Genomic DNA, 288,358 nt, shown 5'->3' with positions numbered 1-288,358 from the left:
ATGAGAATGCTTTAATAAACACAGTTCTGACGTTGAGATATAGTACGAAGATAACCAGAAGGCGAAGGTCGTAGCCAAGACGTAAGGGTGTGTGTTGGCTCGAGTCTCTCTTCGGATATCGATATTGGTTCGGAGAGTAAGTAAAAGGAAATATTCACAAAAAAAGGAAGTTGTTCATTCGAGAAATGGTGGGTTCGAACCTATTGTCTGTAGCCCTGAAGATTGTTTTCTGTGATTTCCCATTTTTAAAATAGACAAATGCAGGAGATGTGCCCTAATTAAGATCATGGTCGCTGCCTTCCCAGTCTTAGCTTTGTCCTATCTCATCATCGTCATAAAAAGGGAACAATAAATGAAAACAGCGTATCTGAAAACCGTAAAAGTAGTTAGTGGGACGTACAAGCTATACCGTTTACAATATTATGGTAAATGAAAACATTGGTAAAATAAAATGTTATGATATTTCAATTAACGGTAAATGACAAGAAGCAGTACATTAAAAAAACGAATTACAATTTTACGTCGCATCGGTGCAGATAGGTCTTATAACTAGGAATGAAAAGCAAAGGCTAAGCCTGGGAAGGAAGTGACCGTGGCCTTAACTACCGAACCAGCATTTACCTAGTGTTAATATATGAAACCACGGAAAAGCATCTTTAGGGCTGCTGACAGTGGGGTTCGAACCCACTATCTCTCCAGCGCAAGCTGAGAGCTACGTTACCCAAACCGCGTAGTCACTCGCTCGATCCATTTATATTTTCTTATTAAAAAATTGGGATTACAGACAAAGCTTTTTGCGGATGATGATTTATTGTATAAAGTAATACGTAAGTTACAGTATTGTGAGCGACTTCAAAAACACCTTGACAAAATTGTGAGATTCACAGCAGAGAATGAGATGATGGTAAACGGGGAAAAATCTGGTTTTTAAGTTTCACCGAGAGGAAAGGCCCTCTGAGTTGTAATTACTGCGATGGTGGTGTGAAGGTACCTTGTGGGCATCGCTGTAGGTATCAAGAAAAAACAAAAAAAAAACAAAAAAAGCCCCATGGTGCAACAGCCCCGAAGGGCCTGTTACAAACGTGAAAATTGCTATTTGGAATCTCCTTTAAAAATAGAAACAAGCATTTTCGGGAAATCCACTTAACAGGGGGGGGGGGTGAAAAGAAGTAAAAAATAGAGTGAATAATAAAATGAGTATTTCTATAGTATATCCCAAAAATGAAACATGTTATAGGCGTTAGACTGGTATTTCGAATCTCTTTTAAAAATAAAGAGACATGCATTATTTTGTTTTCAGAAAATCCACTTAAGGGGGAGGGGAAAGGAACTGAAAAAGTGGCCGAATTCTTATGTAGACGATACATATATCTGAAAAACTGAAGAAGTTACAGACGTGAGCAATGGTGCGGGGGGAGGGAGGAGGAGTGAAAAGATATGAAAAAGATGTTTCATTATTTTTATGAGGATACTTACACCTCAAATACTGAAAATTTTACAGACGTGAAAATTGTTATTTTGAATCTCTTTTAAAAATAAAGAAAAGTAATTTTGGTTTTCAGACAATCCACTTAACGGGGATGAACAGGGGTGAAAAGGGGGGTTTAATTATTTTAATTATGATAGGCCCGACTTACATCTCAAAAACTGAAGATGTTATAGACGTTAAAATTGGTATTTGGAAACTCCTTTAAAAATAAAGTAATGCGTATTTCACCATTTTCCGAAAATCCACTGAGTGGGGGTGAAAAGGAGTGAAAAATCCGTAGATTTTTTTTAATGACAATACCGATTCGTAAGTCTCTAAAACCGAAGATATTACTCTGCGGGTGTTTGGTTCTTAATGGATCTCGCGCCCTGAACTCATTCTTGAGGGAGGCCCTACCAATGTTCTGTATGCTATAGTACGTTTACTGTAAAGCAACACCTTAATAGCCATGAGAAGATGTGGAGTGTCGATGGACCAACTAAGCGCAATGCATTAGACCGCTTGAAACCTGCTTTCCTCTTCGAAGAAAAAATCAATACCACCACCGACCCTCAACGTACCAAACCTATAAAGGAACCGTCAATGGTAGGACTGACTAGACCGTCACCAGATCAGGATGCATGGTTCACCTTCCTGCAAGTTTCCTTGAAATTCGCCCGATATATGTATATGAAATGGCGTATGGCTTTTCGTGCCGGGATGTGTCCGAGGACTTCGGCTCGCCAGGTGGAGGTCTTTTTATTTGACTCCCGTAGGCGACCTGCGCGTCGTGATGAGGATGAAATGATGGTGAAGACGACACATACACCCAGTCCCCGTGCCAGGGGAATTAACCAATTATGGTTAAAATTCCCTACCCTGCCGGGAATCGAACCCGGGACCCCCGTGACCAAAGGCCAGCACGCTAACCATTTAGCCATGGATGATATGAGTACCGCCTCTGTGGTGTAGTGGTTAGCGTGATTAGCTGCCACCCCCGGAGGCCCGGGTTCGATTCCCGGCTCTGCCACGAAATTTGAAAAGTGGTACGAGGGCTGGAACGGGGTCCACTCAGCCTCGGGAGGTCAACTGAGTAGAGGTGGGTTCGATTCCCACCTCAGCCATCCTCGAAGTGGTTTTCCGTGGTTTCCCACTTCTCCTCCAGGCGAATGCCGGGATGGTACCTAACTTAAGGCCACGGCCGCTTCCTTCCCTCTTCCTTGCCTATCCCTTCCAACCTTCCCATCCCTCCACAAGGCCCCTGTTCAGCATAGCAGGTGAGGCCACCTGGGCGAGGTACTGGTCATACTCCCCAGTTGTATCCCCCGACCAAGAGTCTGAAGCTCCATGACACTGCCCTTGAGGCGGTAGAGGTGGGATCCCTCGCTAAGTCAGAGGGAAAAACCGAACCTGGAGGGTAAACAGATGATGATGATGATGATGATGATATAATCAAAGAAAAGGCTATTTGTGAATGATGTTATACTGTATAGACAGAGTAGTAAATAAGTTGCAGCATTGTAGGAAAAAAAAAGACCTCGGGAACGTTGTGAGATGAATGGCAGAGAAGAGGTATGTTGGTAAACGGGCTGAAACGTCAGGTGTAAGCTTGAACAAGAGGAAAAGTCCTCTCAGTTAATTGTGTTGAAGTGATAGTTCCTTATGCAGTGCCTAGCTGTTAATGTATGAAATTATTTTCATTGGTGTAATCACAGTAACGAGGTTGTGTAAAGGAAGGATACGGACATATTCACATGGTTCTGAAGATATTTAGGGATTATAGTAAGGATATAAAGAAGGCACATGGGTCTGTGGTAAGACCCGAATTAGAATATGATTCCAGTGCATGGAACCCACACCAGGATTACCTGATAAGAGAACTGGAGACGATCCAAAGGAAAGCAGCATTTTTGTTCATGGTCATTTCCGACAAAAGAATAGTGTTATGAAAATGTTTCAACTTTGGGCTGGGATGACTTGCGAGTAAGGAGACGAACTGCTCGACTAGGAGGTATGTTCCGAGCTGTCAGTGGTAAGATGACGTTGAATGACATTAGTAGACGAATAAGCTTGAGTGCAGCATTTAAAGATGGGAAAGATCATAATATTAAGATAAGGTTGGAAGTCAAGGGGACGAATTGGGACAAACATTTATTTATAGGACGAGGAGTAACGGATTATAATTGATCAGGGGAAATGATCCATATATTCCAAAGTTATTTGAAAAGATGCAAGACAATACTAGGTAAACCATTGACAGTGAACCTGACACCAGGGCGACAGCCTAAATTTAGATTATTGGTGACCGATTGATTGATCGATTGATTGTCTGAAATAATACATTATTTCCTCATCACTTACTATCGTATTTACTAGGTGCAGTGGGGTGTCTCTGAATTTTCAGACACAAGTACAGCTCAATAATCAGTTAGTATCGGAGCTGGTTGTTAGATATGTGTTCTGCTAAACGTCAGTTAAGCGGGCGTTAACTTCAAAACTGTAGTTTGTATGCTCCGTACTGTTACTAATTAGTGTTTGTTCCTTTTTATCTAATTATCGTTTCTCCAGATCATTGTACTGACATTTATGGATGAAACCAAATTATTTTCAGTAACATGTTTGCTTCTTAATTGTAGCTATTTGAAAAGCTACACCAGCGCTATCTCTGTGGTGCTATTTACGTTCACTGAATCAACGTTTACTTGCACTGAACTGTGAAAATATTTTGCTTCATTTGGTGTGTTTTCGAGTGTTCATGTTACTGTGAAGGCGTAGCCAAATTTATTCTGCCCGGTATCGAGCTACTGAATGGATAGATACCAGTTCCGTTCTTGTATATATAATAATATGTCCTGACTGACTGCCTGATTCATAATCGCCGAGCCAAAACTACTGGACATAAAGAAATGAATCTTAGGGGATAAATTTATATTACAATGTAGGTCCTCACTAAAGGAGTTTTTGGATATTCCGTCGCTAAAGAGGTCAAACAGTTGGGGGTGAATTTTTAAAATGAGTGTCTCAAAAACTTATCAGTTTCAAGATGTCAAAATTGGTACTTCACATCATCTTCAAAAACAAAGAAACAGGTACTTTTTTGTTTTCGAAAAATCCATTAAAGAGGGTGAAAAAACCAAAACCCATGGCACTACAGCTCTTGAAGGGCCTTGGGCTACCAAGCGACCGCTGCTCAGCCCGAAGGCCTGCAGATTACGAGGTGTCGTGTGGTCAGCACGACGAATTCTCTCGGCCGTTATTCTTGGCTTTCTAGACCGGGGCCGCTATCTCACCGTGAGATAGCTCCTCAATTCTAATCACGTAGGCTGAGTGGACCTCGAACCAGCCCTCAGGTCCAGGTAAAAAACCCTGACCTGGCCGGGAATCGAACCCGAGGTCTCCGGATAAGAGGCAGGCACGCTACCCCTACACCACGGGGGCGGCATTATAAAGAGGGTGGAAAGGACCGAAAAATGGGTTGAATTCTTTTTATGAGGGTATATCTCAAAAACTGAAGATGTTACAGACGTGAAAATTGCAATTTTTAATCTCCAATAAAAATAAAGAAAACATTTTTGGTTTTCGGAAAATCCACTTAAGTGGGGTCCAAAGAATTGTAAAATTTGGTGTTTTTTAAAATGAGTATATCTACAGTATATCTCAAAACCTTAACATGTACGAGACGTGAAAATTGCTATTTGGAACCTCGTTTAAAAATGAAGGAATACGTATTTTTTTGTTTTCGGAAAATCCATTTAAGGGGGTGAAAAGAATTGAAAAAGTGGGTGAGTTTTTTAAAATGAGTATCTGCAGAATATCTCAAAAACTTCAAAATGTTACAGACGTGAAAACTGGTATTTGAAATGTCCTTTAGTGTAAATATACAGGACACGTATTCTTTGTTTTCGGAAAATCAACTTAGAGCGGGGGGAGGTCTGATAAAGGGGTTGAATTATTTTTACGGTGATACTTATATCTCAAAAAATGAAGGTGTTACAGACGTGGATATAGGTATTTTGGAAACTCCTTTAAAAACAAAGGAACACTTTTTTTCGACTTGAGAAAGGGAAAGGAACAATAACACAAAAATGGTTTACAAAGAGGTCCTGGGGTAAATGAAACTCAATTTTTTGTGAGTTTTTATACTTTAGCGAATTTCAGATAATTTCTTAATGCAGTACCGAGAATTTATTTTCTTTATCAAATTACGAAATTCACGCGAGAGATGCAGCGGGTAACAGCTAGTTTTATGTAGATTCCGTCTTGCGACAACTACCGACATATTGAGCGAACCTTTGTTCCTTCCTTCCACTAATTGGGGACAGACGCCAGTCAGATGTACGGTTTTATGGACTCAAGGCTCTTTATATATCACCATTCCCCCAGGACCCATTTGGTCCTCGTCTGCTATCACAAACATATCTCAAGGAAATAGTAGTTTTAACATTTTCACCTTCATTGTTAAGGCTCGCAATCCTGTTTTTAAGAACAAAACTAAATCTGACATTTTGAACTATCTGTGTATAGGCCTACTTGATCTGAGAAGCCTTTTACAGTTCTCCTATCTATGTTACCTTCATATCATAATCAATGGCTACACCAAGTGTAATACTCTTCCGACTTACTTCCCTATACACATCACCCAACCGGCATACTCAACAAGTGTCCCGTCCGCGCCTAACCTAACAACAACGCTCTATCTTCCACCGTTTCTCTACCCTTGCGAACTCACTACCCGATACTGACATATTCACACATTTCGCAACCTTCAAACACAAAATTAAAAGATTCCTTTGAAGTCTTCTCTAGGTTTCCATTTTTTTCCGTCTATCCAATCCACGACCTTTCTTCTTCCTACCTCTTTAACGGACCCTTGCCAGTTATCGTTGCCATTGTTGTTACATTGTTATTATTAATTTACTGTTGATACTTATACTGTTGTTTATACCGATTGTTTTCTTTTATACATATTTAAACGTGTTTTTATTGGTGTATGATGGCCCTCCATAGACTGTAATAAATAAATAAATAAATAAATACTAATGTCAAGGATCGCCTCAGCACAAGCAAAATTAAATGCATGAAATGTATGAAAGACCCACTTGTCGAGATTTCTAAAGTACACATGGGTGAAAATCAATAAACATTATAAACAGCAAAATTATCCGCACGTGTCAGTTTTCATCCGCTAAGACACTAACTTCGAGGATGTCCGCGGATAAATGCGCAGATATCCGCAACCGTGCAGGGCTCTAATTATGGGAGCTCTGTAGTGTTAAAACGAAGAAAGGTCTCATGTTACCCAGAACAAAGATCTCGGCATTAAATGCCATGCTCTCTCCTCTGCTGGAGTGTGTTAGCGGTGTTTCTGTAGGGGGACTTCATCTAAGTAATATTAAAGTCTTTGGACTTCACACGATCACGCCCAGTACTGGCCTTCGACTCAGCAGAGGCAGGCAGCGGAAGCGAGCAACAGCCAGCCATCGTATCTCAGGTGCGAGGCGTTGGCCTTGTAAATGTGTTCCACACTCAACCGTTGGTTCGAGTCCGGACAGCATAGCATGGACGTGCATGTTGTCTTAAATTGTGCCACTAATACATTTCTTAAATTAATTACCGTTGCTTACATCGCACTTGTATATTGTACTTATTATGAAAAAAGAACAATGTAAGTTAGTAAACACGCAACAGCAGAAAACATATATTGCTTCAAAATTTAGGGGCACCGACGAGAATAACAATGTACTATGCACTCGAATCTCTTATACTATCCTCAAAATGGATTTCCGTGGTTTTGGTTTCCCAGGTCAGTTCCACGCTAAAGCCTGGATATTGCGCCCTTCCCCATATAGATAAAGGCGTTCACCACCTTAAACCCATATACAATATACCCCTTTCTTTCGTAATTTGAGATCACCAGGCGAGATATTGAATCACTTCCCTAGTAATATCCCAGGTCAACAGCAGATTTGCTCCAAAATTCTCCTACTTACGGCGCTAAGGGGAATGATCCTTCGCTGGCTAGAGGAATGAAGGTGAACATGGAAGAAAAAATAGTAGTGCCAGAACGAATATATATACTAGCTGTTATCCGCGGCCTCGCTCGCGTTGATTTCGTAATTTGATAAAAGTAATCGTTCCTCGGTACTGTACTAACGCATTATCTGAAAATCCCTTAAGTATAAAATCTCACCGAAAAACTTGAATTTCATTTACCCCATAAACTCTTTGTAAATCACGTTTATGGTATTGCCTTTTGGGGCTGTGATGACCATGGGACATAGAACTGTACATGTGAGAAACAGTCTTCTCTCAAGTCGAAAACAAAAAAAATAAAAATACATGTTATTTCCACGTCTGTAACATCTTCAGTTGTTCATATATAAGTGACCTCATAAAAATAATTCAACTCCTTTTTCACTTCTTTCCACCCCAGTTAAGTGGCAAGCCTTTTCACACTCTTGGGTGGATTTTCCGCAAACAAACAAGTGCTCCTTTATGTTAAAAGGAGATTCCAAATACCAATCTTCTCGTCTGTAACATCTTCAGTTTATGAGAAATAAAAGTCCTCATGAAAAAAATTCAACGTCTTTTTAACTTCTTTCTACCCCCCCCCCCCCCAAGTAGACTTTCAGAAAAAAATACACGTTTATTTTTAAAGGAGATTCCAAATACTGATTTTCACGTCTGTAATATCTTCAGTTTTTGAGATATAAGTACGCTGTCCTCAAACAGAATTCAACACTCTGATCACTTATTTTCATCCCCCCCACAAGTCGATTTTCCGAAAACAAAAAAATACGTGTTTCTTCTATTTTTAAAGGAGGTTCCAAATACCAATTTTCACGTGTTTAAACTGTTACGTTTTGAGATATAGACGTACTCATTTTAAAAATTCACCCACTGAGCGACGGAATATCCAAAAATCCTCCCTTAGTGAGCATTTACATTGTAATATAAATGTATCCCCAAAATGTCATTTCTTTGTGTCCAATAGTTTTGGCTGGGGGATGATGAATCTGTCAGTCAGTCAGTCAGTCAGTCAGTCATGTTATTTTATATACAGTATATAGGCTATATATATATTTATTAAGGGCTGGTATAAGTGAAGCTTTTTGATATTATGTAGTCCACGTGTGTGCAATAGAACGTATCACAAAGCTGATCCGTATCTCAAAACAAGGTATCATACTCTTATTTTGCCAAAAACTGGGTAAAGCTCTGGATAACTGCGGAAATTCTTCTTGGTCCCACATTAACTTCCTCTACACCTTTCACAGAACATGATAGGACAGGCATGGCTATAGAAGTTGGTAAACTGGCAAAGCAATAGCATTATCAGGAATGTCTCGCTGAAAGAATTCCGTCACTCTTCGTCTCTCTATAAGACCTCTTGAGAGTGACTTCTGGTGTTCAGTTATCATGAGTTCCTGTCTTAAACATGATCACGTAGAATACCTGAAACAAGCTACAAGAAATTGCACTACAATAATTACCTTACACATCAGTATATGGTGTTATTATTACTACACTATTTACGGAATCCACGACGCATATTAGGGCCTATGGAAGCGGATTGAAGAGACACCGAGAAGCTTAATTTCGGTGTACACAACATTAACTTTATTTAAGGACCTGCCGTGCTGAGTGGCCTTCTGACCCCAAAATGGCAGGTTCGATCCTGGCTCAGTCCAGTGGTATTTGAAGGTGCTCAAATACGTCAGCCTCGTGTCGATGGATTTACTGGCACTTAAAAGAACTCCTGCGGGAGAACATTACGGTACCACGGCGTCTCCGAAAACCTTCAGATGTAGTTAGTGGGACGTAAAAACAATAACATTATTTAAGGACGTGCTAAAGCCTCCGTGGCTCAGACGGCAGCACGTCGGCCTCTCACCGCTGGGTTCCGTGCTTCAAATCCCGGTCACTCCATGTGAGATTTGTGCTGGACAAAGCGGAGGCGGGACAGGTTTTTCTCCGGGTACTTCGGTTTTCCCTGTCATCTTTCATTCCAGCAACACTCTCCAATATCATTTCATTTCACCTGTCAGTCATTAATCATTGCCCCAGAGGAGTGCGACAGGCTTCGGCAGCCGGCACAATTCCTATCCTCGCCGCAAGTTGGGGGTTTCATTCATTCCATCCCTGACCCGGTCAATGGCTGGAAAACAGTTTATATGTTTTCATTTTTATTTAAGGGCCTGCTAATTCACGAACTTTATTCATTTATTCATTCATTCATTTATGCCAACTGCCGTAGCCGTGTTGAAACACAGGATCCCGTGAGATCTCTGAAGTTGAGCAACATTGGGCGTGGTCAAGATTTGGATGGGTTGCCACGCGCTGTTGGTGGGGGATAAAGGAATGAAGGAGCGGAAAGGAACTGGCCACCCTACCGTACGTAAACTCCGGCTCGGGCACACCTCTGCGGAGGTTCGGACCTGCCTTCGGGCAGAATACACTCTTACCTTACCATTCTGTTATTGCATGGGTTCTAGTGCCGGGAATGTCCGAGGGCATGTTAAGCTCGTCTGGTGTAAGTCTTTACTTGACTCCCTTGGACTACCTGCGCACCTGGTTGTGAGAAGGTGATGGTACACCGCCTACTCTTGCTGAATACCATCAAAGGGTCTGTTCAAGGTTTAACATCTCACGAATCACTATCAACAGCGTCAAATGTCCTCACTCCATGTGAACACTGCGGAGAGGTTTGGATATCAATCAAGGCTTCTGGTACGCAATCAAGTGATTAGAAATTGCGTACCACCCTACCGTCCAACATTTTTATGGTGATTTTTTTTCTCACTAAAAGGACGAACCGGCTCACCACGGCATCATAAAGACTTGACGTTTTAACGATCATGACCACCAGGCGGGCAATGTACGAACTGATTAGAGGGTAAGCTATAGAATTCGGAAGCAAACTTTTTTATTCTACAGAGCCACATTCCTTTATATTCTGATTGGGTTATTACCAGTGACTCTTGCACATCCGCACTTCTTTTCCTACCGCTTTTGCCACACCTGTGGGGTCACGGGTATGAACTGTTCCGCACATGCGATTTGGCCTGTTTTACGGCCGGATGCCCTGGAGGGATGTAATCACTATTGCGTTTTACTGAGGTGGTTGGTAGTGTGATATATTGTCTGGATATGAAGAGGAGCATGTTGAGACGGACACAAACACCCAGTCCCCGAGCCAGAAGAATTAATCAGAAGCGATTAAAATCTCCGACCCGGCCGGGAGTCGAACCCGGGACCCTCTGAACCGAAGGCCAGTACGCTGACCATTCAGCAACGAGTCGGACCCTTGCACATCCGTACTACAACCAGCTAAATACCTTCATAGCTGTACGAAGAAATCAGTAACTTTTATTTACAATCCCGTTAATGTGATTACCACAAAGAATGAAAACCTACAACCTGTGTTCCAGTCAGTGACCGAATCAGGAATGGAATGAATGAAGCCCCCATTTTGCGGCGAGGATAGGAATTCGTGCCGGCTGCCGAAGCCTGTCGCACTCCTTTGGGGCAATGATAAATGACTGACAGAGGAAATGAAATGAGCTGCTCGACTAAGAAGTATGTTCCGAGCTGTCAACGGAGAGATGGCGTGGAAGGACATTAGTAGACGAATAAGTTTGAGTAGTGTCTTTAAAAGTAGGAAAGATCACAAAATGAAGATAAAGTTGCAATTCAAGAAGACAAATTAGGGCAAATATTAGTTTATAGGAAAGGGAGTTAGGGACTGGAATAACTTACCAAGGGAGATGTTAAATAAATTTCCAATTTCTTTGCGATCATTTAAGAAAAGGCTAGGAAAACAACAGACAGAGAATCTGCCACCTGGGCGACTGCCCTAAATGCAGATCTTTGTTGCTAGTGGCTTTACGTCGCACCGACACAGACACGTCTTATGGCGACAATGGGATAGGAAAGGCCAAGGAATGGGAAGGAAGCGGCCGTGGCCTTAACCCTGGAACCGGCAAGCGGTTTACCTTCAAGCGGCAAGCATTTAGGCGAGTTTTGCAAGCAACATTTCAAAAATTCATACAAATTTTGTTTTTCAATTTATTTTCATGTATAACATGTCATTTTATTCAAAAAAGGACGAAGATTACTATAGTAGGAAATTAAACTTACTAATTTAGTATCCTGAAGCAGTATGGGCGAAGTATTCAACACATGCTAAGTATTCCAAAATAATTCGAAATTTCTGGGCCACGTGTACGTAAAAAGTTAATATTATATGAAGATGTTACTATATACAAAATTTGCACAATTTTATGCTGATTACAAATATGTAGAAAGGTTTCACTACATTGAAGTACTGTAAAGTAAAATAGAACTGATATAACGCAAGCACATCGCACCAAAACGTGAGTCTACTTAGTCAGATTCATCCTCGCTACCTTCGGGGTGGCTCCTCTTTCTTCCTGATTTCATAGGCCTCCAAAAATGTTTTAATTTATGGTAGTACTGTATATGAACACTACAATTACATCCTGGGTTATTAGGGTTCAGACACATATTTATAACTAGAGATTTTTTTTTTTTGGATATTTGATACTGTAACGTCAACCCATCTTTGCAGACGAGAATACGGACCCATATATCCGGAATTCGTTTTATTTCGAATAATTTCCTGTGCGTATTTATTAATTTCAGTCCCTAAATGATTCCAGATAGCATTGGAGTAAAATAAATAGAAATATGCCAGAGGAAGACAGTTTCTCGGAGGGCAATTTTTTACACCTGCGTTTCGAACCTTGAACTTCTCTTCCACTTTTATTTTTGGCTCTGGAGGATAAACGCTTGTCCTCTTCGGTTCTGTTTGGTCAACTGCATTACTGTCATTATCATTATTATCATCAGTGGCTGGTTCATCGTGTTCCACATCATCGTCAATATCAGTGTCAAAATCACTTAGCCTAGACTCATATAACTCACCACTACCTGACGAATTATTGTCAAAATCATCGTCAATTCCTTCTAAAAATACGTCACTATCACCTTCGCCGTCCAAATCAAACAAACATTTACGAATTTCACTACTTCCTGACAATTCAGTAATTTTGCGCCACCAAAGGAAATGCACATCGGACAACCACAGCAAGCACAACAGTATGACAGTCTGCAAATCGTTCTCGTTTTTCTACGTGTATACTGCACACACTGTCGCACTAAACTACTTCGGAATTGTGCTGTATTATAGAGTAGAGTTTCCTCTTTAACATGATGCAAGATATTTCATAAAGATGTTGAATGTCAAAGCGCTATCTTGAAATTAGTCACAGCTGGCGTAATGCATCTCGATAGCGACTCTGCCGGTTGAGTAACAGGGAAATGAGTCGCGATCGCGACGACTGCCGGTTCCAGGGTTAATGTACAGCCCCAGCATTTTTCTGGTGTGAAAATCGGAAACCACGAAAAACCAACTTCAGGGCTGCCGACAGTGGGATTCGAACCCACTATCTCCCGAATGCAAGCTCACAGCCGCGCGCCCCTAACCGCACGGCCCACAAGCCCGGTAAATGCAGATCAGTAGTGATTTTGTGTGTGTGTGTGTGTGTGTGTGTGTGTGTGTGTGTGTGGAGAGTGTTGCTGCAATGAAAGATGACAGGGAAAACTGGAGTACCCGTAGAAAAACCTGTCCCGCCTCCGCTTTTTCCAGCACAAATCTCATATGGAGTAACCGGGATTTGAACCACGGAACCCAGTGGTGAGTGGCCGACGCGCTGCCGCTTGAGCAACGGAGGCTTTACCACAAAAAATATATTTCCTTATATTAACACCTAGGTACTTCCACTGATCGCCATGAGGTACGGTACTTCCACTCCAACACCGTAATTAAAATTCAGAGGACTTTTCCACTTGATGAAACTTAAAAATCTTGCTTTGCACCCCCGTTTACCATCACACCATTGTGTGCGGTCCATCTTACGAGATTGTCGAGGTCTTTTTGCAGTCTCTCACAACGCTGTATTTCATTGATAACCTATACAGTATAACACCATCTGCAAAACTCCATATCTGTGGCTACTACTACCAAAATGTTTTCATTCCTCCCCTGAAGGGGGAGGCGGGCCTCTTAGATGGTAATGCCGTTTCTCAGGCCGGGAGATTTGTTGCGGTGAAGGAGATGCACGGAGAAGGTGAAGGGGTTGGCGGCCGTGGTCTATATGAGGAACTGTCCCGGCATTCGCCTTAGTGCAGGAAAATGGAAGACCACGGAAAATCATTCTCAGGACAGCCGATGGTTGGGACCCGCCGTGAGGTCCAGCCTTGTTCCATCTCCCGAATGCAGAGGCGTAGAGCCACGGTAGAGCCGTGGCCACCCCCTCCTCTGCTCGGCTGGCCGGTCGGAGTGCAGAGCTGTTGGACCACCGACCAGCCGTGGCCACTTATGGGCCGGAACCCACTCTGCATCTTGTCTGTGATACCAGTTCTTTACTCGTATCAATGTATACTGTATATCATATTAAGGTCCAATAATACTGCATTGCGGAAACCCACTCTTTATAATACAGGATCAGGTAAATGCTTTACCTACTCGAATTCTACGAGATTTATTTTCTAGAAATGTTTCCACCCCTTCAATCAACTCTCTTGCCTAGTCCACTGGCCCTCATTTCTGTCAGTTGTCTTCCAAAATCTACCCTATCAAAATCCTTGGAAACGTCAATCGCAATGCTATCCATTTGGCATCCTGAAACTAAAATACCTGCTATAACTTGCTGGAATCCTACAAGTTGTGCCTCACTGGAATAACCTTTCCGAAACCTGAACTGCCTTCTATCCCCACTCTTGACATTGAAATACAGATCTGAATTTCGCCTTAAGCAGGAATTTTAAAGCATGGACCTAACGATAAGACAGTGTAAGTACTTAATTCACCTCTACCAATCTCTTAAAATCAACAGTTTATGCTACAAAAAACAGCCAGCGCATTCTGGGACAAGACGTTGGCCCCTTTGAGGCAGAACAAAATGGTCTTAATCACGGAAGATGTCAGATACTTCACAGCAAGGCAAATTGCATTTTTTGTAGCATTATTATAACTAGCCCATTAATTAAACACAATATCTTCCCCATTGCTTTCAGGTTCAGAAAATGTTAGGATTTAAAAATATATATAATTTTCTGCATAAGAAATAATCACCCAGCCTGGAATATGAATGACATTATTATTTGTCTTAGGTGGAAGAAAGCCAGGCTGAGTGGTTGAGTTGAGGCGCTGGCCTTCTGACTCCAACTTGGCAGGTTCGATCCCGGCTCAGTCCGGTGGTATTTGAAGGTAGATTTACGGGTACGTAAAATAACTCCTGAGGGACTGAATTCCGACCCCTCGACATACCCGAAAACCGTAAAAGTAGTTTGTGGGACGTAAAACCAATAACATTATTATTATTATTATTATTATTGAGTGGAATAGACCTGTTTCGAGTCGAACTCTCGATGGTATCTAAGAAAAACAAGCATCTGACCAAAGCCAACAAGGAGACTCTTGCTATGTCGTCCCTTTCCTTTGTAGTCTTAACTAACCCCATGACACTACAGTACTGAAGGGCCTTGGCCTACCAAGCGACCGCTGCTCAGCCTGAAGGCCTGCAGATTACGAGGTGTCGTGTAGTCAGCACGACGAATCATCTCTGCTTTTATTCTTGGCTTTCTAGACAGGGGCTGCTATCTCACCGTCAGGTAGCTCCTCAATTCTAATCACGTAGGCTGAGTGGACCCCAAACCAACCCTCAGATCCAGGTAAAATTCCCTGACCTGGCCGGGACTCGAACCCGGGGCCTCCGGATAAGAGGCAGGCACGCTACCCCTACACCACCGCGCCGGCATTTGTAGCTTTGGTTTTCTGCAAACAATTAATGTGAAGTTTGCGAAAGCCGTAACAACTGCATGACACTGACACTGGCTTCTCATTAAGGTGGCCAAAACACACGAGGGATTTTTGAAATAATAGTCACGGCTCTATAGTTCGGATTCTATGCAAAATTGGAGGTCCTGTGGCTATGATCACATATGAAGTCACATAAAACCTCGCCTTTTCTTTCCCACTATGTAAAAGCAAAGTCACCTCCGTACAGGCCATGAAGGCCCTTGGAGGAGTGGAAGGTAAAGGCTTCCAACATTGTTAACCTCGGCACGTGATGGGGTAGAGTGGTTAGCTCTACGCCCGGCCGCCTTTGACCCCAGGAATTAACCTGCTACTCATTTTTGGTGTAGGCTGAGTGAACCTCAGGGCCATACGCACCTTCGGAAGTGGAAATCTCGTTTCTTAAATTTTACGACTTCCTGACGGGGATTCGTTTCCCACTAAATGTGTGGCCATAATTACGCTTTCTTATCGAAATCCATGCTATACATATACGGCAGCTTTGTATTGTTGCTGTGTTTGGGAATCGCAAGATCTATACATATAAGAATTTTGTCTGAACATTGCTCAGAATTTAAAAAAAGAATAGTATTTCTGTATCGCTCGTCTCCACAGTAACAAGAAAATGCACTTTTTATTTTTCCATCATTTCTGTCTGTATGTGTGTACGGGCATCGTGAGAAATTGGTTGAAGAGAGAGTAATGAAAATTGGCATGTAAAGTCGGGGAATAAAGCACTGCAATCTAGGCTGTAAATAACTATTTTGCGTTTGATGAATTAGTAGTTATGGGGAAGGCACCTAAATTTAATTTTTAAATACCTATGTTGCAGTCTTGCCTTTGCTGGCAGGACCTAGTATTTACAGTGCACTATGTCTTCGGGTATAGGCTAGAGCAATTTTGTTACTTTCATAGCTCTGTCTCTATCTTATCCTTGGTTTTGACAATATGAAAGTGACTGAGGCATGAGCGATGCTAGTAATGCCAATTCCTTATGCAGCCAGTCCCTGCTATGAATGGTATGAAAATGTTGCTTATAGGGTCGGTTGGTGTATGCATTCCAGTGGGCTTGGCTGACTGGTATGTAACAGCAACTCTGGCTCGGTGAGGAAAGCAACGGGAAACTACCTCACTCCTCATTTCCCTAGTACGCCTCTTCAGTGAGCCTAGGCCATCTATGACAGCTGATGGCAGAGCTGTTGAGGATCCCACCAGCGTTAGCGCTGACGGACTGAACATACATATATGTTCCAGTCAACGACCGGTATTCCAGCTAGTCTTTAATAAAAGTCCTCCAGAAGGTGATTGCTTCTCAGTCCTACTAGAAATACTCTCCATTAGTCCATTTAAAAACTTCTCGTGTGAGGAAAGCCTCTTTTACCTTTAAATAGTTAAAGTCAGTCTCCGTGGCCCAATCGCTTGGGCTTGTCATTCAAACCGAAAATCAGAGGTTCGTTTGAGGCTCGGGTATATAACATTAAAGGGCGATTAAAGGAGAATATTGTAGCAGTAAATATACAGACAAGTGAATGAACCTTACAGTGATAAAATACCAGCACGCAGAGGCCGTCGGTCCGAAGAGAACAGGGAGAGGGCATGGCAGGTGTAAACAATTGTACAGCACCGAGGACGCACACAGGCCTTCTGTTACCAATATACAGTTGAACCTCGATATCTCTATCTCCTCGGGAGTTGAATTTTATTTAGAGTTATCGAAATTTCGAGATATAGAGAATTCCCACCTTTGAGGATTACATGTAATCCAATAACGTATAACTATGGTTTGATACTGCCATAAATGTTATTTAACCATATAAAAACGAACTCTAAGTATTTTGTCCTTTTAATTACAAGATATATTATAGCAAGTCGTAGAAGACAGAATATCGTCGCTGCCGGGAGAAAACCTACTATGTGAAATAGTTTAGCTTAGAACTTTGGCCGATAAGGTTCTGTAATCTAAGGCGCAATATTGTGTGAATATTGTCAAGGCATTCTCGCTCTTCATAATGTATGTGCTACGGGTCAAACATATCTCCAAAAATATTATCACATAGGAGGAACATATTTTTCACTCTCAAGCTTCTTTTCTTCCACGTAGTTTTTGACAACAGTTATTGCTGTAAAAACATTTACATTTAAACCTACAGTATATTCGACTGATTCTGTAGGTAGGATCGAAGGATAGTCTGTGCACTTAACGCCTGATCTAGTGACGATCCAGGAGAGAGTTCATCCAGTTCCAACTGCCTACAGTATATCACTTTTCTATTCATACACAACCCATTTCGTTATACAGCGTTCCATGTGCCTGTATAGTTATGGAAATAATTGATTTATAGTTGTGTGTCGTGAATGTAATAACAAGATGTAACCACTCAATGCACTTTTTTTTGTGAGTGCAAATACTATGTGTTTACACAAATAAAAACTGCATACACTCTAAAACTTCAAGTCATTTTGTTATTCATACACTAATCATCCGACAGCATTGCACGGGGCATAGGCCTACGTAAGTAGGTGTTGCTGAATGTGTTCGTTTTAGACCTGTGAGAGTGCTGGTAGGAATGGGCAAGTGTAAAGAGCTTGTCTACGAGCTGACACATACAATTGTCAGTTTAGCACTTAGAGGGTACTCCCTGCGAAAAATAGGACTCATGGTGAAGAAAAGTCATGCCACTGTTCAATATGTCGTGAATAAGTTAAGTACTGAGGGTCAGTGAAGAATGTGCCAAGAAAACCCAAACAAAAGAAACTAAGTCCACAAGCAGAAAGACTTATTGTGAGGCGAGTGAAACCCAACCCTCTCATAAGTGCACCATAGCTGCGGGCAGACCTGGAAGCTGCTACAGGGAAGAAAATGTGTACTCAGACGGTCCGGCGAGTTTTACATCGACACGGTTACCATGGCCGTGTACCAAGGAAGAGGCCCTATGTTAGTAAGAAGAACAGTGCTGCAAGACTGATCCTTGCGAAAGAACACGAAAACAAGGGCCAGGAGTTCTGGAATAATGTCATCTGGTTCGATGAAACTAAAATCGACCTGTTTGGTTCCGATGGTGCCCGCAGAATGTGGAGAAAGACCAATACGGACAAGACGTGGCCAATACAATTCCCACAGTGAAACACGGCGGTGGATCGGTTATGATGTGGGGGTGTATGTCGGCACAATGTGTAGAGAATATTCATTTTATTGAAGGCACAATGGACAATGTAGTGTACAATAATATTTTGAAGAACAATGTTAAACAGAATTCTGAAAAAAAAAAAAAAAAAAAAAATGGGAATGCTACCAACCTACATGTTTCAGCAGGATAACGACCCCAAACATACCGCTGCTCTGAACAAGGAGTGGTTAATTTGGAACATTCCAAAATAATTAAAACCGGGCGAGTTGGCCGTGCGCGTAGAGGCGCGCGGCTGTGAGCTTGCAGCCGGGAGATAGTAGGTTCTAATCCCACTATCGGCAGCCCTGAAGATGGTTTTCCGTGGTTTCCCATTTTCACACCAGGCAAATGCTGGGGCTGTACCTTAATTAAGGCCACGGCCGCTTCCTTCCAACTCCTAGGCCTTTCCTATCCTATCGTCGCCATAAGACCTATCTGTGTCGGTGCGACGTAAAGCCCCTAGAAAAAAAAATTAAAAACACTTTCCCAGTCTGCTGACTTAAACCCTATTGAACACTGATGGGCGTTTTTGAAGTCTAGGTTCACAGTAGAAAGGTTTCATCCTAAGATGAGTTAAAATGAGTGGTGACACAAGAATGGTACAGTATCAGCCATGAAACGTGTGCGAGGCTAGTAAATTCCATGCAACGTAGGTATCAAGCTGTCATTAAAGACAAGGGTTACTCCATAAAGTACTAGGATTGGTGCTATGGTTCATTTCATTCATATGTTTAGTTGAAGAACTGGCATCTGTATGAATAGTAATGTGACGTAGTAAAAGGTCATGTTTTGCTATATGCTCGAGTAATTTCTACTGTATGTTGTATGACACTGTAAAGAAATCTACCAGAAATAAATTTCTTAAAGGCAAATTACTATAACATCCATTTGAATGTCCAATATATAATGATCGCTTTACAATATGAAACTCTATGAATAAGAAAGTGACATACTGTATGTTCAACGCACCAAGGGTGGATAAATAAGATATACTCTAGTACGTTAAGGAACAATGACATGCAGACTTTAATCTAGTATTGCACAATTAATGTTGTACAATATTCGAGTTGCAGAATATTTTCAGCGTCTATGGAGCAAACGTTTCCTCCGAGAAATTGAGAAAATCATGTAATCGATTTTCGAAAAATAGAGAAATAAATACACGTGAAGAATAGGACAGACGGCAGTGAAACTGAAATTATTTCTCGGTACTGGAAATTCGAGATATGGAGGTTCGACTGAATACCTTTAGGAAACACCATTCCATTTACTGTAGCTTCAGCCCTATTCTCTGTTACCCTCCCAGTCTGATGGCGCCAGCGACCAATAAGCAAAATAAATCAGGCAACAAAGCTAACGTCACTATTAATGTAGTGATCATAACCACGGGATTTCCTGTTTTACGCAGAATCCGAATCACAAGCACGTGAACTTTCCTTTCAAGAATCTCACGTGTCTTGGTCGGGATCGGCCGTGGCCTTAATTAAGGTACAGCATTAAGGTAAGCATTTTACTCGAATGAAAATGAGAAACCATGGAAAACCATTTTAAAGGCTGCCGACGGTGGGATTCGAACCCACCATCTCCCGAATGCAAGTGCTCGGTATCATATGCTTGGGGGTGAAATTCTTATGATGGATATTATTAATAATCTAGATTCATATAACCGATTCTGCTGTCTAATAAGTACGTATGTTGTTACAGGATGTTTTAATCAATTTGCACAAATTATATGAAGATCTCCGGTCAAGCTACACATTCCAAGTCCATATATGGATCTCAAATACATTAGTCACATCACATACAAACAAGTAACAGCACAGCGTATAGACCTATAAACCTATGAATGCTATGTAAATAACAAGTGAACTATCTTAAACTATCCCGCCAAATAAAAGCCCATAACATACTGTAGGTACGCTATAATAATGGCGTATGTGAAGACGACACATACACCCAGCCCCCGTGCCAGCGGAATTAATCAATTATGGTTAAAATTCTCGACCCTGCCGGGAATTGAACCCGGGACCCCAGTGACCAAAGGCCAGCACGCTAACCATTTAGCCATGCAGCCGGACAGGTATGCTATGAACATATAGAGGAACCAAAATTTCTGGAACAAATGTGCTGTTGTTGCTTCATTTGAAGGTTACAGAGATCATCATATCAGCTCCCAAATAGCTGTTGTATGTGTCAGTCTTACGGAACCTTTGGTATCGGGCTACCTGCACTCACGACCTTCTTCCTTCGAAATAGTGGGGGGGAGGGGGGATATAGAGGAAACCCAAACTCAAAATGAACACTGGATATCAACAAGACCTTCACTACACGACTTCCTGGCTGAGTGGCTCAGACGGTTACGACACTAGCTTTCTGAGCCCAAGTTGTCTGGCTCAATCCGGTGGTATTTGGAAGTGCTCAAATAGTCAGCCCCGTGTCGGCAGATTTACCGGCACGTAAAATAACTCGTGTGGGACAAAACTCCACCACTTCGGCGTCTCCGAATACCGTATGAGTAGTTAGTTATTACAATTACTACACGATTTCGGCTTTCGATTCTCGTAACTGTGGGCTGCATGGTGAAATCCCACCCTTCCAAGCGGGAATTCGTTGGAAATGCAAGAATTGAAAGAGTAGAGAACGATGTACAGCAATGATAATAATGTCGTTGGTTCTATGTCCCACTAATCATTCTCTACGGCATTCGGTGACGTCGAGGTGCCGGAATTTTGTCCCGCAGGAGTTCTTTCACGTGCCGGTAAATGTACGGACAGGAGGCTGGCGTATATGAGTACCCTCAAACACGACCAGTCTGGGCCTCTCAACTCTGAGTCAAAAGGCCTGCGCTCTACCGTCTGAGCTACTCAGCCCGACACGAAGTATACAGCATTCGGATTCATTTTCAATGTTCAGGTCAAGAACAGTTAATGGGGGATCATAATTTCCAATCTCAGTATGTATGAAGCACTGCCTTCGTTGTTGTTGTTGTTGTTGTTGTTCAATTTATTTATCGTAATTCTCATAAGAAATATGAAAAGCGTGGTAAACAGTAACGGTTTCAGCCCACAAAAAAAAATTAAAAAATGATATTGTTAAATTTCGAGAAATTGTAACTTTAGAAGAGATTAAGAATAGAAAGCAGGCAGCAATGCGAATGACACTGTAATTTCATAATTCTTCGAGACAATAGAGACCGAGCTCGATAGCTGTAGTCGCTTAAGCGCGGCCAGTATCCTGTATTCGGGAGATAGTGGGTTCGAATCCCTTTGTCGGCAGTGGTTAGTGTAATTAGCTGCCACCCCCGGAGGCTCGGGTTTGATTCCCGGCTCTGCCACGGAATTTGAAAAGTGGTACGAGGGTTCGAACGAGGTCCACTCAGCCTCGGGAGGTCAAATGAGTAGAGGTGGGTTCAATTCCCACCTAAGCCATCCTAAGTCGTTTCCCACTTCTCCTCCAGGAAATGCCGGGATGGTGGCTAACTTAAGGCACAGCCACTTCCTTCCCTCTTCCTTGTCTATCCCTTCCAATCTTCCCATCCCCCCCACAAGGCCCCTGTTCAGCATAGCAGGTTAGGACGCCTGGGCGATGTACTGATCCTCCTCCCCACTTGTATCCTCCGACCCAATGTCTCACGCTCCGGGACGCTCGCTGAGTCCGAGGGAAAAACCAACCCTGGAGGGTAAACAGATTAAGAAAGAAAGAAAGAAAGAAAGAAAGAAAGAAAGAAAGAAAGAAAATTACCGTTGGGGGGTTCTATCCCCTGTAACCCCCTCCACCTTGCCTACGACGTTGGATTCATTCATTCATTCATATCCTAAAGGCAAGGCCTTGTCGCTGCAACCACATTTGTCTCTCATCTGCTGAGCGTTTCAGATCAACATATTTTTTCAAATTCAGCCTGTCCATCACGGAATCCAGATACTTCTTCCTCGGTCTTCCTCTTCCCTTCTTACCCAGAACTTTTCCTTCCATCAGAGTCGTGAGGAATGTGTTATGTCGAAGTGTGTTGGATAGACTAGCGATTATTGTTGAAGCAAATCTTCGAAAACTGCTGAACCGTATGCCGCATAAACCACAAATATATATGCGATGAAACTAAAATGATGAATCCCAACTTCATCACACAGTAAAAATTGATCTCTCCCTAAACTCTCGGCTCACCGGGACCAGTCCCATCAAATAATCTGGATCTTTTCTAGCAAACATTCTCTTTATCATCTAAGTTTATTTGAATATTTCGAGGATTACGAAGAAAACAAAATAGATAGAGACGTAAACTATGAATATATTACCAACGTGCTGGTATCCGACCACCATAGTAAAGCGACTGAATATTTACGATTGAGGATCTAAAATTCGTGATACAATACTGTCTTTAATGAAAATAAATGAAGGAGAAAGGAAATGAAACTATCGCAAGTGGCGTTATGTTCGTACACAGTAATTAAGCACGGGGGATGGGGGCTGGGGCGTACGCAGAATTTTTTTTTTTGGGGGGGGGTATTAAATCTTAGCATTTGAGGACTTGTATAAAATAATGTGGGGTGCATATTGTGAAATTAGAAACACTAAATTAAAACTTTTAACATAACATTATTTTATTAAGACACATTTGAAGTCATGTTGATTACAATAGCAGGCATCTCCTGGGTTTTTAGCCAGCTCATGGATTATATATTCTACGGTCACGTGTTCTTCTTTGTGTATATACAAAAGAGAACACATTCAATCTTTTCTGTGCAGTCATATTCTGCAAATAACATTTTAAGTATTTCAGGGATGATAAAGAGCGTTCTGGTGTGGCAGTGCTAATACAGGAAACCGTTTCAGTACTCGAAGTCAGGGGCGTAGCCAGGGGGTTACTGAGGGTTATGATGCCATCCCATGGAATTTTTACAAAGAGAAAATAAACATGTCCGCCTCTGGTGTAGTGGTTAGTGTGATTAGCTGCCTCCCCCGGAGGCCCGGGTTCGATTTCCAGCTCTACCACGAAATTTGAAAAGTGGTACGAGGGCTGGAACGGGGTCCACTCAGTCTCGGGAGGTCATCTGAGTAGAGGTGGATTATATTCCCACCTCCGCCATCCTGGAAGTGGTTTTCCGTGATTTCCCACTTCTACTCCAGGCAAATGCCGGGATGGTACCTAACTTAAGGCCACCGTCGCTTCCTTCCTTCTTCCTTGTCTATCCCCACCAAGGCGCCTGTTCAGCACAGCAGGCGAGGCCATTTGGGCGATGTACTGGTCCTCATCCCCACTTGTATCCCCCGACCCAATGTCTCACGCTCCAGGACACTGCCCTTGAGGCGGTATAGGTGGGATCCCTCGCTGAGTCCGAAGGTAAAAACAACCCTGGAGGGTAAACAAGATTAAGAAAAAACGAAAGGAAGAAAGAAAATAAACATAAAGTGACAAAAAAATAATGAACTAAATAAACATTCAGATACATAATTGTAGAACCAACTGATCTGTAATTCATTTGTTAACAGTGTCCTTATAATGACAAGTCATTCATGCACCTCCATTGTGTTCTACCATCATTTTGTAACCAAACCCCTGCCATCGGCCGATCCTGACTACGTTACTGCTCGATGTACTGTTAGGAACATATCTTTGTCACAAAATGTCAAGTGCAGAAATGAAGTCCATTGGTTCAGGATGATTGCTTTTAGAAAAAAAAAAAAAAAAAAAAAAACTTATGTATATTTGTTAATGAAAGCTCAACACACTGTTGGCAAATACGTAGTTCAAATTAAAAGCAATCAATGAGCTGACATCTTCGTTTACATGGTTGCCACAATTAATCAAGTTCTAAACTTTAAAATGGGGGGGGATTTATACCCCCAATCTCTTCCTCTGCATATGCCCCTGGATGGAGGGAGAGGATGTGTACAATTCTGGGGAGTTAAAACCACCTCTTCCGGGCTGAGTGGCTCAGACGGTTGAGGCGCTGGCCTTATGAGCCCAACTCGGCAGGTTCGATCCTGGTTCAGTCCGGTGATATTTGAAGTTGCCCAAATACGCCAGCCTCGTGTCGGTAGATTTACTGACACGTAAGAGAACTCCTGCGAAACTAAATTCCGGCACCTCGGTGTCTCCGAAAACAGAAAAAGTAATTAGTGGGACGTAAAGAAAATAACTATTATTATTATTATTATTACATAACCACCTCTCAATGATCACGATGAACTTCGCGAGTACAAAAATATTTTCTCATGTGTAATCGGTGGTAACATTGCCTGCATTAGTATGAAATGAAAGCCGGCAAAGAACAAATCCTCCAACTCCCCTCACCCTCCCTCACCCACAAACAGCTCGTATTCACGATATTCTTCAGGAACACTAAACTCACGAATCTGGTTCATTATAACAAATTTATGTATTTATTTGTAGCCAATGCATATTTATTATATTAATTTTAGACGCTAAACAAACTGTATTTTACAATTCCTGTGTATGAGCCTTTGGCTCGTTGGAATTAATAAATAAAGTAGTTAAAAAAAAACCTTTTAGTGTTGATTGACTCAATGCAACCCCCAGAACAGAGCTGTCATTGGAAAGGAGAAATTCCCATTGACTTACCACCACCGAAAGTGTCAAACATCCTTATTAATTTGTTGAAACATAATAAAAGACACCTATATAACGATGACTGGAAACAAACGCTCAGATACTTGCTTGGGTCGTTATTAACCAATACGTTTGTCCTTTCAGGTGGCACTGTTGTTTTGCCCCTTAAAACTACAATCACAGACAGTACCTCCACCTGACCTGTCCAGACTGCGAAAGGCGAAACCCTGGAGCCGTCAAACTCTGTTTACAGGATAAATTACGTGACGCATGCAAGAAATACAACACAAGATTCATTCTTGAAATGTGTTACAAAACCAGCGGGCTGCCGTATCTATTTACATTGTGATGGCACCAATTTTGTCAATTTGTATAACTTTATAACATTTACACTGCATACAGAACTAAAAGATGGACAATAGGCCACGATAATGAAATTGGAAACGCAAGTCCAGGAGCTTGTGGTGCTAACCCATACTCAATCCTCAATGCCAAAGCCCACATTTATTGCCTGGCCACACATACCAGCGCATGGCTATGTTGAAGGTATGCAGGCCCAATATGGGACTAACGAGGCCGCGCCCATCGGTGCGACAGGAATGCGATGGTTTATTAAAATGAGTAATAATTCTAATCGGGACAGGTAATCCTTAACAAATACCTAAAGCTTAACTATATGTACCGTACCACGGAAGATTCACTAAGAGTGTGATGTTTCAATTCAGGAATGTACATTATTGTTATGGGTGGGATTTGAAAGCTAAGGTGTAAAATAAATTGTATGACAAGTGAACAGGTAATTATTAAAAACAGTTAAATAATGATTAGTAAATTAATATGCATTTTCTTAGTGAAAGAAATAAAATAATACACAACTTACGCTGCTTGAATGGCCAGCCTCCATGCTATCATCTGAGAAAACTTCCTATCCGTTCACTACCAGTATCTCAACCGAGAATATTTCAGATTCACTTAAATGTATACGATCAACGTTCACAACACATTAAGTATAGTGAAATAAAAAGTAGGACACAGGTAAATGACAACTTCAACTCTTTCACACGTTCAACTACCTTTCAAAATAAAATCAACAGGTGCCTCATCCAAGCACACTTCGCAACCCACGTATACACAATACGACTTTCGTGCTTCTATCACTAGCTTCAAGAGAACTGGCGCTAGTGTAGCTCTCGCATACCTGCATACATGAGGCTACAGCCGTCCGCCGTACCTGGCAGATATCCAACTCACGGATCATTTCTCGTCTATACTGTCACTTGTTCCACCTTATTCTTTCATTTAAATGAAAATGATACGATAGCAAGCTCACCTGTCTTAACAGAATTATGAAAACATTCGCATATTTGATCCGAAGAGCAAAATTATATTACCTGTTCTTATGACGATTCACAGCCAACTGTCTAAGGTAGTGGAAATGATAATCGCCTGGAGCTATCACCGGAGTGACGTAAGTCAAACGCCTTCGTGAAGAAACGACGTCCTTATTTCTGTTGTTGTTGTTGTTGTTGTTGTTGTTGTTCCTGTCATAAGTTAAAGGCTTGAACAACGTGGTCAACAGTTCCCTATTCGTATTGCATGAATAACTTGAGGGTAGCCTACTGGTGTGTGTATGTATTGCCAATCAGGGCTGAAACTACGAAAACCGAGCTCGATAGCTGCAGTCGCTTAAGTGCGGCCAGTATCCAGTATTCGGGAGATAGTGGGTTCGAACCCTACTGTCGGCAGCCCTGAAGATGGTTTTCCGTGGTTTCCCATTTTCACACCAGGCAAATGCTGGGGCTGTACCTTAATTTAGTCCACGGCCGCTTCCTTCCCACTTCTAGCCCTCTCCCGTCCCATCATCGCCATAAGACCTATCTGTGTCGGTGCGACGTAAAGCAAATTGTAAAAAAAAAAAAAAAAAAAAAAAAAACTACGAAAAGTTCTGTCTTTATCTTCTAGAATAGGGACTTGTTGTTGTTGATGTCGACAATAATAGTGATTCATGTAAGGTTCTGTGACCATCCTTGGTCATCGGTTTCTATACTTCGTCCTGGCCATCTTCCAGTTTCTTGGGGTCGGCCATTGTGGAAATGTTTCAATTTTACGGCCAAGTGCCCTTCCTGACGCAAACCATATGTTGAGGGATGTGTTCACTATTGTGTGTTTCTGTGATAGTAGGTATGGTATGTTGTATGTAGATGGAGAGAAGTGTATTAAGGCGAACACAAACACCCAGTCCCCGAACTAGACAAATTAACCATACACAGCTAAAATACTCGGCCCGGCCAGAAATTGAACCCCGGGCCCTCTGAACCGAAGTCCAGTACACTGAGGAGCTAAAGTACTTATTTAGGTAAACAAGCTAATTGAATAAGTAGATCAAAAGACAACTATTTCTTGTGAATTTGGCTATTATTATTATTATTATTATTATTATTATTATTATTACCGGGCAAGTGTGTTTAGGAGCGCGCAGCTGTGAGCTTACATCCAGGAGATAGTAGGTTCGAACCCCACTGTCGGCAGACCTGAAGATAGTTTTCCGTGGTTTCACATTTTCACACCAAACAAAGGCCACGAAAGCTTCCTTCCCACTCCTAGGCCTTTCCTATCCCGTCGTTGCTTTAAGACCTATCTGTGTCGGTGCGACGTAAAACAAATTGCAAACGATTATTATTATTATTATTATTATTATTATTATTATTATTATTATTATTATGCTATTTGCTTTACGTCGCAACGATACAGATAGGTCTTATGGTGACGATTGGACAGGAAAGGCCTAGGAATGGGAAGGAAGCGGCCGTGGCCTTAATTAAGGTACAACCCCAGCATTTGCCTGGTGTGAAAATGGGGAAACCACAGAAAACCATCTTCAGGGCTGCCGACAGTGGTGGTCGAATCTATTATTATTATTATTATTATTATTATTATTATTATTATTATTATTCGCCTCCGTAGCGTAACTGCTATTGTTATTAGCTGCGGTCCTCGGGGACCCAGGTTCGATTCCCGGCACTGCCAGAAATTTAAAAACTGACAGGAGGGCTGGTATTCGGTTGAAATGGTACATGCAGCTCACATCCGTTTAGGGTGTGCCTGAAAAGAGCTACACCACCTCGGGGTGAGGACTCGAGTTTTGTTATTATTATTATTATTATTATTATTATTATTATTATTATTATTTTAGGAGCTCTTACATCTAGGCCATCGTCCCAATGGCCATCCTCAATAACTGATAACCGGGATAGGAACAAATTCTATGTTCGTTACGAGCATTGCAGGTAGGATGGTAATTGTGTACATAACAGACAATGTAGTCTGTTCATTGTGAGTTTTGGTATTCTGAGGTATAGTTATAATTAGACCTACTCCATAAACGTTTTTGCAACTCCCAGTGACGTTAAGAGAGACATGAGGATGCCGAAATTCGGTCAGAAGCTGTTCTTAAATGTACCAGAAATTCTAAAGACACGGATGTCTCACATTTAAACACTCTTAATTGCCATCTGACAATCTAATCCACAACCTCGAGTAGAACTGCGGGCTTTAGCTCGTAGACAACGCAGGCGACCGGAGATACACGAAATAAGAGAAGTCTCGCTGGTTTATTGTTTATAAACTCACGCCTAATAGTTGTCTGGCTTGATAAGTCCATTTGTTTCAGTAACCTTAGTAGACTATGTTTTCTAGTCAGTAGCGTAACGTTAGGACCTGCAAGGCCTACAATACCCTAAGCATAATGGGCCCGAAGACTTCCTCAGAACAACTAAATGAATTAATACAACACTTAAACCGAATGCCAGACAGACTATGTGAAGTTAGCCTCCTCAAGCATCGAATGTGTCATCCATGGGTATTGTTACGGAGTTTTCCGTGGAATGCAGACGTGAAAGAAGGTGCGGGCTGGAATGGGTCTAACTACAAGTCCGAAAGATGAATTAAAATTTCAATAAAGGTTATATTTTCAATAGACAACAAGATTTAACAAATTTTGTCTAGGTGAAATAACAATAAAAAAACACAGGTACACTGATAACTTTACAAACGAAAGCACAAGTTTCGGGGTCTTTACAAGTTCTGGCCTCGAGCCTCAGTTACACAACCCTTGAGCTACTAGCCCAACATTACCAAGGTACACTCATTTATTCAAAGGGCAGAAAACCCCTTCATTCAAGGAGCACTTGATCCCAACTTTTAACCTCAAGCCTTCCAGAGGCACCTGTCAAACACAAGAAAGAGCTGACCCGCTCTCAATTTTTCAAGCCTATTAAAGGCAATACCAAACTTTACCAAAACTTGCCATCGAGGCATAACTTACAAGAATTAAACAGGGGTATCTCGTACCCAGCCTACAGGGCCTTAAAAGAAACATAATAGGTTAATTAAATGGCCCAAAATACCAAGATGAATGGAGGCGTTGCTTGCACTCCTACATGAAACTTCATAAAACCTAAGGGGCACTAGGCCGAAGATACAGGGGCTATTCCCAAACTAGGGAGGTGACTCGTATAAGAACATTTTAATACATTAAGAGTAGAAAATCGGTTATGAAAACGTAGTCACCTCAACTCAAAATGAAGGGGAGCTCGAGAGGGTAAAGCACTCTCTATCCCCGATTTACAGTTAAATAATAAGAAACTTTTACATAAGCCGGCACTAAGTTACATTTTTAGAGAGGCAGGTTACATTGAAAAGTTTCGGACCTTCCCCGAGGGCTAAACTGCTGAGCTAGCAAGAAATAAAGATGTTAAAAGGCCATTACCTTGTAGACGAGCTGCTGGCGGATGAAAGAGGCGCTTCCCGCCTCCTGCTATACTTCCATACACTAAGCTAGATGTTGTACGAGTGGCGGAGAGCCAGGAAAATCAGCAGTTTTTATACTCTTGGGGAAGATTCGAGACCTTTCATGAATGATTAAGATACACCCACAGTCGTTTATTGGGTAGCTTACAGTTACAGATCAACATTGGGGAAGAAAGACGCCATTGGCTGAAAATTAATGACAGAAATTTACGATTGGCTAATTTCAAAACTGGCGGAAAGAAAGATTAATATTGCCAACCCACAAATGAAAGAACAACATTTAGTAAAGAACAAACTTATGAATACAAAATATCTTCAAGAAAAGTTCCTTCACTTCGCACCAGGGTGCATGATCATAGCTTTTGGTTGAGACATCTGTGAGAGAATGTCCACACTTCTTGATAATTAGTAAACAAAAACAATTCGAAATTAACACAGTGACATCTTCTGATAAACGGTTGAATTAATTCAGTTTTAAAGTTCAGAGTTTCAGCTGTAGAGGAGTACTTTAAGGCGGAAAATTCAAATGTGCGGCGTATAAGTGTACCAACCGGTACATATATCATTGAAATCAGGAATGCCTTTGTATCCCAGATCCCAGAAAGTATGCCGTCTCGAGCGAGCTGGCTGTGCGGTTAGGGGCGCATAGCTGTGTGCTTGCACCCGAGAGATAGTGAGTTCGAACACCATTGTCGGCAGCCCTGAATATGGTTTTCCGTTTTTTCCCATTTTCACGCCAGGCAAATGCTGGGACTGTACCTTAATTAAGGCTATGGCCGCTTCTTTCCCACTCGTAGGCCTTTCCTGTCCCATCGTCGCCAAAATACCTACCTGTGTCGATGCGACGTAAAACAAATGTTAAAAAATGCTGCATGATCCAGTTTATTTATAATTGAATTTAAGTTCAATTAAGTTTAAAAAATGGAAGGACAAAATATAGAAACATATATTTATTTACGTTGTATTTCATTCCCCACAAAATATTTCATATTCTAAGTAAAATCTATAAATTAATTAATTAGTTTTGTACTCTCATAGTATGTCCTTCATATATATTGAACGGATACAGATTGCATTAAAGTATCTGGTGGAGTTAAATTTGTATGTGTTATTGATAGGTTTTATACAATCTCTTTGAGGGGGCCCAATTTTGTTTCATGCAGGGTGCCCGTATCATATTCGTTACACCCCTGTTTCTAGTGGTTTAAGGTCGCGCTAACACTTCGAAGGTTTTCGGTGACGCAAGGTTGGGAAAGGGATAGGACTGGGAAGATAGCGGCCATGGTCTTAATTAAGGTACAGCCCCAACATTTTCCTGGTGAGAAAATAGGAAACCACAGAAAACTGTCTTCAGGGCTGCTGACGGTGGGATTCGAACTTAGTGCAAACTCACAGTTGCGCGACCCTAACTGCACATCCAATTTGCTTGGTTTTAGTAGACTACTTTTCCGGTGTTTTAAAATTGGTTATTTTCTACATATTGGGTGTATACTGCGGTAGCAGTGTTTTTTTTTACAAGTTGCTTTACGTCGCACCGACACAGATAGGTTTATGGCGACGATGGGACAGGAAGGGCTAGGAGTGGGAAAAAACGTCCGTGGCCTTAATTAAGGTACAGCCCCAGCATTTGCTTGGTGTGAAAATGGGAAACCACGGAAAACCATCTTCAGGGCAGTCGACAGTGGGGTTCGAACCCGAATGCAAGCTGACAGCTTGAGACCCAAACCAACCCACATGCTCGGTTGTCTACATTGAAAGAGCAGGTATAGAAATTTCACTTGAGGCAAAATTCCATTACACTGGGCGCGTTGGCCGTGCGGTTAGAGGAGCGCAGCTGTGAGCTAGCATTCGGGGATAGTGGGTTCGAACCCCACTGTTGGCAGTCCTGATGATGGTTTTCCGTGATTTCCCATTTTTACAGCAGGAAAATGCTGGGACTGTACCTTAATTAAGGCCACGACCGCTTCTTTGCCATTCCTAAGCCTTTCCTATCCTATCGTCGCCATAAGACATATCTGTGTCGGTGCGACGTAAAGTAAATAGCAAAAAGAAAAATCCATTACAGTCTTCTTCTTCTTCTTCTAAGAGCTGTCCCGTTGGTACAGGGTCCGCTGTATGGATCTATGAACGCCCCATTCCTCCAATGGCCACATCCTTTGAGCGTACGCTTAGGAGCTTCAGTTCACTATTGACAGTGTCCACTGCCCAACCACCATAACTTTGGTCATCCACGTGGTCTTCGTCCACCAACATTAAGATGGTATGCATTGTTGATGACAGTGTTAGGTGCTGCCATTACGGCGTGTCCATACTAACGAAGTCTACACTCACGCATCTTTCATGAATTAGTACCATCCCGGTCTGATGGTTGTATTGCGGTACATACTCATTTCCGTCGAAATGGCATCACAGTAACCTATAATATGTTGAAGGGGTGACGTGTCTGCCTCGGTTCTATTCCCAGCTCGTCCAAGGATTAAGGGCTGGAATGGTGTACACACAGCGTTATGACAGGTAGCAGATGCGGTCAAGAAAGTAAAAAAATACGGCTGACGAAGCTGTCATCCTGACCAAGTGCAACTCCAATATTTGTTGAACATCCGGTTAGACAACAGTCATGCTGTCCGGTCGAGGCTCTTACAGAAGGGCGGATAGTTTATGCTGGTGACTGGTATGCTGTCTCTATTGCTCGCCTTTTCCCCCCATCAAATTACTTCTCCATTCCATAAAAGAATATATACTGCTTTGTTCTTACATTTCACAATATCTTAATAGTAATGTCATTTTTCTTTCTTGATCTGTTTACTTTCCAGGATTGGATTTTCCGTCGGGCTCAGCGAGGGATCCCACCTCTACCGCCTCAAGAGCAGTGTCCTGGAGCGTGAGACATTGGGTTGGGGATACAACTGGGGAGAATGGCCAGTACCTCACCCAGGCGGCCTCACCTACTATGCTGAACTGGGGTCTTGTGGGGGGGGGGGGGTGGAAAGATTAGAAGGGATAGACAAGGAAGAGGGAAGGAAGCGGCCGTGGCCTTAAGTTAGGTACCATTTCGGCATTTGCCTGGAGAAGAGGGAAACCACGGAAAACCACTTCCAGGATGGCTGAGGTGGGAATCGAACCCACCTCTACTCATTTGACCTCCCGAGGCTGAGTGGACTCCGTTCCCGACATCGTACCACTTTTCAAATTTCGTGGCAGAACCGGGAATCGAATCCGGGTCTCCGGGGTGTGGCAGCTAATCACACTAACCACTACACCGCAGAGGCGGACAATGTTATTTTTTAAAATGTTAATAATGCTGTATTCATGATATAGATCAGGAGTTACCCGGTGGGGGATTGGGCATTCAGAACTGTGTTTGTTCTTGCAAGGACTTTTCTTTTTTCGTTTAGCATCTTGTTCAAAACGCTCCATTCTTTAATGGAATCACAATTCTTACAGTACCGTAGTCTAAAAGAAACTCGCAATTCATACTTGATCATCTATAGATTCAGAGGAATGTTGGAGTTGCGAAAGCGATTAACAGATTAAGGTCAGCTCGCCAAATCTCCCACTCTATGGCTCCGGTCTGTCTATGGGTCTGAGTGTGAGCGTAATTGCTATTTTTTTGGATGTAGAATTGCAGCCTTGAGCTCAAAAGGACCTAAACAATTAAATAATCTACTAGGGACATTGCTCCATGCAGTACGGCCCCTAAGATATGCGCCGCCGGTTGTACTATCTTGTGTAATAATGGTTCAAGTAAAAGGCAGCCGCGGTTTGAATGTGAGAATTGATAAATGATTTGTCACGACTCTGTGGAACGGTTTCACGTAAAACTAAAGGTCCCGAGTCTATGATCACGGTATCAACAAACACATACAATTACAAGTTTGTTTGGTTCAAATTAAGGGAATACAAAGAAGACTTCTTCTTTAATGAATAAGTAAATGTGCATGTATCTTTACATAAGTACTCCCTTACCTCCTGACGAAAAAACATTTTCTCCATAGAACTATTAAGTATAGTCCATGTGTGCCAGTATCTTTCTATAACACTATTTTTCCGCATTCAAAACAATTGCCATGTAATTTTAATCCATAGAAATAGTACACTTCCAGAGCAATATGATCCAGTTTGAAGCTATTTTTTTTATAATTTTCAGGAATCAGGAAGTGTTGAAGGGATTATATATACTACTAGCAATTACCCGCGGCTTCGCTCGCGTGGATTTCGTAATTTGATCCTCGGCATTGTACTAAGACATTATCTGAGAATTCCTAAAGTATAAAAACTCACCCAAAAATTGAGTTTCATTTACCCCAGAAATTCTTTGTAAACCATGTTCGTGGTGTTACCTTTTGGGGCTAAGACGCCCATGCGACATACTGTAGAACTGTACATGTGAGAAACAGTCTTCTCTCAAGTCGAAAAATAAATACATGTTTCTTTATTTTTAAAGGAGATTCCAAATACCCATTTTCACATCTGAAACATCTTCGGTTTTTAACATATAAGTATCCTCATAAAAATAATTCAACTATTTTCACTTCTTTTCACTCCCCGTTAAGTGCCTTCTCCAAAAACAGAAAGGTACATGTTCCTGTATTTTTAAAGGACTTTCCAAATACCTACCCAGTTTCTTGTCTCTAACACGTTTTTGACATATAATGTAGATATACCGGTCCTCATTTTAAAAATGCACGCGCTTTTCTAATTCTTCTCGGCCCCTTAACTGGATTTTCCGAAAACAAAAAAATACGTTTTTCATTATTTTTAAAGGAGATTCCAAATACCAGTTTTCTTGCCTGTACGTCTGTAACACCTTCAGTTTTTGATATATATATATACTAATAGTAATAATTCAACTTCTTATTCTTATTCTTCACTTCCTTCCACCCCTCTCCCGCCTTAAGTGGACTTTCCGAAAAGAACAGTACGTGTTTCTTTATTTTGAAAGGAAATTCAAAATACCAACTTTCACGTCTGTAACAGCTTCAGTCTTTTTTTAAGATAAAGTAGCCGCATGAACATATTTCAACACCTTATTTGCTTATTTCCAACCCCACATCCCTTACGTCGATGTTCCAAAAAAAAAAAACAGATGCGCGTTTCTTCATTTTTAAAGGACATTCCAAATACTAATTTTCACGTCTGTAACATCTTCGATTTTTGAGATATAAGTATACTCATAAAAGTAATTCAACTCCTTTTTCACCCCCTTTCCTACACGTTAAATTGATTCCCCCTCCCCAAAAGTGCATGTTTCTTTATTTTTAAAGGAGATTCTAAATACCAATTTTCACGTCTTTAACATTTTTAGTTTTTGAGATATAAATGTCCTCACACAAAGAATTCAACTAATTTTTCAATTCATTCATCCCCTTTAGTTGATTTTCCGAAGACAAGAGAACACGTGTTTCTTTACTTTGAAAGAAAATTCCAAATACAAATTTTCATGTCTGTAACATCTTCAGTTTTTGAGATATAAGTATCCTCATGAAAAGAATTCAACTCATTTTTCACTCCACCACCGCCCGTTAAGTTGGTTTCCCTCCATCCAAAAAATGCGTGTTTCTTTATTTTTAAAGGATATTCCAAATACCAATTTCCACGTTTGTAACCTTCAGTTTTCAGATATAAGTTTCTCCAGAAAAAGAACTCAATTATGTTACTTCCTTTCCCACTCCCCACTCAAGTGAATTTTCCAAAAACAAACAGTATCCGTCTCTTTAAAAGAGCTTCCAAACACCAATTATCACGACTGTAACATCTTCAGTTTCTGAGATATATGTATCCTCGTAAAAGTAATTCATCTCCGTTTCCATCCCCCTCCCCCCCCCACCAAGTTGATTTCGCCACCAAATTCTTTATATTTAAAGGAGATTCCAAATACCAGTTTTTCACGTTTGTAACATCTTTAGATTGTTTTGGTATATATTATTATATATATATTCTCATACAATTTTTTTTTTGCTAGTTGCTTTACGTCGCACCGACACAGATAGATAGGTCTTATGGCGAGGGGGGTGGGACAGGATAGAGCCAGGAGTGGGAAGGAAGCTGCCGTGGCCTTAATTAAGGTACAGCCCCAGCATTTGCCTGGTGTGAAAATGGGAAACCACGGAAAACCATTTTCAGGGCTGCCGACAGTGGGGTTCGAACCTACTATCTCCCGAATACTGGATACTGGCCGCACTTAAGCGACTGCAGCTATCGAGCTCGGTCAACTAACTTTTTAAATTCTTTCACCACCCCCGGGTTTTTCCGGAAAACCAAAGGAAACGTGGTTCCTTATTTTTAAAGGAGATTCCAAATACCAATTTCCACGTCTACAACATGTTAAGTTTTTGAGATATACTGTAGATACGCTAATTTTAAAAATTCACCCCTTTCTTCAGTTCCCCGTAAGTGGATTTTCCGAAAGAAATACTTATGTTTCTTTACTTTTACAGTAAATGCCGGAAATTCCAAATACCAGTTTTCAAATTTGTAATATGTTACGTGTCTGAGGTAATTTGCAGATATAGTCTGTTTAAAATTTCACCCCGTTTTTCACTCCTGATACCCTATTCGTCGGATTATCCAGAAACCAAAAAATACGTGTTTCTTTATTTTCAAAGGAGATTCCAAATTTTAATTTTCATGTCTGTAACATCTTCAGTTTTTGAGATATAAGTTTCCTCATAAAAGGTGTTCAACCCTTTTTCCCCCTTGTTTCACCTCCCTTAATGGGATTTTCCGAAAAAAAACGTGTTTCTTTATTTTTAATACCAAGCCAACGGCCGTAGCCGTGTTGAAACACCGGATCTCGTGAGATCTCCGAAGTTAACCAATATTGGGCGTGGTCAAGATTTGGATGGGTTGTCACGCGCTGTTGGTGGGGGGTAAGGGAATGGAGGAGCGGAAAGGAACTGGCCACCCTATCGTACATAAACTCCGGCTCAGGCACACCCCTGCGGAGGTTTGGACCTGCCTTTGGGCAGAATACACCCTTACCTTACCTCACCTCCAAATACCATGTTTTACGTCTGTAAACTTTTAAGTTTTTGAGATATAGATATCCTCATTTTAAAACTTTATCCCCCTTTTCATCCCCTTAGCGATGGAATATCCAAAAATCCTCCCTTAGCGGGGACCTACATATTAATATGAATGTATCCCCAAAATTTCATTTCTTTAAGTCCAGTAGTTTTGGCTCGGCGATGATGAATCAGTCAGTCAGTCAGTCAGTCAGGACAAGTTATTTTGCATAAAGAGATTATTTTAAAAGAATTAAAAGAATGTTAAAAGAATACCAACATGTAACCCAATTTAAAATTATACTGGCAACATCACACTCAGTAGACTTTAATTTCAATGTAAGGTACGCAACAGCGGAACATACAATAAGACCAGAACTTTCGAGTCTTGTGCTCGGTGATGTAGGTGGATATTAAAAGTGAGCACGTTAGTGACCTTAGAGTAAGAGTCATTTCACCAGTTTTATTAACCACGTAAGTGAAGTCAGTCAAGTCATCTCCCTACAGGCCATGAGTGTCCTTGGATGGGTGGAAGGTAAAGGCTTCCACTATCCGTAACCTCGGCACTTGGTGGGGTAGAATGTTTAGCTCTACGCCCGGCCGCCTTTGCCCCAGGAATTAAACTGGTACTCATTTTTGGTGTAGGCTGAGTGAACTTCAGGGCCATGTGCGCCTCCGAAAGTGGAAATCTCGTTTCTTAAATTTTACGATTTCCTGACGTCCTTCCGGGTGAACCGAGCACGCCTTTATCGTCTCGGCCAGGCAGCCCCTACGTAAGTGAACCGTTATTGTTATCATACTACGTACCGGTACCTCGTAAACCAAGTTTACATTCAGAATAATGAGTCGGATGGCAGCCGTGGGGCACAGCTGATAAGGTCCTCACTTTCTGTGTCCAGAATGTGTTTATTTCTGCTGTTTTAACGTCGTAATACTAATAACATAACAGGTTGTTGGCGACGATCAGATGAGAAAGAGCTTTGTTGGCGACGGGAAGATAGAGGCCTTAATAAATTGAGATACAGCCCCAGCATTTACCTCGTGTGAAAATAGGAATCCACGGAAAGCCATCTTTAGTGTTACTGACGGTGGGGTTAAAACCCACCATCTCCCGAATACAAGCTCACAACTACACGGAACTTACCACGCAGCCAGGGCGCTCGGTAGAAGATATATCAGTGGTAGTGATGTGCTACAATGTCAGAGAAAATAAGGCAACCGGAGGAAACAAAACTCATGCAACGAAGGAACATTTTGCTCCTGATTATGACAACAGGCAGTGCTTTGGTTATTCTCGAAAGTTAAGTTTTCGGGAAGTCGGTCAAATGTAAATTATCCGAATATGCCTTAGGAACCGGAACAGGGACATCTGACTTGTTGGAGCCCTGAGGGAGTGTCCTTCGTGTTCATTTCAATGTATGTGCCATTGTACCCAGTGGAAGAAAGATTAATCTTATGCGAACTTGTGAAACATTCTAACCCAATACATTCGCTTCTCTGTCAGGAAACTTTTTTTTTGCTATTTGCTTTACGTCGCACCGACACAGATAGGTCTTATGGCAACGATGGGACAGGGAAGGGCTAGGAGTGGGAAGGAAGCGGCCGTGGCCTTCATTAAGGTACAGCCTCAGCATTTGCCTGGTGTGAAAATGGGAAACCACGGAAAATCATCTTCAGGGCTGCCGACAGTGGGGTTCGAACCTACTATCTCCCGAATACTGGATACTGGCCGCATTTAAGCGACTGCAGCTATCGAGCTCGGTCAGGGAATCTTTAGCAGACTTTATTTATTTATTTATTTATTTATTTATTTATTTATTTATTTATTTATTTATTTTATTTCTTCTTCTTTTCGATTTTGGCCACCTAAGGACCACGGAAAGTAACCCTGTGCATTCATTTTGACCCCTTCTTTTCTTGACTTCCAATAGTTTTTCATTCGTTCACTTTGCTGTTTCTTCCTCTCCTCTTCTCCTTCTCTTGGACACCCTTGAAATTTTGTAGCAATCTTCTGAAAGTTGTTCTGTTTTGTATTATGTCGTCTGTTATTCCTATCTCTGTCATTTCTTTTTACTCCTTCGATCCACGGGTTGTCATTCCTGCTCTTGTAAATATGGTTAAACACTCGTTTCGTCAATCTGCTGTTATTCATCCTCATTTGAAACGAAAATCCACAGCCTATTTCCAGTCATCCGACCGGGTGAGGAATGGAATGAATGAAGCCCCCATCTAGCGACGAGGATAGGAATTGCGTCGGCTGCCGAAGCCTGTCGCACTCCTCTGGACCGAGCTCGATAGCTGCAGTCGCTTAAGTGCGGCCAGTGTCCAGTATTCGGGAGATAGTAGGTTCGAACCCCACTGTCGGCAGCCCTGAAAATGGTTTTCCGTGGTTTCCCATTTTCACACCAGGCAAATGCTGGGGTTGTACCTTAATTAAGGCCACGGCCGCTTACTTCCCACTCCTAGCCCTTCCCTGTCCCATCGTCGCCATAAGACCTATCCGTGTCGGTGCGACGTAAAGCAACTAGCAAAAAAAAAGCACTCCTCTGGGGCAGTGAGTAACTCTTTCGCTCACAATGTACATTATAATGGACATCGATAATACAGTATCCGTTCAGGAAATATCTGATGCAGTGTGGCAGATGAGTCACAGTGTACATTGAGATGAACATCATCTGTGTGGCAACTGAGTGACTTGACCTGCCATCTGGCGGTGTTACAGGGGAAGTGCTACGAATTGCTTTGCTGAGCAGATGCGGTTTTGGACGTGAACTTACAATGCACTGCCTGAAACCAACTTTCTACTATAATACGCGAGTATTGAAGTATATACGGTACAACATTATTTCGTAAAGAAAATATATTAATATAGTCGGAAATCTCTAAAACAGCTCGACCAAGCCGTTCCAAGCTCAGATATAATGAATCACAAGGTTTCATTTAGCAAGTTTACCAAATTGTAGAATTTTTGGTTGATTGGAAAATTAAAAGCGTGACTCAAAAGGTTAATGACTAACAGATGAAATGAAATGATATTGGAGAGTGTTGCTTGAATGAAATAGGACAGGAAAAACCGGAACACCGGGAGGAAAACCTGTCCCGCCTCCTCTTTGTCCAGCACAAATCTCATATGGAGTGACCGGAATTTGAATCACGGAACCCAGCGATGAGAGGCCGGCGCGCTGCCACCTGAGCCACGGAGGCACTTATCCATCCTATCTATGTAACCTAATAATAATAATAATAATAATAATAATAATAATAATAATAATAATAATAATAACAACAACAACTTGGCGAACGAAATGGAATTCGATGGGGAGCTGTCAATATTAATGGGGCTTATGGAAAAAAGTAGAACTGGCTGAGTCAACAAAGAGGATGCATCTGGATGTGCTAAGAGTAAGTGATATTCGGGTAAGGGGAGATAACGAGGAAGAGATTGGAGATTCTAAAGTGTACTTGACGGGTGTTAGAAAGGGAAGGGCAGCGTCTGGGGTAGGGCTCTTTATCAGGAATACCAATGCACGCAACATAGTTTCTGTTAGGCACGTAAACGAGCGAATGATGTGGGTAGATTTGTCAGTTGGAGGAATTAGGACGAGAATTGTGTACGTGTATTCACCATGTGAGGGTGCAGATGAGGATGAAGTCGACAAGTTTTATGAAGCATTGAGTGACATCGTGGTCAGGGTCAACAGCAAAGATAGAATAGTGCTAACGGGCGAGTTCAATGCGAGACTTGGGAATAGAACTGAAGAATACAAAAGGGTGATTGGTAAATGTGGGGAAGATATGGAAGCTAATGGGAATGGGAAGCGTTTGCTGGACTTCTGTGCTAGTATGGGTTTAGCTGTTACGAATACATTCTTCAAGCATAAGGCTATTCACCGCTACACATGGGAGGCTAGGGGTACCAGATCCATAATAGACTATATCTTAACAGACTTTGAATTCAGGAAATCTTTTAGGAATGTACGAGTTTTTCGGGGATTTTTCGATGATACAGACCATTATCTGATCTGTAGTGAACTAAGTATCTCTAGGCCTAGGGTAGAGAAAGTGAAATCTATCTGCAAACGAATAAGGGTAGAAAATCTCCAGGACGAGGAAATTAGACAGAAGTACATGGATATGATTAGTGAGAAGTTTCGAACAGCAGACAGTAAGCAGGTTCAGGATATAGAAAGTGAATGGGTGGCATACAGGGATGCTGTAGTAGAAACAGCAAGGGAATGCCTAGGAACAACTGTGTGTAAAAATGGGAAAAGGCGAACATCTTGGTGGAATGATGAAGTGAGAGCAGCTTGTAAACGTAAAAAGAAGGCTTATCAGAAATGGCTCCAAACAAGGGCCGAGGCAGACAGGGATTTGTACGTAGATGAAAGAAACAGAGCGAAACAAATAGTTGTTGAATCCAAAAAGAAGTCATGGGAAGATTTTGGTAACAACCTGGAAAGGCTAGGTCAAGCAGCAGGGAAACCTTTCTGGATAGTAATAAAGAATCTTAGGAAGGGAGGGAAAAAGGAAATGAACAGTGTTTTAAGTAATATAGGTGAACTCTTAATAGATCCCAGGGAATCACTGGAGAGGTGGAGGGAATATTTTGAACATCTTCTCAATGTAAAAGGAAATCATCCTTGTGGTGGTGCGAACAACCAAGCTCATGCGGAGGAGGAAAATGATGTTGGTGAAATTATGCTAGAGGAAGTGGAAAGGATGGTAAATAAACTCCATTGTCATAAAGCAGCAGGAATAGATGAAATTAGACCTGAAATGGTGAAGTATAGTGGGAAGGCAGGGATGAAATGGCTTCACAGAGTAGTAAAATTAGCATGGAGTGTTGGTAAGGTACCTTCAGATTGGACAAAAGCAGTAATTGCACCTATCTATAAGCAAAGAAACAGGAAGGATTGTAACAACTATCGAGGTATCTCATTGATTAGTATACCAGCTAAAGTATTCACTGGCATCTTGGAAGGGAGGGTACGATCAGTCGTTGAGAGGAAGTTGGATGAAAACCAGTGGGGTTTCAGAACACAGAGGGGCTGTCAGGATCAGATTTTCAGTATCGCCAGGTAATTGAAAAATGCTACGAGAGGAATAGGCAGTTGTGTTTATGTGTCGTAGATCTAGAGAAAGCATCTGACAGGCTACTGAGGGAAAAGATGTTCGCCACACTGGGGGACTATGGAATTAAAGGTAGATTATTAAAAGCAATCAAAGGCATTTATGTTGACAATGGGGCTTCAGTGAGAATTGATGGTAGAATGAGTTCTTGGTTCAGGGTACTTACAGGGGTTAGACAAGGCTGTAATCTTTCACCTTTGCTGTTTGTAGTTTACATGGATCATCTGCTGAAAAGTATAAAATGGCAGGGAGGGATTCAGTTAGGTGGAAATGTAGTAAGCACTCTGGCCTATGCTGACGACTTCGTCTTAATGGCAGATTGTACCGAACGCCTGCAGTGTAATATCTTGGATCTTGAAAATAGGTGCAATGAGTATGGTATGAAAATTAGCCTCTCGAAGACTAAATTGATGTCAGTAGGTAAGAAATTCAACAGAGCTGAATGTCAGATTGGTGATACAAAGCTAGAACTGGTCGACAATTTCAAGTATTTAGGTTGTGTGTTCTCCTACGATGGTAATATAGTAAGTGAGATTGAATCAAGGTGTAGTAAAGCTAATGCAGTGAGCTTGCAGTTGCGATCAACAGTATTCTCTAAGAAGGAAGTCAGCTCCCAGACGAAACTATCTTTACATCGGTCTGTTTTCAAACCAACTTTGCTTTACGGGAGCGAAAGGTGGGTGGACTCAGGATATCTTATTCATAAGTTAGAAGTAACAGACATGAAAGTAGCAAGAATGATTGCTGATACAAACAGGTGGGAAGAATGGCAGGAGGGTACTCGGAATGAGGAGATAAAACTAGTTTAGGAATGAACTCGATGGACGCATAAACCGGCTTCGGTGGTGGGTCATGTGAGGCGAATGGAGGAGGATAGGTTACCTAGGAGAATAATGGACTCTGCTCTGGAGGGTAAGAGGAGTAGAGGTTGACCAAGACGACGATGGTTAGACTCGGTTTCTAACGATTTAAAGATAACAGGTATAGAACTAAATGAGGCCACAACACTAGCTGCAAATCGAGGATTGTGGCGACGTTTAGTAAATTCACAGGGGCTTGCAAACAGAACGCTGAAAGGCATAACAGTCTATAATGATTATGTATGTATGTATGTATGTATGTATGTATGTATGTATGTATGTATGTATGTATGTATGTATGATAATAATAATAATAATAATAATAATAATAATAATAATAATAATAATAATAATAATAATAATAATAATAATAATAATAATAATAATAATTTAATTCTGCTCTTTCTGACCGTGTCTGATATTCGTTCATTTCCTTCGTCCTCGTACAGATCTTTATTCCTCCTCTGTCTTAACTCTCTTTCCTTCGTTTTCAATGGTCCCCAGATTTTCCTCGCCGGGCTGAGTGGCTCAGACGGTTGAGGCGCTGGCCTTCTGACTCCAACTTGGCAGGTTCGATCCTGGGTCAGTCCGATGGCATTTGAAGGTGCTCAGATACGTCAACCTCGTGTCAGTATATTTACTGGCACGTAAAAGAACTCATGCGGGACTACATTCCGGCACCTCGGCATCTCCAAAAACCGTAAAAGTAGTTAGTGGGACGTAAAGCCAATAACATGATTTATTTTTAGATTTTCCACAGTAGTTTCCTTTTCTTTTTTCTATCTCTTCTATTTCACGGGTTTTTACAGAGAAAATTCATTTTGTGGCATACAGACCCTCTGGTATGGTTACTGTGTTGTAGTGTTTGATTTTAATTTTCTTTGAGTTATTCTTCTTATTGTATGCCTACAATCTATAATATTGGTCATGAATTTAGCCTTCTCAAAAGATATCTGAAGTCCAACTTTTCCCGCTGTTTCTTTCAGAAGGTTATCAGCGAAGGCCAAGCAGTTAAACCAACCCCTTTGTGCTTTGAACCTAATCTTATCTCATGATGGAGTTTTCTTAATTTTTTTAGTCTTTCTTCCCATACTCCTATTACCTTTACCAGGATGCTATTGAAAATAATCGAGGAAAGCCCATCTCCCTGCCTGACACTGGTTTTAATTTCATATTCATCTGAGATCTCTCCCACAAATTTCACTCTAGACTTTGTTTCAGTGAGAGTCTGACTATATTATAAAAATTCATTTTGTGTCAACTCCAAATTCCTCTAAAATGTTCAGTAGCGAAACATCGTCTACTGAATCGTACGCCTTTTTGAAGTCTACAAAAACTATGACAAACTTTTAGTTCTTTCTAACCCTGTCTTGTATTATAGTTTACAGGTTTAGAATCCGATCTGCACATGATCTGCCTTTTCAGAACCCACTTTGGTATTCTCCAAATTGGTTCAATTCTATTATGAAGAACTTTTGACAGTATTTTATACTGTATGTAACTACTACTAGGAAGATTCCTCTGTAATTGTTCACAGCTGTTTTGTCACCGTTCTCGTGTAACGGGTGTATCAGTGCGTTCTTCCAGTCAACAGGGATTTCCTCCGTTCACCAAATTTCTTCTATTAGGTTTGTCCGTTCCTGTCCTGCATGACTGCCTGCTTCTTTCCATAATTCTGCAATAATCAAATCTTCCCCTGCAGACTTACTGTTTTGCAGACTTCGGATTATGTCATATATTTCTTTCTCATCTTGTGGGTCAGAGGGTTTAATTTTTGTTTGTGGTTAACTGAATTCTAATCTTTCTTTAGCTTCTTCGCATTTCAGTAGTTTTTCAAAATAACGTGCCAAAATTTCGCACTTGTCTTTGTTTAGTCCGATTTTTCCATTTTCGTCTTTAAAACCGAAACTGGGTGATTGATACTTCGTTGTTTCCTCTTTGAATGTTTTGTAAACATTTCTTATATTGTGTTTAGTGAAATCTTCTTCAGCTTGTATGAGTCGACTTCTTTCATATTTTCTCTTCATATTTCTTATTGTTTTAGAAGTTTTTTCCGCACAGTCTTGAAAGTCTTGAAATTTCCATCAGTTATAGAGGAAGGCCACCTTTTCCAGTCTGTCAGTCTCTCATTTATGGCCACTTCACATTCTTCATTCCACCATCTATGTTTCTTTTTCCTGTTCCTGTGCAACTTAATCATTTTTGTTCTCAGATCCTCCAAGTTCTTCGCACTATTCTTTTCCAACTTCTCCTTGAAATTTTGGTTACTTCCGAGTTGTTTCTTAACATTTGAACATTAAATTTAGTTCTCCTGTTTGTTTTCTTGTTGTATCTAATTTGAGGGATGAATCTCATTTTATGGTCGTGAGGTAATGAACACTCTCAATATTGGCTCATTTTTTTAGCTTGACATTTTGGATCTCCTTTTTGCTACGTGGTCAGTTAGGAATTCCCCGAGGTGTGGGTTTGGGGTTTGCCAGGTTCTTTTTTTCTACTCAGCTTTTTAAAGGCATCTGTTTGAGATTAAAAGCCTTGCATAGTTCGACAAGCCTTATTCCATTTCTGTTCGTTCTTTTGTGTGCCGGGAACTCTCCTACAATCTTCTTATAATTCCTTTCTCTCCCAACTTGTGCATTGCAGTCTCCAACACTCTGACGTGATCTGTAGGAATTTTGTGGATTTCGTTCCTATGGTCAAGAGAGGCAGTCTTTTGGAAGGTTTTGGACTGATTCTACTATGCGCTTGTGTACTATGAAAGTAGTTCCAAGGTGGCGGACGTTCTTAATTACTCTCTTCCCCGGTTTTCCATAGTATATACTGTAATTTTCTGAGTCTAACATATTACTGTTTGTATATCTGGTTTCCTGGTCATCTAGAATTTTGATCAGTTCTTTTAGTTTTCCAACTTTCAGAAGTATTTTCGTTTTGGTCTCAGTTTGCTGTTAGTTGATGGGTCAGCAGTAGAAAGCTCCGACTCCTTCGTGCATGCTGTTCTGGGCTCTCCAGAATCCTTAGGCCCAATTGCATCGCATACTGCCGTAGTGGATTAACGTTTCCGATTACCACCTGGTTATTCCGTAAGTTTGCATCGCGCATAGGTTACTTGACTTTCATGGGGAACGGTTTGTGGATCGTTCCAAAATTAAAACTACGGTTGTGAGCTGTAGAGTGTATTTCTCAGCCGCACCTCACCTGGTGTACAGACAACACCGCACGTTGCGATAACATACATGTGTGTCTTTAAGTTTTAAAGGCAGTCCTTCCACCTCCTTTGCCGTTGGGATTTGTGGTCCTTCTTCGCCATTGAAGCTGTTGATTCCATTTGATGGATTTTAGTGACATTTCCTTCACTAAGGACCATCAACCTCCAAAGGGAGCTCAACCGCCCGAAGCCGTTGGCTCCCTGAGAGTGTCAGGTTATTTTTCGCCGCCCAACACTTGGCGTTGAATTGCTGGCAGTATGGTCTACTATCCTACCGTAGCAGGGTATCCTGGCCAGATATTATTTATTTATTTATTTATTTATTTATTTATTTATTTATTTATTTATTTATTTATTTATTTATTTGGTGGCCTTCTCTTCCTAAGGGAACGAGTTTGATCCCAATAGGGATCGGTATATATTCTTATTCTTCTTCCTCTTCGTATTAGCCAATTCAAACCCTGTCTTGGGCAAACGCCTCCCTCATCTCCTTCCAAAATATTGTGCAGTTCTCCTCCACTGGTCCCACGGTTCGCCTCAGGACATTAGACGAATATTCTCTTTTTACTGTATCTGGTTTGATTCACCTGTGCTGGCTAGTCCACACTAACTATATGCCCTGTTCAGTTCATTTCTTGTCTCGGGATTCACTATAAATACTCCTCGTGGCAGTGTTTTCTTTCTTTCTTTCTTTCTTTCTTTTAATTTATGTGCTACAGAAGCGATCGTTTAGAGAAATCTCCAGCAAGCTTATTTGACACACTTTGCGTTTAACTCATTCACTCACTTATTTTGTTGTTAGGTAGCTTCCATGCATCAAGCTAGAATAACATAATTGAAAGTACGTAGCGGGAATATCTGCTAGTGGCGGACACAATGGCAAGAAGGCCTTCGTAATAAACAAATAAAGGCCAAGTTAGATCAATCACGCTATTTGAAGCTGCAAGTAGGCCTTAATCAGCCACAGTGGTATGCTCATGTGAGGTGAACGGAGAAAGTTAGAAAGAGGAAGTAGGAGACCTAAAAAGCAATGTTCAGACTATGTATTTATAGGGTCGACACATAAATTCGTGCGGCATTCTTTTGGGTTGGCAACAATGCGGCGTGAAGGGATTGCTTATCGTTATTCCGTTGTTGTAACTTAGTTTGGGGTTTGTGTGTTGTGAAACACAGATTTTCTTGATTGTGAACGTATTATTTGCGTATATTTCAGATAAATGGATTTGGACTGTCAAATTGAGAAAAGTGTGCATTTCCGACACATTTTACTCTTTGAGTTTAACAGAGGATCCAGTGCAGCAGGAGCTGCGAGAACAATTTGTTATGTGTACGGGAATGAAACAATTGCTGAAAGAACATCACAAAAATGGTTTTCCCGCTTTCGAGCAGGACAGTTTGACTTGTCTAATGATCCACGTTCTGGAAGACCTTCATATTTTGACGAAAATCGCTTGAATGAGTTGCTTCACGAGAATCCTTGACAAACAACTCAGGAAATGACGCAAGTTTTTGAATGTGATCAGTCAACTATTGTACACCATTTGCATTCGATGGGTAAGGTCGTTGCCTACGTTTTAATAGAAGGCCTGGATAAGCTGGCACATTTCTGGGCGAACAAAGTAGTTCAGGCAATTGCCGCTTGGATCGCGTTTATGTTCTGTTGTTCTCATGTTCTGTCTATATCCTTATATTGAAGGTTCATGCAACAACGCGAAATAATATATTTTTATTATCATTATGCCCGGTGTGAATCAGATATAAATATATAAAACAACTTAGAACGCGCTACACTTCATAGATTTCTTTCATTTTGCACTTGTTTATCACACAAGAGTAAAGAATAGGGAAGTAGGCCTAAATAGAAGTGCTCACCCGATTTTTCCCTATTTCTATAATTTCAACACTTTTCTGCTCAGAGGCTTGCTCTTGAATTTATTTAATAAATCACTGTCATTAGTCACTTTCCTTGCATTATTATCAAGAACAGGCCTGAAAATTTTTGTAAGTATTCCGTATGTGATGTGTGCTTGATCACAATCGCGGCACTGGAAGGTCTCTTTAAACTTTGGACCGGTAAGGAATTTCAGCTCTCGGACAAGGTTACATTTTCCGAGATATCCTAACGCCCGCATTGTAAATATTAATACATTTTTAAGAAGAAGACGAATTTGAGTAGGCACTTTGTCGGGGAGCAGAATTCCCCTCACATTACTTAACACGGTAATCTGATTCAACAAAGTGCAAGCCACATATTCTGGAGTTATCATTAGGAGACCAAAGGGATCCTTTTCTGCTGCCCTGTCGAGAAATAGCAAGCCTCCACTTCTCCAGTAAACTCGGATCTTTAGGAAAAAGATGAACATTTATATTTCTTCACTGTGTCAGATGTGCAGTTAGGCATGCAACAATAAACCATCTTAACCTGCAGAATGGAAAGAGAAACTTGACGGTAATTGGCCCCAGGGGCTCTGAAATTTTGAGCGTGGGTTGGCGACCACGGGGCCCTTAGCTGAGTCCTGGCATTTCTTCCACTTACTTGTGCCAGGCTCCTCACTTTCATCTATCCTATCCGACCTTCCTTGGTCAACTCTAATTCTTTGCCGACCCCGACGCTATTAGGTTTCCGAGGGCTAGGGAATCTTTCATTTTCTCGCCCTTCGTGGCCCTTGTCTTCCTTTGGCCGATACTTTCATTTTTCGAAGTGTCAGGTCCCTTCCAGTTTCTCTCTCTGATTAGTGCTATATAGAGGATGGTTGCCTAGTTGTACTTCCTCTTAAAACAATACTCACCACCACCCTCTTGACGGTAATTTGGAAGCACATAACTAAACAAACGTTAAATGCATCTCAGCAACCATCCATAGGCTATACTGCAAATCGTGAGACCAAATAAATGAAAAAACGACAAAACTCCTCATATTTCATGTTAGATAAGGCCTTGCCTTATAAAATGAAGTTTAATATGTTATTTCTTCTTATAAAATATGTTGCAGTAACACACGCTAGTTATATAATTCACGCCAAACAACAGAACGTAAACGCGAACCTAGTGGTGGAATAGAGAAAAACTATTACCCCGCTTTTAATGCAAGAAATTGGCTTTCTGTCCAGGCCTTCTAGTATCTAGTAGGCTTCGGTAAGGTACAGAAATTGGGTATATGGGTACTACATGTGCTAAGTGACAGTAACAAAAATCAACGAGTAAACATCTGTTAGTCATTGCTTGCCTGGCACCGGTTGGCTTGTGATGGGTACGAAGCATTCCTTTCGAACATTGTCACCGGTGACGAGAAATGGTGCCTGCCTGTATGTCAACAAAAAGAAGAGGAAAGAGTGGCTCAGCCCATAAAGAAAGCAACTCCCCATGCGAAGGAGAGTGCCCATCCACAAAAAATCGTGTTGTGTGTTTGGTGGAAAATAATAATAATAATAATAATAATAATAATAATAATAATAATAATAATAATAATAATAATAATAATAATAGTAATGTTATTTGTTTTACGTCGCACTAACTACTCTTTTACGGTTTTCGGAGACGCCGAGGTGCCGGAATTTAGTCCCGCAGGAGTTCTTTTACGTGCCAGTAAATCTACCGACACGAGGCTGACGTATTTGAGACCTTCAAATACCACCGGACTGAGCCACGATCGAACCTGCCAAGTTGGTGTCAGAAGACCAGCGCCTCAACCGTCTGAGCCACTCAGCCTGGCAATCAATCAATCAATCAATCAATCAATCAATCAATCAATCAATCAATCAATCAATCAATCAATCAATCAATCAATCAATCAATCAATCAATCAATCAAATCAATCAATCAATCAATCCCCCTTGCCTTGGGCCTTGGCCTACCAAGCGACCGCTGCTCAACCCGAAGGCCTGCAGATTACGAGGTGTCGTGTGGTCAGCACGACGAATCCTCTCGGCCGTTATTCTTGGCTTTCTAGACCCGGGCCGCTATCTCACCGTCAGATAGCACCTCAATTCTAATCACGTAGGCTGAGTGGACCTCGTACCTCAGGTCCAGGTAAAAATCCCTGACCTGGCCGGGAATCGAACCCGGGGCCTCCGGGTAAGAGGCAGGCACGCTACCCCTACACCACGGGGCCGGCTTAATCAATCAATACTGATCTGTATTTAGGGCAGTCGCCCAGGTGACAGATTTCCTATATGTTGTTTTCCTCGCCTTTTCTTGAATGATTTCAAAGAAAATGGAAATTTATTGAACATCTCCCTTGGTAAGCTATTCCAATCCCTAACTCCCCTTTCTATAAACGAATATATGCCCCAATTTGTCCTCTTGAATTCCAACTTTATCTTCATATTGTGATCTTTCCTACTTTTAAAGACAACGCTCAAACTTATTCGTCTACTAATGTCATTCCATGCCATCTCTCCACTGACAGCTCGGAACATACCATTTAGTCGAGCAGCTCGTCTCCTTTCTCCCAAGTCTTCCCAGACCAAACTTTGCAACATTTTTGTAACGCTACTCTTTTGTCGGAAACACCCCAGAACAAATCGAGCTGCTTTTCTATTTCCGGACTGAGACATTAAGTCCTATTACGTAACAGTATGCCAAGTCCATTGAAATGTATACACTAACTGACCCTGCAAGCCACACTTTTGCGCCATTCATCACACCGGCTGGTTATATATAGGGAATGGTGTTATTAGCATCACTCGTATCTCAGCCATGTTCATATTGTCAATGCTGACGTTGAGACTAGGACAGGTTAATAAAAGTTAAAAAAAAACTCGTTCTAACCCATACCAGAACGCATGGTGCATTATAAAGACGACACCGGGTGGCCCACAAGCCGTTTTTACTACAATTCCTAAAAACATTGGTCCCTCTCCCTAAACCGGATAATATAACGAGATGTGTGGTTACGGGCTAGAAGACAGCAGATTTCGTGAGCGTCACTATTTATTCATTCTGGTACCTTGAATGAACCCGAAAAATGAGCACAGGTACGGAGAATGTTCCTCTCCGTACGTCGTCGAACGTAAGCACGACGGTCTTTTGGCGGAGACGATGTTGAGAGTCGTCTCAATTCGAAAGATAGATCTATGCCTTTCTTCCGCCTAACTGTTACATTTTCGATGTTCGTCCAGCTTTACACGTCGGCGCTGAGCGCTTATTATTATGGAAGACATCATGCAGCGCAATAACATCACAACCCACCTTTGTACCAAAGCTTAATAGGGCCTATAGTGTTTGTTGAAGTATTAGATTTTTCACTTCTTGGAGTCTGAATAGATATCGCTCAAAAACACCCACATACCACCCGTACGACAGGTTTGTTTTGTTGTTCCTTTTTGTAAAAGACGTGTGATATTTTAATCAACAGCCCCGCGTACTCAGTTTGTGTCAAGTCTGCTGTATAAATCGTGTCACTATGCTAGAGACGATAGATTGATTCTCCCTCAATGATATCATGTTAAGTGATCCAGAAGCCCAGTGCCTCGTCGAAGAATGTGTACGTCTTGATTTCATCATCGCTACCATGCTGGTACAGAAGAAACATTTCGTCCAAACATGCATCGAGACATCCTTAGTACTCGCACAAGAATATACAGCGTGCCGTTTATTGCCGAATGTGTTCTTGTTTGCCATAATGGTAATGGTGATGATTATGATGATGATGATGACGACGACGACCACGACGACTAAGAGGCCAAACGTCGAGGTGTCTTTTATCTTCTGGGCATGGGTAACACATTTTCAAACCATTCTTTCGACTCACCTAACTATGTTATGAATACTGGGCAATGTTAATCTGCTATTATTAATCACAGACGAATGCTAATCTGTCAATCTTATTTAGCTCTAGATATAACCAGGATGTATACAGAAGCACAAAGAAAAATCAAATACACCATACCTTTATATACTGTGGTTGTCAATTTTTAGTATAGTGGCATATCAGTGGTACCGTATGTGTTGACTCAAACCCTGGACAATTTCGGTCAGTGTCTGAGAAATTTATAAAACTAGCTGGCTGCACAGAACTACTCAGATCAGCTGAGGCGCGTGTTGGGTAGACTGGCTCTAAGTTGATCTACTGGTACTTTTCCATAACCTATTTTACAGCACTGAATAAAGGCAGTAGTGTTCAGCTCACAGGGAATCTTTCGAAAAGTGACCTTAGAGTTTAAATTAATCTTGACTAGAAATGTCTCATGTGAGTTAAGCATGTCGTTTACGAATTATAAACTACCAATTGCCACTGGGAGAAGAGTTAGTTCTAGGAGACCGCAATTCAGCTCTGTGTGTTTATCCGGAATGGCTAACAGATTTTATCGATGGAGAGTTGGTCAAGAACCAGACTGTATTTCCTTTCAACACTGGGAGAGAGACAATTATCCCGTCATTGTTGAAGTACATTCTTGTCAACTTAACCAGATTTTTAATACTAAGGCCTAGCACGCACTGATAATGAAATAAGGGACATTATTTTTAGGCAGGAATAAGTTAGAATCCTCACCCCGGTGAAAGTCTAACGGTTCCAATCTGCAGCTACTGTGTGCAATACCTTACTATTATTACCAACAGATAGCGCGGAGAGATGACTTCCGCCGTAGTGATGCACATCCGGTTATGCTCACCATCCCTCCCACCACCGAGCATAACCTCACACCACAAAGTAGCTTTACCTTGAAATGAATGATTGATATTATGACAAATAATAAATCCCTTCTAAAGCAAGACACCAGAGCACAGCATACGCAGTATATGGGTATCACATCAGTATCCAAGTACCGCATGAAAATAAAAATAACAGAATAACAGAAATATATAGAAATGCATTAATAGAACCATTCAGCTTCCTGCCACTGAGGTGTACTCAAGCAGAAAATACAGGATTTCAGGAGAACTTTTTTCTTTCTTTATTTTTTTTTTTTTTTTGCTATTGGCTTTACGTCGCACCGACACAGATATGTCTTATGGCGACGATGGGACAGGAAAGGGCTGGGAGTGGGAAGGAAGCGGCCGTGGCCTTAATTAAGGTACAGCCCCAGCATTTGCCTGGTGTGAAAATGGGAAACCACGGAAAACCATCTTCAGGGCTGCCGACAGTGGGGTTCGAACCTACTATCTCAGGAGAACTGACGAAGATATATTTCTAATAAACAAGCATAAGGAACATAGATTTACAGCACAAGCACATGGACACTTGGAATTCAAACAACACAAATACTATAGCATCATGGGAATTATCGATTAAAATCGATATTAGTTCAATCAAGGTTAATCGATTGGGTAAAGTCGGATTCAATATAATCCAGCAATAGTATATCCATAACGTTTGACGTTATACGACTAATTCTTTGTCAGAAGGGCCCACTGATTGAGGTTAGACTTGAAATACTTCTCTTCGAGACAAACGGCCTAATTATTAAAATCGCTCTTTTCATGCCTACTTGCCTGTCATCTACAGAACCTTCCTACAACTATCTGCTCGTTGTGAATTACCTCCATTGCCATCTAAAAATTAGGACTGGAAGTGCCTGAAGCTATACTGAAATTCAAGTCAAGAGCTTAGGAAAAGTATCCTTCCGCATGTGAGCACGTCCCCTGTTCCCCGTTCCCGTCTCGTCGCCGTTCTCCATCTCCGCCACAACCAACTTATCATTAACGCCGTGCGACCATCTGACAAGTACAGTACTTCATTCTGAAATAGAGAAGCATCAAACGAAATCACTTCCTTTCACATAGCTGTACTTTGATTACGTACTACACCTATTTATTCCTTTATTGACCATGCAAAACCTACAGATTACTGACGAATACCGAGGCAAGAGAAGCAAGGTTTATTTTTATTTCATAATGCAATTTGTGTGAGGCACATGGAGACTTACAAGATAAGTATACGATTCCGCTCTCGTGCAACGACTGTCAGTGGCAGTTTCTCACAGTTAAAAAAGCTGAAAAACCCACCCGTGAGTGGGATTGCAAAATACAATGCTTCCAGGAATGTTATAAATATTGTAGTCTCGTCATTCGGTAGGTAAAAACGAACTCATGATCCTCTCATGATAACATTTCTGCAGGTAGAGGGCGGTTACGAATATAAAGTAAAGTACACATGATTATTATTATTATTATTATTATTATTATTATTATTATTATTATTATTATTATTATTATTATTATTATTATTATTATTATTATTATTGTACCGGGCGGTACACCTCCACACCGCTAATTCAAAATGTGCGCCAGTTGAAACTCCTCTGTTGGAGGAAGTCTGAACTTTATCTACGCTATTAATTCTCTACTTTCTCTGAAGATGTCACCACGTGGAAAATTTTGAGTTTTTGAACTGTGACATTTTTGATGTGTTTTTGTTTTGCTTGAAGTAAGAAGTGTGAACTTTCTCTTCTAGAGGACACTACTGAAGATCAACAATAGTGCAACCTAGTGCGAAGTCAAAGAACTATTTTGTTGGAGAAATTTTTATTTCAAATGTTTGCTCTTTGCTAAATTTCTTTCTGTTATTGTTTAAGTTGGCTGTATACCCCTCTTTTTCCCCTTGTTTTAGATTTATCCAATCCCGAATTTCTTTGAGTTTTTTCTCGACCAATCCGATGTATCTTCCCCCTACTTGGATATGTTTCTGTACCCTAGCCAATAAAGAATGTGCGGGAGGGTGTTTTCATTCCCCTAACGCCTAGAAACTTCTGCGAGAGGATATAAACTGCTGATTTTAGGGTCTCCGGGCCACTTCTGTTCCATCTTTCAGTGTATTAAGTACATAGCAGGAGGCGGGAAGCGCCTCTTTCCTCGGCAGCGGTCAACAACAAGGTAATGGCCGATTAATAACTTCTTTCTTTGCTAGCTCAGCAGTTTAACTCTCGGGGCGGGTTCTAAGCTTTCCACCATGTAACCGTTTCCTAAATGTAACTACTCTTTTCATTTATTCTCTTTTAAAGCTACATACTGGGATAGAGAGTGCTAACCCTCTCGAGCTCCCACTCATATTGTTTTGAGGTGAACTTATTTTTCTCAACCTATTCTTCGATAACGTAAAACAAATTGCTCTTCTTAAGTCACCTCTTTAGTATGGGATTAGCCCTTGTATTAACGGCCTAGTGCCAAGTAGGTCTTAATCAAAGTGTATTAGGAGTGCAAGTTCGCCTCCTCTCAAATTGTTATTTTAGAGGTCATTTAATTAACCTGCTTTTCATTTAATAGACCACAGTAGATTGGGTATTTTACCCCTGTGTTTATGTCCGTTGAGGACAACTTGAAGGTGGAGTTTGGTGTGGCCTGGGAGAGGCTTAAATTTGAGAGCGAGTGGCTCTTTTGAAAATTGAGTGTTGTACGCCTCGTGGAGGCTTTTCAGTGTAATTTGGAGCAAGGGCTCCTAGGCATGAATGGGGTTTTCTGCCCCTCTGTTGAAACTTGTGTTTGGGGTAAAACTGAGCTGATTGCCCAAGCAGTGTAAAGTCAGGGCGCGAAGCCCAAATTCTGTAAATATTGTAACTACCCTTTTGATTTGCTACTTTGTACCTGCCATGCTTGTTATTTCCTTGTTTTTGAAAAGAAAATATAACCTTGTTAAATTTTACATTAACTTTGATTCCGTAGTTTGAGACCCGTTCACGCCCGCACCTTCTTTCACGCATAACTACCACGGATATCTCCGTAACAAGTGGTAGCAGAGCGTGGTTGAATGGGTCTCAATTTAGCCCCTTTTGACGGCTAAACATTGTTTTGTTCCGAACTCTAACAATTTTCTCAGTTGCTGGAATTTTTTTTGACTTTTTCAAAATTGCTCTGTCATCATGCCCGGCCCTCGCGATGTTCTCCATCTTAACTATTTGCGCAAGGAGGAGTTGATCTACGAATTGACTATTAGAAATGTGCAATCTGGAGGCACGGTTGCAGTAGATACAAACAAGCTTAGAGAGTCCCTAGATTTGCCCATTTCCATCCCCAATTTGGGAGAGAAAGAAATTGACGACTCTCTTTCCACGATCACGGAGAATATTACTGGGCTAGCTTCTGTAGTTAGTTTTTTTGATGAAAATGATCCTTCTCCTAATCAAATTAAGCGGGTGCAAGCTAGGCTATATCACTTTTCAAATAGAGTTAACGATCTGTTGTCTCTAAAGTTGAATGTCGTTCAGAAGAAGGAAGCTAGTACGCTGCTTGAAAATATGTCTGAATTATCTAGCAAGGTCACTCAATTGTTAACAGGGGAGGTTCCTCCCAAAAGCGATCTACCCACCACAGTGAATGTAGGTAGCGAGGAAGAGCCTCATAAGGGAGAAGTCAATAGGATAACCGTTGCTGCTCAAACTATCTCTGCCCCATTGGACAACGAATCTGAACGCCGTGCATCGTTGAGTAACATCCGTTCGGAATTAACTTCCTTGCCATTGAAACCTTTACCTACTATGTCACCCGGGTTTAGCAGCTTGCCTCATCCATTGGCAATGTTGCTCAGAGGTATCTCTAAGTTTTCGGTTAATACCACCAGTGAAGTAATTTCATTTTTAAGATTTCTGGTTGAATTTCAGGATCATGCCCTTTTGTTTTCTCTTTCTCCATGTCAAATTTTGCAAATTATCTATCCGTATGCTATTGGTATTCTCTCAGATAAAATCGTAAGAGCCATTGCCGAGCAATCATCTATTGAGGATTTCCATGCCCACTTGCTAGCTAACTTCATCCCGGCTAGGGCCAGGTCCTCCCTTATTCAGAAGTACTATTATCGTGTACAGCGCTTGGATGAGAACTTGGCTGATTTCATACAGGACATTAAGTTTTATACTAGGGTGTTTGCTCTGCACTTCCCTGAGGATCAAATTGTACAAGCTATTGTGGAAGGTATTTCACCATCTTATAGGTCATACTTGTGTTTCGCGGCGTGCCCGCAAACTTTCTCTGAACTTGAAGCGTTGGCTGTCTCAGCGGAAGGAGTTAGGTACGCCGATTCTTTGCGTGTGGCAAAAGAACCCCCTCCTTCGTTTAGTAATACTCGGCCTCCACCTCGCCGACCAGTCACACCCCGTAAATGTTATGCTTGCGGGTCGCCTGACCATCTTCGCAATAAATGTCCATTGGTCAAAACTAGTAGGGCAAATAATGGAGCTGGTTCAGCACAAGGCTGTTTTAAATGTGGGGCTTTCTCACATATCGCCAAGAACTGCCCAAACTCGAATAGCACCCCCTCCTGCTCAACTTCTGGTGCAAATTCTACCTATGCCAATAATAAAAAGTGACTAGTGGCTTCGGCTGAGTCGACTAATCCATCTTCCCGAGACTCAGCCCCTGGTAAACAGGTTGTAAATTCAGGGAACGAGCAATTTTCAAATTTATCTTTTGAAGGTCCCAAAGAGTGTCTTAGGATTGCGGCGGATACCCCCGCACCGGTCCCCTTTCTCAAAATTGAGTTAAATAACGAGCCTATAACAGCTCTCTTAGATTCAGGTAGTGTTTGTTCTATTATTTCGGCTGATTGGTATTCAAAATTGAAATCTGTTTGTAAGCTTCCTAACTATTGTTTGTCGGCGATCCAATACGTTTCGGCTAATTCCTCTCCATTAGAAATTCTCGGTTCCTTATATGTCAAAATTCGTATTTTTAAATTCACATGGAAAGTTAAATTGTTTGTGGCCAAGCACTTGTCTTGCCCCATTATATTGGGAGCGGACTTTATTTCTCACACTGGTCTTGTGCTCGATCTTCAGAGTAGGTCTTGCACTTTCAAATTTGCCTCTAATTGTAACATCCCTTTACTAAAGTGTAATTCTGCATTATGTTCTTCTATTTCGCCTACCCAGGATGAGATGTTGTTAGACCTTAGACATCTACCTGAGGAGCAGGCTGATAGTATTCGCAAATTGTGTCAGTCGTTTCCCGAGGTGTTCTCTGATACTCTTGGTGTTACTGACCTTACTGAATACAAAATTGAGGTCACTGATTCGATTCCTGTCCGTTTTCCACCGTATAGGCTATCTCCACCTAAAATGAAGGCTCTGAAAGAAATTATCGATCAGATGTTGAAGGATGGTATTATTAGGCCCTCTAAGTCGGCGTATTCTTCGCCTATTTTTCTAGTTCCGAAACCCCAAGGGGGCTTCAGGCCTGTCATTGATTACAGGGCTCTCAATCGGAAGGTGGTGTTACAATCTGTGCCCCTTCCCGACCTTCATTCTTGTTTTTCATGGTTTCGTAAGGCCAAGTTCTTTACTATCTTGGACTTGAATCAGGCCTATAATCAAATTCCCCTTGCCGAAGAGTCTAAACATCTTACAGCGTTTGCCACGGACTGGAATTTATATGAATACAACCGCGTGCCTTTCGGGCTCCCCACGGGAGCAGCTGTACTCACTAGGCTGCTAGATAGGGTCTTCTCCGACATCAAATTTGAGTACTTATATCACTACTTGGATGATGTCGTCGTATTTTCAGAGACTTTTGAAGAGCATCTAGATCATCTGCGAGAAGTTCTCGATCGCCTTCGTAAAGCTGGGTTAACTGTTAAGTTGTCCAAGGTTGTCTTTGCTAAGCCCTCTATGTCTTTCCTAGGGCATATTGTGTCACCTGATGGTGTAGCCGTCGATCATTCTAGAACACAGGCCATCCGTGATTTTAAACCTCCCAAGGACATCAAAGGCATCGCCAGGTTTATTGGTATGGTGAATTTCTTCAGGAAGTTTATTCCTAACTTCGCTAATAGAGCGGCGCCCTTAAACCTTCTTCGTAGGAAAGGCATCAAATTCGAGTGGGGACCTTCTCAACAAGCCGCTTTCGAAGACCTTAAATTAGCTCTTTGTAATGCCCCTGTACTTGCTATGCCTGATTTCTCGAAGAAATTCATCGTCCAAACCGACGCGTCGTCGTCAGCAGTAGCGGCAGTCCTTCTTCAAGAGACTGAACTAGGGAGGCGACCCATCGCCTATGCATCTAGGACCTTGTCGGCTCAAGAAGCCAAGTATTCCATATATGAGCTCGAAGGTTTGGCAGTCTTATTCGCCTTAGAGAAGTTCCGTCTCTATCTGGAACATGTTAAATTCGACCTGGAGACAGATAATCAAGCCTTAAGCTGGGTCTTAGGTAGGCCGCGTCGTACTGGTCGTATAGCCCGTTGGGCCATCCGTATTTCTGCCTTCCAGTTTGATGTTAGACATATCAGAGGTACCGAAAATATTGTCGCTGATGGACTCAGCCGTATGTTTTCAAACGACGTCGAGACCCAAGAACCGGTCGACAGTTCAATACCTCCCGAGTCCATACTATCTGATGTTAATGCCATCTTAACGGATGCCCCCATGCTCTTTAGGGATATCGAGAAATACCAACATGAAGATCCGACGCTGGCTCCGATAATGGAAACCCTTTCTTCTGGGGAACATGTCGTCCCTTATGTTCTGAGGAATGGTGTTTTATGTTGCCCTTCGAGGCATGACAAGATGATGAAGGTTGTCGTTCCAGCTGTCCTTGTGCCTATGATCTTCAAATACTATCATGAGACCCCATTGGGGGGGCATCTGGGAATATTTAAAACTCGTGAAAAGATTCGTGAAATGTTCATCTGGAAAGGTATGGACGGTGAAATCCGCGAACTTGTAAAAGCTTGTAAATCTTGTTTGCTCAGTAAACCCACCATGTCCACCAAGGTAGGCCTTTTGTCTTCGCATCAAGCATCGCGCCCCATGGAACGCCTGTATATTGATTATGTAGGACCCTTCCCCCAGTCGAAGGGAAATGCCAACAAATTCATCTTTGTATGTGTAGATGGTTTTACAAGATTTTCCTGGTTATTTCCGACTAAGCTGGCTACCGCTCAGTCCACCATTACTTGCCTAAATTCTATTTTTGCTTCTTTTGGTCCGTGCCAATATATTGTGTCCGATAATGCTAAGGCGTTTACATCAAATCTTTTTCGTAAATTCTGTTTTGACTTATCCATCTCTCATGTAACTACTTCTGCTTATTACCCTCAACCATCTCTGGCTGAACGGGTTAATCGTAATCTCAGGTCCGCACTTATAGCCTATCATCATGATGATCATTCCAGGTGGGACACGTCCCTGCATTGGTTAGCTTTTGCTTTGAATTCGGCGGTTCATGAATCACATAAATTTACTCCAGCTTCTTTGATGTTCAAGTTTGTTCCCAACTCGCCGCTCTCTAACCTCTGGTCTCTGAGTGACATTCTACCCGAGACAATAGATCCGGATAACATTACAGATCTTTGGAAGAAGGCTAAAGCCAATCTTAAGGTATCTCATGAAAAGGTTAGGGAAAGGTATGATCGTGGACGGAGACCCACCACTTTGAAGGTAGGTGACCAGGTGATGGTCAAGAACTTTGTTCCCGCGGGCAAGCTTGCCCCCAGATTCCATGGGCCATGCATTATTCTGGATTTCCTTACGCCGGTTACCTTATTGTTAAGTAATCCAGCCACCGAGAGGATATTTAGAGTTCACCTGTCCCAGGTGAAACCGGTGTAATTTCCGTGTTAACTTGCTTCATATTATTTTGAAAGGAATATGAAGGTTATATATATATTTTTTTTTTTTTGAGTTTCACTTTTAAGGCATTCTGCCCCTTCTATAATATTTTGTTTTATATGTAAGCATTTGTGTGAAACCTCCCCCGATTTGTTAAACTGCCATCCTGTCCTTGCCTCGGCCATTACCACGCTCCCGTCTCCTGCTCCAATATACACTGTGGCTTGATTGCATTAAATGCCATGGACAACTGCACGCCGCTGACCCCTCAACCTCTTCACCAAGCCTGTGCCCTCAAAAAGATGATGGTCCAACACAATTCTGCCGCCTAGCTTTAATGTTTCAGTGCCCCCGCAGCCGCGCGGCGCTGTGCCGCGACTGGGTTCGAGGACGGGCCCCCTCGGCCCCAGCGAGGACGACATGTGCACGGCGAGCCGGAGCTCTCCTCCCGGCCAAGGCTGATGTGCGGCGCACGACCTGCTACTTGCCCGCAGCCTGTATTCCTTCACCGCGGGCGCGGCGTGTTTCAACACCACTGCTCCCCTCATAGTGCGGGTGAGCGGTATCTCAGGGTACTTGAGGGGTCCGAGCGGCCTCCTTTGGACGCAAGCTGCAACGGCCGGTCTGGCCATCCAACTTCATCAACATCAACTACATGAACAGTTACTATAAGCATTGACTACACTTGGGAATTCAACAGCAATATTTGGTGGACATTGCAAAATTTTTCATCACTTTTAAGTATTAAAAGTTTATCTTCAGAACTCAACTTCTACAAACATAAAGACTGTACTTCACCTGCAACAACAAAATTTTGAAACTGAATCAAACCAAATTAAGAAAGTCTTATAAATTTTTTTTGGCAATTAATCTCCATATCTACATCAAACTTGGACCTTGTTTTCAAACTATTTTATGTGTCACCCCTGGAGGAATTTTTGGGGGGGGGAGGTCTGTACCGGGCGGTACACCTCCACACCGCTAATTCAAAATGTGCGCCAGTTGAAACTCCTCTGTTGGAGGAAGTCTGAACTTTATCTACGCTATTAATTCTGTACTTTCTCTGAAGATGTCACCACGTGGAAAATTTTGAGTTTTTGAACTGTGTCATTTTTGATGTGTTTTTGTTTTGCTTGAAGTAAGAAGTGTGAACTTTCTCTTCTAGAGGACACTACTGAAGATCAACAATAGTGCAACCTAGTGCGAAGTCAAAGAACTATTTTGTTGGAGAAATTTTTATTTCAAATGTTTGTTCTTTGCTAAATTTCTTTCTGTTATTGTTTAAGTTGGCTGTATACCCCTCTTTTTCCCCTTGTTTTAGATTTATCCAATCCCGAATTTCTTTGAGTTTTTTCTCGACCAATCCGATGTATCTTCCCCCTACTTGGATATGTTTCTGTACCCTAGCCAATAAAGAATGTGCGGGAGGGTGTTTTCATTCCCCTAACGCCTAGAAACTTCTGCGAGAGGATATAAACTGCTGATTTTAGGGTCTCCGGGCCACTTCTGTTCCATCTTTCAGTGTATTAAGTACATAGCAGGAGGCGGGAAGCGCCTCTTTCCTCGGCAGCGGTCAACAACAAGGTAATGGCCGATTAATAACTTCTTTCTTTGCTAGCTCAGCAGTTTAACTCTCGGGGCGGGTTCTAAGCTTTCCACCATGTAACCGTTTCCTAAATGTAACTACTCTTTTCATTTATTCTCTTTTAAAGCTACATACTGGGATAGAGAGTGCTAACCCTCTCGAGCTCCCACTCATATTGTTTTGAGGTGAACTTATTTTTCTCAACCTATTCTTCGATAACGTAAAACAAATTGCTCTTCTTAAGTCACCTATTTAGTATGGGATTAGCCCTTGTATTAACGGCCTAGTGCCAAGTAGGTCTTAATCAAAGTGTATTAGGAGTGCAAGTTCGCCTCCTCTCAAATTGTTATTTTAGAGGTCATTTAATTAACCTGCTTTTCATTTAATAGACCTCAGTAGATTGGGTATTTTACCCCTGTGTTTATGTCCGTTGAGGACAACTTGAAGGTGGAGTTTGGTGTGGCCTGGGAGAGGCTTAAATTTGAGAGCGAGTGGCTCTTTTGAAAATTGAGTGTTGTACGCCTCGTGGAGGCTTTTCTGTGTAATTTGGAGCAAGGGCTCCTAGGCATGAATGGGGTTTTCTGCCCCTCTGTTGAAACTTGTGTTTGGGGTAAAACTGAGCTGATTGCCCAAGCAGTGTTAAGTCAGGGCGCGAAGCCCAAATTCTGTAAATATTGTAACTACCCTTTTGATTTGCTACTTTGTACCTGCCATGCTTGTTATTTCCTTGTTTTTGAAAAGAAAATATAACCTTGTTAAATTTTACATTAACTTTGATTCCGTAGTTTGAGACCCGTTCACGCCCGCACCTTCTTTCACGCATAACTACCACGGATATCTCCGTAACAATTATTATTATCATTATTATTAGTATTATTATCATCATCATCATCATCGAATAAGCCAAGGATCCTATTCCCATACCGTGTTAAGGCCCTTCCTGTTTTATTTACGGCGAGTGCTAAGCTGACACATCGATCTTTCGCTGGAGACTTGGATTTTCCGTGGAGCTTAAATTCCAAGCGAGCGGCGTAAACACTGTACACAGAAACGCTGCGCGGTCTTTTTCACGTCTTCCTCAGTCCACAGTGGATTCTAATCTCGCATGGTACTGTAAATGTTTAAAACAATTTGGTTTAGATTGTCTACTTTATTTTTCTCCACTTTTGTTAGCTTTAAAGTATTTCACAGGGGACTCAAGCGTCACAGCATCACACACGTCTTGCTCACAGCTGGCAGCCATTATGAATACTGAACACGCTCTTGCAGCCAGTATTGCCAACAGTTTTCTTGGATCCATCTTCAACGTCGCACATATCATGCGAACTTATCAGCAGTGGAATGAACTCGAACATACTTACTAAGTACACAGTGCAATAAGATATCAATTTCATATTAAATCATTATTATTTTGCTACATACACCACTGAGAACAATAACTATTCATAGCCATCTACGTATGAAATATAAGAGTTGGTAACGAACACGAATAACATACAACCTGTGATATATTTTCCATATTTATCATCATCATCATCATCATCATCTGTTTACCCTCCAGGTTCGGCTTTTTCCTCGGACTCAGCGAGGGATTTCCATATTTATACAGGGGAAAAATTTTAATTCATCAAGTCAGTTCACCAGAATATCTAACCAAACTGAAGGAATCTCCTGACTTCAGGAACAAGTAACAAACCTAGGGAACTATTTGGCGCTGCGGAAGCCTTTTCACCGACCAGAAGTCTGACTAACATCAAAGGGACCGCTAAGATCTTGAGTTGACTCTCAGTACTGAAAGTCAAGTCAAGAGCTTAGGAAAAGTATCCTGGCGCATGTGAGCACGTCCCCTCTTACCATCTCCGTTCTCCATCTCCGCCAGGACCAGCTTATTATTAACGTCGTGCGTCTATCTGACAAGTACTTCATTCTCAAATAGTGAAGCATCAAAAGAAATCACTTCCTTTCACATAGCTGTACTTTGATTACGTATCATACCTATTCCTTTATTGACCAATATATACCTACAGATTACTGACGAATACCGAGGCAAGAGAAGCAAGGTTTATTTTTATTTCATAAAGCAATTTGTGTGAGGCACATGGGGACTTCCAACATAAGTGTACGATTGCGCTCTCGTGCTACGACTGTCAGTTGCAGTTCAACAAGCTGAAAAACCCACCTGTGAGTGGGATTGCAAAATACAATGTTTCCAGGAATGTTGTTAATATTGTAGTCTCGTCATTCGGAAGGTAAAAACGAACTCATGATCCCCTCATGACAACATTTCTGCAGTTAGAGAGCGATTACGAATATAAAGTAAAGTACAAATTATTATTATTATTATTATTATTATTATTATTATTATTATTATTATTATTATTATTATCGAATACGCCAAGGATCCTATTCCCATACCGTGTTAAGGCCCTTCCCGTTTTATTTACGGCGAGTGCATAGTTCGAACTGAGCTGGCACATAGGCCTACTGACGAACAAACGAACGAGCATGCAGCTTAGATGAATGAATATTCCTTATCACCTTGACTACTTGTTTACATAATGAGACACTTTCTTAAAACTAAATGTTCAGCGACTTTACAGAAACATGTCATCAAAAAGGCTCACGACATACAGCCACAGGAGAGCGTACGATATAGAACCACAAGAAAACATAAGAATTCCCTTTCGACCTTTCGCTGGAGACTTGGATTTTCCGTGGAGTTTAAATTCTACGCGAGCGGCGTAAGGACTGTACACAGAAACGCCGGTCAGCTGCGCGGTCTTTTTCACCACGTCTTCCACAGTCCACAGCGGATTCTAATCTCGTAGGCTACTGTAAACGTTTAAAACAATGTGTTTAGATTTCCTACTTAATTTTTCTCCACTTCTGTTAGCTTTAAAGTATTCCACAGGGGACTCAAGCTGCACACCATCACACACGTCTTGCTCACAGCTGGCAGCCATTATGAATACTGAACAACTGAACACGAACACGCTGTTGCGGCCAGTATTGCCAACAGTTTTCTTGTATCCATTTTCAACGTCGCAAATATTATGCGAACTTATGAGCAATGGAATGAACTCGAACAAAGCTTACCAAGTACACAGTGCAATAAGATATCAATCTCATATTAAATAATTATTATTTTGATACATGCACCACTGAGAACAGTAACTATTCATAGCCATCTACGTATGAAATATGAGTTGGTAACGAACCCGAATAACATACAACATGTGATATCTTTTCCATATTAATACAGGGCAAAATTTTTTTATTCGTCAAGTCACTTCACTAGAATATCTAACCAAACGGAAGGAATCTCCTGACTTCAGGAACAAGTAACAAACCTACGGAACTATTTAGCGCTGCGGAAGCCTTTTCACCGACCAGAAGTCTGACTAACATCAAAGGGACCGCTAAGGTCTTGAGTTGACTCTCATAGCTAGAGCGACGCATCAAGTCGGCCGTGACACGGTGCGCATTACGGCGTAATCTCTTATTGCGGACTGAAATCACAAGGGACCATTTGTCTTGGAACCGAAATTTATTATTGACTTTCATCCCTATTCTATTATATCCTCTTTGGTTAGAATGCAAAAGTATTTAACCGAGGTGGAAGTGTTTTCTACCCGCACAACGGTTCTGTAGTGAGATTTACATCAGTATTAGCGATCTGAACTATCAGACCCCCTAAAATGTATGCAACTCATTGGTATACGTTTAGAGCGGCTAAGTTGTACTTCCGCCTTGTTTAAACACGTATGGATTCTAACCTATTCGTGTCTAAAAATCCTTTCAAATAACCAATCAAAGAGGAAGGGCAGGCGCGATGGGCCTCCGTTCATAAGCTTACAATTTGCTGTACTCTTCAGTTATGGACGAATCAGCGGGGCTGTGGACGTGATCCATGAAAACTGTGAACCAGTGGTTGTTAAAATGACTAACCCGTCAAATATTTGCGGTGAATCGAATGTGGACTGATGGTTATAATTACCATTCACCAACAGGACGTACTGTATATCCTCCGTCTGATAAAAAGAAAATATTATTCTTTCCGTTAAAACTTAACCAAATGAACACGGAATAACTTGTGAACTCCGTATATTGCTTTCAAGCCTTGTATAGACAAGGTGAAGCTGAACAGTCCCTTTTAAGGGGCAGAGTACATTGTTTTTGTGTCTTCATGTTATGTTAACCTAAAAGCAAACATTGCACTCTTGATTGAAGAGTTCGGGACTCCAGGAACGAAAGATATAGAGATTGTCAAGCGAATCAATCGATACTCTTGAATAATATTTACAATGGAGATCTTCAGAAGTAGCAGTCCCTTGGATCTGACATCGCAGTCCAATACAGCCATTAACTTAGTTTTAACATTAAGTTCGTTCCGCACAGGAAGCAGCAGCACTTCATATGAACAATCTCCAATGAAATCAGGCTGTCCATCGACAGTAAAAGAAATGGAGATCCTGCAAATAAGAAGAAGAAGAAGAAGAAGAAGAAGAAGAAGAAGAAGAAGAAGAAGAATGGATACGTTTTACTGTTATGGTAATTCGTAAAGTACAGTAGATGGTGAAGGACTGCAATTACTGCCATTGATCAATCAACTATTCTTCCACCCAAGACAAATATTAAGAATAAGTATTTCTCTTCTCTTTACGTCACCATGTCTGATACCAACAGATAAGTAGTACATCACTCGTTAGAATCTTGCGTCTATCAACTTGAAGAAACGTTACCAAATAAATTATCGTTCGAGCAATCACACTTAAGTTTGGGGAAATAATTTTGAAGAAGGAGCATGAGCCAAATATCTTGGAAGATTCCTTCCGAGAAAGATCAGAACAATTTTGGATGATAGTATGATTCTGCTTGCTAAACTGATCAGTACTGATCAAAGAAGATTCGAGTAGGAAATGCATAGTCATCCAGTAGGTGCTGAGAACCAAGGGTGACAACATGTGTATAGTGTTGTTGGATCGATATCTGCAATCATCACACTGTACATAAGCATGTTTGTCATCTTGGTAGATAGAGGCCTTTTGCCACCAAAGCACACTCTAGTGGCAGACCCAAAGGTGAATTTCCCCCAAACCCAAAAAATGCTTGTACAGATCTTCAAATATTAAGGCATTCACAAGCCCAATTTTACAAAATGGTCCTTTTTGACCAAGTGTGCCATAGAAACAGCTAGGCTGTCAGGTGTGGACCCTTGGTCGGTTAATTCGGACAACAACGTACCGTACTTCAACAAAATATACCGCTGGGCGTGAACTCTAGGGTTGAGCGTATCTCACTCGGCAAGGAGCAGTCTCCAATAGGCCTTATTCAAACTTTGTCCTTGATTTATTTTTTAAGTAAGCTTGTACTGTACGTGACTGTTCATATCGGGATCAAAACCACAAGACCTCTAATTTAACGTGGAATCCGAACTACACGGACATGACTCTCCATTTCCAAAATCCCACATACATTGGCTGGGAATCGAACTACAGTCGGCTTAGTGAGAAACCAGTGATAACGCCACTCGGCTATTACGCACCTGATTTTATTAATTTTCTCAAAATGTATTTATCTGAATAAAAATACAATATGTTTAGCGGTGTATAATAATAAATAAAAAATACATAACTACGTGTCTTATCCAAACCTGAACGTGGTCGACCTAGACCCCACCTAGGCTACAGACCACTGATCAGACATCCTGAACTGGAGTTTACTTGCGGTAGAGTGGCCAGTTCATTTTCGTTGCTCCTCTAGCCAACGTTGCATGAGGTACCTATCCAGGTGGTGACCAAGCCCTATGTTGTTTAACTTGGGAGACCTCATGGCATCTAGTGTTTCAACGTGGCTACGTAGCAGGCTCATTCAGGTGTGTACATTGCATGAATATCTTATGTTTGGGCCATTGTTCCGTACAAGAAATATACAATGTGTGAAATAGTGTAAAAAGTGGTTTTGTCTTTATTTATTTTTCGCTCTTTCTAGTAAATGAGGTATTCATTCTGTTCATTCTGTTTATACTATTCCTCCCTATAACGTTAAAATGAAAATCCGCAGCCTGTTCCAGTTTCAGCCAGGTGAGAATGGAATGCATGAAGCCTCCGTCTAACGGGGATGACTGTGCCGGCCGCCGAAGCCTGTCGCACTCCTCTGCCGCGATGATTAATGACTGAGAGATGAAATTAAATGATACTGGAGAGTGTTTCTGGAATGAAAGATGACAGGGAAAACCGGAGTACCAGGAGAAAAACCTGTCCCGTCTCCGCTTTGTCCAGCACACATCTCACATGGAGTGACCGGGGTTTAAACCACGGAACCCAGCGGTGAGAGGCCGGCGCGCTGCCGCCTGAGCCACGGAGGGTCGCTCCCTATAAGTTCGTGAATAAGGAAAAATCTCGTTTTGCCATGTGCAGTTAATTTTTTGAGAATAAGTATGTGTAATGTGTCTAATAGAGATTTCGAACTTATCCAGAAGATTACCTTATCAGTGACGTCCTCGTTAGTTTTGTTCGATTCCCAGCCAATGCATGTGGTAATATTGAAACTGAGTGTAATGAAAAATTAAATGGCCTATGGCTTTTAGTGCCGGAAGTGTCCGAGGACAAGTTCGGCTCGCCAGGTGCAGGTCTTTTGATTTGACTCCTGTAGGCGACCTGCGCGTCGTAATGAGGATGAAAATAATGATGGTGAAGACGACACATACACCCAGCTTCCGTGCCAGCGGAATTAACTAATGATGTTTAAAATTCACGACCCTGCCGGGAATCGAACCCGGGTCTCGTGTGACCAAAGGCCAGCACGCTAAACTTTTAGCCATGAAGACGGACACTGATAGTTATAATGAACGTTAATGTTATTAGTTTTGCGTTCTACTACTCCTTTTACGGTTTTCGGAGACGTTGAGGAAACGAAATTTTATCCCGCGGGAGTTCTGACGTATTTCAGCACCTTCAAATACCTCCGGATTAAGCTAGAATCGAACCGACAAACTTGGGCTCAGAAAGCCAACGCTCTAACCGTCTGAGCCACTTAACCCGGTAAACTGATAGTCACTGACAGTCCGTATTTCATATACATTCACTGGTCCCGATGCTTATGATTAGAAGATGATGTAAAACTACAATATTACCTGCTTTCTTACACTGATTTTAATTAACAAGATCGCAAACACAGTTGATCTAAACGTGGGATTTTCCCCTGAAATATACCGTATTGTGTAGCGGGTACGGTTCAAGAAAACGTGGGCGTTTCAACAGTTAATATTTGACTCATACTAACAAGATAGGGGGCGTGATAGCCGAGTGGCGTTGTCATGGGTTCTCTGCAAGGAAGATAGCTGCCGTTCGAATCTCGCCAATCTGTGGGACATTTTTGAAATGGAAAGAGTTGCGTCCCTGTGCTTCGGATTCCATGCAAAACTAGAGGTACCATGACTATGGTCACGAAGTCTACAGCCACGTAACTCTAAAAGCTTTATTGCTTTACTAGCAGGGTACACTGTCATCCATGCATAGTGTTTTATCATTTTGATCGATAGTTCAAAGCTGTTTCGAAAAGTGAGTGCATAATGTTTTTTCAGACTAGGATTGGGAAGGAAGCGGCCGTGACCTTAATTAAGGTAGGCTACAGCCGAAGCATTTGACTGGTGTAAAAATGGCAAACCACGGAAAACCATCTTCAGGGCTGCCAACAGTGTGGTTTGAACCCACTGTCTCCCGAATGCAAGCTCACAGCTGCGTGCCGCTAACCGCACGGCCAACTCGCTCGGCAAATACATTATTCCCAACATTAATTCTGTTATTAAGCTTTCCGTAAATAGCTATAAGTAATAATTTGACGAGTTACGGTACTTTATAACTGATGTTAGAATTTTCCTAGGTCTGACGATGATTGCTTGACCATAGAAAGTAATTCATAATTAGTGTTGTTTGCTTAGTGGTCTGAACAGATGCCAGACTGTCAACATTTCGTACCAGAAGGGTTCAGGATGGTCAGATATGTAGCCATTCCTGAAGAACGCATATTGAGTCACCATGCTATACAGATACGATCGCCCCGAATGATTTACCACACCGAAGGCATTCGCTTTTGATTTAGATAGAGTGAAAGTTTGTGACCAGAACTGACTCGTTATTCATTCGCTTCTCACCGTGCCAGTTAGAAGTCGGGTTTGACCACTTGGTGAAGTGTAACTTGTATCTGTTATTCGGCGGCAGAAGCTTTTCCCAATACCCAAAGGTAAACTTGCCATCGTTCCCTTGTGGATAATGTTATGAGAACTAGACACTGTATGGTTCTTTCAGCGAGGTTAACAACATTGTATTTTATCGATCTCAAAATGAGATGCGGATTTCTCGTAAAAGGATGACATTATTGAATTGGCATTCTGTAATTTATCCCGCAGACTGAGGACGCAGTGTTGCTAAGTTTTAAAATGAGAAAAGAAAGATATCTCCCAGATGAATAACGATATGTAATAAAACAATGCTGCAGCCGTTTACTTTACATTCCTCATCACCAACAGACAAATAATCTGGTAGGTCTCATGATCCTGGAGATTCTTATAATATAAATTTTCCTCTTTCAAATATTTATCGTTACGTCCTTAATCGAATATATAGCAATAATTCCCTTCATTTCTAAGAACAAATCCAATGACCAAAACTGTAGTGTTATAACTTCCAGTTGCGGCCAGTATCCAGTAATCGGGAGATAGTGGGTTCGAGCCCCACTGTCGGCAGCCCTGAATATGGTTTTCCGTGGTTTCCCATTTTCACACCAGGCAAATGCCGGGGCTGTACCTTAATTAAGGCCACGGCCGCTTCCTTCCAATTCCTAGGCCTATCCTATCCCATCGTCGCCATAAGACCTATCTGTGTCGGTGCGACGTAAAGCAATTAGCAAAAAATAATAATAATAATAATAATAATAACTTCCAGTATATTTTTACAATATTTTCTTTTCGTTACATTTGCTTTGCTGAAGGTTTCTTCGTCATCTGCATTCGAATCTGTAAAGAAGCTTTGCTTCATATGTTTGATTCGATGAAACCCTTTAAAAGTATCCTACTGTTCGTAGGCAGATTTTAGAAGTTGGGTGGGTAGACGGTAGGCGGGCCACTCATCTTATAAGAGAAGTGTTGCAAAATCGGAGTATGGTACATTTCTATCTGAAACGAGCTCAAAAGCGAAGCATGAAGGCTATTTTTATTTTATACAGCTGGGCTGAGTGGCTCAGACGGTACAACTCAAAATGACGGGTTCGATCCCGGCTCAGTGTGGTGGTGTCTGATGGTGCTAAAATACGCCAGCTTCGTGTCGTTACATTTATCGACACGTAAAAGAACTCCTGCGGAACAAAATTCCAGCACCTCTCCAAAAAAATGTAAAAGTAGTTTAAGGCTCGCTGAACAATTATTATTATTATTATTATTATTATTATTATTATTATTATTATTATTATTATTATTATTATTATTACTATTATTATTATTATTATTATTATTATTATTATTATTTTGAACCTAATGAATCGTCAAATTGTTTCAAACCTTTATGCACGTCCTGTGGCGTAGATGAGAGCGTTCTGGACCAAACACTGAGCACGTGCCCATACCACAGATCATCAACTTACTATGCTCCGCAATGTATTAATCAAATAGGTAAAAAAAAAAAAACTTACCATATTGCAGCAAGTTGTAGAAATGCTCCTGATGACGTTAAGAAGGCGAGAGAACTGAGACCGAATGCCTACTGATGATAGCAGATCTGTCTGGCTGTCACTTCGGGTTATTAATCACTTCCACGCGTACTCGAGCGCCAAAGCAAACTTGTAGTTTTGCATGACTATTTCCATCGTGATTGCAATTACGGGAACCCCAGTTTTGCGTGGAATTCGAACTGCAGGGACGTGACTTTTCAGAACTCACACATGCACTGGTGAGGATTCAAAGTGTGGTCGCCTCGAAGGGAAACCAGGGACGATATCACTCGGCTACTATGCCCGTGACGTCAATTTCCTGCATTCTTTCAAAGGGTCTAGAGTTCAGAATTCAGCAAGTATATATCTTAATGGTGCCGAATTTGGGGGGTGAGGGTAGCAAGGCGTTCTTTGACTCACAAAAATTTACCTTGGGGGGGGGGGGCAGAGTGCCATTTTGCCCCCCCCCCCACAATGTTAAGTCCCCTTAAAACGTGGAGCTTGGTAGTCTTCGGAGGCTGCTAAGGCGTTAAATCTGGAGAAGATTTTATATCAAGAAATGAGATTAGAAAGCGGGCATTCCTTCAGAGAACTACATTTCCGAATATAGACTGTTCAGGCGGTACATTTGTTGGTAGCTTTTCACATTTCGTATCATGAATTGCATAATATACAGCACGGTAATAGGATATTTATTAAGAAAAATCTATTTATGAACCAAGTTCTACTTTTCCTTTTTTTTCTTTTTTTAAATCTGCCTACCCTCCAGGGTTGGTTTTTCCCGCGGACTCAGCGAGGGATCCCACCTCTTCCGCCTCAGGGGCAGTGTCCTGGAGCGTGAGATATTGGGTCGGGGATACAACTGGTGAGAATGACCAGTACCTCGCCCAGGCGGCCTCACCTGTTATGCTGAACAGGGGCCTTGTGGGGGCTGGAAAGATTGAAAGGGATAGACAAGGAAGAGGGAAGGAAGCGGCCGTGGCCTTATGTTAGGTATTATCCCGGCATTTTCCTGGAGGAGAATTAGAAAACCACGGAAAACCACTTCCAGGATGGCTGAGGTGGGAATCGAACCCACCTCTACTCATTTGACCTCCCGAGGATGAGTGGACTCCGTTCCATCACTCGTACCACCTTTCAAATTTCGTGGCAGAGCTGGGAATCGAACCCGGGCCTCCGGGGTGGCAGCTAATCACACTAACCACTACACACAGAGGCGGACTCTATTTCTGTTCACTTGTGATTATTTTTGATAGCTTCGTATAGAAAACATTCCTTTAAAATATTTATTGTATTTATGACTCAATTTCTATTTTTCTGTTTACTTGCGAACATTATTCAAAATTCCGTAAATAAGACACGTTCAAAAATGTATTTGAGGGACGAGCTCTATTACTGTCCTGTTTTTCTGTTTGTTTGTGAATATTGTTATTATCTAGGAATGTTTGCAATAATAGTTGTTCCTCATTTCACATACCTGTGTTCATGTTAATCATGCCTCCCCCCCCCCCAATAATTACCCGAAGTTGGCGCGCCTGGTATATCTCAATAATTGTAATGATCAACAGAAAATAATGAGAAACATGTCACGAAATAAAGACCTTACCAATGCTATCCAAACAACATTTTCATTTTTAAAGCAAGACTTTTTATCATGCATTCAGAAAGATTCGATACTGAATTTTGAGTAAATAAAGACATTTTTGGGTATGCAGACGCTCACCTACGCTCACCCCTGATGCCATCAATCAGCACGGGCGACCCAAAACTCGCGGTGTAGACTAATGGGTTTACCTTACGAAAATATTGTATATATAACTAAGGACAATAAAGGAACCTCTGATAAATCACTAATCTGGCCCTAACTTCACTCTGAAAACAGTAGATTTGCGCTATGTATTTCAAGTGGCACAAGATAGTATTTTAAAACACTCGAGGTGGTGCCAAAAAGCACCATAATTACAACTGTAATTATGTGTACTGTTTCATTATGGCATGATTTATGGCACCGAAAAATGATATACATTCAGAAAATATAATGATATAAAAATGTTTAGAGCTCAAACTGATGACGTCTGTTCCTCACATAATCCGTTATCGACCTTATCTGACAACTGACAGCGACAATATCTTTCATGCAGAGCAAACAGATGCTAACAAAGGTTTCTTTACCTGAACTTATTGACTGTATTGACACCATTTACGAGTTACTGAAAAGGGATTAAATCTAGACAGTTAGATAGGTAGACAGTTAACCGCCAAGGAATGCAAAATCTGGCTTACTCGCAAATACTCTTGAACGGTCTGGAATGCCTTTCAGTTGGTAACATCGCCGCCTCACGAAAGATTAGGTCGGTAGATGCAGAGTGGGTTTCGGCCCTTGGGTTTCGTCCCTTAAGAGGCCACGGCTTGTCCGTGGTCCAACAGCTCTGTACTCTGACCGGCCAACCGAGCAGAGGAAAGGTGGCCACGGCTCTGCATTCGGGAGACGGATCTGGGGCACAGTGCCGGACTACACGCCTGGCCCCGCCTGTCGGCTGTCCTGAGAATGGTTTTCCGTGGTTTCCCATTTTCCTGCACTAAGGCGAATGCCGGGACAGTTCGTAGTGTAGGCCACGGCCGCCCACCCCCTCACCTACTCCGCACATCTCCTTCACCGTAACAAATCTCCCGGCCTGAGAGACGGCGTCACTGTCTAAGAGGCCCGCCTCCCCCTTCAGGGGAGGAATGAAAACGTTTAGTAGTAGTAGTCGAAAGATTATTGATGAATTCCGTTCTAAAAAAAACACTTTGTGTAACAACACCCTAATAATGTGGAAGAAGAAATAGTAAAGTTGAAATGCACAATTCCCTGGAAGCAAAAGCTACATTTCTGGAAATTAATTTCAGAAGAATCCTATCCAAATATGTATTCGAAAAGTAGCGTTTTATATGACAAGATTTTTCGGGTATTATATGTCTTCGTGAATCACTGTTCTGCACAATTAATGCAATACAAAATTAAAGTGAAGAACTGAATATGATCATTTGCTTTCCTGCTTTAGAGGAGCATCATATGACATGATAAATTCAAATCCCGGACATTTCGTACCACTCGACCGTAGAGTTGACTAGTGTGTGTGTATGCTTCGAAATACTGAGCCGGCGCAGTCAGCTGTCTCGATGCCTCGACACAACGCTTCACTGTTTCGAATCAGTGAGATTGCTTCCGGTGTCGTGTCGCGTGAACAGAAAGTCCATTCGTTCCGCACATGTCACCTGCATCGATGCTTCGAAACAGCACAGCTTTGAAACAGTGACGGTGCTTTCTTTATCCCGTTGCCTCAATGGGAACATTTCGCGTGGCATTGCCTTGAAGAGGAGCCGATACTCGTTAATAGACTCTTCATATTCCGAATCGCGAGTCAAGTTACTAAAAGAACAATGTTCTCCGCAATGTAAGATATTTGGTTTACACGGTAAAAGGACATTATTGTCCTCAAAACAGGGTCATACTATAACAGGAAGACGTTCTGTTTGTCAAGTGCAAAAATTTCGGCAATTATGTTGTTAAACTTCAATTTGAAGTAATTTTTTGAACTGGATTAGGTTAAGTCTATTATTGTACATATAAAACCGATCTTGGACTCTTCTTCGATTTAATTATTCATTTTATAATCATTCAAATGAGTTCATTTAATCTGTTCACTATTTTACTACGCTTTCTTTTTGCTACTTGTTTAACGTCGCACTAACACATCGAAGGTTTTCGGCGACGGAAGGGTGGGAGATTGGGAAGGTAGCGGCGGTGGCCTTCATTAAAGTACAGCTGAAGCATTTGCCTGGTGTGAAAATGGGAAACCACGGAAAACCATTTTTAGGGCTGCCGACAGTGGGGTTCGAACCCACTATCTCCCGAATGCAAGCTCACAGCTGCGGGACCTTAACCGCACTGCCACTTGCTCGGTACTATGCTTTCCTAACTAGGTTGTTTGTGAAGGTACGTAACATTAGGATTTCGGACTCTTCTTAGATTTCAGTACGCGTTTTATAATTGTTCAAGTTAGTTCACTTTTTTCCCCTAGGTTTTTATTCCCCTCCCTGAAGGGGATGGGCGGGCCACCTTGAAGGTTACGTCTTCACCCTGGCCAGGAGTTTTGGCTGATTGGGGAAGGAGCGATAGTCTGAGAAGGAGGGTAATTCGAAGTAAGGAATGAGGAGGTGTGTGCGCGGATATTGTTTAAGGGGATGTGTGCAAGGATTAAAAATTCAGAGGAGAGTACCAGGGTGGGTATTGAAAAGGTGAAGTGCAATGTTGTGATAGAAGGAGGAGAAGTTTGTAAGGGATGTGGGCAGTAGGCGAAGAATGTCTGATGGGGGCGGAGGTGGGGAAAAGTAATTGGTTGGGGTTGGATGAAACCGCATATTGAGAGTAGGTGGAGGAGGAGGAGGGGCAGGCGAGTTCTCGTCTCTACTGCTCTGTATAAGTGTGCGGGAGACAGCAAGAGAGGGGAACAAGTTCAAGCGACGTCAGCGCCACATATATCTCACCTCCCCATGGACACGTCGAGAAATGATTTTATAACCTCTAAACGGCTCGACGGATAAAAACAAGACAAACACAACATATAGCCCACATTTCAAATGTACAATATTGAAAATTTGAGATCAATCCAACTAGTAATTTAAAAGATATGACGAGTAGAAGTTTGGAATGCACAACCACCCCTCTGTCGCCTGACCCAGTGAGCTCGTTTCCAGCAGAATATAAATAGGTCAACGACTCAAGTGTATATATAGCACATCCTTCGTCGACTGCAGTGACAGTTTATACCACTGCATAAGTCTTCACGTCCGTCGACATCCGCACACCAAACTCTAGCACGGCGATTTATAGTCGCTTAAAAAGTGTATAGACAGGTGAACTGAGTGGTGCTCGAATTGAGGTTTCACCTCAGGACTGGTATTCCTACTTCAGGGAGACTTATTTTCTGCTCCAAGCTCACCGAGAGGCAGTAGCGTAGCCAGGATTTCAGTTTGGGGGGGGGGGCATTCATCCAGAATTTTATTTTGATTGGCGTCCACACTTCCATAGTTTAGGTGGTGTAGAATACCGAAAAAGGAAATGGGTGTCCTTGGATCCAAGTAAGAGTGGTGGATTCGTGCGGATTCCGGAAGCTAATAGTAATTTTCTTCTTCTTCTTCTTCTTCCTCTTCTTCCCCCACATTTCCCACATCTGTGGGGTCGCGGGTGCTAACTGTGGCGCACATGTGGATTTGGCCCTGTTTTACGGCCGGATGTCCTTCCCGACGCCAACCCTATATAGAGGGATGTAATCAGTGTTGTGTGTTTCTTTGGTAGTTGGTGGTGTAGTATGTTGTCCGAATGTGAATATGTTGGGGCAAACACCTAGTCCCCAGCCAGAAGAATTAATCAGACGCGATTAAAATCCCCGGCCCAGCCGAGAATCGAACCCGGGACCGTCTTAATCGATGGCCTCAACACTGATCATTCAGCCAATGAGTCGGACTCCGTAAGCTAATATTAATGTACATTATATATAAAATGCTCAATAAAAGTGCATTCGTTAAAACTCCTGGGGTGTCTGGACTTCTTGGGCGACAACCACCCCCACACCCGGCCCCCGGCTACCTCTGTTACTCCCATCCCAACATAACTGCAGCATTTCATATATTCCGAGTACAAGTGAAATGAATGCAAGAATAAACAGTTTGAGTAAAGATACAATATTCTGGTTTAGAATAAATACGGTAATGTTATTATAATAATGGCCATGTGATGAGCAATAAACAAGTGACATTTTATACAAATAATGCGGCAAAGATACACACACACACACGTCGAATACAGGTTTCTCGTCCTTCTTGTCCATGGCTAGATGATGAAGGCAAGAGAATGATGGCCTACCGTGACTCGTTATTTCGACATTATAAACAAACCCTAGATGACACAGACTTCGAATCTAACCGCATCTTAAGAAATCGCACAAGGCAGTTAATCAGAAATTTTTAAAAAATATATATATTTTCGGAATTTAGCTAACAAATTAAATTCTAATCGCGCACGGGACCAGCTTAGAGCTCTGGAAATAGGAAAACATCAACAGAGACAGACAACTCCTGATATTCCACTTGACAAACTGAACGATTACTTTAGTAGAATAAATAATCAATCTACCCAAATTAACTGCACCGACTCACCGCCCTCTCCTCCAGCCAATCCACCATTCACATTTCACAGTGTCACAGAAAATCAGGTTAAAAGGCTTTGTACTAGATTAAATCAAAGACTACAGATGTAGATGATATTCCTATTACTTTTATACATAACATTATGGGTGCTATCTCGCCTATACTGACGCACATACTGAACTACTGTTTACTAAACGGAACTTTCCCTACTGTCTGGAAAACAGCCAATATTATATCGGTACCTAAGAGTTTAGACCCACAGTCACCCTCTGACTATCGCCCTATGTCCGTACTCACTGCGCTTTCTAAAGACTTTGAACGTTTAGTATACGAGGAAGTTCTGGAATACCTAAATAAAAATGCTCTTTTGCACCCTTTACAATCTGGATTTGAGAAGGGTCACAGTACCGCGACAGCACTTTTGAAGGTTACTGAAGACATTAGAAACGCTATGGACAAACGACGACTCACTATACGTATCCTTCTTGACTTCAGTAGCGCCTTTGGCACTATAGTAATTCCGACTATGATAAAGAAAATGGAACTGCTAAATTTCGACCTGGCTGTGCTTAAGGTTTTTAGTTCTTATTTGAGTAACCGTCAACAGCAGCGTGTAACAGTAAACGACAAGGCCTCTAAATGGAAAATGAAACTTAGTGTTGCCCCACAGGGCAGAATTCTACGGCCCCTAATTTTCTGTATTTTTATCAATGACATACCATCTGTGACAGGAAATAACACACTTGACCTCTGTGCTGACGATCTTCAAATATATCGACACTGCAAGACAAGATTTTAACAGGGACCTCCGACGACTCAGTGTACTGTATATGCACAACGAAGCTCTCTTATATTAAACTGCAAAAAAACTCAGACAATTATAATTGGATCACGAAAATTTCTGAGCTGCTCAAACAATCCCGCCTATCCTACTGAATTATACCCTACAGAAAAACGGTTTAAAATCCCGGCGTAATGATGAATGAAGCAGCTGATTGGTCTGATCACACGAAACAAATACGTAAAAAGATTTTTTGGAGTTCTTCACCCTCTTAAACGGTAGAGGGATGTATTTCCACTTGAGCTACAGGCCAAATGAATACAGACACTCATTCTCCCTATTCTTGATTATTGTGTCGTTGTTTTAGTTGACATAACGAGAGAAGAAACACTTAAACTTCAACGAACACTGAATTCCTGCCTGCGATTTATTTACAATATCGGGTACGATGTTCATATCACCCCATACTATCAGGCTGTCACGTGGCTGATGTCTGATAAACGTCGGCAGCTACACACTTTAACGATGGTGATCAGAGTGGTAGCTGAAAGTCAGCCAATGTATATTTCTTCTAAATTCATCTTTTTATCATCATTTCACTACATAAGTACACGTTCTAGATTCATTCTTTCTATTTCACTGCACCGCACAAATAAAATTAATAGACAATTTGTGGTGACTGTCGCCAGATTATGTAATTCCCTGCCAGTTCAGGTCATAGAAACAACCTTTTTTAAATCACGATTTAAGGTCACCTGCCGAGACTACCTGCTGAGGACAGCTGACTGAATGGTTGAAGTATGAATGTGTGCATTCTTGAGGATTAGCCATTTTTAAGAGTTTTTAATATTAATTACTTCTAATATTAATTTAGTAAGTAATTTATTTAAATGTATTTTCAATTCTATAAATTTATGTAGTTTTAAATATTTTAAGTATCTCAGTATTTTATTTAAGATTCTGATTAGTATGTGGTTAAGTGTTTTTTTTTTTTGCTAGGGGCTTTACGTCGCACCGACACAGATAGGTCTTATGGCGACGATGTGGTTAAGTGTACGAGAGGGCCTGGAGCCCTAACTTCTCCACTGTACTGAAGGCACTAATAAATAAATAACTAACTAACTAACTAACTAACTAAATAAATAAATAAATAAATAAATAATATAAAGCGTATGGGTATAGATATTTTGTTAGTTGGTAAAGAAAAACACGCGTTACAACATATGCTATGTAGGGTTTACCTTGTCCTATTAGTTTCCAATGCGGCTATGGCCACGCAGCTATGAGCTTGCATCCGGGAGATAGTGGATTCGAACCCCACTGTCGGCAGCCCTGAAAATGTTTTCCCGTGGTTTCCAATTTTCACACCAGGCAAACGCTGGAGCTGTACCTTAATTAAGGCCACGGCCGCTTCCTTCCCACTCCTAAGCCTTTCCTATCCCACCGTCGCCATAAGACCTATCTGTGTCGGTGCGACGTAAAGTAAATTGTTAATTACTTTCCTCGCAAGTCTGGGATACAGAATATAGTAGTATAAAGTTAGAGTTTTGTGACGCTAATATTCGTATGTATAATTTTTATTAACGTGTCAGGAACCAACGACACTGATCTGTTGCCATTTCAACACCGTTTTAAGGGTTACCGATCCAAGCCGGGATTTGAACCTGCGAACTCGGACTCAGAAGGACAGAGACACAACCAACTGAGCCACATGAAAAGAAGGCGTTTGTGATTATTGTTATAAATAGATGCAGTTAGTATTTTTACAAAGGTTTTATAAGGAACATTTATTAAGGCGTACGTTTTCTTACTGTCCTAAATGCACGAGGCCGGACAGAAAAACTAGCTGGAAGCTAAGGAGCCATGCAGGGGTGTGTTCACTTTTCCAAACCAAACTTCATGACGTAACAGCCCCGAAGCGCCATCGCCTACCAAGCGACGGCTGTTCAGCCCGGAGGCCTGCAGATTACGAGGTGTCGTGTGGTCAGCACGACGAATCTTCTCCACCGTTATTCTTGGCTTTCTAGACCGGGGCCGCCATCTAACCGTCAGATAGCTCCTGAGTTATAAACACGTGGGCTGAGTGTACCTCGAATCAGTCCTCAGATCCAAGTAAAAGTCCTTGACCTGGCCGGGAATCGAACCCGGGGCCTCCGGTAAGAGGCAGGAACGCCACCCCTACACCGTGGGGCCGGCTGGTTACTTTTAGGTCTCCTTATTTTCGAATTTGACTTAAGGCATTCTGCATTCGATTCCCGGCACTGACAGAGTTAAGAAAGGCATGGGATCGGGAGGATACAACCTTGTTTTAGGGTGCAGCAGAGTTTTCCTTGAGTCTCCCGTAATCGAAATATCTACGGCCTGGAAGGTAGTCACCTTCACGGAGTGTAGTACCAAACTGGTTCCTTTTTTAAGAAGACAAATTAAATAACGATTCTACTTCCTCACAAACGAACAACGATATTATCAATTTTACGAACAGTTTCAATAATGCAGCCGGTGTATGTTAAGAGTACAGAAGCTATGATTGTATATGGTAACAGTCAAAACCAACAATATCTACTGGAGATCCGTCACCGCACTCGGTAGGACCAGCTTTCTTTTTATATCCACCGGGCGAGTTGGCCGTGCGGTTGGAGGCGCACAGCTGTGTGCTTGCATCCGGAAGATAGTGGGTTCAAACACCACTATCGGCAGCCCTAAAGATGGTTTTCTGTGATTTCCCATTTTCACACCAGGTAAATGCTGGGGCTGTACCTTAATTAAGGCCACGGCCGCTTCTTCCCGCTCTCAGCCCTTTCCTTTCCCATCATCGCCATAAGACCTACTGTGCGACGTAAAGCATATTCTAAATAAAAAATCTTTTCACACCCCCTTCCAAGGAAAAGTTGTATCCACACTACTCGCCTGGACTTACACCCCACCCAGTGAAATTATTTTGTGGGTACGCCACTGCATCCACTCACCATTTAAGGTACAAGGTAAGTCCGAAGAATGGTTGGATACTCAAAATACGCCACCATAAATGATGCTGTTCTGGCTCAAAAGTGTAAGGAAACGTAAGGGACGGGATCTGTGTTTTAAGTAGAATCCGTATCAATAGAACGTGACTTCCCATTTTAAAAATGTTTCATGTGTCGACTGCGATTCAAGCCTGGGCCGTCCTGATGAGAAGATATAACCATTGGAACCGAGTTATCACGTCCGCCAATTACAAAATAGTTACCCGCACTTTTGATGGTGCCATTTGAGGTTCCAATCAGTCCCCGGGCATTTGATAAAATATATAGGCCTACCTATCGAACTTAGGCACGACTCCACGAGTGTCTTGCTATTTTAAAAGTAAAAACACATTTTCATAACTTACCGAGGATGCACATGGTGTTGGCTTCTCAGTAACAGAATGGTCCCTCTTCAAAAAAAGTTATTTATATGGCACAAAATGAGGAACTAACGTGCAGCTCACAATCCTGTCACAGTCTTCCCAGCGCTGCAACTTAAACACAGCACATCTCTCAACCACGGTACAACCCGAGGATCCCTAGGACATTGTTGTTTCCTGGAACAGATATGCAAAAGCTGACACGATGTTGTAAGCCTGCAACTGTTTCAGGACGTGGCCTCCCGTTATCTCGGTGGTCAATTGCCGTCCCCCTACTGAGTAATCCCTTGCTAATTGCCCCTTTCTTCATGTCTTGACATTTGTCAACACACAGTTACATTCTCAATATTGAGGCCTCTACAGGGAAATATCCCCGCGCATCACAATCCTAAGTGTCTTCCTTTCATTCAAGCAGTACAAATATGGAGAATTATGTATGGCCCTATTGAGCCCTGCTAGTAGATTCTTGTCGCTACGTTAACTTAACATGTCGGCGTACGTTTTTAAGTTGTTCGTACCGTACGTAAAACAACGGCTGATCATCGCTCTAGTTTCAGGAAATATTTTGGGGGGTCCCGGCCCCACTGGGCCCCCCACTTGGCTACGCCAGTGCCGAGAGGACAGTCTACGTCTCTGCCTTCTCCACCAAATATTGCAGAGCAGTGAACTGGATCGTCATGTATCATAACGCCGTCACCACCACCAACAGGACCTGTACCACCACTACATCGACGACTTCTGTTGCGTCAGCCGCCCTCGACTCCGCCACCGTAGCCTACCATGCTGCCATCATGTCTCCCTTCGCTGATCCCAACTACCAGGCGAGATTTCTACCTCAAGTTCTATCTCCAACGTGGGACACCAACAGCCCTCAGTATAAAAGGTCCGCCCCAACCACCCCTTCAGATGATGCACAACCCACCCGACGCTTGGCGGTCAATATGACAGATACTCGTCAGGAAACTGCATCTGAACCTCCTCTTCCTCCCACAAGCGACTCACTTCCAGTCTCAGGAGCCCGCCGTCCTCTCAACAATTCACGCTCTCTTCAGACCTCACCTACTGGACCCACGTCTATCTCCTTGAAAATCCAACTCAGCAATTTCGATCCCCACGCAACATCCTTTTCACCCTCCTTAAGTTTAATATGCGCCGTGAAGAGATTGCAGACATACGGCCAACCACCAACGGTATCATCATCAAACTGAATGGAGACCTCGCTGCCCAGAAACTCACTCTGTCAATTGGAGCAGGTCAACTTGGTTCCACCACTCCCTTCAAGCTTCTGTCACAACCAGCGCTCCAGTCACCACCTCCGCCACCCAGACATAGCCTCTTCAGCTGTGTGGTTCATGGTATAGATCCAACTATCACCGAAGAGGAAATCGTCACCGAATTGAACACCGAAGGTATTCCAGCTCGTAAAGCCTACCGAATCCGGAATGCAACACGCCAAACGTACATGGTGAAAATTCTACTGCCTACCACCGCAGATCTCGACAGGGTGCTGGCTTCGGGTTTGTCCATCTACCGACGCCACTACAAAGTTGAATCCTCACGTGCGCCACCACCGCAATCAACTCGTTGCGAAAGATGTCTTATTTACAACTCACACACGACCAACAAGTGTCGAGCTCCGCGCCCTAAGTGCGGGCATTGTTCACAGCACATCCAAAGTACAAGTGCCCTAACACTGCGCAACCTCCTGTCTGCAACTCCTGTAGAGAAGCACATCCGACTTACGCCCGCAGATGTAAAGATCGTCCCGCCCCTCCTCCTGATAACCCCGAACTCGTCGCACCTATCCGCACAGTCGATTCACCTACCAGCCCCAGTCGCTCTCTTTTCCCATCTCCTACCGTCAAGGATTTAATTTGATTCGTCACCATAGCCCTCTACAATATTCACCCGTACCACCGTCCTCTCGTCCTAACACACCTACAAGCTGCCGCAAACCAAACCCTCAATGTCCACTTTCAAACTGCATATTCCGGCCTAAATACTCACTTCCATTTCACCCCCATTGGAAACTCTGGTCTGAACCCTGTCCGTCCTTCCGCCCCCATCTCTTCTTTTCAGTGAACACTGCAGCATCCAGTCAGCAAACAGAACAATGGTGGGGGAAGAAATCTCTAGTATCTCATCAGCGACAAACTTACATCGCTCTTCCAGTTCCAGAAGGATCATCGGTCGATGTCCGGCTCCTTAGCTAAATGGTTAGCGTGTTGGCCTTTGGTCACAGGAGTCCCGGGTTCGATTCCCGGCAGGGTCGGGAATTTTAACCATCATTGGTTAATTTCGCTGGCACGGGGGCTGGGTGTATGTGTTGTCTTCATCATCATTTCATCCTCATCACGACGGGCAGGTCGCCTACGGGTGTTAAATCAAAAGACCTGCATCTGGCGAGTCGAACATGTCCTCGGACACTCCCGGCACTAAAAGCCATACGCCATTTCATGTCATCGGTCATTCTCAGCTCAATAATGACTCATCTCTCTTTTGTAATAAAAAATTAAAAAAACAATCTATGTATACGATCAATCCCTATCATAGCTATTGTTACTGTAGAAATAAAATAAAGTCTAAAATCTTTCACCCAAGAGGCAACCCCCCCCCCCCAAATCTCCTTCATTTTTCTTACTTCCTTTACCCACCTTCCTTTTCCATTAAATTTAATCTTTGCACACTCCCCGATAATTAAATACCATCCGTCATGTATTAAAACCGTCCACATGCACCTCCCTATTCCACAATTCTACTTCCCATCTATCTAACTTTTCCTCTTCGAACACATACCCTATCATTTCTCACTTCGTTTACCCACCTTCCCTTTTCCACACATCTCCTTGACCCGCCCGCACCTCTTGGCCAGAGCGAGGGCGTAACCCTCTAGGTGGCCCGCCCCACCCCTTTAGGGTGGAGAATGAAAACGAGAATAATAGTAGTAGTAGTAGTAGTAGTAGTAAGGGTATGGTCAGTTGAAATCTACAACTCGATCATGGCTAGAAGTCATACTGCTCCGTCACGCTTCGCGTGAGTTGTGTAAGTCATATTCTAAAACTTTGAATTTGTGCGAGATCGTAGTAAGTGAAGTTTCAACCGCTTCGTGGACGTGTGAGATGTTATAAGGTCAATCAAACCGAGTTTCGTCGTATAAGATTTACGGATTCCTTGAAGTGATCTTGCTATAGAGACTGTGCATTTACGTAGAACCGAGAATACCAGTGTTTAATTTACCATTCGACAGTATTATGGACTATGTTAATTCCCCATATATTTGAAATCTGTCGTGATCATTCACAGTGATAAGCACATTAGGAAATTGTGCGTAATAAATTACACTTACAATTAGTGACAATTTCATTAATTTTGAGACGCATTTCTCACATACGATTGCGATTGTGGGCTATTTGAAGTACTATTCCACTCAAATATTCGGTAATTCATAGGACTGAGTGTGGCTAAATTTCATGTTGTTTTTCTTGAATATTCGATTAGTACCATAAGAAAAGAACTGAATATTAAGGACATTTTATGGTGATATTAGGTCATACGAACTCTTATTATGAGAACTCATTCATAAAAACCACTTAAGCAGTGAATATTTGAATTCAAGAGACTGTTCTAGAAGTGACATTAATTGCATTTATTCGAGCATTTTACGGACTGTGATAGTTATTCTGATACTGAAATTACGACATAAGCCGTGATTATTATGAACCGTGCTGGTATCTCATTTCATGTCTTGTAAACTGTGTGGTGAAAGGCTGAGCTTTCGACTGCAGAAGCGATATTATTTTATTACTACAGTAATTTGACTTATAGCTCGAACTGCGACATAGTCTGTGCGATTCCAAGTCACGTATTTAATGCTGTAGTACGAAAGTACGAGTACAAACTGTGCATTCGGACTTATTTCAGTGTGAAATGCAACTCATTAACGATAATTAATAGTCCTACAACTCGCTGTGTAGTGCCAATTGAACTTTCCCGTGTTTCGACATTTCTTTTTAAAACACCGGAAATCTTGGCGAAGTGTCGTAATATCACACTACATCAGTGGCGTATACTGAGGGCTAGCAAGGCTATCAGTGAAGCCCAAACCTCAAATGCGAACGATGGATATCTAAAGCACATTATAATGTAAGCATCTCACACATTGTTCCATTTACAAACCTTGAAAGCAATGAGAAAAACGCCGCTCGTATTTCTGAGAACAGGGCTTCGGAGACTGATACTGCAGCCCAGACTCTCGACTCACCGCACGCGGCTTGCTGCTGTAGCCTATGTGCCTGATGGCGCGGGGACCGCCGGAGGATAGGTGTCCGTCAGATCGCCACTGCTAACTATCAGCCATGCGTTACTCATCGTATATACTTCTCACCTCATCCTTCTGACTTAATTATATAGTATATATATATATTTATTGAACGAATCAACGACTTCCCGCAATTACGGGTTGCCACAATGGACAAAGTAAAGCATATCAGGATAGAGAAAGTTTTTATCATATAGAAATATAGTGATAATAAGGATTTCTTAGATTATGGAGGTCCGAACAGGTGAGTGCTGGTATTTCACTCCCTTTTTACTTCTATTCAACCACTTGTTGATTTACCAATATTTTTAAATTGCAAATTTAGTCCATCACTTGTGGTGAAAACCTAAAGTCTTTCTAAAATTATTAAACATAATATTAACTGACACTTACTTTAGCAATCCTACAGTTCAAATCAAATATTTTCAATCACATGCTGAAGAAATCCTACAGTTCATCTAAGCAATTTATACAAGATTGTTAAATAGTGCACTTGTTATATGACAAGCCCTACAGTTCATCTCATTATTGTGAAATGATTTCAGTTTACACATCTTCGAAGAGAAACCTAAAGTTCATTGAAATATGAATTGAAGTCTTATTGAATGATATCCTACAATGTCTAGAGTTCACACGGTCAAAAATTACGAAGCACTTTTCATTTAACAAACGTAGCACTACTGAATGATTGAGTGCGTTATTAAAAGGTCAGTTATCGTCTAAGTGTAATTACTCACTTAAGAAAAGGTAAAATACACTTATATCACCTGTGTTCTGCTCATAAGATTGGATGAAGCACAGCTCTGCAGCTTGGTGACAGAAACCTCTGCAGCGTACAGCCTGAACTCGAACTCAGCACCAGCAGCGAACCACGTTCCATCCCACTATGACACCACGTTTAATCCCTCGTTAATTATTTCCTCTTCTCCGCCAGTTCATTTTACACTGCACATAATCTCTCCAATATCCTTGACGACATTAATTCTGTAAATATACAGATGGATACTAGCCTACTTCTGGCTCAATGAAACAACAACAAAAAATTATGGGAGGACCTCCTCTCAATAATATCATTAATATTTACAAGTTGAAAGCAAGTGAAAAACTGTCTGATTCATATTTATCTCGGACGTCGAAATATCAGACCTATTTATTTCTACATTTATTATCTCAAAATAAAACTTTCCTTCTTTAATGTACTGAATTAAACGTTACCTCAATTAAATTGAAAAAATAATGAAACCAAAATCTTATCGAAATATTACTCAAAAATATCTCCATTGGACTTAATTTCACAAAATCGTGTTTGTACAATAATTATTACTCTGAAACTTGCTCTAATATTTCATCAGACAAACGTGATGTCAATCTTTAGTATCTGACATTTCTAAGAAATTTTTAACGTCGTAGGCTTTACAAAAAGAAATGGTGAACCTCGTCCACTGAAATAATTCTTTCTTATTCATTACTGTATAGTACTCTGAACCTTTCTCTACTTAAATTCAAAATAAAATTCACTAAAGGTTTAACTCTCAAAAAGTTAGATCAACACAAACAACGATGCTGATAATCAGGACTCAACGTAACGAACACGTGGCCGGGTCAAACCCAGAGTCAAAGAAAATATCACAATTCACTGAAATAATTATCAATAACACACACAGCATTCACACTAAGGCACACGAGAATTATTTACATTATTTACAACGAATTCTAGCATTTGAATATTATATGTGATTTTTAGCCTAGATATTTGAAATTTCTCGATGACGGTATCGGGCAAAGAAAATTCCTTTACGTCCCTCAGAAATGTGATGAAGTCTGGATGATCACTTAGTTAAAGAAGATGAAATTTACAACGTTGGTCATGATAACATCAGCGGTTGACATCTGAAAAAATTGTCGTCTACAGAAACGCACATAGTATAGGTCAAATATTAGCATTCGCTTTCATGGTTCATGAGTCACGACATTATTATTACTCAACTCCACGTCTATCAATTAACCCGTGCTTCACCTGAAGAAATTACGTCCAACAACTCGTATTCTCCAAATAAGACTCAATAAATGGATTCACAAGCCAATAACACACAGTAAATAATCCATTGTCAAGTCAATAAAATACAATAAATGATCCGTCGAGATTCTGCCATATTCCAGGCTCATATTCACCCTAATTGAGCACACATTAACATCTTACACACAAGATCAAGCAATATATAAACTCATGACCCTTATTCATTTATTTAACCCGAGATGAAAATTTATTATTATTATTATTATTATTATTATTATTATTATTATTATTATTATTATTATTATTATTATTATTATTATTAGATGTGCTAGATCTCAAATTCGTGCAAAACTAGGATTCGACAATATGCCAGATGTCACTAACACGCCTTAAATCATACAGGAAGAAAATCTTATATAGAATCCGGCGTAACACAACATGCCGTAAATCTGCCCCACACGACTTCCGAAAAAAATATTTTCAAATTGAATTGTTAATTATCGGTGAGGACAATGAATTTTAAATCACAATAGACTATTAAATGGGACAGCTAGAATAATCGTAGAAGACACACACACGTTCTAGCTATTCTAATAGAGACCAATAATCACTCACACACAAATGACTATACTACCATATCCTATGTGAAAGAAGGATGAAAATATTCAAAACTACTGCAAGACTAGAAGAAATATTATCACTAACGAATAAGTAAGCATTATTTCTACAAAGATGAACAGATAAACACTAGAAAAGAGTACTTAAATGAATGATGAAACTGGATCTCTGCCGATGATCTGGAACATGTGGTAGGTTATCTGTACTCGGTCGCTATCTCCCCATGTAAGAGATCGCCTACATTTTAGCACACCATTGTAGCCTTGATGTTCAAAGTAGAGTTGTGGTAGGCTTCCTCTTCACAGTGTAGCAACATCTTGAAATACTCGATCCAACACGTGGCGATTCTCTTCCTTCTTCTCGTACAGTAAAAGCTGAAACTGACAAACATTTTAGGAGGTGTTCCGTACACACACGCGATGAATTTAAAGATGAAAAATACATAACTTTGTTTTTGAAAATCTGCCAAACTCGTTGATCCAAATATTAATGAAGGGTGACTGATTGTACCGTACTGCCGAATAATTAGTCCAAGAAGCGTCTGCGTCGTGAATGTAAGACACATTCATAAATATCTCCGTACAGGGTTCGATAGCTGCAGTCGCTTAAGTGCGGTCAGTATCCAGTAATCGGGAGATAGTGGGTTCGAACCCCACTGTCGGCAGCCCTGAAGATGGTTTTCCGTGGTTTCCCATTTTCACACCAGTCAAATGCCGGGGCTGCGCCTTAATTAAGGCCACGGCTGCTTTCTTCCACTTCCTAGGCCTTTGCTATACCATCGTTGCCATAAGACATATCTGTGTCGGTGCGACGTAAAGCAAGTAGCAAAAAAAAAAAAAAAAAAAAAAAAATCTCCGTTATCATAGCCGGTACGGTCAAAATGTAAAAGACATAAATGATCGGAAATAATACTATGTAACTTTATTTATATAGTAATTATTGTCAATAAGGCCACTAATAACACAAATATTCGAGAATTAAATTTTGGGCCTTCCCCTAAACTACCATTTCGCACAACGAAAATAAAGTTCTTTATGGCCTACATTGTAGCGACTTATTCCCCGACTTTGCATACCGATTTTATTTACGATGGGACAACTAATAAATATTTGAGAATTAAATTTTAGGCCTTCCCCTAAACTACCATTTCTCTTAGCGTGAAAAAGATTATTTATGGCCTAGATTGTAGCGACTTATTCCCGGACTTTACATACCGATTTTCATTAAATTCTCTTCAGCCGTTTTCTCGTGATGCGTGTACACTGCATACATACATACAGACAGACAGACAGACAGACAGACAGACAGACAGACAGACAGACAGACAGACAGACAGACAGACAGACAGACAGACAGACAGACAGACAGACAGACAGACAGACAGACAGACAGACAGACATTACGGAAGAGTAAAAAATGCATTTCCTTGTTACTGTGGACATGACCGATACAGAAATGTCATTCTTTTCAAATTCTGAGCAATGTACAGACAAAACTCTCATTTTATATAGATTTCTTCAGATTTGAGGTAAAGATGCTAGTCAATTCTATACAATGTAAGGAAGCAGTTGAACAAAAAGAAAATCCTTATCCATTCGTTTCTTTGAAGAACAGGGGTACCGGTAATCTCTGTGTTCCTACAAAAGATGTTGATCAGGTGTCAAAAACTTACTGAGATGTATTTTAGAGAATATATGTAATGGTTTAAGCTCAGTCATAAAAGGGGACATATCTAAGCTAATGAAGCCACAGCTCATTTGTTTGAAAGAAATTTGCTTACAAGGTTAAGCTCACATGCTTTAGATCTAAATCCAATGGACACGCATGTTTATCGCCTTATTAGCATAATTTCATAACTGTTATTGGAAATACGTGTGAATCATGCTGTAAGAGAGTTGACTGGAAACAAATCTGACCATTGATCGGCCTTAAGAGGGTGGCGATGTGTAAGCATTTGGAAATTGATATACCAAATTTTCTTTTTTTAACAGTAATATAACGGAGCTAATAGGTCTAATTAATCAGTATTATTGTTATTATTTCCATGTGCTTTTAATTGTTTTAATTATCTTCTGTCCAATATTCCCATTTCGGCTACTATTTTACATTAATGTATCGGGATAGTGTAGTGACGTAAGATGGCGGCGGCCGCACGCACATGTCTGTGCTGCAGAGCAACCCGACTGCTGCATTCGTGACTGAGCAGGCCTGTTTAAGATCCACTGCTCCACTCTGCTCATCCCGAATGCGGTGGCGGCTAGAAAACGTGCCCTAAACCAAGCCTCAACAACTACGACCATTATAGGTAGAATGCATATCAAAGAAGTTCATGGATGACGAGGAGGGTTCAAAACAACATCTGGGGCCCGCAAGCGCTTCATAATATTACATAGTGGAAGCGAAACTACATTTCATTGGGAAGATGGGAAGTAGTAGCTACCACAATGAAATGAACTCATTTCATTTTGAAGAGTAGTTCGTTAAAATCTTGAGTCTTTTGCCACATTAATCAGTTGTCGTTAATGATTAACTGTGCACAAAAAATCCGAGTAAATGGTGGAAAAACCCAGATATCATTTCTTAGCTTAGGGCAAGGAATATATTTCACGTCTGTCCTATACTGAACGGCAAGACCAACTCACGAAATCAGAGTAAGCCGATCACGCGAAAAGAAACTGAGAAAACAACTTCGTCCTGATGTCCAGCTCGTTTGGCTGCCGTTGCCCATTGCCAGTAGAGACAATACGCGACACTCAGCGAGATATCGAGGGACAGCTATTAGAGCTCCCTCTAGCGGGTAGACCTGAGAACTACGGATTCTGTCATAAGAACACGTGTATTTGTGTGTGAAGTTTTTGGTGTTATTTATGCGTTTTCAATGAGTTGACATAATTAAATAGTAGCGTATGTCATTCCTTGATATCTCCTCTCAACATGAGGGGAAAGGTATGTGCTGTGTTTGGCTGCAGTAACTATGACGTAGAGAAGAATGCGCGGTCTTTCTTTTGCTACCCTCGTGACAAGAAAATGTAAGTAATATTGTGTTTGCATATATATTCTTCCAGTGACAAAGAGATTCTTACAGTACTTCATAATCTTCTGACCTGCTCGACCCATATTTTAACTGGCTTAAAATATAATACGCATATTTTATGGTATAGTGCAATACCGATGTGTTGTTGTAGGTGTGATCTTTGCAGTGGCGGTGGGCTCTCAGGAGCACATGAGCACGTGAACACCCAGTTTTAATACATTTTTACACATTCATGGATAATTTAAAACTTTTCTTCCTTCCGACCCGAATTCGACAATCGATCGAAAGCATTCGACTTATATCGAAGCTCCGTTACACCGCCAGTTGTTCGTTTTGACTTACAGTGCAGCGAGCACACTGGATAATGCGCTATTGTGCTGAAGACTGTACGCATACGCAAAGCAGATGTCGTCATGGTTTATGCTCTGATATTCCCATTAGCAAGGAGCACGGTAAGGTATGTGCCTTGCCGTCTAAAGCCACCCTCAAACCAGAGGCAGTATTACAGTTGACCACAAGGGTTCGCCACCTCCCCTATTACGGTTAGCCAGAGCCTCCCAGGAGCTACTATTGCATTACATTACCGGAAGATTTCGCTAGTAATTCTGAATAGGCATTTTCTAGCTAGTTGTGAACAGTTGTTCGTAACTATGGTTTGTAACCATGGTATTCTTTGTGTAAGAGGAAATGAACTCAGTTCAGGTAATTTTAACCGGCGGAATATTAACCTATCGGGATAAGTTAGAAATTAAAAGGCTTCGACCGGACAGACCAGATTTGATTACAGAAAAAGTTACAAAAACTGACAAACGCGGATACAGGCGTAAGTTTAAGAGAGAAATGTATGAAACACGCAAGTAGCTCTGTGGATGTAGATCTAGGAATGCGCTTTTTCTGTTTGCCCCGTTTATTGTTCAACAAAGAAAGAAGTGTATGGAATTCAGCTGGGTGCACAGACCTTGCTCATTTGAGTGCAAAAATAAATAAACATGAAAATTCTCATGCAGACAAAAATGCGAGTATTGAATTTCCTTTGCTAGTGTTGTCTGTAATTTCCAAGACGAGAATAATTAACATACGATACAGTAGAATCCTGATTAACCGAGATAATGTGGAGACTATTGGGGTCAATTCGGAAACAATTATTTAAAAAATCGTCCGGTAAATGCGGTACCCATTATTTCTATGCTTCTCGTCATGCCCAGGTGAACTTTGTGCTATTTAAAAACCAAGAATAGTGCTCGCATCCTTCAATGTTCGCAGTGCAGTAAAGTAGCGCGCCTGCCTCTTACCCGGATGCCCCGGATTCGATTCCCGGCCGGGTCAGGGACTTTTACCTGGATTAGAGGGCTGGTTTGAGGTCCACTCAGCTACGTGATTACAATTCAGGAGTTATCTGACGGTGAGATGGCGGCCCCGATCTAGAAAGCCAAGAATAACGGCCGAGAGGATTCGACGTGCTGACCACACGACAGCTTAATCTGCAGGCCACCGGGCTGACCGGCGGTCGCTTGGTAGGCCATGGGGTTTGGTTTTGTTTTACACTAACAACCAGGTGAACTTCGGATTATTTAAAAACCAAGAATAGTGCTCGCATCCTTCAATATTCGCTGTGTAGTAAAGTTATTATGAATTTTACTTTCGTTCTACACTAACAGATTAATCTAGTATAAAATTTGTCCTCGGTTACAGGGTTTTTAGTGAAGTGATTTATGTACCTATGTTACTTTTTTGCTGATCTGAGACATGAACAAAAATGTTGCTGTGAACCCCCTAAAGATTTTGTCACAAGCCGCCACTGGATCTGTGGGTTTTGAAATGTCACAGAAGTGATTTGGATACGGTGTACGAGAAAGAAAGGACGTTACGCTTATGTAAGAATTATAAGATCTGTTCAGTTCATTTCTAGGCCAGCGACTTTAAAAATCCTCGACTGTACAGCCGAGGGTATGTTACATTTTTACTCTAATGGTACGTAAATATTCATCAAAGCATCACTATCGACAACATTTTCATACTTTTCTTTCATTTATCCCTCTTCTCAGATCAAAGCCGGGTTTTTATAGATTTTCTTTCTATTAGTAGGCTTCATGTTAAGAGGAACATTGTCCAGCTTTTAAATGTTAATTCATTGCATCATGTGTGTGAGGAATGTGCCGATATTTTTATTGAAAATTGTCTTAATGTGATGATACAATGTTTTTTAAAAGAGAAAAAGACAAATCTAACCCTAAAAGTTCAGGCAGGAATGCTAAAGCAAAAAAAATAATGCACAAATGATAGATCAACCCATTTCACAGCAGTCCATTTCACATCTTGTTTATATGTCTAATTTCAATCTTTAAATAATAACCTTTTAAATAATTCTTCATTCATTTATCCAGAATTGCTTAGCAACTTCGAAGTTAATATCTCGAAGATACTTTCTTTCTAGACGTAATTTATTTATCCATTCTCGTATATGCATTTCCACTGATGTTTGAATTTAGCGCGACTTTTCAGGTCAAGTTACTAGAAGCGCCAGCGTCGAATTGTCTCTCATTTTAACAAGGCTAAATCCGTAAGTGTCGCGTATTGTCTCTACTGTATTTTATGTTACTGAGCTGATCTGGGCTTATGCCACGCAAAATAAAATCAGTTTGGCTAATGCTGCAGAGAAAGGAAAGAGTATGGAAGCAATAATAATTCCGTATGGCTACTGCCAACTTAGCCTAGCCCTTGTTGGGCAGACCCTCCAACGAGGGTAAGCACCATGTGTCCAGTAAGGGAAACTGCTTGTTCATGATGTGGAGGATTGTGTTGCTTATGGTTTTCGAGTTGCAGGAATGCTGGGATAGCACAAAAATCAAATCTTCGAGCCAAGGAAATTAACCGTTCAAGATTACCGCTCAGCTCGGTTGAGAACCGAAGATCTCGGCGCTCACCATTCAGCCAATGAGCTGGAGATGGAAGCAATGAAAGATCTTTGCTGTCAAGCCTTACGATCTGTAACTCCCCAGCTGTGAAATAAATTACGCATCCGAGGACAGTGACTCATCAGTAGGAGGCGGTTGATGATGACCTAAAATATCACTGAATATGAACAAAACATGCCCTTAAATTTACGAAAAATGCCATAAAAAGTAAGAAATGACTTGAAAATACTTGACCAAACTGAATTATGGTGACTGTGTAACAATGGTTTTACAAGCAATAAGTCCCTGTTCTATTCACTACACAGCTCTTACTTTTTACAGAAATAATTAATTTTCTTGGCAGTGTATATGCTTGTTATTCTTTGCACTCGTTTTTCTCCTTTAATGCACTGTTGTACAACAAACTTCCATCCTGCACTCACTTTAACACTGCATAATTTCTAAAATGAAACGCTCCCACCTGTTGTAAACACGTCTTTTGCAAATTCATTCACTAGTTGAAATTAAAATATACTTCGTGGTGGTTTGACTTCTTCGGCATTTTTGTTGGACAGAACAGCTTGGGAGGACAATTCTGTATAGTCCTGACGCTCAACGGATACCCATACGGTATCTTCTGATCTCAAAACTTGGCCCACCCTGGTAATAATGAGGGTTGTCAGTCTGCCCACCCTAGTGATAATGAGGGTTGTCAGTCGTTTCTTTCCTCTGGACACAAGAGGCGCGTGTCGTTTAACCCAGTAGTGCATACAGTTATTTTTTGTGCTTTGTTTCGATTTATCTACACATTTCTACTCTTAATAATTGCAGAAACGCATTCCAACTATCAGAATGTTCATACAAGTATTAGTTTTATTTACACAGGCCGTCCGATATGTCGGACGCTATGCATTCAGCTCAGTACAACAACACTAGTTACTCAGCATTACATTGAACAATAATGTTGCAATCCAGGCAGTGTTAACTTATCTAATTTACACTGTAAAGTGGACCTACAATTTCCACTACAGGCTTATCACAATACTGTATACGCTATTTACGTTTATGCAGCCACAGAAGCATTTCGGGTGTGAAGTTCAAACTGGTCAAGCCGATCCACTCTTCAGATGCCACTATAGGAATTGAACAGCTTTTATTGCGGTACAGACAATTTACGTATTTTTTACTCTGGACCACCTTGATGCACCGCTTTATCTCCATCTGTTTGTAGTTCGTACCAGTAGTGAAAACACCGTTGTCATTCCAGCGCACCAGCGACAAAACCCTTGTCATTCCAGCACACCAGCGATGCACCACCAAAACTCCTGTAGTCATATGATCCTCTTTTTTTCCTGTATGCCTTTCTTTGAAGGGGGCACTTCTCTGTCTGGTTTTCTTGAAATATGTCCCTGTTGCACTGATTCCCTTTGAAGCCAGATGTCTTCAGTTTCAGGGAAGTAAAGTAGTTGCCAAAGAATATTGTATGCCCCCTGTTTGATTCAGTTCCACCTGCATCAATGAGAGGTAGGTTTAGACTTCACTTCCACCAAGTCCATATTCTTTCAGCCTTTCATTTCATATTGCTGTATTCACTTGGAAAGATGGAAAGGTATCCCATAGCCACTGGCAGAGAGAGAAATCTGGCAGAATTTCACAATTTTGCGCATCATCTGATGTGTGTGTGTGTGGTGGTGGTGGGGGGGGGGGGGGAGAGACAGGAATAGGGTCAGATGTAGATTTTGATGTTGTCCACTTTGGGGTTGCTTACTGTGTGTTAAAATTCGACCTCCTAACGCTTTTGAATTTTCTAACAGGGATATCGGAAACAGTGGTACTGGCCCAATCTTATGTATGACTCTCTTTATTTTCCTATGACAGCTTCCTTTTGCATGGATTTCTGGTTTTTCAGTTTCATCTGTAGAACTTTCAGTAATATTTGGACTACCACAGGACCTAGCTTCCCTTTTTTCATATTCCGTTGAAGCAATTTGCCCTTCACATTCACTCAGAAGTAGGTTTCTACCTGGGTAATTTAAATCACCCTCATACTCATCTGTCATTATCATCAACCGTTTCACATCCATCAATAGGAGGTTTGATGTGCTGCTCTTCACCAAATGTCTGTTCTTCCTACAAAATTTCTAATATTTCACTCACCATCAAACTAATAAGGGAATACAAGTGTCTGAGACAGTAGGACTCCCTGTGCATAGCGTCCGATTTTCAGGACAGCTATATTTACAAGCCGCTCTCACATCAATAATGAGACAGAATTGACATCTTTGTGTGTTAGTAGATTCATAGGAGTGTCAACAATATAATCCACCCCAAAGTATACAATTATTGGAAATATTTGTTAAATATATTTTATATATATATATAGATATAGATAGAGTTTTGTTTGTACATTGCTCAGAATTTGAAAGGAATGGTATTTCTGTATCGGTCATGTCCACAGCAACAGGAAAATGTACTTTTCCGTAATGTATGTCTGTCTGTCTGTCTGTCTGTCTGTCTGTCTGTCAGTATGTATGTATGTATGTATGTATGTATGTATGTATGTACACGCATCGCGAGAAAACGGCTGAAGAGAATTTAATGAAAATCGGTATGTAAAGCCGGGGGATGAGCCGCTACAATCTAGAATTAAATTTCCAATCAATTATGTCTTATACATTTTTACCGTACCGGCTCTGATAACACAGATATTAATGAATTTGTATTTTTGTTGCTAAGTCCATATTAACGCCGAGCCACCAGAAAATGGGTTAGCAGAACTTAATGCAAACCGCTATATAGAGTCGGGGAATAAGAAACTACAGTCTAGGCTGTAAATAATTTTATTCGCCCGAAATGAATTTTTAAATACTGGTACCAATGTTATTGCTGTTATCGAAAAGTACTACATTACAAAAGTTATAGACAATACAATTCCCGATCATTTATGTCTCATTCAGTTTTACTGTACCGTCTATGATAAGAGTGGTATTTCAGAAGGCCTACAATATCGAAAGCGCATAACACTGATCAACAATAACATTACATTGACATTGTTTGCTGTGATGTTCTTCGTTTCTTATGGTGCCGCTCAACTCCGATAGATGGGATTACTACAGCGTACCGAGTACAGTACCGAGTTTAACAGCCTGACTGAACATTGGCGGGAAATAGCTGGGGAGTTGGAAAACTTTCTTCTTTAGCATGCCATTCCTCTGGTTCATACATTTTCTGATACTGCAGGTACGTAACACACTGGTTCATCATAGTATTCCAGCTGTTCGATCCCTACTCTGACGCGCTGTTCTGTTTTGAATGAGCTGTATGCACACCTACGGCAGAGGCTCACTTAGTAGTAGTAGTAGTAGTAGTAGTAGTAGTAGTAGTAGTAGTAGTATGACCTCGTCTAGAAATACAATTTAAGCCTATTTCAAATTATAGCACCACAATTCACTAAATAACTCAAAAGTCAACCCTGAAAAGAGCCGTTTCTTAAGAAAAGTTTCTTCTTTTTCACTTTTATTAAATTCTACATTCATTTCATTCCAAATTAGCAGGGGGCTTCTCCTCTGGCTTGGAGAAAAAAATTGCCTCCAATTCAGATAGATTTTTCCATTGCCAGTGTAGTGAATTGAGATTTTCCGATTCATCGGGTACTCCTAGGAAACAGATTAATAAAAGGGCATAGGTTTTGCCCTGGGACTCTCCACTATTCACCTTCCCCCACCTCCCACCCCCCGCACCGCCGAAAAAAGAAAGACGAAGAGTGTTCACGGATCACAGCTGTCTGCGGCTTGGTCATTCCAGCTCTGGAATTCCAGCATTGTACTGTTCGTTAAAAGTGAGAAAGTGTGTGGTCTTTCATTTGATAGAGTAATTCATATGAAAGCATTGCTTTTAATCGCGCCATTCCTACTGACATCATTGCAATGACCTATGTTCTTTCTGAGGATGTAAAATGGCTGGTGGAGAGTGAGAGTCTACTATTATAATGAAAATTCCCCAACCTAGTTGTGACTGATGGTAGGCAAGCGGGTCTGTCATTACAATGAAAATTCCCTAACACAGTCTTCATATGAGAAAAGACGTTTTGTGACTTCCCCGTCGCGTTTCTAGGGTAACGTTAAGAGCTGTGCAGTTTAATTCAATCTTGCTCACAACGTGTACACTACCTAGCCTAGAATTCTGTATACAATGTAGAATTCCGTAGCGAAGCACGGGTACATCAGCTAGTAATAAATAAAAATCTTGCCTGTTGCTCACAACTCTGTACTATCTTGTCGCCATGCTCGCAATAAGTGTGATTCAACAATGAATGGTAAGAATGAAGAATGATATATTCTCGGTTCTTGTTAGCTACAGCCTTTCTAAAGCACAAGGAAGTATCGCGGGCTTAAAACCATGCATAAATATCGCACATTTTATTTTTTTCCGATGTCCGATTTTTCGGACGCTGTGCACTAATGGGTTAAAAGTCAAGTGAGTGCTGTCGAAAGCAAGGTTGTCATATGTTGCGTCGATTATTTAAACATGTTAACATTTAATTTATTCTAAAGTCAAAATATAAATATAAAAACCTGATCATGATCATGAACCACAGAACAAACCAATATCGCAGAATAATTTGTTTCGTGCTTAACCCGTGCGGTGGTCGCAGATGTTAGAAGAAAGAAAGAAAGAAAGAAAGAAAGAAAGAAAGAAAGAAAGAAAGAAAGAAAGAAAGAAAGAAAGAATTGGCAAATAAACTCGACAAAGACTAAACTTAAATTGATACCAAAGTAGGTCTATCAAAATATTAATTTTATGCTGCTAATATCAGTGTCTCGCTTTCAGTAAAGAAAGGAAAAGTACAACAATTGTTTACAATTTGTCTTACGTCACACCGACACAGATAGGTCCCATGGTGACGATGGGATAGGAAAGATCTAGGAGTGGAAAGGAAGCGGCCGTGGCCTTAAATAAGGTACAACCCCAGCATTTTCCTGGTGTGGAAATGGGAAACCACTAAAAACCATCTTCAGGGTTGCCGACAGTGGGGTTCGAACCCACCATCTCCCGAATGCAAGCTCACAACTGCGCGCCCTTAACCGCACGGCCAACTCGCTCGATCATTCTAAGATTGCTACCATTGCTTGCAACATGCAGGTGATGAGTCTTATCTCTATCATTTTCTACGAATGATAAGATTTAAGATGTTTACGGGTGGATTTGTGAGAAGATGTGATAGCATGTTATCATGCCGTATGGAATGGGCTGTTCATACTTTTAAATAGCACAAAAGGGAATTATACACTATTATGATGTCTTATCTATTCGTTTTTCTGGAACAGAATGTTAAGCAATTAGAAATGATTGTCAAACTGATGGTTGTAATCTGTAAGTGATGGATTGCTCATGACTACAACTTGTCGCTTGAAGTACATTTCATTCAAATGTTATTGGTGATCATGATAAGAAAAATTGTAAGCTGTAGGCCTAATGTACAGACTAACAGACGTATCAAGGTGTAATCGGCGGCTTCAGGCCTTTCGAGAAACTATGGATCGTTACGGTCGGATACTCGTACCCAAGATCAGGCCCCGATTTCAAATAGTTAGCGCCCTGGGCAAACAATATTTAGCCGCCCGCCCCTCTGCTCGTTTTCCTGTTCCTCTAAAAAATAATTGTTTACAAAGTAAATATTACAGTTTTCAAGATTATGAGTTTTAAAACAGCATATTATGAAAATACAGTTCTCATAATTAAACTTATCAAGCCAAACAAAGATAACAGCCAAATAAGAATGAGGCTGTTTTTATTTTTATTTAAAAAAAACCGTTGGTTCAGTTTGATATTTTGTATGTAAGTAAATAATTTTAGAAATGGGACACGTTTTCTTCATAAAACTTAAATATATAGATTAAATTCAGGTTTAAAAGTTAGAATAGGTTAAAGTGTTTTATATAGTCTAATAAAATAATTGGAATAATTTGTGGAATGTAAAAGTAATTTGAGGGAAATGAATTTAAGACGTAATTCACGCAGTCATATAATTACTCGATCCGCCGGCCGCCGCCCCTCAAAAACTGGCGCCCTGGGCAAATGCCCAGTCTGCCCATTTGTAAATCAGGGCCTGCCCAAGATCCAGATGACATTTACCGACGGTGGATAATTCACACTAAAGGAGAGAGCATTTCAGAGGGTAATATCACTCAACTTACGCAATTTTTTAACGAAGAAGTTGAAGGAGCACTTGTAACACAGAAAATACGAGCTGAATTCTCAAACACCGCTTCTTACCTTCCAACAAATGTTGCATTGCACATCTCAGATAAACAGGAAAACTCACCGAATGCAGCAAAAGACAAACCAACCCCATTTTGCGTTGTTCAAGGTCACTGCGCTGAAGGCTGCAGCCGGGTACCTGCTATTAAGGACAGAATAGAAAAAATGAAAAGACATCGCGTTGCTTTCTGTGCTTGAATCGTTGTCACACTGTCAAGGATTGCAGCAAGCAGGGAAAGGCAGTCTGCTCAAAGTGTAAAAGGTCCCATCACTACTCCACCTGCACCACCGAGAATGTAACCTCCACATCGGTGAACCAGGTCTCCACTCGAACCCCTGATTTCACTCACACAAACAATACCGAGACAGTTACTCGATCTTCCACATCCACCCCACCAATGGGGTGATCAGCCTCACGGGGCTTGATATCTCACGACCATCGGAAGTACGAAACTAAACAGCTCTTACTTTTACATCCCTTCCTGAACGTAGTTCTTGTATAAGGCCTCTTGCCCACATGTGATGTGGGCGGTTGTCTTCCTGTTGCAGGGCCGAGTCTCCAACGCGGAATTTAACTTAATTTCCGCTGGGTTGGCGGACGTGATAGTAACTCTGTAGCTGCAGTATATAGTCCCTTGTCCAACTCTAGTGCCTTGTTGCTGGAGTCTATACTCCCTTTTCGGGTTCTTACTGAGGAGAATTTCGGGCCAAGTTGGAATTGTGGCTAAATTCTATCCGTGAAGGAAGTGCGCTGGCGTTAGAGGGGTAGTGTCTTCTTGCTGAAGGAGAGGACGGGAATTTATGGCGGCTTCAATACCGAGTAGTATGGTGAATAAGGTCTCCTCTCGAAACCCTGACTACACTCACACAAACAATAGATATACAGTCAAGGAAGTCACAGTTTCTCAATCTTTCACACAAGGATTTTATAGAATTTCATGGGCAAGAGCGTTTTCAGGACTCTTTCGAGGGCAGTAAAGAGAGAGTGAGACCTCAGATACAAGGCAAATTTACCTACCAGCTAGGGGCAACAGATCTCTATAGGTCGACGCCCCGAACAAATAGCTTAAAATTCGGCAGTCCTGAAGATGTTTTTCCGTGGTTTCCCATTTTCACACCAGGCAAATGCTGGGGCTGTACCTTAATTAAGGCCACGGCCGCTTCCTTCCCATTCCTAGCCCTTTCCTGTCACATCGTCGCCGTAAGACCTATCTGTGTCGGTGCGACGTTAAGCAACTTGTAAAAAAAAAACTTAAAATAAAAAATTAATTACCTACCAGCTCATAAACGGTGATTTTATTTTGAACAAACCATAATCATTTTGAAAGAAAATGAAGGGAAGTCTACATTATCACTATATGTTCAACATCTACGGAACTTAGTATTTTTGAAGTATCACTCCGGAACATCCAAGGCTGGGGTAATAAGTCGAACTTTCTCGATCGAAACTTCGACACTTGACTCGACAGTACGAATTGAAACACCGCTAAACACCAAAATTTGCACACTGTAAGAGGATATGATTCAAAGCAAAATGTTTTAATAAAATATTGAATATATTAGTGCTACCAATTTAAAACTCCTCCCGGTTGAACAATACTGTACTACTGAAATGCGTGTAAACCTAACACTGTACAACTAATTTCCATAAAGTTCGACATACACTAATGAGCTATTAAGTGGCCGCGCGGCTTGGGACATGTAGCTATCAGCTTGCATTCGGGAGATGGTGGGTTCGAACCCCACGGTCGGCAGCCCTGAAGATGGGTTTCCGATTTTCACACCAAGCAAATGCTGGGGCTGTACCTTAATTAAGGCCATGGCCGCTTCCTTCCCACTCCTAGGCCTTTCCTATCCCATAGTCGTTATAAGACCTATCTGTGTCGGTGCAACGTAAAGCAAATTCCAAAAGAAATAATAATAATAATAATAATAATAATAATAATAATAATAATAATAATAGGCTAATTTAGAGACAGCTGCTGTGCTCGGCCTGGCGATTTCAACCACCACAGAAACACGCAGTAGTGGATACATCCCTGCAGATAGTGTTGGCGTCAGAAAGGGTATCCGGCCGTAGGGCTAAATCCACATGTGCGATACAGTTCACACCCGCGACCCCGCAGCTGTAGGAAAGCGGTTAAAGAAGAAGATTAACGCTGTGATCAACAGATAATGCGTTATTGATAAAAACATGTTTTTAGGCAGAAAAGTTTTTTACAATTAGCTTTACGTCGCACCGACAAACAAAACCATGATGTATCGGTTCATGAAGTAGTTGAAGTTGTTAATAGAATAATAAAGCCTGTTGCTGATTTTAGAAATGAACATGAATTCAAGAAACTTTGGTCCGAAGCACTTATCTTTTGTGAAATTCACTGTTTCGAGGGCCCAACTGTTCAATGCAAGCAAATCGTTCCATCAGAAACTTTGGTGGAGGAGATGTTCTCCCTAGTTATGACTCATCTGAAGACTTTTATTTGAGAACTTCTTTTACTTCTCTCTGAAAGCATCAAGTCACGTTTTCAAGGGGGGGGGGGGGGGGGCTAACTTTACTGTGCCATGTGGGAACACTACTGACAGCTTCAATGAAGAACAATTCGGTTTGTAGTGACCTTATCAAGGAAGCTTGCTCAGCTGTGAGGGAAGCGTTTGGGATTGAAAGTGATACTTTAGCTGCAGAAATTGATGTGTTCTCTAGGAAAGAGCCTGAACGAACCAATCGTAAACTGATATCAAAGTTAATGCTACAATTTAAATCTGAAAACGTCCACAACAAGAATGCATTTAGAAATACTTTCAAGCTGTTTTTAACTGTCCTTGTATCAACTACATCGGCAGAAAGGTCTTTCAGTGTCTTGCAAAGAGTGAACAATTATTTAAAACATTCAATGCTTAAGGAACATCTAACACACTCCGCAAAGCTGGCCATTGAAAAAACTGGACCTCAACCTGGATTACTGTGTGGAAGTCTACGCCAGGCAAAGACAAAGCATTTAATGTTGCTTTAAAACAGAAAGACTAAACATATAACTATGAAAAGCTAGCAAGATATCCGTGCTTCGCTACGGTTTTAATCTGAAAAATATTATTCAAAGTTTTACATTTTGGAGAGTCCACTGTCAGCTAAGCCTGTAAAATACGCCATCAGTGCGTACGTCAAATGGTTTTGGTTGAATGATTATTTATTTTCTGATCCAACACTCACTTGAACCCCATACGGAAGAATTTGAATATTTTGAACCGCATCTTATTTAAAATCTGGGATGTAAAAGCGACTAACCTGTGAAATTTTGATTTTGTACGTCGAACACTTATGGAGGAATGAACACTTTTAAGGGGTGAATGTTTTTAAATATGTATTTATATCTAGGATATAGACGACCAATCTTCATAAAAAGTAAGTTAGTGCCTGAAACGGTTTCGGGAGAATGGATATTGTGTTTTTGAGAGTCAACCACAATCTAAACCCCTTAGGGAAGAAATACACTATGTGATCAAAAGTATTCGGACACCCCCAAAACATATGTTTTTCACCTTAGGTTCATTGTGCTGCCACCTACTGCCAGGTACTTCATATCAGCGACCTCAGTAGTCATTAGTACGGATGGGCTGCGAAAGGAGTCGCGAAGAGTCGAGACTGCTACCTTTGGGACCGACACTCTCGACTCCACTGATGCACTAACGTCATCTAACAACTATTGTCGGAACTGCTTGGAATTATAGTTCTACGTTCCTCCCTTGGTAACTTGTGATTCGATGAATACAAGGTGATTATCAGCAAATACAGTAGAGACAATACGCGACACTCTGCGAGATATCGAGGGACAGCGATTAGAGCACTGTCTAGCGGAGTGACCTGAGAGTTACTGATTCTGTCATAAGAGCACGTGTATTTGTTTGTGAAGTTTTTGAGGTTACTTACGGTATGTGTTTGCATTAAGTTGACATAAGTAAATAGTAGCGTGTGTCATTCCTTTATATCTCCTGTCAGTATGAGTGGAAAGATATGTGCTGCATTTGGCTGCAATAACTATGAAGTGCAGAAGGATTCGCGGTCTTCCGTTTCCCTCGTGACAAGAAAATGTAAGTAAATACTCTGTTTGCATATATATTCTTCCAGTTACAAAGATATTTTTGTAGAAGGCCTACTTCCTAAACTTCTGACCTGCGCGACCCATACTTCAACTGGCTTACAATATAATAAGCTTATTTTATTGTAGTAGTGCAGCAGTTAACCTTCAGTACCGATGTGTTGTTGTAGGTGTGATCTGTGGAATGCATGTGCATATGTGTGTGGCTGGTTGTGTTCCAAGTTAGCCCATTTGGAATGCCGTAATGCGTTGTCAAGCACTGAAGAAAATTGGGTGATTTAAGAAATGTGATGATGATGCAAATTTGCTTTATTCTAATGTAATGGCAAGTATTGCTTATACGGACATTTGGAATGTTTTTTGCGGCTAAATCGATAGATTTTCTTTCTGTTAGTAGGCTTCAGGTTAAAAGGAAAATTGTCCAGCTCTTAAATGTAAATTCATTGAATCATGTGTGTAAGGAATGTGCCAAAAGTTTTTTGACAAGTGTCCTAATGTGATGTACAAGGCTTTTAAATGAGAAAAAAAAAAATACAAATCTAGCCGTGAAAGTTCAGGCAGGTATGCTAAAGCTAGAAAAGTAATGCATAATAATGAAAGATCAAGCTCTTTCACAGCAGTCCATTTCACATCTTGATTATATGTTTAATTTCAGTCTTTAAATAATAACCTGTTAAATAATTCTTCATTCATGTATCCAGAATTGCTTCAGCAACTTTGAAGTTAATATTTTAGCAACGTCCGCCTCTGTGGTGTAGTGGTTAGCGTGATTAGCTGCCACCCCCGGAGGTCCGGGTTCGATTCCCGGCTCTGCCACGAAATTTGAAAAGTGGTACGAGGGCTGGAACGGGGTCCACTCAGCCTCGGGAGGTCAACTGAGTAGAGGTGGGTTCGATTCCCACCTCAGCCATCCTGGAAGTGGTTTTCCGTGGTTTCCCACTTCTCCTCCAGGCGAATGCCGGGATGGTACCTAACTTAAGGCCACGGCCACTTCCTTCCCTCTTCCTTGCCTATCCCTTCCAATCTTCCCTTCCAATCTTCCCATCCCTCCACAAGGCCCCTGTTCAGCATAGCAGGTGAGGCCGCCTGGGCGAGGTACTGGTCATTCTCCCCAGTTGTATCCCACGACCAAGAGTCTGAAGCTCCAGGACACTGCCCTTGAGGCGGTAGAGGTGGGATCCCTCGCTGAGTCCGAGGGAAAAACCGAACCTGGAGGGTAAACAGATGATGATGATGATGATGATTTTAGCAACACTTTCTTTCTAGACGTAAATTATTTATCAATTTCCGTATATACATTTCCACTGATATTTGAATTTAGCGCGAATTTTCAGGTCACGCCACTAGGAGCGCCACTTGTGAATTGTCTCCCATTTTAACAAGGCTAAATCCGGTAGTGTCGCGTATTGTCTCTACTGTATTTGTTATCAGCCAGCAAACATTAAGTATTATTTCGGGATATTATCATGGCTAGTGTTAATGCTGTAGGTCTATTTTGGCGACGATGATGATGACGAAAAAAAAATAGTGGTAATGATAATCTGACAGTATACGTTTACATAATCGCCAATATTTACTTCAATAAGTGCGGCTCCGTTGTGTAGGGGGTAACGCGTCCGCTTGTCAGCCGGCGGTCCCGGGTTCGAGTCCCGGCCGGGTCAGTGGGTTTTTAATTGCAAATGATTAATACCCCTGGCCTTGGGACTTGATGTTTGTGTCGTCCTTAACGTTCCTTTCCTCACATTCAACACTCTTCACGTTCCCAATTCCACTAACACGCAGGTTCCTATCATATGGTGAAATACATTTTTTAAACTCCAATGACGTAAAACAGAAAAACAGCGAGTGCTTAGAGTATGATTTTACAACAAAATTTTGCCAATCATTGTGAGTCATAATAGCCGCCTCAGCAGTCTAGGGAGGCCCCGGGATCGATTCCGGTCAGGTCAGGGATTTTTACCTGTATCTCAGGTTTCGTGGTGACGGTGAGATAGAGACCGGGTCTAGAAAGCCAAGAATAACGGTCGAGAAGATTCGTCGTCCTGAACACACGTCACTTCGTAATCTGCTGGCTTTCAAGCTGGGCAGAGGTCACTTGGTAGGCCAAGGCCTACCAGGACTGTCACGAAAAGGGGCTTTTGTGTATAATAATAATAATAATAATATATTCTGAGAGAATAATCTTCAATAATCACCAACGCGAACTTGAAGTAGGCATACATAATACAAAAAAACTTTCATTTACTAATGGAATATTACAACAAACGTTTCACCAATTGTTGTTTTTGATATTAATAATGTATTATGACAGAATAGTAAGTAATCGCCAATATGAAATTCAATTACATAATAACAAAACACCGGCGAGCGTATTACGTATGACAACAATTTATTATCAGTCATTGCTTATAATAATAAATATAATAATAATGCAACAAGACTGAGCGTGGTCGTTGATGGCCCCAGCGAATTATAATGAAAACCTACAACCTGTTTTCCAGTCAGTGATCGGGTCAGGAATGGAATGAATGAAGCCCCCATCTTGCGGCTAGGAAAGGAATTGTGCCGGCTACCGAGGCCTATCGCACTCCTCTGGGGCAATGATGGATGACTGACAGATAAAATGAAATTGAAGAGTGTTGCTGGAATGAAAGGTGACAGGGAAAACCGGAGTACCCGGAGAAAAAATGGCCGGCCTCCGCATTGCCCAGCACAAATATCACATGGAGTGACCGAGATTTGAACCATGGAATCCAGCGGTGAGAGGCCGACGCGCTGCTGCCTGAGCCACGGAGGCTTTCAATGGTTTAACCTATGTTCGAATTATGTTAGGGGATTTACCCATATTAGCTTTGTTTTCATCGATCATGTGCAATTCATAATGATTTACCATCGATATCTGTTTATCAATTTTCTGATCACGACAAATAAAGATGTGAAATTAAATGTCCGTGGTCTGCTATGCCGATACTTTCTGACTTGACACGTATAATTTTATTTCAACTACACCATTACGCTCGTCCTCTAAGTTAACGATACCGTACTTCATTCTACAATACTCTTAAAAATCCCAATGGGCAAATGAGCAGCAACATGTATGATATTTCATGTTATTTTCCGCGCCTCGACATGCTAGCGACCCCGCAACAGGAGTCAAGTTAGCTTGGAGTCGCAAGGCTTCATGCGAAACGACCGTGCGGCCCCGCAGTGCGCATCAGGTTACTTGGAGTTTTGCGAGGCTTCATGCGAACAGAGCCCGGTGTTCGGAGTCGATGGAGTCAAATAGCTTAATATGATAATATGATAATATTAAGCTATTTGATGGAGTCGATGGAGGCTTCAGTCGCGCCTATCCCTAGTCATCAGACATCGTGAGAGAGCAGAATGGGGCGCTCCGCGGAACTCACGGACTTCGAACGTGGTCAGGTAATTGGTGTCACTTGTGTCAGAAGTCTGTACGCAAGATTTCCACACTCCTAAACATCCCTAGATCCACTGTTTCCGGTGTGATAGTGGAGTAGAAACGTGAAGGGACACGTACAGCACGAAAGCGTACAGGCCGACCTCGTCTGTTGACTGACAGAGAGACCGCCAACAGTTGAAGAGGTTCGTCAAGTGTAATAGGCAGGCATCTATCCAGACCATCACACATGAATTCCAAACTGCATCAGGATCCACTCCAAGTACTATGACAGTTTGGCGGGGGGTGAGAAAACTTGGATTTCATGGTCGAGCGGCTGCCCATAAGCCACACATCACGCAGGTCAATGCCAAACGACGCCTCGCTTGGTGTAAGGAGCGTAAACATCAAACAGTGGAAAAATGTTGTGCGGAGTGACGAATCACGGTACACATTGTGGCGATCCGATGGCAGGGTGTGTATGGCGAATGCCCGGTGAACGTCATCTGCCAGCGTCTGTAGTGCCAACAGTAAAATTCGGAGGCGGTGGTGTTATGGTGTGGTCGTGCTTTTCATGGAGGGGGCTTGCACCCCTTGTTGTTTTGCGTGGCACTATCACAGCAGAGGCCTACATTGATGTTTTAAGCACCTTCTTGCTTCCCACTGTTGAAGAGCACTTCGGGGTTGGCGATTGCATCTGTCAGCACGATCGAGCACCTGTTCATAATGCACGGCCTGTGGCGGAGTGGTTACACGACAATAACATCCCTGTAATGGACTGGCCTGCGCAGAGTCCCGATCTGAATCCTATAGAACACCTTTGGGATGTTTTGGAACGCCGACTTCGTGCCAGGCCTCACCGAGCGACATCGCTACCTCTCCTCAGTGCAGCACTGCGTGAAGAATGGGCTGTCATTCACCAAGCAACCTTCCAGCGAGAGTGGAAGCTGTCATAAAAGCTAAGGGTGGGCCAACACCATATTGAATTCCAGCATAACCGATAGAGGGCGCCACGAACTTGTACGTCATGTTCAGCCAGGTGTCCGGATACTTTTGATCACACAGTGTATTTTGAAGTATACGATATTTTACACCTAGGACATAAAAGAACGCCTTCCCGTAAAATTACAACTTTGTACGTCGAAGGGTTTTGGAGCGATGAATAATTTTGTTTACGGAGCTAACCTCATTTAACACGTTAGGGTAGGAAGGTTAACAACTCATTCCTATTTCACACGTACGATTTGGAATTTTGTCTTCGTACGTTAAACCGTTTCGAAGGAAGGAATGAATATATTTCTTTTAGGCTCATTTTACTCTCTGTGCGGTTAAATTTGCTTCAAACCTTCTGTTATTTAACACCTAGAATATCACTTGAAATTTTTACTTCATAATACAAACGGTTTCAAATAAATGCATTTTTTTGGTCATCATTCCTCACTCCCCAGTCAAAACCCCCTTAGGGTTGTATTATTTTAACTCCACTTCTTACTTGTATCCTCATAAAAATAATTCAACTCCTTTTCCACCCCCTTAAGTTGATTCCACTCTCCTCCCCCGAAACAAAATACGTGTGTCTTTTTTAAAAGGAGACTCCAAATACCAATTTTCTCGTCCGTAACATCCTTTGTTTTCGAGATATAGGTATCCTTAAACAAAGAATTCAACTCAATTCTCAATTCATTTATCACCCGCCCCCCTTAATTGGATTTTCCGAAAAGAAAATAATACGTGTTTCTTTATTTTTAAAGGAGATTTCAAATATAAATTTTCATGTCTGTATCATCTCCAGTCGCTTAGATATAAGTATCCTCACAAATCGAGCTGCTTTTCTTTGGATTTTTTTCCAGTTCTTGAATCAGGTAATCCTGGTGAGGGTCCCATACACTGGAACCATACTCTGGTTGGGGTCTTACCAGAGACCCGTATGCCCTCTCCTTAACATCCTTACTACAACCCCTAAATACTCTCATAACAATGTGCAGAGATCTGTACCCTTTATTTACAATCCCATTTACGTGATTACCCCAATGAAGATCTTTCCTTATTCTAACACCTAGATAAAAGGAACTTTAGGGATCTGTAATATGTAGTAAGTTATTTTAGATACCGTATACTGTAGACACGCTCATTTTAGAAATTCACCCTCTTGTAACACTTCCCGCTAAGTGGATTTTCAGAAAACAAATTATGCGTGCTCCTTTACTTTTGCAGGAGATTCCAAATACCAATTTTCACGTCTGTAACATCTTCAGTATTTGATACATAAGTATCCTCATACAAATAATTCACACTTTCTTCAGTTCTTTTCACCCACCGTACCCCCTTAAGTGATTTTTCCGAAAAAATAATACGTGTGTCTTTATTTTTAAAGGAGATTCCAAATACCAATTTTCACACCTGTAATATCTTCAGTTTTAGAGATACCACTATCCTAATAAAAATAATTCAACCCCTTTTTCAGTCATTTTAGCCCCCCCCCTCAAGTGCTTTTTCAAAAACAAAAATACACCTTTCTTTATTTTTAAAGAAGATTCGAAATACCAATTTTCATGTCTGTAATATTTTCAGTTTTAGAGATACCAGCACCCTAATAAAAATAATTCAACCCTTTTCAGTCATTTTACCACCCCCCTTAAGTGTTTTTTTCTGAAAACAAAAAATACGTTTTACTTCATATTTAAAAGAGATTTAAAATACCCATTTTCACGTCTGTAACATGTTAAGTTTTTGAGATATGCTCATTTTAAAAAATTCACCCCCTTTAACACTTCTCCTTAAGTGGATTATCAGAAAACAAATTATGCGTGTTCCTTTACTTTTACGGGAGATTCCAAATACCAATTTTCACGTCTGTAAAATGTTACTTTTTTGTGATATATCGTAGATATAATATTTTTAAAAATCCATCCCCTGTGTCACTTTTGTTTACCCCCTCTTAAGAAGATTTTCCAAAATCAAAAAAATACGTGTTCATTTATTTTTAAGGAAGATTTCAAATACCAATTTTCAAGACTGTAACATCTTCAGTTTTTTGAGATATAAGTATCCTCATAAAAGGTATCCAACCCATTTTTCACACCTCTTAAGAGGATTTTCCGAAAACAAAATACTTAATTCCTTATTTTTAAAGAAGATTCCAAATACCAATTTTCACATCTATAAACTGCTACGTTTTTGAGATATAGATACACTCACTTTAAAAATTCACCCCCCTTAGCGACGGAATACCCCAAAATCCTTCCTTAGTGAACACCTACACCCCAATATACACTGACTGACAGAGCAAATGCAACACCAAGAAGGAGTGGTCAGAACTTTATGCCAATTGCAGGGTAGACTGACGTCACTGAGGTATGCTCATGATGTGAAATGCGCCGCTGTGCTGCGCACGTAGCGAACAATAAATGGGACACGGCGTTGGCGAATGGCCCACTTCGTACCGTGATTTCTCAGCCGACAGTCATTGTAGAACGTGTTGTCGTGTGCCACAGGACACGTGTATAGCTAAGAATGCCAGGCCGCCGTCAACGGAGGCATTTCCAGCAGACAGACGACTTTACGAGGGGTATGGTGATCGGGCTGAGAAGGGCAGGTTGGTCGCTTCGTCAAATCGCAGCCCGAGTGACGTCAGCACGCGAGGATCGGCGCATCCGCCGCCAAGCGGTGGCAGCCCCGCACGCCACGTCAACCGCCATTCTTCAGCATGTGCAAGACACCCTGGCTGTTCCAATATCGACCAGAACAATTTCCCGTCGATTGGTTGAAGGAGGCCTGCACTCCCGGCGTCCGCTCAGAAGACTACCATTGACTCCACAGCATAGACGTGCACGCCTGGCATGGTGCCGGGCTAGAGCGACTTGGATGAGGGAATGGCGGAACGTCGTGTTCTCCGATGAGTCACGCTTCTGTTCTGTCAGTGATAGTCACCGCAGACGAGTGTGGAGTCGGCGTGGAGAAAGGTCAAATCCGGCAGTAACTGTGGAGCGCCCTACCGCTAGACAACGCGGCATCATGGTTTGGGGCGCTATTGCGTATGATTCCACGTCACCTCTAGTGCGTATTCAAGGCACGTTAAATGCCCACCGCTACGTGCAGCATGTGCTGCGGCCGGTGGCACTCCCGTACCTTCAGGGGCTGCCCAATGCTCTGTTTCAGCAGGATAATGCCCGCAACTCCCAACAGGCTCTACGAGGTGTACAGATGCTTCCGTGGCCAGCGTACTCTCCGGATCTCTCACCAATCGAACACGTGTGGGATCTCATTGGACGCCGTTTGCAAACTCTGCCCCAGCCTCGTACGGACGACCAACTGTGGCAAATGGTTGACAGAGAATGGAGAACCATCCCTCAGGACACCATCCGCACTCTTATTGACTCTGTACCTCGACGTGTTTCTGCGTGCATCGCCGCTCGCGGTGGTCCTACATCCTACTGCGTCGATGCCGTGCGCATTGTGTAACCTGCATATCGGTTTGAAATAAACATCAATTATTCTTCCGTGCCGACTCTGTTTTTTCCCCAACTTTCATCCCTTTCGAACCACTCCTTCTTGGTGTTGCATTTGCTCTGTCAGTCAGTGTAAATGTATCCTCAAAATTTAATTTCTTTATGTCCAGTAGTTTTGGCTCGGCGATCATGAATCAGTCAGTCAGTCAGGACATGTTATTTTATATATATAGATTTTACTTGAATTAATGGAATTAATTGTATTGCCTTAATATCTCAATTAAATATCATTATTTAGCACAAGCAATCCAACACTATTTCTTTTAATTTATTATTCCTGATGAAATGTCATATGGCTTTTAGTGCCAGGATATCCCAGGATGGGTTCGGCTCACCAGATGCAGGTCTTTCTATTCGACACCCGTAGGCGACCTACGCGTTGTGATGAGGATGAAATGATGATGAAGACAACACATACACCCAGCCCCTGTGCCATTGGCATTAACCAATTAAGGTTAAAATCCCCGACCCGGCTGTGGATTGAGCCCGGGACCCTCTGAACCGAAGGCCAGTACGCTGACCGTTCAGCCAACGAGTCGGACATTATTCCTGATGATGACTGTTTAAAGGGGCCTAACATCTAGGTCATCAGCCCTTTTGTTATTCTTAAATTGTTTGTAGTATAATGGGACGTAACACTGGTTGGACTTTGGCAAATTATCACTTTTTGGTTTTTATTTTCATCAAGGTATACTTTTGAATGAAATAATTGATCATTTGTGAATTTTCAAAATAAGTTTACTTCTATTAAACTTCTAGTGTAATTGTTCCCTTGGTGGAAGTTTTGTTGTATAGTAACAACCAAAATCTCAAGAAAACTATTATTACTGCAGTTAAGTTGGGTAAACTGTCGACCTTAATGTATCTGTACAAATTTGTTCAGGGAGCATAAAAAAACTTACCCTTTTGTAGCTACCTTTGAACATTTTATTGTCTATAATTTTGTGGCACCCCCTGTCCCCTTCTAATTCACAACCGCCGCCACTGTGAAGGAATGTGAAGGAATGGAGTACTCTTCAGGCCGGTGGCGGTGGTATTCTCGTATGGGAACTGTTCACATGGGATGAAATAGGATCCCTGGTATGTCTGACAACATCCCTCACCGGTGAACGTGAGAGGAATCTGCTGGCAGATCATGTTCGCTCCCATGGTTCGATAAGCACTGCACGGATTTGAAGATTCTTTCCCGACACCTATATCAGCACCATGGAACCATGTATCCTGTAGAGGTTACCTCGACTTTCTTGACAATGGATTGCACTCCGTCAAAAATTGCAATGAGAGGTTGAAAGTGCAGTATAAGTTCCCAAAATGCAACCAGAACTGCTGAATTTCCAAGTTCATTCGCAAGAAGGAAAATAAAGTCCCATTGACGTTTCTAACGAAGATAATATTTCAGGTGAAAATAAATAAAGCTCATATGTCAACTTAGAAGTTTCTATAGAACACTTTCCTGCCTTGTCGATACTTTACATATTTTATTATACCTAATTCCCGTACATGTTTCGAGACAATTACTCTCTTCTTCAGCAATGCCAAAACATCAATAATCTTTGGACTTGGTACACTGTTGCAAATAAACTTATCAACACATCAATTATATATAAATCTTGAAATTGTTAAAATATTTTTTTGTGTTTCAACTTTTACTTACTTACTATGTCAGTTTATTACATACTTTAAAATATAAATTTTCAAATCATAAATGATTATTAAATTAGTCACTATATGCTAAAATTTTTAAATCTGCTCTGCTCTTTGAACTTACATCATTATTTACATCTAAAAAGAAATAAAAATGTTTCTTTGTGTCTAAATTTACATTTACTTTGTCATTTAATAAAACACTTGAAATACATTTTTTCCCCTAAAAAATAAATAACACCTATTAAAGTTAGTCACTATGTTGAACTTAAAATATTTCTGCTCTCTTCTTGAAAATTTCTCCTTTCCTTAAGTCTGCTATATTTCTGAGACCTCTCACATTAATTGGAATTTCATCCTCTTAATCCCGTCCGACCATGCTAGCCATTTTAACCGTCAATTCTTCAGTTTCAACTAAATTTATCCACAAATTCAAATGGCATAACACTGGTCTGAACCAAACAATATGTCCTCGCTTGCTGTCAATGACATTACGGGGCAAGCTGCTACTATGCTACCGGTTATGCAATGACCTTGCTAGCCCTTTTAACTGTCAAATTCTTCAAACTGGTTATCAAATTTATCCACAAACGAAATATTATTACACTAGTCTGAATCAAACAAACATGTTCTTGCTCTTTGCTTGCTGTCAACACAAAGAAATTTTTTTTTTGCTAGTTGTTTTACGTCGCACCGACACAGATAGGTCTTACGGCGACAATGGGACAGGAAAGGGCTAGGAGTGGGAAGGAAGCGGCCGTGGCCTTAATTAAGGTACAGCCCCAGCATTTGCCTGGTGTGAAAATGGGAAACCATGGAAAACCATTTTCAGGGCTGCCGACAGTGGGGTTCGAACCTACTATCTCCCGAATACTGGATACTGGCCGTACTTAAGCGACTGCAGCTATCGAGCTCGGTAAGAAATATTTTAATATATATACACACATATTTACAGCTGAGAAATAAAGTTATTTGTGCTTCACAATTGAATATCTAATTCTTCAATCCAGCGTGCAGCATCCGGAGTTAGCAGCAGGAAGTCATCTTCATCACCGTGATAGGCTCGAATCTTACATTCCCTGAGGATATGACGAACAGTCTGGTGTGGAGCTCTGCAGTCACAGCCTGGATTAGGTAGCTTTATCCACTTAAGGAGAGCGGCTCTGCACCGACCATGTCCTGTTCTGATTCTATTCAGGGTAGTCCACGTCTTGCGTGGTAGGTGGGATCCACTTGGAAGTCTGGGACCTGAGAAGAAGGTATGAAGGTGCACATCCGTTGCTGCTTCCCATCTACTTTTCCACTCACCAAGAGATATAAAATCCTTAGCAACCATGTTAGAGGCATCACGCAGAGTTAGATGGCGTGATTTTAGTCTGTTAAGATTCAGAAGTGGTAGGTCACTATTCACGGGTAGACTAGGATTTCTTGAGATCTTGTGGAATTCCTTCATAAGGGCATTAGATTGAAGAATCGAAGATCGAAGAATTTTTATCTAAGTGTTTAACTCATACTATGTTGCTAGTAGTTCAAGTACTGTTTTCAATTAAGAATATAGCGAAGTCCGTAGTACTGTTTCACGTCTTAAGACATGAAGCGTTTTATGTAGTATTTCGTATCAGGTCCAACAGCAGACCAGCATGGTACAGCTGCAGATCGTAGACTGGATAATGTGTGCGCTACTACTAAATGTTTTCATTCCTCCTCTGAAGGGGGAGGCGGGCCACCTAGACGGTGACGCCGTCCCTCAGGCCAGGAGATTTACATCGACGGAGAAGATGTGCGGAGAAGGTGAAAGGTTTGGCGGCTGTGGCCTATATCAGGAACTGTCCCGGCATTCGCCTTAGTGCCGGAGAAGAGAAAACCATTCTCAGGACAGCTGACGGTAGCCTCTCTGTCTCCAGATTACAGAGGTTGACCAAGACCCACTCTTCATCTGCCGACCATGCGTGTGATTTGGAGCCAGATACGTCATGCCGATTGCATCGGTTTCTTAATACTTTAATAAATTCTATAATAATGTTTGTATTGTCATCAAACATGGAGGTCGTATAGACTTTATAGAGAAGCACACGTCGTCGCTGTCTACTTCCTCCACGTCGACCTGAGTAGATGTCTGGCTCTATGGTTAAAGGGTTAGCTAAACGTGTAGGTAGTCGCCTCGAACAAAACAAAAACTGCTCATTTTGTACGTCATATGACGTTCAGTGTCAGCAGAAAACATCATTTAGATCCTCATTGCAAATTAAATGTTTTTAAAAGTGTAATTTGATGTGCCCAGCTTCAAATCAGTCTAATATGATATTCTGTTCTTTACTGACGGTGACAGTACAGGATCCCTCGTCCCACTGCCTTTCAGTGCGCTGTGCTCTCTCCACACTAGTCATACAGCAGCCCCACTCAGCTGCTACTGGAAATACTAATTATTCATCTTTTTTCTGCTGTCACCGTCAATAAATATCATTGCATGGAATATCGCAATAGACTAATCTGAGGCTGTTCTATCGATTGGGCACATAAAATTACACTTTAAACATTTTGTTTGTAGTGAGAACCTAAGCGATACTGTTGCATGATGTACCTGATCACACACCAACTGACCAGCTTATGACCACTCAGCAAATACAACTGCAAGATTGGAAATTTAGTCTTTCAGCTGCAGACACATAAATTAAATACAATGTCAAGAGCAACTGTTGACAATATTGTTGCTATGAAGATATTCGCTTGTCAAGTTTGCCACACATCACCAGCAGAATATCAACAATCCAGGGATTTGACCTAGCTGACTTTAGAGATTGTCAGCTGCATTCACCAAATATTAATTCAGTGTCACTAAATCCTTACTAAAAATAAAACAAAGGTTAAAAGCAATTTATAGTCAACTAAGCTCCATTATATCCTAGAGATACAAAATGACAATGTGCAAAATTAAACTAAACGTTTTTGCTCTTTGCTTTACGTCGCACCGACACAGATAGGTCTTATGGGGACGATGGGACAGGAAAGACCTAGAAATGGGAAGGAAACAGCCGTGACCTTAAGTAAGGTACAGCCCCAGCATTTGCCTGGTGTGAAAATGGGAAACTACGGAAAACCATCTTCAGGGCTGCCGACAGTGGGGTTTCATATATATTATGTTATTTGCTTTACGTCCCACTAACTACTTTTTCGGTCTTCGGAGAGTCCGAGGTGCCGGAATTTAGTCCCGCAGGAGTTCTTTTTACGTGCCAGTAAATCTACCGACACGAGGCTGACGTATTTGAGCACCTTCAAATACCACCGGACTGAGCCAGGATCGAACCTGCCACGTTGGGGTCAGAAGGCCAGCGCCTCAACCGTCTGAGCCACTCAGCCCGGCTAGTGGGGTTTGAACCCACTATCTCCCGGATGCGAGCTCATACCTGTGCGCCCCTAACTGCACGACCAACTTGCCAGGTAAACTAAACTTTTAAACACATTTCTTATGTAATAAAAAAATGTTAAAGTAGCAATATCGAGGTTTAAAAGATATTTCCCTTTCTCATCACAAAATTCACTAATGTTTTGTAGAATTGAGGTATGGGGATCCCCATACCTAACAATTTTGAATGTAAATCTTGATTCAATACAGAACCTAAAAATGAAATTTTTGACATTAGATAATGTATTTTAGGCCTTTTGGATACAAATGCCGCCCCCTAAATTATGCTCTGCCCATTGGTAAAAATGGGCCCGATATAACCTGGAACATTTTTGGTGTATCAAAACTAATACATGATCAAGAATACTAGAAAAGAGAACATTTAATTTATAATAGAATGTATGTATCGTTCCTGAAAGAATACTGTAACGTGTTGGCAGGGTAAATAAATGAGTACAGAACCTGGCGGAGTTCTACTGCAAAAATTTATTAACCAATGTACTAGAACTACACATCAACACTCACTGGCCAAGCTCACACTGAACTCACTCGTACTGACTCTGTGACTGTAGCTCTCTGCTGTCCTTCGCTGGCTGAGCTCCAATTAAGATCCTTGCTAACTTACTGAACTGAACCCTGCAGGTACTCCTGCATCATATACACCTGGGCAAGTTGTTCCAGAACAGTCTGGAGTCTGGATGTATATAGAAACCTCGTGAGGCCGAAAGCTCCAGGTTAATCGCCCTGTAATTTCCATAGTTCTTACGCTGTGCCACCATGGACAGAAAGAGGGGGGCTGGTTCTGTACCCTAAGGAGCAGATGGGTCCAATGGTGAGGTCGCGCACTGGCCCCGCCCAATGTCAGAGGTTGAAAATGGCAAACGTAGAGGCTGCCCATGCTCCAATATCATCAAATTCTATCAAACAACTTTCATTATGCATATAATTTCAGTATGTTTTAATATATACTAGTTGAAACCCGTCAAAATATGACAGTCAATGGGGAAATATTTACTGAAGGATTTCCTTATACACAACATTCTTTGTCCAATTACATTTTGGCACTACTGCAACTTTAAGGGCGTCAAATGATCGCACTCTCAACATTGCAACATATAACTGGCCATGGCTGAAAACATGCCGAGGTAAATAGAGAACTACACGTTCCAGACTTTCCCCTTGAGCTTTATTGAGTGCGATATAGAATTCCACGCAAATTGGAAATTGGCGCTTCTTAAAAGCAAATGGAAGTGTTTTATCGGATGGCGTTAAATCAACTAGAGGGATTAGAGCTCTCTGCCCAGTATTACTTCCAAATCCAACCAAATTTCATACATATTTCTTACAAGTAATCTGGATACATTTACGAGCCCCTTGGAAACGTTCAGATTTCTAAGGAGTATAACTACTGTATTATGGTTCCAACTTTTGGAGTAAGAACTATATGGAAGTAAACCACCTAATTCCAAGGAATTCAAAAATTCTGCAGGAACTTGAAGTAGCTGGCTTCCATCTTCAGTAATTTATCTGTTAATGCAAGTAGGCCTATATGTTTTAGAAGAACCAGTATAAGTCGAGTTACTTTCAAATTATATTCATTACAATGGTCATTTTGTGGTGCAAGAATAGATACTTTCAAGAAATTGATGAGATCTTTCGCAGAAGTGAATGTTTTGCCATAAATTTCAGTAACTATGTCATCGTGCGCTAAAATTCTGGCTGGTAATTCAATAACATTTGATTCTTCACCACCTACAGAGGGGTAATTGCCATTACCAATTTCTAGCAAGAAAGCAGAAAATTCTATTTTTTCTGGTTTTGCTCGCATGTTTTTATGCAAACAGTATATTTTGAAGAAGGGCCAGAGAGAAGAATATTTAATACAATTGTGAATAATTGTTTAGCGAGAAGCATGCAGCACAACAGGCAAAAGCTGTCTGAAGTCTCCTCCAAGAACAATAATTTTCCCACCAAAAGGAATGTCGTTTCCCACTATATCTTTTAGAAGACGATGCACACACATTAATGAATGACTAATTGCCACTGGAGATTCATCCCATATTACGAACGGGCTGAATACCCAACATACAACATACTAATTGAATATTGTCAGCTGCTTTGGAATTTTATTTTAATCCAGACATTGAACTCTCATTTAAATTCAGAGGAATTTTGAATGCACTGTGTACTGCTCAAACACTGGGCAGCAAAACAGCGGCTATTCCGGTCCATGCTACTGATATAACATGAAGTCCTAAACTGCAGCTCCTTTGTTTTGAGCATCGGTAAATAAATGTTCTTCTAGTGCCTCTGAGAACGTCAATGAAAAATGCATTAGTGAAAGCTGTGTTGTTTGCTCGTTTAAGTGTATGTCAGTAATAACAGGCAAGTTGAATGTTGGGAGAAAGAAACCATGCAATTTCAGAGTTTTATTGATATTAACGAGCACACTACTAACGTGCCAGTTTTCAGTTTGGCCGACAATACAGCTGTCACGAATACCCCTTGTGCATAGATGGTTGGTGGCTACTAGGGATGGGCTTGAGCGCAGCTCGAGCTGGTGACATCACAGCTCGATGTAGGTCGAGCAGGAGTATGACCCAGCATCTATGAGTGATATCCTTGTACTAAATCAGCTGCGTGGCAATCTTCTTTGCTCTTTGATGTCAAATACTGCAGGGTCGTGGTAATAAAATATGTTTATATCGAAATATGTTGAATTATTAATGGCTAATCCACTAGAATCACAGGAACATAATACCAGCTCTATGTGCCCAGTGATGCATTTTCGCAACATGCAATATCTATGGATTGTGAGATGTAATTTAAAAAATCCTGAAAGTTCAGTTATATCCTATCGGACTAAGGACTTCAGTTCTGTTCAAATTTTCTTATTATTACTATTCTCCCTCCTTTCTCTCTTCCTGATTAGCATATACGGCAGAAATATAATCATAAATTGAATGAATACAAATTAAATATCGAAGCTCCCGTTATACCAATGGTGTATTGTATATAAACATGTCTTTGTGTTTAGAAATAGTGCCATAGCACTATAATAAAACTGAAAAGAATATGTTATTAAAATGTTACATCCAATGATCAGAAAAACCAGAAATGGAAGTAGCAACCAAGTAACAACAGGTAAACCACAGAAATATCATCACTATGCAGAGCTTATCTTCATGTCGAGCACTCAGTTCCATTTGATAACAAAAAGTTGTTCTGGGAATATATGGGTTTAATAAACGGATGTGTCCACTACGACTTCTGGTACATCTGTACTTCTGTAGAATGATCGCTAATTACTCTACTACCATACCTGCCAACTTTACAAAACCAAAAATGATATGAAAATCAGGAGATACAATTGGTCAAAACTGCTTATTCTACATGTCTTGCGCAATACAATACTATGATATATTTAGAACACTTATTGTCTCAAAGCCCGACTGTTGCTATGACGAGGCTACAAGGCTGAAAATGACACACCTCTATTGCCTCTCAGGAAGAATGTGAGTGAGATGATCGGTCTCTGATAAGCCTTTCGAAAATAGTATGAACTCATGCTCCACACGTATGTATCGGTCTTGCACTTAAATGCCATTACTTAGCAAATGCATAGATTAATATATTGCATCAACCGCCCGTGCAATTATGCGAAGCGCAATGCTATTTGTATCAAATAACTAGCTGTTGTACCCGTGCTTCCGCTACGGAATTCTGAGAAAGACTGTACTTATAGTTTTACCAACTGAAGTCAACATAGGTCATTACAATGATGTCAGTATGAATGTCACGATTAAAAGTAATGCTGCCATAGGAAATATTCAATAAAATGAAAAACAGCACATTTTCTCACTTTTAGAGAAAAGTACCACAGTATCGATGTAACAGTTCAAAGTTCCAGTTAGAATGACCAGGCCGAAGACAGCCACTAACACTTCTGTGTCGTCATTCCATTTAAGATGATGCTTGTTGTTTAAAGGGACCTAACATCTAGGTCATCGGCCCCTAATGGTAAAAATGCAAAGAAATGTAACGACAATTTAAAAGTCCAAAATTATCCACTGACCAGAATTCAAAACGTGCTGTTCCTCACATAGTGGCTACTAACCACAGGCAAGGCAGACCCATGGTGTTGCTCATAGTGGTACTAATCATAGGTACTGTAAAACTCACCCTGATTCACACGCTGTTACTACTAATCACAAATCTATTGTGTGCCTAACATACTGGTACTATGCACAAGTAAAAGCGACCCAGCGTAGTGATACTAATTATAAGTAGTCTCATGGTTCCAATTCAAACATCCCTAGGTCGCCCCTTTTAGTTGCCTCTTACGACAGGCAGGGGATACCGTGGGTATATTCTTCGCCTGCATACCCCACATATAGGGGTGTGTGTGTTTGGTCCATGAGAGCTATTTTATTTTGCTCAAGTCCACTGGCAAGCCGGTTAGGACCCCCCTATCCGCCACCTGGAACGCGCCATGTGGTAGTATTACCTCTCCCCCTGCTTCGCCAATGTAGTAGGTTCGTGGTTATTCCATTTAAGTGTGCTCACTGCTCATTCCAATCACTGACTCAGAGTAGGGATTGAATAACTGGAATACTATGATGATTCAGTAGTATCAGAAAATTTATGAACCAGAGAAATGGCATGCTAAAGAAGAGGGAGATCTAACTCCCCAGCTACTTCCTGCCAATATTCAAGCTGGCTGTTTTAATAGGTACGCAGCAGTAATCCCATCTATTGGAGATAAATGGCAGCAGAATACACAAAGCATGTCACAACAAACAATGGTCAATGTAATGTTATTGTTGATCAATTTTATGAGCAGGCTTTCACATTTAGTTTTCTTCCGTTTCTGTGATATTCGAGCATCTGATGTAAAGTGAGTCCTCCTTTCTTTTATGACTCCCTTTTGTGCTCTTATTCAAGCGATCATTCCTTCATGTCTTTTTTCTCATTCTTATAATCATCTTCACACTATTATAATAGTCAGTACAGTAAAACTGAATAAGGCATAAATAATCAGAAATTGTACTCTTTATAACTTCTTGTTATGTAGTACTTTTTGATATGACCAATTAGATAGTAATTAAAAAATAAATGTTGGCACCTTCCATTAAACTACCATTTTGAACAGGGCAAATAAAATTATTTGTAGCTTGGACTGTAGTTCCTTATTCCCTGATTTTACATACCAATTTTCATTAAATTCTGTTTACCCATTTTCTCGTATCTCGGCCTTGATATGGACTTAGCAACAAAAATCCAAATTCATTAATACCTCTGTTATCATACCTGGTACGGTAAAAATGCATAAGACATAAATGATAGGAAATTTAATAATATATAACTTTAATTATGTAGTATTTATCGATAGGTCCAATATGTAAGAATTAAATTTTAGGCCTTCTCCTAAACTACCATTTCACTCAGCGTGAACACAGTCATTTATGGCCTGGATTGTAGCAACTTACTTCCCGACGTTATATACAGATTTTCATTCAATTATCTTCAGCCGTTTACTCGTGATGCGCGTATGTATATCCATACAGACAGACATTACGGAAAATTAAAACGTTCATTTCTCCTTGTTACTGTGGTCATGACCGGTACAGAAATATTATTCTTTTTAAATTCTGTGCAATGTACAGACACACTTTATTTAGTTATATTGAGATAAATTAAAATTAGTCAGAATTGTCTCCGAATGGCTCCTAAAATCTCTAGAAAGGTCACTAGTCGTCATCATTGAAATTCTATCACTAAATTACTAAAAAAGACTCCCTATTTAGCGACTAGTCTCTAGAATCGACTAGACTGATGTGATATAGATGTTGATTCCCATAGGGAATCTGAAATATTTGTCCTGAATGAGCAAATTTATAATACCAATATAAATGGTCCGTTATTGGACACTATAAATTTTCCAGCTAGCTCATTCTTGGTTGCCAGCGTTTCGCCCTCGTGTGCTAGGGTGGGCTCATCAGTTGGTACCTAGCACACCTACCTATACGCTGGCTAGTGCATACCGTGGAGGCCACTGCGTAGGCTAACTGGAGCCACCGGCAGTGCCAATGCACTAAGAGACTTTGTCTCATCACTAAAAATTGATGCCTGCTTGGCCATCAGATGATATAGATGTTGATTCCCATAGGGAATCTGAAATATTTATCCTGAATGAGCAAATTTATAATACCAATATAAATGGTCCGTTATTGGACATTATAAATTTTCCAGCTAACTCATTCTTGGTTGCCAGCGTTTCGCCCTCGTGTGCTAGGGTGGGCTCATCAGTTGGTACCTAGCACACCTAGCCAGCGTATTGGTAGGTGTGCTAGGTACCAACTGATGAGCCCACCCTAGCACACGAGGGCGAAACGCTGGCAACCAAGAATGAGCTAGCTGGAAAATTTATAATGTCCAATAACGGACCATTTATATTGGTATTATAAATTTGCTCATTCAGGACAAATATTTCAGATTCCCTATGGGAATCAACATCTATATCATCTGATGGCCAAGCAGGCATCAATTTTTACTGATGAGACAAAGTCTCTTAGTGCATTGGCACTGCCGGTGGCTCCAGTTAGCCTACGCAGTGGCCTCCACGGTATGCACTAGCCAGCGTATTGGTAGGTGTGCTAGGTACCAACTGATGAGCCCACCCTAGCACACGAGGGCAAAACGCTGGCAACCAAGAATGAGCTAGCTGGAAAATTTATAATGTCCAATAACGGACCATTTATATTGGTATTATAGACTGATGTGAACAAACACGAACATAGTTCACGAGAACAAGAGACTTACGATCGATATCCGCGTCGCGATAAACAGGTTTCAATAAACATCGCATATTCGTGCATTAATAAACGTAGATATTTCGTTTGAAAGCGGCCAATGAGCGAAAGACTTCCGGCCACTCGCATAAAAAAAGGTGAAATGGCGGGATTTGAAAACAAATGTTTTAAGTCCACCAAAAAATAAGCTAAAATCGGGAGAAATACTAGAATAATCGGGAGGCGGAAAAAACTGTCGAAAATCGGGAGTCTCCCGCCTAAATCGGGAAAGTTGGCAGGTATGTACTACAATGTAGTGCCGGAATGTGAGGAACAAAGAGAACGAGTCAAGACAGAAGTGTGGCTCGAGTCACAACACACACGTCCTGCTTCAAGCCCATGCAAGCCTAAGTCACGAGGGAATTCTGTGCGCTTCAATCTTGCTCGACCAAGCTCGACACACCAGTTTGTGACATCAGCACTCGAGCCTGCTTGAGCAGGCGATCGAGTGGCACATCCCTAGTGGCTACATATGTGGACATGATTCCGCTATGAAACCGGGAACAACTTTAAATTATTACTTAAATCACTGATGTGTTTCTGAAATAGCAGATTTATATTGGATTATAGAAGTGACTTCATCTTTTCTATGATTTCGCATAATTTTGCAACAATTTGTAATCTCCATATGACCGGTCAATGATCTTTTTCGCCAAACTGGTTTATTTAGAGTAGCACTGCTCTCCAAATTAACGTTATATTCGATAACAATATAGTGTCCTGTATAACAGTGCTGCTAAACAGTAAATGGCAAATAATATTTCCATTTCCATAATCAACAATGTGGTTAGTCTCATTGTTATGTACTCTAAACAAATAATCAATAAAGAATTGGCTTATACAATGAAGTTGAACATGACCAGCACATTCACCATCCAGAGACATGAGACATTCATGCTCATGTTGGTTTTTGAGAAGGCAATAAGTCTGATGGTCAATAATAAAATCCTTATAATTATCCCATTTTAAAAATAATAATTTGGTTTTCGTCACACTGACACACATAGGTCTTATGGCGACAGTGGGACAGGAAAGGGTAGGAGTGGGAAGGAAGTGGCCATGGCCTTAATTAAGGTTCAGCCCCAGCATTTAACTGGTGTGAAAATTGGGAAACGATGGAAAACCATCTTCAGGGCTGCCGACAGTGGGGTTCAAACTCACTATCTTCCAAAGGCAAGCTAACCACACGAACAACTCGCTCGGTCCTCCAAGTTTTCTAGTCTCTCAAAACTAATAAAGGATTACTAGTAAATATCTCAAAGATACAAACTTCATTTTTCTTTCCATATTGAACTGAGATCACAGAGATAAGTTTTTTTAGGTTCAACCTTTTCAATACAAATTACGAGTTGTATAAGATATTATTTACAACATTTATTTAATAATGGTACCGGATTCGACATTTAACGCAAAGATTCAAATGCAATCGTAAATATGACGTGATGATTTGAGTATTAGCATGTGAACAGATCAACAACAACAGTGTATCAAGTGATTGCTATAAGTTTATTACTATTTTATTTAGCACACAGTGTAAATAAGCGTTTCAATAGACTTTTATATATTGATAACATGTCAAAACTTTTAATGAATCTTTTATTGGTAAAAAGCTATGTATGTATTAATGTGTCACAACGTCAATTTTAATTATCATATCCTTCCTCAATTGTGTGAATAATGTATTTTATGGCTGATTATGACATTTAAATGTCGAAACTGGTACCATTATTAAATAAATGTTGTAAATAATATCTTATACAACTAGTAATTTGTACTCAAAAGGTTGAACCTTAAAAAAAATCTCTGTAGTAAATATCTGGAAAAGAAAACAGTTATCATAACAACATGTTTCATTCTTGAAAGAAGATCTTCAGATTCTATCAAATCACTCTATTATGCATATATCTATATATTTAAAACACTAGGCTTATTTTTGTTACATCGATTTTGAGAGAACAGCTGAATTTACAAAATATAAATTATGCTCATATTACACTATGATAGTAATCTCTCACTGAATTACATTTCTATCTTAACCCATGTTTGTGGCTAAATACCGTATGTAGCCACCTTATTTTTCTCTGTATGCTCAACTTAATTTATCTCCCTAGTCTGCAAAATATTGTGTTAGTGCAGTTTGTATGGGTGTAATTTTGATCAGATCAGTGTGTTTTGACTCCTTATTATCACAGTTATCCTGGTATTGGGTAGCTAAATATTTAACTACTATTCATTCAGGTTCAGAAAGTGAAAGATGGTCAAAGATTTGTGGACTAGCGAGGGAACGGTACGAAGTCGAACGGCAAATTTAGATTAGTTTTTTACATATTCGTGAAGGACTTCTTAAGCTGAAACAGGTAGTGGAGGTCAAATTTTTTGCTGGTGCTTTTTAAGGGGGCATTTTGGAGCTCCAAGTTGACAGTGCGGGCCCTGAATGGTACAGTACATGCCGGCACACGTCGGTGCTCACAGCCAGCGGCTGTCTTGCCTCGCCTTCCCTCTCCACTCCTTCAGTTCTCCATTATCCCCCACCACATATGGATGCCTACAGTTGTGTGTATGGACGGCGAGTCCTATTTTATAGGGTAAAGTTCTCCACGACTGATGGCTATTACACATACAGGAGATCGCACTGGATTCTTTACTTTGTTATGGCTGCTTGCAACATTACTGCAGCTCTTAATAATGCCTACAGTGTTAATATTCAGGAAGCTACAGAGTTTTCTGATAAAGAGCAAATCATGCATATACAAATAAAGACGTTTGATGCAATTTTGGAGGAAAAATGCAAATTTATTCAGGAAGAAGTTTTTGTTGATTCAGAAGACGAAGGTGGTGCTGAGGAGGGGACAACATCACAAAAAAAAAAAAAACCCCACAAACACGGAGATGAGTTTAACGAAGATATAATGTCTTGTGATGGCCGAGGAAGACCCTGTAAGTCAGTGGAAGATTATAATTCCGAATCATTGTTGAACATGTAGCAAAAAATAAAGTAACGAGGACCTATGTACTGTACGCTGTACGGAAGTATAAGAAGACTCTGAGACAAATTTATGGAATCGTCAACCATGTTGAACACAAGAGAGAAATTAGGAAATGTGCAATGGTTCAAGCTTATGTGAAGGAAGAGTTTACCAAGGCAAGGATGCGTTATTTGTATGTCACAAAATCAGTTACTGAGCGTTGTACTGGTGAGGGTAGAGAGTTGTATTGTCCCGAACACTCTCTCCAGAGCCTGACAAATCTCAAAAGCAGTTTGAAAATTCTGTTCCGAAAGTAACCAAACAAGTCAGTAAAACGTTTAAAACAGACAAAGAAATATGACATGGAGTGGCTAAAAAGTTTGTAACATTCATTAATGAACTGCAAGAAGAGAAAGAGATCTCGGATGCCAATATATGGAATTCGGACCAGTCTCGATTAGAGTACGAAATGGCAACACAGGCAAGTTATGATTTTCGTGGTGTGAAAGACGCTCCTATGCTTGTTTGCCAAAATAGTTTTACGCACTTCCACACTGTGCAATATCACATTTCCAAAGCTGGACAAATAGGACATTTGTTCTTGATCGTTTTCCAAGAAATTAATGGAAAGTTTGGACCCAGGGTACAAGAAAGTATCAAAGCCTCCATGGATGCCTTTAAATATGTTGGGTGGTTACTCCATTACTGACAATACAGCACAATTTCATACTGTCTCGTAAACTAATTTTCATGATTTGACTGAGGTGTGCTGGAAATGACTGTTCATCTTCTGGGAAAATGGGGAAAGGAAGATGGAAGATGGAAGAAATCATCTTCTCGTAGATTCATTCAGTGGCCAGGGCAAAAATGCACAACTTGAATCTCTGACGAACAAACATGTACAAATTGAATACATACCAAAAGGAACTACGTATCTTTGCCAGCCGTGCGATGTTGGACTGTTCTGACAACTAAAACCTTTAGTCTGTCATTGAATGGAAAACATTTGACGTGCAAGGAATTTACACGACCAGTCAAAATTAAAATCCAAAAACAGATTCTTCATTATAACTAGTCAAATACTGGTGCATAACCTATTATAAGCTGACTGTTTTTACCAATGCTGAAATATGCTTGGAAAGCGGGTGGTTATTCCATCACTGACAATATACCACAATTCCATGCTGTCTCGCAAACTAATTTTAATAATTTGACTGATAAAAAGTGTGCTGGAAATGACTGTACCAATTTTTCGTTTATAAGGTGCGCACATTGTTTTCTTGTGTTTTGTTATTCACATTTTGTGTTAGATTTTCACTATCATGCCATGAACAATGAACCAATGCCAGACTGTGTTAGAATAAAGTCATTTCTTGAACACATTGAATGTCATGATGATGCAGATGATACTTGATTATTTATTATTCGTATGTTAAATAGTGATTTGTAAACTATTTTTATTGTTTATTTACTCCATAATAAATTTGGACACTCCCAGCATTAAAAGCCATACACCATTTCATTTTCATAATAAATTCATATTTGTAAATAAAATGTCCCAACTGATGTCAGTCTTCACCTGCCATCCTGTGTACACAATTGTATGTAGTGGGGGACAGAGGAGAACTGAATCAGTGGAGAGGGAAGGCAAGGCAGGACAGCCGCTGCTGTGAGCGCTGACATGTACGGTACAATTCAGGCGCGAACCACCAACTTGGAGCTCCCAAATGCCCCCTTACAAAGGACCAGTGAAAAATTAGACTCCCACTATCTGTTTCAGCTTAAAAGGACCTTCAAGAATATGTAAAACTCAAATCAAAATTCGCCGTCCGACTTCGTACTGTTCTCCCGTATGTGTCCACATATGTAGCCACCAACCATTTATGCACAAGGAGCATGAAAAAATGTGAGAATTTTTAAAACATTTATTTGAGAATGATGTTTAAGATCTTATGAGTGCGATGTGGGATTTGAAACCAAAAACCGGTATTAATGTAATAACACAAGATTCACAAGAAATTCCATTTAATAGCAGGAAATTGCATGTCTGATTAAAATATAACTCTGAAATATACGGTATGAAGAATCACAACATTCACAAATGGCACAACTATCAGGTGGTAGAGATGAATGAGGTTTTAAGGGACAAAACAATGTGATTATGAGCCCCATCAGCACTAGACAAAATATGGACAACAAATAGAAATACATTTATTTCACTTCAATTTTATAAATAAATTATAAAAATTATTCAGTTGACTAATCAAGCTAACAGTGTAATAAAATAAATTGCATTAAAAATAACATATAAAGAAACCGCATGCATGCGCATGCAATACTACATAAGAACCTAAACAACAGTTCATTACATCATAATTAAACACGGAGGCTCTTCAACCGGGAGAGAGAAGGAAAATGCAGAAAACCACGTCGCTTTTCATCTTGTTTTGGAGGTGGAAAACGTCTTTGGTATATATCTGGATATGATTCCTTGAACTGGAAAAGAAAAAACATATAAATAATAATCTGTCAGGAAAAGAAAAACTGAGTCATACAAATTCATTAACAATCACATCATCAAGAAAAGAACATGCTGAGTGTTCGAGCAGATTTAAAGATAATGTTCTGCAAGTTGTATCTTGACCACTAAGAGTGAGTTGGGCAAAAGGAGCTTTATAAAGCAGGCATTCTTTCTGAGCTCCCACTGAAAGGAGAGTGTAGAGCAGTTATACCAAGCTCAAATGTCATCTGAACACATACAGGGCAAACATGAAAGTTTAGGGCAGATAGTGCAATAACAGTAGGTTTACATTAGTACAGACTTGTAAACATAGTAATGCAGCAGGTACGGTTTATGTTGACAAACACATTGCCCTGTGTGGTTGTGAAACTTTAATCCGTTCCAAATGTTTTCATTCGATGAATGCAATCAAAGAATAAAGAGATAAAGAATGAAAGCTAGTATTTGAAATATTTAAGCACATGCTGTATTTAAGTAATAATAATAATAATAATAATAATAATAATAATAATAATAACAACAACAGTAAAAAAACTCTGCCTGTAGTAACTATTGGGTGGAATGAGCATTTCAATAGTTGTGCTGCCAGTCCAAAGCGTGTTTAAAGGAGAAGGGTTGGTTCATAGAAAAGCCATGAAAGAACAGCCAGAAAACACCTTCAGGTAACCCCTAAGGCTCAATATCTTAGTTGTAACACTGAGGTTGACTAAGATCAATTTCTCAATTATCTCCAATTTACTAGCATTGTAGAAATTTTAGTGAACAATGCAACTACCCCAGGCCCCACTAGGCTACCTTGGTCCTCGGATTCTGGAGAAGTGAGAATATAATGCAGGAATGAATTAGTGCTTCCTTTCTTCATCCAAAATACAAATATTTAATTGGCACATTAAACATCAATACACTTCTCAAGATTGGCAAGCTAGAAAATGAACAGACACATTAGACAAATTCAACATCCAGATATTAGCACTCGAAGAAACAAAGTACACTTTGAATCAGAAGTTATAGAGTTTATAAAGGCTAACCAGCAATCTCACTCGTTAACAAATCATAACTCAGCACCAGGTTTGTATTCAAAAGAATATTACTAACTCAGTGCTGAACTTTATATTTCCTTCTGGGATCTACTAGGAGACTTCAATGCGCAAACTGGCCAAGAAAATAAATTCAGAACTACTGTAGGACTTTACCCTACTCGCAAAAGAATCAATAAAAATGGAGGAAGATTAATCAGCTTCTGCAAAACCTTTCATCGAAAATTTATGTCGACCCATTTCCTAGCACTTTCACACCAGAAAAAAAAACACAGGATTATTTCAAATTAACCACGTGGCCATTTCCAAGAAAAACCAAAAAAGAAAATATGAAAGTTAAAATCAAAAAAGGAGTCACTGACCTATCTCTAATTACAGTGAACGTTTCAATCCAACAGACCCACACCCAGAATAATCCAAAACACATGAATCGATCTAGAATTTCTTAAACAAAACTCCAATACTTTCCTTGGCAACATCCCCAATCAAAATCCTTCCAACTGATTAGAAATATGACATACTCTTGAAAGGTTCCCAAAACACTGGTAAACCCTCAGGAAATGCAAACATAGATGGTAGAATGAAACCTGCAACGAGGGCATAAAAGTATAGAAAACTGGAATTCCCACGATACTGCACTAAACTGGCATGATCCCATAAAAATCCATAAACAAACCTCAAAAATCATCATTCATGATCAAAACAGACTGGCAAAATTGAACGAAATTTCAAGGAAACCACACAAGGAACTTCTATAGAACACTCATCAAATTACCACTCTCCTACTTTCTTATTAAAAAATTTAGGAGAGTGGATTATGTTAATGATAGTTTGATGATGATGATGATGCTTGTTTAAAGGGAACTAACATCTAGGTCATAAGCCCCTAATGATAGTTTTATGAGGCCCTTGATAGGTATAGGTCATAAGGGACTGCAGTACTTTGCATTATTGTTGACAACTATCAGATCACAAGAATAGGTATGAGGTTATCCACATTTACACTATAAGTAAAATGATAAAGAGATTTTAGATCATTTAGTGAAATGATCTAATGATTTAGTCATTTTACTTATAGTGTATTGAAAGGTGGATAACCTCATACCAATTCTCCTGATTACATGTCAATACGGAGAGAACATGAAGCTCTTAACTTATGATACTATCAGATCACTGGGGGGAGGGAAATAGGGGGTCAGGCAGTGGTAGATTCCATTGCAATAATTGAACAGTTGGAATCTGGTGATAACACTCATCATAAAATTGCTACAGCTATTGCATTTAAACTGAAAGAAGTGCTGCAAAAAAATAATGGATATGAAACTTAGGGTCAAATCTCAGATATATTCTGTGGTAAAAACTACTGCATGAATGGGACTGTGGAGTATTTAACAGCCAATGATCCCACTTCAAGTATGCTCCAGCCACACCAGCTGATGCAGAATGCAGCTTTTTAAGGTATTAAAAAACTTGCTGGCAGATAATCGTAGATTCTTCACTTTCGACAATCTGACAGCTCAGTTTAACTCGGACTAAGGTGAATTAAAAGAACATATACCGTAATTCAGTATTAGAGTCCCATATGATGTGCTTTGTAAGAGTGTGTCGAGGCCATTACTTTCTGAGAGGTCTTAAATATTCATTTTAAGATAACTTTTTAATATTCTTTACGTCATCAACATCCAGGCCTCAATAATCACACTGCGAGGTTCAGGGCTTAGCTAAGTGACAAAAATAATTCTATAGTGTCCAGAAAAATGAAAAGTGTGTAAACATGTCAGAAGACTTAATGGGTAAATAGTGAAAGTATCACTGCTAAACTGATATGTACAAACCAAATGAACGTTGGGACTTTTTAAAGTGTTAGACTGTTGCATATACAGGATCTCTCATATAAATTAAGACCGAACGCACGGCGTTTGTAATCTGCTCCAAGGCAGTTCTCTCAGGCAAACTTACGTCGCAGGGGCCGCGCTGCTTTAAGTGTGTATACTATTTTATATGAAATCTTACCTTATAAAAGATGCCAGAAGTGTCGTCCTTCCTGGGTTATACAGGCATTGTATCTGGTAACCACATTCTGGCTGACATGAGCAAGTTCTGCCACTGTACTGTTTCTGATTTCATTTGTAATGTTTTCTTTCAGTTCCCCCAATGTGTGAGGTTTTGTTCTTGGATTCACTAGCCTAATTGGTGACAGCCCCAATGACAGTTGGGATCATGTACATCATATCTACTGTGCAATGCGTAAACACATACCATTTACTTCTTCTTCTTCTTCTTCTTCTTTTATGACCACATAGGATCACTTTAGTCAGTCCGTCGTTCAGGTCTCTTTGAAGGGATTGTTCGGGCTTTGCGGTCCTCCCAGTACTTCTTTAGACGCTCCGATCTTCGTGCCCTTTCCTCAGTTGAAAATGTGCGTGTTGTTGGTTTGTTTTGTGTAAGGGTAAAGCGGAGGTTTGTATTCTTGAGTTTTGTATTCAATTTTATCTTATTTTTGGTGTCTTCTGTTGTAAGGCCTATTTCCTTCAGATCCTCTCTTACTTCTCTGATCCATTTACATCCTGTTGTGGTATTTTTTGAGACGAGATTGTGTTGTACTAGTTGTTTCAGAAGTCTCGAGTCCTGCATCCTCATGATATGTCCAAAGAATCCCAGTCTCCTCTTACGCATAGTATCTGTAATGGGTTCTAGCTCTTTGTACACGACTTTGTTAGGTATTAACCGCCACTGTCCATCTTTCTGATATTTTTTGTTGATACAGGTTCTTCCAATCCTCCTTTCAATTTTCTGAAGTCTGTCAGTCTTTGATTGTTTATTCAGGTAAAAGAGTGTTTCTGCTGCATATGTAGCTTCCGGTTTTATAACTGTGTTGTAGTGTTTTATTTTTGTATTTATTGATAGACATTTCTTTTTGTAGATATCCCATGTTAATTTTTGTGCTTTAGCTAATCTATTTGTTCTTACTTGGATTGAGATTTTTTCATTTAAGTTATGTGTTATTACTTCTCCAAGATATTTAAACTGAGTTACTATTTTGATTTTATTACCATTTATGGTGACTTCTTTTAGCTGTGTTGGTTTTTGGGGCATAATTTCTGTTTTTTCAAATGATATTTTGAGGCCAATTTTATTTGCAATGTTTTGAAGTTCTGATATCTGGGTTTTTGCTTCTTTTATGTCCACTGCTAGTAATGCTAAATCGTCAGCAAAACCCAGGCAATTTGTTTTGATTTTTCGGCCAATCTTTATTTTGGGGGGACATTTTCTAAACCATTCCCTCATTACCATTTCTAGAGCACAGTTAAATAATAGTGGTGAGAGCCCATCTCCCTGCCGTAGTCCAGTCCGTACCATTTACTATTACACAAATTATAATAAACAATAATGTTGGAGTTTTTGAAACTTCGACTCAGACTGTACAGAGTCTCTCATATAAACTAAGACTGTCCAAGAGGCGTTTTTATTTCCGATACGTAAGCTGCTGTATTGGAGGCGCGCGCGTAGGATCATCTAATTCGCAGACAATATGAGCTGCAACAAGGACAGACTTCCACCCAAAACAATTTAAAACTTTAATAAGTTAAAAAAATAAATAAAACTTTAAATTAAATAATTTTACAAGTGCAAAAAGTTTATAAAATATCAATGTCACTATAAAAAACCCAGAAAAAATTACTTACACATGAACAGGTAAAATGCTCATAAATCCTAAAAGAAACTTTTCAAAAAAGTACCAGGGCAATGCATGGAGCAATTTCATATCAAGACACTTTGACCTATTTATAATGAATGCTGCAGAGCAGCACAGGTCCTCTAGCAGAAACCCCTACCTTGATGTACTAACTTTGTTAGTGATTTATTCGGAGACCGTTCAAGATTCGCACCAATGTCATCTAGCTTTTCCTCTGTTAAAACTGTTTGCGCGTGGGCATGTTTTTTACTGAGCACTGAGCCAGTAGTTTTAAATTTATTTACAATTAAGTTACGTGAATCTGTGCTTATGAAGGTGGCACTTCACCAGGAAGTTGCTGAACAAATGCATTACATACCCGTTGATCTGACTCGTACTTAAAATACCTTTTACGTATGAAAATACGGTGTTGCAATGATATCTGTCTCACCATGTTAACAGCTGAGATTCAGACTGGCAACTGATACTTGCGAGGTCAAACACGTGCAAGCTACTTGCAAGGTCATGAACTATGCGCGCGCCTCCAATACGGCAGCTTACGTATCAGAAATAAAAACGCCTCTTGGACAGTCAGTTTATATGAGAGATCCTGTACAGTCTGATTTGAAGTTTCAAAAACTCCAACATTATTGTTAATTGTAATTTGTGTACTACTGAATGGTATGGTGTACAGTGTGCTCAATACTGCACAGGTTTCCATGTAATGTTTTTTCTCTTCCATATACTGTTATGGTAGCAGCAGAGCATTTACTTTCTCATTGCACAAATGTAGTACTGTATTCAAAGTAATTTGAAAAAGTTTATGCTACATTCATACAACTATGCATTCCTCATTTATTTTTATTCTAATAGTATTTTCTCATAACTTCTCTCAAGTGGACATCCGTCTTTAGCAGACATCTCTTCCAGTCCCAATGGTGTCTGTTATGGCCTGTTTACATGCAGACAGTAATTTAGTAGTAAGTAAATTTTTAACTTAATTTTAAGTGACTTGAAGTGTGTGAACTGTGACTTTAGTGGTAAGTGGTAAGTAAACGATTAAGTAACCATTTAGTCAAGTGGAATAGAATCCAGTCTATTTTTCCTTTCAAGTAGACTTCTCACCAGCTCCGCGCGCACCCATCAGAGTAGTGGGGGAGCACTGTACTTGCAACTTACCAAGTGCGAACAGGCGCAATTTAGTCAAGTTCATAAGTTGTGGGTAAAGCTACGGAGCTGATCATCGTTGTGAGTTCCTTTTTTCTTTTGATCGTTCATTCTAATTGCCGAGAACAATGGCTAGATGGACAGAAGCTTTTAAGTCACTGCAGAATTGAAACAATACTAATTATTGTGATAGGTTTTTGATGTGTATTCACTGAAATTTAAAAGCAATAAACCTTTGATAATAGTCGTTTTGCTAAACAATTGCTTAAATATAATACTGTAACCAATATGTGATTGTATTTTTCCTTACCTGTATGAAATCTTTCAGAGCAGTATGTATATAGCTTCATATACTTCCGGAATTATTAAAGATATACTGGCTTTGGAAACTCTGAAGAAATGATGAAGGCTTCCCGTCGCGAGCATGTAGTCTACACCACGATATGCAGTTTCAGCTTTGCTGATAATGCACTACGCATGATGGTATCTGTCTTTTGTATCACTGGTTCAACTTTATGCAGTAACTCATTAAATGTTACTTCTGGCATTCGCAAGGATAACATATATTCCAGTCGATCCTCCTCGGCTAATTCTTTAAAGAGAATTGTACTTGCCCCGAGATTATTCCTGCTGGTAATCCATTTTCGCTCCCATTCTCTTTTTCTCCTAACTTTGGTCACCTCATCCTCAACTTTCTCTAAAATGTTATCTGACACGCAGCGAATAACGTCATTAACAAGTTTTACACGTTGTTGATGGCCATCCATCTTATCTCTGATCTAGTTGACGACACACGTGGCTTGAGTGACAAACTGCCACGTACCACTGTACTAAACGCTGTCTTACGTTTAAACAAGCCTACGTGAGTTAAGTAGTAACTTACCACTTACTATTGTACTAAACACTGTCCACGTGCAAACCAGCCATTACAGAGAGGTTTCACTGTACAAGTATAGCGAGACATTGATAAATTTAATACACACAATGTCTTTTGATTCTGTAAAACAACTCCTTTCTTGTTTCCTTTTCCCTCAGTCCTTATCATTAGCCTGTTGCGGGTTTGAAGTTTTGAACACGACTGATCTCACTGTGCATCCTTGAAATGGGGTAAATAAATCTATCAATAGTAATTCAGAAAAAGATCTAAGTTTATTAACGTGAACTACGTTCTTGGAGAAAATATGTGTAAAAACAAGAGATCAAACAGTTCAGTTGCTATACATCAGGTGTAGTCGTCGGGAGTGAAGTACAGTAGAAGACCGTTAATCCTACCTCCGAGGGTTCAACCTTCTACAGAACCACACCGTGCAACACGTCCAGACATACGGCAACGTAAAAATGTATATTGTAGTTTAGTTTAGTTTAGTAATGTTTTATTTTACCTGGCAAGATTAAGGCCTTCAGGCCTTCTTTTCCATCTAACCAGGAACTGAAATATACATATATTGCATTGTATTACTTACAATAACTAGATCTAATACAAATTAAATTAAAAATAATACAAGAATGGTGAGATTACATTAAGATGAAATGAATTAAGATTAAATTAATAAATTAAGATTAAATAAATCAGATATAAAAAAGGGATAAATTCTTAAAACTACATGTAAAAAAAAGGCAGTACATAAAATTTGATTTTAAATACAAATCGGATAAGAATTTTAGACTCTCTACCAGGACATCCATAACAATAGAATGGTTGTAAGCAGCAGCATCAAGTTTACAGATGATCCTTACTGGTGCATAAAATGTCTCCAAAGTGCTTCCTTGAAAGTGCGAATAGCGCTTAACCCCCTGATATTTTCGGGAAGGAGGTTCCACTCATGGCAGGCAATCACTGTGAATGATTAATCATAGATGGCAGTTCTATGGATCTGGTGTTAAGACTGTGATAAGAGGATAAGTATTTGAAATATGAAGTAAGGTAAAATGGTTGTGAAGAATGAAGGATTTTATGGAGATGGCATAGGGAATGCACAGTGCGACGGATTTCTAGTCGGGGCCAAGATAGATGGTTATATGAAGGAGTTACGTGGCCATAGTACCGTACGCTAAAGACGTATCTCACACAAGCATTTTGACCACGTTGTAATCTACTTGTCAGCACATTACATACAGTACATTACTTAGTCAGTCAGCCGGTGATGAGAGAGAGAGAGAGAGAGAGAGAGAGAGAGAGAGAGAGAGAGAGAGAGAGAGAGAGAGAGAGAGAGAGAGAGAGAGAGAGAGAGAGTGTGTGTGTACACCACTAAAGCAGTATTTCTTGACAACATGAACAATTTGAGTTTTACAGTACAAGACTGCTTTCTGTTTGCGTATTCGTCACGTTATGGAAATAAAAAAGCGTAGACACTTTATGCTGATTTGATAAGAGAAGTTATAAGTGCTTGAAAGATAAGACAAAGGTGTTTTCCTACAAAAAATTTGAAATGAAGCTGATGTGGGCATTACTACAATTTGAGATTGGAGGAAGAAGAAGAAAGAGCAAGAAACTCATACAATGACGGTTTGTAAGGAAGAAGGACTTAGAAATAGTAACATTTTGAATAAAGTCTGAATCTGAACGGTTAGATCATGCTTTTTGGATGTAGTATTCACAGGAAAGAGGAAATGGAACTCCTTCAACTGGCCCCATTAACAAAGAAAAGACACTTATTTTGAATGAAATGTTGGAAGAAGAAAATTATGATTTTACTGTGTGAAAAAAAAAAAAAAAAACACCACGGGCTTCGAAGCATGGCAATTTCAGGTGTGAAGCTATCAAAAGATGACATAGCTTCAAACACATTTGTTTCACAAATGGAAAAAATTCTTAAGGATTATGACATAACTGTAAAAGGGGGAAAACCTTGCAAAGGAGAGGGTGACTTTTGCTACTTGCAGCAATGCTAATGGTAGTCATGAATTATTGCTCTTTATAACTGGCAAATCGAAACACCGAAGGCATTCAAAAATATTAATTTGTCATCTCTGCCAGTTTATTATTGCCATAAAACAAAAGCCTGGATGAACAGCATTCTTTAGAAATCATGGTTCTTTGAGCAGCCTGTGCCTGCAGTTGAAGATTTGAAAGCAAAACCACTCCTTGTACATCCCCCTTAGGTGTTGGATAACGTGCCATCATATCAATCTGAATAGGAACTTAAAAAAAAAAAGCAGGAAAAAAATTTCTTGCACTCAACACCACTGTTCTTATCCAACTGATGGACCAAGGGGTGATTAAATGGCTAAGGAGGAGATATTGCTGGAAATATGTTACATCCATTGTACAGGAGACAAAGGAAGAGGATGCTATTTACACAACTGCTGAGGCTTGGGGAGAAATGACAAACCTTGAAACCTGATGTTCAAACCAAAGATACTGACTAGTGGCTTTCTGAAAATGATGTTGACGGCACACAAAAGAAGAACTAAATGGAAACAAGATCATCACGGCCGTTATCCAGAGTGCAGACAAGACTGAAGTAGAGGATTATGAAAACTATGAACTTTCTGTATAAGTATGTGGATGCCAAGGAGGATTTTGATTTAACTTTTCTGTACATTAAACAGAATTCTTGTTCCGTACCTATGGACGTTTTGTGGAAAAGGAAATGGAAGGATGGAGCAGCAAAATCTTGAATGTCGCCTGCCGAACGAATGAGCATTACTGGTTCTTTTTCCCATCTGTAAGTGTTTAAGATGTGCTTATTTATTACTGTATTAAATGTACTTATTATACGCTTTATGTCCCACTAACTACTTTTACGGTTTTCGGAGACGCCGAGGTGCCAGAATTTAGTCCCGCAGGAGTCCTTTTACGTGCCAATAAATCTACCGGCACGAGGCCGATGTATTTCAGCACCTTCAAATACCACCGGACTGAGCCAGGATCAAACCTAACAAGTTGGGGTCAGAAGGCCAGCGCCTCAACCGTCTGAGCCACTCAGCCCGGCGAAAGCATAAATGTGTTGGAAGTAGTGATGGGCAGCCTGAGGCAAGGTCGAGATTTCTCGAGCGTTGTTCCTGCATTGTGGTGAGCAGTGTGTTGTAGGCCTACAGGTAAACTGAGGTGAATCTTGTTTGTGCAGAGTATGCGAACAGCCAATCATGGGCCTTACTTCATTCCATAAATACATGTCAACAAGCGACTAGGACGCACATTTCTACCAACATCTATTTTGACACAGTATAACATAGTTATAAAGGAGATGCATTCTGGCACTGCATGCAGCAGTAAGTACACAAATGAGCAGGCTATGTACTGCACAGAAATTGATGGCTACTGTAGGTGTACATTGTTATCACTCATAATTTATCAGACCCCACATTCAATATCCATTTGACCAATGCTTGTGTTTACCGACATTATAGTGACGAAGGAAATAATTTCTTACAATGTTATCGACTATTTGCATCATAATTAGGTACTTTGGTACATGACTGTACAATGTGTAATTGTGTCTTCTAATTGTAAACAACAACTTTAAGATGATGTCCGAAATGCAACGTAAGTCGTGGACATGGGATTATTTTGAATAGATGTCACAAAGCACAGTCTGCCATATTGTTTATTCAAAAGAAGTAGAATACATCAGCAGAAATACTTCTGGGATGGTCCAGCACTTAAAAACACATATCATTGCTGAAGAGGAATTGTCACAGAGAACATCTCTGGCCCGGTCTCTCTCTTGGTAAGTTCATATTCACCGTTTGAATTTTAACCATAAAGCTGTCCGTCGATTCACGAGACATGGTGAACTTTAGCTCAAAACTAATGGTTAACTCAACCATTCCAGCATCCCTTTATTCCTCCGAATTCCCGGCCTTTGCTCTTTGTAAACAAGGGCTTATCATATTTGGATGAACCACATACAAAGGTAGTTTGCAACGTCAGTAAAGCAAGCAAGGTCATCCTCCCTAGTCAGCATGCCCTGTCGAACTAATTGGAGTGAACTCGAGCATTTTAGATTACACGTTCCACTCGTGCATAATGGAGGTTGCATATGCAGCAGGGCACATCTTACTTCATGTTGGTCACCCGTCTCAAGTTCGAACAATATACGCCTCTACTATCCAGGTGGGTGTACATCCTATCTACAGTTATTCACAAATTATGCAGGGTTATTCAGCTAAGATGTCCATCTCAAGTAACTCGTGAACCCTTTAAGGTACTGAAATTCTGTTTTCTCTTTTGTTAATGGTATTAAGTGGCTCATAGTTGAACATGAGTACTTTACCAGGCTTTTGACAAAATTTATCGGCACACAAGTTTCCATATGAGAACGTTATTTCACGCAATAACTGCTTATGATATACTATCAAGTATATGCTCATAGTTACTGGGACGTTGCACAGATTACAGCACAGTAGAATCTGTCTCGAGATCCATAACATCAGTCTCGAGAGTTTTGAGCGAGAGCATTGGCCATCACTAGCTGGAAGAGATAGAAGGGAATTTCATGATCAACTTTCTGTGAGCAACTGCTAATGTGTGAGGGAATAAAATAAATTGCGAATAAACTGCGGGTCCAGTGTAAATAAAATGGCTGAATATGAAAAGCTTCAAGAAATTCACGAAAGACAACAGCGATTCCCAAGAAAACCTGTTGGAGAAACGTGTAACAAGTTAATATTTCATACTCTTTTGCATAGAGGACAATCAAAGAACTGAAAATGCAAGTTTTACCAAGTAACCGAAGAACAAAGTTTAAACCCAAGAAGATGTTATTGCGAATACTTCTTCATTCGATAACAGGAGTAAATTTACAAAATATCTGGTACTGAGCACATGAGGAACTCACAAAACTCTACAACCCAAAAATTAGTGTTTGGTCCGGCAACATTCTACGATCGACTTACTTCAACCTACCATTAATATGAACTTGTACGTTGAATTCATTCTTAATTTTTCCTCATTACTTAGGGAAGAAGAAAGGACACTTGAATATTTCCTACAAGATTAAGCAACAGCACAAATAAGTAAAGGGCATAATGATTTATGAGATGGAATAATTAGTGTAGGTTTGTGGACAGCTTTTTCTCCCAATTTAATGACCTGTGACTTATTTGTGGGGTAGTTAGTACTGGAGTCCAATTTGCAGAGAGTTAACCAGAATATCATCTCATTCTACAATGCTTGACTTTAGCCTAATGGAGAGCACTTCCAGCGCTGGCCATAATACAGTTTGTCTTAGGTTTTCTTCTCCCCTACTCGATTAATTAATTCATTAAAGTTCATGGCTACTGCAGTGCACTTCAGCTGGAGTGCTCTCGTTTACTGCCTGCCACTTGATGTGTGGGAAGTGGGAAGAACAGAAGCAATTCCCCTTGCAGCAATGATGGCAGAATATAGCTGGTGCTTGAAAATAGAAAAACACAAAGACACAAACATAAATACATGTGTTACTCCTCCCAGACAAAACTTATCTTTGGACACTATTAGGTGTTTAAAGATATGTGGATACTCCAGTTCAATGAAGCTTAGTTTTATAGTACAGTATACTGAATTTTGTTTTAAAAATTAAATTGCCAACATATTATAAAATTGGCCTTCCTCTTTAAAAAAATAACTGAGAAAATTCAAATATAAATCCATGCTACTCACAATAATTCATGGATACTGTAATAATTTTAATGAGGGGAAAACAAAGATTTTCAGCTTCCTTTGCTATAGCATTAGATGAGGATTCTGCAAGAATGTTCAATTAAATTACAAAATAATGACCATTAGAAAAATACCTTAAAAAAATTAAAATTATATTAAATCTCAACTTGCTATGAATTCACTACAGTTTTAAACCTCTATTTACAGTATTTTCTTTCACCACTCAGCATAATATATAAATTGATTAGATGAATATACTCATAAGTGACATGCTATACTAAATAAAAGTATACTACTCTATATCTGAACTACCTGAATGTTTATATTGTGTTTGAATCAAACAATCAAAGACCTCTGATTTAAAAAGACAATATTCCCTACAGTGATAAGAGTCAATCCTAAAGATCAGACAATGAAAAACAAATAAACAACAACAACAACAACAACCTATTATTTAGGAGTATTTCTGAATAAATTTCTACAATAATCTACAAAGCAGACTGATCTGAAGTAAAGGAAGTCTGGATAGGCCTCTACCGAAAAAGCAAGCTGCCATTTGAAGTGACTCTGAATAAGCCTCCATATACCAAGCAAGTGTTCAATTTTGTTAATAGCATCTACACTGCAAGCCATATTCATACCAAGATAAGTCCATACAGGCAAGAACTACAAGTTCCTAGAGTACCATGAACTGCATTTCTCACCTCTCTCAATGTTCGTAGTTTTTCCTTTATGTCAAGTATTTGAATACTTAAAGGCCAATAAACATGACGAAAAAAAGTTTTTTATGGACAGTATAATGGGTAGGTTAAAGGCCAAAAAACAGTCAATTAGGAGACATCTTGCCATTTTCCTGCAATGAAATATGAAAAATGAACTGTTATACAACACAATGATTAATTTTATAGAAGCTTCACTCCAACTGAAGCTCAAAACTTCAAATATCTTTTCCTTTAAATATTGAAGGCAAGTAGTACAGAAGTGGTATTACAGTAGACTCTCAATTATCCACTGAAACTGGGGAGGATGGAAGAACCTAAGATAACCGGAAACAGCAAGATAACCCACTAATGAAGTTATACAGATGCTACCATGCAAAATTGCAACATTAATATGCTTTGGATAGTAGCGGTGACTTTGAGGAGGCAATAAACCTTTACAGATTCTGCACCAAGAGATACCTTCATACGTTTATGTTATGACAAACTAATATATTTAAATGTAATTTTTGTAGCTTCAGATATCTTGCATCACTGTTTCACACACAGTATATTTTTATTTTTTGTTATACCCTATACATATTTCAGACACTTTTTGGCAGTGACATATTTTTATTTTATTTTTTTGCAATTTGCTTTACGTCGCATCAACACGAAGGGATAGGAAAGTGCTAGGAGTGGGAAGGAAGCAGCCATTGCCTTAATTAAGGAACAGCCCAGCATTTGCCTGGTGTGAAAATGGGAAACTACTATCTCACAGCTGTGCAGCCCTAACTGCACAGCCAACTTGCTTGGTGGCAGAGACACAAACCAATGAATAGTGTATAATGTAGGTGATCAATCGAACTACAAAACTGAAGTCACACTTACTGTGGAAAATCAAGGTCATTAACTTCATGAGTCTTTTACAGTTGTAATGTATAGTCAAAAGTGTAAGTTGCAGCACTTGAAACATATTTTAATATTGAAGTTATTTTCTAGTGGGCCATGGTTAATCGAGAGTTTACTGTATATACACATGCAGGATGATAGGCAGTAGGAAGTATTAAAAAGAAATCACAAGAGCAACAAGCATTTAAGTCATCTGCACTAAACACAGGTACTGAATTTCACCATTTCTTTAACAATCGGACTCACAACAGGCATTCCAAGCCTACACATTTCTATCCAATTTAGGAAATCATTTCTAGTTTGTATATTTTCACTAATCAACAGGGATTTTGAAACATTATTCCCACAAAACTACCTCACAAACCTGTCACTTTAATGTTACTAAGATGGTACTTATCTGCAATACGTGGTATCACAGGCTTTTAAAGGATTCAATTTCTTTGCCAATTTCTGTTAGTTGTGCACTCAAAATTTCAAACTGAACAGCAGTGTCAATAATTTCTGCTTCAGCCATTGTTTGAATGATTGTAATAATGTGTAGAGATTGTTGTTTTAACAGGAAAAACAAAAAGATTATCAGCTTCATAATTCAATTCATTGATAACTGCCACAGAGACATAGAGAGGATCTCTCCATAACCTTCTCGTCTATTGACTTGAAGGGCATTACCATGCATCTAGGGCAAAGAGTCACATGGCTAGTTTGTTAATAGTTCTGCAGAACAACAACTCAAAACAAGCAAGGGTTTTATGGACATATCTGAAGTGGACTGTGCATTACTGGTACAACCACTGCTATAATGTTCAACATGTCCCTCCATCTGGAAGTTGAGAGGCCTTCCTTCTTTACCACCCAAGAATTTGCTGTAAGTGCATTGCACAATATTTCAACTCCTTGGTCTTCATACAGGTTAAGTGCACAATATAATATATATTCCTCATTTAGTAGTTTCCTTTATCTCCTTAAGCGGGGAGCTCGGTACATACCAGCTCACTCCCAGGCAGGGAGCGATTTCCCTGATTGAAGAAAATATTTGATTACTTGATTAAAAACAATCTTAGACTAAAATGAACTATTGAAGGGCCCTAAGAGAAATATTTACTTGAATATAATGTATTTAATTGTTGAAAAATCCTATTATTTTAATTTTTCAATACTTTGTTCAAGAATGTACTATGTGCTTTCACACTGCACTATCGAGGTTGCTTCTTCCTAATAGCAAAGCTCTGGTTTTTGTTTATACAGTAACTTTTACCTGAATATTTTAGCCAGTTTACTAACAATATCTGCCTGGAAATAAATGTTTCTGTATATGTAAATTGTAGATTTACAAAGTTAACATGTACATAAAAGATTTACAATGGAATAAATTATAATACAAAATTTTCTGTTATGTTGGTTAACGCTTGTGAGGGATCAAGTTTATATACCTACAATTCATAAGTGACACACACGGACTATATTACACTACACTACAGGTAATATTTACTGTATTTACAAACTTCACAGTGTTATGTCTTTTACAGCTGTTCATTATGATACACATGGAAACAGATCATGTTGTATAAACTGTCTTGGCTTCACATAATTTGTATGATTCCATTCCAAAACGCGATGGTTTTCTTGGTATGTATGGATGATTCTCATCAATTGACACTTTGCCATCAGGGGTATAAGCTTCCGAAAATTTTGCCAACAGGTGGTCAGATACTGGATTCATCTTGTACATTTTGAGAGGAATTTGTCCATTATTCACCTCATTGTAAGAGATATGTAAAAAGCTGTGGAGGAAAATATAATAATAATAATAATAATAATAATAATAATAATAATAATAATAATAATAATAATAATAATAATAATAATAATAATATTGGCTTTAGATGCCACTAACTACTTTTACAGTTTACAGAGACGCTGAGATGCCGAAATTTAGTCCTGCAGGAGTTCTTTTGCATGCCAATAAATCTACTGACAAGAGGCTGACGTATTTGAGCACCTTAAAATACCACCGGTCTGAGCCAGAATCAAACCTGCCAAGTTAGGGTCAGAAGGCCGGTCAGCGCCTCAACCGGCAGGGACACTCAGCCTGGTGAGAAAAATCTCTTCCGTGTCATCAGCTCATAATTTTGCTCAGTTTTGTTTTCCCTAAAACTCTCCCTTTACATCACGATGGAAGTTTGGATCAATGCGGGACCTTCCTTGTTCATTTTCAGTTTAAGTTGACAAGGAACTAGCACTGGTTGGATTGTAATCAGTATTATTGTCACCACGGTCACTGTCATGATTGCTACTTGAACTGGAATTGAACACGTGTTGTCTCTTTCACGACTGCTGAACATTTAGTTCAGCTGCAGTACTTATTCTAGGTAAGTTCCTGTCACTTATGAATTCCCCTTCGGCAGAACTTACTTCACTATGATCACTATTCTACCTACTAAATTCCAACATTTCGTTTATCATGGCCCATAAATTATCTTCCTCTAACGGTGGGGGCTGGTAATTCCTTTTAGACATTTTAGTGGAAAATATTTAAGAAAAGGATCGAATAGAACCCTGGTCTCTGCAGTTTGGATGGAAATCATGAATTGTGCCTGTATTGCGGATGAATATGATAATAAATGTTGTGTAACTCGCGGTAAACACACACTCCAGCCATGAAGGAAGAACTCACAACCGGTGATAATAAATCAGGTCACAGTTCTAAAATGTCATCAGAGAGGTCTGTTCAGTATCATAATCCCTAGAAATCCCTTCTACAGCAATATTATTACATCCAAGAGACGATTAGGCAATGAGCTAAAGTTTCAGCGCGAAGCTATTAGGCTTTAGGTCGTTCTTGCTCGGACATAAGCTGCGTTCTTTATGTTACAACTTGTGGATGACACATTGGTATTGGGAGAACATAGTTGAAAAAATTCCTACCAGAGGGCAGACTCATCCAGAATACGTTGCTGAAAAAGAAATAAACCTCTGCAGCAGGCAACAGAGAAAAAACAATTCGAATCAGCGGATATATCCCCGTTCCCTGCCGAGCAAGGGACTTGTAGCCGCGGACCTCGCCGCATCGCCCACCGAACGGGTTAAGTATGGAACTGTCTTGTTGGTTCATCATTTATTTGGAATTCTATGTAGCATTTAATTTAAATGTAATTATAGTTCCCCAGGAATTAATTTGGGGCTGGTCAATGCAGTGCTTACACAGAATTCTCGGCATCCTGCTTTTCGACCGTTGGTGGAACTTGCAGATTAGAAAGACTTGTTCTAATTAAACAGTTATCAAAGGTAAAATTAGGGAGATGCGACTCCCTTGGTTTGAACACATCAGCATGATGGTGGAAACTCTTTGGAAAATTGTACGCGGTGCTCCAAACAAAATATGGATCAGTCAAGCAGAAGCAGAGGCCAAGTGACTGAGGTCACACAACAAAAAGACTAAAATGGAAGACCATCAAGAACGTGCTTACCATCGCTACCACAGAAACACTGGGGGGGTGCCCTACCAGCTTAAGGTCATGACTTCCTACTAGTTCTAGAGCGAATGACAATGTGGTATGTATTTTATTTTTTATATTCACTAGCTGCAAGAATGCTTCCCATAAGGCTTAAAGTATTGATAGAACCGCTGTGAACCACACGACCTTGCCGCGGTGGGGAGGCTTGCGTGCCCCAATGAAGCAGGTAGCCAAGCCGTAGGTGCAACCATATAGGATGGTTATCTGTCGAGAGACCAGACTAACGAAGGGTACATCGAAACGGGGGGGGTTTAGCAGCAGCCTTTCGAAAGTTACAAGGGCGGCAGTCTCTAGATGATTGACTGATATGGTCTTGTAATATTACTTAACATGGCTTAGCCATGTTGACACTGCTACACAGCTGAAAGCAATGGGAAAATACAGCCGTAAGTAACTCCCGAGGACATGCAGCTCTCTTTGTATGAATGATGTGCTGATGATGGCTTCTTCCCCGGTAAAATATTCCCGAGGTAAAATAGTCCCCCAGTCGGATCTCCGGGTGGGGACTACACGAGAGGGGGCAATCATCAGGAAGATGGATACTGACATTTTGCGAGTCGGAGCGTGGAATCTCAAAAGTTTGAATCGTTGTGCTCGGTTAGAGAATCCGAAAAGGGAGATGGATAGACTAAAGTTAAATGTAGTTGGTATAAGTGAAGTACATTGGCAGGAAGAGCAGAATTTTTGGTCAGGCGACTACAGGATTATCAACACAAAATCAAACAGGGGAAATGCAGAAGTTGGTTTAATAATGAATAAGAAAATAGGGCAGCGGGTAAGCTACTACGACCAGCATACTGAAAGAATTATTATTGTCAAGATACACACCAAGCCAATGCCTACCACAATAGTGCAAGTCTATATGCCTACTAGTTCAGTGGTTGATGAAGAAATTGAAAGAACATACGAAGAGATAGAAGATTTAATACAATATGTAAAATGCGATGACAATCTAATTGTGATGGGAGACTGGAATGCAGTGGTAGGCCAAGGAAGAGAAGGTAGCATAGTAGGAGAATTCGGATTGGAACAAAGAAATGGAAGAGGAAGCCAGCTGGTTGAATTCTGCACCGATCATAATTTAGTTCTTGCTAACACTTGGTTCAAACACCACAAACGACGGCTGTATACATGGATAAAACCTGGAGACATAGGAAAGTATCAAATTGGCTTCATTATGATTAGGCAGAGATTCAAAAACCAGGTCTTGGATTGCAAGACTTTCCCAGGAGCAGATGTGGACTCTGACCACAACCTATTGGTCATGAAATGCCATCTGAAATTGAAAAAAATGATTAATGGAAGGAATGCAAGGAGATGGGATCTAGACAAGTTGAAAGAAAAGAGTGTGAGCGATTGTTTCAAGGAATATGTAACACTAGAACAAAATGAAAAGGCCGAAGGAAATATAGTACAGGAAGAATGGACAGTCATGAAGAATGAGATCAATAAGGCTGCTGAAGAAAAGTTAGGAAGAAAGGAAAGAGCAACTACGAAGCAGTGGATAACTGAAGAGATACTAGACCTCCAGACCTGACTGACGAATGATGAAAGTATAAGAATGCAAAAAATGAGGAGGGCAGAAAAGAATACAGGCGAATAAAGACTGAAGTAGATAAAAAGTGCAGGACAATTGGAAAGAAATATAGCCATTAGATATAAAGAACATATAAACGCCAAAAAGTACGGAAAATATTCAGCTATGTGTGAACACATGCACGAAAATAATTACTCATTCACCAACATCGAACAAAACATGAAATTAACACATTCAACAAAGGGAAGTACATGGACATCCTGGAGAAATTAGAAACTTACATAGATCAGAAACAAAATATTGACAACAATTTAAATGAACACATTAAGGAAGAAAATCTGAAAATCCGTTATTTAAGTTGGCTAACCAATATGTGAAGAAAAAGAAAAAGGATGACAGAGCATCAATTATAACCGTCCGGCCCACTCCCCACCGCTAACCCCCCCCCCCTCCTCTTAAACGGTCAGGTTATATGGGTAGTATACTTTCTGTTAGTGGCTGGCCGGCGAGCGGATAAGTTTCCTATGCTTTATCCACATGTAAGTCCTAATATTTTATATCATAAAGTATTTTAATATACATTTTAACTAGGTAAAAATAGCTTTACTTTCTTTATTCTTTTTTATAGTACTAGAGGAGCATTTGCAGAAACATAATGGGAGGTTTGTTCCGCTCTGATTCAAAAAGTCCGGTCCTGCAACAATCGAGCAAACGTCTTCTGCCCTGACGGCACATACATGACTAAAATTTTTAATATGTATACAAAGACTAACATATCACTGCAACCTATAAGGGGATTAACTTCAAAGGATGTCAAATTGGACGTTAAGATGGTAGATTCCTAGTGGCAGCAACAATACAAGCAGTGACAAGGAACATTTTATCAGTGGCTGACTCAGCTAATGGATCCATCCAGGGTGATGATACACGTTGTATGAGTGTAAAGGATAAGAGGAATGAGTGGACAATTCAAGAGTGTTTCTAAATATGTTCCATGTCTTACGTGTTGGGTTACAACAGGCATTATTATACAAAAAACAACAAAGTGTACATATAGTGACTAGTGTTGAGGTTAAACAGGAAAATGCTTAATGTTAATGTGATGAGATTTTGTATCTTGAGACTTGGATAAGGTAGATTTTGATGTAAATACGCTGACGAAGGGAGTTAAGGCTCCCGAAACATGTACGTATAAATTATTCAAATACTAATAATATATTGACCGGGCGGACCAAATATTCAGCCATTATTAGTTGAATCTGAACCCATCATCTCCCGAATACAAACTGACCAATACGTGAGCCAAAACCTGCAGCCACTTGATCAATTTCGGTCATTGTTTCAGATAATTTAAACCTGTACGTTCATGCAATATTATACACAGAAATCTCATTTAATACGTATAACTAGAGTGTAAATTCAATAATAATAATTAATAATGGCGTATGGCCTTCGGAGAGGCCTGGTGCGGGTCTTTTTTTCTTAGATGGCCTATTAGGCGACCTGCATGTCTGCGAAAATGAGGGCTCTACCTAGGATGATTTCTAATGCTGAATACGCCACACACCCCCAGCTCCCAAGCCACTGGAATGAACCAATTATGATTAAAATCCCCGACCCGGCCGGGAATCGAATCCAGGACCCTCTGAACCGAAGGCCAGTATGCTGACCATTCAGCTAACGAGTCGGACTAAATTAAATAGAAAAGGGGAGACAGAATCACCGTGCAATACATCGCTCGAGATTATGGATAGACAGAAAACATGAGAATGTTGTCATAACATGGTATTTTGAACTCTCTTTAATGGTCATGCCAAGATTAGGGGCCATTTTCAGTCTAGAAGCCTATCAAACAATAAAGAAATGCAGCTTCTCTCAGAGCGTCGCTGGCAAGTTTCGTTAATATTTTGAGGATCACTCCCAGCAACTCTGGCACTAAGAGGGATAAACAATAGCATAAGTAAAGCAACACTTGTCAGGTAGAAACGAAACAAGAAATAAAGGCCACTGCATTAGTAACTGACAAGAAACTAAAATGAAAGGTCCAAAGGAATGTAAATGATAAAACAACAGAAAGGACAGAGCCCTTTGAAGAAAAGAAAAAAAAAAAAAATTCAAAGCAACATTTTTCAGTGTTGTATATTAAGAATTAAAAAAACATGGGCTTTTCAGTTGGTCAACAAGTTCCAAATCTAATTAAAACAGTAAAAATGAAATTGTGAGATCTAAAAATAAATAAAAGGATTTAGCACAAGTTTTAGAAGATTTTGAAAAGATGGAACCAAAAATTATGTGAAAAAAAAAAAGTAACAAGTAAAAATACTAAGCATTTGGAAGATGAAGACATACAGAGGAACAAGTAAGAGAGTTGTCACACACTTCAACTGTCAAGCAATTATCTTTAGACCTCATATTAGATAGAAAATAACCTGTCAATTTATTACTTACAATAATTTACAATTTGCTTAGAAATGGAATTAATGTTGAGGAAAACTTGAGCAATATTATTAGACAATTCTACCAGGCAAATGGCTGTGTGGTTTGGGTCAAGTAGCTGTCAGCTTGAAATTAGGAGATAGTGGGTTCAAACCCCACTGCCAGCAGCCCTGAAGACGGTTTTCTGAGCATTCCCCTCTTCACACCAGGCAAATACTGGGGCTGTACCTTAATTAAGGCCATAGTGACTTCCCACTTCCAGCCCATCGTCACCAGAAAAACCTATCTGTGACAGTGCAGCATTAAAAAAAAAAAGAGGACATAATTCTAGACTTCTGAATAAATTTCCTATTAAACATTCTTTAACTTATCCTGGATATTTTATACGGATGCTGTAATCACTTTTGCTCTTTTTGGTTTTGGCCAGATGCCTTTCCTGATCCCATGTGATTATTCAGGTGAAAATTTCAACTCTGGTTCAACCAGGATTTGAACCTCAGCCATCAGGGTGGAAAGCTAGTAGCTAGGCCACTGTGCTATGCAGGATGGGGCAAAATTAAGGGTGTGCCAGTTAAAGGAACTTCCCATGGCAAAAGTTGGCATTTCAGTGCTACTTATAACTGGACAATGTGACTCCACTCTCATCCTTTACCATAAGTCACAGCTGAGAAGCTGTATTTAAGTAACTCTATCTACCTCTGTTTCTCATACATCAATGGGGTTGGATTGACTCTCCTCAATGTGACTGGATTTGAAATGCAGACCAAGCAGCATATCATGCAGGAGTGCCTTCTACAATCATACCCTGGTTCTTTGGATGAAATCCATTCTACAACTCCCAAGGCAATCACATGGATTACAAAACCTTTCAATCCAAATAAGAAAATAGGGTCCCAATGCTGTAAACTGTGTAAATTTTGTAAATGCATTTCTTATTGTTTTGTATGAATCATATGATAAATAAATAAATTATATTGAAACATTCACTTTGTCTACCACAAGCAGTGGAAGATTATTTTGTTACTTATTTACAGCCTGCTTAATGTAGATTTTCATATTCCTTAAGCCTTCTTCAAACAGCTACTGCTGATAAAAAAATACATGCAGTCTTTTTAAATTTTCTCGTACCACCACCCTCATCCGTTTTCCATTTACCTGACATTATGTGGATGTTCTAGTTTTATTAACTAGGCTGTAATAAATCTCACCACATCTGAACATAAAAAAGAGGCAACAGAGAAAGTAGAATGTTTTTCTGTTAAGGTGCTAGGGATGGGCAAACAAACAGATGTCTGTTATTGAGCTTTCTTTTACTTGAACCAACAATGCAAAATCTCAAGTACTTTACATTAAAATGTATATTGAAGACAATTATTCTTTTAAAATATCTTTTGTGTACATTTCTTGACAAGGTGACAAGCAAAATCTTTATTTCCTATTTTGAAGGAAAAAAAAAAAAAAACCCTGGGATTATCGGCTTCCTGTATCTAACTTGTAAGGAACAGGGGACATTACTCTTAAATACAGGATATCTGACAACCCTGGACTCAACTGACATACCATCAGAACATAGTAACATATCAAAAATAAATGTGTACAGGATCTTTTTATCATTATCCTCTTAAAAAGAGGGCTTAGTGTTATCTCTTACTGCCAGCAGTAGAAAGTTAATTTGGTAAACTATGAATTATCCATTACAGATGTTAACTCCATTACTAAACATATTGCAAATAATAATTCAACAAGTTATTCGGAAACTAATAAAATTAATCGATATAATTTCCCTGGTTTAGAAGACAATTGCTTGAAAAATCAAAACATTAACCTCCCCCTTGCCCTGTCACCTAACATATGGTTATGCCCTCTAATATATTTTTCTTCAAAGGGCTCTGTCTTTTCTGTTGTTTTATCATTCACATTCCTTTGGACCTTTCATTTTAGTTTCTTGTCAGTTACTAATGCAGTGGCCTTTATTTCTTGTTTCGTTTCTACCTGACAAGTGTTGCTTTACTTATGCTATTGTTTATCCCTCTTAGTGCCAGAGTTGCTGGGAGTGATCCTCAAAATATTAACGAAACTTGCCAGCGACGCTCTGAGAGAAGCTGCATTTCTTTATTGTTTGATAGGCTTCTAGACTGAAAATGGCCCCTAATCTTGACATGACCATTAAAGAGAGTTCAAAATACCATGTTATGACAACATTCTCTTGTTTTCTGTCTATCCATAATCTCGAGCGATGTGTGAAGTTCCTCGACATGTTTACGTGCGACTTGTAAAAGCATGGCGTCGAAGTGTAAGAAGAGTTGTGTAAGAGAGGAGGAAATTAAAGAACTAATGAATCCAGAAAATGTTGTGGAGCCTGTGCAGGATTGTCCTGGTCAACATTCCTTTCTTTCCGGTCACTATTAATATCAACAACATCACTATCAGATATTGTATAGGCTTTCCATTAAAACAGCCTAGCATTTTTAGACCTCATCTTTGCATTTTTGCCTGGCAGTGAATGGGTTAATTCTATCACACACCCATATTATTTAGGACTATCTCATACTGACTGACTGAAAAACACAACTCTCAATTTAATAACTTTCTTAATTTTAACTGATTCTGTACGAGTACCATTAAGTTGGATTCTCAGGCTATAAGCTGTCATAGCCAGAACATATGATAAATATTTGATGTCTATGTACAGCATATTAGGAAATTACCATAGGTTGATCCAAAAATGACTAACAAAATTAATATTCACTCTAAAGTAATTTAATATTGCAATTGTCACAGGGATCTTAAATACAACAGGACTAGCTTGTTAATCTCAAATTAACTCCACTTATCAGAAAGTTATACAAAGGCATGTCGGTTATCTGGTGTTTGAATTTTTGGTTGAACTTTCTTTGCTAATATTAAAAATCAAAAGAAAATTTGAAACCAGGTTTTTCTATTGTTAAGTATTATTGATTTAAAATCCCAAACCAAACCCAAACCCCAACCCCATGGCACTACAGCCCTTGAAGGGCCTTGGCCTACCAAGCGACCGCTGCTCAGCCCGAAGGCCTGCAGATTACGAGGTGTCGTGTGGTCAGCACGACAAATCCTCTCGGCCGTTATTCTTGGCTTTCTAGACCGGGGCCGCTATCTCAGCATCAGACAGCTCCTCAATTCTAATCACGTAGGCTGAGTGGACCTCGAACCAGTCCTCAGGTCCAAGTAAAAATCCCTGACCTGGCTGAGAATCGAACCCAGGGCCTCCGGCTAAGAGGCAGGCACGCTACCCCTACACCACGGGGCCGGCTGTTGATTTAAAATACATTTATTAATTTATTTAAAACTGAGTCACTGTGTCATATTCTATACAATCAGAATTATATTAAGAGTAAGAATAGCTCTGGATGGAATAATATAAAGGAGAATTGCATAGAAAAATCTAGCTATGCTTTGAATTGTCTAGATTCTTGGGAATTGCTAACAAGATGGCATTTCATATAATAATAATAATAATAATAATAATAATAATAATAATAATAATAATAATAATAATAATAATAATAATTATTATTATTATTATTATTTTACGTCCCTCCAACTACTTTTGACAGTTTTCAGAGGGGCCGAGGTGCCAGTATTTTGTTCTGCAGGAGTTCTTTTACATGCCTGTAAATCTACTGACATGACGCTGACATATTTGAACACCTTCAAATACCACCGGACTGAGCCAGGATCGAATCTGCCAAGTTGGGGTCAGATAACATTTCATGAGGAATAAACGATGCTGAAAAAAAAAAATCTAAAATAGGAATTAAATGCCTAATACAGGAGCTAAAAACTACATTCACTGAAAGGAAAACAAGACCTATCTCTGTTGGTGCGACACAAAACAAAATTGAGGAAAAAAACTTACAGTAGTTCCTTGTAGTTATGCACAAATGAGATTACAAACAATGCTGAATTTTGAATGTTTAATATTGAAAGTTCAAGAGCATACCAGAAAAAAACCTCTCAATTCTTCATAATCCTTATGGTACTTCTATTCTGATGCTAGAAACTTTCAGCTACCAGCCCAGTGGTTTGAGGCGAGCCTGCCTCTTACCTGGAGGCCCTGGTTTTGATTCCTTGCTAGGTAAAGGATTTTGTCCCTGGATCTGGGGGTTGATTTGAGGTCTACTCAGCCCACATGATAACAATTGAGGAGCTATCTGATGACGAGATAGCAGCCCCGGTCAAGAAAGTAAAGAATAACGGCCTAGAAGTTTTGTCGCGCTAATCATACATCACCTCATAATCTGAAAGCCTTTGGGCCGAGCAACGGTCGCTGGTAAGCCAAGGCTCATCAAGGCGGTAGCAGCATGAGGTGGGACTTTTTGTTTTAAACATTTTTCACGAGACATCTGAGCATTGCTTTTTCTAATAAACGCAATTTATCTTGGCCTACAAATCAGAGAGAGAGCTTAGGGCTCTCTACCCAAGAACAACTGAGGAACTAGAGAACAATGGTAGAGCATGCATACCATTTCTATAAAAAAACCAGGAGTGATTTGGCCATTATCCAAGATTAATTCTGAAGCCTCTGTCAAATATTTTATGTTTCTTCCCTGTTATAATCATACATGTTTGACTTATTTTCTGAATATTATAGTCTATACTTGTAAGTGATCACAAAATTCTAAATACGATTGCTTTTTGGACTGCAAGAAAATTCTTTATGCCCTTACACCTGATGTGTAGCTACTGAAGATGATTCAATTAATTTTGAGACATATTCCTCAATAAAAGGATTCAGAGAATAAGGTAAATTGCCGACTTCATGATAGATCATAAAAGAAATCCCAGGGTAATGCAAGAAATCATTAACTACAAACATCCTGATACAGGAAAAAAAAAAAAAAAAAAAAGCCTAAGTGATATTTGGAACACATTCTAGTATACTAAGGAAGAATAAATTAAGGAGTTGCTGGCAAGTGATGACTCTCAAGATCTATTCAAGTAATACAAACAATGAAAGGACTCAAAGTATTTTAAATAGCTCTTGCTTCTCGTAAGCAGAATAATGCACTTACATTTTTGGTATACTGCTTAGACAGCAGACATAACGTAATGTAAGAAACTTAAAAAAAAAAGAAAAGGAAATATACAATATGCACGAATGAAAAGTAAAAGTAACTAAAATACTGCTAAGTAACAGCAAACACTGTACATCCATTGTGACAGTCTGGACTGAAAACCACAATTAGTCCATTACAGCTCAAGTACTATTGCTCCAATAATACCAGTTTAACTTAATTTCAGCTGTCTAAAGATATTTAACCGGGCGAGTTGGCCATGCGGTTAGGGGCGCGCAGCTGTGAGCTCGCATCCGGGAAATAGTGGGTTCGAACCCCACTGTCAGCACCCCTGAAGATGGTTTTCCATGGTTTCCCATTTTCACACCAGGCAAATGTTGGGGCTGTACCTTAATTAAGGCCACGGTAGCTTCCTTCCCACTCCTAGGCCATACCTATCCTATCATCGCCATGAGACCTATCTGTGTCGGTGCGACGTAAAGCAAATTGCAGAAAAGATATTTAATGATGTCACCAGATATTAAATGTAAGCATATAAAAGGATCAATGTTGCAATATGCTATTCAGTCTTGCAGCATTCAGTCATAAATTTATGAATTGCTTAAAAACTTCTTTTTTTTTTTGCTAGTTGTTTAACGTCGCACCGACACAGATAGGTCATATGGCAACGATAGGACAGGGAAGGGGTGGGAGTGGGAAGGAAGCGGCCATGGTCTTAATTAAGGTACAGCCCCAGCATTTGCCTGGTGTGAAAATGGGAAACCACGGAAAACCATTTTCAGGGCTGCCGGCAGTGGGGTTCGAACCTACTATCTCCCGAATACTGGATAGTGGCCACACTTAAGCGACTGCAGCTATCGAGCTCGGTTTAAAAACTTCTAATCACTACACAATTTTGCCTTGAAATTACAGAGCACATAATCGAATCATCTTCAAATGTTAACCCAGCCTTTTTTGTAACCCTCCACTGTTAGTCTGTTAGGAAATCCTACCTATTTACTGTACAGCAGAAGTCCGCTATGACGAGTACGGCATATAGCGTGAACCCCATTTCGTTTTTATGCCCCTCGAAAATTCCCATATTAATCTGTATAATATTCTTTAGTCACAGGAACTGTTTCACTGATTCACCTATTATTACGAATAGATGAGGACTTGCTAATTTATCCATCATCAATATTTATACACTGCAGTGTTGACAATGAATACGATCAATCACCTTCTGTATTGATTTCTCGCTATGTGCACAAGTGAGCCCTCACCGACATTCAAAGGTGCTGCAACATCGAATAGCAATATCTGTCAACTCATGACTCTGACTGGTGTCAACAGTGAAGTTCGAAATGAAAGGAGAGAACATGTTTTCGCATCAAGTGTGTAAATAACATGGCTGACAGCAGTTAACTCCTTAAAAATACGGGCTGAAGTAAAGGATTGCTTAATTTTAATACTAGGTACAAAAATTAAAAAAGATTGTGGTACTTCTCAAGATATGGCAGTGTGTATTACTGATTTGAGAAGTTAGGTTATATACTTTCCTATATGGTTAAATTTGAGAAAGGCTGCTCATGTAAATTTGTAACGAAGAGGTTATAATTACTCTACAGGGGGCTTGAAATGTATTTTCATTTCACATGCATGGTAGTTAGGTTAGGCAATGCTGTTTTAAGTAAAAAAATTGAACCAATTGCCACGTAAGCCTCTGGACTGATGCTATTACATTTTTAAGAATGAAAATGAACATGCATGTTCACAGAGTGATGGGATTAGAAAATACCGCAACTAACTAGTAAGCCGCAATATGAAAAACATCCACGAAAAGTTTTGAACAAACTGACTGCTGTTTCATCTAGATTTTAATGTTGTTGTTGTTTTTTTTTTTTTTTTCCACCTTTCCAGAATTTTACAGGATATAGCGAGTAAATTAATAACCGTTATCAGTTATCATTATAATGGACCCACCACCAAAGCAAATTAATATGTACAACTATATCAACTCCAAACCCAATTCCACAACTGAAAATTGAGACAATGTTAATGTAAAAGGAATCACTATGAAAAAGCGGCTTGAATAGTATGTTCTAAGTTGGTGAGCAGGTGCAAACTCTCTCTCTCTCTCTCTCTCTCTCTCTCTCTCTCTCTCATTTGTTTTACTTCCCTCCAAATGCTACAGATATTAAGAGATGCCACAATGTCTCACAGTTGTTTAATGAGCCAGAAACCAATGATGCAATGGTTGCATTTAAACACACTCAAATGCCCACCAACCTCAGCTGTGATTGAGACTGCAGCCTTAGAAATAGGACACTGACAATCCAAATGCACTACTGAGAATGGAAGAGACAGTATAACATCAGGAAACACGAGGAAGGAACCAAGAAATCATGCGGTGAATCAGGAATTGTAAAATAAATCTGGATAGGATAACAAGATCAGATATACCATGTCAAAGGATATCACCTTTGCTGTTTATTATTATTATGGATAAAACTAGTGATGTGCGTGAATGACACCTGGAATCGCGACAATCGGTTCTACGACTCCGAAGTCGCACTCAATGTCGCATGCGAGGAATCGGTTCCCGATGACGTCACCAGAGTGTGCTAGGTGCACTCATTAGAGTGAGTCTTCCGTATATAAGTGGGGCAAATTCGAACGTGCAATATTTCCTATTTCTTTTGTATACAGTGAAATGTCTTATTGGTTTTCATGAATGAATTATGCCACATAATAATGAAATAACAATTTATCCTTGTAGTCTGGAAATCACATTACACCTTTTGACACTGGGTGTAGCAATCGACATTGTTATTTATGCTTATACTGTATTTTTCTCATGTGGTTTTCAAATATTGTTAGTTTAAATGTATAAAGTCTGTGAAATTAAGTAACTACACAACTTGTTTCGTAGCATACCTGTCTTCCATTACATTTAATTTGATATGAGCATTTCGTGGTACTGTCTGACTCATTGGCTGACTGGTCAGCGTTGAGGCTTTCGGTTCAGAGGGTCTCGGGTTCGATCCCCGGCCAGGTGGGAATTTTAACCGCCTCTCATTAGTTATTTTTGCCCGAAGACTGGGTGTTTGCGTTTGTCCCAACATTTTCCTCTTCATATTCAGACAACACACTCCACATAGCAATGGCATCAGGAAGGGCATCCGGTTGTAAAACAGGGCCAAATAAACATGTGAGATACATTTCGCACCCGCAACCCCACAGGTGTGAGAAAATTGGTACAAAAAGAAGATGATCATTTCATAATACTGCTAAATATTATTACGAGGAACTGTCAGAATTACTATTTTTGTTTTCATCACTGCTTAACATTAGTTAAGGTTGTCTCTTTAGTACAATTGTATTTTGATGAAATAGTGTTATATTATGTCATAATCCCTATACAAATTTTGATTTGTTTACAATCCATATAAGTTGATTAGTTTCAAACAGAGAATCATATTTCCTGATCAAATTAGAGTAGCATTAGAGTATATAACTCCAGGACACTACAACAAGAGCAGGCATGGCTTGTAAAGTGACCTGGTTATAAACCAAAACAAACTCGCATTACAGAACATATTCGTGCTGCACGTGTTTATGCATCTGCATAATAGATGGTGCTACTAGTTCTTCGGAATCGATTCCGGATAATAATACCAATATAAATGGTCCATTATTGGACATTATAAATTTACTCATTCGGGACAAATATTTCAGATTCTCTATGGGAATCAACATCGATATCATCTGATAGCCAAGCAGGCATCTATTTTTGGTAAAGAGACAAAGTCTCTCATAGAGCATTGGCACTGCCGGTGGCTCCAGGTAGCCTACGCAGTGGCCTCCACGGTATGCACTAGCCAGCGTCTTGGTAGGTGTGCTAGGTATCAACTGATGAGCCCAACCTAGCACACAAGGGTGAAACGCTGGCAACCAGGAATGAGTTAGCTGGAAAATTTATAATGTCCAATAATGGACCATTTATATTGGTATTATAAATTTACTCATTCAGGACAAATATTTCAGATTCTCTATGAGAATCAACATCTATATCATCCATTCCGGAATCGGGTACCTGATTCCGCAGGCATATGGAATCGACTCTTCGTGATTCCAGTCGCAACCCATCACTAGATAAAACTATTGCTGTCAAAATGACAAAGGATATATACTATCACCTTTCTTTAATTATTATTATTTTTATTATGGATAAAGCTATTGCTGAAGTCCAAAATGTCAGATATATACAAAGAAATAAATCAAGAAAAAGGAACATTCAAAAGAAGGAAAGATACATTAGGATGCATAGCTAAGAACTAGAGTACAGTAAGAATGAAAAGCCATAGGCAGTTTTATGAAATGATAAAATATCAAATATAACAATGGAACATAGGAAAAAAAGCATTGATGTATACAGTAATGGTTAACAGGAATATGGTTAAGCAGCATCCCGCCCAGCAAGCCAACGACAATGTTTGAGAGTCACTTTTTGAAACATAAGAATCCTTGAACATTACCATCACAGTCAACTATTTAATAATAACGATTTTACATCCCAATAACGGCTTTTATAGCTTTCACAGATGCCCAGGTGTCGGAATTTTGTTCCACAGGAATATTTTTCATGTGCTGGTAAATCTACTGACACAGGGCTGGCATATTCAAGCACTTTCAAATACCACCGAACTGAGGGAGGATCAAACCTGTTAACTTGGACTCGGAAAGTCAGTGCTCTGCTGAGTGACCAACTCAGTCTGGCAATTGTAAGTTACATATTAATGAAATTTTATTCATCTTCGTGTTGGTTTTTGTTACTAATGACCACAGTATAACAGCTTCAGCATACTGGGTATGTATGCATTCATCTGTTTCCTCCATTGGCTTTGATATTCTGTCAGTATTCCCTCATTCAGTTGCTTACTTCTTTTCTTCATTCTTCCAAAAAGACTACCTTTGGAGGTTTTATTCCAACTTCCTCTTTTAAATCGCTAAGATGTGATCCCATTCTTCTGAATTTGCTTCGATCCTTACTATCTTCTTCTCCAATGTATATTTTCCTCCTAATCCTTGTAGATTTCTGTAAGCAAACCTTTCCCCCCACTCAAAGCGTGTCAGGATCTTTCACGTGAGCCTGTCTTCACTCATCCTGAGGATATGTACATAAAACTGGGCTCATCTCCTCCTCATCAGTTCCACAATAGTGAGTTTCTGTATATACTTTAAGGAATTCCTTCTGTTTGTTTCCTTGTATAGTTCACTGTTTGGTCTCAGTCTCCATTGTCCATCAACATATTCAAGTCTTAGAATCTTCTTTTCCTTTACAGATAAGGTTCAAAATTTCAGCAGCGAACAATGCTTCCGGCTTGATAACCATGCTATAACGTCTGATTATTTTCCTCAAACTAATGAATTTCTTATTGTACACATCCTTTGTTAAGTGGTATGCCAGTTCCATTTTCCAGATTCTTGCTTCCACAGCTTCCTTTTCTGTACCACTGTGTTGGATCATTTCGCCAAAATACTTGAAGGTCTTCCATTTCTCAATTTTTCCTTCAACTTCATGGACCTTAGAGCTGACTTGATGTTTGTCATGAATTTTGTTTCTTCGACTAGTCTTCATAGCCCCATCTCGAAGAATGTAGATTCATCTCATTACCGACTCAATGTTATTCACAAGGATTGCCAGATCTGCAAAGGCAAGGCAGTTGATGGAGACACCTTTATGTTTCGCCCAAGCCTGACTCGATGTGCTTGTTTCATTTGCTAATAATGTTATTGGTTTTTAAGCCCCACTGACTACATTTACAGTTTTTGGAGATGCTGAGGTGCCAGAATTTTGTCACGCAGGAGTTCTTTTACGTGCCACTAAATCTACTGACACAAGACCGACTTATTTCAGCACCTTCAAATACCACTCGAAAGAGCCAGGATTGAACCTGCCAACTTGAGCTGAAAAGGCCAGGGCTCCACCGCCCAAGCTCCTATTCCATCGTCGCCATAAGATCTATCTGTGTTGATGCGACGTAAAGCCACTAGCAAAAAAAAAACCACATCAAAGGTTTTCGGTAACGGAAGGATGGAGAGCGAGGATCGGGAAGGTAGCGGTCGTGGTCTTAATTAAGGTATAGCCCCAGCATTTGCCTCGTGTGAAAATGGGAAACCACAGAAAGCCATCTTCAGGCCTACCGACAGTGGAATTCGAACCCACTATCTCTGGAGTGCAAGATCACAGCTGCACAAACCTAACCGCACAGCCAACTGGCTCGGTCTAATTTTGAATGAATTTAAGATTTCTGCCATGAACTTAAACTTTGACACTGCAGTGCTGACGGTCTGTTCATTTAGATTTTGTGAACTGTCATCTACACTAAACTTTACCAGGATCTTTCATCAGCATCTCCCTATCAATTGAATTGTAGGCCTTCTTGAATCTATGAATACTATCACATACTCTCTATTTTGTGCCAGTTTGCCTCGGATTATGTTCCTCAAGTTTAAGATCTGTTCAGCATATGATCGTGCTTCCTGAAACTAGCCTAATATTCTCTGATTTCTTGTCGATTTGCTGTTCATATCTACCAAACAGTGCTTTCGACAGGATCTTACATGCTACTGGCAAAAGTGACATGCCTCTGTAATTGTTTACTTCAGTTTTGTCCCCTTTTTTTTTTGAAGTTCTGATAGAACTTTCTGAAATAACTGTTCTTTTTGAAATCACTTTCAAATTGTGGTAACTTGCGTTTACCATATGCCCTATTGGTTATTCTAAATGTCTTTGCAGGTTGTTGCCTTGCGCAACTGAAAACCTCGTAGTTGTTCTTTAATTCTGATTACCGTATTTACTCCTGTATTAGAGCCCCCCCCCCCCCGGCTTTTAGAGATGAAGAAAATGAAAGAAATAAATCTCGCATACAAGACCCCCAACGTAATTAGTCAGAGAAGAACAACGATTCCGCTTCGAAGCGGGTACAAGTCTTACTGCAGCTCTGATGACATTGCACAAATTTGTGAATGGTTTCGTCCGTTCGCCGTACTCTATGAAAATACGTCAAATCCATGCGGTACATCTGTGTTTCGTAGTTAAGAAATGTCCACCTCCGTAGCATACGTCTACTGCAGCTCTGATGATGTCGGACAAATAGGTGAATAGGCCTAGCTTCGCGTCTGACCCGTGCATGCAAGCATGCATCAGTCATGCTATATGCCTGTTTTGTAGTTAATAATGTCCGCCAGCGTAATGGTTAGCACAATTAGTTGCTGTTCTCAGGAGTCTGACTTCGATTCCCGGTACCGTACTGCCAGAGATTTACGAATGGCAAGGAGGTTGATATGCGGTAAAAGCGGTACATGAAACTCCCCTCTACTGGGGGTGTGTCTAAAAAGAGCTGTACCACCACGGGATGAGGAAATGAGTTTACTTTAGTTGAGAAATATTCACGGTTGTTGCTGTTTATACAGCAGGCAAGAGCATTAACAAAGTGGTCGTTTAATATCTCGTAACTCGGGCCAATATAGGTACATATTTGGAGAGAAGTAAGTTTAAAACTTGATAAAAGCTATCCAATTAAAACGATTGTTTTACTCGCCAACATACCTAACAAATAAGAATAATAATACTAATAATAAAAATAATTTTATGTCCCCCACATACTTTAAACTATTTTCGGAGACGCCAAACAAAACATACCAGGTTATGCGTTAATAAAAAAAGAGCGGTACATTTTCCTGTTATTTATTGTTATTTCTTCCGTCGAGGAACTATTAGGGTGATAATATACCTAACCTAAACAATGTGGTTTGTTTTATCTCATGGACAGCTGTTAACGTAAATCCTGATGTGATAAATGCAGAGAACAAGCATGAAATGTACTTAAAATGAGGGTCTGTGTTTCAACAGCTGCAGTTATCAAAAGAATGTTTCCAGTTACTATGTATTACATTCGGAAGTACAACTCGTAATATATGCTAGTTATCAGCTGATGGTTTGGCATGCCTTCTACAGCACAGCTTTATTCGGAAGGAGTAGCTTCTGTTACATATACACCAACAGGGAATATCAGAGACATTCTCCAGAAACCATTTGGTAATAAAATCACACTGTTTAGACTCTATAGTCGGGAACAAAATTATTTTTAAAAGGTTAAAAAAGACGGGACCTCATATGCTCTCGATTGCATTGCATGGCTCAAAGAGAATGAAGCATGGCCGACGAGATGGAAGTGAAGATGACGTCACTTGAATTGCCGATACGCCGGTAGCAGGTCAGGGATGTTAGCGGCGCACGGCGATAATGCAAATGAAAGCAGTGATAATTTTTACTGTGTGGTAGGCCTACTACTGAACTGACAGAGACAAATGACTGGCCATTAAGTTCTTTTTTATCAATATTTAATTACAGTAGAAGCCCGCTATAGCGAGTACGGCATATAACGAGAACTCCGTTATAGCGATGAGTTTTTTCTTTCCCTTCAGAATTCCTATATTAAACTGTGTATCTTCCTTCGGTTACAGCGAGAACCCTATCACTGGAGCACCCGTTATTACGAGCGATTAAACGCGCACGTTTTTTTCCGTTACCGATATTTATGCACCCCAGCGATGATATTGCATGCAATCAATTACCTTCGGCATCGTTTACTCGCTATGTGCACTAGCAATTTCTCTCGTCGACATTCGAAGGCGATGTCGGAGTCGATTAGTAATATCCGTCGACAGCTGTTCCGTAAAGAAAATTCGAAATGAAAGAGAACATATTTTCGTAATAAATGCGTAAATAACATATCCGATAACAGTTGTTAACTCGTTAAAAATTAAGGCTGACTAAACGACCGCTTAATTTTGAGGCTAAATACTGCAATTAAGTAAGAATGGGATACACCTCGAAATATGCCGGAGTGCTTAATTGATTTCAGAGGTTAGCTTATATTATGTCGCGTCTGGTTAAATTACGGAAAGGCTGTTATGAAAATTTATAGCGAGAAAGGTATAATTTCTCTACTGGCGCTTGAAGTGTGTTTTCATCATACGTATAGTATGGTTAAGTTATGATACGTGACGCTGTTTGAATAAGAAAACTTGAAACGTTTGCAAAAAAATAAGATCGATCATCTTCGGTACGGTCTCACTTTGTGCATTTGCGAGCTCTCTCGTTGACATTCAAAGGCGATGTTGGAGTTGATTAGAAATACCCATCGACTGCTGTTCTCTAAAGAAAATTCAAAATAAAAGAGGATAACATGTTTTCGTAATAAATGCGTAAATAACGTGGCTGATAGCAGTTGTTAACTTGTTAAAAATAAAGACTGAAGTAAACGATATCTTAATTTTAATGTTATATACGGAAATTAAGTAAGAATGTGATACACCTCAAGATATGGCAGAGTACATTACTGATTTCAGAGGATATTTCATATCTTCTCGCATCTATTTACGGCTATTTACATGTAAATCTTTCGCGGGGAGGTTATTTCTCTACTTGCGTTTCAAACATGTTTTCATGATAGGCTACATATACGGTTAGGTTAGGTGACGCTGTTTGAAGAAGAAAGCTGAGGTGTTTGCCACAGAAATCTCTGGAGTTATACTGTATTTCTCCAAATCCAAGTTTTTTTTTTTTTCTTCTTCTCAGAATCTCATGCAAAAACTCAAGGGTCGTTGCATTCCCGGCCTAACAGTAAGTTAATGGATACCACTGGCAACTACCGCAGTAACCACGCTGCTTCTTTTCAAACGCACACAGAAGTCGTTGACAATAAACGACCGCCTCTTTACTACACATCGCTAGCCGCGACAACCGGTTGTACAGAGCCTGTGTGTTTCTCAGATCTACAGAATGGCATCAAATTCTTAGAAAAGCCATGGCTACTCAGTGCAGTCATAACGCGTATATTGTACTTGACGCTTAGTAAAATTAAGGTTTACAGACAGCAGGAATATTTTCGTGATGGATAGTCGTATTGTAAAGATACGTGGAAAAGGTATTGCTGGCAAATTTTCAACGGGTTCTAGTCGATATTATGTTAATGTTTATTAAACACTCGGAAATGTAGAATAATTGTGCAGCCGCAAGAAAATACGGCATAGGCCTAACTAAAGCCAGTATTTGGCGTTAGCGTGAAGACAAAGAGCTAAAAAAAATGCGTACTGTACAAAAAATTCATTCAGTGGTCCGCAACTAGGACACTTTAAAAAAGTCGAAGATGAAATTGTGAGGCATGTGCACGAAAAACGCAAGGGCGGAATGGCCATACCGTGGCGCAATAAACTCGTTCGTTGACTTTCAACGTACGCGATTGGGCCTATACATCGCTAGCCGCTGAATTTGGCCAAACCCGAGAAGCGAGACGTGAGTGTAGCGGCAGCCGGTTATATCTGACGCTGTGTAAAAGTAACAGTTTTATAGACAGCAAGAATAATTTCCCGATGGATCGTTGTATTGTAGAGACGTATGGAATAGGTACTGCCGGAAAATTTTCAACGAGTTCTCTTCGGTATTATGATGCCAATGTTAGGTTAGCGGTCCTTAAACCCGCAGAAATAAAGAATAATTGTGCAGCCGCAAAAAAAAATAAAAAAATAAATTAAATAAATACGGCGTGGCAAAAGTCAATGTTCGGCGTCTAAAAATAATCTTAAAATGCGTAGGCCTACTGTACAACAAGGCATTCATATGATTTTACAAACTTCTTTTTGAGCCTGATTTAACATTTTTGAAGGAAAAAGTGGGGTTCATCTTGGATTCGGAGAAATACGGTACTATATTTTTTTCAGAATGAAATTAATCATACACTTTCACGTAGTATCGGATTACGAAAAATAACAAACAAGTAAGACGTAGTGGGGATATCATCTGCAGAAACACAAGTTTTGAACAAACTGATTGCAGTTTCATACCGATTTTAAAGTGCATGAAGGGTTTTCTGACTTTTATACAAAAATCGGATATAGCGACAATCCGTTATAGCGAGTAAATTTTTCGCTGTTATGAATTCTCGCTATAACGGACTTCTACTGTATATGATAACACAATACCCGTATCCCTTTTTTCCCCTACAGGGTCAAGTATTAAGCGAGACGAATCTTCGTAGCGAGTTTTTACGGCCGAATGCCCTTCCTGACAGCAACCTCACCAGAGGAATTAATGAGATGTAATGAATGACGTGATATGAGTAACTAAATTGAACTTTTATATGTACCGTAGGCCTCAAAGTCGTGTTTACCATTTATTGTCTTTTTATGTTTAGAAATACTGCCTTCCGACGAAAATAACCAGTATAACTTAAATACATTCTAAGTTTGCTAAAGAACAGTATAGGATATTTGCAAGTACAATTTATAGCTCTTTATAGACTAGAAGTCATGTGTTCGCTGCACAAAATTTTGAGGTTATCGCATATTGGACCCCCCTTTACTATTTTTGGCTGTAAAAGTGGGGGGAAAAAAGGGGTCTAATACGCAAGTAAATACGATAGTTTTACTACAGGCCCCTAAATACTATACTACAGTGACTCTTGTCATCACATAATTCATATTATTGTGCACTGTACTATAATATATGGAATAATTAAATCATTACATTTTTCATGCACATTTTAATAACAGAAATGAGCTTAAAATACTATATTTCTGAAATAAGATGAAATATATGTTAAGGTATTTACTTCTTTTCCCACAGAAACATTTCAATTATTTCAGGATTTTTTCAACTCAAAACTGACGGTGGATAGCAAGTAAATTCTAAGTTCTCATCAGTAAAGGGGCTATAGGACCACTTTAGTGTAACATTTAACAAGTGAGTTGACCGTGCGTTAGGGGCGCGCAGCTGTGAGCTCGCACTCAGGAGATAGTGGGTTCGAACCCTACTGTTGGCAGCCCTGACGATTGTTTTCCATGGTATCTCCATTTTCATACGAGGCAAATGCTGGGGCTGTACCACAATTACGGCCAAGGATGCTTCCTTCCCACTCCTTCGCCATACGACCTATCTGTAGAGGCATCTGTTTTTGGTTAATTTAGTCATTTAAAAAAAGTAAAATTGGTATATTTTTTGGTACTTTTATTTAGCAATAATTTTGTTGAATTTTATTTCCAATTTTCAGCAATAAAAGCTTTTTTTTTTTGCTACTTACTTCACGTCGCACTGACACAGATAGGTCTTATGGCGACAATGGGACAGGAGAGGGCTACGAGTGGGAAGGAAGCGTCCGTGGCCTTAATTAAGGTACAGCCCCAGCATTTGCCTGGTGTGAAAATGAGAAACCACAGAAAACCATCTTCAGGGCTGCCGACAGTGGGGTTTGAACCCAATATCACCCGAATACTGGATACTGGCCGCACTTAAGCGACTGCAGCTATCGAGCTCGGTGCAATAAAAGCTAAACCAAAAGATAGCTTATAACAATTTGCAGTAAAACATTATAGTTTATTTCTACATATGAACAAGAAACACGAGAGTTATGCTTCTGATGAAAACACATATTACATATATCTAAACAAATTATCCAGACACGTTAACAAGTGGGACCTAGCCTAGGTAAATAATTTACACATCAGTCTGAAAAATACAGATATATCATGAGTGCCATATTACTGGGAGTCAGAACGGTTCTCTTGTCAAATATCATGTAACAATACGTTGAAAATGACCTGTTACTATCAATATTACTGACTGGGATGCATAAAGCCTCTACTGCATCTTCCTCAAAGTACCTATATTCTGCTTTCAGAGAAAGAAGAATGGTAAGCACATCAATATCTGTACCTGCTCTACAGGAACTACCAACTAGATCCCTAAACACTGTGTATGGTTCAAGGTATTCTGACATTGAAAGTTCTCGTAGGATGGGAATTTGGTTTATAAGAAGAGAGACTTGATCATTTTTCAAATCATATTCCATTATGTTTCTTGGGTCAACATTTAATAACCTCTTGAAAAGTCAGTATCCTGCTTGAGTTGTTACTATTCCTACACTCAAAACTTGTGGGAGTAGTCCTAGCAATTAATGAAATGTCAGTACAAGTATTACCAAATAGGTAATCTAAAACAATGCTTTGGAAATAAAACAGGCATTCTCATGAAATGCATATGTTGTTCATGATTTACGCCTCATCTGAGGAAACATGGTAAATTATCACAAGACAAACAACATCCCAATATCCTCACAAGTGAAGTACGTTATGACAGAAAAGAAGGATTAAAGAATTCCTATCATCTGCAAGTTGAAGAGAAATATCCATAGTTAATGAAGTTAAAATACTAAGTCCGAATCCAGAGGTATCATGGAGGATTTATATAGTTTGAGGCACTCAATGTAAATTACCAAAATATTGAATTGTGTGCAGAAAAGGCTAGATTATTTTCAAGACATACCATTTTTATACGTTTCTTCTTCTCTTTGGGGCCCATCTTATTGTCAGCAAGGATCTGTTCCAGAAGTTCAGAGAGTGCAAGCTGAGATTCTGTCAAACGTTGCTGTTCAAACTGGTGGCTGGACACTTGTTCACAGTACGTTACCTGTGGTTGGGGTAACTGTGAAAAAGCAATGCACGGAGAGTACTAATTACCGGAAGTTAACACCTGCAAACATTTCTATCGACCACAATGTGCAAAAAAAAAAAGAAAAAAAAAAAAAAAAGTCTATTGATACTATCCTAAAGAGCACCAGTTAAGGTGACGAGCCAAATGTACTTGCAGTATTCTTTTATTCCTCAGTCTTTAATTAATTAAAATTCCTTTGCTTTGCTTGCTTGCTTTATAATGAGCAGAACAGAGAAACACGTGTGTGTAAGTATACAGTAGAATCCCAATATAATGTGGCTGTCCGGAGACATACTTTGCCCAGTGTTGTAGCTCAACTGAATGTGGCATGACAGTGAAAAATGACGTGGCAGAAGGACAAGAAAAAAATTAATACAACATACTAATCCCATGATAAAGTTGCCTTTCACTTCCCATTCTTCATACAATCAATTATTTCATCAAACACAGAATATGCTTTCCTTCCCTGTGACGTCTTGCGCATGCATGAAGTTGGAATTCAACACAATGCGCGACAATGCAGTACTATAGCCTACACATGATGACAGGAGGGGAGGTGGAGTAAGGGCTTTGTTGGCTGGTTCCAAGAACACTGCTGCTTGCCTTGGCAAGAATTCTTGGAAATGTAAATGCTGTACATAGCTCAGGAATTATTTCCAGTTAATTTTGTGATATCCCAGGAATGCAGTCGTACATCCCCCAAGGCTACGACCAGTATAGGTACCATACTGCATTGTTTCCTGTTATGCCGGGGCCTTGAAAAGATGAAAGAATTACTGACCTACAGCGTTAGTGTAATTATTGTAGTGAAATGGCAACACACCAAACAATAAAACAAGTTTTACAACCGCCATAGCACAGGGCATTAACGCATCATCTGGAACTACTGCATATACAGCTGGACTCGGAAGAAAGTGTAGTTTTTTATTTATTTAGAATTTGCTTAACGTCGCACCAACATGGATAGATCTTATGCCGACGATGGGACAGGATAGGGCTAAGAGTGGGAAGGAAGCGGCCATGGCCTTGATTAAAGTACAGCCCCAGCATTTCCTTGGTATCAAAATGGGAAACCATGGAAAACCATCTTCAGGGCTGCTGACAGTGGGGTTCGAACCCACTATCTCCCGGATGTAAGCTCACAACTGCGCAACCCTAACTGCACGGCAAACTCGCCCGGTGAAGTGTATTTTAACTGCTCGTTGGCCATCTCGAAAATGGTATTCTGGGGTTTCCGAATTTTAAGCAAACTAATTTTCTGACTTTGGAAAATAAGAATTTCACCCATAAATTAATACTGTATATTTTTGGGGGGGACATACTCTTCACTGCATTAAATTCAAATCCATAGTATATTGGGCTTCTACTGTATTACAAAAAGAAAAGACTTAATATGACCCACATAATGTTAAAATTCATAGTTATTCCTGTATATTCAAAACTTGAAAAGTGGCACATGAAATAAATGAAAATCTGTATCTACCCACTGTAGACATTTGTTGACAAGAATATCTGAATACTGTTTATCTTATATCAATAAACTGGTAAAACATTTTTTAGGTTCACTGTCTGACACATGTTGCACTATAAGAAAACATGATATGTTCAGGTTTGAGTCTTGTACAGTGACTGGGTGTGAAAAGTACAGCCACGAGGATGAGGCTTCCATTGCGGTGAATATTACTTTATTATACTATTAATTTTCAGCGGATCAAAACCAAACCACATGGCGCAACAGCCCTGAAGGGCCATGACATACCAAGCGACTGCTGCTCAGCCCGAAGGCCTGCAGATTATGAGGTGTTGTGTGGTCAGCACGACAAATCCTCTCAGCTGTTATTCTTGGCTTTTTAGACCGGGTCCACAATCTCACCATCCGATAGCTTCTCAATTGTAATCACATAGGCTGAGTGGACCTTGAACCTGTTGTACAGAAGGAACTTAATATACAAAGCACAACATAAAAGTTTATTATTTGGAAATATTCATACAGTACGTACATAAAAGAAACGAAATTTGTCTTGATGTTTGTAGTTAATTAATTAATAACATTTTAATTAATAACATAAATTAGCAGACTGATGGTCTGGGAATTATTTACAATTATATACACTAACATTTGTAGGTACATTGAGTTCTATCTAGATCAGATAGGCTGCTCGAATGAATGATTGTTCGTGATAGCTGGTGACTATCTGTAGTACGCAGAATTACAAGTGGGACTTGTAGTAAAGTCTGTAGTAGCAGAATGCTAGGTAGAAGTTGAGGAGCATGCAAGGAACTTGCAGTAAAGTTCATGAATAGCAGAATGCTTGGATTGAAGTCGGAGAACTTGCAGGGAACTTGTGTTAAAGTTCATGAGTAGCAGAATGCTAGGATGGGATGCACGTCGGTGATATGGGAGGCAGGATAATTGAGGCTATGTCCTGAGGTGACACCTCCAGACCAGAGTACTCCACCTGTTCAGAACACTTATTTAAGAGGGTATCTCTGTGTCTGACATACGGTGTAGTCTGATCGCTGGACACTATGGGAGTGCCTGGAGAGTAAAAATCGTCGCCCAATATATAGTGCTGGCTGACGTCACAGATGATTACGTCAGTGCTCTGCAGTCCACCTCGTGGTATCTCGAAGCGTCGATGCTGGGCGGGCTGCGGAGTTTGCAGGCGGTGGAGGACACACACAACAGAACCAGCCCTCAGATCCAAGTATAAATCCCTGACTTGGCTGGGAATCAAACTCGGAGCCTCCAGGTAAGAAACAGGCATGCTACCCGTACACCGCTGGGCTGGCTAAGTAAAATCGAATTGCTGTGTTAAATTAAATAATTAAGCAGGCATTAAACAGGTTCTTAATTAATTCGTGGCAGCAATAATAATAATAATAATAATAATAATAGTGTAAGGCCTCCGAAGAGGCCTGGTGCAGGTCTTTCAAACGGATGCCTTGTAGGCGACCTGTGCGTCTGTGAAAATGGGGCCCTATCCAGTGCTTAATTCGTAAAATTTTAGGTGCTGGAACACATATCCACACATTTTGCTCCCTTTTCAACCATACACTACTCCCCTTTCTCCCATGAAGTCACAAGTTTCAATATTTGAAAACTTGTGATAAAACAATGAGAAATCAATTTTTATATAATACTTTCCTGAGATTTAGGTTGTAAAAAGATTTCTTTTATCAAATCACTAAAACCACAAGATTTAATACAAACAACAGGCAGTATGTAATATTCTTCAGTCAGATTTTGCCGTAACTTTCATAATAGTGACTGAAAAAGAATAACAAGTTTTATGTATACTAGCAGTAAATAAAATAAATAAATCAATAAGTAAAGAAGCTTCTAAATATAACCAATGGAATAAAAAATATCCATTACCTCTTTATAACATTTTGCTATTTTTGATCACTACAAAGCTACATTTCCTTGTATATTTATTATTAACAAGTACATTTTTAAAGCATTTAATTTTAATTGAGCTTAAGTTATAGAAAGAGTTCATACCTCAGTGGCTCAAAAAAAGAAAGAAAAACATTGCAAAATTACTTAAAAGACAATCATAAACAAACAGTGTTGAATTAAGAAAAACACTTCCATAATACAATACTGTCTTCATTATTCACTTTCTCATTTTGTCTTTTGTTTTTTACTGTGTGTTATGTGCACGATGATGTAACTTCGCCAGCCAAGACTTTACATGTTGCTCAGATTCATATCTAGCCACAGGAGGTCCCAGAAGTCCGATGTGCAATAAATCACAAACAGTGCTCATGTAGAGTGAAGATCTCAGTGGTACCGTAAATCAAGTTCATTGCGAAAAAGCCACGTTCACACTCGGCACTCAACACTGCAATACTGTTTCTTACTGATAATGTTTTTTTTGAACATTGGTGGCTCTTCACGAATTGTTGGTGTCTCTCTGCATTGTACTGGTTTCAGACCCTGCTTGTACTCCCTGCAGTCTTTTACTATATCACGAGGGCTATTAATCTTAAATCTTTCACAGGCGGAAAAAAATCTAATTTGCTCCGTAGATGATCGATATATCTTTAGGCCAGAATTTGGGATGAATGACCTTAATATAATTTATAACAACATCGTAGTTTTCAGATGCATTCACTGTTTGTTGATAGCAGCCAGGATGACAAATTATTTGCCAACTGTGATAAAACTGTTTTTTGGCAATCTTAGGAATTTTTGTTCTTTCGGAAAGTTTGACATCTAGAAAGTTCATATACTGTATTCTAGTGCAATCTTAGCTTCACTTGCATGCCATCCCTTAACATTTACTCGGTTTTCAAACACTCTCACTACAAGTATGATGTTTGTAGCATTACAATTTCAATTTCAAGTACCAATTGTGACATTTAAAAAAGTGAGGCTTCTTTCTCACCAATTCAAAAGAATGGTTAGTGTTATTATTCTCATCATAACCATGAGTGATTGTACTCTCCTATTTTAAAAGGAACAAGTAACAATATACCATGAACTGTTGTACAACTACTGACTGTCTTTGATAAATAAGGTGGAACATTATCCCACTATTCAACCGTTAAAAGGTGTACCAGTTTACTCCGTGCTGTAATTGGACTTCATAATTCAACTTTCAACCGTTTGCTCTGGCGAGCCACTAAACAAACTTAGGTTACCGGCTGCTATCTGCTAATGGAAAATTCTAAATTCCCATGGAGGGAATTAGATATTTTTCACCAATAGAGGATGTCAAAAATGTCAAAACCATATCAGATGTAAGGCTTTTCTGGCGTTTGCTCTATTAACCAGCGTTTTGTCTTAGGTCTGACACTAGACTCATCAGAGTGGAATGTGTCAGACTCTACCCACTGACGCTGGGGTGTATGCAGGTGAACTTATCAGAAGCCCATATAAGAGGCACAGTAAAAGCCTTACATCTGATATGTTTTTGAAGCTATCTGCTAGCCAAAGTGGACGTGAGTCAGCTTCTCTCTCTTCTAGACTTCTGAGCTAGTAAGATAATTTTAGACCATCATAAGCAACTAGGATTGCTCAACTTCTTCTAGTAACTATACTGCTGTGCAAAACTTAAGGACGAGGTAGATAAAGCAACGTAACATAACTACTCAGTGGAAATGAATGAAAGTGCAGTAACATGTTGCCAGAGGCCTCCCACACGCGCATAGAAACCTGGCGCGAGGTCAGCGTGACTATAGCGCCAAATGGGTCCGGCAGTTGAAGGAACGGGACGAAACTGTGTGAGTCAATCAACGAGCTGTTACAATGCACCGTGTTAGTGTTATTCATTACAACATGGCTCAAAGGCATTTGGATGACTTCACACGGAGAAGAATCATTGGGAAACTGGAAGGACGAAGAGTGACGAGTGTAGCCCAGGAGTATGGTATTGCTCACAGCATTGTTTCACGTGCATAGAGAGCATTCCAAACCACAAGCACTGCCGCCCAAAGGAAAGGAGGGGGTCAGCCACAGCAGGAGATGACCGTTACTTTGTGCAAAAGGCAAGAAGAGACTCACGTCAAACAGCGGGTGCAAAAGCAACCACATTTAACAGAACTGCAAGGCACCCAATTTCACGCTCCACAGTGGCAGGGAGAATGCATGAGGGTGGTCTGTTTGCGTGACAACCATTATGTTGTGTTCCGTTGAAACCCACACTTCGGCAGCACCATTTGTGATGGTGCTAAGAGCATCAGGTGTGGACCGACAAGGAGTGGGATCGCGTGCTCTTCTCAGTTAAGAGCAGATTTAGTCTGAGTAGTGATTCTAGACCTACCCTCATCTGGTGAGAAGTGGGAACACTTAATGCGCCCGGGAAGATAGTCGAACATGATCATTATGGTGGTCCAAGTGTTATGGTATGGGGAGGCATAATGTTACATGGGCGTATCGACCTCCAAATCTTGGGACAGACGAAATGTGACCTGCCAATGAATCACTGCCTGAAAATGTTGTAATGAAACTTATGGACCCATACCTTATGAAAGGACATAACGTGACCACTGGTAACTTCTTTACATCGGTAAAGTTGGCTGAGAGACTAAAAGAGAACAAAACTAGTATTGTTGGAACAATCAATCGAGTGAGGAAGAAAATCCCGGAGTCAGATTTTGATGTTGGGTTTACAGTTATGCTTTGTGTAACCTCAGATGGAATAAAACTGTCCCTATATGTCATATTTACACAGAAAATTATTCAGACTTTTAATTCTAAACTGCCTTTACATTTTTAAAAATAGTCTTTTACAGAGTAATTTAAATTAGAAATTTCTCCGTATCATGATAATCCGATAATGATAGAACGAGTCTTCTGGAATGTGTAGAGGTAGCTTTCTGCATTTTCACTCACTTTGATGTGTCTATAGTGTTTCATAGTTGCTATGTTCGAGGGAAATCTTAATTCTTTTGTATGCAGCATTTTAAGGAAAGCCACAATATCACGCAGCAGGCAGTGTGTGGAGAAGCAGAATCCGCGAACACTGGTGATGCCAACAGTTGGCGGGAAAGCATGGTTCGTAATATTATAATCGATTTGTACGCACCGAACAATATTGTCAATGCCAATGAAACTGCATTGTTTTTCTTTTACTGCTGAGCCCAGATGGACTTATGATTTTAAACGAGACGAAATGAATAATATTCACGCCTAAACTCAGCTGTTTTGAGAGTGTATTGAGATTTCATTTCCATATGGTACAACGTGTGGAAAAGTTCACGCCAATTGTAACAAAATGTTTTAATGTGTATTTCAACAATTAATTTTAAGACATTCAGCAATTTTAACAGATTGTAACTGTATTTGTACAGAGACTAACTAATGGCATTGTATTTTAAATACACTGACTGACAGAGCAAATGCAACACCAAGGAGGAGTGGTTCGAAAGGGATGAAAGTTGGGGAAAAACAGAGTCGGCACGGAAGAATAATTGATGCTTATTTCAAACCGATATGCAGGTTACACAATGCGCACGGCATCGACTCAGTAGGATGTAGGACCACCGCGAGCGGCGATGCACGCAGAAACACGTCGAGGTACAGAGTCAATAAGAGTGCGGATGGTGTCCTGAGGGATGGTTCTCCATTCTCTGTCAACCATTTGCCACAGTTGGTCGTCCGTACGAGGCTGGGGCAGAGTTTGCAAACGGCGTCCAATGAGATCCCACACATGTTCGATTGGTGAGAAATCCGGAGAGTACGCTGGCCACGGAAGCATCTGTACACCTCGTAGAGCCTGTTGGGAGATGCGAGCAGTGTGTGGGCGGGCATTATCCTGCTGAAACAGAGCATTGGGCAGCCCCTGAAGGTACGGGAGTGCCACCGGCCGCAGCACATGCTGCACGTAGCAGTGGGCATTTAACGTGCCTTGAATACGCACTAGAGGTGACGTGGAATCATACGCAATAGCGCCCCAAACCATGCTGCCGCGTTGTCTAGCGGTAGGGCGCTCCACAGTTACTGCCGGATTTGACCTTTCTCCACGCCGACGCCACACTCGTCTGCGGTGACTATCACTGACAGAACAGAAGCGTGACTCATCGGAGAACACGACGTTCCGCCATTCCCTCATCCAAGTCGCTCTAGCCCGGCACCATGCCAGGCGTGCACGCCTATGCTGTGGAGTCAATGGTAGTCTTCTGAGCGGACGCCGGGAGTGCAGGCCTCCTTCAACCAATCGACGGGAAATTGTTCTGGTCGATATTGGAACAGCCAGGTTGTCTTGCACATGCTGAAGAATGGCGATTGACGTGGCGTGCGGGGCTGCCACCACTTGGCGGCGGATGCGCCGATCCTCGCGTGCTGACGTCACTCGGGCTGCGCCTGGACCCCTCGCACGTGCCACATGTCCCTGCGCCAACCATCATCGCCACAGGCGCTGCACCGTAGACACATCCCTATGGGTATCGGCTGCGATTTGACGAAGCGACCAACCTGCCCTTCTCAGCCCGATCACCATACCCCTCGTAAAGTCGTCTGTCTGCTGGAAATGCCTCCGTTGACGGAGGCCTGGCATTCTTAGCTATACACGTGTCCTGTGGCACACGACAACACGTTCTACAATGACTGTCGGCTGAGAAATCACGGTACGAAGTCGGCCATTCGCCAACGCCGTATCCCATTTATCGTTTGCTACGTGCGCAGCACAGCGGCGCATTTCACATCATGAGCATACCTCAGTGACGTCAGTCTACCCTGCAATTGGCATAAAGTTCTGACCACTCCTTCTTGGTGTTGCATTTGCTCTGTCAGTCAGTGTATTAGAATAAGGTTTTAAAGTTTCAAATGCAACAAATAGTTATATTGTTTTTAATAAGATGATGTAATATATAAACGCTTTATATTTAAGAGATTTTTGAAGTTTATTATGGATAAGTTTGTTAATGGCAAACCATAAGTGTAAGTTCTATAATAATGTTACTGGTTTAACTTTGTAAGAATGTTTATAGCTGAAGATGTTCAAAATATGAACGGAACATGTCCTATGTTTTAACAATTAAGCAATAAAATAAGGATGAGATCCTAATTTTATAATTGCTCTTAATGTATTCAATAGGTGGAAATCAAAGTTTTATTGTTCTCCTTTAACAGATTTTCAATACGGAAAAATGAGGATAGTCTCCTGCAAAGTATCTCTTGCTAAATTCTAATTTTATCACAATTACAGTCTCAATCTTGAAATTTTCCAGACAAGGTTGTATTTTGCAGTAATAATGACTAATATTCTTACACTTGGAGTTTTGAACTGCTGCTTGTGACACATTAAACTTTAGAACTGTCAGTTTATAAAATGATTATGTCAAGGATTAATATGCACATTCTTGCAAAACTATTTCAGTTTTTTATTTTTCAGCTTTGAAGTATTTTACCGTGCTACAAAAATAATTTATACACTACAGTAAGGAAATATTCACATGTTTTAGGAAAGAGCAGGCAGTCTTATCTCTTTCCAACTAGAAGTTAAAGATTCAATTGCTTAGGTAGAGATTGTAAATAAACTTGGCACTATTTAGAGATGAAATTAACTTACTTGCTGTCGTATCCTCTCCTTAATTTCATGCATTACTTCAGTTTGTAAATCAGATGGCACTTGCATTATTGCATCTTCATGAGTTACTAGGAAATTCACTATACGACAGGCTAAGGCAGCATCATACTCGACAACTGTCTTGCTGCGCAGAATACTAGTAGCAAAACATGCTCCCACCTGTGAAACAAACAAAATCTTTTAGTCTATTACTAATGGTTACTTAACTTGTTTTCACTATTGTATAATAACATCACAGTAATGTCTGCTGGCATCAAATGATATCCAGGAAAAACCTCGGTGTGTGTGGCATAGTGCACGCTGTTGTTTATACTCTCGTGGGCTCGCAGACACAGACCCACGTTTCCCCAGTACTGAATTAAATAATCCTCAAAGTGATTTTGATCTAGTAATATAGGGCCTACAGTCGAAACTGGTTAAGACGTCCCTCTCTAGCACGTTTACCTGGTTATTACATCCTTATTCCAACGTCCCAGTCCATGTCCTATTAAATATATGGCAAAGAAACCTGTAGAGCACATTTATGTCACTCTTTAGTATGTCCGTAATTCCCACCATAAGAAATTGAATTTAGCGTTCCCGGCCACGTTGCGTGCAAGATGCGCCAGCGACGACTGGTCTGAGTGAGGATATGGTAGAGAACTTACAGTAATTTCACGGCCACTGCTGCTACAAATGTCCTTAAATTGGTATTTGTTCCAAACAAATGAGAAAGTTATCTAAATTAAGAGGAAAATACAGCACTGTTGAACAGTGTATTATAAAATATAGTAATGTTACCTTCATGTAATAAGTATATTTTTTTAAAGTACAATACAAAATTGTACTCCTCTTATGAAGAGTACCCTGCGACGAGCTGTCGAAGAATAAGACTACAAAATTTGGTAGCACTACATGATCTGCACTTGCATGGGTTGCAAGCAGCAACCAATCACAGGCTATCCTGTAAAGTACAGTGCCAAGGGATGAGAGTTAATCTAGAGTATTTCACAAGGGTTCAGGTAAACTTGGCTAGCTATAATAATAAGTGCTGAAATAGTTCTCTGATCTTAACTAGCCGTGTCACCAAAATTGCCATCATTGTCTAGTAACATGGTGAAGAACTTAGTGTTGACTTATGTATCCTGATCAATGTGAACAAAACTGCAATATGAAACATTTATTTCTCTGATGACTGATTGTATTTTAAGGAATTTGGTTCGTTAAATGTGTCCTTCATTACAAGGCTGAATGACATGAATTGTTTATATTTTGCAAAGACTTTGCTTTGTGCCCTCAGAAGAGAAACTCGTCTGACTATGGCTGCAACGGTTGCTCTATTGATTTATGACCAGATGCCTCTCTACTACTATACTCTGAGCAGGAACTGATGTTGCCATCTTTGTTCCAAATCAGATGTCCCATGTTTACAGTTGCAGAATAGATAATAAAAGGTCATCAGACTAATCAAAGATGGGAAGGGGGCATCAGGAGGAATGAACAGAAGTCAAAAACAGTGTGGGGACAGAGAAGATGGAAATAAAACAAAGAAAATTAAAAAGACCAGAGTAAACGGGAGAAATAAATAAATAAGAAGTGCCGAATTTACCTTCTGAAGAAGCAGAGCAAAGTTTTTGTGAAATGTAAAGCACAATTGGTTGATTTATTTCTTTCACTCAGCAAAAACCCAAAAGATTAGCATGTCTACAAATGAAGTTGTTCACAGGAAGTGGGTGAGGAGTTTTAATTCAAGTTATATCTAACTTTGATACAGAGAAAGGCCGGTATTCATATAGTTTTCCAGTTTGTGGGAACCAAGCAAAATAATAAGGCAATAGGAGAAATAGAGTATAAGATAGCCCTACAGAGTGGTATGTTGAAATCACTCCTGGTATTGCAGTGGACTGTAAAAAAAAAAGTTGTGTTGGACAACATGGACAAATGTATTATTAACGGTAAGTACATGAATTCCACACTGTGATGAAAGCCTCTCTAGCTGTTCAGACAAATTGAAGACAGGTTACTAGGCAACAGTACAACCTCAATACTAGGTTAATTGTTGTGTTCTCTCACAGCCCATCCAAAATGCAAGTGTCAAAAATGTTGGATGTGTTAAATCTGTGAAAACAAAGCAACTTTTAATGTTTCACCTCCAATAGTAAACATAATTACTTAAATAGTAACTTTTCAGTACAGCTGTTATAGGCGAGTTATAATTTTATTCAATTCACAATATATTCATCTGTAATTAGTACATGCTCTGAAACTCTTTGCTACTTGCCAAGAGAGGTTTAATACTGTCTATGCAGCTTGAGCACTCACACCTGCACAGAGCTAACGCTCATGAGACCAGTCACTAACGGTTGGACTTGGGTTCAAAGTTTTCTTGCAGCAATAGTGCAATAGACCGATTTCTCCCACATCGTACTGTGGACTGGAGCGCAAAGCACCAGCACTGCAGTGTGTGTGTGCTCTCTCTCCATGGGGTCTGAGAACAAAGTTGTCAAACTACTCGCTCCTTGCTACGCACGTAAATACAATAGTCATTCAACTTGCTATATTAATTATTTCAGAATAAAGCTACTGTTCTTCGTGCGGTTAGAGTTGCACAGCTGTGAGCCTGCATTCGGGATATGGTGGGTTCGAATCCCACCGTAGGCAGCCCTGAAGATGGTTTTCCGTGGTTTATCATTTTCACACCAGGCAAATGCTGGGGCTGCACCTAACAAACAAGAAACTTCTCTGAAGCGTCGTCGGTTGGAAGGGCTTAAGAAGAAGGATTTAGCCAGCCAGACAAGGTCCGTAATTGAGAATGTATTGCAATATGTGCAGAAGTTGGCCGACTCAAATATTTTGCACACTGTGAACTTCAAGAAAAGCCAAGAGTTGACTGCAACAACGTGTAATGTTAGCCTTCGTTTGGTCCAGAGATGTGTTAATGAAGGAAAATATTCACAAACCAAAAAATACTTTCATCTCCAAGGAAAAATTACGGAAGGGAAAAAAGCTTAGTGTGCTTAATGATCTTCACTGCGATGTAGCTAGGCGAACTGTGGTCGAATTTTACGCCTGTGGGGAATTTCCTACAGCGGAAAAGTGCATAAACAGCTAAGAGATATAGTGAAAGTGTACGTTCAGTGCGACGAGTACTGCACAACTTAGGCTTCAAATACAAGAGGGCTAACGATGGAAGAAATTTCTGCTAGAAAGACAGGACATTGTCGTAGCTCATGGACGATTATTGAGAAAAAGAACAATACCCGAGGCAACGTATTTATTTAGACGAGACCTGGGTTAATCTGTCGCACAGTAAACAGTTTATTTGGCAACATTCAGATAAGAGTGGTGGATTGAAGAAGGTGCCCACTGGGAAAGGTGGAAGACTGATTGTTTGCCACGCAGGTGGTATTAAAGGTTTTATACCCCAGTGTAAGTGGGTGTTCCTATCCAAGAAGAACAGCCTGGACTACCACTCAGAAATGAACCAGGCATCTTTTAAAAAGTGGTTTGTAGAAGACAAACTATTAAGTCTGGAGGAAGTCTATAATAGTTATGGAAAATGCTCCATATCATTGAGCTTTACTTGAAAAAGTACCCAATACAAGCTGGAAGAAGAAAGAAACTCAATAGTGGTTACTGAAAAGAAATATACCTTTTAGTGGACAAGAAACTCGAGCTGAACTTTTGGAATAAGTTGCTCCCTTCAAAGTAGGAGAAAAGTACGAGCTTGATGAATTAGCTCTCTCTTGGGGCCATGAGGTAGTAAGGTTGCCACCCTACTACTGCCAATACAACACAATTGAATTGATCTGGGCTCAAGCCAAGAGAGAAGTGGCAGAGAGGAGCAAGACATTCAAAATAAAGGACGTAGAAAAACTTGCGTCAGAAGCCATCGACCGTGTGACTGCTGCAGACTGGGAAAAGTGCTTCAATCGCATGGAAAATTTTTTTTTTTTTTAAACAACTTGCTTTACGTCGCACTGACACAGATAGGTCTTACGGCGACGATGGGACAGGCAAGGACTAGGAGTAGGAAGGAAGCGGCCGTGGCCTTAATTAAGGTACAGCCCCAGCATTTGCCTGGTGTGAAAATGGGAAACCACGGAAAACCATCTTCAGGGCTGCCGACAGTGGGGCTCGAACCCACTATCTCCCGAATACTGGATACTGGCCGCACTTAAGCGACTGCAGCTATCGAGCTCGGTGGAAAGTCTTCAAACAGAGGATTGGGCCAAGGAAATAGTAAGGGACAAAAGAATGGAGCCATTCATCATCAGTGTAAATGACGACTCGACACTGAGATGAGTGATGACAGTGACTAAGAAATCTTACAATGCCTTGTAGCGAGAAACGATTTTTAATTCATTGTAAATTAATGTGAAACTATTCTTTAAAGAAGTTATTTTTCTATATTACTCAGTACAATATACAGTATTAAAATATTTAAAGTTATAATGCAATAAAACTGATACAGATTAATATGTAATCCGAAAGTATTTACGGCGTTCTGCAGCCTGTGCTGGCGTGCGCGCCCCAAACTGCCTCAGCTAGCGACATTTACACGATTGCTTTCCGGGCCATTTTCCAGGAAAACTACAAGACTCACAGAAATATGTTTCAGATAAAAAATATAAGTCAGGCGATTTTTTACATTTTTCCCGCAGACAAAATTTTATTGGCTAAAATAAAAACTTGGTCGCTTACTGAAATTTTCAATACAAGATTCTACGGATTTAAATTTACTCGTTCAAGATCTTATTTTTAATAATTATTTAAAGTGGTTTATATGGAAAATAGTTATACCACTAAAATCAGCAGTCTTTTCTGAAGCCTGTAGTACAATTTGTTTTGAAACATTGTATGAAGTAACATAAGGAGCTTGAGAAAGAACAACTTGCCTCGTGCTCCGAAATAATGTGTTCAGTTAGACATTCCTTCGCCAGTTGCCACATAACCTTGGCAACAGCGTAATTTCTTTGACCCGCCTAATTTGGTGGCCGCAACAATAAGCTATACTGTATCTTAACTTTGGGAAGAGCAAGTTACTCAAAGCCAAATCATGCTTATGAAAACATGTAAAAGCATAGGTAACCAGACAGTTCAGTGATAAAAAGGAACTAATCATTTAAAGAACAGCACAAAGGACCTTTCCTTTATTAGTTAAACCAGTCATCACTTCAGAAGACACCTGGCCTGGTATGTGCCTTGGCAAATCATGTGATCTTCATCTGATAGTGTGCAGTATTGTCCTGGTGACTGCTCTGTAAGGAATTAGTTTAAGTTAATTTTTTGTTGCTTGGAGTCTTGTGGTGTTGTTGATCAACTGTGAGATGTCAGAAATAGGTAATAGGTGTGCAGTATTGCACAGACAAACATGGCAGATAATTTACAGGGTACAAAGCTACTTTCTGCCTGAGAAGGAAGCTGGTGGGCCGGTGGATGATGTTGCTAAAGCACGTGTGTCTGAAGTAGGGGTGACAACTGTCAAGAGGATTGTTAATGATGCAAATCCTTGCTTCTGAGCTGCAGAAAAGAAACTGGAAAGGATTATTTCAATAAAGGCATTCTGCGGCATAAAATTTTGGTAATATACAACCAGGGTGAATTTCCTGCAGAAAAAAAGCTGGTTGCCGAAATGCAAGATGATGCAAGCTACAATGTACAAGATTTGAAAATTGATTGGTTTTAAATTCAAAAAGTGTCTCGCTACGAATTATGAAAGTGGAAAGCTGCAGTTTGACGCATCTGTTTATGTTGTAATAAATGTACAGATGTATAGATAGCACATGAAATTGCATTAGTAATACGCTCTGAAAATTAAGATCAGATCATTCGTAACTATAGCTTAAACCTTCAAGCCGGTATTAAAAGTTAGCCGAGTTTTACCCTACGGCGGTAATAAATTTGAGAAATATATCACAATTTTATATGCTGTCACAAACATTGCTATAACTTCTAAACAACTTATATGATTTTGTTTAAAATAAGTGGATATGCAGTTCACATCATGCAGATGTTTTATCTATACACAAAAAAGCAGCATGCAAAGTAACAAAATACCTTCTTGTTGGAATAAAATTAGAATCAACAGGTGTCCATGACCACTCGGGTGAGAATTCACTTATATTACTAACATTATTTACATCACACGTAATTTCTTCCTGTGCATAATCATCATCACTAACAATTTCATTATCACTCGGATTATTCTCATCACTACTTTCACCTAATATGCATTTGAGAGCTGCATTAGATAAATACAGAACATATGAGGATGCTGCAATGTTGTTTACAACGATCAATGTTCACGAAACAAATCTTTTTACGCCAACACAATGCTGCATTACGGTAGAAGATGTTCCCCTGCATAGAATGATACCCTGTGCTGTGCTAAAAGTTCACATTGACAACAAACAGATGGCACGCATATGTAAATCTAAAACATCGTTAGCCTAGTCCACACGGGTACACGTCAAACTGTTCCTGGGTTATGTATTGTAGGTCCGTACACGTACATGTCGAACTGGCTTGAGCAGTTAAACAAGTAGAGGAGTCTCAAACGATTCACGGCATGCAGTGTGATAGTGGCACAGAAATTACCTTGGACTTCGATGAAGATGTACTAGACAACAACAGTGATATTGATTTCAGCTTTGGTGACAGTGATTTAGAAAACAATATTTGAGAAGCTATTAATTGAAATGGCAATAGGGAACGACATGAACACGTTCCTGAAGTGATGAGAGAGAAATCGGATATGTGGAGCACAGACAACAATGGCCTGAACATAACACTTCATAGATACACAGATGGAACAGAACTGGCTGTTGACAATATCCCAACGGGAATTTTTGAACATTTCTTTGATGATGAACTTATCAATACGATAATTACAGAAACAAATTTATAACAGGGAAATGTGAGGGAAAATCTTATCTCAAATGAAAAATTAATGCTGAACAGAATGATTCACAAATGGGTAGATGATGTTGATAATGGCATTTATAGCCTTTATCATTTATTATACTAATGGGTATCATCCAGAAACCATCAGTTAACTGATGAAATGCTTTCTACATCTTTCCTCAGGAAATGTATGTCAGAAAATGGGTTCTCTTCAACACTTCAACTTCCCCACTTTATCAGTGATGTGATGGCACACCATCACACATCTATGTGGATTAACATGTTTTAAATAATATTTCATGACTGTAATGATGGACCTTAGAACCGAAAAACCATTTCTGAACTTAAGATTGTGTGCTGATACGACAGTCAAATTTTAACACCACCAACACCACCACCACCACCACCACCAAATGACGACAAATTACACAAGATCCGATCTGTACTTACGCACCTCATAAATTAAGTTAGAGACTGCCCGGTAAAAAAGTCACCATAGAGGAGCGTTGAGGGCTGTAAAAGGGGTAGAAGCTGTACATTAGGATAAAAGGAGGCCCGATTTTGAATAGAAAATTTTGATTTATGCAAGAGTGGGTTGGAGATCTTTATGATGGCAGTATTTACATGGCGAAAGCTATAGACACTACGAGAGACCAGAACCTAGAGCTTTCAGGATCATTTGTAATACATCTAATGGACCCACTACTAAACCAGGGCAGAACAGTGTATCTAGACAATTGGTACAGTTCTTCCAAACTGTTCATAGTTCTCCATAATAAAGGAACTAAGGCAATTAGAACGGTTTGAACTAACAAAGTTGGGGTATCGAGAATCGGCAAAAAAACCACTCACACCATCCCACAGAAGGAGAAATGGAAGTCACGCAACTATCCCCCTATGATAGTCTATTAATTTCATATATGTATTATGGAGTTCTGGAAGACAAGTTGCAGTTTTATCTTACTGTCACTCTACGGTGGGAATGGTGGATACAGGGAAGGAAGGTTCTATCAAGAAATTAGATATTTTCAAACCTGACTTAGTGGACGATTACACAGGTTGACAAATTTTGCCTTTTGGTCTGGGGTTTGCATAAAAATATGAGTTTCTAACTCGATTTTGCTGATCACAAATCTGAAGACTGCTTCTCTACAGCACGTCAGGGTTTTGCACAATCAATCATCATCATTGAAATCTATACCTACCCAATGAAATTGGAAATCAATTACAGGAAGATAGAGGAAAAATGGAACAACAAAATGGTAAAAAGAAAAAAGTAACGTAAGAGACATATAAATCAGAAGAAGCAAATATGGTGATTTGGACACTTACTGGGGCTGGGTGGAGGCATTACTTCCATTTACGTTTGTCTGTGAGTGAACGCTTGATGTCCTTCCTTTTGTGTGACACTTCTTCACATGTGATACACCAGCACTAGCCAAACATGTTTATTCTCCAGTGACCTTAATAACGATGTTCCACAGTTTTTAAATTCCTGATGGAACCATTCACCATGTTCCTCTGATACCTCAGCCAAATTGTCCTGAAACTTATTTAGGTGTGACATTTGGAAATGTAGTTTTAGGGAGGCCTTACATCCTAACTGTTTAAACGACTGTAGCATATCTTGCATTATTTCTTTGTAATCAGGCTGCTTATACTGGCCAAGGAAATGATGCACAATATTGATGTTTAAACTTCTCCAAGCTTGCAGTTATATTTCCATCACTGTACTTCCAAAGTGTTCATCAGACATCAACTTATGTATAACCGAACAAAAAAATATTCCTTCTTCAAACTGTGCGTTAGATAGATTTGGGAATTGGCTACACAGGTACTGAAAACACTTTTCTGTTTTGTTCAATGCTTTCACATACTGCTTCATCAGTCCTCATTTGATGTGCATGGAAGACAATAAAATGTGATCTGGATTAACCAAATGCTCATTCATAATGTTCCTTGATCCCACCATCAGGTTTTCCCTCTTAGGTTATTCTCTCCTAATCCAATGCTCATGATATGCTCTACCGTCCCATTCACGCACATATAGCAAGGCATCTTGGTGTAGCCTATTTGCTGGCCATGAAGGATGACAATCACTTTGAAGTCACCACATACAAGCCACTAGTGTTCTTCATACTTCACATTTTGAAGGAGTAGTTTCATGGTACTGTACATCTCTTAAGTGTACTGAATACACAATTGGAATTGATGCTAGCTAATTTCCAGTATGTCGTAATACTAATATCAAACTTTGCTTTGAAGAATTTATAAATGACCTCCATTGCTTAATGTCATACTTTTGAACTCCCATTTTCATCACTAATTCAGCAATGTCTTTGCTGAACACCATTAAACCTCTGAGCGCCGCGTGCTAATACGGTTTTCCTACCGCTGAGCGCCAAAGCTAGTTTCCGTTTTTTGCAAGCTTTTGTTTGATCACTCACACTTCGCTGTTATTGTAGGTAGAAAATTGAAATTTTCGTTATTATTTTACTAACATGATTGCCTATACAAATAAAGCCTTACTTAGTTCATTTATGATCATTAGTAAATATTTGGCAGCCAAAAACCCAAGAATATTAATTAAAAATAAAACAAAACAAAAGTTAAGCAATAAAATTTAGGTAGAACAAATTTTTTTTATACATCGCGAACATATTTATTGAATAGTACAACCTATTATGAAGCTATACTGAAAAGTTCATTAATTTTGTACCTAAAATAAATCTGTAGTAAAAATAATTAGTTTACATATCCAAATGAGCCAAAAATACAAGTCTAGTAACACTCGTTTGGTTTATGTCAATACTAATGAAATAGGGTACAAACTTCTTTTACATAACACTTACATAATAATAATAATAATAATAATAATAATAATAATTAAATTCAGTATAAATACATTTTATAAGTTCTCTCAAACACACATTTTGTCAAAGACAGTGGATATATAATCATTTTCACAGCAATAAATGAACAAGTAAAAGATCGAGAGCACTAGACACAGAGCGGACAAGGTACACAGCAAGACTGCTAGTGTCATTGCCGCGCCAATAAATATGCCTGCTGATTGGACTGATATACTGAAACAATGGCCTTGAAAATAAAAGGGGCTCTTTATTGCAAAAATAGTAAGTCTTTAATTAACTATATTGGGAAATTCTGAAAGGAAATGACTGTTACTTATAATAATAAAAAAATAATTACTGAACGTCCTTTTGAAAGGATGTTGGTAGTTTTCAGATGGAAATCAAACGGGCTTTCAAAAGGACGTTGGCGCTCAGAGAGTTAAACAGTCAACAAAAAGAAAAAATCCCTAAAGTCTTTATCAAGATTTCTCTACAGAAGAGGTCCCATGTGCAAGTAAATTATTTTCACAGAAACGTGATCTCAGAAGTGGTGCTATGTCTTGACAGTCCCAAGTCTTTCACCAAATTGTTAAGTTCTGCTCGAGTAAGAGGTTTTGGGTTACTATCAGTACCACACTCGGAATAGTCAGATTCACTACTTCCACCACTTACCTCTGGTTCAGAGAATTCAAATGTATCCATTGATGATGGTGGAGAGGGGATCGGCAGCCCTGGACCATGAAGGACAGGCCTAATCGCCTAAAAGATTCTGTTCACGTTTGTTTTGCTGGTATCCTGCTACTATCGTCATACAGAAGAAACAATCATCCACGTGATTCTTCTGTTCGCACCACATGATGGGAACAGAGAAGTTCAAACACTTCATTTTACCTTCACTCCACTTCCTTAATTGCACAACGCATGTATGACACACAAGGTGTGGAGTGAATGACTTCTACTCTTATCTCCAAACATGGTACCAAAATAAGCAAAATATGCTTTTCGAATAAATATTGTTATTTGTTGGCATCTTGTACTTATCACATTATAATTATAAGCTATTCATTTCATTTTTGTTCCGTAGTGAAGTGCAATTGTAAGAAATTGACAAGAAATTTTCAATATAATATATCAAGTAAATAATATTACATAGTCTTGGGACTAGTTTCAGCCAATTAGTGGCCATCTTCAGCCAAATAAGAATTAAACAGATCATGTGATAACTAAAACATATGTATACCAGACAAAGACAATATTCCAGGAATAATTATAACATTAAAATACATATAATAAAAAAAAATATTGTTGTGGTCTTAAAATTTACTATGACACGTATATTGTTGGAAATTTACTTAATTATGTTTTGTCAGTTGCAGGTAATACATATGGAGAAGTATGATAATAATGGAAACCTAAATGAAGGATTTTATACAATGCAGAATATGCACTAACTGCCCATTATGGCGTGTCGTAGTCCAGGGACGTAGCGGCTAATCCCAGCAGCATGTGATGCAACAACTATCACCCAGATAAGTACAGTAGCGTATAAGAGTCCAACACTCGGCCACCTGGATTCCTTGCCGTAGACCCTCTTTTCTGCACAACTTGTAAGCAAAGAGAATGCTTGCAAGGAGCGGTAAGGAGGTTCGATTTCAGTAATAGCGAGGAATCCAGGTGGCCGAGTGTTGGACTCCTATATGCTACTGGTAAGTACTCAAATCATCTTATATTTGTGTAGTTTATTTTTATTGGAGATTCTTTGCATAGTTTAGTTATTAAAGTTTGTAAATATATTAAATTATAGAGGCTTATTTTTGCCTAGAGATATAGATGACTGAATGTGAATGAAGTCAAACTGATCTTCCAACCACATACTAAAATTATGAAACTACAGTAGAAGTCCGACATAGCGAGTATGGCATATAACAAGAACCCCGTTATACCGACAACTTTTTTCTGTCCCTTCAAAAATTCCTATATTAAACTGTGTATTATCCTTCGGTTACAGCGAGAGCCCTATCATTGACGCATCCGTTATTACGAGCGATTAAGCGTGCGAGAATTTTTGTTATCAATATTTATGCCCCCGCCCGCGATTATGTTGGATGCAATCGATTATCTTTGCTATGTCCACTAGCGAGTTTTCTCCTCGACATTCGAAGGCGATGTCGGAATCGATTAGCAATACCCGTCGACTGCTGTTCTGTAAAGAAAATTTGAATTGAAAGAGAACATATTTTCGTAATACGTGCATAAATAACGTGTCCAATAACAGTTCTAAACTCATTTAAAATGAAGGCTGATTAAACGATCGCTTAATTTTAATGATAAATACCGCAATCAAGTAAAAATGGGATACACCTCGAGAGATGGCAGAGTGCGTGATTGATTTCAGAGGTTAGTTTATATTTTCTCGCGTCTAGTTAAATAGCACAGTATGCTATTTGTTTCCGTTATTGCGCTTTTTACAATTTTTTCTATTCACTATTGTTTTTTCACGTCAACTGTTCTAAAAATCTTCAAGATCATAATTACGTATTCAATTATATTGAATCGTATTATAAGTATATATATATAAGTACATTTTCGTGAACTAAGCAAATACTTGATCATTAATCTATCCTTCAATCTCCGTCAGCGTATGAAACTACAGCACTTGACGTTGTAAACACCGCGCCGATCTTCTGGAGCTTGCAAGTTACTTCGGTTGAGCTGCTCGTCTTCGGCTTCTTCATGACTTTAGATCTTCATATTTGGATTGTGTTATGACTTTGTGCCTGACGGTTTATGCAGTCTGGCTCATTTAAGTGTTCTCTGCTTTTCGTGAACATCGTGAGGCAGTGCCAAATATTGCGTGTGCCGTGCTGACGCTCGGAAGATTACGCATTACTTCTTTTAAGTGACTTACATTCCACTTCGTCTGAATTTTACAGTGCTTACCTCCATCATTTTTATATCGCCTCTTCAACTGATATTGTGTGGACTTGACCGTTAACTTCTTTCTTACTTATGCATTGTTTTTTGAGTTATAATTGGCTGAAGATGAACCAGACTGGGGTCGAAACCGGTACCATTTCCACTTTTAATTAAATAAGAATGTAATCTCTACATCTCTTATTTACTTGTATTGAATAGGTTGAACTACCATATTTATTATTTCAATTTAACTGTGATACTTTTCAATACGGAACAATGAAATTTTTATCTTTAAATTTCCGTGACACTCGATTTACATTTCGATAATAATCGATATAGATCTTATTCCCCTTGCTATTCCCATTGAAAATATCGATTAAAGTCAGCAAGCAGCAATCGATTGGCTACTTCTCTTCATCGATCGGAACGGTCGAAAGATTTATGCATCGTATTTTGAGTATTTCTGACGATTTTGCCGAAATATGTTGTTTGCGCCAGTAAAATAGCACATTTTCCCAGAATTCACACCAAAATCGCAGGCAATTATGTACATTCTAGGTTCTTCACGACACAATATTTAAGGTACTGTCAACGTGTTAATTGAAATATGGTTATGGAACAGGTAGTGTCCATGAATTGTAATAAGGTTCTCGATACTGTTTATGGGAAATGGTAAGTCTTCGATACTGTTTTCAAGTGATAAATATTTAATTCCGTCTATGAGTGAGTAAGAATAAGATCTGCGACATTGTCTAGGAGTATTAGAATAAATATATGAGATAATATAGCGGAACCATATGTAAAAGACTTTGCTAAGAACAACTGTAAGGAGATTGACTTGATTTTAAGTATTGAATGCATAGATTTTGACATGAGGATCATCCATAATTAAGCCTAGAAAGCAGTTATCCACCCAATGTATTTATTTCAGGTCCAGTGATGCCAGAGATGCAAATTAATACCGCATGTCGCGATGTTATATTGGCAATAATATTATTTGATCATCGAGAAAGTACAAATGTTAGGTGATATTTGAATACAAGAGTAGTTTCTTCAGAATCTCCTTAATACATGTGTTTAGATGCATGTGTAGTGGTTTGAAATTTTGTAGTTTGCATTTTGTTGCGATTTATTTTCAGGAGGAAAATATTGTGAAGTTGTACATTTTATTACATTGCGTGTGACTGGTCATAATTTCGCCGTTACAGGGTCGGAGACAACGTTGGAAGTGTCATGGTTGAATGCTCTATTCTTAACTGTGTGCACTGGAATTCAATGTGGATGTTTACTTGCATTTGTTTTCAAGATGGAATCTTTTGTTTACCTCTGTATTGTGGTGATATTCCTTCACATAAGGTAGAAGTTACTGTATATATTTTCTTTTGAGAATTTGGGGTGCTTATTGATCTTGATGACCGTTAATTTAAATATTAATCTGGGAATAAAACATTAATCATTATATTTTCTGTGTGGAACAAAGCATTGGTGTGATGCTAATTTATATGTGAACCTTGATTTTGTTTTGATTTTCATAATTATATTTCTTTGAGATGTTTTTGGAGTTCACGTTTGTGACTACGTTTTTAACCACGGTATTATTGTTTAGTTTGTTTCTCGTTCGTCGTATAGCATTCACTAATCTGATATTTAATGCGATAGGGAGATCATATTCAAGAGCCACTACAGTCCCAAGCCTATTTATTTGAGTTATGTCATACTAATTTAGGTATTACTCCTACTTCTCCACATGCATTTGCTGAGAATTCTTGAATGATCAGTGGCAAATTTTAAGGTGTAATTAACGACTTAGTTTGTTGTATTTGAGAATAAGCAGAGAAACTGCAAGGTAAATAAAGGCATAATTAGTCAATGTTAGATAGCACCGAGGAATGTAGAACTATTTAGTGGATTATTGTCTAAAGGTATTCAGTTGAGATGACAGTAAAATATTAATGAAAATGTACTGGACTATTATTTATCAAAGTGGTATGCCAGGTATAGGTGACATTTGATAAGTCAATGTAGATAGTCCTCTTGGAAGAGTTTGTATTCTAATTAATACAGAAATGTACACTCAAGTTTTAGCATTAATTTCACATTTCAGTCTTTGCTATAGTCTGTAATTGTCCTGGTTCTTTTCGTGCATGTTATGGTGGGATATCTACTGCACTTCTGTCCGCACAAAGTACACTTACAATCTTCATCTGGCTCATGGAACTTCTTGTTTACGCATATCTTGTGGTGAAACCCGTGTATGGAGAGTCGTGTTATGACGTGGCGCTGCGTGTTGCACTCTCTAGTCCATCTATCGTCCGTCATCGCTGGTGAGGCATAGAAGTCGAGTTCAATTTCACTTTTCTTCCTTTCCCTGATGTTTACTAGTGCCCTGCTTGCTTCCGTTGATTGTAGGTAGAAGATCGTATGTCTTCTATGAAATACGTCTTGCGCATCATTTCGTATACCATCCGGGATGACATTGTCTTTCCAACTCGGGTAACCCTCTTCATGAACATTGCTTTTATTCTTTCTATTCTCATCAGGTCTCCGATCTTCAACTTTTCCCACACGCTCTCAATTCCATATGTTATCACTGGCACTACCGTCGTCTTGAAAAGTCTCATCGCCGTGCTAATTGATAGGTTTGATATGTTTTGGATACTGTACGAGGCTCTGATTGGTGCTGCCGTTCTTTCTTGAATATGTATACCAAAGGACACTGCCATTGTCTGTAGTGTCATTCCCAAATATTTGTAATTTCGTACCTCTTGTAATGGCTTTTGGTGTAATGTTATGTTGTCTTTGGGCATTGATTTCCCACCTTTTCTGAAGGTCATTTGTACTGTCTTTTCTTCATTTATCTGTAGGCTGTTTTCCTCCGCCCAGGTCTCTAGTCTGCGGACTGCCCTTTGCACATCCTCCTTTTCTTTCCCTCCAATCACCACGTCGTCTGCGTATAGGATCAGCTCTGCTTTTGCCCACTGAAGGCTTTCATCTTTCATTTAGTACCTTCGTGAAAACTTTAAAGGATGCATTTTCTAGTGCTACTCCTCTAAATGAGTCTACTGATGTTCTGCTCCCTTCTCCTTTGAACAGTATCTTTAGAGTCGCTGTGTTCCATCCCTCTGGTATTTTTCCAGCCTGTATACATTTGTTCATTAGGTCTTTCCACAATTCTTCCATCTCGCCGAGTGGGTCATTTAAGTGTTCCATGTCAATTTTGTCTGGCCCTGCGGATTTCTTGTTTCTCCCTCCTTGTATTGCTTTCCTAATTTCATATGTTGTTGTTGGCTCCAGAGCATGTGTGGGTTCTGCTGTTTCTATGTCATATTCTTGCTTCAGCCCTTCCTTATTCAGTATGTTCGAGAAATGATGTTCCCAGTTCTGTATATGAATTTCTCCTGTTGCGATTGTCGTCTTCTTTTTCAGCGCTATGTATGGGTCTGATTTTGCTTCCTCGGCTTGTTTCCTTCCTTGTTTCTCTGTATATTCTTCTTTTTTCTTTTTTATTAGTTCTTTATATATTTTCCTTTTTTCTGCATAAGTTGTTAGGTCTTCTGGGCATCTGTACACTTTTGCTGCATTCAGGGCCTTTAGAGTTGCTTTTCTTTCCTTGTAACTCTCTTGGTCAAACCAGGCTTGTGCGTGCCTTCTTTCCTTTACTATTATAGCTTTCGTTATTACTGTGGTGGCTGTTTCTAGGGCTTCTTCTAGTCTTTCTTCTTCTATTAGGTTTATTGCTTTCCCGATGTCTTCCTAGTTTTCTTCTATTGTTTCCCGCTGTATTTTTCTGGCATATATACTTGGTCCTTTTGCTTCCTCCCTATTTTGTTGGATTTCCATGCGTAGGCATGTCGTTATAGGTATGTGTTTCCTTATTGGTGCTGCCAATGAGTTCCATAGGCCTTCTTGTTTACATAATTGTAGTTGTACTCTAAAAAATAGTAGGGTGATGGCGCTATGACCGTTCTGTGCAATGTAGGTTGGTTTCTCTTTTTTGTTCGCTATTCTGAAGCCTTCTTCTATTTGCTATTTGCCTTACGTCGCACCGACACAGATAGGTCTTATGGCGATGATGGGATAGGAAAGGCCTGGGAACTGGAAAGAAGTGGCCGTGGCCTTAATTAAGGTACAGCCCAAGCATTTGCCTGGTGTGAAAATGGGAAACAACGGAAAATCATCTTCAGGGCTGCCGACAGTGGGGCTTGAACCCACTATCTCCCGATTACTGGATACTGACCGATCTTAAGCGACTGCAGCTATCGAGCTCGGTCCTTTGTCTTCTAGAGTCTCGAGAAGGATGCAAGTTTTGGTATTTTCTTTGTCTATCCTGCAGTTAAAATCTCCGGCAAGTATTACGTTCCTTTCTGCTTTTGTTTGTTCTATGGCTATAGATATTTTATCCATTATGTTTTCTATAGGTGCAATTGGCTGAAACGCAGCTTGATAGTAGTATTTATGAAAGTAATGCAGTCGTGTCACACATGTGATGTCAAAGACAATGTAACTATGCACCGAGTGGATAAGAATTATATAATGACCACAGAAATATCACGGAGTGTGTTTTATTGATTAGTTGGAATGTATACGAGTATACTGAATACAAACGTGTGGTCCACTCTTATTTGATTCATTCTACGATACATTACTGCTAGCCATTTGCTGTAATGCTGAGTATTATTGGTTTGTTACTAACACATTTGAGATTATTACCAGCTGCTGCTGTGAACTCCATTTGTGAATAATGTTCTACTCCCACGCATTTGACCTGCATATCTTGAATAAATTGGGAGAAGTTTTTCTCTTTGTTTAATTTTAATTATTTTATCATTTATATATAAATAGTATTCCTTCACCAATCCTTCATTAATTTGCTGATTTTGCACTATGGTTAATTTTGCATATGACACTCAGAACGTTCATATGCCGTGTTGCATCCACGTGGAACTTGCTACCTGTGATGAGAATTCTCTTGCTCATGATTGAGTTAACATGTGCATTACCCACAAGTGTATGTTGACATACATAGTTATGTCACCCATGAAAACAGATACATTTTAAAAAATTGTTTGAATGAAGTTCAACATGGTACGTTCCCTTCAAAATTTCTGGAAATAAGTTGAAAGTTCACAAAATATATAAACATTACTTAAAACATCAAAATTTACATTATTCACATAAAATTTCCAAATTTGCACAAAAGTTGCATCGCCAGAAATATGAAAAAGACAGGTCAATCATGATGACACTTGGAGCAAAATACCATTAAAAATGAATATCAGTGATAGATAGAAAAAAAAATCTAAGGTCTTTAAAAAGGCAATGCCAGAAACATAGGTATCTGTGGCTGATATAGAAGTACGTAGGGACTACAAAATTACCATATACAAACGATGAGTGATCTGAAATGAGTTTTAAACCAAGGAGTCTGTACTTTTGACTAACAAACCACCATCATCATTTCATCTTTTCCAGCTGACACCGGATGGGGTTAATATGGTTTGTCTCCACTTCGTCCTGTCTCTCCACCATTCCTCACCCTACACTTGTGTTCCAGTTCAGGTTCTGTTGTCCTATGCTGTTCTTCACTGTTTTTCCGGTGCTTGTCTTGGCAGTCTTTCTTCTTTCACCCGCTTGACATATCCAAACCATCTCATTCTGTTCTGATCCAGTGTGTCATCTAGTTTTTGCACATTTAGCTCTTTTCGTATGTCTTCATTTTCACTCTATCCCTTCTTGTCTTCTGTACCATACTCCTCAGGAATTTCATTTCAGCTGGCTGTACTCTACTCCCGTCTCTCAGTCATTGTCCAGGCTTCTGCTGCACATGACATTCTAAGTAACATCCCTTGTACATTACTTCTTCAACCTTCACTGGTAAATCTTTAATCTCTGTATCTGGGGGTAAAAGGTACTCCCCAGTTGTATTTTTCTACCAATTTCCATATCCAGTCTTCCATTTTCTGTCAGCTGACTTCCCAAGTATTTGTAAGTGTTCTATTTCCAGTTCTTTGACTCCAATTTTGATAGCTCCTTTTCCTTTTTTAATTCCCCTACTCATCACCACTGTCTTGCTCTCCTCCACACTGATCCTCAACCCCATTGTTCAATCCTTTTATTCAGTACATTCAGCCATTGCTGTACCTCCTCCTGATCCCCCCAGATCACAACATTATCCACAAACAACATTACATTCAGTCTTTTCCCTCTATAATCTTCCTTTGTTGCCTTCACGATGTCATCCATCACCATTATGAACAGCAACGATTGACGTAAGAAATTTTTTTTTTTTTTCCCCGTTTCAAACTGAGATTACAATTATTAAACTTTTTAGGGTCCACCTATTCAATACAATAATAATGTTGTCTAGATGTAATTACAAAATTCTAAATTTCTTCAGGACTAGTTTCAACGCATTTTTGCGTCATCCTCAGCTGTACAAGGAATTTGGAAAACAGGCAATTATATAAATCTAGCAAATAGCAGCTATTTTATTATTGTAGATTGCAAACCAAATATTTTGAATTCAGTACTGTATGTCCACAGGACATGAATCATCTTGATCATTGTTACTCAATATCCAGTATATTTGACTTGCAAGTTTTCAACTTGCTGGAAAAGAAAGAATAGTTAAACATTAGAATTCAAAGGTTTTATCATGTGTTGTTGTTTTAATGTAGACGTCATAGGGTTTTTATCTTATGTAAATAGGTTAATATTTATCATATTTATATAATTGCCCGTTTTCCAAGTTCGTTGTACAGCTGAGGATGACGCAAAAATGCGTCGAAACTAGTCCTGAATAAATTTAGAATGTTGTAATTACATCTAGACAACATTATTATTGTATTGAATAGGTAGACCCTAAAACGTTTAATCATTGTAACAGCAAAGGTGACAACACACTCCCTGGTTTAACCCACTGTCAATTCCAAACCATTCTGTTCTACCTACTGTTGCCTTCACACAGCTGGAACAGTTATCATATATTGTTTTTATTATTGTTATAAGTTCACAGCCAATCCCCCTGTGTGTCAGGCTTTCCCAAACTTTTGTTCTGGGAATCCTGTCATATGCCTTTTCTAAGTCCTTAAAAGTCATTACTACATCCTTCCCATATTCACAGCTTTTTCCCCATGATCTGTCTCAGGATGAAAATGGGTTCCACTGTTAACCTTACACTTCTGAATCTAAATCCTTCCTCTTGTAACTGACTTTCCCCCTCTCTTCTAATTCTTCTTTGCAATACCCTTTCCAGTATCTTGGCAACACGGGACAAGATGGTGATTCCTCGGTAGTTACCGCACATCTTACCCCTTTTCTTGAATACTGGTATCATACCCCCTTTCCCCAATCCTTGGGCACATTTTTCTCTCTCTCCATACACACTAGTATTCTGTAAGGCCAATGAGTCCCGTTGGTCCTGCAGCCTTAATCATTTCTATGGCTAATTCATGTAATCCCACAGCTTTTCCCATCTCCATCTTTTTAACTGCCTATTCCACCTCTATCATTGTAAGGTCTGATTCTTTCTCTGTTACTTCTATTCCTGCTGCCTGGATACCGTTTCCACAGGTCTGGTTTCTCACCTTTCGCAGTTCACTGAAATATTTGTCAGTATCACTCCTTTATTCTTCACAAACTCTGTGTTCACCGTTTCATTCCTGCAGTTTTTTATAATTCCAAATATTTTTCCCCCCCACAATTCAAATTTTCCTATACTTCCTGCGTGAATGTTTTTCAACACTTATTCAGCTACTAATTTCTTGCAAACTCTTTTGCTTCTATGTATCTTGCTCTACTCTCTTCAGTCATTTCCATTCCTTCCAAGTTTTTTTTCTCTTCCTTCACATAATCATTCCATCATATTGTCTATCTCTCTTACCTTTCCTAATGTTCTGCCACATGTTTGCTCTGCACACCTTACAAATACACTCTTAAAATGATTGTGTTCCTGGTCAACATGACTAATATCTGTCCTTGGTACCAGATTTTATAGTTCTTTCTTAAACTCTTCCTGTACCTTCTTTTCCTTCAATCTCCAGACCTTAATCTTACTTAACTTTTTTTCTAGTAGCTTTGTGATCTTGTCAACTTTCAACTTTGCTGTCACTGCTTTGTGATCACACCTAAAGGCTTCCTCAGGCTTAGCTGTTAACATCCGTAAGATCTTTCCAAGTCCCTTTTCCACCGTTGATTACAATGTTTTTTCTCTTCTATCTCCCCATCCATACCAGGTAATTTCCTAGCTATTTCTATTCCTGAACCATGTGTTTCCTATTATTAGTTTGTTGCTCTGGCAAAAGTCCATTAACATAACCCCTTCTTGATTCTTGTTGCCATATCCATATGGCCCCAGAATCTCTTTTCTTCCCACTTGTGCATGCAGATTTCCCATTATCATTACTTCCTTGTCTTCTGTGCATTTCTCCACTTCTTCTAGGAATTGTTCTGTATTCTCTTCTCTATTTCGTAAGCATTTCTAAGCATGATAGAAGGCAAAACTCTTCAGCCAACACAGCAGCATGTGCACGAAGGATTACAGACAGTTTTGAGGAATCCTACTCAAACCACCGTCTCTCAGTTCTATTGCTAGTAACTTGACCTTTAAAATCGAGGTGTTATAATTTTAACTGCCAACGGCCATAGCCGTGTAGAAACACCGGATCACGTGAGATCTCCAAAGTTAAGCAACATTGGGCTTGGTCAAGGTTTGGAGAGATTGCCACGCGCTGTTGGAGGGGGGTAAGGGAACGGAGGAGGGGAAAGGAACTGGCCACCCTACCATAAGTAAACTCTGGATCAGGCACATCTCTTCATAGGTTTGGACCTGACTTCGGGCAGAATACACCCTTACCTATCATTTCAATAATATTAAAAATTATAAATTATATAATAAAATATTATTAACATTTTAATAATATTAATCATGTAAAGATGATAAACATATGTACAGTACTCTAGATATTTTATCAATTAACACAAGTACCGTATTTCACGGCATAATCGTCGCCACCGCGTAATCATCGCATCCTTTATTTTCAATACAAAAATCGGACTTTAAACCTTTAATTACATAATCGTCGCACGTCCAAATTTTGTTCACTAATCTGGTTAAAAGGTAAATGGAACTGCAACGTAAGTTGCACATGAATGCGCAATTTAAATACGTGAATGGTTTATGGGCAATTTGGCAACACAGTCACGTTTGCGACATGTTGCACAACGTATAAATAAATAATACCGGTATATGTACGACGCATGGCTTACCGGTAGACTATCGGCAGTTTGACAACGTGGTCGCGAGACAGTGTACTATTTATTCACCACCTACATATTATGCTTACCGGTAGGCTATCGGCAGTTTGACAACGTGGTCGCGAGACAGTGTACTATTTATTCACCACCTACATATTATGAGTTCCCATTTGAAATACGTAAGGCTGTAAGTTATCGCTTATCGGCAACGTCGCCAGGAAATACCGGCTAGGTAGGTTGAATGGACCTCGAACCAGCCCTCAGATACAGGTAAAATTCCCTGACCCGGCCGTGAATTGAACCCGAGGCCTCCGTGTAAGAGGCAAGCACGCTACCCCTACACCATGGGGCCAGCTCCTGTGTTATTGCGCACGAAGTGAAATCCAAGACGATAACGCAGATTTCCACGGAATTATTCAGCCGAATTATTTACGATGTCTCAGTTGTCATCGCTTGACTCTTATCTTACTACTACGTCATAAGTGTCCGGGCTAGGATGAAAACTTTTATCCAAGCAGTCAAGATAATTATTATCCAATGCTATTAAAGTTTTATTTTATAAACTCGTCAGTAATGTAATGTAAAATCATCAATAACTGGGAAGAAATATTAACCTAATTACCGTATGTTTAAAAGAAATTGAAAAAAATGAATGTTTGTTACTGACGTCTCGGAATACAGTCAACTATACAGTAGATCTACACCGCGCTAGCTAGAGCTCCGGTTTGCGAGCTTTGCGTAAGCGCAGTAGTGTGTCGCAACCAATGAGCTAAACTGATAAATTGTTGCATGCTTCCTTGCTGCCTAACAGTATTGGCTGCTCTGGAATGGACAGATCACAGATGCATTTATTTGTTTCAGATTTACGTGTTTACTGTAGACATGTGTGCGTGAGAATTTAAGTTTTTAATTTGTGTTTTGGGTGTTTGCAGAAATAATTTGTTTTAATAGTGAACAATTATGGAAAGTCATTTATGTCGCAAAACATTAACGTGTGAAGCATTTATAAGCGATTATGGGTAAATATAGAAACTATTCTGCGGGCTTCAAGCTAAGCGTAATTGACTTCGCTGAACAGCACGGGAACAGAGCTGCAGAAAGAAAATTTTCTGTGAGTGAAAAGTTGGTGCGTGACTGGCGGAAAGTAAAAAACAAGCTAAAAAGCACAAACCCTTCTAGACGCGCGTTTAGAGGTCCTAAAACAGGGAAGTTTCCTATAATTGACGAAGAAGTGTTTAGGTACGTCAGTGAAATACGTAACAATGGCTGCAGTGTATCATATGAAATGTTACAAATTAAGGGACAGGAGGTAGCGCGCAAACACAACATACCGGTAACTCAGTTTAAGGCGACTCGTGGGTGGATTAAGGGGTTCATGCGACAACACAATCTGTCAGTGCGAAGGAGAACAACACTAAGCCAAAAGTTGCCTGCTGATTACACGGACAAGATTGTAAATTTTCACCGATTTGTCATACGTTTGCGCAAGGAAACTTCGTACTTGCTTTCTCAAATCGGTAATGCCGATCAGATATGCCTCGCAACAGCACTATTGCGCTAAAAGGATCACGGAGTGTATTAATGAAAACCAGCGGTAGTGAGAAGTTGCGATGCACGGCAATGCTAGCCATTACAGCTGACGGGAGAAAGTTGCTGCCTTACATCATTTTCAAGAGGAAAACGATGCCTAAGAATATACAGTTTTCCCGTGGAATTCATGTACGAGTGCAACCAAAGGGTTGGATGGACGTAGAACTCATGCTGGACTGGGTTAAAACTGTGTGGAATAGAAGACCTGGTGCACTACTAAAACAACCAGCTCTGCTTGTTTTAGATAGTTTCCGAGGTCACCTCGTGAACGAAGTGAAGCAAATTCTCACTACAAATAAGACACGACAGATAGTCATTCCTGGTGGCCTAACATCTGCTTTGCAGCCACTAGACGTATGTGTTAATAAACCCTTTAAAGACAACTTACGTCGATTTTACGAGTGGATGATGAGCGGCGATCAGCAACTGACGCCCGCCGGAAATATCAGGCGTTCACGCTTGGGCTTGTTATGCTCGTGGGTGAAGAAGAGTTGGAATCTTATACCACCTGAACTAGTCTCCAAGAGCTTCAAAGGGACTGGGATTTCGAATGCACTAGACGGTTCCGAAGATGACGCAGTGTGGCAGGGAGACGAAGAATCTGATACTGGTATTAACAGAGGCGAGGACGGCGCATCAGATAGCGAAACCTGCGATAGCGACACCGAAGATTTGGAATAAATTGCGTACCGGTAAGTCCGCATTTCACAACAAAGCGATAATTTTTTGCAAGTGTAATATTTTAACTTTAATACTCAAATTAATGACAAATTAACTTAATACGTTCATTTTTATTTTCAGGTTGGAAAAACGTTCGCCGAATTGTTGCGAAAAATTATGAATTTTGTTTTAGACTATTTTAATTATTTTGATGTATAAACGCGAGTATTACGTGCATCTTAATTTGTATCAAATACAATTTAGTTATAAATACATTTTTTGAGTAATACAAATACTGGTATTAAATATTCATCGTATAATGGTCGCACCCTACAATTTTTTTCGAAAATTTTGGTATAAAAAGTGCGACGATTATGCCGTGAAATACGGTAATTGTCTGTGTCATCAGAATATCAAATTAACCTTGGATCTCATCAAAATTCTACTCTCATGTACTTCAGTTGGAAACCCTAGTAAAATAGATGAATCGAAGCTTAAAATTACAGGGTTCTTTCTTTTCATTATGCATTTGTATACAAAACTAGGAACTGACAAACTGAAGGTTGGGTCTGATCAAATCCAGCAGGAGAAAGTTGCATAGTGGGAAAATCAGGTTACTTTTAATATTGCTATAGGAATATATGCAGACTTGCAGTTTACTACATTTATCTCATCTGTTCTGTTTCTGGAATCTTTATAGCAGATTCCTTCCAAGAGAAAAGCAGTGCTAAATGCATAATGAGAAAAGGTGAAGTAATGTGAGGAAATCGAAATATTTCCTAAAATTCAGGTGTTGGATACATAGGTTATGCAAGAAGAGATCATTATCTGAATAATTTTGATCATAACTTTGTTACAAGACTGCTAATAGGAAAGGAAAATAACTTCACCTTCATTGTATCCCAAGCAGAATGGAGAGGGCCAGATCTTGAGGAAGATAACTGCCTCAAAAAGTGTAGAAGATGGCAAAGTTGTACACGGTTGGAAGGTGGGATAAGTAGAAGCAACAACTGCAGCACTGTTACTCCAAGACTCATACCCTCTTGTGACCACTGATCAGCATCTGTAAAACCCACAATTTACAATACAATTTAGACACAAACACCAATCTCAACTGTACATAAGTTTATTTAATATAGAGCTCCATAATATATTCAGAAAATATTTTCCAGTAGTTTTCGATGGAGGAACCCTATGGCTCTACAATAATATTCCATAATATTTGAGAGATTTATTTCAGTTGAAAAGCAATTATTGGAAGATGTAAGCAGTATTTACCAGAGTACTGTCCACAAATATTAAATTTTATTTCATCTGAGAGTAAGGGAAAGAAAATATTTAGCATGTGTATACATGCCTGCTTACCAGAAATAGTACTCTCCAAGCTGTCAGACAACACTTGACTATCCCTACAAGAACTCTCTCTTGAACTTGATGCAGCAGTGTAATATGAACCGCTTAGAGTAAGGGAAAGAAAATATTTAGCATGTGTATACATGCCTGCTTACCAGAAATAGTACTCTCCAAGCTGTCAGACAACACTTGACTATCCCTACAAGAACTCTCTCTTGAACTTGATGCAGCAGTGTAATATGAACCGCTTTCGCTACCACTGCATTCACTGCCACTATCCCCAATGATCTTTTCCTGCCAAGAAGAAAAAAAAACCATAGTGACTGCTGATAATTCACTGGAGTAATTGACACTGTTCTATAAAATTAGCTAATGGGCTCAATCACTGTAGGGAACTTCAAAAGAGATATTTGAATGCTGAAGTCAATAATGCTTCTTTAATTTAATAATTCAGAAGTGCGGAATTTGAAGAGACTCCTCCAACTTGGACAACTGATATTAACACTTTGCATTCCATTTTTTCTTTTGAAAGTCCACTGTTCTTTATTTCTGCACTTTCATCAGAAAATTATCTATTTTGTAACACAATGGATTTGTTCGACAAAATTCTGGCACCTCGGCATCGCCAGAAACCACCAAAAGTAGTTAGTTGGACGTAAAAACAATAACATTATTATTACAAATGCCCATTCCCTGAGTCAATGGAATTAACCATATGTGATTAAAGTCCCCAACCAGGCTGGGAATCAAACCTGGGATCCTCTGAACCGAAGTCGATGGTTCATTCAGCCAAGGAGCTGGACCATACCCTGGTGAAGTACAGGTCATAAATGACTTCAAGATGGTTCAAATGCTTTTTTATTGACTATATTACACATTAATTTCAACATATCTCAACTAGAACATTGCGCTGTGGCAATGAACAGATTATTCTCTACGAGACGTATGGCTCATTCTACATTATCTACAGTTTCGCCATGAATATATGAGTGGTCATGTGCCAATTGTAATGGATTCTTTTAGTTTCCAGTGCACGAGGAATTTAACAAGCAACGTGGGAGCAAAAAGACCCCAGCTGTGTCAACGAACATCACAATGCAGCGAAGTCTGTGGATCACCACAGCGAAGAGGAATTCCATCTGTTTCAATGCTTACCATCATGAGTTTCCAAATGCAATAGCGCCATCCCATTGCCAAGGATGAATCTACTGGAGACCTGAACATGTTGGACCCCAGACAAAGTACTGTCACCGGCAAATATGAGTATTTTTGCATATAAATTATCTTTCAGTCTTTTACAATATAGTACAATCTTTCTAATTAGCAAGTACAATTCTATTAGATAGTATTCTAATGTAGTACTCTTTACCAGTAATGGTAGAATTTGACTGTAGTTTGGAGTATTTGTGTGAGAGTGCGGTCTTCAGTGATCAAATGTAATTCAAGGCAACATTGTTTCTAATATTCATGAAATAAAAATAAGACTCCCTCATCCCTCATGGTAATTAAGACTTAAATATCTAAATTATTTGTGATGATGGTGACAATTTCTATTTCAAGGAAAGGAGCTAGGCTTTGCTAGAAAATATTTCACTACGTTAATGAAGGGAACATCTAAGGCATTTCCTTAATTTAATATAGATGAGCGGCAGGAATAATAACCACTTAAAAATAAAGTTTAATCACCAAAATATAATGTGATATTTAAAGGAGTGTCGAGTGTTTTAACGTGCATTTAGGACAGGATTTGAAACACAAAGTGTTCTCCACTATTTCATAAATTTGCCGGTGGAATATAAGGTAGGAGTTGATGTCTCCTAATGTTAATGGAGTAGCACTTATAATACAACACAACTGTGTTATCATCATCACGTTTTGAATTTCAAATAAATTTAAATGTGTAATTATTCACACTCAGACAGTTAGGTGATTTGCCACTACTTTACCCTCACAGATGTTGAAATGTTAATGCATAATCGATGGAAGTTTAGCCTACTTTTCTTCAAGCTGTGTTCCAAGGTACATCATTGTAATTTTATGGGAGTAGATCTGTTTAGTGACTTAGTCCGATTCTGTCACCACTCCACATTTGATTTATTGCTTATAGAGGCGTACATATCTTCCATGATACTATGAGGTGTGATTACATAAAAATTATTACTTAAAATTAGAGAAACTCATGTCCACAGAAATAATAGAGTAGAAGCGTGTGAGTGATTTTGTGTTTTTGGACGTTGCTGATTGTATATTTTGTACTGTATTTATTCTTTTGTGATGGTCTGAGAGTCGATTTGCCCTGTGTTCTGCCAGTGGTGATCATTTCAACGCTGATTAGGCTAATTTTACGAAATAGAAAGTGTGTTACAGTGATATTTATTTTTTAATATTGTGCCAATTTAAGAAAACTATTTTTTAGTTTATTCTTGTACAGTTACAGAATTACTTGAGATATTAGGATCGTAGTACATCTTAAAGTAAGGCAACTCAAGAAGACTGACTCAGTGATAAACCACAACTCAAAAAAGATTTAATCTTTTATAAATTTGTACCTCGAGATTGTCGTCAGACTTAAATTCATTTGCGACTTATTAAATTATTAACTTGTAATATATTAAACTGCGAGAAATCATTCTGAGGATTAATTACAAATGCAACTTAACAAGGATATGATATAATTTACATTCAGAATTGATTGATTGATTGAAAGAAACACACAGAAATGTAACATTACAATTTATGAGATTAATTATGCAAATGCCAGAGTATGATAAATTCAGCGGTAGTGAAGTTAATAAAAATTATCAAGACAGAGATATTTTCTTGGACTTATGCTAATTTGTAAATAAATGATGTTGTTTCTTGAATTTAACATGTTAATGCAGTATGAATGCATTTAGTTATAAATAATTTCCTGTAGTACTTTTTATTGAGAAGCGATATCCTAAGCTCAACGTAAGTGTATGGTGGATTAATTTACAGTCCTATAGGTTAATTGTAAGCATAGATCAACATTTATTTTGATGACTAGCTGATGTACCCGTGCTTCGCTACGGAATTCTACATTGTATACAGAATTCTAAGTTAGGTGGTATGCGTTGTGAGCAGGATTGTATCAAATTGCATAGCTCTTAACGTTACCCTATTAACGCAACCTGGGAAGTCACCAAACATCTTTTTTTATATGAAGACTGTGTTAAGGAATTTTCAATGTAAAGGTAGGCCTGCTTACCTACCAACAGTCACAATCACGTTGGGGAGTTTTCATTATAATGGCAGACACTCACTCCCCACCTGCCTTTTTACATCCTCAGAATGACTGTCGTAGTGGTTTTCCCACCTGAAATGGACATAGGTCATTACAATGACGTTAGTTGAAATGGCGTGATTAAAAGCAATGCTTTCATATTAAATACTCGATCAGTTGAAAAACCACACATTCTCTCACTTTTAACGAACAGTACTACGCTGCTGATCTAACAGTCCAAATTTCCAGAGCTGGAATGACCAAGCCGCAGACAGCCGTGGTCCGTGACAACACTTCGTCTTTTTTCGGCGGGGGGGGATCGAATAGTGGAGAGTCGCAGAGCAAAAACTATTCTCTTTCAGTGTTGGCTAATGAATGCATGATTCGAAGCAATGTATCGATTCATTCAAGTGTCCGAGTGAATCGATTCACAGGAGCGGCAAACTCACGGCATACGATTCAGCTAACTCCCAGCAGACAGTGCAGCTTCTGCTGCAGCGAGACATACAGTGAGCCAAGGTACACTGAAAGAATCGTATGCTATAATGGACTCTCGAGCTCAGCTCATTTGAAAATAATACCCATTTCCATTCACTGTCCTCTTCTTACAGGGAGGTTTAAATAATACATGGATTTCTTTGCAGTGTTAAAAAGGTAGTCAAAACATAATTCTGAAGTAGCTAGTAAGGAGGTAGGCTATTAGGTTATACTATTTATTAGTTTAATGAATCTTAGTATTATAACTTAGCTGACATTTGACAATTAAACTCGACTCTAGCCTGCCCCATGACTATGAGTCATGCTCATGACCACTCAAAAGTACCTGTTTTATATTGGGAAGAATGGCTCAGTTTTCTCTCAGTTCATATGTCACATCATTGTACAAGACTTCAATCATATGCGGACAGATGCAATAACTTAACCAAGAGTATAGTGGATCAGAAAACCAGCGTGCTACTGTACATCTCGGGTAGCCTATACAAAATATGACGATTTAAAAAAATCCTCAGCTGATAGAAAAATACATATTTTCAAAAATGACTGAGCGAGTTGTCGTGCGGTTAGTATCGCGTAGCTATGCGCTTGCATTCGGAGGAGGGTGGGTTCGAATCCCACCGTCGGCAGCCGTTAAGATGGTTTTCCGTAGTTTCCCCATTTTCACACCAGGAAATGCTGGGACTGTACCTTAATTCAGCCATGGCTGCTACCTTCCTAATCCTAACCTTTCCCACCCTGCGTCGCCGGAAACCTTCGATGTATTAGAGTGACTAGCATTTTTTTCTAAGAAGGGAGTTCGTAGTATGAAGACCAGATGGCAGCTGCGAGCACTGAATGCTGTTGCTGCTGTCTTACCAGCACATACTGCACAGATGCAGTAGGAGCGGTGACTAATGTGCCGTGAATCAGATCACTGTATCGATTCAGTAATGTGAACGGAATCAAATTAATCGATTCAGTAAAATGAATCGAATGTCCCATCACTATTCCCTTTTACTAATCTGTTTCCTAGGAGTACCCGATGAGTCGGAAAATGTCAATTCACTACACTGGTGGCAAATTTTTCCTCCAAGCCAGAGGAGAAACCCACTCTTCACTGCTAATTTGGCTACTACTAAGTGAGCCTCTGGCATAAGTGTGCACACTGCTCATTCAAAACAGTGCATCAGAGTAGGGATACTACTGGTATACTATGATGAACCAGTGTGTTACGTACCAGATGTATCAGAAAATGAATGAACCAGAGGAATGGCACATGCTAAAGAAGAAAATTTTCAAACTCCTCAGCTATTTCCCACCAATATTCAGTCAGGCTGTTATACTCGGTATGCAGCAGTAATCCCATCTATTGGAGTTGAATGGCAGCATAAGGGAGAAAGTACATCTCACCAAATAATGGTCAATATAACATTATTGTTGATCAATGTTATGCGGTTTCGATATTGTAGGTCTTCACATCTAGTTTTCTTCCGACTTTGAAATACCACTCTTATCACAGTTGGTATGGTAAAACTGAATAAACCGGGCAAGTTGGCCGTGCGCGTAGAGGCGCGCGGCTGTGAGCTTGCATCCGGGAGATAGTAGGTTCGAATCCCACTATCGGCAGCCCTGAAAATGATTTTCCGTGGCTTCCCATTTTCACACCAGGCAAATGCTGGGGCTGTACCTTAATTAAGGCCACGGCCGCTTCCTTCCAACTCCTAGGCCTTTCCTATCCCATCGTCGCCATAAGACCTATCCGTGTCGGTGCGACGTAAAGCCCCTAGCAAAAAAAAAAAGAAGAAAAAACTGAATAAAATATAAATGATCGGAAATTGTATTCTCTATAACTTTTGTTATGTAGTACTTTTCGATAGGACCAATAAAATAGGTACATAATTTTTAGGCGCCTTCCCCTGAACTACAATTTCACCCAGGGTGAATAATATTGTTTATAACTTAGACTGTAGTTTCTTATTCCCCGACTCTATATACCGATTTTCATTAAATTCTGTTAACCCATTTTCTCGTGGCTCGGCGTTGATATGGACTTAATGATAAAAATACAAATTCATGAATATCTGTGTTATCATAGCCAGTATGATAAACATGTACAAGACATAAATGATCGCAAATTTAATTCTATATAACTTAGTTATGCACTATTTATCAATAGGACCAATAATAATATAAATATTTGAGAAATAAATTTTAGGCCTTCCCCTAAACTACCATTTCACTCAGCGTGAATAAAATGATTTATAGCCTAGATTGTAGTGGCTCATCCCCTGACTTTACATACCAATTTTCATTAAATTCTCTTCAGCCGTTTCCTCATGATGTGTGTGCACACAGAGAGAGAGAGAGAGAGAGAGAGAGAGAGAGAGAGAGATATTACGGAAAAGTAAAAAGTGCATTTCCTTGTTACTGTGGACATGACATACAGAAATGTCATTCTTTTCAAATTCTGAGCAATGTACAGACAAAACTCTTATTTTATATATATAGATATAGGACAAATTAGGTTTATTTAGTCAGACTGATAGTTTTTCTGAATGTAATATCCAGCAGATGTGAATATTTTTATTTAGTTGGCACTCTGATTCTTCAACTTCACACGTTAATTAAATATTATTCTATTCTTTTAGATTGTCATGGAGAATGAGTGTAACGTCATTGGAAGAAGTCAAAATCCAGTTTAACTCATCAAGAATCACTAATACTGATGGAATTAATTCTTGCAAAATTTGTTATCCTCTCACTTGATGTTTTTATTAACAAATTTTCAAACCATTTTGATGGTGTTATTTATATCCTATTCATACTGTTACTTTCTTATGTCCCTAAATGTTGTGTTGGCCACACGTGCAGTACAATCCTTGGGATCCTTGTGTTAGCCGGCTAAGTTTAACCAGGATGGGGACAGTACCAATACTTATTGAAATTAGAACGGCAAGAACGTATTATGGAAGATGTGCACTACACTTCAGTAATACACATTCGAAAACATGATTGGTGAATTCCATTAATGGGGAAAACTGTGTGACTGGGAGTAAAAACATCCACCAAAAGGAAAGTACGCCATTGCTATCCAAGGAGAATTATATAGTGATCATTCAATCACCACATCAAGTTCATAAGTAACCCAATACATGGCAGCATACAGCTGTAAAACACAATATTGACATCAGAGCTGCTTCTACAATGTGTACCGTCGACAAATTTTTGACACAGGAGCATTGAAAGTTAATGCATATAACAGTTATTGATACTAGTAGCCCCATTACAAAAACATATACTTCTTCACCTTTTCAATTCATTGATGTACAGTATATCATCACCAGGAAGCCGGCAGGAATCTCCTGGGGAGCACTAACAGAAACTCTGTGCACTCCAGCCCTGGTCTTGGAATACTTGGTCGCAGAGTATTGCTCACCAGTATAGCACCAGAGCGCACATGCAAACAAGGTGGATGTCTGGCTTAATGACACCATGAGAACCATTAGGCACCAAGATCTACACCTGTAACGTGGCTTCATGCTCCAAGTAATATGCCCCCTCCTCCGCTGAGACGACAAGCAGTGCTCCGTAGAAGTAGAAAATCCACAGCCTGTATCCAGTCATATGACGGGGTCAGGAATGGAATGAAGCCCCCATCTAGCAACGAGGATAGGAATTGTGCCGGCTGCCGAAGCCTGTCGCACACCTCTGGGGCAAAGATTAATGTATGACAGATGAAATGAAATGATATTGGAGTGTGTTGCTGGAATGAAATATGACGAGGAAATCTGGAGTACCAGGAAAAAAAACCTGTCCCGCCTCCATTTTGTCCAGCACAAATCTCACATGAAGTGACCGGAATTTGAACCACGGAACCCAGCAGTGAGAGGCAGGCGCGCTGCCCCCTGAGCCACGGAGGCTCCAAGCAGTGCTCCAAGAATGGGAAAAATACAACAAGAAATTCCCTGAGCAGCTAATGTTCCAAGAAATCATGCTCAGCCCACAAAGCACATATATGAAATCCAGGAGACCATTCTGGACTTCCTGGCAAAGCAGACATTCAAGATAGAAGATACGTGGAAGGAGAAATGATCCAAGTCTACATAAGTAGAATATTAACGACACCATACGTATACCAGGACTTCAGTTGCCTTGAAGAACTCCATGCCTGCTGAAAAGAACTTCATGTGGTCATGGAAAAACCAAGTCCATGTAGCATAAGGGGGAATACCAGGCTCTCCACTGTCTGGTAGTGGAACGTCAGATCTGATATAACATATGTTGAAGAGAACACTTCAAATACTTTAGAATGTGTGATCTTGCTTGACATCATTTGATCTGCTTGAAAAAGTGTATTTTATTCATTCCCCTCTATGTGATACTGATGTAAATATCCATACAATCATTAAAATAATTCATGTGGTTGACAAGCCTTGCACATCATAAGCAATGATCTTCATAGTAATCTGAATTGAAAGAGAATTACAATTAAAAAGGCTAAAAAGCTAAAAAAAGGGTCCACCTATTCAATATTTTATTAATAATGTAAAAATTAAAACATCTGGATCTGGTATCAACCTCCATTGAGGTCATCTTCAGGCAATAAATCTAAAAATTGACCAGTCAAGACATGAAAATATACAACGAATGAATGTTAAAATGAAGTTCTGTTATACAACATGAAGATTAGTTCACAGTCTTGGTTGCTGTTATTCATTTGAATAAAGTGAAACCATATAAAAATCCATTGGAGATGTCTTGGTATATTTGATAGCAGTGATCCAATTTGGATCAAAGTAACAAATTGTCTGAAAAATAAAAATTAATAACTAAATTAGACATATTGTTGAAAAAAGAAAGAAAAATATGGCAATGTTGATATGAGACTCATCCCTTAATTTTGAAGTCAAAGGTAGGGTTGAAGGAGGGTCAAATGTCCTTCCATTTTGAGAGTTCTTTCTAGGACACAGCACATCTCACTCATACCCACAGCAACATTAAGCTAGACCACACAGTATAACAAAATGCAAACAAACTGACTTTAATCAAAATTCAAATGAGTACTTTCGATCCCAGCAGAATAAAGAGATACTTACATTGTGCGATACTCCTGAAGTGTTACGGCTATACTGCATCAGTTTTTGCAAGGTCTCCAAGGCAGCTACATAATCCAGTTCATGAAGGGGTAAGTCAACATCCACTCCATCATCCAAAGATTGAGACAGTGCAGGATTAACGTAGCCTCCAGATTTGTTTCGGCAGTGCTGTAACTGATTTTCTGGTGGATTTACATTACAAGATTCTCTGGAATTTTTCCAACCATGCCACCCTGATTTTTCCCCTTTCACACTCATCCTCCTCCTACACATTCTTGCACCCAGCTTTTCAGATGCCTTTACTTTTCTATAACTTGTAGGTTTATTCTCAGGATGAATTTCTGATAAATTAGGGGCACTTGAATTTCTTCCCAAGAGACCAGGAACAGCATAAGCTTTTGAATGAGGGTCAGGTCCTGATGAATGAAGAGACAAATTCCTCTGAGTAGATTCTTGAGAACTTGAACACTCTAACTTAACTGAACTGTTACGCATGACTGTTGCTGTCCTCCGAGAAATGTGGAGTGAATCGATTGTTCTTTGAGGAACTATACGAGTGACCGGGCTATCAGAAGTGAAAGCTGTCTCAAAACATGAATTAGGAGGCAAAACAGTAGAATGAAGTTTACTACCACTGATCAACTGACCATAGTCTGTGATTTGTAAATCTGTACCACATTCACCAATTTTAGATTGACATGGACTAGCCATACCCAAAACAAGGTTTTCCACAGATTGACTGGGAATATTTTCAAATCTCTGCTCTTGAGATGTGTGGGAGTTATTTACATACTCCACAAAAAGAAAAGTCTGTGTCAGAATATTATACAACTCAAAGGTTGTCAGTGGCTCACTCAATCTGCAGAAGTAATCTTTCACAGCATTAGCCGCTTCAGTTGTATGGGCTTCATGACCTGTAAGCAAACAAGACGACAATGTGTGAACACACTGATTTTCATGTTTAGTTACAAGATGTAATTTTAAGAGTAAAGGATGCTTGTCTTACTAACTTCTCTCAAGTAGGTGTTAATATGAGGGCAAATTAAACATGATAAGCTTATTGTATTACAGTAGAACCTCGTTTGTTTGGCCCACTTCAGACCAGATCAAATTTAGCAAAAATGTATGTTTTATTTATTCATTATGCAGGACAAATAATTTAACAGATCACAGTACAGCATTTTATTTCTGAAACTATGATATTTACTACGCTAAATACTGCATTACTCTACATTAAACAGTACACTGGTTCAGTACTGTATATAGCATTTTAAGCGGAGTCAAAGCAGGTCAACAGAGTTACAGCACAGCTTGCTCCCTTACAAAGTCACTGCATATTGCACTGATGATTCATGTCAGTGAAGCTTCTGTGCTTCTCGTGGCACCAACAGGTTGCTGACTCCTCTCTCTAGCACTGTTGTTAGTCACATGTGTAGATTTTAAGTTCAAGGTTTCTTATGATGAGTGAAAAATGGCATCAAAAGGGTAAACAGTGGTTACAATGGACAAAAACCTGGTGGTGTTCAACAGAATACAGAAGGGAGAAGCACTGAAAAACAAAGCTAAACCTCCTATTAAGAAATAGCGTGTTTAAATTTCATATTTAGAGTGATTAATAAGCGATTCAAATACAGTACTGTATGATGATGCAACAGAGTTCGGAGTGGGGACTTCTAACATACAACAGGTTGCTGACAATAAGAAAAAGCGCAAGGATATCGAAGACGTTTGCTTTAAAATGATAACAAAAACAGCTTAGAGGGCCAAGGAACAATAAGGAGGGCAAAATAAAAAAAACCTATCTCTGGACACTGCATTATTCACCTGGTTTAGTGCAGAAAAAGTATTTAGCATTCGCCTTTCAGGCCAAATTTTTCAGGAAAAGGTGCACAGTTTGTACAAAAACCTCAACAGGGATCTGAATTCCTGGGATTATTGAGTAGTTACTCAACGTGGAATATACTCGTATTTCGAAGAAGTTATATTGCGCTATTTCTTTTCTCGCGTGAACAAGTGGTATGACGAATATACCGTATTTCACGGCATAATCGTCGCCACCGCGTAATCGTCGCATCCTTTATTTTCAATACAAAAATCGGACTTTAAACCTTTAATTACATAATCGTCGCACGTCCAAATTTTGTTCATTAATCTGGTTAAAAGGTAAATGGAACTGCAACGTAAGTTGCACATGAATGCGCAATTTAAATACGTGTATGGTTTATGGGCAATTTGGCAACACAGTCACGTTTGCGACATGTTGCACAACATATAAATAAATAATACCGGTATATGTACGACGCATGGCTTACCGGTAGACTATCGGCAGTTTGACAACGTGGTCGCGAGACAGTGTACTATTTATTCACCACCTACATATTATGCTCACCGGTAGGCTATTGGCAGTTTGACAACGTGGTCGCGAGACAGTGTACTATTTATTCACCACCTACATATTATGAGTTCCCATTTGAAATACGTAAGGCTGTAAGTTATCGCTTATCGGCAACGTCGCCAGGAAATACCGGCTAGGTAGGTTGAATGGACCTCGAACCAGCCCTCAGATACAGGTAAAATTCCCTGACCCGGCCGTGAATTGAACCCGAGGCCTCCGTGTAAGAGGCAAGCACGCTACCCCTACACCATGGGGCCAGCTCCTGTGTTATTGCGCACGAAGTGAAATCCAAGACGATAACGCAGATTTCCACGGAATTATTCAGCCGAATTATTTACGATGTCTCAGTTGTCATCGCTTGACTCTTATCTTACTACTACGTCATAAGTGTCCGGGCTAGGATGAAAACTTTTATCCAAGCAGTCAAGATAATTATTATCCAATGCTATTAAAGTTTTATTTTATAAACTCGCCAGTAATGTAATGTAAAATCATCAATAACTGGGAAGAAATATTAACCTAATTACCGTATGTTTAAAAGAAATTGAAAAAAAATGAATGTTTGTTACTGACGTCTCGGAATACAGTCAACTATACAGTAGATCTACACCGCGCTAGCTCGAGCTCCGGTTTGCGAGCTTTGCGTAAGCGCAGTAGTGTGTCGCAACCAACGAGCTAAACTGATAAATTGTTGCATGCTTCCTTGCTGCCTAACAGTATTGGCTGCTCTGGAATGGACAGATCACAGATGCATTTATTTGTTTCAGATTTACGTGATTACTGTAGACATGTGTGCGTGAGAATTTAAGTTTTTAATTTGTGTTTTGGGTGTTTGCAGAAATAATTTGTTTTAATAGTGAACAATTACGGAAAGTCATTTATATCGCAAAACATTAATGTGTGAAGCATTTATAAGCGATTATGGGTAAATATAGAAACTATTCTGCGGGCTTCAAGCTAAGCGTAATTGCCTTGGCTGAACAGCACGGGAACAGAGCTGCAGAAAGAAAATTTTCTGTGAGTGAAAAGTTGGTGCGTGACTGGCGGAAAGTAAAAAACAAGCTAAAAAGCACAAACCCTTCTAGACGCGCGTTTAGAGGTCCTAAAACAGGGAAGTTTCCTATAAGTGACGAAGTGTTTAGGTACGTCAGTGAAATACATAACAATGGCTGCAGTGTATCATATGAAATGTTACAAATTAAGGGACAGGAGGTAGCGCGCAAACACAACATACCGGTAACTCAGTTTAAGGCGACTCGTGGGTGGATTAAGGGGTTCATGCGACGACACAATCTGTCAGTGCGAAGGAGAACAACACTAAGCCAAAAGTTGCCTGCTGATTACACGGACAAGATTGTAAATTTTCACCGATTTGTCATACGTTTGCGCAAGGAAACTTCGTACTTGCTTTCTCAAATCGGTAATGCCGATCAGATATGCCTCGCAACAGCACTATTGCGCTAAAAGGATCACGGAGTGTATTAATGAAAACCAGCGGTAGTGAGAAGTTGCGATGCACGGCAATGCTAGCCATTACAGCTGACGGGAGAAAGTTGCCGCCTTACATCATTTTCAAGAGGAAAACGATGCCTAAGAATATACAGTTTTCCCGTGGAATTCATGTACGAGTGCAACCAAAGGGTTGGATGGACGTAGAACTCATGCTGGACTGGGTTAAAACTGTGTGGAATAGAAGACCTGGTGCACTACTAAAACAACCAGCTCTGCTTGTTTTAGATAGTTTTCGAGGTCACCTCGTGAACGAAGTGAAGCAAATTCTCACTACAAATAAGACACGACAGATAGTCATTCCTGGTGGCCTAACATCTGCTTTGCAGCCACTAGACGTATGTGTTAATAAACCCTTTAAAGACCACTTACGTCGATTTTACGACGAGTGGATGATGAGCGGCGATCAGCAATTGACGCCCGCCGGAAATATCAGGCGTCCACCCTTGGACTTGTTATGCTCGTGGGTGAAGAAGAGTTGGGATCTTATACCACCTGAACTAGTCTCCAAGAGCTTCAAAAGACTGGGATTTCGAATGCACTAGACAGTTCCGAAGATGACGCAGTGTGGCAGGGAGACGAAGAATCTGATACTGGTATTAACAGAGGCGAGGACGGCGCATCAGATAGCGAAACCTGCGATAGCGACACCGAAGATTTGGAATAAATTACGTACCGGTAAGAACGCATTTCACAACAAAGCGATAATTTTTTGCAAGTGTAATATTTTAACTTTAATACTCAAATTAATGACAAATTAACTTAATACGTTCATTTTTATTTTCAGGTTGGAAAAACGTTCGCCGAATTGTTGCGAAAAATTATGAATTTTGTTTTAGACTATTTTAATTATTTTGATGTATAAACGTGAGTATTACGTGCATCTTAAATTTGTATCAAATACAATTTAGTTATAAATACATTTTTTGAGTAATACAAATACTGGTATTAAATATTCATCGTATAATGGTCGCACCCTACAATTTTTTTTCGAAAATTTTGGTATAAAAAGTGCGACGATTATGCCGTGAAATACGGTACTCATTTAGTCTCGGAATGTATAATTACCGAAGTTACTCGTAATAAGTCTAGTGCTATCCGTCATTTGATGACAATAATTTAAGCTCGCCAGTTTTTGCGGTCATTTCTTCTGCCACCCAGCTTCTTCTCTGTACATGGTGGGAAAGAGTTATCAGTTATAATTTAGGTTTATTCCTTGAGCTGGCGTCATAGATGAAGCATTGTTGTTACTGCCACCGATTTTCCCCTTAGAAATAAAAGAGTAGTAGGCAAGCCAGGGCTGGCTAAAGAATTGGAAAAAATGGAAAAACCGTCATGGCATACAGCAACTAACAGTGACTGGCGAAAGCCTCTCTGGGAATACAGTGTTAAATGAACTTTACAAAGAGTTCAAAAACATTATTTTGCCAAAGAATCTATTTTGCAGATCAGGTCTATAATGCTGACCTTATCAGATGCTATCCACATATTGGCTTCCAAACTTCATGACACAGCTTGAGCTAAACAAAAAAAATTAAAAAACAAAATTTTTTTTAAAAAAAATGTAACAACAGAGAAATTATCATAAGTTGTAGCAATCCATCCAGGAAACACAAACTTCTGCTTCCGTTAATAGGGAAATAAGAAAATCCCCTTGCAATGTAAAAAGTGAATCAATCCTCCTTACCCGTCGACTATTAGGCAAAAAAAAAAAAAAAGTTGGATGGACATTTCAATTTTCAGAAATTTGTTTCGTACAGATTTTGTGCCAAGGGTAACAATATACCCGAAAGAAAATAGTCTGGCCATGAAAGCTGCCCCCTTTACTGACAATGCTCCATCACATTCCAGAGTCAATGAACCCATCAGTGGGAACATCAGGGTAAAGTTCCTTGCATCAAATGCAACGGCAACATTACAGCTGATGAACCAAGGAGTGTTGGAGAATATCAAAAGGGTGTACCGGAGAAAACTTGACTGATTCTTTATATGAAATTTATTAATTTTCAAAAGTATCCTCCTGTTCAATACAATATGAATACATTAAAAAAAAAACTGATTGAAGAAAGGGAGGGGGGAACGAGTTGTGATCAAAGTATTGAAATAGATTGATGTCAAGGACGTTAGTTACATGGCTGTACCTGCTTGGGATCAAGCAACTGAATTGGGTTTAAGGAAATCATGGAAATATCTATGGCCCTGTATCTTTATTCTCCCTGAAAACGAGTGTGCTTCTTCTGAGAAAGCCAATGTCTCACAAGAAGAAAATCATAATTAAAGTCTTCCCCATTGAACTTCTTCAAATGTTTGCCAACAGAGACAGTTGTGATGGTGTTGACCGAATGATGTTAATTGTTGGTTAGAAATGGACGACGATGGTGGCTATGGGAAGTTGACAGATAATAATAATGTTATAGGCTTTACGTCCCACTAACTATTTTAAGGTTTTCAGGGACACTGAGGTGTCGAAATTCAGTCCAGCAGGAGTTCTTTACGTGCCAGTAAATCTACCGACACAAGGGGATGAGGAGATAATCGCCAATTGCACGTCTTCAAATGAAGTGCATAGCGAGCCACCTGGTGACGGATGTAGTCATGGACACACAAGGTTTTCTTCCAGTAAAATGGAACAAGCTTTGCAACATGCAGAGAATCCCTAGTTTAATTCATTCAAACTGCAAAAACCCAAACGATATCATGGGCTGAATTCGTAAATAGCTCATATATGTGTGTCCTTTACAAGGTAGGTTTCATTTCATATTACCCACCTAAGTGTCCCTTTAAGTGGACCTCCTTCAAACACTTCAGTGACTCACTCATGATGTTTGGTAACAAGATGGAGATAATGATTTCACTGAACATGTTGTATTTCATTCATCGAATGTTTTCGAAAGATATTTGTGAAACATGGAAGTTCCAGTAAAAATGTATTGTGACCAACAATTTAAAAGAAGGCTTCGTTTCAGTAAAGTGATTTATAAATATTCGTGTTCCCTTGGTTAAGAGAATGAACAAAACCACTTTTTTTTTCTATTGGCTTTACGTCGCACCAACACAGAAATGTCTTATGGCGACGAAGGGACAGGAAAGGTCTAGGACTGGGAAGGAAGCGGCCGTGGCCTTAATTAAGGTACAGCCCCAGCATTTGCCTGGTGTGAAAATGGGAAACCACGGAAAACCATTTTCAGGGCTGCCGACAGTGGGGGTCGAACCTACTATCCCCCGAATACTGGATACTGGCCGCAATTAAGCGACTGCAGCTATCGAGCTCGGTTAACAAAACCTCTAAAGGCCTCCCTATTTCACCATTAATAAATATAATAATCAAGATTTTATACCACCTCTTCATTTTGGGTGAGAAATGTTAATTTTAATTTACTATTATGATTTGGCTTAATTCATTGGAAATATTTTACAAGTTCATAAATTACCAAGACTGTAAGTCTATAAAATAGTAAAAGTCCCTGAAGCGGTGGAAGGTAAAGGGTTCCACCATCTGCAACCTCGGCACATGGTAGGGTAGAGTGGTTAGGTCTAAGCCCGGCCGCCTCTGCTACAAAATAGAATAGAAAAAAATAAATATATATTGATCCTTTAAAGGTTCCACTTACGTATAAGTGCTGTCTATGAATTCAGCCCCATGTCTATTATTATTATTATTATTATTATTATTATTATAAGCTTTTCCCAAATCAATTAAGACTGGTTTCATGGCTAAAACATCACATCTGCTCTGTGGTTAAGTAAAATTATAAGACTAAACCAAAGTTTGGAAGTATCTATAGATCTATTAGACAGTTTACACACTAGTAGTTGTCCATGGACATTTACAATTTGCTGTTATCAGAGGAAGTACTAATTTCACCTTTGTGTTATAATTATTTACATTGTCCGACTCATTGGCTGAACGGTCAGCGTACTGGCCTTCGGTCAGAAGGTCCCGGGTTCAATTCCCGGCCGGGTCGGGGATTTTAACCTTAATTGGTTAATTCCTACGGCACGGGGGCTGGGTGTATGTGTTGTCTTCATCCTCATCACGACGCGCAGGTCGCCTATGGGTGTCAAACAGAAAGACCTGCACCTGGCGAGCCGAACCCGTCCTGGGATATCCCGGCACTAAAAGCCATACGACATTTCATTTCATTATTTACATTTAGTGTCATTCTCCACGGGTACATCAACATTAATAATTAAGCATCAGTGAAGTAAATTTTACAGCAGTGTTTTGAAATGTTAATACTAGAAGACAGAACATTTATGTACAGCAATTATGCAATAGTAGGTCAATGTAGGCAGGTATGTAGGTAATTTCTGGTGAAATTCCTAGCTGAATCATTTCCACAGAGGTATAGAAAATGAAGCCTTCTAAAATTCAGGAAAACAGAAATTCTAAATAATAGAATTCCTAAGTAAAAGCACTGCTCTAAGAAAAACGTTAACTGTACTGGAGGAATATTAGAATGACCTCCAAAGAAATCTAGCATCACCTTGCACAGAAAACATGCATCTTCAAAATCTTTAGCATGTAAGGCACCATAAACTTGAAGACTGACAATGTATAGTGCGTTCATAGTCAAAGAATTATGACAGTGTGACAATGCAAGTTGACCTTTTGTAACTGGATCTTTTAGTGCAATGCAGATGGTATTGTCGTTCCACAAGAATTATTCCAGACCAAGCATAGTTTCGTTTACTTTGTTATGTTAATTCACAAAATAGTAGGTAATGGAGCAAAGAAAATCAATCAATTCAGGAAGTTTCACCACACGATGTAAATAATGGCATATGGTATGCTACAACTTGGGAAGAATAAGAGGATTCATATATATATATACTGCATGTTGTTTTACGTCGCATTGACACAGATAGGTCTTATAGTGATGATGGGAGAGGGAAGGGCTAGGAGTGGGAAGGAAGCAGCCGTGGCCTTATTTAAGGCACAACCCCAGCATTTGCCTGGTGTGAAAATGGGAAACCACGGAAAACAATCTTCAGGGCAGCCGACATTGGGGCTCGAACCCACTATCTTCCATACTGGCCGCACTTAAGCTATCAAGATCGGTCATATTATTTTATGAAGATATAAACTCAAAGATGTAAAACACAAATATTCGCATTTCTTTTACACAATTGTCTGGCAATGAAAAATAATAAGCCAATCCGCATTTTCAACAAAATTTTCCAACAACTTTCTAAGTTGGCGATTCTCCAGAATCAACACAGGAAGGCCATTAGTACAGGGTCATGACCCACACATTCTCCCAATCTTAGTATATGCAATTCTTATTCACGGAAAACTCAAAAAAAAAAAAAAAAGGAATAACCCCATACTACAGAGAAGTGTTTTAAGAAAATATCAGGGGAAAATTGGAAAAAGTATAGATGAGAGTAAATGAAAATGCTATTAATGAATCACAAATATATGACTGCAAACAAACACTTCCTACAACCCAATAACAAAGCTTACTAATCATTGTTATGATAATGTTGCGAGCATGCTATATCAAAGTTCAATGAGCAGAAATGAAAGGGGAACATGATCATCAACAGAGCTGTTGTGCTCACTAGCAGATGAAGGCCAAAAATAACTCCCAGAAGAATCCTACAGGCTGGGATATTTTCAAGGACAACTTGGTACTTTTATGTCTGACTTGCAATGTTCAATGAATACGTGGTGCAAAATTTAAAAAATCTACTGTAAAATATATTTTAATGAAAACATTCATTTTCAGTGAATTCTTGTCATAATTTACCCATCATTATCTAAGTTACTCACAGTTTTATTGACAAGTTTGACCAGCTACTTAGTGATACTTCTGACAGCATCAAAGCTGTTATAACAGCACGTAGGAACGTAAGTTTTGAAATATGAAAGTTGACTTGAAATATCATCTTGATATCAGTACCATGGATAGTTTAATCAAAGTAAATTCACTGGTGTCAAATGTATTATCAATGTATTCTGCAATCTTGAATTTGCTACAATAACTGATGTGAGCATCAATCCAGGACCCTCATCATATCAAAACAGGAGAAAGCAACAATAAAATATAGCAAGCATCTGACTTACAATAAAGCAACTTGCAAAGAGACCTCCAGGATCATCTTCATGCACCTACTGCCTTATCAATGTCATCGACTGACAGTGAACATCCTCTGCAACTTTATCCAGTAAGCGAGCTGAAGCACTAGTATGCAGAATTTTTACATTCCTATGCTTTCACCATAGAAGATGCAGCGCCTGTTACAAGGAGTGATACAATGTCATGTGAAACACCTCCAGTCCATTAAAGTTCATACAAGGGGCGTAACTCTGGCCTGCCATGCAGGACGCCCCATAAAGCTATTCCATAGTAGAGTATACCTGAATACGTGATTTTGTTTATATTTGAAATGAAACCAGTGAGCTTATTTTGTGCCAAATTAAATTATGCAATGTAAAAATCATCCGAGGCTCGTATTACTCTTGAAAGCAACTTCTTCAGTAATCCCTCTGTTGACCTGCTCAGCCTAACACAGACGGAGATTTTCTTTCAGGGTTTTCTCCCCTAGCCTTTGGTGTCCAGTCACCTCAACCTACAAGGCAGCAGGTTGTACTCATATTAATTCCTGAATACAGGGCTGCCTCTTCCGCCATCTCCACTGTACCGAAGTCCACCTTCTCTGCTATAAAAGTCGTTGAGGTCTTCACTCGTAACCCTGAGCTGGGACCCTTACCAGATGTTACACACCGGATCAGTGTGCTCTGGGACTCTCATCGGCAGGGACACCACTCCCTAGGTAGGGCTGCCTCCGAAAAGGGTCCTTACTTGCTACCGTCTTCAGGCAACAGAAATGAAGTTTCTCCGTTCTTGTCTACAAAAAACAAAAATGGATAAAATAAGGAATGTGGATATCCGACAACAGCTTGGATTGGAAAGAAGCTTGCTGGAGACTCTAGAAGTGAAGAGATTGCAATGGTATGGTCACATGAAAAGAATGAACCCTCACAAGGCTCCTCAAACATACTTTGACCACAATGTTCCTGGGAAGAGGCCAAGAGGAAGACCTCGTGATGTTTGGGAAAAACAGATAATGAAGGACCTTGAAATTAGAGATGTGAACTGGTGTCGCATATATGAGCAGTATCTGTGGATGGATAGAACAAACTGGAGGAGGCTCGTACACAACCACACCCGGCTTTCTGGAGCGAAGAAATGATGACGACGAATGTAAAAACCACCGTCTTGCTTTTTGTATTGATATAACATCCATACATCACCTAATTACAGATGTGATGCATATTGCACACAATGATGCAACTCTGTTAGACAGTTGCGTGTACTGATGTGACAAGAGGATTGATTCAATTGGGTGAATCCCTGAGCTGTGTATTAACTGGCAGCTGGGCTAGGATTTTTAGGCTCAGATAAAGTAGTCTTTCCAGGTTGAATTGAAATTCATGCTTAATTGCATTGTATCATTTAAAAGGAAATTCATGACCTGCATTTAGAATTGTATCAGAATGGCAATTCACATTCAGTTTTGGTCAGTTCAGTTGGTGATTTATGACATGTGCACAGGTTTTATTTTGCTAGTGGCTTTACGTCGCACTGACACAGATAGGTCTTATGGCGACGATGGGACAGGGAAGGCCTAGGAATGGGAAGGAAGCGGCCGTGGCCTTAATTAAGGTACAGCCCCAGCATTTGCCTGGTGTGAAAATGGGAAACCACAGACAACAATCTTCAGGGCTGCCGACAGTGGGGTTCGAACCCACTACCTCCGGGATGCGAGCTCGTAGCTGCGCGCTCCTAACCGCATGGCCAACTCGCCCGGTAATACTTCTAACTAGATTACAAGAATTCCAAAAGAAAATGTCAAATTTTTGGGTAAAATTTCTAATAAATAATAACATTATTGGCTTTTACGTTCCACTAACTACTTTTACAGTTTTTGGAGACATCGAGGTGCCGGAATTCAGTTACACAGGAATTCTTTTACATGCCAGCAAATCTACGGACATGAGGCCGACTTATCTGAGCACCTTCAAATACCACCGGACTGAGAAAGGATAGAAACTACCAAGTTGGGGTTAGAAGGTCAGTGTGTCAACCGTCTGAGCCACTCAGCCTGGCAGGTACAATTTCTGAGAAAATGTTTAACAACATAGTCTTAATATTTCTACAACTACAATGAACACTCACTAATTTGAACTAATGGGAGGTGAGACCTAGTCCGAATTATAGAAGTGTTTTCCAAAAATGGTTATCTGAAACTATAATTAGGAATACAATACACATACAATGTATGTAATGGTTAAATAAAAACTAGATGAACATCATAATATGTGAAATGCTGTACAGTGTATGAAGGGTACAGGGGAAAAACAAGGAATGTCTAACCATTAGGAAAATGAGGCAAGTATGCCATCTACGAATAAAAGAGCAAAATTTTATGTTGGTGCGGTGAACAGCTAAATCCATGATGGTCATCCCAAAAATGAGGATGGATCAGTGAGAATGTCACTGCGCAGGTATGGAATAACAATGAATGTCATCATGTTGAAGCAACATTTTCTTTCTTCAGTGTATAATAAATGCAACAGTTGGCAGTATTTTCTGTATTGGTTTGTTATTTGTCACCAATTAGTTAATCAGTGTTTTAAACTGCTGTTCATTTCACTGCGTTTGAACTGAGACTGAAGAAGTTTCATATTCTGATGATCGATTACTCTACTAACTCATTATTTATCCATATATGTACTCTACTAACTGTCAGCAGAAATAGAAGATAATGTACAGGTAAAAAAAATGTATTAGTGAGGCATCAAAAAAACTACATCAAACCCACGAGACTGGATAACAATGCAACTGCAAAATTTAAATGGTTTGACAATGTTCTTGAAAATGAAGGGAGTAGAATTTTTTTTGGCTCTATGTCGCACCGACACAGATAGGTCTTATGGCGACGATGGGATAGAAAAGGCCTAGGAGTTGGAAGGAAGCGGCCGTGGCCTTAAATTAAGGTACAGCTCCAGCATTTGCCTGGTGTGAAAATGGGAAACCACAGAAAACCATCTTCAGGGCTGCCGACAGTGGGATTTGAACCCACTGTCTGCCGGATGCAAGCTCACAGCTACGCGCCCCTAACCACACGGCCATCTTGCTGATTAGAATAATTCAGTACGAGGGTGAATCAAAATCTAAGTTACACTTCCAAGTTACGGCCATTTATGAAACCATGTACACATAGGCAACACGGCTATGACAACATACAATGCAAGTTCACGTTTCCACATAGTCCCCAAGGGACTGTATAAACATTTCTCGGAACGGTCAACCAACTTTTCGATTCCGGATGCATAGAAATCACCTCCAGCGCTATGTAACCACCTGGCGACAGCTGCTTTCATTTCCACATTGTTTCGAATTTATTGTCCACCGAGATCCTTTTTCAGCTGACCGAACACATGATAATCGCATGGCGCTAAGTCTGGACTGTATGGAGGACATTGCCATACCTCCCATTTGAATCGCTGCAGCAGTTCGGATGTTTGGCAGTCCGTGTGAGGTGTTGCATTATCGTGCTACAAAATCACACAGGAAGCCGAGTCGATTGTCGTGCCTTTTGGCATAAATTCCACATGCACCACACCCTCCATGACAAAGAACACTGTCGCCATTACCTTTCCTGCTGAAGGTTGGACCCTGGCCTTCTTTCGTGGTAGTTATGTGGTATGCACCCATTCCATCGACGTGCTCTTTGTTTCAGGGGTGAAGGGATGGACCCAACATTCATCCCTTGTGATGATTCGAAACAGAAACTCGTTGCCTTCCACAGAATACCGTTGAAAAAATGCCAGTGACTATTGGTAACGTTGTCCCTTGTGAATATCGGTGAGCAGACGTTGGACCCATCTTTGACACAGTTTATGAAATCCAAGGTGCTGGTGAACAATGGAGAACACACTGCCATACGAAATGTTCAGCAGTGTAATGCGCCGATTCTCTCTAATGATTCCATCCATACGATCAACATTTGCAACGGTAATGGACGTTGCGAGCCTGCCTTTGCGATATTCGTCCGCGAGATCCGTGAGTGTGGCGTTAAATTGCATACACCACTGTACAATACCTGGGCGAGAAATTGCATAATCACCACATACAGCAGTGGTTCACGATGAATGTCCGTGCAATTGAGCTGTTTAGCCCACAGATATCTGACTGCTGCACACACCTCCAATTTGGAGCAGACATCCAGTTGACCTCCCATTGAGCCTAGCCCGCTCTGCGCACACATCACGAGATTCCACACCAACCTTCCTGTCGGACGTGTCAGCAGTTACTGTACCTTGCTCCGCATTGGCCATGGTCACGATACACAGCGTGTTCTCACTGCGAGCTAGTGTAACTTACTTTTGATTCATCCTTGTACATTAATGAGTTAAAAACTTATGATGAGCAAAACATTTTCTTGGCAGGATTAATTACATTGTGCCCTATATGTAACCGGCATTCCAGAAAAGATGAACATTAAGCTGAATTTCATTCTGCCTCATGCAGTTGATTAGAAAAGATTCCATTGTTGACATTCAGATCTGCTACAAAACTATGTTGTCATTTCGTGGTATTACAGCTGAGTGAATAAAAAGTATACAGAGGGGTTTGATGTTAACTGAAACAGCATGAAAATATGGTCGTGGTCGATATACGAATAGCCCAAACAAGTTGAGTGGCAAAACAATCCGATGAATTAATGGACACAAAGTCTTTCAAAGGGAGGAATTAGCATAATTCTTTGCATGATTTCAAAAGAATATACCTTCCTGAAGATTTAACTATTTAAAAAACGTATAACCTATATGTACAAAAACATCCTGAAAACAAGGTTTCATAAAAATCCTACAGATGCAAATTTAACACACGACATAATATTTAATTTGGTTATGCTAGGAAGAACACATGCAATCACCGTCATTCATTTCAGGTCAATAAAGAGAGTTATGAAGATAAATTGGCAACACTTGAAATTAACAGCAAGCAGAAAATGTAGAGGGCTGTAATCAATCACAGTCATTGGTTCAAGAGTTGAAGATGCTGGAAACAAAATAAAAATTACATCTACGGAAAGCGGCAGCATTTTATAGCAGCAAAAGGAAAGCAAGAGAGAAATGTAGCAAATCACAACACCACGAAGCTAAAGTCATACTTATGGATTTCCAGAAGAATCTACATATGCCAAACAAAGTCATGAATGATGTATACTATCACCGTCAGCGATCTGTTTACATTTTGAATATATCGTACATGTTAATGTTATTAGCTTTACGTCCCACTAACTACCTTAATGGTTTTTGGAGATGCCGAGGTGCCAGAATTTTGTACCGCAAGAGTTCTTTTTAAGTATAGATAAGAAATGTGTTTTTCCACCATTCAATACACAATTTATTTTAATAGATTAAACTAGTACCGGTTTCGGCTCTTTAACGGCCATCATCAGCTAGTATATGATTTGTTTTAGCCATTAGACAATTCACAAGTTGTTATTGTATTAGGCATCCGGATGTCTAATGGGGGATGGAAATGTATACAATAGCATATAATTAAAATATCAGTAGTCAGGATAAAAAGTTACAAATTAGAACATGAGTATGTAAAACACATTAAAACACACAGGCCACAATATATAACATTTAAAAAGTTTCTCAACACATTAAAATGGTACGTGTAGGTAGACACTTGTTAAAATTTTCAATTCATGCTCCGGAATATTAGCAGAAATATATATATAGATAACTTAGAACACACGTCAATCAAAGAAATAGATAATATACATTTTTGGTGCAGATTTGTTGACGATGTCTTCGTAGTTTTAGATAATAGATCCACTGACGCACAAACTATACTAGACAAGCTTAACACTCTAGATCCCCAAATTAAATTCACCAAAGAAACCGAAAAAAACCGTACACTAAATTACCTAGACTTAACAATAACCAGACACGACAACCATTTATCTTACAAGATCTTCAGGAAACCCACACACACCTCAAATACCATAAAAAAATGACTCCATTCATCCCAATACACAAAAAAGAGCAGCCTATTATAGTATGATTTATAGAGCCTTTAACATCCCAATGACAATAGAAGACCAAAACAATGAATTGAAGTTAATCCACGACATAGCTAAACATAACGGATACAGCAAAGAAATGGTCAACAAAATCATTCACAAAATAAAATCACAACCTAAAACTAAATTAGCAAAAAACAGCCAAACCCAAAAAAGACTATGCCCTATTTACCTTTAACAACACCCACATATATACTATAACTAATATTTTCAAGAAGCACAACATAAAAACAGCATTCAAAACCACACACAATAGTACCAACATTATACATAACACTAAAACAGTCAATAATAACAATAAATACAACCAATCAGGTGTCTACCGTATCAAATGTAACAACTGTGACATAAGTTACATAGGACGTACAGGCAGAAACTTCACCATCCGCTACAATGAACATATAAATGCAGTAAAACATAACCATTTCTCATCAATAGGCCAACATGTAGAAGAATCTAAGCATAGTTTCACAAACATCAATAACGACATGACGATACTAAAAATAAAAACTCCAAGGGCCCCCTGCTCAACATAACCGAAGATTTCTGCATTTCTTTAGACCAATACGCCAACCCCAATCATAACATTAATGATATTACTGAAAAAACCAGCATCATTTTTGACAAAGCCATTCCGACATTAAAGAATGATTACCTCAAAATAGTAAACACACGCTCTAACAAACCAACGAATCACAAACCTGACCCCGCCCCTACTTCTCCTACGGCCACTCCTTCCTCCCCTCCACAGCTAATATGAGCCCCAGACGCACTCGCAGTAGAACACAACAAGCCTTCAAACACATCGGCACAAGACTTCCACAACAACTATAGTAAGTACTCTTTCCATACACACACTACTGGCATACTTATATCACCTTATCTTTACAGACTACAACATCAAATGTAGACGAGAGAGGTGTTGCCACCAACTACTTCTAAATACAAGCTCGAGACCTGCTGTTTGCTATATTGAAACTTGCCATAGTATATCACAAGTTGGGATATATAACACAACAAAATTTCTTCCTGACAAAGGCCCATATCAATAAGACGTACACCAGTTTCAGAATGTTCTCGAAGATTACCTTACACAGCTAAAATCAACATAACTTAGAAGTAAAGGAACTGCACAGAGGACAGAAGAATGGAATCTATGTAGCATGAATTGAAAATTTTAACAAGTGTCTACCTACACGTACCATTTTAATGTGTTGAAACTTTTTAAATGTTATATATTGTGGCCTGTGTGTTTTAATATGTTTTACATACTCATGTTCTAATTTGTAACTTTTTACCCTGACTACTGATATTTTAATTATATGCTATTGTACACATTTCCATCCCCCATTAGACATCCGGATGCCTAATACAATAACAACTTGTGAATTGTCTAATGGCTAAAACAAATCATGTACTAGCTGATGATGGCCGTTAAAGAGCCGAAACTGGTACTAGTTTAATCTATTAAAATAAATTGTGTATTGAATGGTGGAAAAACACATTTCTTATCTATACTTTGAATCTGTCAATACGGAAAATGAAATTTATAAATAATAATAGAGTTCTTTTTAAGCGCCAGTAAATCTACCGACACAAGGCTGACGTATCTGAGCACCTTCAAATACCACCGAACTGAGCCAGGATCGAAACCTGCCAAACGGGGGTCAAAAGGTTGGCGCTTCAATAGTCTGAGTCATTCAAGAACGGCAATAGGAAGTAAGTAAGTTGTTGAAGTTGCTTCAATGCATTGGGATTTCATATGTAACCACTTAGATGAATCTGTATTAGTATTGGAAATATTTTTCGGTTCCTCCATTATGTGGTCTATCACGCTAAACGCCTGAAGACAGTGAAAAAGACTTTCCCTGAGCATGGTCAATTCTACATGGAATGTGACAGGAACATAGCTTTGCTGAACCAGAAGGCTATCATAGAGACCCCATTAAGGTGGAATGACGAATGGTTGAAAGCACGTAAGAAACCACAACCTGTCAGGGGTGTTTCTTGTGAAAGCCGAAACATATTTTTGTCGTGGACTAAATTTCTGATACCACTGTACATAACAAAATGTCCTTTCCCAATAAGACTAGTAAGAGTAACAGGAACGTCCATGCCTTGTGCAGTACCAAGTGAGTAGTAATGGTGCACGTCTGACTCCAGCAACTGCTCCAAAGAAAGAAATGCTTAAAACACTGTGTCTTCACCCTCATGAATTCAGGCTGCCGGATTCTCTGTATGATGAACTCTTACCCATTAGTAATGCCAAGCATAAGGACCTTATGATGTTGAAAACCTTCTGTGGCAATGAAGCTAAAGCTTTTTGTGAATCATTACCTCATTGCGGACAAGTGCAAGATGAATGAAGATGCAGTTCCAACATTCATTTCCAAATTTTTAATACACTGACACCATTAATAATCATTGTATTCTTGTGTTAGTGTTGACTTTCATTGTTTTTGTTTAGTTTAATGTGACACCGACTGTTTTTCAACTTAACGATTCGGTATTATAATGGATAAAAGATTAAATGATACCTGACAATGAGATGTAGAACACGAATTACATTGCCTGTTTGTAATATGTACTGTGAAATGGAAGAATGCATGAGCCAATAAACTTTAATACAGCATGGTTTCAAACTTTAAAATTCAAAACATTTAAGCTCTTTAGGCTTCTTCAATCATGAAACTATCAGCATTTTGCCCCAGGGTAGCAGTGAGCTCATCAGTTGGATTGCTATACCTTTCCAAGACGCTGGCAGCTAGTGTGCCGTTGAGACACCACTGCAAGCCTCTTATGTAGGACAATGCAGTGACGGTGCACTAGGGTAAGCATGAGCCTGAACTTGAATAAATGCCTGCCTTTGGCCTTTATATAAAAAATAAGGTCCGTAGAAGGAAACCATAATTTAATTTCATCGATTGCAAATGTTAAACCATTTAAGCTGTTTAGGCCTTTTCAATAGTGAAAAGCCTAAAAACTTTTGCAATCGATGAAATTAAATGATGGATTCCTTCTAGGGACATTATTTTTTATTTAAAATTCAATTTACACAAAAGTAGAAAAACCAGGCTGAGTGACTCGGATGGTTGAGGCACTGGCCTTCTGACCCCAACTTGGCTGGTCCGATCCTGCCTTAGTCAGGTGGTATTTGAAAGTGCTCAAATACATCAGCGCTGTGTTGATAGATTTACTGGCATGTAAAAGAACTCTTGCACGAATAAATTCCAACACCTCAGCGCCTCTGAATGTCGTAAAAAAAGTAGTTAGTGGGACGTAAAGCAAGTAACATTCTTATGAAAAGTAGTAAAATGGACATCTATTATTTTTCCCCTGTACCCTTCATATTTAATTTAAAAGCAACTAATGTTATCAGAAAAATAACAGTAGGAGTACACAAATTAAAATTAGAATATAAAAAAGGTTACACTGAAAGGGGTTGATAATACACTACTGTACATACACAGTATGTAATAACCAGTATCCAGTATTCGGGAGATAGTAGGTTCGAACCCCACTGTCGGCAGCCCTGAAGATGGTTTTCCGTGGTTTCCCATTTTCACACCAGGCAAATGCTGGGGCTGTACCTTAATTAAGGCCACGGCCGCTTCCTTCCCACTCCTAGCCTTTTCCTGCCCCATCGTCGCCACAAGACCTATCTGTGTCGGTGCGCCGTAAAGCAACTTGCAAAAAAAAAAAAAAAAAAAGAGTATGTATTAGAGATGATGCCTGATACAGTATTGCAGCAATTTTACGTCGCTATGAAAACCAGTCCATTTATCATGAATTCCAAATTAGTGAGGGTTCACTGTACCTCTACCATTATTACTTCAGCTTAATGAGTAAAGTCAACTTTCTAACTGAAATAGATTTAAGTAGAGCAAATAATTATTGCACACATCAAGATTTTGGTCAATATTCTCTAAATAAAAATTAATATACAGTGAAACCTCATTAGAGCATTCCTCATTAACACGTTTTCCTGCTTAGCACGTCGTAAATTTGAAGTCCCAATTCTCATCGTATTAAATATATATGAAAAATACCTCACTTATCGCGTCACAAATTTTCGCTATTACTGCTTAGTACGATCACATTTTTCCTAGATCTGAAAATGTTACTGTATTTGTCATCCCTTCTAAACGAAACATGATTTTCAACTCTGGTAAGAGCCATCGCCACAGTTGCGTAATTACGCGAAAAGGCCTTCCTGAACTTCAACGGATAAGCTGCACTTTCAGGGAGCAAGCCATTAGCCTCAGGAATGTTGTTTTGCTTGCCGGTTAGCAGCGAGATAGCTGAATAGCAGAGTGAGCCTGTTTGTGCTTGTATTTTGCATTCCATTCAGAAGGTAGAAATGTTTTTTGTGTTGAGTGGTACAGTGAAGTGTAACTAATATTTGTTGTGTGATGCAGTGGTCTATATCTGGATTAGGAACATAATCGTGTGAAATTGACTAGCGTGGTGCATATTTGTCCTGTAATGTGTAGTTATGAATACGGAAAATTTTGTAAACTTCCTTAACACTTTAGCGTCGACGTGTACATTTGATTTTTTCATGGTAAACTGCTGAAATGCGATATACATTTTAGGTTGTTGTCGGCTACGGATGTTTGTAATTTCATTCGTAGATGTTAATCAAAGACATAATTCATGTTCAAAGTTAATATTTTTGTATCCCCCCATTGGGGTGACATATGGTTATCAGGTTGACTATGCAACAGAGAAAGCGCACATCACCCCTACAGGGGTGACAGCCTTTTTACCTTTGTTGTTGTGGAACACTGTGCTCTGTGTTGTGAGCTGCTGATTTACGCACCTTCCAACGAGTTCCTTGTAATTTACAGTTTTATGACAAGAATTTAATTCATGTTATGTGTTTCTGTGTTGAGTAAGCCATGATTACCGATAGAGAGATAGAAGAACAACTTGAAAAGGTTTCGAATGTTGAATCAAGAGATGTTGACATTTAGGATTTGCAATGTGGTGCCACCTTTTCCAAGTCGGAATTCAACAGTAGTTTGTGTAGTGTAGTGAGGAGACTAGCAAAGATTCCGGTGGTGCTGCATCGGGCAATGATTCAACCAAATCACCAGCCAGTGACAATTACTGGGGAACATCCTCAGGTTTGCAGAAACATTGTATTTATTTACACGTAGCCCTGGTTTACAATTTCATCTGAGTGCTAAATCTCAACCAGTATGTAAGAATAAAGCAATAATAAACTCCAATACACATTATTTTCCTTGCCATTAATAACTGAATTCTGATGGTTGCGTGTGTCATGGGGTGACAAATGTCAGAGAAATTCCACTGTCTGTTGTGCAATGCACAGCATGCTGAGAAAGGAATGGGAACTGCGCTGCACTCTATGAACACCTTACATGAACAAGCAATGCAATACAACAGCGAATGGTAGCGCTAGTTTCGTGCGACAGCCTGAAGTTGAGAGGCCTGGACACACTACCATGTCACCCCATGAGGGGTGACATACTATATTTTGTATGAGGGTCCGTCACCCCACATGGGGTGACGTCTTCAAAATGTTAATAATGAAGACAAAATTAAAATCTGACAAAAAGTGCACTGGAGTAAGTGTGCAGAGGTCACAAATGTCGAAACTCGCACCTTCGAGTTTTGACTCGTTCACTTGAGTAGGTCGAAGTTTTGTTCGATTTAAAATAGCGACCAAAGTCATTCCTCGCAGTTGCAGATGGTCAAGTGTAACCTCCAATTCACTGTCTAAGCGTGCGACCGGAAAATAATGTTTAATAACCCAGCGCTCCAAAATAAAATTTTGATATTTTTTGTGAGCCCCTGGGCACAAGCTTTCATATTTGTTATCTGGTGTTTTTACACCTTTCAGTGTACTGGTACTTGTTATTGTATAATCCCCAGCAGAAAATGTTTTCAGGTTTGTTCTCTCGTGTTTTTCACACCTTTTAATACTTTCCTCTCATCTTTAGAAATGGTAGATAGGCCTATAGTTTTCACTGTACCCGCAGATACACGACATAAAATGCCCTCATGTCGGAAAAAATCGTAGTTCTTAATCGTATATTCATTAGTAAGTTTTCTCGCTTCACACGTTCTTTTTCCTTGTACCCTGCAAAAACGTCTTAACGAGGTTTCACTGTATTGGAATCTCTTGAACATTAGTATATACTATTTTATTACCAGCACTTACTATTACCTCTTAAAATATATGGAACAAATTTCACCCCTGTGTGTGAAAGCAACAGGAAAAAATGTAGTTTCGAGAAAAAATGACTGAGACCAAATTTACAATTACAAGTTAAAGCGCAGGTCTTAAAATAACTTTTAAGTACTAATACGCACATAGTGCCATCATCGCGTTCTAAAAGTTAAGCCTTGTCACCGCAGCCACAGATTCAGTTTTGAGCCAGTCTCATAAACTCAATGTAGAACAGAAGCAGGTTCTTGAAGTAAGATACTCTTGGTTGTCCTGTTCCTTTTTTTGTTTTTCAGGAATTCTTCTTCAGTGATGCTACTAAGGAACTCATGCCATGGAATGTGACCAATACATTTTATTTTCCTTTTTTTTTTTTATGTCAGTGGTCAGACTACGTTTTTCTCCTATCATGTAATATTATAAAAAAATATACAATTTTGATCAGAAAACTTAAAATTTTTTACAATGACTAAAAACATACTTTTGATCCTTTCAAACTTAAGGTTTCTTTATATAAACACAGGACTCCCACGCTGGTATCTTCATCTTGTCGCGATGTGGGAGCTTGCGTGCCTAAGTGATCCTGAGAGCTATGCCGGCGGGAGCATAATAAGCTCGTGGTGGGGCCACCCAAGCCGGACAGGTCAAAGGTGATAGGCCAGACAAAGAGGGATACCCTGGTCCTCCAGGTTGGGGGTTGATCATGGGGCTAACAACCCTATATCGGAAAAAGAACTCGTTACGAAACTCACAGACAAGAATAGCCGGACTGATGATAATGGTAAACGACCCACGCGAGGAAATGGAAGATGCAAACGGAAATATGAGATATATGTAGCAACCTGGAATGTACGAACCCTGAATAAACCAGGAGCCCTAAACAATCTAAAACAAGAAATGGAGAAATATAATATTGGAATAGCAGCAATTCAGGAAGTCAGATGGAAAGGAAATGGTGTTTTTAGAAGTGGTAGATATACAGTTCTGCATAGTGGCGGAGCCAGAGGTACAATAGGTGGCACAGGCTTCCTAGTGGATGACAGATATAAGTCAGCAGTTTTGAATTTTAAACCTGTAAATGAAAGAAGAATTAAGGTGGTTGGGACACGTGGAGAGAATGCCAGATAATAGGGCTGTCAAGAAGATCTATAAGAGGAAATCCAGGTGGTAGAAGATGGAAAGGAAGACCCCGGAAAAGATGGCTGGATGATGTGGAGGAGGATTTAAGAAAGATGGGAATAAGAAGATGGAGGAGGCGTGCAGAAGATCGTGAAGATTGGGCTACAATCGTCAGAGACGCCAAGGCCCTACAAGGGCTGTAGCGCCGAGGAGTAAGTAAGTAAGTAAGTAAGTAAGTAAGTAAGTAAGTAAGTAAGTAAGTAAGTAAGTAAGTATATAAACACAGGAAGACCCATCTTGTGTATTTTTATTATTGTCATTATTTTTTGTCATACAGAACAGATTGCCCAAAAAGTTCAATAAAATTAGTGTCAAAGTTTTGTGCAATAAATTTAATAAAACTGCAACTAGTCTCATTTGACCCTACATTCCTACATTATCAAAGATGGATCTCAGAAAGTTATTATAAACAGAGCACAGTACAGAACTGGTCATCCATTTTCCTGAAATTTTGAAGCAACTGTACATAACTAGAAATTTAGGTTTTAACAAGCAGCATTCTCTCTTTCACCAAAGCACTTTTGCTACATTTTATTAGTGAGCCTGTTGTGAAAATACATTAATATCACCCTTCCCCCCAATACACACACATTTTCTGCAAATAATATACTTTTCAATAAATACTGAAGATACAGACAGACACAAAACACTCCTTATACAAAATTTAATGCAGAACCATGTTGAATATGTTTCATTATCAACATGAATTCCCTCTTATTTCTTTCTACTACTTAATCAGGAAATTCTCTGAAATGATCAGATAGCTGGGCAACATTATTCATACACAATATAACAAAGCTGAAATTAAGAAAGATTTGCCAGTAAATTCTTAGGTGTCATTCCACAGAAGAACTGCAATCTATGAATTAGTCTTCCACCAAGAACAGAGCTGAATTGTTCAAATATCAGGGTTTTACAGTTCAGCCTACTTCAGCACAAATCTGGCAAATTAAGTTCCTTTAATTATTTCATTATTGTAAAGGAATTCTCATAATCATTACAACAAGCAGAAAATCAGTTTTCACCACTTTAGTGATCTGGAAAATTGCAAATAATTTGTATGTACTGTACTCGTATATACTATGCATTTCATTGTGTGAAATCCAAGCAGAAGCTACAGTGTTACAAAAATACCCAGTAAAAAGATTGTCTATTCAGAAGGCTTCACCAACTATGTGCAGAACAAAACATGTGCTTGGTAAATTTGTTGTTGTTGTTGCTAGTGGCTTTACGTGCACCGACACAGATAGGTCTTATGGCGACGATGGGATAGAAAAGGGCTAGGAGTTGGAAGGAGTTGGCTGTGGCCTTAATTAGTGTACAGCCCCAGCATTTGCCTGGCGTGAAAATGGGAAACCATGGAAAATCATCTTCAGGGCTGTCGACAGTGGGGTTCGAGCCCTCTATCTCCCGAATACTGCATACTGGCTGCACTTAAGCGACTACTGCTATCGAGCTCAGTGTATTATTTATTTAAAGTTTATTTGATGAATTTGGGGATACATTAGTGCTTATATTCTAAGTTGATTGTAAAGCTCAAACTGCGGTTCCTTGCATATTTTGTTCATTATTATGCCATGGCCACTCATTCCTTTGTGTCCTTCCATCTGGGGCCTTGCCTTTCTCTTTTCCTCTTGCAATTGTTACAGTATAGTTGCGTTAGATGCTTATCTGAGGTAGGCATGTGCTGCTATCAATGCTATTGTTAAATATGTTATAGTGACACCCAAAGTCATTTTATGTAACCAAGTTTATTTTATTACTACTATTTGTTTTACATCGCATCGACTCAGACAGGTCTTAGAGCAATAATTAAGTTTTATTTATTGTATTTCTTGTGGTGAATTTTTTCCATTTCTTCATATTTTAATCTTCATTAATGATTTGATTGCCTTTTGTTAAATTATGTGGTACTATTTGGTGGATAATAATTGTCGATACATTCCAGCTTCAAAGCGTCTCTGGGCCGATGACTTAGATGTTATGCCCTTTTAAACACCAAGCATCAAAGCGTCTTGAGTTCCAACAGATTATTCTCCAAGTTTAATTTTATTTAATTATTTTAATAAAATAATGTATAAATTGGGGTTTTACAAAATTTCAATTTTAAGATCAAGTATGGGATCCTATCTTTAAAAGTCATGAAATTTAAGGCAAATGTAAGTTTCACCTATTCATAATTTTCAGAAGGGTATGGTATCATCTTGAATTTTGACATGGTATTTCAAACACAAAAAGACAAATGTAAAATTTTATCTGAGAAGAGATTAGTACCTCACATCGTAGCATTGGACTAATGTTTTGGTGGTTGATAAAAAAATTACTTTTACAATTTTCGTTACTTCGCACCAACACAGACAGGTCTTATAGCGACGATGGGTTAGGAAAGAGCTAGGAATAGGAAGGATACGACTGTGGCCTTAATTAAGGAACAGCCTGATGTGAAAGTGGGAAACTACAGAAAACCATCTTCAGGGCTGCCGACAGTGGGATTTGAACCCACTATCTCCCAAATGCAAGCTGACGGCTACATGCCCAAAACTGCGCAGCCACTTGGTTGGTGTTTTATAGAAAACCCTTCAATTTAATTCGTATTTAAATTACCCTTTTCCTGAATGTTTCCTCATTTTAATGTGTTTTACTTACATAATTTGAGAAGAATGCTAGTCCTACTGGTAGCATACCATTGTTTTGTTTTCCCCTCTTGCTCATGTGGGAAAGGTTCCAGTGTTGCTTCTTTGGGGCTATTTTGGAAAGGGAGTATTTCCCAAGTAAGTGTTCTGAAACTGATAGTGTTTTATTATCTTTTTTTTGCTAGGGGCTTTACGTCACACCGACACAGATAGGTCTTATGGCGACGATGGGATAGGAAAGGCCTAGGAGTTGGAAGGAAGCGGCCGTGGCCTTAATTAAGGTACAGCCCCAGCATTTGCCTGGTGTGAAAATGGGAAACCACGGAAAACCATTTTCAGGGCTGCCGATAGTGGGATTCGAACCTACTATCTCCCGGATGCAAGCTCACAGCCGCGCGCCTCTACGCGCACGGCCAACTCGCCCGGTGTGTTTTATTATCAGTCTTGTGTGGTGTTGAATATACGTTGTTTTGTACAGTGTATGCTTGTCCTTCCTTCTCCTGCCCCCCCCCCCCCACTAATATAACTACTATACCACCAGTCCAAAAGAGGAAAGCATAGCTCTGGTGCTGGTGGAATGGTAACAATTCATAGACATTCAAAAGGAGGGGGGGATATTTTCATTATCATTGTAGTGCCAGAACTTGAGCAGTAACTGAAATTGGCTCCTATTCATTACCCTGCTAGCTACAATTTTTTTATATAGTATTTTCTTAGACTGAAATCAAGATTCTAGGAAATGATGCCAATCCCATCCAAAGAAGAAGACCAAGAAATGTTTGCATTTCCTCGCAATTCATTGGACGCCATCTGTTAAGCCTGCTACTTCAATGACATCTACAACTAAGAACTACTTTATGACTGTGAGGTTCTTCAGTCTATCAAAACTAATTCTTAATAATTAATGTTATTTGCTTTACGTCCAACTAACTACATTTTTCGGAGATGCCGAGGTATCAGAATCTTGTCCCGCAGGAGTTCCTTAAAGTGCCAGTAAATCTACCGACACGAGGCTGACATATCTGAGCACCTCCATATACCACGGGATTAAGCCAGGATTAAACCTGCCACGTTGCGGTCAGAAGGCCAGCGCCTCAACCATCTGAGCCACTCAACCCGGCAAAACTAATATACCATGAATTTAGAAAAGACCTCAAAAAGAAAACATTTATTAACAGATTACACCTGAAAAATTATACCATTAATTAAAAATTTGTTAATAAATGTTTTCTTTTTCACATATTTTCTAAGAACCTCAAAGTTATAAATTAACTAAGTTGACACAGAAAAAAAAGCTTTGATTATTACAAAATAAAAATTACTTTGGTGGCATTTTGGCTTGTCTTATCCACAATAAGCTGGATAATTTCATCTGTCAAAAAATGCTTGTGATAGATGCTTTTGGTCTATGTGGCAAACTACAATTATAACTTGAATTATGGGTAAAAGGAAAATATTTTTGTTTGCTTTCATACGTCCCATGCCATGTCTTCACCTGCCTCTCGTACATCACACTCACTTTGATTTACTGTGGTATTCTCACCTGACACATAACTTTCTGAACACTCACCATCGCTGGGTACTGGAAAATCCAAGTCAGGGTACGAATCACCAATGTCATTACTACCGCAGGCTTCAATAGCAAGTCCATTTATACTGGCAGCATCAACACTATTGTAATATTTGCTCATAAGGTCATCAGTACATTCATGCTCACTCGATTCAGGAGAGTCAAATGGCAGGAAGAATGCTATTTTCATCTAAATAATTACTCATATTTGCAACTACAGGGAGCATATTTTAAGACTGCGTAGCGGAGTACCGAGGCATAGGAGCGCAGAGAAGCGGTGACAGCAAGCACAGTGCCCGCAAAGCGAGCGGACGTAGTCATCTCAAAGAAGCGGCATGATTACGCCTAAAGAAACTCAACTCAACAGCTATATACATGCTCAAGACAAACAAATAAATAATATGGTTCCACACATGCACATACATACATACATACATACATACATACATACATACACACACACACACACACACATACAGATTTTCAGAAAGATGAAGATGAACTATGATGACCACAGTCAATATCTTACATAAATGTTATTGGTTTTATGTTCCACTATCATTTTTTATGGTTACCGGAAATGCACAGGTGCCAGAATTTTGTACCACAGGGTTTTTTTTATGTACCAGTAAATCTACTGACATGAGAATGGAGTATTTGAGCACTTTCAAATACCAACGGACTGAGCTGGAATCATATTCACGAACTTGGGCTCAGAAAGCCAGTGCTCTTTCATATGAGCCACTCAGCCAGGCATTTTTGATAAAACAGCACATTGTCAACTTGATGTATCACATTACAGTTCTTCTCTTTACCAGCGTAGCGTAAGGGTTAACTGTACTGAACCCATAAATCTTACTTGCTAAGAATTGCAACTACAAGATGGAGTCCGACTCATTGGCTGAACGGTCAACATACTGGCCTTCGGTTCAGAGGGTCCCGGGTTCGATTCCCGGCCGGGTCGGGGATTTTAACCTTAACTGGTTAATTCCAATGGCACGGGGGCTGGGTGTATGTGCTGTCTTCATCATCATTTCATCCTCATCACGACGCGCAGGTCGCCTACGGGAGTCAACTCGAAAGACCTGCACCAGGCGAGCCGAACATGTCTTCGGACACTCCCGACACTAAAAGCCATACGCCATTTATTTTTACTACAAGATGGAGTGCAATCATATATTTTACTGCAAGCTCATCTCGCGTTCTGTGGCGTGACAACTCACAGTGGGGAGTGAGCCACCAAACATTTGAACAAAGCCAGAACATTTTGGCAGACCTCAGGTAATTAATAATGAAATTTTGGATAAAAACCCTCACTGCGAGAGATTTCAGCACTGTCATCAACAAAGAAATAAGTAATCAAGAATTTTGAGAAATATCTGATGAAGCTAAAGTCCACAGGCTGGAAATGTATTTAATTAGGTCTGGAGAGAAGTTGGCATCCATACTGGCAGAGTAGTGACACGTGTCAAGGATATACAGTAAAAAATATGCAGGAATTCTCCTGCACGAAATTAATTAATTACGCCCGTTAAAGAAACAGGAAAAATCAGCAAACAACACCGTCACGACTGGAAAATTAGGTGAAATCCCTGGAGTGATCTCGAAGAAATTGGTCCAGTGGTCTTCAATCGGAACGATTGCACCACAGTACATAACGCCAATCCTAGAAAAGGCTTAAATACCCACTCCTCAACCAGCAGCGTCAGTCGTCATTCTATGTTCTGAGAAGGTGAATCTACGTAGGCAACATTAAGAACAAGACTAAAAGTGGGCGAAATAGACTTGTAGAATCTCTAAAGCCAGTTGCCTTGAGGGATGAATATTTTACCGAGTGGCAAATGGTGAATGAAGACTAAATTAGCTTATAAAACATTGTAGTTACAACATATATCACGGTCAGGGAAGAAAATTAAAAGTTTAATAGGATTTCTGAACTTCTCATAGGGAGAAATCAGATTCATAGATAGTTTTTGTGAATTACTGCGGATAATGTTATGTTTTGTAATCAGTAAGGGTGGATGATAGTCTTGCGGAGATAAGCTTTGTGTCTCATGGTCAATCACACCTGTGAAACATCTGGATAGAAAGGAGTTGGGAAGATTCCACAAAATGCATTAGTTGAGTTCTCCACCTGAAGCGGGGTGGGTTAACTGTTGTACAATGATATGGAAGATTTTATTGTAAAGTGTTTTTATAGATATAAATATTTTTAATGTGTGTTGTCTCAAGCCAAGTGTAGAATCTGTGTATGTATAAGGTAATATTTAAGAGAAGAATGTGTCCACCAATTATGAAGGGCTAAATTGGAGTTGGCTGGCACAAGATGAAGCCGAGATAATGCTATACCAAACGACTACAATTACAGGTTTGTCTAATTTAAATATTATGTTTAGTAATTAGAGATGTAAATGCTTGTCCCTTTAAATTAAGTAATTAATCAATCAGAACATCGCATTGTATAACGGGTGTGTGTAATCAAATATACTGCGATGATTGAGGAAGTGTCTTGTCGTCATTCTAGTGTGGAGGTGAACTGTCTATTATTTATGTGAGCGCTAGAGACTTTAAAATGTGTTTAAAAAAAAGTGAAGTTAAATATTGTAATGAAAATCAATGAAATAATATTCACGCTGGTAAAAGTTACAATAATGATAATGATAAAATAAGCGTTAACCGTTATGAGTGTAATCAAGTCAAATATCAAATTATCCAATAATAATAATAATAATAATAATAATAATAATAATAATAATAATAATAATAATAATAATAATATAATAATATTCACGTCAAGATAAAATTGAGATGATAAATTGTGTGTTCAACAGTAATGTCAAGCAAGATTTGTGGCTTATATATATATACATATATATATATATATATATATATATATATATATTTTTTTTTTTTTTTTGCTAGTGGCTTTACGTCACACCGACACAGTTAGGTCTTATTGCGACAATGGGATAGGAAAGGGCTAGGAGTTGGAAAGAAGCAGCTGTGGCCTTAATTAAGATACAGCCCCAACATTTGCCTGGTGTGAAAATGGGAAACCACGGAAAACCATCTACAGGGCTGCCGACAGTGGGATTCGAACCCACTATCTCCCGGAAGCAAGCTCACAGCTACGTGCTCCTAACCACGCGGCCAACTTGCCCGGTGCAGCTTATATCGAAATCCAGTGAAGTATGATAAAGTTGGCATTTTTGGGAAACTTAAATTTTGTGACACCCTGTATTTGTGATACAGAAAATCATGGTATGCTAGTTTGCTCCTGAGGTCAGGAAAATTTTGAGAAGCTAAATGTGAGATCATTATAAAGCTGTTTGATTATGGGGTCGCTTGTATTTAAAAAAAAGTTTTAAGTTTAGAGGAAATAGATTGTAATGGAAATGAATTTTTTTTTTGCTAGTTGCCTTACGTCGCACCGACACAGATAGGTCTTATGGCGACGAAGGAAATGAAATATTATGAGAATAGTTAGGAAGATGTTTATGCGTGATGTAGAATAAGCAGGATGCTGAGGATACGAGACCCTGTATTTCGATGGAGAGGAATTTTTGTGACATGGTGTATAAGCTGAGATGTAATATTTCTGAGACAGGCTGTATAAGATGAACGATGTCCAGTAGCAATCCAGAATAGTCAATTAATTTAAAAGTTGTCAAATCCAAGTGAGCGTGTTACAACACCTATGTTAAGTACAAGGGGATGTTCTCCGATGATTACTATTTTATGTAAGACCATAGGTAATGGCAATTAAGTCTAAGTGCCGGTTCTATTCGATACCAGCAAAGTGCATTTTGTGATAACCGACCTCACGAACAAAATACATTCTGATATACAGTCAAGATAATACTTGGACATTGTAAACTGAATTATATTCTGTATCTTTACGAGACAAAATTATTGCTGACTAGAAACATTGCGGGCGTGAAAAATGAATTTTATTAGAATGATGGTTTAGCTTGAGTAGATTGATGGGAAGTTACTTCACTGGACAGTTCACGACAATACATGTTTGGAATGTTGAAATGGTAGGTCAGTTGGAGCCTCACACTCGAGTTATACCGTGAATATCGTGATAGTAGTGATTATTGTTTTCAGTGATATTACATAATATAACGAGAGTTAAATTTATTTTTATTTACCGAGCTTCACTGCATGTCTTGAGATTGTATTGAGGAATAGATTAAACTATTCGGACATGTTGTTTAATTTCAATTTCACGCTTTATTGTAGGAAATAGACACAGTAATGTTTCCAGGTTCGACTTCATTTTTGTAACAAATTTCACTTCATGTGTTAGAGTTTCAACGAGGATCAGATTTAAATATCCAGACATTGTGTTAAAGTTTTGATTTTGCCTGGCAGTATGAATGATGTGTAGATACCGTAAGGTTGGATCAATGATAGATTTAGAATGCTGCGTGTATTATATAACTTAAGGATGAGTAGACACAGTAATGCTGACTCAACGACAGGATTAGTATGTCGTCTGTACATAGCCAAATCATAGGTTAGGCATTTTTGTGAATCGACTTGAACGATGTTAGTGTGGTTACGAATGTGAAGGATATTAACAGGTCTATTCAAGCCATGTTTCGGCATAATTCTTACTTCCCAGAAGGTGCTCCCATAACAGTGTTGCATCCGTAGCGACATGAATGTAAGGTCTGTCCCACGTGGAAACCGGGCTAATGGAGACTGATCCGTACTGCTTAGCTGCGCGTATTCAAATTCGATGAACTTTTGTTCATATTTATTTTTCTCTACTTTAAGATTTATTGTCCGGATGTCTGGTATATTATGATAGTGCCGTTGTGTTGACATTTAGTTGATTTATGTAGGATTTACATTATGAATGCAGTTTCAACTTGTCAGCTGTTAATATATTTTATTTTCATTTTTCGTTGTTCACATTATTCATGTGAGACATTGATTTACCGATCAAGTGAAGGTAGACCGATTAGTAATTGTAGTCGTAATTATAGAAAACTGGAAAGATTTCCTTTAGCTTGTTTTATATTGTGGACTTGTAATTTAATAAATTTAACGACACAACTGTTTCATAACCTGAAAGTTGGTTTAGTAAGAAAATTTTCAAGTGATTTATCACTCTTCTGTAACTTCAGTGTTTGGCATTTCTTCTAAATGCACAATGAATTAAAGTTTTCCTGCATTTCGCAGTTTTGTTCCTTCAGGGCGACATAACGTAAGATCCCCTCGGATCAAGTGTTGTTGGTTCTTTCTGAACATCTGTTTGGGATGATGCATGTTTCAGCAATGGGATTCCTCTGTGACTTCAGAGTGTCACGAGGTCACAATACATGGTGGAATTTTATTTTTTGATTGTGACAATTGCTGTTAACTTGTAGTGAACACCATGCTTTCAAGTAACATTTCGCAACCTAGCCAAAGCAACTGACTGTTGATTTGGTTTGATTATAGGTCCATTCGGGGATGTTCCAACATCCGATGGGATAGTAGACTGGTAGATAATATTAATTAAATGTAAATCTGGAATTCTACTTGTTGAAGGTCAGATTTTCCACGGATCGTGTGGATTAAGTGTCATTTATAGTTTGGATCAATGGTGCCCAATTTTCAGGTTTTATTCTCGTTTTCTGGTTTTTTGCTGTCCACGAATTTTACACTAAGTTTTCATTCTTTGAAAGACAATAGTGAACCATGTCAATAAAACTTTACCACTCATGTTATGCATTGTGACTGCGTTAAAACATGTTGTGAAAATTTTAAGTGACTTTCTTGCCTATCTAATTAAATTAATTATTGTGATTAAACTGATTAAATATTGTACTAAGCACTTTTTCTTTTTGCTCCTTATTTGAAGTAGTATGTTCTACTCTGAACCCTACCATTTGGTCAATGAAGTGACAGAAAAAAAAAAAAAAAAACTCGCAACGACCCCAAGATCTAACAGTACGATACTGCTCTACTGAAGCAGCCGAGGCAGACTACCAACGATGGAATGGTAAGTACAAGGGTTCGGTATTAGCTACCGTTGCCGGAGAGCTGGATTCGATTCTCAGTACTGCCAAATTTAGGGTTGCCAGAAGGGCTGGTTATGATCAAAAGGTACATGCACCTCACCTCCATTGGGGTGTGCTTGAAAAGAGCTCCATCACCTCAAGACAAGGACATGAGTTTGCAATTTTTACAAGTAAGCTTCTGAAGCATATTTAGGAAGAGTATTAACTTCAGTTGTATCCACAATCTTTTGTAAAACTGATCGAAAATGTTATGCATCACTGTTTTGGTTGATTATAAGTATTAACTAATACAGATATCTGGTAGCACAAGCTACCAGAAAATAGTGACTCTCTCTCTCCCTCTCATATATTACAAACAGGTAGTTACTTTCCTGTTTTGGCACTCAAAATGAAGCAACACCATTGACACATGTACCATGCTCCAATTCATATGTACAAGAGCCCAATTTCTTTGCTGAGCTCTGTTCAACTCATGCCACGAATAAGTGTTATGTGGAACAATTGCAGAAACTAGCCAAACTTTGCAAAATCTTTTCAGAAAAAGAAACTCTTCTGCCACAGAAAAGGTTAGGGAAATAATCTCATCCTTTAGGAACAGAGATCTAATATGCTGTTTTGGCATTATGCTTTACTACAAAGAAAATTCATCTCAAGCTTACTATGTATACTGTAATATTTCTACTTATTCCCAATGTCAGATTATCGTATTGATGATATCTGATAATTGTTCAGAGGTATTATACTAAATAGTTAGCTATTATCCATACTCTACTACATAGATAATCATATGGCATGCAGACAATTATGATACATTGTGTAATAAAAATGAAAATTACTCCAAGATATTTGTGATGTAAGGAAATTAAAATATTATACAAATAAAAGGTATAAAACTATTTACAATACTGAAGATACTTGATGATGTGCAAATATTGTTGAGGAAGTTTGTATCTGGGTAGCTCCTCAAGAGTCACGTTAGCTATGAACCACTCATCTGGTAAATTTGAAGGCAACAGAGACGAGAGTCCATCCATACCAATTAACCGCTCCTCAAGCCTGTAAAAATGAAGGAAAATCACATAGTACAACACTAGAAAAATAGAAAGATGTTAAATAGCACTTCATATAATGTAGAAACTTTTATCCCATAGGTAATTCCCAATGTTAAGAACTCAATAAATGGAAAAATACTCCTTAGTGTATGCAACTGCATCTTTTTTTTTTTTTTTTTTTTTTTTTTTTTTTTTTTTTTTTTTTTTTAACACTACTTTTTCCTTCTCTCTATCTTAGCTGAACATGTCAAAGAGGCAAGCTGAACTAAATACCTCCACTTCACAGAGGCACTGTTGCTTAAAAAGCCAACAAATTACAAACCAAAGGTTATCGTCATCTAAATCTACTTCTAAATATTCTTACTTTATAAAAAAGAAAACATAATGCAATGTACACATCTGCATACATATAGAGAAGCTTTGTCTATATAACCGATGAAAGGTGGAGAATGCTCAGCAGACAATTTTTTTTAAATTGCTTCCTCGAGGTAGTAAAAATTATAAACATGCAGATGTGATTGAAATTAATATCAGTTTCAAAAAATGTCGAAGGAACTCCAATGAAATATCATTTAAGTTTAGGTTTGGATTGAAATATTGATCTAAATTAATATAGAGGTTTTCAGTGATGTCTAGTAAAGAACCTTTGTTTAGAATTTCTAGGTATTAGAAATATCTCAGAGAAACCAAAGATCCTGTTCGACTTTCTCATTGAACTTTTCAAAAATATTAATATTCCGAAAAACAGATCTGTCTTTCACATTATGCATAATACTTTGTCACGCCACACACTTTCACCGCATCACCCTCCATAGTCCCCCTCCTTCCACTCCTCCCCTACCGCTTCTTCCCTCTCCCCTCCTAATCCAACAATGGCCATTCCCCCGACCTAAACTATCCACCGTGCTCTGTTCCCCTTCATCTCGTGCCATAGCTTTACCGCCTTAGGTCCCGCAATGAACTGTGAAAATCATAGAAACTGCCCCCACCCTACACGTAACGTTGCAACAATAGACCACAAATATTAGCATAGTCAACTTCTAAGCTCTCAGAGGAACGTCTTACATAATTCAAATTTTGTATTCTTGTCGAGCTGAATATGTTTCCTACACCCTAAACAAATGTGATTCTTTAACTACCATGTTCATCTCACACTTGGATTTAGATATGTTATATGCATTTGTACAAGTTTGGATATGTTGAGCCCTGTCTCATACTTATGCTGCGCTTGACCTATATGGCATCTGACGAAGAAGTATCTACAAATTTTAATTCTTTAACTGCCAATTTCACCTTGTACTTACGAAAAATTTGAATATGTTATATGTATTTGAAATTAGTATTTAATGAGTCCTAACTCGTGTGAGTTATAGCTTTTGTTTCACCCTTCATGGACTGTTTTGAAGTGGCATTACTGAATATCTACAAATTCGAACCTTTACTGCCAAGTTCATCTTGCACCATGGGTTCAGATGTCATGTGCAATTTTAAGAGGCTTGATTCTGTTAAATCCTAACTCGTATTTGAACTACACTCGCACCAGTGACATGAATGAGTGAACGCAGACCTTTATGTGCCAAATTCATCGCGAACCTACAGTTTTGAGTGTGTTGCATGTGTTTCAGGTTTTGCATTTATCGAGTCCAAACTCACGCTTGTGCAATTTTGTCTCACCCTTCACAGCTGGTTTTGAATTGACGCTTAGTGAATAAGCAATTTCAATCCCTAACTGCCAAATTTCATCTCAACCCAAAAATATTTTTAAAATGTTATGTGCATTTTTGAGACGATTGTGTTTGTTGAAATCTAACCTATGTTTTGTACTACACTCGCGGCAGGCAACATTTAATGGAAGTGTGTCTGAACTAATTTGAATCTCTAATGCCAATTTCATCTCGAACTTCCGCATGGTTTTGTTGCAGTTTATATGTTTTTTAAGTGATTATGTTTTTGAGCCCTAACTCGTGTTTATACAATTTTGACTCACCCTTCATGACCATTTTGTAAACTGACATTGTAATTCACTATTTAATGTCTCTCATTTAATCACACTGATTTAACATCTTGTATAATGTAAATGTCTGCATGCTTACGCCTATGCCTTTTTCCCACATTTTGGCTGAAGATGACGCCAAACAGCGTCGAAACTAGTTCCAAGTGTAAATATATGTTGTAAATAAACTTATAACATTTATTTGTATTGAAAAGGTGGACCCTTTTAAGTTTCCTATCTTACATTCTCAGTTCAATACGGACAAAAAATGAAATTCTTAGATTAAAAAAAAAAAGTTGGGCTTTGGTATGATAAAGCTTAATGAACACGTTAAAATCTTGATAAGTATCTTATTCATAGTGAAACGCGGCACTGAGGAATAATCTGAGTGCTGTTTGTGGCATAGTCTTCTTATCTTAAAATTGTACTATGCACGTCGAAAGGTGGTTTTCAGTGTACATGTAGGTTCTAGGTTAGGTAGGACCGAGGTTCCTCAGTTCATGAGGTCTGTGAAACCTAGAGAAAAACGGGGAGCTGATATTAATATGGTGTTCTATGAAGGGAACGTCATATGAAGCAAAGGTATAGAGAGTTATGGTGTGAGACTCACCTTGCCGCAGCATGTCAAGAAGCTTACTCTATGAAGAGGAGTTGACAACTGGAGCTGGTTTGTGAGGGTAGTATGGGAGAAGGGAGGGGCTTGGAGAGGAACCGCATACATGGGAGGTGTTGGGGGCAGGTCTGGAGGGCAATGTGGTGGGGACGTATGGCTGAGTGATTCTCAGTTCAATATGGAACAACCATGAAGTTTTTTAACTTTAGAAGTCTTTCGCGTGTTGTGTTCAGCTTTTGCCACGTATAAGGCACTCGCGCACTGAGACTCTTGATTTATAATTTTTGTTACAGGTGTCCGGCTCCATCGCTAAATGGTTAGCGTTCTGGCCCTTGTTAACAGGGGTCCCGCGTTCGATTCCCAACAGGGTCGAGAATTTTAACCATCATTGAATAATTTCGCTGGAACGGGGGTTGAGTGTATGTGTCGTCATTATCATTTCATCCTCATCGCGACGTGCAGGTCACCTACGGGTGTCAAATCAAAGGACCTGCACCTGGTGAGCCGAACATGTCCTCAGACACTCCTGACACTAAAAGCCATACGCCATTTCATTTTCTTTTGTTACCGATACTTCAATTTTTCTGCTCGGATTTATGAGAATATCGAACTATCGAAACTCAAAATACTACATCGATTCTGCACTCTTTACTCCCAAGAAATGCAGAAATGCTGTAACATCTGACATACCAAAGTGAAACTCGTAGCAATTGTTCAAAGTGACCACTCTGGGCTTCTCTGCAGGCTTTACTTCACCGAATCCAGTTGCGACGCATTTGAGTTAAGACATCAGGGTTGATCAGAATATCCTCTGCTGCTTAAAAAATACGTTCATGGAGGTCATCCAAGGTGGTTACTTCAGTTCGATATACTTTGTTTTTGATGTCTCCCAGACATAAAAATCCACTGGAATAAGATCTGGAGATCTGGATGGCCAATTGATGGTTCCACATCATCCTGTCCACCGCTGAGGAAATGTCATGTAAAAACCACATGGTTCTGCGTAGTTGAAGCGATGCGTCCTCTGAAAGTTCCAGTAACGTACTGTACCTATGAGCAAGATGACATTAATAAAAGATGATTAGTCCAAATAACCGATCTCCTACTATACACATCCAGATATTTCAGAACCGGTGCTGGAAGTTGCCTTGTCCTACTGAGTGGGGATGTACCACAGCCCATGATTGTGAGATAGTGGATTCGAACCTCTCTATCGGCAGCCCCAAAGATGGTTTTCCGTGGTTTCCCATTTTCACACCAGGCAAATGCTGGAGCTTCCTTCCCGATCCCAGCCCTTTCCTGTCCCATCATTGCCATAAGGAAAGCTACTCTGATCAAATATGCAAGTAAGATGATTGGTACCGATCTGAGTGTTTCAGACGGTTGAGGCGTTAACCTTCCAATCCCCAACTTGGAAGGTTCGATCTCGGTTCAGTCCAATGGTATTTGAAGGTGCTCAAATACGTCAGCCTTGTGTCGTAGATATACTGGCACGTAAAAGAACTTCTGCAGTATTAAATTTCGGCAGCTCGGCATCTCAGAAAACGATACAAATAGTGGGAGGTAAAGCAAAATTTTTTTTTTTGCTATGGGCTTTACGTCGCACCGACACAGATAGGTCTTATGGCGACGATGGGATAGGAAAGGCCTAGGAGTTGGAAGGAAGCGGCCGTGGCCTTAATTAAGGTACAGCCCCAGCATTTGCCTGGTGTGAAAATGGGAAACCACGGAAAACCATCTTCAGGGCTGCCGATAGTGGGATTCGAACCTACTATCTCCCGGATGCAAGCTCACAGCCGCGCGCCTCTACGAGCACGGCCAACTCGCCCGGTGTAAAGCAAAATAACGGTAATAAAAGGATGATTGGTTCATGTAACCGACCTCCCACTGCATCCATTCACATATTGAGAGACGGTGCGGGAATTTGTCTTAACATACTGAGAGAGAATGTTTCACAGCCCATGAGTGAGTTATGTACATACTACACACTCCTTGTCGTGAAAAAATTGCCTTATGTATCACTTGACAGAAATTCTGGATTGCATGCTTGATCAATTAACCAGCGGCAGAAATCCACTCTTAAATCATCATCGAGCTTAATAGCAGCAGTCGCTAAAGTTCAGACAGTATCCAGTACCAATGGAGTTGGTCTGTTATTGGACATTATAAATGTTCCAGCTAACTCATTCATGGTTGCCAGCGTTTTGCCTCAGTGTGCTAAATTGGGATCATCAGTTGGTAAGTAGCACACCCACCAAGACACATGGCTAGTGCATACCGTGGAGGCCACTGCATAGGCTACTTGGAGCCATTGGCAGTGACAATGCACTATGAGACTTTGTCTCATTTCCAAAAATTGACGCCTGCCTGGCCACCAGATCAGTATCCAGTATTCGGGATATAGTAGGTTCAAACCCCTCTGTCAGCAGCCCTGAAGATGATTTTCCGTGGTTTCCCATTTTCACACAGGAAAATGCTGGGACTGTACCTTAATTAAGTCCACAGTTGCTCATTTCCCGATCCTAGCCCTTATCTGACACCGTAAGATCTATCTGTGTCGTGGCGATGTACACCAACTTGTATTCGCTCTTCATGCAATGTCCTACGTGTGGTCCAAGTTAGTACACCAACAGCACGTGTTATACTACACGTACGGCACCCAGGATCATCATTTACAATTGTCGGGATGTCTTCTTCCATGTCTATCAAACGTGGCCGTTCAGGCCCTCGCTTTTCATACCGTGATGTAAGACAGCCTGTATCGCGAACACGCTGCACTACAGCAAATATCGTTGCTGGATTCGGCATCCGTCTGTTGGAAAACCTTTCCCGATAGATATATAGAGCGCGACCCGTATTCTGTTCTGCCTCATGATACACTAGCAGCATATAATGGTATTCATGGCTCGCATACGCTGGCATTGACAGCTGTTATTCAGGTGAAGATCAAGCAGCCAGCTCATACCTCTAATCCGGTTTCACGTAGGAGGCAGGAACCCGTCTAACCACATCCCCATCGCAAGGAACAGCAGACAACCGAACTGGCACATGACACGCCTAGTGCTTTTGTTGAACTGCTTACGCCGAATGTTCTCCCACAGTGTTATTTCATTATCGTGGATTTTTTTAGAGAACTACTCGCCGTATGCAGAAACACCCGGGACTTATCTCTTCATCTTGTTATAATGCACAACAGAGCCCAAACACAAAACCTATAGGATGTCCGGTTAGTCTGCTAGGCAAAATCATGTTGATGTGTACGTAAACAAAGTTTCTTACGTCAACGAAAGAATGCATGGGATAGGATACCCAAATGAGTAGTATCGGAATTGAATTGTCAAAGCACATCGAACATTTTGCTTTATACCAAAAAGGGACATGTTATAAAAGTAAATAAATTAAACGTACCTTCATTTCGTGCTTCCAAACAAAAAGAACATGTGTAATGGTAAAATAAATATTCTAACTTACGGCTGCTTTTCCAGTGCTTATTAAACATATCAAAATAAATGTTGCCAGACTGAGTGGCACAGATAGTTCAAGCACTGGTTTCATGAACTTAGCAGCCTCGATCCCGGATCAGTCCGGGGGTATTTGAAGGTGCTGAAATACGTCCGCTTCTGATCGCTAGATTTACAGGCACGTTAAAAAATACCTGCGAGCAAAACTCCGACACCACGCTTATCCATTGGAACGTAAACATACTTATTATTATAATTGAGTTAATCTATTACTACTAACTATAATGAAAATAAATGTTAATAACTACACTCAAACTCCGTAGCTCGTAATCTGTCAGAAAACACAAAGGAAAATAATGAACTGTTAACAAGTCCAAAATATTATTAATCTTATAATTCCAGACATGCCTCCAAAATTACTGTAACACGTACTTACAAATTGTTTTACGTCGCACCGACACATGGCAATGATAGGACAGAAAAGGGATATAAGTGAGAAGGAAGCGGTTGTGGCTTTAACAAAGGTAGAGCCCCAGCAATTTTCTGGTGTGAAAATGGGAAACCACGAAAAACCATCCTCAGAGGTGGCGACAGTTGAGTTCGAACCCACTATCTTCCGAATGCAAGCTAACAGCTGCGCGCCCCTAACCACATGACTAACTTACTCTAAGCTCTAATACCGGGCTGAGTAGCTCAGACGATAGAGCGCTGGTCTTCTGATCCCAACTTGGTAGGTTCGATGGAGGCTCAGTTCGGCGGTATTTAAAGGTGCTCAAATACGCCAGTCTCCTGTCTGTAGATTTACTTGAACTAAAAAATACTGTGGTACAAAATTCTGGCACCTTGGCGTCTCCGAAAAACCGTGAAAATTAGTAGTGGAATGTAAAGATATTATTATTGTTAGTAACATTATTATTATTATTACTACAGAAGCTCTAATTAAACGGATCAATTACAGTCATCATTTTACCTATTGGCACTTACTGCCAGTAATAAGCCTTCTATTACAAATACCCGGCGGCACTTCCATAATAGCTCTTTATCCTTCGAACAATGCTCACGCATGGATGCAACTAAGGTTTTTTACATTTATCTCATTAATAACAATTTCAATGAATACTTATAGCCCTTTTTTTCAGTGTTCACCATCCTTTCATTGACCTGAAAATATTATGGATATAGCAAAGACAACTCGCATTGTCTATTGTCAGAAATTCATCATATACTGTCACAATAACAGCACAGAAATGTTGCACCCATTTTTCATTAACTCATCAACTATTTCCCTCCATTTCCGTCGGCTTGGATCACTGAGTAATGCCACTGACGTCTTATAAATCACACACAACTGCACAACACTTGATTCTCACGACTGTGCTGGTACGGATCTTCGACGTCACGTACTGTACGTAAACTAGTACAAAATAACACTCAGCTGCAACATGAGAAGGTACAAGAGTGGGTACTTCTGTGTACTTTTCACACAGAGTAGCCTAGACCGGTTTTTGAATTCAGCAAGTGTCCTGGCATGTGAGTCAGCCTCCCCTACTTGCCAAGTGTTTAGGGGAAGTGCACAACATGTGTTGGCCTGCAATAAGGAACAGGTTCAACAACCCCTATACTCTGCTACTGTACCCCCACTATACGAGGACAGAATGACATAGCCGGCATATTGGGCTCAGTTATGGGAAAACTAATAGTACAAGGTGACAACTACATTGCATATATTGTGACGTATCTTTCTTTGCCAACTAGCAAAATATCTGCATGTATACCCCTAAACACTCTGTATATAGATATTATCAATTTGCTTTACATCGTACCGATACAGAAAGGTCTTATAGCGATAGGGATAGGAAAGGACTAGGGAAAATAAAAAGGCGTATGGCTAGGAGTTGGAAGGAAGCGGTCATGGCCTCAATGAAGGTAGAGCCCTAGCATTTGCCTGTGTGAAACTGGGAAACTACGGAAAACAATCTTCAGGGCTGCGGACAGTGGGGTTCAAACCCACCATCTCCCAAACGCAAGCTCATAGCTGCGCGACCCTAACTCCTGTAACCACTGTTCAACTTAAGACGGTTGAAATGTTCTCACAGAATGAAATGAAGAGTTTTGTTTCCAAGAGGTCAATGGACACTGTATCCCGCCTCATGACACACAGACTACAGGCATGTTAACTGTAGGAGGTTCTTAAGGTCTACCGGGGAGTGGGATTTACAGCTTTTAAAATTTTGTTTGAAAAGTATTTCAAGAATATACTGCTAAGATATTGAAAACGAGTCAGCAAATATTTTAGTTTCTAGGAATAATTTTTAATCCATTTAGGAAATAAAAATAGGAATTATAGGAATATAGGCACATACAGGTTCTAACATCAATTTAGGCATTTTTAGGCACTATGGGACCATTGTTTTTACCTTATAAATACATGAAACATGTAAATACAACATTTTAAGTCCTCTCTTCAGGATCAAAACAGATTTTTGCCTAAAATCCGAGGTCTAATAATAAGTCATGAAGGAGCAACAGACCCCATGGATGATATCTTTACCTTGTCGCGGTGGTGGTGTGGTCAAAAGATCCTGAGAGCTATGCCGACGGTAGCTTTGCTACTGGTAGGGACTCCCATGCCGGACAGGTCGCAGGTGATGATCCAGACTAAAAGGGATACCCTGGTCCTCCAGGGGGTTGGGCACAGGGTTGACAACTTTATCCCCGTTAAAAAAACTTGTTGAGAAGCCGCAAAGAATAGACACAAACCGGACGGATAAAATTGAAAAACGATCTAGGCGAGAAAATGGTTATGGATTGCTATTAGCGACTTGGAATGTGAGAAGCCTACTCCAGCCAGGAAAAAGCAGAAAACTAGAAGAGGAACTAAGAAAGTATTGAGACATATCACATATGCCCCATGAATATTTATTAGAATATTGAGTAACACTGTGGGTTCATTATATTGGAAAGCTTTGTGTGAGAGGCGGTTAGCCAACAGATTCATTCTGGACCGCACGGAGATAGAGAATAGTCAGTAGCAAGCCTTGAAATTATGAGTATTTTCAAAGTTTGAATGAGTCTGCAGAGTGTGTGGCAATAAAGCCTGATGCACAGTGTGTTTAAAGTAGACCAATCACAAGTTAGAAGGTGTGGTTTACGGTGACGGTGAACCCCAAAACAAATTTTTCTGCACTAACAACTTCGTACATGGCAGTGCTGTCCTGCTACTACCTTACGGGAGAAATCTGTTATTAAACTTATGCTCCACGGTTTTGACATGACTACTGAGTTGTGGTTGAATTTGCAGATACATACAGTATATGTTTATATTTCCGCTACTTTCAATTGGTATACTGAATTGCTATTTTCCAACGGTCACGCGCTTTGACTTCAGACTGGTTGAGCCCTCAAGCTATGGTCTCACAGGGAACCCCATCTTTTGAATAAGGCAGGTGAAACTATAAAGCAACGAGCAGCAGGGAAAACTCTCTCATTCGTTTCTCAGTCGTGAGGCAATGCCCACGTCAGTTGTGACTGCGGTGTTCTTTGTTTGTAGTATATTACAACAGTGACGCTATAACTACTTTAACTATGAGAACTGAAAATGAAATGGCGTATGGCTTTTTAGTGCCGGGAGTGTCCGAGGACATGTTCGGCTCGCCAGGTGCAGGTCTTTCGACGTGACTCCCGTAGGCGACCTGCGTGTCGTGATGAGGATGAAACGATGATGAAGACAACACATACACCCAGCCCCCGTGCCATTGGAATTAACCAATTAAGGTTAAAATCCCCGACCCAGCCGGGAATCGAACCCGGGACCCTCTGAACCGAAGGCCAGTACGCTGATCGTTCAGCCAACGAGTCGGACACTATGAGAACTGAATGTAATGAACAGCGAGTCTATTTTTGAGAACAGTGTTAATATGCACTATCCTGGGGCGAATTAAGTCACATAAATTCGGGAGTGAACAGTCCGTTATTGTGGCGGTTACCTCTGTCCGTGTGACGAAGTATAGTATTGCCAAGTGTGGTAGGCACCGTATATATTGAAAATTTGGGAGACGATATACGGCAGTAAATGCATATATAATAGTATAACTCTCGCAAACTGATCTAACATTTATCACATGCATAAACATTTATCGGGCCGCGTATCATGACCGCGGAAGTAGCGTGTGCATTCGGTACGATCAACGCTCTTACATATGAATTGATACGGGTTTCATTCCGTCAAACAATAACTTTGAATGAAGTTCATTTCCTATTGGCTTAATTTCATTATATTAAAGTAACTGCATATGTAAAGTACGCATGTACTCAGAGCAAGTGAAGAGTTATTAACTATACATTCATTCTAGGAGTGTTACCTACAAGAACTATGATGGCATCACCCATTGTCAATCCAGTATATTGTGACAACATCCAGTGTGTTGTGATGGCAGAGTAAATCTACAGACGCAGCAGTCATGTGACTGGTGTAAGAGCAGAGATCGACAAAGATAAGTAATATGCCAATTTTATAAGCATGTTTTTTAGACAGAAGAAGTCAGCTTAGTTTCATCCAATGTAAATTTTATACTAATATTAAATGTCAGCTCGTTAGATTTGAGCTATGGTTTGTTTCTCGTAACGTAATTGGAAATCCAGGGCTGTTGCATTCTAATGCCCTTTAATTTGTTGTATATTAGTGATGGGAAAGAGGGATATAATTAGGTGTAGATAGGTGTGTGTTTCATTTGTTTTATTTCAGAGTATTGCGTTATGTGTGTTCTTGATGTAAAGTCAGGTGGTAGCTTCTTCATTAGCGAGGCTATGCGCCCTTAATGTTGTGTGGGATAAGAATATTCAAAGCAGTGTAGGTTTCTTTATTTAAAATGCAAGCAGCGCGTTTTCAGAGCTATTTTGGCCGCCGATCGAGTGGGAAGCTACGTTGTGAAGTGAGTCATTTAAGTGAGCAGAGAAGACAGGCGATTCGGGTAGGAGAGCAATAAAGGTGTAAACAAAAGGTGAATATCGCCTAGAATATATGAGGGTACTGAAACAGGAATAGAGACCTGTGAAAATTTCAGTGAAGGGAAAAATATGAGTGATAGCTACTTATTAGGAGATGGGCTTGAATACGCCTGCATATTCGGTAATACGGTTGAGATTCGAACTCCCGCCGCGAGTAGAGAAGGCCCGAGTCACATCTTATTTGATAGAGAATTGTGCAGTTATTAAGATGAGATATGAAGGCCTAGTTACTCTGTTAAGACAGAGCATTTCTGTGAATGGGAGAATGATTTATTTTTGTGCAGTGCGGCAGCTATAGAAGCGAAGAGAATGGCATTTGAAGTTTCCCTTGTAATGTGAAAGGACGGCATACAAGTGTCTGCTGTGAGTGAGGTAAACGCCCTTGAAAACCCTCATAAGAACAGCCCTCCACCCCGCTCGCTCTGTTTGTCTTTCTGCCAGGTAGAAATTCTTGCGATGTTTACAGCTGACAGACAAGAAGTGAAAGTGGAAACCTGCCCGCTGTGCCGGGAAGGTGTAACCTACTTAACCCAGGTGTTTACTGGGTCATGCAACGTGAGGACCTCATTCATGAAGAAGTGTAATTTTATTATGTATATTATTTCAGTCCAGTGATTTTGCCTTGATTTTCCGGATTTTTTAAGGTATGTTTATTTCATATGTCATGAGTGACAGTGCTCATTTTTCATTGTCCATGCCTTTGTGTCAACGTTGTTTTAATTATTTGCATTTTAACTTAGCCCGGAGCAAATTTCTAAGGGAAGTCAGCTTCCATGCTGGTCCATTTGTGACAGAACGGTCTGTCGATAGAAGCAGTGTAGTTTGTAAGATTAGTGAAACCTGGATTTGCCTTGTTGTGTTCTATTAATTTGATTAAGTATATATGTAAATATTGGATCAAAACTAGCTTGATTTTCTTTTGTCGAGGAACATTTTATCAGACAATTGCAAGATCGCAACCCCATTGATGGTACCGGCATAGTTACTTATCGCCGTCGATTCAATGCAAGATGTAGACTTACAAAGATTTATTATATTTTTTATTTGTTTCAATTTGTTCGGCATTTGGTATGACTATAGTTTTATGTGCTTAATTGTAATTAATTTCAGATGTGCTCGGCACATGGTTGTATTTTATTACCTGTTTGAGTCTAGTTAATTTTCTTTCTAATTTTATTTTCAAGTTTAGTGTGAATAATTTATCATGTGTCTTAAATTAATAAATCCATTTTACCCCCGAATTTGCTTCTTATTCACAACATAATGATACTGTTACCCGTTCATACCACTGGTATTTACTTCTTAGGAAGTTAGTTTTTGTCTTAACGCACAAATTTTTAACGAACATACCACGTAGCTCACCGATTTAGCCTGGCATATTTTTATTTGGATGGGAACGGTTTAGTATAATGTCGAAATTGCTGCTCTACAAGAAATTAGATAACGGGAAATTGAGATGTTCGATTTATAGGATTATACTTTAATCAATAGTGAAAATAGCTAGAACATCTGTGGAACAGGCTTTATGATATCTACACAACTGAAGCATACCTTAATGTCTTACAAAGCAGTAAATGAAAGACTCTGTATCATGAAAATCAAGGGCCATTTCTTCAATTATACACTTATAAGTAGGGGCCGTATTTTTTGGTAATAACGATATGCACGAGTTTTTTTTGATATCTTCTTTCTTGTCTATATATGACTTCCCAGGTACTAAAAATACCGTATTTTAGCAAAATGAACTCGCGAAATATCACAAAATTTGATTCATTGCGCGAATTGCGCAAATAATCGCGAAATATACACAACTTGGTGCGAAAAATGCAAAATGGCACCAGAGGAGCTCTCCAATAAACGTTTAAATGCTTCTGAGAACTTGACTATCGTAGTTTCCTTCTCATTTGCTTGATACCGCTGTATATTCTCCACACAAATGCACATAAAGCGGTACGCACTGTGTATTGAAAGTATGTGTATTCAGTCCCGTGATCTCTAAGGCAGTCGATAAAAATCAATATCTGTTATCGATTACAGCAAATAGCGTTGTGGTCATAACAAGATACAAGACCGGTCGTAGATACAGCAGTGCGCAATGAGAGTTCGTTACTTACGAACATCTATCGGCAAATGTCCAACATTTAAGTATAAAAATGCCGAAAACTGAAGTCACAACAGGTTTTTCGAGGGCCGAAGAATACTACAGTGAAGGGTTCTATGTATTTGATGCTGCAAGAAAGATTCTAATGTATCAATAGTGTACCGGTAATATTCGTAAAGTTGAAACGTGCGATATACACTGCAGAGAATCAGAATGAAGCAAATGAACATAATTCAAAGCAGCAAATAACAATTGGCGATACTTTACAGATCATAAAGGTGTTGAAAAATTATAGAGAGCAATTTGTAATAGACACACAAAAAAAGCATTCATGCAAGCCAACATAGCAAAAAAAGGATAATCCTGGCATAAGGAAGAGAATGAATATAAAAGGAAAGATAAATAATACTGCCTTTACTGTAAAATATGACGGTATTGGTAGGCCTATTGTATATAAATCGCCTGTTTGAGTAGTAATAATGTTATTGTTTTTATGTCCCACTAACCACTTTTACATTTTCCTGAGACGCTGAGATACCGGAATGTTGTCCCGCAGGAATTCTTTTACATGCCAGTAAACTAGTGACACGAGGCTGACGTATTTGAACTCCTTCAAATACCACCGAACTGAGCCAGGATCGAACCTGCCAAATTAGGGTCAGAAAGCCAGCGCTTTAACCATCCGAGCTACTCATCCCCGACCGGGGAAAAAGAGTATATCCATGAACACCTTCCAGAGCTACATGACTTTGCAAAATGCAATGAAAGCACATCTGGTTGAGGAAGTGAAAGAAGACAGTGTTAGCAAAGTTTTAGGAGGTTTTATAAAAGACCACAGTGAATTTGCATCCAAGTGTTCGCAAGCATTATGGTTTCCGACGTCTAATGTGGTCAGCGAGAAGAGCTTCTCTGCTTACACAAAGACACTTTCTGACTGTTGCACAACTCTGCATCCTGATAATGTTGATACCATGCTTAGTTTGTACTTTGGAGACAAGTAATTCAACGTCTGAAAATGTAGGCTATGTATAAATGTATATCACAGGGCAGATCACCTAACTTCATTTCGAAGTATCAGTGATTTATATATTTATTTCTATAACGATTTGCATATTTGGTTTTTCTAAGATTTAATAACAATGATACATTACAAGAGTTTACTTTAAAACCCCTTATCACAAAGTTAGTTATACCGAGCTTGATAGCTGCAGTCGCTTAAGTGCGGCCAGTATCCAGTATTCGGGAGATAGTAGGTTCGAACCCCACTGTCGGCAGCCCTGAAAATGGTTTTCCGTGGTTTCCCACTTTCACACCAGGCAAATGCTGGGGCTGTACCTATCTGTGTCGGTGCGACGTAAAACAACTAGCAAAAAAAAAAGTTAGTTACATTTACCCCATACGCTACTACAAGGAAGATTTGGCAGGAAACATCGATCAGTATAACAATTTATTTCACGAAATACCTACTGAAATAGTGTCAGTTTTAACACCGAAATCAACAGTTTTATTTCACCAAAAAAATAAGGCCCCTACTTATAAGCGTACATGCACCTACGGAAGAAAAGGAGGATGAACTAAAAGATAAGTTTTATGAAGAGCTTGAGAATCAGTACGATGAGGTACCTAGACATGACCTTAAAATAGTAATTGGGGATTTCAATGCAAAAGCGGGACAAGAGGAAGAATTTAGACCCACAATAGAAGCAGAGAGTTTATATTTGGAAAGTAACAACAATGGGTTACGGCTTATTGACTTCGCTACAGCAAATGATATGGTAATCAGTAGCACTACATTTTTTTTCTTTTTGCTAGGGGCTTTACGTCGCACCGACACAGATAGGTCTTATGGCGACGATGGGATAGGAAAGGCCTAGGAGTTGGAAGGAAGCGGCCGTGGCCTTAATTAAGGTACAGCCCCAGCATTTGCCTGGTGTGAAAATGGGAAACCACGGAAAACCATCTTCAGGGCTGCCGATAGTGGGATTCGAACCTACTATCTCCCGGATGCAAGCTCACAGCCACGCGCCTCTACGCGCATGGCCAACTCGCCCGGTAGCACTACATTTGAGCACAAGAGAATTCATAAAGAAACTTGGGAGGCACCAGATGGGAACACCAAGAATCAAATCTACCACATACCGATTGATAAAAGACATGCGTCAAATGTACAGGATGTGTGTACTTATAGAGGTGCAGATATAGATTCAGACCAGTATTTGGTGAAAGCTAAACTGAAACAAAAGCTTCTGGTAAGAGTCAGAGGTAAAGCAGAAAGGAGCAAATGATTTAACCAAGAACAACTCAATGATGATGCAGGAAGGAAGGAATATGGGAGACAAGGTGAAGAAAGTTTGAAAAACCATAAAACTGCAGTAACAGTGGATGAATCATGGTGGGTGATTAAAGAAGCCATCACGAATGCAGCCCAGGAGGTACTAGAAGAAAGAAAGAAACAGCCAAAGGAATGGTATGATGAGGAAATAAAGCTAGCCTTGGGGAAAAGAAATAAAGCAAGGATGATATATATGCAAAGGAAAACAAGAGCTACTCACCAAACATATGTGGAATGCAGAAGAGAAGATAAGAATCTCTGTAGAAAAAAAGAAAAGAGAAATTGAAGAAGCTTTGATAAAAGAGATGCAACAACATTATGAGCACAAGAGAAGTAGAAAGTTTTATAAAAACGTAAAGCAGAGGAAAAGTGGATTTCAACCAAGAGCAAGCTGCATACAAAATAAGGAAGGGCAACTACTTGGAAATACCCAGGAAATATTAGATAGATGGGCAGAATATTTTGAGGAGGTTTTGAATCCAGTTAAAATACAAAATGAAGAATATGAATTAGAATTGCCAAATAGTGAATCCAATGATGATAAATCTGTGGAATGCAATAGTGAACCACCCAATTTGGAAGAAGTAAAAGATGTCCTCTTATCGATGAAGAATAATTAGTCACCAGGAGAAGATGGAATAACAGATGAGTTGCTAAAACAGGGTGGAATGGTATCGATACAAACATTGTATAAGTTGATATTGGAAATCTGGCGAACAGAGAAATTACCAGAAGAATGGGAAACAGCTTTAGTATACCCAATTCTTAAGAAAGGAAACAAATTGAAATGTGAAAATTACAGAGGGATATCTCTGCTGTGCATAGGGTACAACATCTTTACCATAATAATATCTACACATCTAACATACAAAACAGAACAGGATCTTGGAGAATATCAGTGTGGATTTCGTGCAAACCGTTCAACAATAGATCATATCTTTACAATGAGGATCATCCTGGAAAGGTGCTATGAATATAACATACCGCTGTATCAACAAGCATATGATTCAGTGCGAAGAGAAAAACTACTCATCGAAATGAAAGCCCTTGGTTATCCCAGGAAATTGATTAGGTTGGTAAAAACAGCTTTGAGCAGAAGTAAATCTAAGGTATGTGTACAAGGGAAAGTATCGCAAACCTTCGATGTAAAAGTGGGTTTGAGGCAAGCAGATCCAATGTCTGCTGTCCTCTTCAATACTGCTTTAGAAACAGCTGTGGGTAACATCACTGTGAAATGTGAAAGGAACATATATCACAGACTAATTCAAATATTGGCATATGCAGATGACGTGGCCATAATTTCTCATACAAAGAATATACTTGAAACCTATGAAGAATTGGAGAGGGGAGCACAGCAAATTGGACTGGTAGTGAATAACAACAAAACTAAGTTCCTAGCGAGTTCCAGATCTAGTCAACCTGCAAATGCACTTAGGTGTGGAGAAAAGTGTTTTGAAGGGGTACAAGAATTTAGATATCTAGGCTCTCTGATTACTTCACAAAATGAAACAAAAAAGGAAATAAGCACTAGACTGCCTGCAGGAAATCGATGCTATGCTGCCTTAATTCCAACATTAAGAAACAAATAAATATCCAGGAAAGCTAACTTGATCGTTTATAAGACTGTCATTAGACCAGTGGTTACATATAGAGCCGAGACCTGGGTATTAAATAAAGCAGAAGAAAATAGGTTAATGACATGGGAAAGAAAGGTATTGAGGAAGAATTTTGGGCCAGTTAAAACTGAGCTGGGATGGTGTATTAGGTTGAATCAAGAGCTTAGAGACCTGAACCAAGAACAGGATATAGTATCTTTGATGAACACTGCTAGAGTGCGTTGGCTAGGACATGTCCATCAAATGGAGACTACAAGAGAACCTAAGAAAGTGCTGGAGGGGCATCCAGATGGAAGACGATGTAGAGGTAGACCAAAAGAGCAATGGATAGAAGAGGTGTTTTTTTTTTTTTTTGCTAGGGGCTTTACGTCACACCGACACACATAGGTCTTATGGCGACGATGGGATAGGAAAGGCCTAGGAGTTGGAAGGAAGCGGCCGTGGCCTTAATTAAGGTACAGCCCCAGCATTTGTCTGGTGTGAAAATGGGAAACCACGGAAAACCATCTTCAGGGCTGCCGATAGTGGGATTCGAACCTACTATCTCCCAGATGCAAGCTCATAGCCGCGCGCCTCTACGCGCACGGCCAACTCGCCCGGTTAGAAGAGGTGGAAGCTGATCTATGTACCATGGGAGTCACTGTTGCGGAGACCAAGGTTCTACAAGGACCATAGCATGAGGGAGGGAGGGAGGGAGGGAGGGAGGAAGGAAGGAAGGAATGAGCAAAAGGAGGAGACAAGGACAAACACGTAAACACAAAAGGACATCCAATCTCAACATCCTCAACACTGCCGTCTTTAAAATGAAGTAAGATGAGCACCCTTCTCGTCAATCTCAGTTCTTCTACATGCATTTCATCTCCGCCTCAGATGAGCGTGTTTCTGCTTCCCAGCTTCATAGGGAGTGATGCATTGATACTCATTGAGGTACCTTAACAGATTTTCAGGCTTGATATGGGAAGTGTAGGATGAGAATAAGCCAGAAACCAGGTAATGAAAGGAAATGGAAAGGAACCAAACAAATAAATACAGGCAATAAAAAGACTAGGAGCGCAGGACAATTACAGAAGGAGAAAAAGTTCCCAATGGATCATTGTAAGCAATATAAAGTAGAAAACAAGTTAAGTATCGATGTGTTGGTTGTTGGTGTAGATGTTACCTAACATAGGAGCCAGTAAACTTCTGTGGAGGAAGCCATTTTACAGAACTCCATCAGCTTTTCTTGCTCTTGAAGATGACAAAATCATCTTGCTCTGTAATAAACACAGGATGAACTGTGTCAATCAGTAGTACTTAGTGGCTGTCTACAACTTCCTTTCCAATTTTCTTTGATTCATTCATCATATACAGCTACTCCAGTGATTGCCTCCTTTCATACTAATCCTCCATGTGCTGCAGTATACGACCAGAGTAAGGCTTCCCTGGTTTGAAGCCTGACTGACCTTCAGTGATCGTTTTTTAAAATAACTGTTAGGCTCTTCAGTCTGCCGAAACTAACTTTGAGTAGTTGAGCCTAACAGTCATAAATTAACTGAGTCGAAACTGAAAAGAGATGGCTTCAAATATTACAAATTCTTCATTGATCATTCTGCCAAGAGATTCAGAGATTCGGTTTTAAGATCATTCTCTCTACGATTTAGATAAAAATAAAAAATAAAAAAAATAATGTTATTTGCTTTACATCCCACTAACTACTTGTAAGGTTTTCGGAAACGCCTCTACGATTCAGAACAGATGGTATAGGTTAGAAGTTCTTGAGGTCAGTCACTTCCTTCCCTGGTTAGGTAAGGCTACTACTTTTACTTCACAGCAAATGTTTGGAATCAACCTCTTAAACCTATAGGTGTTCATCAGTTTTAGGACTCAGCTGATGGTAAAGGTACTGAAGTGCCTTTTTTTAGATCTGACCTAATCATTAAAGCCTGCAGCCTTGTTTCTGATCATCTGGGTAGTAGTTCTCAGCGCTTCACATCTGAAGAGTGCACCAAGGTGGTGGTTCTCCTCTTTATACCTTTCGAGTTTTATTTTTACGGATCCTTGTGTAGTTACCCATTCAGTAGCGTACAGCATGTCTCGTATAATAATCGAACTGGTCTATCTTAAAGATGATGGCTGAGTGTTGTCCTCTTGGCAATGGTTTTGTAATACTTCTCGACTTGATCCTCAAATATATATTTATTGTAAGATACAGGTTACCATAAAATACATACATACATACATTATTATTATAGACTGTTAAGACTTTCAGCGTTCAGTCTGCAAGCCTATGTGAATTTACTAAATGTTGCCACAATCCTCGATTTTCAACTAGTGTTGTGGCCTCATTTAGTTCTATACCTCTTATCTTTAAATCGTTAGAAACCGAGTCTAACCATCGTCGTCTTTGTCTACCTCTACTTCTCTTACGCTCCATAGCAGAGTCCATTATTCTCCTAGGTAACCTATCCTCCTCCATTCGCCTCACACGACCCCACCACCGAAGCCGGTTTATGCGTACAGCTTCATCCATCAAGTTCATTCCTAAATTAGCCTTTAATCTCCTCATTCCGGGTACCATCCTGCCATTGTTCCCACCTGTTTGTACCAGCAATCATTCTTGCTACTTTCATGTATGTTACTTCTAACTTATGAATAAGATATCCTGAGTCCACCCAGCTTTCGCTCACGTAAAGCAAAGTTGGTCTGAAAACAGACCGATGTAACGATAGTTTCGTCTGGGAGCTGACTTCCTTCTTACAGAATACTGTTGATCGCAACTGCGAGCTCACTGCATTAGCTTTACGACACCTTGATTCAATCTCACTTACTATATTACCATCCTGGGAGATTACACAACCTAAATACTTGAAATTATCGACCAGTTCTAGCTTTGTAACACCAATCTGACATTCAATTCTGTTGAATTTCTTACCTACTGACATCAATTTAGTCTTCGAGAGGCTAATTTTCATACCATACTCATTGCACCTATTTTCAAGTTCCAAGATATTACACTGCAGGCTTTCGGCACAATCTGCCATTAAGACCAAGTCGTCAGCATAGGCCAGACTGCTTATTACATTTCCACCTAACTAAATCCCTCCCTGCCATTTTCTACCTTTCAGCAGATGATCCATGTCAACTATGAACAGCAAAGGTGAAATATTACAGCCTTGTCTAACCCCTGTAAGTACCCTGAACCAAGAACTCATTCTACCATCAATTCTCACTGAAGCCCAATTGTCAACATAAATATCTTTGATTGATTTTAATAACCTACCTTTAATTCCATAGTCCCCCAGTATAGCGAACATCTTCTCCCTCGGTACCCTGTCGTATGCTTCCTCTAGATCTACGAAACATAAACACAACTGCCTATTCCTCTCGTAGCATTTTTCAATTACCTGGCGCATACTGAAAATCTGATCCTGACAGCCTCTCTGTGGTCTGAAACCACACTGGGTTTCATCCAACTTCCTCTCAACGACTGATCGCACCCTCCCTTCCAAAATGACAGTGAATACTTTGCCTGGTACACTAATCAATGAGATACCTCGATAGTTGTTGCAATCCTTCCTGTTCCCTTGCTTATGGATAGGTGCCATTACTGCTTTTGTCCAATCTGAAGGTACCTTACCAACACTCCATGCTAATTTTACTACTCTATGTAGCCATTTCATCCCTGCCTTATCACTATACTTCACCATTTCAGGTCTAATTTCATCTATTCCTGCTGCTTTATGACAATGGAGTTTATTGACCATCCTTTCCACTTCCTCTAGCATAATTTCACCAACATCATTTTCCTCCTCCTCATGAGCTTGGCTGTTCGCACCACCACAAGGATGATTTCCTTTTACATTGAGAAGATGTTCAAAATATTCCCTCCACCTCTCCAGTGATTTCCTGGGATCTATTATGAGTTCACCTGAATTACTCAAAACACTGTTCATTTCCTTTTTCCCTCCCTTCCTAAGAGTCTTTATTACTGTCCAGAAAGGTTTCCCTGCTGCTTGACCTAGCCTTTCCAGGTTGTTACCAAAATCTTCCCATAACTTCTTTTTGGATTCAACAACTATTTGTTTCGCTCTGTTTCTTTCATCTACGTACAAATCCCTGTCTGCCTCGGCCCTTGTTTGGAGCCATTTCTGATAAGCCTTCTTTTTACGTTTACAAGCTGCTCTCACTTCATCATTCCACCAAGATGTTCGCCTTATCCCATCTTTACACACAGTTGTTCCTAGCCATTCCCTTGCTGTTTCTACTACAGCATCCCTGTATGCCACCCATTCACTTTCTATATCCTGAACCTGCTTACTGTCTACTGTTTGAAACTTCTCACTAATCATATCCATGTACTTCTAATTTCCTCGGCCTGGAGATTTTCTACCCTTATTCGTTTGCAGACAGATTTCACTTTCTCTACCCTAGGCCTAGAGATACTTAGTTCACTACAGATCAGATAGTGGTCTGTACCATCGAAAAATCTGCGGAAAACTCGTACATTCTTAACAGATTTCCGGAATTCGAAGTCTGTTAAGATATAGTCTATTATGGATCTGGTACCCCTAGCCTCCCATGTGTAGCGGTGAATAGCCTTATGCTTGAAGAATGTATTCGTATCTGCTAAACCCATACTAGCACAGAAGTCCAGCAAACGCTTCCCATTCCCATAAGCTTCCATATCTTCCCCACATTTACCAATCACCCTTTCATATCCTTCAGTTCTATTCCCAACTCTCGCATTGAAATCGCCCATTAGCACTAATCTATCGCTGCTGTTGACCCTGACCACGATGTCACTCAATGCTTCATAAAACTTGTCCACTTCATCCTCATCTGCACCCTCACATGGTGAATACACGGACACAATTCTAGTCCTAATTCCTGCAACTGACATATCTACCTACATCATTCGCTCATTTACGTGCCTAACAGAAACTATGTTGCGTGCAATGGTATTCCTGATAAAGAGCCCTACCCCAGATTCTGCCCTTCCCTTTCTAACACCCGTCAAGTACACTTTATAATCTCCTATCTCTTCCTCGTTGTCTCTCCTTACCCGAATATCACATACTCCTAACAAATCCAGATGCATCCTCTTTGCTGACTCAGCCAGTTCTACTTTCTTTCTTCCTTCCATAAGCCCCATTAATATTGATAGCTTCCCATCGAATTCCATTTCGTTCGCCAAGTTGTTTCCAAGGAGTCCCTCGCCTGTCAAATGTGAGTGGGACTCCGATACTCTCATAGGTCCGAGGCTTGCTTAAAGTGTTCTGAGCTCGATAAATTCATGCAGTAGGATGCTACCCTACTTGCACATAGTCCAAGTGAGGATCTCTCCTCTAACGGGTTATGGACCACCGGTGAATTGTATAGTCCTAGCCGCCTGAGCACAAGGAGGGTCACGACTCAGAATATGTCCGAGATGCCCACTCCCATTCCATAGCAACTGGTATCCTGACTCTCAGGACCACTTACTAAGCCACTCAGCCGTTGCCCATGGTTTACGAACTAGGACGTGACTACAGTAACCCACAAACATGAACCATCCATAAAATACATGCATATAAAAATTTAAAAAATATTTTGAAGCGATTTTGAGATATCTTAAGAATCATATGAATTTGGTCAAGAAAATAGGTTTTTTTGTTTGTGTGAATTGAAGCAATTCTTTAAAAACAGCTATTTTGCAATATGTACGAAACTGCACCGAAATTCACAGAAAAAATAATAAACCAAAAATCATACTTGAAAATTATGTAAGCGAAGAGAAATAAAATACCTGTTTGTTTTAACATTCTAGGAAATCTCTTAAGGATGATGTCCTTTCGATGTAACATGACAAATATTGTCCACTGTTTTGCCTTGGCCTCTTGTAAAGTGCAGTGTTTGGAATGTTGTCCTTGTCATAGCTGCAACATGCCACGTCACCCCACAGAAGCGAAGATTCTCGGAAATCCTTAATGACGTCTACTGGCAGATGTACTCTCATCTTTTGGTATTACTTTACTGACTGTATATCAGAAAGTTTGGTGGATTTATAATGGCATTCAGTTTAGTTAAAATAAACAGATGACAGAATCCATCGCAAAGAATGGAACAAATGACTCCCACAGTGCACAGCAGAGCTAAAGAGTTTGCTAGATAAGGTTTATACATTTCAGAAAGAAATATTCTAATGTGCAAATCATACAATGCACATATCGAGTAGGAGGAAAAGATACTGATTGCCAAGTTGTACTTCTTCTTTAAACAATCATCACCACCACTGACATATCCAGGCATTTTTACACACCCTCCATTCATTATTGAAACAAATGTCACAATGCTTTATAAATTCGTTTGGTTTCCTTGTTCATCCGTAAATGCAGAGAGGTTTCTTTCAAAGTACAATTTGATTGTCAATGACCCCAGACGAATAATGAAAGAGCTCCACAGCAACACATGCTATGTTACCTTTCACAAAGTAAAGAATGAAAACAAGGGTGTATTCTTTATCACAATTTCTTACGGAATTTTAATAAAGAATTGTCATAAAGGAGTCACATAAATGCTTCACAAATCATACAAATGAAGCCTTTTAGGAATAATTTAAATAATTATGAAAGAGAAATTCAAGAGATGTGGCAAGATATATTTCGTGAAATAGCATGAAAATTTGCCTCCATTTTACAAAATTTGACGAAAATTAACATGAAAAACTCGTGCCTCTACCAAAAATAAATGCAGGAGTTAAAAAAAAAAAAAAAAACAAGAGTAAAATGCATTGCAATTTTCTCAACTTCATCTTAACCTATACATCTAACTTTGCATCCGGGAGATAGTAGGTTCGAATCCCACTATCGGCAGCCCTGAAAATGGTTTTCCGTGGTTTCCCATTTTCACACCAGGCAAATGCTGGGGCTGTACCTTAATTAAGGCCACGGCCGCTTCCTTCCAACTCCTAGGCCTTTCCTATCCCATCGTCACCATAAGACCTATCTGTGTCGGCGCGACGTAAAGCCCCTAGCAAAAAAAAAAAAAAAAAACATATACATCTAACTGGGGGAAGTATAGCGATATATAAAGGTACACATAAAAACAAAAAGAAACATGAACTGATGAGGTATCGCCAAGCACTTAAACCTTCATAGGCCTACTAGAGAACAAAAAACCCAGGATCTCTAGAAAAATAAATATTCCAAATAACTTCAGGATGGGAACATATAAGGTCACTAAACAATGAACTTAGTAATAAAATGTGTATTGACATTGAAGAGTAATGCAAATGTTATGCAAACCTATAGGAAAGAAATAACGTATAGTTGATCAAAAAAAGAATGAGTGCATGGTATTGTATGTTCCTTGCAATGAATATTTTATCAGATTTAATTTTTATTATCAAAATACTGTATGCAGCAAAACAAATGACAGTGAAATGTTCTTTAATTGCGCTGGTACATTAAGTGTTCAAAATGTGTACCAGCACGCGCGTCATTCATTGTTCGTAAAATTTCTGAAGATTATGGTCATTTGTCATATGTTGTGAACTTTTTTGCTAGTGGCTTTACGTCACACCGACACAGATAGGTCTTATGGTGACGATGGGATAGGAAAGGCCTAGAAGTGGGAAGGAAGAGGCTGTGGCCTTAATTAAGGTACATCGTCGCCATAAGACTTATCTGTGTCGGTGCGACATAAAGCAAATAGCAAATAGCAAAAGGTACAGCCACAGTATTTGCCTGGTGTGAAAATGGAAAACCACGGAAAACCATCTTCAGGGCTGCCGACAGTGGGGTTCGAACCCACTATCTCCCGGATGCAAGCTCACAGCTGCGCGCTCCTAACCACGCAGCCAACTCGCCCGGTATTGAGAACTTCATTATGGTCCGTATTGACAGTTGTTTCAAGGAACAAGGTAAAATATGGTCCACCTATTCAATGCATTAACATTAATAGCACATACAACTGAATTTTATAAAAATCTGTTATATTGTCATTAAACATTATTTTCATGGTACTAGTTTCAACCCTTTGTTTCATCCTCAGCCAATATACTCAAAATGGTATATTAAAAACACTGAAAACCAACACATCTAAAAAAAAAAAAAAAGATGAGTCCTTGGTGGAAAATCTTGATGATTGGCATATGCATGCATTGGTTTATTTCATAGATATCCCCTCCCCCCTTCTGTCAATTTCTTAAGTACAGGGTCCGACAGAAACAATCTACTACTTTCATGTACTGCTCTGCATTGGGGATAAAACTGAGGGTAGCATGTAGCAGGAAGGATGCCATTTTAGTTACCATGGAGCGTTGGACAGCGACGCATCACGCTTTTGTGACTGAAGCGTGTTTCAAAAGTGGTGACAGTATGGTAGCTACGCAGCGGAAGTTTTGACAGCAATTACACATTGGGAGACCAAAACGGCACACTATTCGGAGATGGGTTGAGCAGTTTCGTGCTACTGCAAGTGCCACGAATAAGAAGCCACCAGGATAGCCAAGGATAGTGTGGATGCCAGAAAACACAGACAGTACGAAATGCTATTAACAGGAGTCCTAGGTGTTCATTAAACAAACATGCTGCAGTTTCACACGTCAGACAGAAGTGTGCGCCGCATTCTCCACAGCGATTTAGCTTAACATCATTATGTACACTGTTCACAGGAAGAATTATCTCACCGGGCGAGTTGGCCGTGCGCGTTGAGGCGCGCGGCTGTGAGCTTGCATCCGGGAGATAGTAGGTTCGAATCCCACTATCGGCAGCCCTGAAGATGGTTTTCCGTGGTTTCCCATTTTCACACCAGGCAAATGCTGGGGCTGTACCTTAATTAAGGCCACGGCCGCTTCCTTCCAACTCCTAGGCCTTTCCTATCCCATCGTCGCCATAAGACCTATCTGTGTCGGTGCGACGTAAAGCCCATAGCAAAAAAAAAAAAAAAAAAAAGAATTATCTCATGTTTCGGGGACATACCGTGGCCAGCCAGATCACCCGATTTGAGTGCTTGCGGTTTCGTTCTGTGCGGATACCTCAAGAGCCAAGTGTTTACATTATGTATCCCAAACTTAGAAACTCTCAGGCAACGTATTCATGAAGAGGTCCAGGCAATTCCACCTGAAATGCTGGTGAAAGTAATGGACAGTTCGTTCGTCGACTCCATGCATGCATTGCAAGGGAAGGTGGTTACCTAAAAGACGTGATTTAAAAAAAAAAAAAAAAAGAATATAAAACGTGACTTGTGTTATTGTTTGACATAGATGTTGATTCCCATAGGGAACCTGCAATATTTGTCCCGAAACAGTAAATTTATAATACCAATGTAGTTAGTCCGTTATTGGACATTATACATTTACCAGCTAACTCATTCCTGGCTGCCAGTGTTTCGTCCCAGTGTGGTAAATTGGGCTTATCAGTTAAGAAATAGCCTACGCAGTAGCCTCCACGGTATGCACTAGCCATGCGTCTTGGTGGGTGTGCTATTTACCAACTGATATTCCCCTGCAGGGTAAATTCTCTCGTACATCATACTTTTTGACAAAAACAAGGGAACTGAATTGAATCGAAAACAATATAATTTACAAAAATTAAGTTCCCACAAGAAAACCATAATTTAAAATACATTTAAAATATTAAAATTCTTTAGACTTTCTCAATTATGAAATTACTAGTGTTTCACGCTGGTGGGCGCGAGTTGAATTGCCACATCCTTCCAACATGCTGGCAGCAAGTACGCTGTTAAGACACCACTGCAAGCCTTCTTTCTTCACATGGGGAAATGTGATTGTAATATTTTCAATTGACGATATTAAATGATGGTTTCCTTCTTAGAACTTAATTATTTTATATGTCAGATGCTATCAGTGCAAGCTAATATGTCACAGGAACCATCCCATCTACTTCTGTCATGGCTGGTAATGAGAGTGAAGCTTGTAAATTTATGGCTCATAACCGCTTTTTTCTGGGTAATTTAGCCAGTTACGTGAAAGAGGTCAATGCACGTATGACAATGAAAGTTCAGTATTATATCTAAACAATCGAAATATTACAAAGCTGACATTACAGACCTTAGTTCTTAAAGCACCCACATGGTCGCACAGTACTTTCTAAGAAGTTTGTTATATCCACCACAAAGGGGAGGCTCACTAGGTAGTAATGATGTCATTCATTGATGATATATGATGCCTCCTTATTAATTCACACCTCAAATACGACTGATAACCTGGTAGTACTGAACAAATATGCTGTAAGTTAGAGGCGAGGGCCTCCCTCTCCCCCAATTTCAGTTTCTGTTGCTTGCTACAGAACTGCTCCAAACAACCACAGAATCATTCGGCTAGAGAATGTGTACAAGCTTAGACAGTCATGAGAATATTTTCCACTTCAACCATGTGATGTCGAGGATTATGCTCCCACACACAACTAAACTGAATATCACCTTGAAGAACTCGTATGTAGAAAATGTATGTGATATTGTACACAACTTTCACAACCATAGGCCACAACAGCAGCCAGAACGAGCACTAACCGTGTCGATCAAACATGCTGCAGACAGGGTGGTATTGGTCAAGGTCACACACTGTTTACAGTGCAACAATTCTAATTTTTTCAGCCTTTCAGAAAGTATTTTACAAACAACCTTAACATTAACCTCTGTAAATATTCAGAAACAGATCCAGGTTTATACAATTTTTGCTCAAGGTCTTCAGAAACGTAGTTTTAATCAACAATGAATCACCCCATGAATAATAATGAAAACTAGTAACTTGTAATTCTTTATGACAAGAAATGGGAATGCAAATGAGTATGATATCAAATTTTTTAAAAAGAGACCAGAACCAGAAGAAACAGGGATAGGTTTTTTTAAAACTTGCTTTATGTCGCACCGACACAGATGGGTCTTATAGCGATGATGGGGCAGGAAAGGGCTAGGACTGAGAAGGAAGCGCCCATGGACTTAGTTAAGGTACAGCCTGGTGTGAAAATGGGAAACCACGGAAAACCATCTTCAGGGCTGCCGACAATGGGGTTTGAACCCACTATCTCCCGAATACTGGATACTGGCCGCACTTAAGCGACTGCAGCTATCAAGCTCGGTAGAGATAGTTTTAATATTTACTACAAAAGAAAATGTCTTACCTTGAAAGGACAAATTTTTGCCACATTGCTCCCCTGAAATGAATTTGTTCCACATATTTAGGAAATGAGCTCAATTCTTCTGTGGAATCATTAATAGCAAACTGCTTGGATTCCAACCAATCAGCATTGTTGCATATATTTCCTTCAGAGGTTGGCTGTTCCTTCACCCGATCAGAGTAGTTAGAATTTCCACTGGCAACAGAGGAAGACATTTCTGACCATATAATTTTCAACAGGTTAATCTTATCATCATTGTATTTCTGTAAGTATTAAAGTTAACTCAAAATTTGCGGTAAGTTACATGCTGGGAGAGTTAAATCATGCAGTGAAGTATGACAATAATGAAATGATCATACCCAATGGTATTCAAGTTTTGGGATATTCCATGCGAGAAATTCTGACGGTTATCATGGCCACTCTGCTGAAAGAACTGGCAATGATCTGGATGGAGTGTAGTCTTACGAGGTAGACTATGATATGCCACATGGTGGAACTTCTGTAATTGGCTATTCTCATCATGCGGGGAAATACTAAAATGAGGTATCCCTAATCTATTGTGTGCAGAAAGAGAATCTGTATTTTGAGGGGAACCTGATGAACTTCTATTCAAGTGAGAAGGTAAGCTGGGTACTTTGTCATCTCTAGTGGAAGGACTTTCTTTTGTATGATGCATATGCTTAAGATTTGTATTATGGAATTTATTATGCACATTTCCATGCTGTGAACTTCCAAGCTGCTCATGCCGTGCACTAACACTGTGTTTTCTGTTTACATTGCCATTTTGTTTCTCATACTGTAAACTGAGACCTCTTCCTTCTTTATCATGCTGTACAGAGTGCAAGTGCTTTAAATTATCCTCATTTTGTCTGTGCAGGATATAATTATGTGAAAAGTCTCCAGCCAAATTTACAGCTGATGCATGCTGTCTTTGAATTTCACCAAACCTTTTAGGAATTTGTTCTCCATAGGAATTAGGTTTCCCTTGAGCAGCTTTAGTTGGATGAACTTTGGCTTCGGTATATCTAGGAGGAATGTTCTCTCTATCATTATTGTAAGCCTGGTTTATTGTTAGTGAACATTGTCTCTGTGAATGTGTAGTGTAATTGCTGAAGTTATTCCTGGTGTGGACGGCACTTATCGAGTTTAATCCACGGCCTGCTCTTGAATTTTCAATATCTGGCCCATATTGTGTAGGAAAACTCTTTCCCCAAGAAATTTTAGTATCAGCCATGCGCTGATCACGAAACCAGTCTTTCCTCGGAATATTTGAAGATGCAGACATAAGTGGTGCTCTCAAGACACATGTAGATAGAGGTCGTCTGCAGAACCTAATAATCCATTAAAAATGAAAAGTAATTAGTGGGTTATATCTGTAACATTCAAAGAAATTAAAATTTTAAAATAAAATTCAACTTGAGAGAAGGCAGGAATTAAGAATTACACTTTCTTAAAATCAACAAATTTTAGAAAAATTATGACTTAATTCACTTACTGATAAAGATCTCCATTCTCTTTAAACTGGTGGGCTTCATTTGATGAGGATGAACTAACAGTTTCAAAAATGCCAGCCTTCAGAAATTTATTCAGGAGCTGGACAACTTGCTCCTTTGATATATCAGGTCCAATACTTGGATTCCTTTGCAGAGCAGCATGGAACCACCGTACAGCCTCTACTCCCGAAAAACACTCTTCATATACCTTGATGTGTCGCCTGTGACGTTTTAAAGGCATCCCATTCCGGAAAGTGTATACCATTTCATTCCACTGCAAAAGGACACCTTAATATTTTTAAACCAGCCTCTCTACTGTAATTTCCTTTGTTAACATTAATACATTTAATATGAATTTCAACAAGCATAAAATAGGGGTGATTCCCACAACCACCAAGCTTCTTGCCACTTTCACACAACCAGCTTTCATGCTGCTTTCAATTACACAATAACAACATTGATTACACTTACGGACAGGAAATACCATAAGAGCACAATTTTCTAGAAGCAACCCTATGAAGAGAATGGTCTTAATTGAAAAACCATTGCTTCTGCCCGGTTGTACTTTCAAGTGAACACCTGTTCATGAGACAATTTATCTACATAATTTCTAGTCGCAAGAATGGGTTCACAGTAGAATCTTTATAAAGTATCAGTTCTTGGGAAAGAAGTTACATGATGACTTACACCTAGTGTTTGACTGACCAGCAACTGTCTAGTTCAAACAAGAGTGCGGAAAGAGCTTTTTTTTTTTCTCTTGCTATTTGCTTTACGTCACACTGATACAGATAGGTCTTATGGTGATGATAGGATAGGAAAGGGCTAGGACTGGGAAGGAAACAGCTGTGGCCTTAATGAAGGTACAGCCCCAGAATTTGCCTGGTGTGAAAATGGAAAACCACGGAAAACTATTTTCAGGTCTGCCGACAGTGGGTTCGAGCCAACTATCTCCCGGATGCAAGCTCATAGCTGCGCGCCCCTAACCGCATGGCCAACTCGCCTGGTGTTAGAGCTTGTAGCATGAGTTACCATAAATGGCCTAGCATCATTGAAGGGAAGTGAGGAGTGAGGTAGTTTCCCGCTGCTTTCCTCACAGAACCAGGTGTAGCTATTACATATCAGTCTCCCAAGCCCACTGAAATATACACACCAACCAAATCTGTGAGCAACATTTTCACACTATTCATTATAAGGATTGGCTGCATAAGGAATGGCATTACTAAGATTGTTCATACCACAGTCAATTTCATGCTGTCAAAGCCAAGTGTGTATCTAGAACTGAATTATTAATTGGGAATAACAAACACTATAAATTATCATGCGTGAGTCTTCTAACAGAGTCATCTTGAGTGTTCTCATATGGCTCACCAGGTGGCAGCATGTTCTTAAGCAAGGTAGCAAGGACTGTCCATCACATGAAAATAGACCAATGTCATGTCTGGGGGCTTACGCCCACAGACCCTCCCCCCCCCCCCCCCCGTTTTAGTTCTTAACTGGAGAGACTGGCAGCCTCGTCGACCACGTCCTCCGCGAGAAAACAGCGACAAGTAAACAAAAGGGTCACTCCACATGGAGCCGAGGTGCTAATACTGGTGAGCATGGACAATAGTATTGATGGCAACAGAAAGCGGTAATGACGGTAATGATCGGTGCAAAAATGACTGTGCCTTCACTTGGAATAAGAAAAACACCTCTGAAGAAAGAATAACATGTTTCATTCTTGAAAGAACACTCGGTAAGGACCAGAGTAAATCAATTTGACCATTTCTCTGCACATACAAATTTATATTTTAAAATATAAGCAATGCAACATCACTAACAATTCACTGCAACTCATCAGACTCTACCAAATCAAACTTTTAAAAAAATTGATGGAAATGAAATGAAATTTAAAAAATAAACAAATCCCCAATCAATTCATAGCATGTTGAGCAGAAGCACAGGTCACTACTTGAAAGCTGCCTAGATTTTGTTTTTTAATTGGCTACACGTTGCACCAACACTTACAGGTCTTATGGCAACAATGGAATCAGAGAGTGCTAGGAGTGGGAAGGAAACATCCATGGCGTTATTTAAAGGTACAGCCCCAGCATTTGCTTGATGACAAAATGGGAAACCATGGAAAGCCATCTTCAGGCTGCCGACAGCGGGGCTCGAACCCACTATCTGCCGCATGCAAGCTCAGAGCTGCATGCCCCTAATGCACGGCCAGCTTGCTCAGTGCCTTGATAAAGTTGAGAATGAAACACAGTCTAATATATACAGTCGCGAAGCTCTAATAAGAGGAAGGTTCATCCACTTGACAGCTGGAGCAACACTAGCACCTCTAGCGGCTAGGTAGAGGCAACTTGCCAGCAGACAACAGGGAAAGAATTACCACTACAGTCTAAAGTGGTCATAACTTCTGAACCATTCATGCAAATAATGTCCTGACAAGCTTATTGTAATCCTTATGAAATAGTGGAGGAGGTCAAACAATTTATTTCGATGAGGAGTTCGAGGATAATATCGAAATATTTATTTAATCTTAAGGAGTTGTGTTCTTACCGTGGACTATAACATAAAATTGCTTCTAGAGGGTAAACGATTCGAAATAGGTATATATTTTTGCGGACTTTTTTGTAGAAGTTTTTATGCCTACAATTCCTACACTTACACTTGGGGTCTATCGTTGACGGTTCAGGCAGCGTAAGCCAAGAAAGCAAGTGACCGACCATGGTAGAGCGCTGCCCTTCTTAGCCCAACTTGGCAGGTTCGATGTCGGTCGGTCATTTGCTTTCTTGGCTTACGCTGCCTGAACCGTCAACGATAGACCCCAAGTATAAGTGTACGAATTGTAGAGCATAGAAACGCCTACAAAAAAGTCTGCGATGGTATATACCTATTTCGAACCGGTTGCCCTGTAGGAGCGATTTTATGTCATAGTCCGCGGTAAAGAAAAATAACTCCTTAAGATTAAATAAATATTTTGATATTATCCTCGAACTCCTCATCAAAATAAATTGTTTGACCTCCTCCACTGTTTCATAAGGATTACAATAACCTTGTCAGGACATTATTTGCATGAATGGTTCAGAAGTTATGACCATTTTAGACTGTGGTGGTAATTCGTTCCCTTTTGTCTGCTAGCAACTTGCCTCTACCTCGCCGCTTGGAGCGCTGCAGCCGCCTCGGATGAAAAATATCATTAGAGCTTCACGACTGTATATACTAGACTGTGAATGAAGTATGCACCTAGTGTCAAGTTCTATGTTCTCGATTCCTTGTGCCTGCCTCAAGCATTTTATGGCAATGAGGCAAATCTTCAGTTAGCACAATTTTTTTAATTGATGTTGATATGGATAGGTAGATAGATAATACCCATCTCTCATAATTTCAGAAAGCATAGATTCTTAATTTGTGATACATGCAGTATACAAAAGTTAACATCCTTCAGCGTAGTTGTAAAACACAAATAAATCAAAATAAAACAGTGTCCGGAAAACACAGATAATTTAGAAATTGAACAGGGAAAGAATAGCCTGGAATTATGTTAATAAATGGAACTTAAAAAGAAACCAGAAACATCAGTGAATATTAATATAATAAATGGAACTTTAAAAAACCACATAAAACATCAATGAATATCAATATTGTCTTTTCAGACTGTTGGAAAAAAAAAAACGAATATTAATACTGACTTTTCAGACTATTGAAAAAAAACAACAACCACAAGGCACATGCAGAACTACTTCGACAAAGTAGTTACATGCTATAAACTCAAATTTACGTACCTAATGGTTCTAGATTTCAATGGAGTTATACTGTCTAGGTTACCTTAGGCACAATTCTGTTCCTGACCGACATGTATCACTTCGTTTCCTTCCACCAGTTTCCCACTCCACATTCCCCTCATAATGTTCAATAATTTTGCAATTCTGCCCAGGTGCATCCATTCTCTGTTCAATAACTTTACAATTGTATACAGCTCATTTTCGTTATAAATTTTTCTTCCATCCTCTTCATCTATAAATTTCTCTTGTATTTGCCTTGTCTCTAAACAATCTTTTATAAGGTGTGCCCAACCCATTTCTTCAGAACATAGTAAACATTTATTTTCATCTCTATTTTGTCTATATGCTTTATTTTTGTGTATCCTCATTAACCACCAAATTATACTCTCATTCCCTTATTTGATATAATCTCTACATTTTATCTTCATTCTCCCACTTACATTACAAAATTCATCTAATGACCCCTTACTTTTACACTGTGAAGCAATACATTGCTTTTCAATATCCTTAACTCTTAGAACTATTATTATTATTATTTTTTTTTTTTTTTTTTCATTCTCAGCTTCTGTATACAGTCCCTTTCCTACCGTTTCCAAAATGTTCCTTACCCCATCCACCCAGTATCCTTGGTTCTGATGTTTCATGTGGTGTTGATAAGCTATCTGTAATACATCGCCACCCTATCCCTGCTTCAGTCTCCACCAATACTTGATTATCATTTTAATAATATCCGCCTGCAGACTTACATCATTGCACATCATTCTCACTCCACAGTTAGCTGTACAACTGGGTAGTCCCAAAATTATTTTACCAAATCTACTCGTAATTGCATCAAGTGTCTAAACTCTCCTTTCAATTCCCCAGATTTCAGCTCAGTACAAAACTCTACATTTAACTAACGCATTAAAAACCTTTTTATACACTCTGTAATCTGTGTTGGGCATCTTTTTATCCAATATGTTAATGGCTGACAGTGCATTCATATCCTTTAGTTTCACTCTTTTTATTTGCCCTGCCCATTTTCCATTTCCACTTAATGAAAACCTACAACCTGTTTTTCAGTCATTGACCGGGTCAGGGATGTAATGAATGAATCATATATAGGCCTAGGCTATTAGTACAATGGGGTCACCACTCCCAAAGTGATTTATTAATGACTGATAGATGCTATAAAAATAATTTCGTGTGGCTATTTCTAGCTGAGTGCAGCCCTTGTGAGGCAGACCCTCCGATGAGGGTGGGCGGCATATGCCATTTGTAGGTAACTGCGTGTTATTGTGGTGGAGGATAGTGTTATATGTGGTGTGTGAATTGCAGGGATGTTGGGGACAGCACAAACACCCAGCACCCGGGCCACTGGAATTAACCAATTAAGGTTAAAATCCCCGACCCGGCCGGGAATCGAACCCGGGACCCTCCGAACCGAAGGCCAGTACGCTGACCATTCAGCCAACGAGTCGGACACTGATAGATGCTATGAAATGAGAATGGAGAGTGTTGCTGGAATGAAAGATGGCAGGGAAAACCGGAGTACCCGGAGGAAAACCTGTTCCGCTTCCGCTTTGTCCAGCACAAATCTCACATGGAGTGACCGGGATTTGAACCACAGTATCCAGCGGTAAGAGGCCGACACGCTGCTGTCTGAACCATGGAGGATCTCTTCTATTTCAACTTAATATCATACCCAAATATTATTCTTTTTTGACAACTTCTAATCTCGTCTTGCCCATCCACCATTTTTCATTCTTTGACAATTTATATCCTTTTCTTACACACCTTGGTTTTCTGCGTATTAATTTTTAAATTCCATTCTTTACAGTAATTTACCACTGAATTTATACTACACTGCATGCTAGTGGGTGTCAATGTGAGCGAAAGGATATCATCTGCAAAAATGAGACCCGGAATATCATGGTTCTCAAGACTTGGGTAAACCCCTGCTTTGAAACCTTTTAAATGAAAGATATCATTTATAAACAATAAGAACAGTACAGGTGACAACTTACAACCCCGTTTCAGCCCTACTTTGGAGAATATTTCCCCACTACTCCCTCCTTAATTTTAATTGAACACTTCACTTCTGAATATACGTTTTCAACCGCTCTTTTTATCTTATGAGATACCCCTATCCTTCTCATCTTTGCCACGACAGCCCCTCTGCTCACAGAATCAAATACTTTCTCCAAATCAAAAGCAGCATTGTACGAATTTCCACCTTTCATTTTTAAAAAATTATCCATTTTTGTTTTCACTATAAAAATATTATCAGTTGTCATCATCCTTTTTCTAAAGCCTGACTGAAGTCTCTCCAGAATCGATCTCCACTCTGCCCACTTCATAATCCTTTTTTTCCAACACACCTGTGTATATTTTACTTCATGTATCCAACAATATTATGACACTATAATTATTCGGGTTAGATTTCTCTGCTTTCTTGTAGATTGGGCACATTTGGGAAACTCTCCCCCTTCAAATATTCTGTTAAATAATTTAACAATACTTTCTAGGATATCCTTATTCTTCGCCACTTGCTTCCAAAATTCATTAGTGATACCTGAAATCGCTCCTGAATTACCTTTCCCTAAAACCTCTCTTACTTCTTCCATCGATATTTCCTTATCTAATGCAGGCACTGTACACCCCAGCCCTAACGATATTCCATTTTCTTCTATTACTGGTCTCCACCCATCTTCACCCCTTAATAATTTCTTATAGTACTCCACCCAGTTAGCCCGACTTATTTCAGCCTTAAAATGCTTACAATATAGTGATTATTTTAATCCAGCTATTCAATACAAATTGGTTTTGTGTTGCTAGTTCATAATATTACAACACAAATTTACAGGGACATGTTTTGCTTTATTTACAAGCATCTTCGGCCTACATGATTGTCTCAAGGTTAAGACCTGTCATATTTGGATTGTTTTTACAAATTGTTTTGCTCGGGTATAAATCTATGTTTAGTAATAATATGTAAAAAAAACATAAAAATTATGTACACATTAAAGTATGACAATATGAATTACAATGTTGAATTGAAGTAACCCTTAATTCTAAAATACATTGACGTCCAAAACATAGTAACTACAATTTAAATTTTTTTGGATAAAATTGTTTTCACAATTACAAAATTGATTTGAAGTAATCCTTAATTCTAAAATACATTGACGTCCAAAGCATAGCAACTCCAATTTGAAAATTTGGCTAAAATTGTTTTCACAATGCTGTGGTTGATTAAATCAACTGTAATATGGCTTAAATTTGAGTCATAAATATAAACTGAAAGTTAAAATATAGGAGTCATTTTTTCTAAAATCCATTGATTTCTGGAACACAGTAACTTCCGATGTTGAGAATTTGATTAATAATTGTGATCTCCAATGCAATTATTTAAAAAACAAGTATGATTTGACACCATGTGTAATTTGAGTCGAAATTATATTCTAAAAATTAAAATCTTGGAACCGTTGGAGACCAGCTTCTAGAATTTTCGAGGCTTGTTGCAGTTTGGTGATTTGATCAGTGAAAGTATTAGAAATTAGTTCTTGTTTATTGCAACTTGAATATCCATTAGTAGCAGATTGTATTAATGTAGTTGTAGTTAAAAGGGAAGGCTTCTACGTGTTTATGTTTCTTTCGAGGTAATAGAGTGAGTGAAGCATCCCTTTGACTGCTGCCACAAAGTCTTGTGGTCTTTCTTACGTTACTGTGACTAATTAGAAGCCTTCCCTTTTAACTACAACTACATTAATACCTACAATATCCCTGAATATCGCTACACTGGGAGAAGCCATTACAGCTGGCAGTAAATCGACCACCCTTAGAAGACTTCAACCATGATTCAGATGCAGAGATGTGGCATAACTGGTCAGGACAGCGCCCATGCCAGTAGCCACAAGACCAAACACTCCAAATCCAGCCCGGCAAGCCGCAAGGAATAAGGATTATTACTTTACTTCTTGCAGCCCAGTACTAGCTACATTCAGCTGCACGCAAACGACTGTCGTTTGTTTACACGCTCGTGCCCTTCTCGGGAAGGATGTTGTGAAGCTATGCTCAGAGCTGCCAACCCCTGTACTGAGGAACTAATGAGTGAGGTGCTTTGATAACTGGTGGTGGTAATTATTGTTACACGATTGGTCTAGACTTGTTCTTGCTGTGTGGACGGTTAAGATAGGATCTGGACAAGACCATTGGTCTGGACGGTTAGAAGCCACGAAGCGGCTCTAGGCCCCTAGTTTCGTGAGGAAACACGACTGATCTGGACGGAAGAAGATTGGTCTGGACGGTTAGGATTCTTGCCGTGGACAAGACCATTGGTCTGGACGGTTAGAAGCCGCAAAGCGACCCTAGGCTCCTAGTTTCGTGAGGAAATACGATTGGTCTGGACGGTTAGGATTCTTGCCGTGGAGAAGACGATTGGTCTGGACGGTTAGGATTCTTGCCGTGGACAAGAAAATTGGTCTGGATGGTTAGAAGCCGCGAAGCGGCCCTAGGCCCCTAGTTTCTTGTGGAAACAAGTTTGGTCTGGACTGGTTCTTGCTGTGCGGACAGTTAAGATAGGATCTGGACAAGACCATTGGTACGGACAGTTACAAGCTGCATTGTTATTTTACATGGTCCTTTTTGTTTGTGCCTTTATTCGGCCTGGGTTGGTAACGCAATGTATTTATCAGCAATGATGGCAATGACGTCACATTCCGTTCACGTTGACCAATGAGAATGCAAGAAGCTACTTCAGCCATGGACGATGGCAGCTGCTGCTCTTTATTAGGTTATAAAAGTAAATATATTTCTTGGGGCGGGTTGGTGGGTTCCTAGACATGGCAATGAACACATCACCGAGCTCGATACCTGCAGTCGCTTAATTGCGGCCAGTATCCAGTATTCGGGAGATTTGGGTTCGAACACCACTGTCGGCAGCCCTGAAGATGGTTTTCCGTGGTTTACCATTTTCACACCAGGAAAATGCTGGGGCTGTACCTTAATTAAGGCCACGGCCGCTTCCTTCCAACTCCTAGCCCTTCCCTGTCCCATCGTCGCCATAAGACCTATCTGCTTCGGTGCGATGTAAAGCAAAAAAAAAAAAATGAACACACCTCTCCTCTAAAAGGAATTCCAAGTAAGATTTGCATTATTTTCACTTCCTTATAATGTTATAAACGTTGGGCTGCAAGATGATAAGGCTGCAAAGTTGATTTTTTAAATTTTTAAATCAACATTATTCAATCTACAACTTGACAATGGAACCAAAATAGTGTAAATTAGTCTAATAAATAATGGAGAAATGCAATACAGTTTGGTTTATGCAGAACGATAACTCTCGATGGTGTTCTGACGAGTGATAATTTTCGAGAGTTGGAAAAATACAGAGAAGTACACCACTATTTACACATGCACCATTTTATCCTTAAACGAGCCACGTCTTAAAAGGCGCGCAGACAATACCAGAAATCTGCATTCAAACTTCCTATGCGATAACTGAATTAAGTAACAGAATATAAACAACACTTACCAATTTTGTCGCTCGGTATGGACCCGAGTATTTCAAATCGGCCATATTTCTACGCATACACATTTATATTTTAAAATAGTAAGCAACACATCATCACTACCAGCTCATCGCAACAAATTCTTCAATGCATACACTACAATATCGCATCACACAGATTCACTTCAACAAACGTAAACTTCACACACATCGTATTCAACATTCAAACTAATGTACTACCGTTTACAGAGTAACTTCATTGGTCAGAAAGTTATGTTAGTGTTGCCATAACAACAAGGACAAATATACTTCAGTCGCGAAAGAGTAAAGAAGTTCTTGTCTTGTCTTGTCTTGTCTTGCGGATATTTATTTGGGATTGAAAAGATTATTTCCCAGTCACAAGATCATTAATATGTTACACTTATATCACAAAAACACACGTTTAC

At 39.7% G+C, this 288,358-nt stretch overlaps 2 protein-coding genes across 2 annotated transcripts in view; both read right to left on the bottom strand.

Annotated features, from left to right (window-relative positions):
- LOC136864740 (epidermal growth factor receptor kinase substrate 8) overlaps positions 1-26,237 on the bottom strand; it is a 368,916-nt gene extending 342,679 nt beyond the window's left edge. Inside the window, exon 1 of the mRNA XM_067142087.2 lies at positions 25,966-26,237. The gene's annotated coding sequence lies outside the window, so the exon portion shown is untranslated. The remainder of the gene's footprint in view (positions 1-25,965) is intronic.
- A 104,093-nt stretch (positions 26,238-130,330) lies between these two features.
- LOC136864739 (DEP domain-containing protein 1A) lies at positions 130,331-288,135 on the bottom strand. Its single transcript, XM_068226098.1, has 12 exons — positions 287,937-288,135; positions 278,651-278,922; positions 277,515-278,486; positions 277,159-277,350; positions 248,783-248,937; positions 214,266-215,179; positions 205,600-205,742; positions 205,461-205,552; positions 204,986-205,158; positions 179,920-180,096; positions 170,732-170,890; positions 130,331-130,716 (listed from the first exon to the last, which is right to left on the bottom strand). The coding sequence occupies exons 1-12, from the start codon at positions 287,997-287,999 to the stop codon at positions 130,597-130,599; spliced, it is 3,432 nt and encodes a 1,143-aa protein (XP_068082199.1). The 5' UTR covers positions 288,000-288,135; the 3' UTR covers positions 130,331-130,596.
- Between the last annotated feature and the right edge of the window lie 223 nt (positions 288,136-288,358).

This window comes from Anabrus simplex, chromosome 2, assembly GCF_040414725.1.
Source record: "Anabrus simplex isolate iqAnaSimp1 chromosome 2, ASM4041472v1, whole genome shotgun sequence".
NCBI lineage: Eukaryota > Metazoa > Arthropoda > Insecta > Orthoptera > Tettigoniidae > Anabrus > Anabrus simplex.
Note: the sequence above shows the minus strand (reverse complement) of the source record. Positions and strands in the feature narration are given on the sequence as shown.

What these genes read in the sequence shown, in the direction of transcription:
- LOC136864739 (XM_068226098.1), bottom strand. Translation starts at nt 287,999, where the DNA reads ATGTGTATGCGTAGAAATATGGCCGATTTGAAATACTCGGGTCCATAC. An exon ending in GAGAATGGAGATCTTTATCA is followed by an intron (nt 278,487 to 278,650) that starts GTAAGTGAATTA and finishes ATGGATTATTAG; the next exon opens with GTTCTGCAGACGACCTCTAT. An exon ending in AGGAGAGGATACGACAGCAA is followed by an intron (nt 170,891 to 179,919) that starts GTAAGTTAATTT and finishes GCTTTTTCACAG; the next exon opens with TTACCCCAACCACAGGTAAC.